General features: G+C 47.6%; 4 protein-coding genes across 5 annotated transcripts; 2 read left to right on the top strand and 2 right to left on the bottom strand.

Annotated features, from left to right (window-relative positions):
* Window positions 1–51,889: 51,889 nt before the first annotated feature.
* Window positions 51,890–178,342, bottom strand: XKR6 (XK related 6; the record flags this gene model as incomplete). The annotated part of the gene is made up of 3 exons (XM_084284048.1): window positions 51,890–52,854; window positions 72,701–72,897; window positions 177,645–178,342. 3 exons carry the CDS (start codon window positions 178,340–178,342, stop codon window positions 51,890–51,892), a joined length of 1,860 nt encoding a protein of 619 aa, XP_084140174.1.
* Window positions 178,343–218,288: 39,946 nt separating this feature from the next.
* LOC311208078 (small basic protein 2) lies at window positions 218,289–219,277 on the bottom strand (the record flags this gene model as incomplete). Its single annotated transcript, XM_084284499.1, has 2 exons — window positions 218,289–218,422; window positions 219,220–219,277. 2 exons carry the CDS (start codon window positions 219,275–219,277, stop codon window positions 218,289–218,291), a joined length of 192 nt encoding a protein of 63 aa, XP_084140625.1.
* Window positions 219,278–233,171: 13,894 nt separating this feature from the next.
* Window positions 233,172–262,305, top strand: MTMR9 (myotubularin related protein 9). 2 transcript variants are annotated; one of them, XM_084284973.1, is made up of 11 exons: window positions 233,172–233,469; window positions 236,061–236,169; window positions 236,837–236,962; window positions 242,347–242,520; window positions 244,203–244,420; window positions 245,165–245,326; window positions 247,334–247,475; window positions 248,056–248,276; window positions 250,163–250,314; window positions 251,045–251,204; window positions 262,203–262,305. In XM_084284973.1, the coding sequence occupies exons 1-11, from the start codon at window positions 233,285–233,287 to the stop codon at window positions 262,228–262,230; spliced, it is 1,677 nt and encodes a 558-aa protein (XP_084141099.1). In that variant the 5' UTR covers window positions 233,172–233,284; the 3' UTR covers window positions 262,231–262,305. The 2 variants fall into 2 exon arrangements, with proteins under 2 accessions (XP_084141099.1, XP_084141098.1); XM_084284972.1 differs by lacking the exon at window positions 262,203–262,305 and adding an exon at window positions 253,589–254,878.
* Window positions 262,306–274,250: 11,945 nt separating this feature from the next.
* Window positions 274,251–279,216, top strand: LOC311207990 (L-threonine 3-dehydrogenase, mitochondrial; the record flags this gene model as incomplete). Its single annotated transcript, XM_084284408.1, has 8 exons — window positions 274,251–274,434; window positions 274,805–274,847; window positions 276,186–276,256; window positions 276,980–277,129; window positions 277,217–277,389; window positions 277,994–278,084; window positions 278,576–278,845; window positions 279,077–279,216. 8 exons carry the CDS (start codon window positions 274,251–274,253, stop codon window positions 279,214–279,216), a joined length of 1,122 nt encoding a protein of 373 aa, XP_084140534.1.
* Window positions 279,217–279,626: the final 410 nt, after the last annotated feature.

The following is a 279,626-nucleotide window of genomic DNA, read 5'->3' as shown; positions in this document are numbered from 1 at the left end:
CCCTGGGGGTGTTCAAGGAGAGGTTGGACGCGGGGCTTGGGGACAGGGTTCAGTGGTGACATTGGTGGCAGGGGGTGGTTGGGGCAGGTGATCTTGGAGGGATTTTCAATTTAATGATGCCTTGTGCACCCCTCTTTGCCCATCTACTTGTAATAAAGCTGAATTTGACGTGAATGTGTCACAAACAGTTCTTAATGCACCCAGAGGTGCCTGACAGTAGTGACTTGATGCCTGCTCAGGCAAGCCACGCATTTATTCTCCTTTTCTAAGTATCCTAGGGTATTTAAAGATACTGTGATTAAGCCAAATCTTCTGTGCTACAATATAAGCTCAGTGCTGCTTGTCTTACTTTCGATGTGGAAGAAAAAACAAACAAAACCAAAAAAAAACAAAACAACGAAAAAAAAAACACTCTTAAACAAACTTTCAGTATTTGAAGACTGAGCACGTACCTTGCCTGATCTTTACTTGCTGAACCACATCACCCTTTTTTAGCAATCTTTTCTTGCAGGTCGTGTTTTAGTCCTCTGGTCATTCGTGTTTTCTGGGTTTTAGCCACTTTTTGGATGTTTCTTGTCTTCTTTGAAGCATAGCCAAAAGAAGGACATGGCGAAGCTACCAAATTCTTCAATTCATCAGGGCTGTGCAACATAAGGGGTTATCTTCTGTGTTCATGCAGGGGATTAATCTTGTATTTCGTCCTTACTGAATCGATACTTAAAGACTGTGTTTCCATCTTGTTGTGTTCTGAATTGCAGGCGTGTTCCTGAGTGTCCCTGGTATCTCTTTCTCAGCTTGGAGTCACCTGCAAGTGTCATAAATTTACTCTGTAATTGAAGTTGGGTCATTAATGAGAGTATTGAGTCCTACCAGGCTCAATAGTCCTAGCAGACTGCCCTCAACTCTCTTCCCTTTGGATGACGACTGGATTACAGCTCCCCCAGTTCAGCTTTTCAAATTTGTTTGCTTTATCATTTAGACTGCATTTCCCTATTTTACTTGTGAGAACATTGTGCAAAACAGTTTCCGAAGATCTTAAGGACAAAGAAAATAAGAATGATAATTGTATTTTCTTCTGTCTGTTAGACCATTCTTCTGTCAGTCAGCAGTCAGGATGATATGATAGAGCTTGTTCTTGACAAATCTATAAACTTACAGAGAGCTCGTTGATTTTTTTTTCCCCAATAGTTTGTATTCAGTTTTTATTAAATTAATTGCTCGGACTGCCCCAGTTCCTCCTTTAAAACAGGGCATTAAGTTAGTCCTTTCATACCCTTCTAAGCCTATACCTAGCCTTCAGAAATTCTCACAGCACATGCTCTCACCAGCCTATTTTTTCCATTTCTCAAAGTAATTTCCAGTCATGCTCATCAGGCTCGACTGACCGGAAAACAAATACTTTCCAGTCCTTCATTACCTGGGACAGAGATCTTTTGCATCTCATGTTAATGACGTTAGCCACTTGATTGCATCTAATCCATTTAGTGAGACTGAGTGAAGAATCACCCTCATTTCCTCTTTGCTGTGTAGTGGATCAGACCTGCCTTTGGTCTTTCTCTTATGCCTGCTGCATTAAAGTTACGCAGCTGCTGGTTATATCTCGATCAGTGCCTTGACTTTCTTCGTTTTGTCTCTTATGCTCATATATATATATATATATACTTTGAATAAGTTGGCCTTAAATCTTGTGTCCTGGTTTACAGGTGGGTATTACATACTGATGAGCTTATTAGCATTAGGTTAAGGAATAACTGTCTTTAATTCATAAACCAGGCTCCTGAGAGTCTGGCTGGTCATTTTGAGCTTACTGGGGCCTATCCAAAATCTATTAATTCTATTTAACTCCTCTATTGTCCCGCCTTAGGAAGAAGAACCATCGTCTGCACCTGGAAATAACCAGGTTTGTAGCAGCTGTCATGGTTTGGGTTGAAATAGTTAATTTTCTTCGTAGGTGCTTGTATGAAGCAGTGTTTTGGATTTTTGATGAAAACGGTGGTGATAACACGCTGATGAGTTTATTTGTTGCAGAGCAGTGCTTACACAGAGCCAAGGACTGTTCAGACCCTTGTGCTGTCCTGCCAGAAAGGAGGCTGGGGACGCACCAGGAGCTGGGAGGGGACACAGCCAGGACAAGTGACCCAAACTGACCAAAGGGATGTCCCATACCATATGGCATCATGCTCAGCAACAAAAACTGGGGTATTGGAGGAGGAAGGGGGGATGTTCAGAGTGATGGTGGTTGTCTTCCCAAGTAACCATTACAACGTGTGATGAGCCCTGCTTTGCTGGGAGTGCCTGAACACCTGCCTGCCGATGGGAAGCAGTGAGTGGATTCCTTGTTTTGCTTTACTTGTGTGAGTGGCTTTTTCTTTACCTGGCAAACTGTACTTATCACAACCTATAAGTTCTTATGCTTTTACATTTCCAGTTCTCTCCCCCATCCCACCTGGGGAGAATGAGTGAGTGGCTGTGTGCTACTTCACTGCCTGCCAGGTTAAACCACAGTAGGAACTTTCAAGATTTTTTCACTTAAAGTTTTCCACCAGGAGGAAATCTTTAAATATCAGAATCAACTGTGGAGACCCTTTTTTCCTGTCCTCACAGATTTCATATACACCAGAGGTCTGTTTGGACAGTCTAGAACAGGATCCACCTCACCTCTCTTAACTGGATACTTAAACAAAAGGGGCATTTGTAAGTCCATGGGCCCTGATGGGATGCACACATGAGTGCTGAAAGAGATGGCAGGTGTAATTTCGTGGCCACCCTCTCTATAATTTTTTGGTCCATTTGTGGCAACTGGGAGACATGCTCAAAGGAGGAAAGCAATGTCAATCCTATCTTCAAGAAGGGCAAAAAGGAGGAGCTGAGGAACTACAAGGTCGGTCAGCTTCACCTCAATCCCTCAGAAGGTGCTGGAACATCTCATCCTGGAAACCATTTCTAGGCTCAGGAAGGAGAAGAAAATCGTCAGGAGTAGTCAGCATGGATTCAGCGAAGGGGAGCGATGGGAAGTGGCAACACTTCTATAATGAAATCCCCAGGAGGGGAGCGGTGGGGGTCCTGGGGGGAACTGAGGTGAATGTGAGCCAGCGATGGGCCCTTGGGCAAAAAGGGGGGGGTCTTTTTCTAACCCTAACCATGCTGTGATTCTGTGTGATTCTGTACAAAACACTTCTGAAAGCTGAATTCCTGGTGCCCATCTGTCTTCCAACACAGAGGGAATTTAGATACCCAGCTGATTTTCTGGGTAGCACAAGCTGAATCTCACTAACGCTGCTCTTTTCCTAATTTATTGTCACCACCACTTATGATTCTGCTAGTTCTCAAAAGTTATCTCCCACCTAGTTATCTGCCTTCTGGTGCTCCCAGGTCATCCCCAGGATCCTTCACGTTCATCACCACTCAGGATACTTTCACCAGTGGCCACTCTTCGATTATCATCTGGATCTGAGGCAGGTGATGTAGCCTCACCTCCATCAACCTTCTACCTGATTTTCCTGACCAAAGTATTCCTCTTCACAGTAATGGCCACTTCTATGGATCATCCCTCCTGTTAAAGCAATTAAGTTCTTGTGTCATCCATGTATTTAGTGATCAAACCTAACATCTACTTGTACGAGCTGTTTCACACCAGCCAAATCGTGCTGCTTCCATTTTTCAGTCTGAAGAGACGTAATTCTCCTAGCTTTTAGAACTATTACACCAGAAAACTGCTGTAATATTTGATCGCCCCAGTAGATAGCAGCATTACACACATCTGAGTGAGCTTCACAGTGCTCTGAAGGCATCACTTACGGTGGAAGACTGGAATTAATTCCTGTCAAAGGATGCCTTGAGGTTGAGGTTTGTTGCTTGTTTGTTTTTAAAACAATATTTAACTGCATCAGAGCACTGCTGCTTCCAGAACTGCCTGCTTATTCCCCTGCTTGCAAAGAATCACAGCTGAACGAGACCATACCTGCTTTGGTTATTGCTGCCTGTATTTAAATTGCAGTAGGCTCAAGGTCAACGTCCAGGTTGTTCTGCACAGAAGTAGACGAAGGTAACACAAATTAGTAGCTTAAGGTTCTGATCCTAAAAACATTTAAGCACATGGACAAGAACAGGGGCAGTGGAATTAGGCAGTACACACCGAAAGGGAAGATCTCATTTAGAGGCAATTACTGTATTTCACTGTATTACTGTATGAACTGAGTGAAAGCTGACCTCACAGAAAAGGAAAATATATGTAAGTATATATGTTTTCTTCCAAGAGGAAGCACAGCTGATACGGGTGATTATAGCCCTCTGTAATATATGAATATCCTGAAATTCTATTTTCAGTGTGCCTGGAGTGGTTGAAGTGTAGCTCTTCTCTGAAAAAGCAATAAATATGCCTGGCGGGCATTACGTTCACAGCTCTCCAGTGATTCCTCCCAAGGGCCTGACTTGAAAAGAGGTGTTTCCCAACAGCCAGCCCTGCACGGATCATTTTGGGCTCAGAGATTTGAGCAGGATATTTCCCCCCTGGCACATCCGTATTGATCGCACGGTGGCTGCAGCCTGCGCCGTGCTGTCAGCATCAGCTCCCAAGTCCCCACGGGCTTCGGGGAGTTCCTTTGATGCCACTCTCAGGTTGAAGTGTCTGGGTCTTAGGGAGAGATCCAGCTGGGATGAACAGAGCCAACAATGCCGAGAAAAATTGAATGAGCAGATAAATGGAGGCAGGTTGCGAGCACATCTGAGCCTGGCTCGTGCCTTGATGGTCCCGTTCCATCTAGAAGAGACCCTTGGAAGGAAGGAGGGGGGACATTTCCCAGCTAATGACCAGTTTTGTGCCCCACATAATGGCACAGAAAGGCAGCCACGACCACCCTGATGCCACAGAGCTCTACTCCAGTGTAGAGGACACCAGGGTGGAGTCCACAAACATGTTATAACCCCCCTGGAGTTGATGTGGGGGGAACAGGCACATGCAGGTGGGGTTTGGGTCCCCTAACTCTAGATGCCTGCAAGAGACAGCTAGACCTGAATGCATTGTTGTGTGTCCAAATGGAGAAGAACCAGCGCAAGTCAAAACATCCTTTTATTTTTAATTTATTTTATTTTTATTTTTACGCCCTATTCAAATGCCCCATCAAAAAGGGAGACGTGGGGAGGGAGAGGAGAGACAGGCAGGAAAATAAAAAAGAAAAAAAAATAAAAGAGAGAGAAGTGGCCAAAAAAAAAAAAAAAAAAGAGGGGGGAGAAAAAGCAAATAAAGAAATAGGATGTGAATCCTGGCTGTGCAACAGGTCATTTGTGAGGCAAATCAGCCTCTGTTGTGTGATAATGGCCTCAGGGCAGGCTGGAAATGCTTATTGAGCGAGTCCTGGGAGAGGTGTGATGGAAGCACTGGGGACAAGGACTGCCTGGAGACCTTAAAACGAAAAGACAGGTTTGATTTAGGACGATGATTGGAGCGAACACGCGGATTAGAGGTGAGCTCTGGTAGGAAGCTGTATTAGCGGGGAGGAGAAGCCGCCCAGCGAGCGCCAGGCAGGGAGCGAGAGATTAACAACGTCTGACCCGCGGAGCAAAAGATGTCAGAGCGAGTGCCTGCAGCCAGGAGATGAGGGGTTCAAAGAGCAGCCACTGGGGCAGGCGAGGAGCAGGAACAAGCTCGGGGCGAGGGGGTGATGCTGCTGGAAACGCCGCCAGCGAAGAAGAGCTCGGCAGCGGTTTGCAGTGCTGGCGAGGGAACAGAGGAGGGAGCGTGGGCAAAGGAGGCAGCAGGCAGAAATCCTGATATTTTCCTTTCTGTTCCATGAGCTCAGCGTGGTTTTATAATTATTGGCGTTGCTGTTATTTCGTCAAGATGGATTGTATGGGATGTGAGACCGTAGTGGTGTTGTAGGCAGTCTGTAACCCAAAGAAAGGAGGGTAGGGAGCAGGTGAAAGAAAAGCAATGGCAATAAACCCCTAAGAACTGGTGTCAGGGGATCAAAGGATCTGTATCTTCCTTGTTTTAGTCTTTCCCCAAATCCTGAGCAAATATTCAGTGCAATTTTACGATACAGATTCAAGGATAGGAAGAGAGGGCTGATGTGTCCACTTGGAGGTCCGTAACTTGGGTACAGATCAGCCCGAAAATCTTGAGAAATGTCACAAAACAGCCTTTGAATCACTAATCCTTCCTGTGGGAGAAGGAGGACCACGGGATGATGGGTGAGTTACCTCGACTCCATCCCCTGGGAAAACACTGCAGCTCTTACACAAACAGTTCAATATTTGGCCACTGGAGGACAACGGAGTGATGAAGAACCACCTACACAGCTTGCTGGGAACAATTCGCATCAAACCAACCTCGTATTTGCCTCTGAACCAGGAATCTGGCCTTGGTGACTCAGGTAACAAGGTTCTTCACCTACCCAAGAGCCACAGATGCATGGCCCACACCTCAGCACCGAGGGCATGGGGAATCTGGGGAGCCATCCACAGAGGGAAGGCGACTGGCTCCACGGTGGAATGGGTCTGGGCTGAAAATCCAGACATGTGGCAGGGTCCCAAGGTGACACGGAGGTATCAGATCCTGGCAGGTGACATCTTCCCACAACCAAGGACTTGGATAACCCAGCAGCCTCCACATCAGACCCAGCTTGCAGTCGATCACGCAACAAAACTCCCAGATGGGATTTGCTCTTGGCCTTTCTGCAGACTATCTGCAACTCAAAGCACCCCAGGTTGAGTACTTCTTGGGGAAAAAAAATAAATGAAAAGGTCTTAAAAAAGACTTTCAGCACCATCCCACGTGCAGACTTACGTTCCAGACAGCATCCCCATAGCACAGGAGCACAACGTGTCTAGTCGGTTCTTTGTGAGCAAGCTGCTGTGGGACAGACCATCTGCTGATGTACCACGCACAGAAGGGCTGCACACAGTGTGGAAGGCAGGATCAAAATTCAACTGATCGCTTTAGAGTGGAGGAATAGCCTGAAAAAAGATGAGGTAGCAAGCGGGAGGATATGGCCGAAGCCTGGGAAGTATCACAGGCATGGAGACACGGGGAGGGAAACGAAGGAGGAAGGAGGAGGGGTAATGGGTAATTAATGAAATGAGGACCTGCAGAAAAATGCTGGTTCTTGGTTCTTTCTGGACCACGTTATCTGTGGCAAAAGGGGATGATTGCTCCTCTTAGGGATGGAGAAGCCATAGCAGCAGCACCGTGCCTGTGTCTGGCCACAGTAAATTAGGGATGAACTGAAGGTGGGGCACAAGGAGGTGGTTAAAGAAGGGAGTCTGAGGCAGAGCTTGGAGGAGCTGGGCTTGTTTGGTCTAGAAGTGAAATGCTTGCAGGAGCTCCAGTGCAGGCAAAGGAGCTGGGGTGGCTTCCAGAGGCTCCCCCAGTTCCCACATCTCCCTGTCTATCACTTCGTGAATTCATTTAGGAAGCTCCCTCAGAGCCCATCTTTCCTCAGGTCTGATGCAGTGTCTTAGCCACAAAACCAACCCTAGGCTATTTGCTCTTCTGCAAAGTGCAGTTTCCTCTGCAAATTAAAGCGTCCCATTTAAAACACTCCCTTGCTTTGCTCAAAATGAGATCGTAAAGGAAAAAATAAAAGGATTTCCCACACGATGCTCGTTCAGATTTCAACAGGAGCTCCTTTCCTTCATCGCTGGGGTCGTTGTGCTCATTTTTTGAGAAGCAGCAAATTTCGTTTGCACAAGACATTTGCTTCCAGCCACGTTCAAGTGTTCTTTGCCATGCACATGAGATGAGAAGCAAATAATATTTTTATAGAGGTGAGAATTGCTCCTCTGGTCAGGAAGGGAGGAAAGGACCAGGTGAGGAGCACTGAAGCAGTGCCAGTGGCTCAGTTCAGCACGATCCAAACAAAATATCCAAAATGGAACTGCTGAAATAAAAAGATAAATGTCTCCTGCCCCAGATATCAAATACGTTTAGGCATTCACAAATGGTTGCAAGGAAAGTTCATCGCTTTCCGTGAGGAGGAGGAAATGCCAGACCCAGTAGAGCATGTTTGACATATTACTCATGAGGAACTGTATGCCGAGGGAGGCCTAGTCAAAATCCAGTAGCAGAAAAGAGGGGTCAGCAGTAGAAAAAAAAAAAAAAAAAAGCACCCAAGCACCCAAAAGAAATAGATCTGCAATAGTTTTTAACTGGTTTAATGTCCCTAGTTTAGAGCCCATTTTATTCATTAGCCCTGGCTGTCTGTGACGCTCTCCTGGCAAGACTGAGGTTACTTCTGAAGATTTCAGCCCCAACACTGCTCACAGTCTCAGCAGGGGTCAGCTCTGCAAACACAGCAAATTAGATTTAGGGCTTTTGAACAGAAATAAAGAGGGAAACCCACGAGGACATCACTCGCTTTTCAAAGCGTAGCTGTGCTGTTGAGACTGACCCACTACTGTCATTTCGGGGCTGTTTGAGTAACCGCTGGAAACAAAAATAGCACTAAACATAGCCAGCACGGGATCATTAGCTCTTTAATTGCATGTTGGTTTTCCTTTCTCTCATTTACACTTTCCACTTTGTCCTGTGATCTCAGCACTGGCATTGACTGGGGGCTGCCAGGAGCTGCCTGGGGCTGGGGGACATCCATGGGACCTTCTCTTCGTGTTCTTCGCTTTTTATGAAGGCTGGGAGAATGGGGTCCTCTACTATAATGGAGACAAACAGTGAGGAAAACAAAATATGGGGACAACAGGGTGGGAAGTAGCAGCATCTGAAATGCTCAGAGCTTGTCCTGGTCCACGAAATCCAGGGGCACCCTCTCCAGCTAAGCAGACATCCACACAGCCCACGTTACAGCAGTGATCATGCTTTTAGGGGTGTGTTGAGGTTTAAATCCTATTCAACAGCTGTGGCTGAGTAATATATTCACGGCATATTCCACGGAAATGGGTCTGGACCGAAGGGTTTCTACACAGAGGTGACCCTCTGGGCTGGGGAAGGCAGCGGATGCGTGCAGGATGTTTCCTGCTGCAAGAGGTGGTCTTTCTTCCCCCTGTCCTCATCTACTTGGGCTGTAAGGTTTTGGGGATGGGGATTTTACTTCACCTTGCAGAACCTCGTTCACCGTTGCCTGTTCTTCCAAGGGCAGAAAGACGCTTCTAGAGGCAGGGAGGTGGATGCAGTGCAGAAAGTGCCTGTCCTCAACTGGTTTGAAGAGAAGCGTGAATTAGTGGGCTCAGAGAGGATAGGCTGGGTAAGAATAAAGGAAGCTATCTGCAGCGAGTGCCCATGCTCATCTTATTTATTTATTTATTTATTTATTTTACAAAGAAGGTGATATCGCATGGAGAAGGTCACCAAGACTTTGGGACACCACCGTACAAGAAATCCACTTTCCCCAGCACCTCCTGGGGTCAAGAGACTGGCAGAGAACAGATACCACACAGCACATCTGTTTTTAATGCCCCAGGCATGTCTGATGAGGAACCTTCCTACAACCTGTGTGTACTGAGCATTCATTCTGCTTTGACAGAAGGGTGGGGAAATTACAGCTTCATACCTTTCTCTACAAGCTGATGGATCGAGGGGTCGTTTGTCATTAAGCGGGCTAACCAAGTGTTTGGGTTCATCAGGAGAGGGACTTAACACAGAAAATGGGAGAGGAGAAGCCAAGGAACAGCTCATTAGCAGCTTAGTAGGGATGTCCCTCCACAAGTGCGGTGGGTCTGTGCACCTCTCCAGGCAGGGGCATGGAGCAGCAGGAGGTGACAAAGGAGGGGGCTGAAGAAAATCAAGAACAGGAGCTGAATTTGGTGGAGGAGAGTCAGTCCTTACTTATTGATTGTGTGAGTGGGGGTGAGCAGTCCCCGTGTGAATTGGGTTCAGCTGAGAGTGTCCATATGGGGACTGCACCATTGCCTGAGGACACGGAGGTTCAGGTTGGAAATGAGGAGACATTTCTACTCAGAAAGAGCAGTCAGGCGTTGGGACGGGTTGCCCAGGGAGGTGGTGGAGTCACTGTCCCTGGGGGTGTTCAAGGAGAGGTTGGACGTGGTGCTTGGGGATAGGGTTCAGTGGTGACATTGGTGGTAGGGGGATGGTTGGACCAGATGATCTTGGAGGGCTCTTCCAACCCTAATAATTCTATCATTCCCCAGCAACAGTGCACGCAAGTTATGCAGCATGATTGTGCCACCCCCGTCTGGGGGTCCCATGGGGAGGTCACATCACCCAGGGCCAGCAGCAGATAAATATATTTACAGCTGCATGCTAGTTTATGCTAAGCCTGGACCCATCTTGCCCATACCAGGTCCTCTACTCACTCAGACTACCGCATCCCATGGGTTGATGCAGCACCCATTTTGTTTTCATGGACCACCCTGATAAAGACATGCCCTGGTTTAAAAGAAACTCATGATTCCCAGGGTCTGAGATGTTGCTTTTGGTTTCATAGGCTGTGTGTCCAGTAGTGTGGAGTAGAAAGGAAAGAATAAAGACACGGCACACCGCAGACATGTTATTAAAATGAACTGTTTATATTATCTCAGTTGAGTCAATACATTATAATGTATTAAAATGGAAAGGTACAAAATTGAAATAAATACTTTCTGATTCATGTATAAATCTTTTGTCAAGATGACATTTTGTTTGTGTTTTTTTTTTTTTTTTTCATCAGTACATGTTTCAATAAAACATTTAAAATGACATTTAAAGTATCATTTAAAATATGGTTCATGAAGAAAAGGTTGAAATCAAACAACTTTTGGCTTGTTTTGGCATGAGATCTTGACACAATCTGGGTTCCCCAAAACCACGTAAATGGTGGTAAAATATAAATGCTCAAACTTATTTAAAAAAATAAACAGGCTTTACAAAACCCTCTGATCCTTGACTTAGCCACTTTTCTGTATAGTCTGCACTTACGATATATACATTCATTATTGTCCAAGGGAAGACAGCCACTGACTTTCATTTAAAGAGCTTGGTGGAGAGGCCTAACAAACATTATGCAGCCGACTACAATTAACACGGTTTAAAAAATTCCTGACAGTGCAAAAAACAGCTCAGAAACCAAAGCGTACAAATGGGACGGGGGAAGAGGCAAGTGCACGAGTCCAGATCTGAAGCAAAGCTCGAGGCATTTTGGCCAGGTCTACAAAAGGACATTTGCGGGGATAATCCATCTGGCCGGCTACCCCAGCAAAGGTCTGCACCTAACGCAGAGCTGCAGATCAGCACGTTTGCTGACTGTGTTTGTGATTTCGGGCTCCCCTTCATCTCCCGGGGGTGTTTGCATGCCCGGGAAGGTTGCAGCTTGGCACTCGGGGGCTTCCTGCTTTGGCAAAGCCCAGCGGTGCGAGCCTGGCCCGGGAGAGGGGTGATGGCTCGGCGTGAAATTGCAGAGTGGGAAGGGAGGAGAGGGAGCGTGAACGTGGGCTCGGGACCTTGGAGAAGAAAGAGGCAGTGGGAAATTCACTCCCAGGCAGTGTTTTTTATCAGGATCACGGGGCAGGCTTGTTCGTGTGCTTTAGGTTCAATCAGTGTGCTTATTTCTTCTTTGTTGCCATAGCGTGTGTGGTTATGGTCCCTCTAACCTCTACCGTGTGCTTATCATCCCTCCTGGGGTAATGGGCAGGCTGCTGTTCAGGGCGGGACATGGGAGTGTGGACAATGGTGCCTTTTCCCAAATCTCAGCATTCCAGCGACTTCTCAAATACCCCTCAAAAGGGGAAAAGAAACATGGTTACATGAAAAATAAAATGATGAGAATCTCCCTGCAAGCCTCTAGGTAAAACTTCTCGGTGCCTCGTGCAGCTTGTGCAGGGTGTAATGCTGCCAGCAACTCAACTGCATCAACCAATGACAGGTTTATGCAGAAATCCATGCCCTTGTTCAGTTGTTTTTAAGGCAGTAGAAGACTTTATCAGCTTGGAAAGGAGGAAAAAAAACACCCTGGCTTGGTCATAGGGCAGGGGGGATCTGAGATGGGGTTCCCTGTGGTGGTTTTCCTTGGTGCTCTGTAGGCTTGTTGGGACTTACTCCTCTTGTGTTCCTGGTTGTTCCCACCTGGGGCAGGAGGAATTCGTGGCGTGAGCTCTTTGTGATGCTTTGAACTTTGCTGCAGATGCAAGGCTCCCATATTGAAGTCAACTCCATTTCAAAGATGGCCCTGTAAGGTTTATGTCGTAGGAATGGGAATTGTTTTTTTCGTCCTTCCCAAGAAGCCAACACATCAATGTTAAACTTCTTGGAAAAAGCAAGTTTCAGGATGTTTCCTGTTGAAAAAACACCACAGCCATGGGGAAATGAAGGATGTGATTGGAGGCTCTTGGGCATCTGCACTGTTTTCATTCAGGCTTTTTCAAAATGCAGAGTAATTTATTTAAAATGAATAAATAAAGTAGGATACAACCAGACAAAGATCAAATCAACCTCCCTCCAAGATGGCCAAGCTCTTTTTGTTGGCATGTGCATTGCTTGGCATAGTTTTGTTTTGTGTTTGTTGATAACTTTGTTGTTTCCATGTTGTTTGGGAAAAACAAATTCATAAAACCTCTTAAGGGATGGACCAGTTCTTTCCTACCCAGCTCCCCTGTGCAAAAAAAAAACAAAACAAAACAAAACAAAAAAAAACTTGTTTCACCTCAGCTAAATCTTTCCCCTTCCTTATTTTAGAGTTTGCAATGAGGGTTTTGAAGGCAAAGGAAGCAGTTCTTTGAGTGCTGCTACCTAGTGAGGGGGACCCACTCCAAGATGCTCCAGGGAAGTCCTTGTACCTGTGTGGGTGAAAGGAGATCATTCATCCTGCTGTTTTTCCTTAACCAAACTCAGGTGGTGCACAGGAAGGATCTTTAGTGGGCTCCTCTTCCATCTCTGGAAGGATAATGTGCTTTTTTAAAAAAAATATTTATTTATTTATTTATTTTATCAGCTTTCCAAATGCCTTCTCAAGGAGGTCCTCAGATTACTGACTTTCTTGAAGGAAGCAGCAGAAATTTTTGCACTTGGACAGAATGGGTTTCATTCCCTTAGCCATTCATTCTGATTAAGACAAAGCTTGACATGGAAGAGCATCCTTTGCTGACTATGGGGAAGCTAGGAAGACAACATTTTCCTTTCCTCCACTGTTGGTTGCTGGGATTCATGTCATAAATTGTTCCTACTAGAGCCCAAATCTATTGACTGAAGCGTATATGGTCAAGGAGAGGCTGTGCATCAAGGTGCTCAACTCCTAGCAAAGCAAAGAAATTATTTAAAAAAAGAGCTTTCTCTGTACATCCTTTCAAAGAGCAACCAGCAAACATTTGCCTGGGCATTCCCAGGACAGCCTGGGCCATGTCACAGAAATGTTGGCATCTAATTAATAGGCAGCCCAAATGTGCACCTGCGTGGTTCTCAGTGTCTCCAGTGAGATTCTGTGATCCAGAGATTGGGTGTTTGTAGTGGCAAAGAGGTGAAGTACGCAGTTGTTGGAAGCTTGGGACAGTAGGACAATAAAACCTCCAATCTTTGGACTTCTTTCCGCAGGATTAGGAGCGGATTTGCACATCACAACATCACACTGATCTCCTCCTTGTGCTGTGTCCAGCCTGCAGGGAGTCTCAATGGCCCAATCCTTGGCACCAACTAAAAGCAAAGAGTAAAACTTGTATCGTGGTTGACTCCTGCTAAGCTGATGTTTCAAGAAAAAGCTTGGTCAGGGAATGCCGATGAGATAACGCATGAATGGGGTCAATTCTGCCCCACCCTCCAGCCAAGGATCTCAGTAACAGAGCCTCACAACACCCCTGTGAGGTAGATATTATTATACCTGGGTGGGTAAACTGAGGCACACATAGAAGAAGTAGAGAGATAATGAATGGAAAAGCTAAGATGAAGATTCTGGGATCCTTGATGCCGGTCTTGCTCTGAGCAGCATTTCCTCTCCGAAAAAGATGCGGCTTCTGCTGGAAGGGGAGAGAAACAGACCAAAGAGCTCCTGGGACATCCATGCAGAGAGAATAAATGCACATTTTCCTGGTTTATATCCAGGGTTTGACTTGTTAAAGGTCAAAAGAGGACACTGGGCATGACAGTAAGGCAAGAGAGAATCAGGAAGCGGTCTGAAACCAACTCAGGGAACAGGAACACAACCACAACCAAAAGAGGGCTCCAAAGACACACAACAAGAACATCCTGGACTAAGCTTGGAGATGGTGGTGGAAAAACCAATGGGATTTGCTTTTGCAGAGCCAGTGGCTTCCAGTAAACCTACTGCCTCCTCAGCTCACAAGAAAAAAAGGAAAGAAGGAGAAGAAGGAGAAGGAGAAGGAGAAGGAGAAGGAGAAGGAGAAGGAGAAGGAGAAGGAGAAGGAGAAGGAGAAGGAGAAGGAGAAGGAGAAGGAGAAGGAGAAGGAGAAGAGAAAAGGGGGAGAGGAGGAAGAGAATGAGAATGAGAAACAGAAAGAGGGAAAGAGAGAGGGCAATGAAAGAGACAAAAAAAGAAAGATTGGGGGGAAGGAAGGAAGGAAGGAAGGAAGGAAGGAAGGAAGGAAGGAAGGAAGGAAGGAAGGAAGGAAGGAAGGAAGGAAGGAAGGAAGGAAGGAAGGAAGGAAATCTTAGAAAAAAAAAGGAAGACAGAAAGAAAAACACATGTAAAGCCTTACGATTTTCCCCTTTTGCCATCTGCCCCTGCTATCACTGGGACAAAGGGTGTATTTTCCCCTCCAAAATTCTGCAAAGTGGACCTAGGCAGAGAGAATACAGGGCAGACTGTCTGATGCAGAAGGTTTTGGGAGATAGCACCTGGCGCAAAGGTTTGCTACAATAAGTTGGTTAATCTTTATTGCGTTGGAAATAAAACAGTCATGTAAAGTCCTGCATAAAACCACAGCTCTGGCCTGCAAAATCTCAGCCTCACCTGGGCTTTGCTGAATATTTTCAGGGCTTGGGATTTGTTTTCCTATTTTTTTTTTCTTATCTTTTTCCCCACTTTTTTTTTGGTTTCAAGGATGGAAATTAAAGCTGTTTGTGGGACTGGTTCTCCTTAGGGGCAGGAAGGGGAAAGCCTGTCTACACAGAGAGATTCTGCTCATGGATTGCTGATGAGGGTGAAGCTAGAGGATAAGCAAAGCAGTGTGGCTGGCTTGTAAACCAGTGTGATATTTCTGAAAAGAGTTATTGTCTAACCCCAGAACATGCTCCCGTTGAGCAGAGCAAACGTGGTAGGCAACCAGAAGCTGCACATCCTTCTGGCAGCAGGTGGAGAGCTGTGCCATGCCCCTGGCTGGTGCCTGTTCGGATGGCTCCAGTTATTTCAGTAGGACTCTGATAATTTACATCAGCTGTGTGGTTAATTGCCCAAATTAAAACATTTGCGTGCTGGCCTTGAGACAGGGGAGAAGGACTGAGCATCGGAGGCTGGCTGTGTGCAGGATGCTGCTCTAAAAGCCAGCTTCCCCACGGTGTTTGTGGAGCCACAAAGAGGCTGTGTGTTTCCAGATGAAAACCAGTTAGACCATCAAGCAGCAAAATCAAAGCATGAGCATGATTTATAGAAGTGGTGGAAGAATGGAAGAAAATTATTCTTTCAATAGCTTTGCATAAAGAAGGAAAGAGAGAGGTGGAGTTGTCCTGCTTCTGGAGAGGAGGAGAAGCAGGTTTTTGTACCCTATTCTCCTGTGCAAAAGGAGTATTGTATAAGCCTTTAGGAAGGAAAGAGCTGATGAAAGCAAACTGGAGAAGTTTAAGTTGCCTGGACATCTCCCAACATTTTGTAAGGATGGAAAAATAAGGAGCGGAACTGCTCAGAAAGGGAAAAGGAAATGAGCCACCCTGCCCTTTTGGGTCTTAACGTGCACTTGGCTGTGATTTGGGCATGTTAGACTTCTGCAAGCCCACACCTCTCGCACTAGACTTGCATAGAGATGCCGCGAGCAGGCAGACGTCGGGCAGGATCACCCCGGAGGTGGCTGCTGTTGGGTAACAGTGCTCTGCCATGTACAGGCTGTACGGGCAAGACCGTGGGATGCCGGAAAAGCCCTTTGAGACCCTCTGGGATGAAGAACTCCAAGAAAGTAGGTAGCTCTGTGTATCTAAGTCTTGCTCCGTCTTATCTTTGGGAAAGGCCACTGGAGAGCGTCAAGAGAGAAGAGCGGCTCCGCATTGACCAGGATGGGAAAGTCAATCTTGGGAGCTCTTGATGGTCACTAAAGTCAGTGCAAATCCTGCTGGAGGCTTGGAAACATCCCTGTTCTGGCAGTTCAGCAGAAGCAAAGCTTGGAGAAAACCAATGAGAAGTTTCGTGGGGACAGGGGATATGAAAATGAGCCATGTCCATTGACCATATGCTGCCTGCTTTGACCATCGGTCCCAGCTCTCATCGCACCCGTCGGGCACAGCTCAGCGAGCTCCTCTTGAACATGGTGGGTTTGTGCTTCTGGAAGGGAGCGTGGAGCTCCTCGCAGGTGCTAAAAAGCTCCCTCGTGGCAAGAGCTGATCGTCCCCACTCCGCTGCTGCTACCCCGTTAATTCAGCGGCGTTGGATGGCTGCTGCTAAAAGCCAGATCTGTCCTTTGGAGAGCTGGGAGAAACCCCAGGGGATGCCTGCTGTGATCCTGATAAAAAACATGCTGCCGAGAGGAAAAACCCAGCCTTTGTTTGCTGAGGAGGGACCAAATCCTGCCCTCGTACCCCATGATTGCCCGAGACTGCCAGGCCTGATGCTGATGTCCTGGTGTCGAGCTGGAGCCAGCCCCTCGGGTCATCCTTGTCCCAGGGCACTGGCAGCCTGGTCTCTGGCATCTCCCTGCTGGCAAGTAAGATCCCAAAGGAAAGCCAAACCTGGACTTCACAGCAAATTAAATGGAACGCAACTGAACCACAACTGTGATGCAAAACATCGGTTTGCCGGACAAAACGCAGTTTCCACAACCTGGTTTTAAGGAACAGTATTACATATAGATAGATACACTATGCTAGATCTTGAGAAAAAAATAAATAAATATGCTAAATAAACTAAGACATACAGTATAGGGGATATTCTGATCAACAAACCAATCACCATTAGAATCAAAAAGTAAACCAGCCTTTCACTTAGGACCCTAACAACATTTCTCAATGCACTAAGTACATTTTAAACCATGCAAGTTTACACAAACATCTTAACTAGATTTTTTTTTTTTTTTTTTTTTTTTTTACTTTTTAAAACACCAACATTATGCATTTCTTTGTTAATTATATTGGTTAAAGTCGCAGCCGTTTGCTGCCAAATATCAGATACATCATATACATATTTTTATACAGAATCTGGACAACACAACATTACACAGCCTAAAGAGAGAAAAAAAGATTATTTGTTCCTTTGTTTGTTGTTTTTGTTTTTTTTCTTTTGTAAAAAATATGTGATGGTGATAGGAAGGAGGGAGAAGGTGTGGGAAATCTACCAAATTAAAGGATTATATCAAAATAATTCCCAAATCACAGTACAACAAGGAAAAAAAATGGTTTGAACTCAGCTCCACATTTAAGATTCTCTTAGCTAAGAAACAAGACTTTACACACAGAATGTATCAGTATTTAAAAATAGAAAGGATTGCAACACCATGCTGTTTGATTCCAAATACGTCTTATTTAAAAAAAAAATTATTTTAAAGGAAAAAGAAAAATAAATAAAAAAAAAAGTCAATAAACGTAGTGATTGAGCAAAGTTATCTCGTTGGTTTGGATTTCCTACCTACTCGCAATGCATTGCTGTGCGATGGAGCTGGACAGCCAAGGCGGCCAGAACAACGCCAGGACAAAGAAGTGGCTCGGGAGTCGCTGGCCGGCTCTGTTGGTCGTACGCTCGGGGCAGCTGGAACTGCGGACGGGCTCTGAAACCATCCAAATGGTTTTGGGGGGCTTTGCTCTTCCTTCTACTCGGCTTGCTCGGGTGCATCTTTCTGACAAGAGCTGGGGTGACCGACTCGGTTCCCGTGGCCATACCCTGCCCATCAACCGCCTGTAGCAATGCACGTGTTTTAGGAGACAGAAAGGAAACAGAACCGGGAAACTAACCATGGAGGATGCTATCGTTGACATGGTAAGTATACAAAAATGCTAAAATTTCAGATATAATCAAAGATACAAAATCAGTTCTGACAAGAGTTGTTTTTTTTTTGTTTGCTTTTTTTTTTTTTTTTTTTTTTTTAATAGCAACCATTACAGTGCAAGGTTTTAAAGTTATTATTACAGTAAAAGGTGTGTATCTGGTTTTACAGTAGCTGTATCACTGATTTTTGTTATGTATAGTAGGTCCCTGATGTAAAGTGTATGCACCAGTTTGAGAGAAAACCCCGCACAATAACGGCTCTTTAGCTTTAAATACATTTTTTTTTTTTTAACAGATACAAAATAACACACCGATTTCACAACTTCACAAGCACGAACTTTTGCCTTAAGAAAAAGCATGAAAACTTTGTTGAGATCCCGACGTTTAAAGGAATGTTAAAAACCGGTCAATGAGGGACGTGGCTGTGTGTTTGAGTCATGGCATTCTGCCACCCCGCTGAGCTCCCGGAGCGCAGGGGTCTTTTCGTTCGGTGCTCTCAGCCTCCTGCTCCTTGCTCAGCCTCTCCGGCTGGTGCCTGACCTCCCCCAGCTGGGATTCGAGTTTGTGCATTTCACCTTAGAAATGATTTGGCAGGGACTCACCCGTGCCGGCCCCGGGCTTCCAAGCCACAGATGTGTTGGGAAGGGGCTTTTTCTTTCTAGAAGTTATCGAGATGAGATGCAAATGACTGCAGCCCTGGCAATAAACCACTGGGAGGGGTTAACTCAAGGAAGATGCTCAATTTCTACCCCAAAAAAAGACAACTTCACAGCTAAGCAAGCAGGCACTGAGAACACAACACAAAGGAGCAACTCAGGGAAACGTTGGGGCAAAACCAACTCCAACCCATTAATTCAATGAAGATAATCCAAAATCACATCAGTGCAACTGACTGCCCTGTCTTCGCAAGATGGATGAGTGCAGCTGAAGTCCCACAACTTTAAGCTCCTGTCTACTCTTAAAGGACAACAAAACATCCCAGCACTCAAAGAAGAACCATCACTGTGCTACTTGTCTGTCACTCGTGGTGTGCTGCCAACACAAATCTTCCCTGTTGGTGCACATCTCTGCATCCAGCCTGTACGCACGCCCTAGGAACACGCGTGACTTAATGGCTATGGCATAAGACCCTACAGCTCCTTCATCTCTGTCAAAAGGTATAGATAATTCTCCTGGTCTCCTCTGGAAATAAATCCCTGCTAACGAGTTTTCTTCCTTTGCAGTATTCATGCAGTAGTCCCCACTCTGTTCGCATTAGCACTGAAGACGAAGCCCTTGGGGAAGCACTGAGTGGATGGACCATCTATGGACCGCGGGCAGAGGTCGCCCAGTGCCACCAGACACAAGTCAAATGACATAATGCAGGATGTCCAGCCATCAGAGACACCCATTTTGCCACAGCCCTGCTGCTCAGATGCTTACAGTCAACAACCTGATGCTAAACTCTGCCTGGCTTGCAATCAACACACACAACAGCTACTTCTGGAGTGTGATTCTTCTTCCTATCATGTAGGTGACCAAAATCTGATGAATCACAGCCTCTAAGTGCCTGTTTTGCTTTGTTGGCTGTAGCAGTATAGGCAACAAGTTCATGTCAAGAAGCCTCTTCCATTGCTTTAAGATCAGCTGAGATTAGTGCTTCCATCCCTGCCTACCAGGAAGACACTATATTAAACAAGCAAACAAAAAGCAGAGGGTGAAATTAGAACTAGGTTAAATTACCAAAATGTTCTAGAAAGCAAATAGCCACTTCCACGTGTCAGGTGTGGTTAAAGTGGGAAGAATCATTTCAAGGGGAGAGTAGGAAACACAGCTGAAATTCAACGCAGTAGATGACAAAGTCTTACTATTCCTACTACACGCGTATTTAGCCAGCCAGAAGTTAAATATCTATGGGATTGACTAGGACCCCTCCTTCCATCCTGAAAGAGATATAAGATGGACCACTTTCCAGAAGTACCAGCCTTTTCCTGTTGCCTTCAGCATGGATCTCGAGAGTTGTGTTGGACTATCTGCATTAGCACAGCTTAAATTTGGAGCATCCAGCCATTTAGGTTGGCTATCACAGAGAGGGCAATGGTCAATCTTTAACCCACAACTACTGAAGCCAAAAACTGTGAAAAGCTGCTGAGAGATTCACTCTCTTATTCCACATCATCATTCCTGAGTTGCTTTCTGAACTAGGGACTCCGAGTGTTCTACACCAGCTCGGTTTCTGCATGTACTCCTGGGGCTGGAAGTACCTCTGGTTGGCATGGGTAAGGCCAGTTCTTGTGCTTTGATCTCGCACAGAAAGAATGAAGGGCAGCGGATTCATCAACTTGAATTTTCCCTCCAACGTGGTGTTCTGGTCCATCAAGCCTGGGACATCCATTTTTGACGAATTCATATACACATTGCTATAAGTACTTTGTTAACTGACACGACCTGGCTCACTATGAAATAGCAAAAATCACCAACTGAAAGGAGAACAAGTGATTTATGATAACAAGAAATGGAATTGGAGGATGTTCTGACCATGGCTTTGTGGTTGTTCTTTAATTACAATTCAATTATATTTAATAGTATGACTTTTAACTAGCAGGGATTACAGACTTACTGAAACCAGCCTTAGCCTTTCTGAGTTAAAGAAGCTTTAAAATAGTAGAATCATGACATAAACTTGCTGATTAAATCAAAGACATTGATCTTTATAACCAACCAGATTTTTGTCTGAACAAGAAAACAGTGATCAGAAAACAGTCAGGAAGATCTGAGGCTGCAGATGATATCACAGCTCTAAGAAAGAAGAGGAGTCCAGCTGACTTTGCCACCACCTGGGCAGAAAAATCCCTGTCCCTTGAACAGCACTTCAGGAATTTATTTAGTGCTTGATTTTGTGATTTCTGCTTCCTCGAGTTACTTTCACTCAGGCAAATGGGATGAGTTTCATCTCACTTCAAGTTACGGATGAGAAAGTTAGACCCCAAAAAAGTGGTGTGAGATGTGTAGGATGAATTCCTCCCCAGACGTGCCTATCTCCTTCTGCTGATGGTAGAGGAAGCAGATGCATAGAGGTTAGACAAGGCACTTTGATTTTTAGAGTGAAAGTTCACTGGGATTATTCCATTTTTTAACTTCTCTCCCTGCTCCTAGTGACTAGGTTACTTACTACAGGATCCTCAGGTGGGACAGTCTGCAAAATTACACAGACAATGTATTTTATGTTAAAAGAAAAATCTCATATTTTGAAAATTGCACCTCACTCTTCAGCTAAATGAAGTTCCAGCCAGAGGCTAAAGGAGGTTGAATGAATGTTATGAGCTCAGTGGAGATAAAGACAAATATTTTTCCAAAGATCTTCCATCTCTGCCTCTCTCTCCTGACTCTTTAGACTATTCCTAACTCTTGTGAGACCAAGAAACAACACAAGTCCAGCACAGCAGTGGGATGCCCTTGTCTCTATCCTTGGCCACACGTTGGTCCTGCCAGACACCGCATCCTCCAGGCTCAGCATCTCCACTCAACTCCACCATCACCCTGCAGCTCCCCACTGCAAAGCCTCTCCACGTAGGGGCACACCTTGACCTTGGCCTGAGGAGCTCCTACACATACTGGTTACCTTCTTTTTGAAAAGCCATCTTTTTTTTTGTTGTTGCTATTATTTTTTTTTCTGAAGAGAGCCTGCCATTGCTGATGACATCTACCAAACACTGTGGGAGCTCATACCAATCTGGCTCATAGGAAAGAAAGAAACTTGACAAAATCCCTGATCAGGAATAATACCTATAAAGATGAAAGGTTCAAGGATCAGACAGATGCTTATGCCAGTGCTCCTTTGCCCTGGGCTTTCATTAAATGAGGCATTCCTCTCAAAGCTTGATCAGCCACCAGAAAAGCAGTCAAAGTATGGAGGCTGTACTAGGTGGGCTGGTCAGTTTTCACTGCAAGAGGCATTTATTTAGCTATGGTCATTATTCTAAAGCAAAAATAAATTTCAAAGACGAAGAGAAATTCAGCCCCAAAAACTTGTAAAAGAAACAGCACCGCTCCTCGGAAACTCTAAATAACATCAAGACAGTGAATCACAAGCCTAACCCAAAAAGACTAAAAAGTCACAATATCCATGGAGACTTTTTATTGTCTGACCAGAAAGTACTCAAATACTTCAAAGCACAAGTTCCCAGGCTAGAAAAGAAGTGGTCAAAATCTGATATGCCAAACTGCTTAAAATTGGGCTATGTAAAGCCTTGGGACATGAGACTGAGTCTATTTGAGAAGGATAAGCTTCATTACTCTGGGAAATGGCAAAGACCTCTGTCTCATCAGGTGATTTTGCCTCTTGGATGTTAATGTCTGAACTTCTCTGATGAATTTTGGGTAGAAGGACAGCAGGAATGTTGCCTCATTCTTACACAAAAGAATTTTCTGCATGACTAGTGCAAATGGCCTCCTATATCCACATTGCATTGGAAAATCACCCTTGGTTCCTTTTGTAGTCAGTGGAAAGAAAAAGGCATTTCCAGAGACTGATTCACCTCTCTTTAGATATCTCTTCTAGGAGTATTATTCTCCAAGAATCAAAAAGAAAATTGAGCTACAAGAGCTTGACTTTGGAGAGTTAACTTTTAGTTATCTAAGTCAGATAAAGTGAATCTTACCAGGAACGTTCATTCTTTCCAAACTCTTGAAAATTTGTTGAGTTTTGGATTTTCCAGAGTACTGACACATTTCAGTGCTGTTGTATTCCATCTTGAACTTACTGATCCATCTTGGATCCAGCTCACGGTGTCCTGATTCCAGCAAGATGTCCAGAAAGCCATTGGAAAGATCTGTGCATTATGGAGCACAGGGAATCTCTCAGCACTTGACGTCATTGCATTAAAACCTCTATTGAAAATGACAATGAATGATCGCAAAAGGATGCCAGTTTTGTGTAAGAGAGGTGGGTACACCGAACAATTTCCTCTTAAACTGTAAAGCAGCAGACATTATGATTCAAATTTTTGAATTGTTTCTATGTGTTGCAGTACAAATCTGGAAGAGGTGATGAGGAACTTTATGCCACCCTTTTGGAGGGGCTTGGCAAGTTGATTTTGATTCTTTAAAACCATTCTGCATTGGGTGGCAGGCTTACCTACAAGCACGAGCTAAGCAAAATTGACTATGATCAAGTCTGGATAGAAGACGAGGACTGAAAGTGATTTCTATAGTTTCACCGGATGAGACTTCTTTGTTGAAACCCTGAATTAGGGCAGAAAAGTAAAAGTACGTTGTTTGAAAGGGCTACTGTGCAAATAAAGTGTAAGCTGGCCATTAAGGCTCCAGTGGGACATTTTGGGGAAACAGAAATTTTAATGCCATCAACTTGGCTCAATCTTGAATAGTGTTATAATGACGAACTCAAGAGGTCCTTTTCTTTCCACACACATAAGAAGTGTAAGACACAGAAGACAACCTTGACAGGTAAGCAGTGTGTGGATTATATTTTTAAAAGCCATTTTGATCTTGAGACAGTTGGGTCCTGCTTATCCAAACAAACAGAGATTGATCCTTGTATTTGAGCTAGTATCTTGGACTTCCTCTAAAGTTGAGAAAGACACAGACACTTCTAGGATATGATTCATCTGACAAAGTGCAGATGGCTGCTTTCCAATGACAGGAATTGCATCCCAGAAGCACATATTCCTTTATGAAGTCTGTAAAAGCTGCCTCTATTCCTTAATCCACACTGTAGATGTCAGGTTAGACTCATCTCACCCTAGATAGTCCATTTTTGTGACCCATTTTTGCATCTTTTTTTGCCTCCCAAAGCAGCCAGGATGTTATGGTGCAAACAGAAAGCTAAAGGACCAAGAATCACTTATACGGAAGAGATCCTATTTCTAGTGGAGACTCAGTCAAAACCTTCACACTTCAGAGATTCCTGCTGGAGCTCTGTGGGAGACGTTTTTGCTTCTTGCTAAAGAGGAAATAAAATTGCCCTGGAAGAATGTCTTCATACCAGCATCTTGCCTCATGTGTATCTGTTCATGGTACAGAGGGGTGAATAATTATTGTGCTGATGGAGACTAAACATACTTTAATAAAAAATACTAAATAAGCCATGTACAAAAAAACTTACATTATTGTTGCTAAGACAAATTATCAAAGAAAGAATGAAAATGGCAGAGTATTCTCATAATGTCCTCCATGGTACCTACAAAACCACCTACCATTATAACAGCCAGGACACAGCAAAGGGAAGAACCTCTGCTAAAGTTCACACAGTAGAAGAACAGAAGTCATGCCTTGGCCATAGTCTTCTTCTTGTTTTCCTAACTCAGAGCAAATGTATGAATTAAATGACAGAGTCAGGACAATCCAACCATCTTCTCTGTAATCTGGGAGCTGTGGGAAGAGACAGCAGTATTTTTTTCCTTGTTTATACTGGGGGAAAAATGGATTTGTTGAGAACTGTTAGTGATTTCATCCCAATAATTTGATGCAGAGAAAGTCACGACTGAAAGGCTTGTGGCATAGTTCTGGTGTTCTCCACCAGCAGAGCAGAGATAACTGCACGGATGTTATGTACTTTCACCAGTATTCCTCACTGATGCTGATCTCTTTCATGCATTGGCTTGAAATTCTCCATTTTGAGAAATGACGCTGTGTGGTACAGTTTTTAATATCAGATTAATTTCAGCTGACCTTTGCTCCATGTAAATCAAGCGATTATTTTACTGAACGAGGAATTGTACTGCTCCAGGACAGTGTTAGGGAGGATCTAGTTTGAACTATCCATAACTGACTGAGTCTCCATCTGAAATTCGGTTTATATCAAGGCTGGTTGTGTCACAATATAAGAAGAGGTTAATTCCCTTTTTTTCTCCTCCAAAAAAAGGTTCAAAATTTACACACACAAAAAAATTAATTATGCAAAAGCATCCAATGCACTGAACACAGGACCTGCTGGAATGAGCAGATACAAGAGATCTTAAGAGTTGGGAAGCCATCTGCTTTACCAAATCTGCAAACTCCTAACCCAGCCTCAGGCTGCTGTGCCAAATATTTCGCAAGGGCTCACAGTGCAGAACTTTAGCTCTTCCCTGGGAGGACTGGGGAGGGAAGAGCTTCTGAGCCACTGCTAGTCCCCAGTCTGTGAGAGTGTCTCCAGCAGCTGTATAGAGGAAGGTCTCACGATGAGCTGAAGTTCACAGGACCTATGTAGATCTGAGGTTTTCTCTGCTCTGGATTCCATCTCGGGGCACAGGTTTTAGGTTTCTACGTTCACCCGCTGTGCCTGCCTAGCTGTAGCTCTTTGCAGTGCTGTGAAAGCCAAGCCCAACAAAACGATCCTGATGAAGTCTGTCCTGAAACTCCCACCTGCTTCAGGGACATAAAAAGGGGGTCTTCAAGATGCTGATGCTACACCTCCCAGTCTGTACAGGGCAAGTTTGAAAGCCAAGACATGCCACAGGTTAACAGAGATGCATGCCCTCTACTCACATAAACTCTACCATGGGCCAAATCCTCCTAGTTGTACCTTGTACGCTCTCACTTTGAGGGAAACTGGCCCCTTGATGCAAATTCTTTCAGTGCTCCTGGCTATGAGTATTGAGGAAGCCCAAGGCCGAGTTGCAAGTAAGCATCAGAGCTGGGGGAGTTATTCCAAGAAAAAGGCAAAGAAAGACATCTTAAACCAGTCTTGGGCTGGGAAGAAGCGATCATTTCTCATGCCTGGAAAATAAGGAATTACTGCAGGAACCTACAGCCAGCTGTAAGGCTGCTGGATTCTGCAGAAGTCTCTTGCTTGTATGAGGGAAATGCACTTAAACACAGCTCATTTCGCACTATTAGAACTCATGCAGCTCTCTGGTTCATTTATTTATTTATATATTTTTAAGAAAAAGCAAATGTAACAAGGCCATATGCTGTCCTTGAGGCTCTGTTGGCAGGACAACAAAGGGAAGGCATGGAGCAAAAAAATTCTGGGCTCTTCCTGGAACATACTGATCCCCTCAGCTCCCACGTAAAGCAGGGAGGGTATTTTTGGACATAATAAGAAACCTTTGGCACCTTGCAAAGTTGAATTCTCTTGCTTTGGTATGTACCCTGGGATATGAAAAAGGTGCAGGCCATAAAGGATTGAAAGAAGGATTAAAACAGAGCTTTCTTGACACTAGAATGACAATACTGAGACAAAATCCATTGCAAAGCATTTCTAAAAACGTCCTAGTCATGTTTTGGTATCTGGCATAGATTAAGGTAATACGACAGGCATGGTTTAAAGTGGGAGGTATTTTAATAACAAAATGTATTTCTATATTTCTCCCATAAACCCTGTCTCTCTCATTAAGCATGGACTTGGTTGTTGGTTTAGTCTGTTTTCACGTAATATTACCTATGTTTGCCTATCACACCACAGCTCGTTATGCCATTTAACCAGCACCTGGCAAGGGCGAAGTTGACTGCATCTATAGAGATAAACCAAACACTGCCAGGCCCCATTCTTTTTCCCAGTGGCACTCAGCCTCCAAAACAAGGTGCCCACAACCAAACAAAGTGCTTATTGCCTCCAGACCCCAGCTAATTCTTCAAGTCAATGCTATCAGTCCCCAGCTGACATTGGGCCAAGGACACTTGGGCTTACACTCGGGTAATATTGACAACTGGGTCACAGGGCCTCTGACCAGGCCCTGGGCTCTTCTATTTCTTGGTGTGGATGCAGACGAGGAACCCAACAGGAATGGGATAACAGACTGTCGTTCTTATCAAGACTAGAGCTTCAGCATCTTCAGAGCACATCCAAATGTGCCACCTTTCACCCTGCATGATGCCCACTGAGTTGGGGGAAAATTATCCTTCCAACATTTACCAGCCTTATGCCTCATCCTGGGATATCTGATCATCAAGGTCATGGACAGGCAGGACTGTGGGCTGGATGGTGAGGCCGCTCTGGTGTTTCCAGGCTAATTACGTTTGGGTCTGAGATTATCTGAGATTATTCCTATTTGAAAAACCACCTTTTCCTGACTAGTGGAAGGGCCATAATAAGCACAGTTTCACTGTCTTCTCCCTCACATTTTTACCTTCCCTTGCTAAGACTGCATATTTCAGAGAAGGACTCCAACAGGTTAAAATTGCAGTTTTGTTTTTTTTTTTTTTCTGTATATTTTAAGCTCTGGTATCTTTTGTGGGATCTTCTGGTGCACTCGTTTCCCCTTCAGCACTTGAGCCTGCCCATATTCTAATGCCCAACTGTAAAGCCACTGAAGGACCCAGGAGCCCTCAGAACACAGTTTTGCTATGTGTCATTACATCTTGGACACTAATCTGCTTCTTAATAGATCTCCGTCTTCTGCTGCCATCCATCCTGACTTGACCTGAGCAGTGAGCAAGCCACCTCTGACTTCTTGCAGGGCTCCATGCCTCCAAGTCTCAGGAGATGACTGAGAGAGAATAAAAAAGTGTCCAAGCCACTGTCAGTGCTCTGCTGACTAAAGGATCTCAGGAAAACCCCGATCTCAGGTCAGTTTAACTCCAGGGTATCTCCAGAGTGGCCCAGACCTCATGTTATTGAAAGGATCTTGTTTCTTTGTCATTTCAGGAACTAGAAATGCTCAGCAGCTCCCCATTGGGAAACAAGGCTCAAAGCTTCCTGGATCTATGCTCTGGGACTCCAAGAGCTCTCTGCCCCTTTTCCTCTGGTCATCCTCTGGTGGATGGTTCCTAGTGCTATGGTCGTGGAGCTTCCATATGCAACTTGTTTTCTATGCAGACTTTTCTGGAAGGCACAGCCTCTTTTAGGGAAACTAATTGACTATGGTGCTATCCAACTTTCTCACACCAATGGCATAAAAGCTGCTTTAAAAGAATTGAGTCTGTTGAGTTTGTCCACTGGATAGCTTTCCAATTCGGGCCTTTCCTGCTCAGGCCTCTCAGTTGTCTTTTCTGCCCATTTCAGGGTTAGGGTCCAGTGCCATCCATCCCAAGGAGAACGTCTCCCTTCTGAAACACTGCTGGTGCTCCCAGAAATCCCCAAGCGACCCAGGAATTCAAGTTTGGAGAACTTGAAGCCTCTGGGCTTCGTCTCCAGCTTCAAAAGAAAGCAGACGCCTCTTCTGTTAAAGACAGAACTAATTGGTCACCCAGAGATGCCTCCACAAAAGCAAGGTCACTACCCACTAACACAATCTGCTGAACTTCCCTTATCCTCTCATGATCTGCTGCTGCCAATGAGTCTGTTGCACATCTGTCCTTGTCAGAAGTTCCTTCACAGTTTTTTTTAAGAGGCCAAAAAAGAAATAAATTACTCTCTTCTGTCACTTCTGTATCAAACACAGCCCATGCAAACAACACGTCCAATCTCATCTGCTTTTTGGCTTGTAGTTCCAAAGGAGAACCAAAATCCGGTGAGGATTGGTTTGTCTTAGAGCTTCGTCCCCAAAACCTGCATGTTCCTTTATCCAAATCTTATCTTTAGCACATGAGACAAAAGAAGACATTTCCAATGCTATTATATCCACTTATTACGCTACCTGTCATGCAGCAGTCACCAGAGAGGAAACTCCTGCTCAAACAGCACACCCTTCTCACCAATGCACGCTGCTGCTTTATGCCAGCCCAAATGCTGAGTCAGCTCCACTGAAGCTGGCAGAGCTCTCCCATGTTTACAGAGCTGGAGTAAGGGGAAGGTTTTGCTTGTGATACATCCACCAAAATAAATGGACCCTTTAATGAATAGTCTTACAACCTGGAAAAGAGCAGTTAGCACACCAGTTGGCATGAAGCTGGAAGGACCCCTCCTTCCTCCACAGAGCTATTGCATATGATGGAAGAGACACAGAGCTTCTCGGTAAAGCAGAGGCAATGCCACAAAAGAACGTAAAACCTCAAAGTCAGCATCAGCAAATTGTCCTGATATGACCACAGTAGCTAAGCGACAAGAAGACTTAACAAAAAAAATGCGTCCATGGCCAAACCCAAAGGCATCCCATGAGCATCAGTAGAAATATCTGTGAGAATAAAGGAAGGAAATATAGGCTCCGTTCAAAGAGATTATGATAAAGAAATGCTTAAGACTTTCCCATTTCATCAATCAACCAACCGATCAATCTGAGGACATCCGAGGACACGGTTAAAACTGCTCAGACATTAATTCAGCACCTCTCTCTGCAGCTGTGGAGTGCAAAACAGATAAGCCTGGCCCCTCATCAACTATTATCAATGTGGCCAGATCAGATCCACCAACACTCTGCATGACCTATCCCTTCACACGTCACATTTCACTGCAGATGTGGTAAAATCAAGGCTGTCTTATGCTTACTGGATAGACTTTGTTTCTCAGTTAAAAGAAGGCCTCTGGGGCCTTACAGTAAATCTCAAAGAGAATAACCTCAAGTACAAAACTCAACCCTATTTTTAAAGCAAATAAAAGGACAAATAAGGCCAGGAATTCTGCATGATTCCAGAGCAGAAATGAAACAGCTGCATCTCTTCCTTTTGCCTAATGCAAGATGATTAATAAGCAGATACAAAGGATTATGTATTGCATGTCAAAATTGGGAGATTATAATGTCCAGATAGGCAAAGAATGAAATAACGTAATGGAACCTAAATAAAAACGATAACAGTATAACGATAATTGTGCTTTTTGTATCTCAAAAACCCCAACCTTCATTAAGTCTCATTATTTCAAAACAAGCCTTTCAAAAAGCTCAGGAAAATGACAAAATGCTCAAATTCAAACACACACTTTGGAAGCATACTTTTCATATAGATATTTTTCTCATTGTTAGATTTCTTTTTTTTTTTTTTTTTTTTTTTTTTCAAATCAACTCCAACCTGTAATTCCGTCTGCTATACAATTTCATGAACACATCTGTATATCATTCCATATAGACAAAATACTACACCATAAAAATAGAAATTGCTGGGAACAGGCAACAAAAATGATAAAAAACAAACCAAAAACCAAGCCAGATTTGTACAGACACCAGATTAGAATGAGGAAAAAAAATTGCTGTTTGTACTGAACAATTGTGCAAATTTTAGATAGAAGACAACACAGAAGAAGTCTCATGAAACCCACTCTAAATGATGTATTTTGCAGTCCTGTCATGTGCTTTAGGTGAAACCCATTAACATTTTCTCCATTTAGATTTATTCATATTTGGGTTTCATTTCTTGCTTTTATTTATTTTTTATTTTCCATGGTGGAAGATCTGGATTTAACTTCAGTAGTGTTTATTTTCTCCTTACTTTTAAAGAATATGTCATATTTCATTTGTGTCTGATTCTTTCTGGTCATTACTGTTTGTTTGTTTGCTTTGACAAAGCAGTGGGGGAAAATATTACTTTCCCCTGGTCTGGTGGAAAGGAACTGGAGAGGATTCACCTCACTCTGCTCCCAGTAAAGTCAATGCATGAGATCAGGGAAATATTTGCTAATCAAGCAAAGGGTCCCAGCATTTGGGCCTCAGTGCTTTTATTTTCAAATTCCAGCCTCTGGAGCAGTGTGGGAGTTGATGGGGAAGCTCAGTGCAGGCTTTGTCCCCTAACATTTCCAGCAGAGGGATAAGGCTGTGTGGCTCTTGGAAAGGCTTTACTGGGAATAAAGAGATGAGAGGTCCCGTCCACCTCAACAGTCCTCCCTGATGGCCGTCTCCCCACTGCAGGGCTCAGCCAGCATTTTTGTGCCAGAAGTTGGTCATTACGGTATTGCTGGGTCCAAGGACGTTTTCTACCACATGAGCATAGGAGCAATAGGCCAAGTCCCTCACACTTTACAAAGAGAGCAGGAGCTCCTACCTTCCTCATCCCTTCCCTTGATGGAGCACATGGTTTGGAATAACGCACATAATGAAAAATTGAGGCAGTTGTCGTTTGCCTGGATGGTTTTGGTACACTTACGATGGGAGTCCTTGACCTTGAAGGCCATAAAGTTGAGGTGTCTAATGTGAGCTCAACTCAGCTCCATCCACGGAGATGGGGAGATACAACTTTCCTGAAGGAGATGTACCCCACACCTCTTAGACAAGTGTCTTAGGTGCGAAGTGCCCTAGGGAACTTTTTGTCTCTCTCTATTCCCATAGAAAGGACCTGGATTAGTGACTCTGGTCCAGTGACTGCCATTAGGCACTCAGCTTTTCGGTGTCTGGAATTAAGCTCAGTGAGTGCAGTCTCCATGCTCAGGTACGTCCCATGTTTCGTTTCAATTATTTCAAAGAATGAAGTCTTTCTTCGCCCAAATGGTGATGAGTATCTTTCCTTCATTCCTTCCTATGCTCATCCTAATAACTTCCCTTTTTTGCTCCCTCTCTGCCCCCTGCCAAATTCAATACTAAGATCAGACAAACCAAAATTGAAAGATCAGGACTGCAAATCATTTTCTTTCAATGTCACATTTAGATTCCACTTACAAGCAGGCTATATACGGGGAAAAAAATACATAAACCAATTCATGTCTTGACAATTCTGGTGTCTATCTCACATTTCAAAAATATCACTTAAATGGAAAAGCAACAGAAATAATAACCATTCACTCATGAACACAATATCGATTCTAGTGTACAGGAAAATAGGATCCAGACAGGATTTTACAACTAAGAAGGGAACATCACAATAAAGATTATGACATTTTATGAATATTCAGTGTTATAGCTTTGAGCTTTATTGCAAAGCAAAAAATATATATTTTTATATATATATATATATTTTTATCTACATATCACCTCTGACATTGTATACAACACTAAATCACAAGAAATCAAAGAAATCATAGTGAGGTAGATACAAAACAAAGGGATGTTGAAGAATCCAGCTGTTAAATTTGGCTTAACACAACTGTCATTAACATATGTATATCCAGCACAGCAGTGAGCTTTGATTCACAGCTTAATCAATGGATCCTACTAACACTGATAACGGTATTAAAGTCTGTTTAGAAATAATGCCATTTGGAAAGGGGGGGAAGAGAAGGCAGAAGTAAATCAGAAGCGGTTTCTACAAACTAGTCGTCTTCAAGGGAAATTTTTCCATTGATTTTTCATGACTTGCAGTGGTGATTAAACAGCTCCGAGCAACAGCCTGTGTCCTAGGGGTACCAGCAGCGCATGAATGCAAAGAGGGGGGGCTCTACAGCAGGGGAAGCTACTGGCACTGAACGTAAGTGAAGGAAAGATAAACCCCTCTCTTTTTGATGGCCAAGGGGAAGCAGCAGACCCTGGGAATGCTTGAGGTAACATTCACCAACACACGCTCATGAATATTAGCTTGGGCTTGTTGACAATGGCCAACAAAACAAGGCTTCAGTAGAAGGGCAGCCCCTCGATGGATTGTGTTGCTCTTCTCAGGCAAGAGCAGATACGTGGTGAGAAGGTACCACTGAAGTGACCGGGCGGTGGTGTGACCAGTGTGGGGACCTGGTGGGATCTGGCTGCTTGGTCTGCACTCCTACAAGGAGACTTGCTAAGGCACCTGGATCACTGGGGCTCTACAGGTAATTCGGATCCCAATAGCTCAGGGGAGGGAGTGGGGATAACCTAGGGCTTACTGGATTTTTATATTTAGTCTATCCATCCAGGATGGTGTTATTGTGGCACATCCATAGCGGTGAGGACAAGAAGATGAGTAGCAGTTGGTTTAATTGGTTGGGTACAGGTAAACATTGCCAGCAAGGGCAGTTGAGCAGGGGATGGTTGGTGATGGCTCTTCTTCAAGCCATTGGACCAGCTTCATCCTTGAGGTGAGAGTGAAGCAAAGAAAGAGCGTGGCACCCTCATATCTCAAGATGCAGGAGACACACACTGTCAGCAATGGGAAGAGCTCTCAGGTGTTCATTGTGAAACATGGATAAAAACAATTTTGAAGCTCCAGACTAGGTAGCCCATTTGTTGCTGCTCAAACGTATCTGCTAAGCTTGCTGCAAAGGTAGGAAGTGGTGCCCTGGAAGGAGTACGATTCCCCAGCTGTTCCGTAAATGGCCACAACCTTTTCTTTCATTTCATTTTCAATGTGGTGGTTAAATTAAAGAAAATGAGGAAAATTGACCAGAAAGGATTGCTAATGAGATGAAGAAACCCATGTGATTGCTACCAGCTCACTGTTTAAATCTATGTAACAAGTTATTGTCGTAGCTCAAATTTTACTGTTTGTTTTTCATCTAGCCAAAGAATGACCTTATCATGTAGGAAACCAGACAGAAGGCTTGTCTATCAATTTTCAAGGCTCTTGGAGCTGACTTTGAATATTTGTTGGCAGAGCAGGTCTCTTGCTCAGTCTCATGCTCAGACATGGTGGGAAATGGTTTGGAAGTGTGGTGAATCCTTCTTGCTTTGGGTGGGATTCAAGTTATCTAGATGTAACCAGCTAAAGATCAACTGATCTGAACTGGAAACCATCTGGGATGAATCCCTACCCAGAGGTGTCTGGCTGTTTCTCCTGAACATGGAAGGGATCTTGATAATTCACCGGATATCCAGCTTTTCAGGCTAAACTAGAGGATTTCTGTCCCACACTCTTACAGACAGCAAGCAAAGTACTTTGATCAAACATCCCCAATCAGGGGGTCATAAAATATGTTCCCTCTTAGGGCCTGAAAGCTACAAGTGGCTTTATACTTGTCCACAAAGCAAACCTGTCCTGCTGTTTGCCAACACCCTCTTAAAAGTTTATTTTTTTCATTTCACAAAAAAAACTATTTTGAATGAATTTTAGCTCCAGTGGGTTCACTGCATTTCTTTGAAGGTGCTGGATAACCTGGAGAGGGAGAATATATTGCCAAGTGTCCTCCATGTATTTTTTCTCTTACATACATTTTCTTGGTGAGGCAAAAAAGGGAGAAACCTTTGCAACTTACTCCCTTTTAGAAACTGGAGTGTGTGGACTTTAACTGCACAGCTATGGATTGAGTCAAACTTGCCCTCTAGGTTTCTCCATTTGCAGAATCCAGCAATCAGAGAAGTATCTTCATTGTTTTTTTCCCCTTAAGGCTTTAGTACAAACCTCTACCACTAAAGCACAAACCTCTAACCCTAAAGCACCATCTGATTTGTGTGAGGGATTAACCATTCACCCAACCCATAGATCCCAGCATCCTAATGGCAGGTCCAAGGGACAGCTATAGCACCTTGCAAACATCAGCCACAGCCTGAAACTTGCCACTGCAGGTAGATGGAAGAGCCTGCATTTGTGCAGGAAGAGTGGGTAAGTAGACACATGAGGCAATACAGCACTCTACACATGATACCATTAAATAGTCAGTGTCTAAGGCTGGGTGAAGTGTCCTATGATAAAATATTTTAGATATGGATGCTGTTTTCTAGAGAACTGAGCTACGTGAAGCACCCACAGCAGGTTTCTGAGCCCACCTGGATCTACAGATCAAGCAACCAACTGCCCAGAGCTGCAGCCATGAGGTTGTGCAAGATGGGAAGACCGTTCCCAGCTTTTCTACTACAGCTGTTTTCAGATAAATGTGGGTTTAAATTCAATAGGAAGGATGACACGAAGTTCCTGTTTAGATTCAAGCATGAGCAACTGGCTGAAAGAGATGTCCATGCTGCTAGAGACCAGTCTGTGCACTTATGTTCTCACTGACACATGAAAAAGAGGCCACAAACCCATCCCCTTGTCCTTCCCACTTTTGCTGGCTCCAGAAAGGGCCCTTTCTATATCTGGAGATGAGTATAACACCCAGCCCAGCTGTCCTCTGGAAGAGCTTTACTAAATCAGGTGCCCAATGAGCAGTGAAGTTGGAATTGGGGTTTCGTCTGCCCTACCCCAAGAAATAGGAGGTCTGCACACAGGATGTGGAGCAAGAATGGGAGTAACAGCAGCACCTCAGGGTCTTGCCCTTTTCAAAGTTGATTTGGTGCCTGGAGGTACCAAGGCTGAGGAGAATCTGACAAAGGGACTTGAAGACTTGAAGTGTTGTTGGCCATGCTCTCAAGGATTGGAAAACCTTGAGTGGAAGGAAGGAGAAGCACACTGGTGCTCATTTAAAACATAATGGTAAGATGATGAAGGACAAAGCATAGACCAATGAGGCAGTGGTGAGCTTCGAGAGCAGAAGAGAGACGGAGGACAAGGGTAAGATGGTGAAGACTTTACTGTAAACTGGCCCAAATCACCTCCCACTGGTGTTGAGGGGAACCCTGCAGTATTTGCAGAGAGGGACCATGAGTGCAAAGTGCTTAAAGGCTTGGTAAGCATCAGCAACCCCAATCTGACAGGCACAGAGAAGTGGGAGTGATGTTGCTCTAAGTGGCATGGCGAGTCAGTGGCGGGCAGGGGACTTGGCAGCCACATCTCGTGGTCTCGGTTTCCTGAGCTCATCACTGGATGACCTGTTTCCTCTCTCCTCAGCACCCACTGGTAAACTGGGGTGGGGAAAGAAAGGTTATAAAGGCGGAATCCCCCTGGGTTTATGCACACAATTCTCCCATGCGAAGAGGTCGGCATTGGGAATAACAAGGGAGGAGAATTTTCTACCTTTCATCCAAGGACAAGGAAGAAGATTACCCAGTAGAGCCAGGCTATTTACTGTAGCTTGAAAACCTTAAAGAAAGGCAAAACCTCTACTTTGATGGTATAGGTGGGCATGGTCATGTGTTTGGATGCGTGTATATATTATACACACCCTAACATGGACATACGCTATTATATATTTCTATAATATATAATATAGTATATAATACACACACACGCGCGCGGGAGATACTCAAATATCTGGATTTCTCTTAATCAAAACTCTCTTCTTTGAAGGTCAGGTAACACTCACTACTTTTTCTATATAGACAACTTTGTACATACATGTCGTAAAGTGCGTTAAAAAGCGCGTAAATTTTTCTATGTAGAAAACTATATACATATAGCACACACATGTACTAAAACACTTGAAGTTAAGCCAAATTTCACCTTCATCTTCACATCCCCAATACCTACAATACAAAACCAGAATTAAAAACAAAAAGAAACAAAGAAAAAAAAAAAAAAGAGAAATACATAAGAATACATAAGGAAATAAATCAATCAATCCTAAAACCCAAGAGATAAAACATGAATCAAGAAACAAAACCAAACCCAAAAACAGTCAACGGAAGCCTGGCACATGTAGAAAACATCAATTCACTTAGAGAACATAAAGAGGGTCATGTCCGAACCTCCTTTTTTTCTTAAAAACCAAACCAAACCAAACCAAACCCCTTTTGTTTGTCTGTTTGTTAGCTCTTATCGTTTGAGAAAAGTCACAGTAGCACTCTCACCTTGAACCAGAGTTTGGAACTTTTTGTGTTTCTTTGTACAAAAGAAAAAACGGTTTAGGTTATGGAAAATAGTTGGGAAATTTGAGGTTGGAGAGAAGAGAGAGAGAGAGAAACTGGAAGATTGCATAGTTGTGAACAGTGGCTTCTCATCAAGGTGAAAAAGTGCATCATCTGATAAAATAGCATTTGATTATTATTTTTTGTTCGGTTCCATACGTGTTTTTTTCCTCAGTCAACTGTACATGTCACACATGAAAAGGTATATACAGCACACACACATGCTAACATTAAACGTCTGACATTGAAACAGCCATTCTTTAAATGCTCCATCAGAGTTTTTTCCATGCAAATGTGTATTCTTTTTAAATACATTTTTTGCTACATCCTAAGACCACAAACTTGTCCTAGCCCATCTCATGTAATTTTGATCATTAGCAACATAAAAAGGGGAAAAGCACCAGAATGGCTTGGTTTGATCACCAAACCTCTGCTTTGACTTCTTTCTTTTTTTTTTTTATTTTCATTACTTCATTCACTGCTGGTTGTTTGCTTTTTCAATTCTTTTTCTTTTTGTTGTTGTCATTTGTTTTATTTTTCCAGAGATGGGAAAAAACAATTGACTTTTTTTTTTTTTTGTAAGCATTCTTGAGGTAAGAGTTATACTCAGCACCTGGGGCAGGCAACAAAGCTTTCAAAAGCATTTGAGAAAGGAACTGAGTCCAAACACAGTTCCCAGTGTCATAAAGTAACACCCCCACCAAAAAAAAATAAATAAATTGAGATGAATATTCCAGGTTTGCTTGTTAGCTAAACCTCCCACCCTCCCATCCCTCTTTCCTTTTCCCCCCAAAATCATGACCAGAATTAAAAGGAAATAAAAGTGCCTTGGCACATTCCCTCTTGCACCAGCCAAACAAAAAAAAAGACAGGTGTTGCGCATTAAAAAAGATGCTTCAAAAGCTTTTAATGCTTGCCGCCTGCCTCAAGTGCATTTTAATATACGTCTGATCATTTACATTTATATAGGAAAGTCATATTTGTTACACTTTATACAGGATCGCTTCATTTTTGTCCTTTTATAACCTTTTCACTTTTTTTTTTTTGTTTTTTTTGGATAAAGAGTTGGTTATAACAATCTACAGTAAGGCTGCACAGGAAGAATTCTGTGTATTTGTTTTTTTCTCTAAGAACCAAAGTATATAAAATGAGGTTTGATTCTAGCACCTTTTACAGTATTATTGGTGTTGTTCCCTTTAGTAGAAAATACCTTCACTCAACATCTGTTCCATCCGAAACGGGCCCTTAGGTTCAGCAATACGATAGGTAACGACAAGGTGATGATTGACCCAACCCAGCAGTCCCTTGACAAAAAATGTTTTTCCCCCCCCCGAAGTCAGGCAGAACTACTGGCATGAGCAAAGCAAACGGCGTTTGCCAGCCTCCCTCCTCCCCGTCACCGGAGCAATGTGGGAAACTGAGCATCCAAACTGGAAAAAAATAATGCACCGAGTGGGTTTCTTGCTCAGGAAGAGGAGATGGGGATGCTCACCAGCAGGAAGGGCGGCCAGTTTTCCCAAAAGGGGAAAGCACCGCTTGCGAGCTGGGGGTTTCTATCCCCTTGGTGCAACAGAAAAAGCAAAGCCATGGCCTCAGGATGCTGCCCCGTGGGCCACACCATCTTCCTCTTGCAGCAAGGGGACATCTCCCTGTCCTGCAGCGGGAGGACGATGTCGCCACGGGGCCTCTGACCCAGCAATTGTGAGGAATTGCTGTGGTGCAGAACGGATCCTGGCAGCAGGGAGGAGATGGGCAGGAGGCGAGAAAGGAGCTGAAGAAGGAACGCGCGCGAGAGAAGCTCCTTGCCCAGGTCGCAACCCTTGACAGGACGTTGAGCTGTTGGTTTCACTCGAGCTGTGTGTCATCCTGCAGAGGAATGGTCCATTCCCCATACAGCGGCATCAGAACCTCAATTATATATATATAATTATAACAATAGCAATATATCTAACTATCTATCTGTATTTATATATGTATACATTAAATTCTGTTACTGCACTGGCACGTGATACGGAGGAGAAGTACTGGCATTGCTGTTCGATGCGAGTGGTTGCCTTGACTGAAGCTCTGTGAAGGGTAAGCACCACAAGAAAAGGCACCACGAGGTCTGGGGAATTGAAATGTCACTGCCCTAACATCACCGTTGTCGACAAATAAAGGGCTTTTGGCGTTAATGAGGGCAGGTGGAGCCAGGCCAAATTCTGGTCTTGCCGACAGCAGAAAAAAGAGGGCGATCCCTTAAAAAATAGCGGGGTTCATACAGGGCGCCCGGTGCCGGGGTGAAACGGAGGCCAGAATTTGGTCCTTTTAACGAGCACGTTGATTTTGCGAGCTCTTATCTAGCACTTTGGACACTTTTCAACAGCTTTCCTAAATTAAAAAGACCACATCTTGCCACGTTCAGGATGCTCACACTGATGTACGGTGACGCTCAAAACATAATGTACGAGGAACAGGGCACAGCCTGACGTGGGCTGCCTCCTGGGATGCGCTGGATGCCTTCAGCTTCCACTAGAGCAAGAGGAAGTCGAAGGCACTCAGCGAGTCTGATCTCATCCCTCCGCAGAGCCCTGCCCTCAATATCTCAATCTGTCACTCCCCGGGAGCCCGGAGACAAAACTCTCCCGGCCACAGGCAGCAGGCTCAGCGGATGGACCGAAGTCCCGTCGGATTGAGACGGAGATCAAAATCTGTATGTCGGGTTTTCTCGAGCTTTATCCCGTGCTTCTCATCCCTTCCTCACTCAGCGAGTCCCCGGATTGCAGTGAGCTTTCTGGCTGGCCCTCGCTCTGTTTCTTTTGCTCATGAATTGGCACGGAAGCCCATGCACGTGCCTACCTTGCCCTCCGAGGCGTAGGAATTAGAGGAAGAGCTGGGGAACAAGACAGACTGCCTACCGAGAGCCCTCCTGGGAAAAGAGAAGTCACTACAGAGTGCCCATAAACCCACAGGTTAGGTAATTGCTGGGTGATCAAGAAAGAAAAAAAGAGGCTGGCAGGCACTCTGCCAAGTTAATAGCACCAGTTTTGCACCCTGTTGACACCTGTCAGCCCATCCCATCTAAGCCACCATCTAAGCAGGTTTTTGGGCAGCAGCCTGACCCTGCTCCCTGTGGCATTGCCCAGATCCAGGGGACAGCCACTGAACCCCAGGGGAATACAAGATAAAGGGCAGGGCTGCCCTCGGCTGCTTCTTGTGGCCAGCTAACAGCAGGGAGCTCCTTCTATCTCCCAAACGCCACATGTGCAGCTTGCTGGGAACTGGGAATGGCACTGAAATGCCACCACAGGGAGGGAAAAGAGCTGTCAGTGGATGGGCTTCCTCATCTGCAAGCCGCAGCTGGGTCAAACGGCACTGGAAGGGCAGCTTTGGATGAATGACCTGGGTCCAGAATGGGCTGAGTTTGGTTCATAAGGCAAAATTCAAGGCATGGGCATGACTGAGTTTCAAGCTTAGTTAGCAAAACAAGAATCAAAACAAAACAACAAAACGAAACAAAACCCACTTCTTACTAGGAAAGCTGACCATTATTTCTGTTTTATGTGCCTTATCAAGAGGGTCTGGGGTGAGCAAGGCCCTTCTTTGGATCATTTCCAACTGGACAGGATTTAGGGGAGCAATGAGATGCAGGGATGTGGCTCCTGGGGATATGCCCGATGACCCACGTGCTCTTTCCACCTCTGCTTTTTCCAGCTCCATGCCCAAACAGGACTGTAGTAAATCTCTGGCTTCTCAGTTGACTTCCGTGGCTGCTTTCCTAAGGGAGAGCATTTCAGAGGATGGAGAAAAGTTTAGCGTGGTATCTTGTGCATCCTTGTAACAGCCCAAATATGATCAGCCTCCCTCTCTGTCTCTGCCAGGCTGCGTGGAGATGGACAAGGGGACTTGCTGCATTGCTTTGACCTGCTCTGCCCAGCATGAACACTGCTGTCCTACAACACTTCGGATGTTAGTACCCCCACTACTTCGGGGCACTAAGCCTGGCTCAGTGTGCTTACTGCAAGAAGGATGGGCAATATTCAGTGCTTATTACATTGCTAAAGGATTAGAAGAACGCAGGTGTCTTGTTTTAACAGCTTTTCTTTTTGGGGTGATTTGGGAATTTGTGCTCTTTGAATAAGGTTTTTCTGAGGAATCAAGTGCAAGAACATTTTCCAGGTTTTGAATGCTAACAAAGAGTTCCGGCAATGATTAGTCAAATTTCAATGTTTATGGGAAAAGTGGCACTTCTGAAATATAAGTATTTAAATTGTGCTATTCTCCATGGCTGTGCCAATTTTCCAGTACTATCAAAATTCACTAATCAACAGCGCTCCTAGGATGAAAGCTAATTTTAGAAGACACCATGATCTTAGAGAATTCCTTTAAATCAGAAAGTGCTCAAGAGCTTTGCCAGAAGTGTTTAACCAGCCTCTGTCTTCCCAACACTTTGGTAGGGCAGGATCTTTAGGGATTTGTTGCAATGCATGGGGCAAGAATGGAAAAGATCCAGGGCTGGAGGTGGGGATGGTGATGGGAGCCAGACAACAGCCCAAGCATTCCCGTATCACATTCCCTGGACCACAAGCCAATGGTACTAGGGAATTCAGGCAGGGCAGGTAGGCATCAGCTGAGACTTCCCTAAAATCTCCTTGGTTTTCCTACCCAACAGCCCGTAGCAGAGATGGAAAGAGAACAGAGATCGTCAGGCACCATTATTTTACTTTCTGTATACCACAGTCCATCCAAAAATATACACACCAAAGCTCTGAAATTTCTCTGCAGTCAAGAAATCTTAAAAACCTCCAAAATATCTCGGCTTTCCTGGGATTCCTGTTCTCAGGGGAACTGCTCCTGGGGCTGGGCTATGGTGAAAGACCTTCTCCAAGCACCTCACCATTAAGCAATACACGGGATATCACGCATGGGCTCACTCCTGCTCTTATCTCATACTCGTTTCATGCCAGGGAATCACATTGCTGTTAGTGGAATGGTCTGAACCTGGCCCGATGACACAAATGGAAGTCACCAGGCCTAGAAGTGAAAGAGCCCTTCCCTGAGTGATTTAAACACTTCCAAAACTCCTTCCCATTCCCATCAGAACAAAAGGCTGGAATGGTAAAACAGCTGGGAGAGCTGAACCATTAGTCAAAATCATTAAGGTTTTTTTTTCAGATAGAGGGCACGTTTTGTAGCTAATGGCAAACGTTGATGTTTGATGCAAAATCTCTTCTCTCTCACTCTCCCTACATAGAGAAGATGGGGCCATGGGATTTGGCTGTGATACCTACTTGGACACTTTTTAGAAAACATGCATCGCAGCTCTCCTCCAAATGGCTGCAATTACACCCAATTTAAGGCTTGTTTAGCGAGTGGAGTAGCTCTAAGAGTTCTATGGATAAGTGAGAACCAGTACACTTCCCCTACTACTTATCCTTCATAAATTTGCTGACTGACACCCTGTTTTGAGTATTTGTTGAAAAAAAAAAAAAAACAAAAAACAACACCAGATTATACAGAAACAGTGTGAAACTCCAGTAATTTGGGGGTGACCCTGGGGGGCACTCGGTGCATGGTTTCTCCTCCAGCAGTGTCAGCTCAGAGCAAGTCCACTGAAGTCAAGTGGCTTCAGCTCCAGGCTATTGAAATTTCAGGGGGCTTGCGTCTCTGTGTGTACTCATATGCCCTCTGAAACTGAAATAAAATCCTAAAGCGAACAGATTGCAGGTGTAATCATCTGGCATTTGTCCTGGATCTTCGTTACTTGGGAAATAACAGTGTTTGCTTTTAAGGTGGAAAAAAAAAGGAGAGGGAAGACGGGGGTGGCGTGCAGGTGGTGTTTGGCTGGGTTTGAGGGAGGGGGGCTCTGGCAGTGGGTTTTATTGGCAAACACGGGATAATATGAGATCCTTCTCCTTGTGACTGGTGGATGAGAATGACATCTGGAGAGAAAACAATCATCATTCCCTTTGGGTGGCAGCTGGCATTTGAATCCTAAGGGCTTGAAATCAGATTTGGGGGTCGGGTCCCCATGAAGGAGGACCCAGTTTGCTGCCTGTTCCCACTGCCATGGTGGTACTGGTGGCAGGGGAAGCCACCTAGGGCCAGAGACCCTGTGTAAGTCGGGGGTTGCCAAACTCAGATGGCTCTGCTTGGAAAGAAACTGATTTTGTCCAAGATCTGTTTGGTCTTCAACAAAAGCCACAAGCTCAAACAAAAAGTCTGTTATCACGGGTTAAGGAAACCCAGTAGGGCCAGTAATGCCCAGTCTGGGCTCCCCTGGCACCGGTAGAAGTGAATGTTTTGGGGATGGGGAGTGTGAAGACATCAGTGGCATTTTTCTGATTTTACTGACACTGCACTTGGCCGTAATTTTTGGTCTGATTTTGGCTTCCAAATCCCTTAAAAAGAGGAAGATCAGTTGGTATAGCATTTCCCCGGCAGGCCCTTAAGCTTCTGATGGATTCTGGCCCTGTTTTCCCTTTTAAGAAACCGTACTCGGAACATTTATTACAACCCTGCCTGCAATCCCCAAACTGCTAGCAGCTCGCACCAGAAACTACCTTCCTCATCTTGAAAAGCCCTTTGGGATTCGCAATGTATTCATATATATTAAAACATATATACTGCTGCAGTAACATGGCATGTATACCTGACTATATTTCCACAGGGCTGTGTATATAGACAGAGACATACACGCCGACTAGTCCCTTTAATCCCGAAAATTCATAGCCACCTGCTCCAGCCCAGACCCAGCACGCAGCAGGAGGAGCTCTCTCTCTCCCCTTCTGCCTTTCGACCTTTGCAGTTGGAATAACCATTGCTGCTGGAGCGGCTCGAAGCAAAACAGCTGGCTGCACAGACAGCCAGGTGGGTTTACTGTCGAGCAGTGCATTTTCAGGAAAATTAAAGGGCGATTTATCGATAAGGTGAATTTTTTTTTCTTATATATATACATACATATATATATATATATATATAATGCCCTCAATACCTTAAAGGCTGTATCCTATTTATCCTATTTATTTCCACGAGGTGGGCAACAATTAGCTTTGAAAGCAATCTGCATTTACATATTTTTTTTTCTATTTTTTTTCTATTTTTTTTTCTACTAGATACACATAAGACTTTCATCTCTTTCCGAACCGCTCTTGCCCTCTCTCACCCCTCTCCGTCCATCCCTGTTCAAGACACGGATGTGTGGTGCTTCTTAGGACAAAGAGGGACGATCTGTATGTTGTCCAGCATTTGGTTGGGTAGAACAAAGCAGTTAGCATAGCACCGAAGGAGTTACATTGCTGTGATTTTTTTCCAGCTTCAATCTTTTTTTTTTCTTTTTTTTTCTTTTTTTTTTTTTTTTTTGGAACAGAAGCAGTAAAAAGAACTCAGAAGCACTGAGCTGAAGTGCTTCAAACAGGGAAAAGAAATGGCTGGGGAGATGAACGGGGAAGGAGCAGACCCCAAGACGCTGCACATGACAAGAGGCCCATCTGTGAGAAGAGGGCTTCTGGACATGCCCTGCCCCGGAGGGAAGATCTGTGGCTGCATGGCTAGCCGTGTGGAAGAGCCCGACCAATGGAGCCAGAAGACTTTGACCGACCTCCCCGTGGTGGTACAGGAGAGGGACAAGGAAGAGAGGCGGCAGACTGAGACGGAGGTGGAGGAGGAGGAGGGTTTCCTAGCTTCGTTCTGGCTTCGTGCAAGTCAGGTCTTGGGTTTAAGCAAAGAAGACGGCCCCCTGAAAGGCTGCCCGGTTATCCGGAACAGGCCTGATTTCACGGTCCTTACTCAGGAGAGCAAGAGAAGCCCAACACCAAAACCCAGGGGTTTTGCCTGCATAAGGACTGCACGAGCAGGCTTGAAAAAGCCTTGTGAAAAGGGAGCAGGAAGTCTTGCCTCACGCTGCATTTCCAAGAAAAAAAGAAAAAAAAAATAAAACAAAACATTATATGATGGTCAGGACACTTAGACAAGAAAAAATAGTGATAATTAAAAAAGATAAATAAATAAATAAATAAATAGAAGGCTTTCTGTCACATGCTTTTTTCCCTTCTGAATTACCTGACCACTGGCGATACCTGGAGCAATAACCCGGACCCCTTTTCTCACTCTAGAGAGAATTACCCTGGGTTTCATCCGAGCATTTGGGGGTTCAACCAGGGGTGAATCCACCTCGACGGACACATCATCAGCCAAAACTCCTGCTGGTGAAAAGGGGTTTTGCCTGAGGAAGGACGGTGAAGGCAGGCCTGACTTAGTCTCTCTGGACATGGCCCAGGTTTTCTCCAGGGAAGCGGCTGCTTGGGGAAGAGCCACGTGTGAGCACCGTTGACTCTAGGTTATCCTCTCACAACCCACCTTCACCCTTCACGTAAGGAAACCATTTGAAAAAAGCTACTGCACGACCAAGTAAACTGCAATTATTGTGCTGTCCTAGGCAGTCAGGAAACTTAAAGGCAAAACCAAAAATAATAAAAAGTTTTTCACGTGTTTATCAGTTGCGACTCTAGTTTTCCCATGCCTACAAGAGTCCTTAGCAAACAGTATACCAGCCTCCCAAGCAAGGTCCAGGCTATTCCAAAACAGCGTGAGCAAATTTTTCACTGTATTCAGATGGAAGCTGATGACTGAAAGATTAGTGCACTTTAACCGTGGCTGATGAGAGCAACTTTTAAAGAAATTCAAGTATTCTTCAGTAATCTGTTCGGTTCAGAAATACTTTTGTGATCTTTAGTTTCAAGTTTCCAGAAACAGAAAGGAGAAGGGAAAGGTCACCTGCTGGGTTAGAAAATCATATTGCAAACAGTGCTATTACATCTGACTGGGAAAGCAAGGCTATTCAGTTGGCGCACAGAAGTTTTCTCCATTCCTTGCTTTTGGGGAAAGAAAAGACTTAAGATCACTTTCTCGACACATGCCCAGACCAGCGAGATTTCCCTCCACGTGTTGTAGCCAACCCCTCTACTGCTCATTCCTGATAACAGCCACAAACCCAGCAAGAATGAAAACATCGCGGCGCAACTCCAGCACCTCTCGCTCGCATTTGCTTAAGCCTCACAACACCCCTGTGAGGTAGGTAAATATTATTATACCCATGTACAGATGGGTAAACTGTAGGCACAGAAAGGTTAAATCACTTGCCCAAGGTTACACAGCAACATCGTGGCAGAGCTGGGGCTGAAACCCAGGAGTCCCGTCGCCCAGAAATCTGCAATGAGCTTTCGATCGCGGCCTCTTGCTACGCTCGCTGTAAAAGACCATCTGACAAAGCCAGCCGTGCACAAATCCAAATAACCCTGCGTATAACAGTGCCTGGTTTTCCAACAGTTACCTTGCTGCATGTGTCCCAAAGAGGGGGAAAGTTTACGCTCTCAAATCAGTTTTGTCTGCTTGCAATGCTTTTTTTGTTGCGGTGGGTTTTTTGGTTGATTTTGTTTTAAAATATACAGCAGGAAACAGTAGTCCACATTGCTTTATCACCACCACTCTTTTTTACCCTTTCCAATTGGGTTGCATGTATGTTTAAATTTGTATTAAAGTCCAGGTTGCTTAGGCAGATTTATTTTAATTGCCACCAGTTGCTTCCCTCCTCGTTGGTGGAGAGCCCATGGAACATATGCAGCTATCTGCCATCTCATTTCATCCTACAGCCTGAGCTTCAAGTAAGGAACAAGGGATGAACACAGGCAATATCTAGCTCAGCAGGAAGGGTTCTCCCTTTCTTCACATCACACCACTGGAAAAGAGTCCCCACACCGTTATTTCCAGGTTCAAACAGAACAGAACAATGAAGTGATTCTGAACGAGCTCATGGAGAAAGCAGCGGATTGCGACAATCTCTAGCGGTACCCAAAGGTCTGGAAATGCGTTCTGCACACAGTGAAAGGTTTGCCCACGTCTATTTGGGATAGCCTCACGTCTTCTCATTCAAACCAGGCTGAGATTCTCTGCACCAGAATACACCTGAGCTCCAAGGAAAAATAAAAACAGCAATCGCAACCCTGGAAAACTACCATCCCCAAAGCCCCAGGGCTTCGGACAACTGCCAAAGTAACAACAACATGCAAGCTTCAACAAGCAAAGGGTGCACAACTGAGTTCACATCATCCCTACCAGCAAATATCCTCTGCCTTGGCTTCTATGGGGATTGGCACGGACCTTCTTTTTGCGTGGGTTTTGTTGTTGTTGCTTTTAGTTTTTGCATGACCACATTGGATCTGAACAGAATCCAGAGAAAAGCTAACCCAGTAACAGAAGAAAAGATCCTAGAAAAGCCTGTCTCTACAATTTTTTTTTTTTACTGACTCTGGCAGCTTCCAAATTGTCTCTTGCCCAAGCTGCCCAGCAAGCAGGCACTAAAAGGTTTTGCAAATGCACAGTAGTAAGTTTTCCTTTTCAAAGCACCTCTGAGCTTCTATGAAATCATGCTGGACGCACCTCAGACCACATTTTCTTTAGGAGGCTTACTCATGCTGCAGGTGTATGGGCGACAGATGCTTCATGCATTGCTGTGCAGGGGTGAGGAGCAGGGATAAATTGTGAAGTGAATCTTGTGTGTATGAAAATACGGCTGAAGGGCAAGGGACGATTGCTCTCTGAAAGTCAGCAGCAACACTCCCCTCGCGAGCACCATCAGCCAGATTTTAGCAGCCCACTGACTAAAGCTTGAAAGTAATTCTGTCCCATTTCATCTGGTCAGCTTTAAATACAAATACATGCAAATGGCTACTGATTTTTGGCAGGTGCAGAAAAGGACAGGATGAAGCAGACAATTAGCTCCCATCCAAAACCCTGCAAAATATATATTTACTCTTGAAATCGGTGGCTTACTTGCGCTTTCCACTGGCAATTGCACTGCATTGGCTCCTCTTCTCCCGTCCGGGTTGGATGTGCTTTGGATGAAAAACATCTCGTGGGGGTGGCAAAGCATGACAAGGGCATGGTCAGGGACCTTGTAATTCTTGTATTTTCCATTGTTGCCTTGGTCTGGTCTGAACCATTCATGCCTCCACGTTAACTGCCTGCAGATGTATAACACTACCAGACTAAGCATGCCAGCCATCTGACATGGACGGCGGGAGGGAGGGATGGGTTGACATCAGAACAATATAAGTGATGCTGTTTGCAAAAAAAAAAAAAGCTCAGCAAAAAGAACACGGCGAACTAAAAATACTTTGTCCATTGAACTGGGCAGAAAATAGAAGTATGCCAGGCCAGAGCTGATGTACTCCACCAAATGCTGAATCCCGGTCTGTTGCATACAGATAAATCTTTATTAGCAAAATAAGCACTGCCAGGATCCATTCTGGCCATGAAGCCAACTGTGCTGGCCACATCCGTACTACTAAACTTCACCCCGATACAGAGCGGCCGCATCCAAGCTGCCAGCTGGGGATGGTCTTTGGCAAGTGTCAGTGCCTGTGCAAGCTGTGCCCAAGCCCAGGGCTTGCTGGAGTGGGTCAAAACCATGCCAGGGAGGGTTTGAGCACTTAAACAGCAGGGGTGGTGGAGCCCTTGTGCCCTGGTTTGCGCTGGCATGGCGTGGGTGGCTGATTCAGATGTTCCCAGGGTGAATTCGGCAGCACAAACATCCCACAGAAGTCGCCCGCTGAGCTTGTGATGGGAATAATTATGGCCTCAACCTTCTCCGTGACAGTTCGAAAAACCCCTCATGCAGTATCTTCTGGCAAGGAGGTGGGACGTGGCACAACAAACCTAACAGGGAGAAGCGGGGGAGTTAAAAATCTGGTGCAACCACAGCAAGAGACTGACCACTCTGCCAGAGCGCACAGCAAAAAAACAAAGGGACCCCAGGTAAAATAAATAAAAATAATAATTAAAAAAAAAAAAAAGGCAAGGACAAGACTCAGCATTGGGATTGCTACAAATAAGGAGCTGGGGGCAGTTTTGCTCCCCATGCTTTTGGCTTGGCAAAAGGCGCTTTTTGGCAGATAATCTCTAGAGGAAACGGTCACCACCCCAAACCCAGCACCAAGGACTCGCTGGGTGTGGTGGCCGAGCTTTACGTTAAGGCTGTATCGAAGTCTTTCAGAGGGAAATAGTTCTCCAGATTTGGGACAGGCCCTCACTGGAGATCTGTTGCTAAATCAGGATGCCAGTGGGTATCACTGAAAGCAAGGACGAGTAGCAGAGGCAGAAAGTTTATGTGACACGGGTAATGAAACAGTCTTAACACACGGAGGAGGTACCTGCCTTCGCTGTCATCCGTACTACGAGCCAGGAAGAAGGAGGACTTCGGAGCAGAGATGTGTCAAGCCCTTAGTCAAGCTGGTTTGGCTGTGAGATATTAGCACTGTGTTGAGAGGTAAGGTCACTTCTAGAGTGTTTTGCCCCTCCGCTCCTGTGGTGGGACGGAGAGGACGGCTGTCGGTGTGGTGGTGTGGAGCGAGGGTCCCGTTCCTGAGGGAAGGCAGGCTGCAGATGCTGACGAGAAGGTCAGGCAGCACTGAAGGGTCTCCTCCTCGACTCCCAGTGAGAGTTGCCTTGGCTCGTTGACTCATTTCACTGTCCTGGTGCAAAGAGGCAGGTCTGGCTGTCCAGGAGGCTCACATCTCCAAACCAGGCTTCTTGGTTGATGCTCTCATGGAGGGGGACCTTCTCCTGGTGCCTTTGGAAATGTGGGTGCAATCTCCAGGAGGAAATGTCCCCAAGGACAGTGCAGTTGTTGGCTCATCCATTCCTTTCTCATGCTTTTGCCAATGAAAAGGTGGTTGTGTAGATGAGACCGCTTCATGGAAGGACTAAGGAGAGTCTTTACACAGGGTGTGAGGCTCAGGGGAGCGGATCAGAGTAAATGTAAAGGCGAATCCTTGCAGAAAAAGAACCAAGTGAAGTCCTGGGAGGAGAAATGCAGGCCGGTTGCCAGAGGATGGGCACCCTTGTCTTTGTATGACAGTGGTGCAAAATTGCTCAGCAGCTGAGGATGGCAAGTTCACTTCACAAATTACCTCTTTTGATGGAGACAGCGTACTGATTAGGGAAGGAACAGGGCGACATGTTAGTAGGACACTTGAGAGGGGACTGGTTAAGGGACAAGGACGACAGAGAAAGGAAATGAAAGCTCTTCACAAATATGCATAGGTGCATATACGGATATATGTGTGCACAACAAACAAGGGATTGGGAATTTAGGCAGGGGATGAAGAGATGAAAACCCTCCCTTTGCCTGAAAATGTGACCATCGTGTTGGTTGTAATCAGAGCCCAGAAACATTTGCCTGAAATGGAGTTTGACTGGGAATTACAGTACCAGTGACAATTTGGCTTCTTATAAACTTTGCCGTGTGTCTATAGTTTGGCGTGAATGAGTCCTGCCCTCCTTAAAAGGGACAGACACAAGTTAAATGTTTTCTTTACATAACAAAATGACACAACTGAAAAAAAAAATAATAAATACATTTTTCTCAGAACACTGCAAAGGATTACTGACTGAAAAAAATGTTTCTCTTCAGGTATATTCAGGCGAAGAAAGCATTCAGCTTCGTTAAACTGTTATATAAAATTTGTACTAGTTTCTTTAAATGCTATTATAATTAAAAACAACTGATTCATCAAATTAAAAAAAAAAATCATAATCATAATTAAAAAAATATCCCCCCATGCTGACCTTTTCAGAATAGGTCAGCATGGGAGTTTTGCACCCTAGACAGTTACAGTATTTCTGGAATAAAAAATTGCAATTACACACAGAAAATACTACAGTATTCACTTAAAAATATCATTTTTGTTGTTGTTGTTTTTCCCCTCCAAAGCAGAGGGACGGTGGGATTGAAAGGATGCCCTGAAATGGGAAAATTCCTTTAAAGGAGCAACACTCTTGAAAAGGAAAAGGGTGTTAGATAGACACAACCCTGTGATTTAACTCGAAACAGAGATTCCAGCACAGAAACAGAAGTCGAGAGATGCGAATGGTCAGACAGCGAGCGGGTTATTTGGAAATGTCAAGACAACCACGTGACCCTTGGCAGGCGACCGTCTACGCTTTGCCATTATCGGAGGCGGCAGAATCTCCTTGCGGTGAGAAGGCTAAGCTAAATCACGATGCTCTCGCTATGCTCTTGAATTTCCTGTGGTGTTCTTTCTTGCCATGTACTTACAGTCGAGGGTGACACGAGACAGTTTATCAGCAGTTCCCCACATGTACCGAGTTGAAGAATTCTCAGCTAAATCACAACAACAACATCAACAAAAATACAAAGCACCAAATCATCTCAAGACGTTGAGTCAGTTTACAGGTTATTACCGTTTGAAGAAGTTTGTTGGTTTTTTTATGTTGTTGTTTGTTTGTGGTGTTTGCTTTTTTTTTTAATCCCGATTTTCAGATTTCGTTTTCCTTAAAAAAATCAAAACAAAACAAAAGAAAAAAATCAAAACCCCCAAACCCAAAAATGAAACGAAGGATGCTTTACAATCACTTTAAGGCTCGCACTGAATGAGACGTGACAGGTCTTACACGAGATTACAAATAATACATGTATGCCTTTCACAGCCTTAAAATGATACAGTAGGTCAAATTATTTTGCCAGTCACTGATCAAGTATTGTGCCTTTAAATTGACTCGCTTTTTGCTACTATGCTGAGTTTTATTATTACTGAAATAGTTGTTAGATATGTGTAAATGTACTTTAGTATAGCATTTTTGGTATATAATTTCAACACTTGCAGATTTCTTATTTTCCAGAAATCAACGTGGCAGGCCTCATTCTGGGCTCAGGCGGTTGTTATTTACTCCACTGAAGCCAGTGGTGCTTTTGCGTGTGCAATTGTTCAAAACAAGATCAGATACTGCATTGCCATACTAATCCAGTGCAAACTGACCATCACGCATGGCCCGTTTACACGAGGAAAAGGGTTACAGGGTGGGACCACATTTATAACGTGACTTGGTCAAGGTGCGCAGGCTTGGCCAAATGGTGTTATAAATGCACAGCCAGACAGAGTTACAGACCTGATATTGTCTTTCAGCCTTTTGAAAAATCAAACTCCACTGGGGGTAGCTTTGCTTTCTTATCTTTAGGCATATATATATATATTTTTTGATGCTAAATCCAATAAGATCAATGTGATATTTTTTCAAACATTTCTCTCTTTTTTATTATTGTTATTGATATTATTTTTAATTTTAAGGTTTGTATTTCAGTTGTGTGGTTTTTTTGTTTTTTTTTTTTTTCTTTTTCCTGGCATATAATCATCAAAGAGTTTTGCATGAGAAAGGTGACAGTACTTAATGAAACTCAGCACCTAAGGGCATAAGGCAGTTGTAGGTTTGTTTGTTTGTTTTTTTATTTTTCAATCAGCACCAATCCCATAAATAATGTTCTACACTTGGTGTACGGTATAAAACTGATGTGGAGATGCCTCCTTCTCCACCTGTGAATCCTAGGTGTGGAAGTTGAAATACTGTTTCTTGTGTGTAAAAAACAAAAGAAAAGTTTTTCTTTTTGTTTTTACTTACAAAACATAGAGAATATCTTTTTTTTTTTATACATACAGCAACCAGAAAGAAAGCTTATCTGAAGGTTTGTGTTTGTTTCATGATCTGTGTTTACCGTAAACAAAAATAAGGTCCCCTCTTTTACTTTTGCTTTAAGGAGCTTTAAAGTGAAGATTCATATTGTAGCAACTCATATAAGAGAGGTCCATCTCTATACCTAATACCTACAGCTGTGGGGGTGACATACTGGAGGATGTTGATAGTTCTTCTTAACCTCCTGTCTACAAAATGAGCATCCCATGCAGGATATCTCTTTCTTGGGATGTCAATCTTAATGAGAGGCCCCTCGGGGGGGTAGGGTCGCCCAGATGGAGTAGATGGTACCATTGCTCTCACCTGGAAAACGGGCAAGCAAGTGTCAGCTGTGAGTTCCTCCTGTTGCTCCGTGACCGCTCTGGTGGGCGTAGCCTGGGCCCCCCGGTACCCAGGGGTTTGGGGTGCCATGGGCTCAACATCAGGGGGCAAAGGAATGCCCCAGAGCAGCTCGGCGCAACAGGAGCTGGCAAAGATCTTAGCTCTTGGCCCCATGGGATGCAGCACACCATAATATAACAGCATCAAAGCTATCCCAGCAGCAAAGCTAAGAAAGACACAACACAGTGCTGGCACGGCATATGAGTCAGTAGTGTCAGGATCTCTGTAAAAATACCAAAGGAGCGTCAAGGCAGCGTTCTCCGTCAGGACTACCGTGTAATACGCAAACATTCTGTATCGAGTCCGCCCTTCCTTGACATTAAACCAGCAGAAAATGTACACAATCCCTACCACCATGTTGAAGAGGATCTCCTCCCACTTAGACATGCAGAAATCTGTCCCACCATGGATGATCCAGAAAGCCATGGCACACCAATGGACCACTACAAAGATCCCAAAGTAGAGCTGGAAGATGGAAGCAAAGAGAGCAAAAGAAATAACTCGGGATGAGATGGTGAAGAGGCGCCAGAAGAGATGGATGAGGGCCCCTCTGTAGCTCATACTCTTCTTGTCGTCCCTAGAGTCCCGAAGAAGCTTGTGATAGGAGGCTAGCACCCAAGCCAGGGACATCAGGGAGGCCACAGAGGACACACCTGCCGGAAGACACACAGATCCACTGAGTTAGACAGGAGGATTGGTTGAAAACATCATCTGCTCACTACATTATTGCATCTGGGGCAGGCTCAGTAGCCCAAAGGTTCAACACACGTCAGGTAGTCCTTACAGTCTGGAGGAGAGAAATACAGAAATATCAGTGTGGGAATTGTAATCGATGCTGCATTCATGAGTTCTCTGACTCAGCACAATATATTCACGAGCACTGGGCTCCACCACCCCAACCCAGATCTTCTCTTCCTGCTGGAAACTGCCTCTGTCCTCATCCTGATTTGAGAATTTTAAATTCAGATTCCACCTAAAGGTTGCAGACCCAGTATGAAGGTCTCTTTCTGTAGAAAAGGCTCTTGGAGCATGCCATTGGAAAAGCAGGGCAACTGTATTACCTTTATGTCTTCTTTAGTCTAAAATACTTTCATACCAGCTGCATTCACATTGACTTTACTTGATTCTGCCTTGATCAGGAATCCCTGTTTGCATTCACCCTTGGGAAAAATAGGCAGTTGTTCAGTTTTGTTATCATCCTGTGGTCACATGTCGAGGGATATCTAGATGCCACCAAGACTCCTTGGTATCCCCCAAATGGTCCCAAAACACAGGACATGATCCCTCCCCTGCCCTGTTTTCAGGATAGATGGAAGACCATCTACAAGCTACCTGTGGGTAGCTTGTCTCCAGCCCGGTCTCCAGAATGAACCTGGGACCAACACTGAAGTCATGTCTACAACCCTATCTACTTCTCTACTCCTGGTAGGACCTCCTGGAGGAATCTTGGACCTATTCCATCCCCTTGCCCTGCCTGGGATTGCTAATGGACCTGTTACCAGCACCTGGCTCTGCCCAGTGCTCTTGGACCTTGTAGGACCGATCTCACCAGTGAGGACATTGCCTATGCTGGGGTCTCGCTTGGTTCCTGACTCATGGCCCTGCACCCCGGCATGAGGCAGCCACACGATAATATTCCAAAGAGGACGGATCTTATCTCCCATTACAACCAACGCAAACTATTTATTTGTTTCAATGGATAAAATAGTGCCCCATCACACTCCAGGACTGTGATAATCTTTTTAAAATACATTAACATTGATTATTGCAAGGGTAAATTGAACAACTCATTGAGCAAACCATCATAATAAAAATTAATAGACAAATTCCTCAAAAAAAAAAAAAAAAAGAAAAGGGCAACTGGCATCACATTCCTTTGCTCCCACTGCAGTTCACTGGACAACTGCTCTGCTGGTGAGGAAACAGATGATGGACTAAGACACATGTCTGAGAAGCAAAATAATTTGGTAGTCCTAGTTTGATTGGGGGTTTGCCAAAGATTTCTCTGGGAGCATCACCTATAAAATCTAAAGGAAAAACATGAATGGTCTCAAGCAAAACAAACAGAAACAAACGCCCCTCCATCTCTGATGCGTAACAGACTGGCAAATAGCTCCAGCTCTATTTTCCTTTAAGAAAATCCAAGCAACAGCTTGCTGCAGCTACTCAGGGTTAAAAGGCTAAAATGTTTGAACAGCTTAAATTCCTTCTCCTGTTTCCTTCTCACTTTTACCTCTGCCCACAAGGGCCTGGCTCCCATGGCGACAGGAAATAGATCTGCTAGCTCTTTAGACACCACTTCTGAGGCTTTATCTTCTTCTCTTTGAGGAGCCCACCCCACAGCATGGTGGGGTTAGATTTCCATCCCTCTACCCTGGCTCAGTCTGGAGGACTGGTGCTGGACAAGGTGACCGGGAAGGGCATCAGGCCTCCATCTCAGTCCCACACTGGAATCCTCCAAAGGCCCACCAAAACCATGGCTTTCCACCAGCTCTCAAGTCTGTCTTTGAATATTTTGGCGTTGGGCTGACACAACTACATTAGCATTTCAGAATTTGAAAACGCAAAACACAATCCAGGCCTTGGATCAGTGGCCTTATCAAAGAGGGAAGCTTTAGGGCAGCAACCGGAGGAAAACCACAGCTGGCCTACAACTGTGGATAAGAAACGTGTGCATATAGGACTTGTGGGGATGGATGAAAACTTCTGAAAAGTGTATAGCCTTAGCCCTAAATAAATTTAGATTAGGTTTATTTTTCGCCTTCCTGCTTTTTAAAAGTACCTTATAATTTTAATGGATGTGATTCACAGTTTTTGAGGCCTGCGCAATGTCACAAATTTTTAAGGTAATTCCCACTATGCTAAGTATCACTTGCAGGAATACCTTCTACCTATTCCATTTAAAAACTTCCCCTGATTAACAGAAAAGAAAAAGAATCATGTATTGGCTTATTTTAGTGCTGTTATACTAGAAACATGTACAGCATTAGATGTACCTGTATACTGAAACTCAAGCAGCGCCAACCCACAAGAGACAGATGTGTCACTCTGGCTTAAAAATATTTCTGTTGGGTTCATTTATTCTAGCACAGAGAGAGGAATAAAATACATCAGAAACAAAAACCCAGTATACACATAAAGGCTTTTCCCACTGTAATGCTTTCAGTGCAGAAGCCTACACTAATCACAGTCTTTGCTGTAATTTGCACAGAGCTGGCTGAGGGTACGTGTGTTGAGTCACTCACATTGCATGGTACCATGCCTGCTGCTAGTCATCTGAACATCAACTCGAGCTGACAGAGAGAGGCAGACACCCCCAGAAAGTGATTCACCCTGTCCTAAGATCCATGTGTGGGACAGGGGGGGGTTGACTCATGCTCCCGAAGTGTCTGCCTCCATCCCTTGACAGGGAAGTGTGGGGAGTTGTGAACGCCACCAGTCAGGTGGGATGAGTCTTACCCTTACAAAACAGTTTGTTGCCTCTTCGTTTGCACTCAGGTCTGTGTGTGTGAAGTATCTCTAGACATTTTGACATATTCCTGCCATTGTTTAAAAATTCATGGCTCTGTGTTGAATGCAGTTTTGGACTGGGCGTCAGTACAATCAGTAGGTGGACATCAACCGGAACCATGGAGCAATATGAAGATTTCTCCAGTACTGCTCACAGAGTTGCCACAGAAATTATTTCCTGGATGCTTCACACAGACCTAAATGACAAAGCATACTTTGGCTTTTGTCATGTTGGCCATTAGTTTCTCATTTGCATCTTTCCCTGTTGTTTCTAGCCTCTAAATTCTTCACACCATGTACAGTTTTCATGTACTCTGGGTTAAACTGCTCCTTACTGTTCCACTTCTCCCAGGCCTTATTTCAGAACAGCTATAGAGATCTCTCCAATTATAACTGGAACAAAAAGTCCTGGAAAGTTGGATCACATGGGAAATAATTTTTTATTTTTATTTTTGCACATGGTAACTGACGCACCTTCATCTAAGCATGAGTGGGCTTCAACTCCCTTCCAAACTTTGTTTATCAAATCAAGGTTGGGGTTGGTTTGAAACTGAAGTCATTACAAAAAAGCCCACTCCCACTCCACCCACTCTGTTCTTAGTCTTGGGTGTAGAAAATACCTGCAATGGTCTGCTGAGCCTGTGTGGGCCAGGACATCACCTACCATGCAGCTGGAAGCCCTATGGCTACATCTGCCCATAACAATTCAGGGTGGCACAAGCTGTTGTTATCTTTAACCCCTCTGTACCAGGCCATACAACAGTCCTTGAACTCCTGCTACCACCTGTTAGGGAGCAGTAAGTGACTCACAAGCTTGTAGTCAGCACCCTTGAGGAGTCAAGCCCATGTGCCTTGAATGACACATCACAAGAATTAGTTCCCTGGATCCCTTTAGTAACATGCCCCAAAGTCCTTATGGTGAGACATCTCCTATCCTACATTCAGCAGAGTGAGGTAAAGCTGTAAAACATCCCCACCTGACAGATTAAGCACGAAGATTTGACGTATTTACTCAAGATCTCATATAAAATCCATGCTAAAGCAGGGAATACATCTCCTTCACATCACAGTGCACCTTGCCACGGCATTTCAGACAGGATTCATCTCCTACTCTAGAGACGCATCTTGAGGTGTCCATGCCTGAGTGATGTCTCTTACTTTAGTCAGTGGAGAATTAGGGCTACATGCAACCATCACAGACAGGATTCAAGCATAATTTCAGATGCTCTTAGTTATTCAAGACCCCCCTGGTATGAAAAAGCTGATATGACAAATGTGCATATAGAAAGCAGTAACATTTGGGGGCTGGAAGCAGGAGTGAGGCAGGGCACTCAGGGTATGCCTCTCACTTTGAGTACCCTGTGCGGATTTGGGTACCACAGTATAAGATAAAACTATTGGAGAATGTCCAAAGAAGGGCTACAAAGATGATGAAGGGTCTGGAGGGGAAGGCATGTGAGGAGCGGCTGAGGTCCCTGGGTTTGCTCAGCCCAAAGCAGAGCAGGCCGAGGGGGAGCCTCATGGTGGCCTACAGCTCCCTCACGAGGGGAGCCGAGGGGCAGGCGCTGAGCTCTGCTCTCTGGGGACAGCGACAGGACCCGAGGGGACGGCATGGAGCTGGGACAGGGCAGGGTCAGGCTGGGGGTGAGGGAAAGGTTCTGCACCCAGAGGTGGTCGGGCACTGGTACAGGCTTCCCAGGGCAGTGGTCATGGCACCGACCATGCTGGAGTTCAAGAAGTGTTTGAACAATGCTCTCAGAAACAGGGTCTGACTTTTGGGTGGTCCTGTGTGGAACCAGGAGCTGGACACAATGGTCCTTGTAAGTCCCTTCCAACTTGGGATATTCTATGATGAAAGCCAACCAAAGTGGTTCCTTATTTATTACAGCCAGTGGAGCCAGAGCTGTATGAATAAAAGGTCAGTGTCTAGACCTTGAGGCTATATTGCCTACATCTCCATTGATCACAAGGGGAGCTTGGATACCCCCATCACATGGAGGCACCTCCATCAGTGACACCTTTGTTAAGCTGTCTGAATCTGTAACTCACCCATGATCTTGAACTGCTGTGATGCTGACTTCTACTCAGGCAGATAATCACAGGACAAGGGGGAATGGTTTTAAAGTAAAAGAAAGGAGATTTAGATTTGATGTTAGGAGGAAATTAGTCACTCAGAGGGTGCTGAGGCACTGGAGCAGGTTGCCCAGAGAAGCTGTGGATGCCCCATCCCTTGAGGTGCTCAAGACTAGGCTGGATGAGGTCCCAGGCAACCTGATCTAGTGGGTGGCATCCCTGCCCATGGCAGGGGGGTGGAACTGGGTGATCTTAAAGATCCCTTCCAACCCAAAGCATTATATGAATCTATGAATCTATGAAGCTATGATTCTTGCCTTAGTAATTCTGCCTTTCTCAGGGGGACTTAATGAACAGTCCTGAGTGGACTGTTTAACACAAGCAGCATGGAGATTGAACAACAATAAATGTTGAAAAGAAATGAGAAAGCAGCAGGAAATAAGACATCTTTATAAAACACTAAATTTTCTGAGAAAAGTGTTGGACCAAGAAATAGAGTCTCTGAGGAAAGGAAACAAGAACCATTGCTTGGGATCATGAAAACATGAGTGGACTAGAGTATAATGCTGGTAGAGATCTGATACCCGGGGAGAGGAGCATGAATGATTCTGAATACAAAGAAAGGTCCTGGAGCCTCACTGAAGCTCACAAAGGCAGGCTGAATTTTAGGTTTTAGTTCCTACAGATGGCCCAGAAAAAGAAAAGGTCACCTCAGAAATGTAATGAAGCTCTCTGAAAAATATACATCCATGAGAGACTCAGACCAATGACTCCCCTTAAATTGCCATTCCTGTTTTCAAAGTCCATGCACGTGCAGGAACAAAAACAGTGCATGGAAAGCCAAAACAGACAACCTGGATTGTTAACACTATGCAATTACCTGGCTTTACAATGGCTTTACAGCTACTCTAATACAAGCTGTAGACAAATCACATACAAAAAAAAAAAAAAAAAAAAAAAAAACAAAAAACAACAACAACAACAAAAAAAAACAATATATCCATTTTTCCCTTACTCACAGCACTGTTTTACTGAAGCGAGAGGTTTTTCACTAGGGGCATGTACAGTTTCCATAATGAATCCAGCTGCAGGTTATTTGCTGTAAGTAATCTGAATGCACTTACCATAGCATATTCCCAAGTATTTACTGTGGTACCTGTCCCTTTAAAGCTGAAAACGATGCTTAAATGGTGCTCTATTTCTTTTCTGACATCAGTTCTCCTTAAGACTCTCTTAAAAAATGGGAATATACCAACATTTCTTTCTGGTGAGCTGGATAGCAAGTACAGCAAGTATTCAGCATGACATGAACCCTTCCATCAACCCCTGTGTGAAGGTAGCACTTGCTTAACGCTGAGTGCTACATCTCAGTTCCTCCCCATCACTCACTGGCTGCTCAGGCTCCGTGCTGAGAGCCCTGTTATCGTGTTTTCCCCTTTGGGTGGCACATCCCTTCCTCAAGCTCAGCATGAATCTAGGAACAGGTTTTTGTTTTGATGCATGCATTTCTGAACAAAAGAGATTGAGCCAGATTCTGCTCATGTAACAACATTGCTTAAGAGTTGCTCTCCCTTACTTTTTAATCTTTTATTTGCACCAGAATAAAAGAGGTCAGAATCAGACCCCAGATGCAAATTTTTGTTTCTGTTTAGTCTGATGCTTGATCTTTTTTCTTTTTTCTTTTTTTTTTCTTTTTTTTTTTTTTCTTTTTTTCCATTCCCCTTTTAGGGGAAGCAATGATTTTTGTTTTCTTCCCTCATTCTTCCTCTTTGTTTTTCACTTTCTCCATGGAAAAATATGGGTCATTACCAGAAAATAAATACTGAAAAAAGACTGTTTTGGATTCATTTTCCTCATAGAATTTCAAAACACTTCCTTGACCGGTATAATTGGGTTTATGTGCCAAGGGTTTGGTAGCAGGGTGGCCTCTGTGAGAAGAACCCAGGAGCTGCCCCATATTAGATAAGGGCCAGCTCCAGCTGACTCCAAAAGTTACCTGCTGCTGGCACGCAGCAGCAGGTCCCCTGCGGCCTGTGGAGAGGCCCCTGGTGGAGCAGGCTGTCCCCCTGCACACATGGGTCCCACATGGAGCAGATCTCCACGCTGCAGCCCGTGGAGGAACCCCCGGTGGAGCAGGTGGATGTGGCCTGGAGGAGGCTGCAGCCCATGGAGAGCCCCTGCAGGAGCAGGGGGTCTGAAGGGAGCTGCCACCCGTGGGGGACCCGTGCTGGGGCAGTTTGCTCCTGGGAGATGGATCCTATATAGGTATGGACCCATATTGAGGCAGATCTGGCTTCTGTCTGTCAGGGCAGTCGGACACCACACTGGGGTCTGCCTTTGGACAGAGGACTGCCACGTTACCTCTGTACTCTACACAGAGCTGGAGTGACCAGGAATGAGAAACCAGAGCTTGACACTGGGAAGAGATGTGACTTGAACACTGGGTTTTCCACTGGCTGCTTTCCCATTTTACATCAGATGAACATCTACATTCCTGAACCTTGTAATGCGACAGGAAGAAAGTCCATACCAAGACAACTTCAGAATAACTTGCTCACATGAAGAGCTGCCTTCCAAACCCTGCCAGTTAACAGCTGGTTCATGTCCTGAAGTGTGAATGCTTCCTAAAACCTTTTCTTTTCACATAATTTAGATGACTTCAAATGTCCTCACTGACCCCAGAAACGTTGGATCCCTTTTTAGTTTCCCCCCAAGTCTTCACCTAAACACTGACTTGAGGAACCAAGCTCCACAGGTTCACTGTGGGTTGTGTGTCAAAGGGCTTGCTTTTTTCCCCTTTCATCCTGCTGCCTTTCAGCTCTCTTGAATGCCCCTTTTCTGTACTGCCAGAAGAGGTGATTGTCCACGTTCTTCATTCTTTGTCTGATCTGTGCTCTTGTTATCTCGGCTGCCTCTGTCATGTCTCCTCCTATTCATCTCCTCTGTGAACACAGGAGCTGCCAAACTGGCTCAGGCCCTGAGGCCGTCCAGTTTTGTTTCTTCTCATGGATTCAGGCCAGCAACTGATCCTTCTGCAGGAGGCATGAGCACCCTAGGCCAAGCAGAAATGGGATAATCTGCTCTCTGTTTTGGAATATTCTTGAACACCCATGGCGAAGTGTTAAATCTCCTGTTGAAAATGTTGGCTATCATCTACTGTGTAAGGATTGTCAAGCCTTCTCCCATTTTTAAAACACTCTTAACGAAGATCTTCCTTGCATCATATGCCTCAGGGTTTATCCAACCCTAGGAGAACTGTCTGAGACAAGGGATGAGTTGCCTCTAGAAATGCCACTGTCTTTCCATTGACTCTACCTGGACTGTGGATGATGAAACCGAAACGACAAAGTAAGTAGAAGTGAGCAAGATGAAAAGTATCCTGGATAACAGTGGCTTGGCATCTACCAAATGCCCACCAGTGCTCAGAGGAGAGCCCTGAGTTCCATCAAGAGAGAGCAGAAAGGAGGGATGCGGAAACCTGCTCCTGGCTCCAGGATGGGCAGAACAGCTGGCCTTGGCTGCTGCAGAGGAGAAGCTGCCAGACCCAACAGAACATGGGGAAATTCAGGTGAAGCAACATTATTTTATACCACTGAAGGCCAAGCAGGAAAACCAACACTTTCCTGATGAGGAGCAGGTGCTGCAACCAAACAGAGGGCATTTTTAAGTTGCATTTCCCTGAACAGCCATCACAGTTATCAAGATCTTCAAAAGAAAAAAGCAAAAGCAAAACCAGTATCTCACTGCTACATCAATGAGAAGAAAGTTCATCTCGACAGGTGTGCATTGCCTCTTTCCTAGGATGCTGACCACAGGAACCTCAGTTTTTACCTATTTACGTAGGCAAAAAAGCTGCTGACACCCATTTCACAGCTGAAATTTTTCTGGTAGCACTCAGATGAAATCTCCATCCTTGTATATGCACAGATTTTCAAGCAAGTCTCACCTCACTTAGTCAACCAGGGTCTTTGATCATGTACAGTATTGCATTACAGGTACAGCTTTAATTTGTGCACAGTCCTCTGCCTATGGCATGCATGGTCATACAATCCTCTTCATCACTTAAAAATTAATGCGGAAGACCTAGGCTTCAACTTGTGGAGCCAGAGGTTCTCATACTATCAAATTTTCCAGGCTGAGTAAATTACCCCAGGAGTCTGTCATGTCCAGACTGCTCTGGAGAGCCCAGATACAGCAGCTAGAGCTTGGGTAAGGCCTAATATAGATGTGTAGACAGTTTTATGCTATCCATATGGCACTATAGGTTAATTCTGGTAGGAATCTGGCCTCAAAAGCTACGTCTGTAGAAAATGCCAGCATGACTCTTGCTATAGCTAGATGAGCAAAACATGGAGGAAAGCTGTCTTCTGAAGCTCCATCCAGCCACCAGTGTCTCTGACCAGTATCTAACAGTGGAGTTAATGGAAATTAACTGCAAAAGCACACATTTCAGGGGGTCCAATGTGTAGCAGGAGTGTAAGACCACTCAGGAATCTGGGGGGAGTTTGTTTCAGCCCAAATGAGGCTGGAGGCAATCCTGGAGTGCAGGAGAGCGGGAGACATACAGCAAGAAAAGAATATTTCTGGGCTGATTCTGCAGTGCTAATATGCTGGGTGAGCAGCCGCCAGGATTTCCTGGGCACAGTTAAGGTTGTTTGTAAATAGAGCATGAGAACTCTTATACATGTCTATTTTTGTCAAAGGCTGTATGAATTGCCACTCTATTTAGAGCAGGGTACCCTCCACACAGTTATCGCTGTCATTATAAAGACTTCAGATAAATTCTGTCAAATTCAATTCTGTTCTGTTAAGCGCTTAGAATCACACTGAAAAAAAAAACAAACAAACTAAAAACCACAACACCCCAAACCAACAAACAGCTGAATCCCCATAAGTGAACAGCCACAGACAAGAAGATTTGAAGTTTTTTAAGGGATTTCGCTTGAAATGCTCCATGAGGATGCCCTGGCAACGCCTCCAGCAAGGACAGGATCCAAATCTATGCATGCAGATCAAAATGCCTCTTTGTAGGCAACGTTATAGGGCAGTAGGGTCTATCACAGAAACCTGGTTCAACCTGAAAGGAGCACAACCAGCAAAGAAGTGCCAAAGTCATCTGTACAGACTTCCATTGCTTTTTCTTACTGTACTTTCTGCTTCTCTCTTAATCTCTTCTGATCTCAGAAATTAGAGTAGCTTGAGTAGAGCTTTATATCTATCTTTTTCCCCTCTGTTGTTTAGAATAACCTTCCCCAGAACAACAGTAAGGAGAAAATGTAACTTTTAGGGGTGATTGTTTTAACTGGAAAAAAATCAGATTTTCTCAGATTCTTGAGTATTTTGAATATCTTCACAGAATCTAGCAGAATTCTGATTTACACTCAGAATTTACACTCAGATTTACACTCAGAAGAAGCCTTCTATACTGAGATTTTTCAGGCCTTACAATATCTGAACTCTACTGACAGGAATATTTAGAAGAGAAGCACACCTTACAAGGCTACTGGAACGAACTAGAGTGGGAAGAACTTTGCTAAGGAAAACCACACATGGTTTGATTTAAAATAAAATCTTTTCCCATCCTTTTCTATGCTCTGAGTAGGGAAAGTTGGCATGAAACAACACAGCTCTTACCACAAACACACACATTATTGCATTTCAATACTGTGCATTTGACATTTACTACCATCATCTTTCTCCTGACATTCTCCCTTCATTCAGATGAGGACAACAGCCACTGAGAAGAATTTACATCTGCCCGGGACAAACTGAAAGGATGTTGAAATCTTGCAGGTGGGACTAGAGTACCCTGAAAACCTGGGAGCACACCAGCACTGAGAAGGAAAGCCCTAGAAGTTCTGCTGTCCGCTTCTGGAAGTAACTTCAAGAACCTGTTTTTCCCTGGCACACATCTGGGGCAGCTTTTGAACCTGGGAATCTGTGCCTGGAGATCATTAACTGAGCAAAGCCTAATTGTTTTCACTGTTATTATTCTGTCTCAGCCTCCAAAACAGGGTGGCCTGATCCAGGCTGCTCGTTGGGAACGGTCCTTGGCCTGTGCTGATGCCTGCTGCAAGCCAGGGAATTGTTTGGGTTGGTGCAAGTTGCTGTGGGCTACAACCCAAGCACGTGGGTGACGAAGATCTAGTGGCTGTGCTCACGTTCTGATGTGTTTCGGGTTATTAGCATGGATGAAACTCAGCAGACTCATCACCAGATGAGGGAAGCAAGATCTTCTGCCAGGGCTTAGTGAAGGCACTTCCTTCCTACTATAAATGCAGCTCCCACGGCCAGTTCCTTGGAGATGAGGCAACCTCAAAGCAATGCTTCAAAAAAATAAGAGACAGTACAAAATGTGGATCCTACAAAACCTCCTCTGTTTTTTGCTTAGGCCTGGACACAGTTTGCAGGCCCTTAGAGAAACAGCTTTATCCCCATCCTGGGATGAAGAGCTTTTGACCCAAGGAGGGAGCAAGAAGGAAATCCAGCTTGGTTCATGCTCACTGGCCAAGGTAAGAGGTCTTCATTCAGTGTTGAGAGGAGACGTGTACACAGTGCACACCTTGCTCACGTTCTGGCTTATAAATCTTTGTTACCTTTGTAGGGGCTGCTGGTGGGATTATCTCCATGTAACTGCAGGTGAGGGGAATGGTTTCCTGAAAAGAAGGAGCAGCTCAACCCGTCTAGAGAGCACACAGGGCTGGCATCGGGAAAGTGAGTCTGGCAAAGCATTTCTGTGAGGGGGAGTGACAAAGTGACACAAACGGATGTGGTGCAGCTGGTGCCGTCTCGCAGAGGGGTAGCTGCAGGCACTAGGGACACCAAATCCCAAGAATAACAGCAGAAAACCGTTTCTTCCTTTTTTTTTCCATGCTCTGTGCACTCTGAAAATGTCTGGGCGATGTATATCAGACCAGAAACCAATGACAGGCCAGCACCCACCAGTTAAATCGTACTCAGGTTGGTTTGCCCCTGCTGGGACTTTTTGTCTTCACAGAAGTTCATGTTCATACAGGATGGAGAGCAAGGCTGTCTCTTCAACGTGTTAATGAACATCAGGTGGAGATCAAAGCATGCACCTGGCCCCCTACTGCAAATGTCTGGGTGCACCTTTGGGTATTTCAGGTGGGGGCTTCTGCGACAGGGAAATGGCCGTGCCTGGTGGACTTCCTCTGTCAATGAGCCTCCGTGGAAAATGGGAACGTACTGAGGGCACTGAGAGTATGAGGTCAGTCAGATGCCACTTAGGACAAAAGTCATTCCAGGAGGAGATTTCCACTGACTCAGTAAATCTGCTGCACTCCCAGATTTGGGACTGTCACCCTGAGCTAATCAGATAAAACAACTGATCGTTTCTGAAACAAAGATGTTCTTTCCTTCAGCACTCAGCAGTTCTGAGCCACTTGTGTCAACCTGAGCTACCCCATTTATCTCAGCAGTAGAAACAAGAAGTCTCTGCCTAGTGCTTGCCTTGCATCTTCCTAGGTGGTTTTTTTTTGCACATCTCAATGGATAGGTGCTCCCTGTTCAACCAGAGTTAGCATGGTTTCATGGATGCCTGAGGTGAACCCCAGAGTTGTACACTAGAACAACCTGCAGATGAAGAGTTGAATTTCCATATAACTTACTAGTGAATTGCACAGGACTGCACAGCCACCTCCTCCTATGCTCTAATCATGACTCCGTTACAATGGATACATCTCCAAGAAAGTCTGCAGCATAAAATTACCTGAAAGGGACTTAATTTCCTGCCTGGAATCTGTTTGGCATGAATTTTCTCCCTAGGAGTGTAGAGATCCCCCCCACGGGACCTTAAGCTAATCAAACCTCTCTCTCCATGCCTCAGTTTCCCAGCTGGCCTGCGGCCCCAGGAACAGCATGTCCTAATGCTCGTGTAGTGCTCTGAGGATGTAATACCCCCCTGGTGATTACCACAGTCTACAAAGCCTAAAATTGGCAGCACTGGATGCCTGCCAGTGCTGTCCCGTGAATGGTGACTCATCTCCACCGGCCGTGGCATGTCATACGCCTGACGGTGGCACGTGATGGGGAACAGAAGGATGTTTTTTTTGTTTGTTTTTTTATTAATAGTGCTCCAAAATAACAGAGCAAGAGCTATGGCAAGGTGGTGGACGGAGAAGCTGCAGGTGGGGATGGGAGAAGGGAGAAGGATGACGTCTCTCGTTGGGCTCGCTCCAAAGCCCACTGGAAAACAAAACGAAACAAAACAAAACAAAACAAAACAAAACAAAACAAAACAAAACAAAACAAAAGCTGTTGTTGGCTTCAGGGGCTCTTGGACCCAGTCCTTCCCCACCACACTGGGACAATACGGTTGATGGTAGGGCAAGCTTCCCCCACGCTGCTCACTGCCAGTGCGCCTTGGGCTTGGCCTGCTCTCAGCAAGACATCCTCCGTGCCTGTTGCCAACGCTGGAGATGGCTTTTTGATGCTGCTGGGAACTGGCCCGGCCCCAGCGACGCGTTTCAAGCAGGGCACCAAATTGTTATCTGTCATCCGGCTTTGGTGAGAAGGAGGGGAAGGCAGGAACAGAGCCATATGCCCCAGTCTGGCAAGGCACCTGAGTCATATGAGCGGCCTCCTGAGCGAGCTGCTGATGTGTTTGGAGCTATCCGGGTGTCTCCTCGGTTTGCTGACGAACTTTTAAGGGGAAATTGTGGTTGATTCAGGGCAAGCGTCAGTGCAGATTGCCCTGTTTCCTCTCTGCCAAGCTCCTTCAGCAAGCTGAAGTCCCTTTCCCTTGCCCACGTGGCAACGAGCAACTGCTTTTCTTGTCACCCCTCTTCTGTCGCAAGGAATTAGGGCAGCATGATGGACGTCTCCCATTTCTTTTAGTCCCTAAGGAATGACAAGAGCAGGAGAATACATCTCCAACTCCACAGCCAAAAGTTTTAGGGCTTTTTTTTTTCCCTGTAAGCTGTCACACAGACCAAGCCAAAGCCCAAGATCCGATCCTGGTAGACCTTCCCTCCACTCCATCTCCTGTTACCTAGAATTCTATGAGGCAAAGCGTTTTTTTAGGCATACATTACTATTGCTGGATCTCAGGAAAAAGAGATCAGCAAGAAAAGGGATGAGGATTTCTGCTTGTGGAGGAAAAGGACTTTAATCAGGCCTGCACTAATATCCATCTCAAACAGAAGGTGTACATGACACGTTGGTCTTTGGGTACTCAGTCCTCTGGAATCCAATGCCCGTGTAGAAAGAGTGAACCATGGCTTATTTATAACGAGTAACTTTGGTGATGGGGCTGCAGAAATGGAGACCATTTTGCAGAGGGAGGTCACAGAGATTTGAACTTCGGTGTTTGGATTCACATTTTAAGCTTCGTTGGGATGCATATATTTAGTTACACCCAAATTGAAAAACACCTATGGAAACCAGGCTGTGGCACCCCCACACACACTTCTCCTACAGACGCTTTTCCATTCTGCATGATATCTCCCACCCATAGCCCTCTGTGGCTGCATCTCTACCAAGAACCAAATGGTTCCCCATGTCTCGCCATCCAAATGTGTCCACAAACCCATCTGCCAGGAATGGTCCCTGTCCTGGGCTCACCCCCAAGCAGTTTTTGGGGATTATCAAGCTCAGAGTTGGCTGGTCCAAGCCCAAACCATGTCAGGGCTTTGCTGTGCAATGAACATACCCACTTGGCCCACTAACTTCCAGTGCTCCTTCAGGGCTAGCAATGCTACCCACAGGCTGGACTTTCAAATCGAGTGAGGCTCAGTGGAGATTTGGTAGTTTTAATTTCTTCTGTTAAGTTCAGGTCAGCGTTGATCACATCTGAAAATCACAAAGCTAAAGGTCGAAGACTCCCTTTCCACTTTCCCCAGCTAAGAAGGTTACTTTGATCTTTGGGGCCTGAGTGGGAACAGGACTAAAAAGTAATCCACTCATTTGTTGTCTTTGAGACATTGCCTTGTTTTTAGATCTCAAACCATTCCTCAACAAATCCTGGTGCCTTGGGATGTATTTCCTATCCTGCGAATAGATCTAACAGGACATTTCTGACTGTATGTAGTTCACAGCGTATCTATTATTCACAGCTTATTATTGGTTAACTATCAGCCTGTCATCAGGGGGAAATTAATTGAGAAATTTATCTCCACATTAGACTTAACTCATTATCACCCACACGGGAAGCCTCTCACTTAGGTGCAGGGGTGTTTAACTTGGGGTTGATTCATCCCAAACCCACTCAGCTCAGCTACGAATGCCTTCTCTGGGCAGTGGGAACAACTGCTGACTACTTGTCCTCCAATGCCCTTCCCTCCAATTCCCTGCAAAAGCAGTCAACTTTCTGAACTGAGTTACAGGGAAAAGCATCTTGGAATGCTCCTGTAAAAAAAGGGACGAGCTCTGATCATTAATGGCCTCTGGACATGGTTGAGGAAGAGTGAGGAGATGATAAAACAGATATAGGGCTTTGCTTTGGGAGGAGCAACAAGACTTGGCTATGTCTTTTGCAAACTCCACCGTGATAAGTCTGCAGCCAACACGCATCTGTAGCAGAGATGTCCAAAATCCCTTTCAGTGCCTGACTTTTATCACTTCTCTTAAACGAGCAACCTCTCAGACAGGCTGAAGCTAATGTTGCTTTTTCTTAAACATACGAGCGGCTTCAGACTATTTATCGCAGACTGCAGAGAGTGCAGACACCTCACAAAACCCCAGAGACTTCAACAGGACTTTGCATAATGAAGGCTTACGTTGAAAATCTGACTCAGATCAACAGCAGGGCGGTGGAGGAGACAGCACAGCACTGGTGGATCGACAGCCCTTTTTCGGGGGAGAAGCCCAGCACTGAATACTGCAGCCTCACGAAGGCAAATTCCCAGAAAAGCATTGCATAAAGCATTCACGACATGAGTGGAAGGACATTAGAGGTTCTGCTAAATCTCATTAAGTCTTTAAGTAGCCACATGAAGAAAAAAAAAATTAGGTGAAAGGAAACCTCCTTAAGAGGAGATTTATGCTGAAAAAGTGGAATCCCTCTTACTAACTGACTAGAATTTGGGTGTCTCCTTTAAGCTGGTTGTGTGTGCTCCTTGCCATTCAGTGCAGGAGAGCAGGCACCTCTGAAGGGTGAAGTGGACTAAGGGTGGTTTATTCTGCAAGAAGTGAGGTGGATTATCCCCAAGGAGCAATTATCAATTATGAAGTAAAGGTCTGGGTTTGTGGGCTTTTGTGTATGTGTGTTAATATTATGTTTCCTTCCCTAAATACACCATGTAATTTATAACCAAGGTAAATCAGGGAACTCCTCTGTCCAGTGCTGTCCAGAAATATGAGAGGGATGGCCATGCTTTCACCTGTCCTCTCCAAAATCTCAGGGACAATTACAGTGAGTGAGGGACAAGGCTGCATCTTCTTCTGAGCCCTATCACTTCCTTTTGCCTAGTGATAAGTGGTTGGTGTAAATGCACCACCTAGGTTCCCTCTAGGTTCCCTGGAGATACGTCTCACCTCCTTTGTCCCCTTTGGACACAGGCTGACCCTTATTTTGGAGATATCCTTCCTCCTTCACCCTCCGTTGACACCAGAACATGGTTTAGTGATGGGACTCAGCAGGTCAGGTTGATGGTGGGACTTGATGATCCTGAAGGTCTTCTCCAACCTAGATGATCCTATGATTTTAGGGCCGTTTTGGTCTCCTTGCCAGTTTCCCTGACAGCTGAGGTTGTAGCAGATGAATTTCTCACAAAGGGCCTGCATACCAACACCAGCTCCTTCCCCATACATATTCAGGAACCGATGGAGACCCGGTTATCCCAGCAACCACAGCACGAGGTACTTCAGCTCAGGATCTCAGCGTGCATCTTCCAGGTCAGATCTGCTCACCCGATGGGAGTACATTGCGTTCTTATTTCTTTTCTCTCTGTGCTATTTTCTGCTCTTCTCAAGTCATCAGGCAACGGCAGCTACGCTGAGATCTGGTCTGCCTTGTGCCAAGGATATGATGAAGGAACGAATCCTGACCTTCAGGAAATCTCAGGAGCTGTTGTCCCAAGATTTACAGAGACTGGGACTTTACCTCCGATTCCAACTCCAGCACTTCTATTGCTGGTGGTGTCAGACCATGCAGAACCTAATTATTGGGTGAGCAGGGGCCCATTAGTGAAACATATCCATTTTTTGAGCTCTGAAGGAGCAATAAGCACAGATTCCCCCCAGCCCTTTCAAAAGGTGCCTGTCAGAGTAAAATTATTCTTGCCAAGCATGGTGAGGCTTTTTTCTCTCTCTCCCCTCTGCCCAATACACATGTAAATCATGAAATTAAGTGTTACCCTGCTCTCATGCCTCTCTGCTAGTCCTCACAGTGCTCCCTGCTGACCACTTGCCCAGAAAGGGCAAGATCAGCCCTTTCTGTCACCGTGCTCCTAAACCTCTCTGGAGGAGATGCTCTGGGTCTGAGTAAGGACTTCCAGTGGATCCGCTCTTCTCACCTCAACAGCTATCTTAACCCAGGAACCAGGAGAAAAAAGCAAAACTTCCTGCTGGCCATTCCAGTAACACCAACCTACAGCTCCTTAAATAGGAGATGGAGACATCAGCTGACCAGCGGAGAACACTGGAGCTTGGTTTGGCTTGCAGCAGGCTTGGCATGGCAGTTTTAAGATGAGGAAGGACTGGGGCCCGGAGGTGGGGTGTATGACATGGAAAATGGGAAGCGGACCTTCCTCTGGCACTGCCTGAATCCATAAGAGAGTGGGTGAATTATATGGAAAAGGCTGGAGTCTGGACATATTATCATGGGCTGTACCAGGATTTATGAGCCCTGCTGTGGGTCTTTTTGCCAGTGTGCACCCTGCAGTGGTGAGGCTGATGCTGGTCCTGTGTCGAGGCAGAACTGGCCTTCCCTGTCCTCTCCGACAAGCCACGCTCACCTAGACACCCCGAGCCAGAAGAAACTTGATTTGTAAACACATCGACATCCTAACAATATCTATCTCCATCTCCTTTGCTTTCCGCCTGCCTTAAGGGAAATCTCTGATGCTCCCCTTCATAATGGTTTCTCTCAGCAATTAATTTCCCTTTGCGTAATTACGTGGCCGGGAGGTGGGGGGGGGGGGAAGACAAGAGCACAAATGAGCATGGAGGAGCTCTAGGAAACCTTGCATCTGAGTCGGGAATGCCAAGCAAGCTCTGCTGCTTGCATCCCTTGTGCTGTGCAGCAGGCAGCATCCCTGGGACGTGCAGGGTGCAGGAAATGTGCTTTGGGGACCCGGAGGGCTCGGCGTGCTGGAGCGTGGCAGGGAAAGAGCCCTCCAGGGCTCGGCGAGAGGACGTGTGCTGCCTCGGAAGAGAGAGCAGGCTGCTCGGTTTGGTGGAGGAACGGAGGAACTGCATGGCTGGAGGAAGGGAGGGGGGAAGAAAATGATGCAGCTTGTTCAGTGGATTAGGCAGCCATGCCTGCAAGTGGAGAATCGAAAGAGCCGCGGCTCTGAAATCCAAGAGGGGTTATTTGGTCCTGTCGCCTGACTGCCCGCACAGCAGAGAGGCCAGCAAACTTCACCCAGCACCTTCTGCAGCAAGCCCAGCAATCTGCATAAGGCGTGGGCAAGCCTCCTAAGTTATGATTTGTACGTTTTGAAGAGGGTTAATAGCAGCTGTTGGAAACAGCAGGAAAAGGGCGCCGGCGAATGTGAGCAGCTCTAGCAGGAGTTGCAGAAATTCGTGTTCATTGTGGCAGCAGTTTGGAGGCCTGGGGAGCTCGTGATGAGAGGTTTCAGAAAAAAAGACTGCTTAAATAGGAGAAGAGAGACCTCTGGAAACCACAGTGATGGATGTGCCTAACGTATGGAGGAAGGGGAGAGAAGTACAAGTCCTCAAGAGTCCTGCCCTGGAGAGTGGTGACCTTGGTCCAACCAGCAAAACTCAACCCTGCAGAACTGCCCACTTCCAATCCCAGCACCAAGGAACTCCTCAGATATTCCAGAAGTGGCATGCCACAGACAGGCTTTTTTCGGGAAACACTCAGGGCCCAAATATCTCAGCAGTGCATCAGCTGATACCACCACTGATCCTCAGAGGGGACAATTCTCCCTCAACCTGGGGACTTGTTGGCAGCCAGCTTTCCCATGGGCTGGTAGAGCTGCTCACCCCACAAATGAGGCAGCGGTTTATGCCTCTTGGCTGGGACAAATGCCCCATGCTCCAGCATATCACAAGGACATCAGAATTGGCCAACTCCCTGTGGCTGCTTCCACAATCCTGCTCGTCTATCTATACATCTCCCCGTGCAGTGATACCTGCTCTACAACAGCTTTGTCTCTACATAATCCCTTCCAGTCTCTCCACCCATCTATTTTTTTTGGACTTGCTGAAAACTATGGTACCAATGACCAAGCTTTCTTTCCTGAGTACTTTTCAGTCAAGGTCCTACAGCCTTTACCTATAAAACCAAGCTCCTTATACTAAACTTAACACCATCAGAGCATTGCACAGGCATTGAACCGTTTGTCCTCCCAACACAAATCCAAACCTGGCCAGTTTTATCAGCCCACATACGTTAGGAGGGAAACTGAGGCAGGGAAGGATAGTGTTCACCCAGCGCCAGGCACCATACGAATGCTGGCACTTCCAACCTCAGCAGAGACTGCCTGCCTCCTCCTGATAACATCATAATTCCTCTAGACTGGACTGGGTTTGGAAGAGCTGAACCTCATCTTTTGACTGATGCTGTGTGTTTGTTTGTTTTTTTTTTTCTCAGCAGAACGAGCAGAAATGTTACCCAGCAAACGCAGCACGGAGCTGGAAGGAGATTTGTCCAAAGTGGCAGCCCCTTAAGCCACGGGTTGTGTAGTACAACATCCATCGGCAGCTGAGTGTGGGGGTACGGGGGGAGGCCGGGAGGATGGGGAGGGGAGGACGAGGGGGGCCACTTACATGGTAATGTTTCTGCACGGTTCTTTTGGATCATTATGCAGAGCTGTAGCACCAGTTGAGGGGCGCTCTCGAGGAACGTTTCCAGGAGGCGCAACATATTTACGTCTGCATATTCGTACATCATAGCCCAGTAGAAACGCCGCTGGTGTTCCTTCCGCCTCTGGCTCTGGATCCCCAGGTACATAGTTCGGATATACCTGCAGGAAACAGGAGGAAAAGCTGAGCGTGAGACTTCAGCAGGCAATAAAATCCAAGGGGAGTGGGGCTGTGGGTCAGGGCTATGGGGAGAGGGAGGATGTCTGGGGGAAAGATTGTCTGGGGGGGTCACAGGTTTCTCCACAGCTCTAACGGCATCTCCTGCAGGATCCGAGGACAGCTCTTACAATGCAAAAAATCTTCGACTTGCACCACCCAAATGTGAAGCACGAGGGCTCATGAAACACTTGTGTGAGACAACAACCCCTCTGCTTTGTTCTCTTGAGAAGAGGGGAAGCTACTTGACAAATGCTTGCTGTGACACTTGCTGGTGGCTTGACAGATTGTCTAAACCCCTTCAGCACTCTACCAAGGACCTTCCCTCACGGACCCCAGAGACCTGACCCCATTTCATCACAAGTGGAGCAACAGGACAGCACCGTCACCTTCAGCATGTGTGTGACCACAAGGCCACAGCTTGCCACTCATCAGCTACTGAGAGGTTTTGGGCAATGATGGACTAGAAGGAGGTGATGTGTATGGACAGATGCTGCTCTGTTGGCCCTGTTTGCTATCAGATGTGCAAGAGACCTAAAAACCTCACCCTGGGAGCACAGCCTCCCTCGAGAGAACCTCTGGCCAACCTCTAAACAGAAATGATCAAGTCAGGGCAGCACGAGCTGCCCAGATGTCACGAGACTCACAGTGTTTTAAGAAAGTAAGTGTCCTAGCAGGTTCCTTGCTAAATTTTGTTGATATTAATGATTTAATATCATCTCTCTTTTCTTCCTCACTAAGCTTGTGCTCTGAAATTTGGTATGGCAATCATTTCACCTAATGCTGTCCCTAAAACTGGCCATGTAAGCTAGTCAACGGAGAGGAACATCCCCTCCCGGCACCATTCACCTGTCCCATCTCAGAAGCCAGCACGAGGGTGGGCTGAAGTGCCTTCTGGAGACACTGGGAAGGGTTTGGCCAAACCGATGAGATCATCGGGGCGAGATTGCACAGCAGGGAGGAGAGGGAGGAAAGGATGCAGGAGCTGAGAGCCCCCATGTCCCCGAGTTGCAGCACGGCACAGGGAGCTGGGAGAGAAGCAGCAGCTCTGCAAGCCCTGCCCTTCCTCAAGCGCCTCGTCCTTCCTCCTGTTCGCTGCTCACAACCACAGAAAATTAAAAAAAAAAAAAAAAGAAAAAAAAAAAAACACGAAAGACACAGAGGACGCAAAAAATGCCGCAGGAAAACCACCAGATGGGGCTCGACACTCGAGAAACTGCTACACCAATCGCCCAGGACACTGGTGACAGCGGTGGGACAGCCCCAGCAGAGCCCGAGTGGGGTCGAAGTGCCCGTGGAACCAGCTGCTCTCCCCCTGACACCAGCTCTCTTCCTGCATGCCCGGTGTCCCCGCTCGTCGCCGGCATTTCCCCGAAAATCCCCAGCCCCAAAAGCTGCAGGATGACACAGGAATCCTGCCTTCCCTTCGTATGCGCAAGAAATTAAATAAATGTTGTTTAGCTGGAAAGGCAGCGCTGGGGAGAGTGAGCTGCTGCCCTTGTTGCTCAAGGAGAAAGCAGAGGAAAGGAGCATGCAGCTCGTTTTCATAATGTCAATGACACGGGACTGCCAAAAACAAAGGTGGTAGTGTCCATAAGGTGCTGCCCACAGGCATTTGGGCAAAGACAGCATTGTCTCTGCCCAGCTTTCTCCAGAGAGACATTCACCCAACCCATCCCGTCACCCTGTGTGGGTATCCGCTCTCCAGGAGCTCCCATTCTTGCTATGACGTGAAGCCTAAAGCTGATGGTTAAGGCACTAATTTCTCATCATCTCAGCCCCAGGCAAGGAGAATTTGTTCCCTTTCACCCTGCAGCAGTCTTATACCCATTTGTACATGGTTACCATGTAAACCCCTAGTCTTCTTTCTTCTGACTCAATAAAAAAAAATAATAAATTTTAAAAAAGGTATTTTTCTCTCAGTCCCTTCTCACAGCTCACTTTTTCTTGACATCTGCGCTTCCACATTGCTGTCCCCAGCTGTTGATGGTTTTTAAGGCCATGTTTGCTTCTTTGAGGACTACAGGATGGCAGAAGCAAACTATCACGACAACACTGAGTCACTCAAACTGACCAAGAAGAAGCAAACAGAAGGGGCACCGTGTCCTACAACGATTTCTCTTTGAGCTCTAGGGATTCACCACCATCCCACAGCTCAATCATGAATGTTTCTGGCTGGCCACAGTGGGAGGAGATGCCACCTGTTCATGGAGGTAACACACAGAAAAGGATGTAAAAATGGTGGTGTCCCTGCTTGAGGACCTCCAGAGGTCCCTTCTGGCTTGTGTCGATCTTCTTGACAACTACCACCCCCAGGTCCTTCTCCTCAGGGCTACTCTCAATCCATTCTCCACTCAGCCTGTGTTTGTGCTTGGGATCACCCCAGCCCTGACTCAGGACATTGCCCTTGGCCTTGTAGAACCTCATGAGGTTACACAGGCCCACATCTCAGGCCTGTGCAGGTCCCTCTGGATGATAGTTGGGGAAACAGAGTCACGAATCACCAAAAGGGCTTTCCTACAATCCTCTGATCAGGTGGAGAGGATATCCAAGATGTCTCAGTGACCACTCAGGCCTCTGACCACCACAGCACAAACCCAGGAGCGAAGCAGCACTTGGCCTCCTGAATGTCCTCCACACAGGACAGATGTTTCCTTGATGCCCAGCCCTGCCCAATCTGCTCCGTGCTGGAAGACCATCAGGACAAACTTCTACTAGGACTACGACCTCAAGGAGTCCCTTGGCATAATTTTGGCCAGCAAGACATCACCGTGTCCCGAATGAACAGCACATGAACAAAACAGCCCCAAGGACCCTTTGCAGCAGAAGGGAGATGAACTTCCGTTTGGTCCTCTCCACCTTCCAGCCTTAACCCACACCACTCGTCTAACACCCCTTGAATTTTACCTCCAGAAAGGAGGGAAGGCTTGGACTTTTGAGCCTGCCAGGATGGCTCTGCTGTCACCAGGAGGTGTATATGAGGTGTATATGGGCTCTGCTCATCAGCCACATCAGGCCAGGACCACAGCCACTTCTTCCACGCGGCCTATGCTGGCAAGCCCCATCTCACCAGCAGGAGATGACATACCACATAGTCTTTGGTCCATGCAGAAATACACTGATCTCTCTTTAGCATCCTTCAGCCCCAAATCTGACCAAGAGAGGAAGGGAGGGAGTAAAGACCCACTCCTCCTTGATATCAGTCAGCTGGGGAGTTTTCAGCCAAGAAAATCCTACAGCAGCTGGGAATGGCAGTGTTTCTACCTGGTAAGCTTTCAATACCTAATACATAACTAATTAATCAATATACAATTTCAGCCAGCTTTAACATTGCCAATGCTCAGTCCTCTTTACAAACACGTATGCACAGCACTGGTGTAAGCAGTTTTATTGCATTATATCTCTTTCTTCTTTGTGGTATTTTATTTATTTGTTTGAGGGCTTTTTTCCTACTTTTATTAATACTGGTTAAGTGCAGACAAACTCTGAGAAAAAAGAGATCAATGTCATTTCACCTGAAATTTGTTGTTCTCGGTCAAGCCAGTAGCAAACAGGCTTCTATAATTAGACTTTCAAATCCATATTCAGGCCTGATCTTCAATCTTTAGCAACACGATGCTTCCTCTTATGTCAGTGAAAGCCATTCACTGCTCCGTGCTTTTGAAAATCAGGCTAATTTATTTATTTAAGAGCTTAATTTTGGATACAGAAGCCTAACTTTGGGCTCTTTATTGTTTTTTGAATGCTGGCTATTTTTGTATACGAGTGTGTGTATTTGTGTGTACTCGTGTATTTTTAGTTCTAAGTCCCATCGTGGCTTCAAGAGATAGAACTAATTTGGGGCTGGGGGGGGGGAGATTGGGATTTTTTCCTTTAAATGCACAAAGGGTTGGCTGTCCCCTTCATTCTGGCAGGGTTCCCAGCATTCCTGTTGGTATAATTACCCTCACGCTTATTTACTATGTGTGCTGCAGCAGCACACAAACCGCGCGGGGCAAAGTCACCGCTGTGCCTGTGCCAAAACTCATTTTTCGAGGAGCCAAAGCCATCAGCTCCAGAAATGTGGTCAAATAATCTTTGGGGAGGACCCCAGGGTGCCACCAGGGGGGAGAAAAGGAGAGGTTCCTGCTATAAAAATTAAAACCGCCCACGGTCCTATGGAAAGGGATGCTTCATGTGGATGACAAAGACCACTTAGCAGAAATGTTCAGAGACAGGATTATGGAGTCAGAGCCTCGGTCCATACCATTAAAAAGAAACCAAAGAGCAGCCTTTGTCCTTGGCCAGCTGGCATCGCTTGATTCCACGTGGCTACATCCATGCTGGCTGGCCTTTGCCAAAATTGCCAGAGACTGCGTTGACACTTAAACAGTAGGGACTACTGCAGGATAATGTCTGTGCCTTGGCACGGCGCGGTGTACAGAGGCGGTTCCGAGTACCACCAGCAGAAAGCGCAGGAGGATGCCTCAGGCAACAGGCTGGCTTGAAACGAAGAGGATGCTGGTGTGTAAGAAGGCCGCAGAAGAACGTTTCTAAGACCCTGGGCTGTGTTTTGAGGGAATAACTGTCCTGAGGGCCTCTCCCACACAACCACAAGCTGACCAAGGTCAGGAACCTCACCCTTCAACTATAATAGTCAACGAAAGACGTGGGTCTCATCACTTTTCTTGAGGCCAACTGGCCAAGACTGACCAAAGAAATGGGCTCTGTCATGCCCAAAAAGCAGGTAGCAGCCTTTAGGCTCAGGATTGGGTATGATTGCTGGACCCCGCTCAGTCCTGTACCGTGCTGAGGTTCTGATTATTTGGGACAGCACGAGGACACCTTGACCAACTTAGCAATTATACTACAATTTAGCAGCCTGATGAAGTTATAGTGCCCAGGACCAGGTCTTGAAATTGCCTACAGGTATATGGAAAGATGGAAAGGAATGGGATTGAGGCTACTCAGACCACTTGCAACAACTTCATTTTAGGAACATCTTCTCGACCAAACACAACCAAACCTACTCCTGCTTTCAGAGAAGTTAAGTCTGGCTTAAAAATGAGAGAGCATTTCTGATCTCAGGGGTCATTTTTCAGCACCATAAGAGGGTCATAGACATTAGAGGACTTCTCACCTAGAGGTCAGAAAAGGACTGCTAAGAAAAGAAAAAAAATAACTCTGCTAAGTAGGTTGCAACTTACTCTTGCAGCAACTTAAATGCATGCCCTGTTGGCTTAGTGGGTTTTTCTCATTTCTCTCTAGCCAACTCTCCTCTCCCAGGGCACTACAGGCTCATGGCAATGTCCTAGGTGTTGCAGTAGCAACGCACATTGCGTGGGTGGCCAACATCTCCCTCACCATCTCACAACACCAGCCTTCTCCCTGGTGCTCACCCCTGGGAGAAGAGGGGCGGGATGGGTTGAGTTATTCAGCTGGTGGCTCCCCCTCCTTCCACCGCCTCCGCAGGCACTCCTGCTAGCTCTTGCAAGGGGCCATTATCCTCACGCACCAGAGGGTGTTTGCAGATTAAAAGCCCACTCCTTGGAAGGGAGGAAACGAGGACATGTGTAACTGCTTGGCTGGAAGGCTTGAAGTGGAGGCTGGCTGAACATACCCTTAAAACGAGGTTATGTAAGGCCAGATCTCAGCTGGAGCGAGCTGGCATCCATAGGGCTCTGGCAATTTACACCAGCTGAGGCTTTGGCCCGCTTTTTTAATTTTAATGAATTATTTTCATTCTAACGGATATAAAAGGAATATAAGACGCAGCGCTCAAGCGACAGGGGAGCATGAAAGTAAAATGCTGTCTATTAAAAAAAATCAAAATCAAACTTTCAGTTACCACCACAATTAACGTGCTCAATATCAACATTTGTTAGCGATTTTTTTTTCTTTGTTATATTGTTGCAAGCTAGCAATAAGGATTCACAGATGGATAATTATTGTTCCTAGTTCGAGTATCAAAGCAGTAAGTGCGGACCCCATCCAGGTGCCAACACACCATGGCTTCATCTGGCTGCTTCCACGGCACCAAACTCCCCCAGAACAAGGGGGCTGCATCCAAACCACCTTGGGGAACGGTTCCTGGCCCTGGGCTAATCCCCGAAGGATTAGGGACCGGGCTTGGGACCATTGCTAAATTGGGAAATACCACTTGCCAACTCATAAGCATGGAAGGAGTAAGTAATTCCTCAGAAGGAATGCAGCAAGAAGTGTGTTCCTCAAGTATTTCAGTCCTTCTGCCTTGCAATTTCTGCCCTCTTCTGCCTGGTAAACACGTTTCACTGTGCAACTACCCTTTATTTAGATAATCGCTTCTATCCGCACCTATTAAGCAATTAATAATCTCCATTCCCTGCCTGCCTTATTTATGGAGAATGTTGCTAAACACAAAACAAGCTTGTTCTAAGCCTCAGGGATACTTAAAGCACTTCAACGTGGGACATGACATCATTTATGAGTTCTGTAGACCAGCAGGTATTGGAGGACAGTGTCTTTCCTGGGACGCAGAGTTTATCATTATCATGGCACTGAACCTGGAACTCCAACATCGGACTTTGTTCACCTTTCAACCCATCACAATATTGCTGTGAGCCAGGAGCGGGCTCAGAAGTCACTCCCAACCAGATTACACGACACTATTCCATCAACAAGGCAAGAAAATTTGATATCTTGGCCTATATTAACATATTTTTTTTTTTGAGTTAAACTGAGCCAAGGCCTGCCTCAACCCATTTTCTAGCATTTTCTAGCACCCAGACATTCCTGTTGGCTTATTATATCTCTTTCCCAGCTTGAAAACTTCTCTCTGAGTAGGATTCTCAACAGCGTTAGCCAAGATCTCTTTCCTTTAAAGCCAAAGGGTCAAGTCAAATCAAACTTTCTGAAACTCCCTAGTCCATGGAGGGGATAACCACCACTTCAGAGAAAATACTTGCCTTCAGGTGACTCATAACCCTACTCTTAAAACACATGCACGAGAGGGGATGATGTTTGAATGCCCATTTATATTAGAAGGTCATTTTGTGGAACTATTCGCAACCACAATACCTAAGTGAAAGAACGGTAGTGCCAGTCTTCTGCCGTGTGAGAGAAACTGTAATCAGTCTGTATTTTGAGCTAGCCCAGAGCTGTTTTAAAACACAGATGGCTTTACTATACACCAGCCACGAGAGATGCAAATGATCTATTTTACAAAACTTACACCGGGGAGGATGCTGTCATAGCGTGACAGAGTAATTTACGTTGGAAGGGAGCTCCAGACGTCTCTGGACCAACCTCCCCTCGAAGTAGGGATAACTCCAAAGTTAGAGGAGGTTGGTCATGGCTTTGTGCAGCTGAGTGTTGCAAATCTCCAGGGATGGCCACTCCAGGGCCTCTCTGGGCAACCCCTTCCAGTATTTAACCGCAATCGTTGCAGAAATGATTTTCCTCCCAAGTTCATTTTCCCTACTTAAAGAAAGCCTACAAATCAACCCCCTCTTGAAAAGAGTCGATTCCATGCAATAGTTGGAAAGAGGCAATGAAATCACAATGCTGCAGGGTTGGTTTTTTTTTTTTTTTTTTTTTTTTTAGGATCTGGTTCCCACAGCTTTGATATTTGCAGGTTGATTTAACTTGTGGCTGATTATCTGGGGGGGGCTCTGGTGCAGACAGCAGGGAGATGTGATTGATAATTTCAGGGTAATATTCCCAGCTCCTCTGCGATCACTGCTTTGGTTGCAACACCAGTAGAATGGGCCATGTACCCACACTGCCTCCTCCAGAAGTGTTCAATTCCCTTTTTACTGGTGGTTTAAGCGGATATTTGGGACTCCGAGACCACACGGCAGAGCTGCAGGTCTGCTTTTCACCCTGCTGCCAGGACCGGGGTTCGTAACCTCCAAGAGATACGTAGGGCAGAAAAAATAAAATTGCATGCTTAGCCTGGCATGCAGCAATTTTTTGCAAAAGTAGTCATGGGATGTTCATTACAGCCCCAATTCTGCAAGCTGCCTCCCCCCCAACCCAGTTATTCCTTGCCAACATCCCCATGGGCCGTGGGGCTCCCTGTGATATCTGTCAGTTTGCAGAATCCCCATTTCCAGATCTTTGCTCAGTAAATCGATAGAGCAGCAGAGAAGAGTTTTGTAGCGGCAGCTACTACACTTTCAGGATGGGCTTGTAAAAAATCTTGTTTATGTTTTGGCTTGTCAATTATTTCACGAGGTGTACAGCCCTAAAACAGAAAAAATGAAAATAAATAATAAAAAAAAAGGACCTTTTCAGCACCGTGCCATGAAAGTCTCCCAACTTTTATTTTAATGTGGGATGCATCTTCTGTGCTGTGCGAAGGAGCAGGCACGGCAGCGGGGGCTGCAGGAGAGGGCACCCAAGTGCGGGGTGCTGCCGAGACGCATCACAGCATCTATCACACGTGGGATGGTCTCGCGTCCTAGCACTGAGCCAAATGCCCTCTGCTGTCACAGATCGTCCCCAAATTAGTTATGAATTCTTAAGCCCCAGTGCCATTCCTATTTTACACAAACTTATTTACTTCAAGTATGCTCCGATACCCGGTGCTATCGCCTCTGGCAAAGCCTTCTGTTTTAAATCAAAGCTGCTAAACAGCTTTATACAGAAAGAAAGAAGTTGAACTCAGACCGAATTTTCACTTCGAGAGCATTTGAGCTAACAGGGTTTAATGGCAGGGTCCTTCTTTAGGAAATAAAAGCGGTCCCAGTCCAGTAAACCTTACAAGAACGGATGCAAGACCTTGAAAGTAAATGGAGGTCTTTCGAGTGACCTCTTGGCTCCTAGCAAGGGAAGTTTCAGGGCAAACAAAGAGAAATGCCTGCAGGCTCCAAAATTGTGAGTATTCAAGGACGGGATGCTGCAGGGACACATGGGAACAGCCACCCTGCCCTTTCTATAGGATGGGCCACGTTACAGTACTTAACTTGGATGTCTTCAGAGAAGATTTGGCAACCTGTGGACTCACCAGAGCCACTGGAAATCTCTGGAGAAGCTGAGTGTGCTTTGGTTTGGGAACTAAATGAAGACAAGGAGGAGACAAAGACATATCTTTGTCTCCTCACAGCTCTCTGCAAGCCCCCAGGACCCCTTGGTGGAGGATGCAGAGTGGCAGAGAGGAGAGCACTGGCTGTAGCTATCTGTGAGCCCCTGGAGGACCTATTTTGGTGCCTTTCTTTTCTATGGGTCTTCAATTTCCTGAAGGATTTAATAAGCCAGTTTTAGGGTAGCGGGTCCAAAGATCTGAACAGAGACAGCAGGCAGCCTGCAGTTTAGACCCTCAAAAACTGATGTGGACCCCAGAACCAAAGGGGACCACTATGGGGTGCTGGTCTCAGTGGTCAGAGAGAAACGTTTTCTGTTCCCAGGCTCTGGCTGCTGGCGAAGGAGAGTCACATCTCCCACTGGGACATCAAGGATATGGATTCTGGGGTGGTATTTACTGAATGTACAGTATTTACTCTTTTCCTGGCCATCCAGGTCAGCGATGGTGAAGTAGGACCTGAAGTCACTCAATAACTTCCCCATGCAGCCACCCAGGGCTGCGTCTTTGTGGAGCTGAAGGGGCCACCCCTGCTGGAGAGGACTGAATCCCCCCAGGGCCAGAAAAATAAATAAAAAATGGTGCTGCTCAGCAGTAACTGAGGATGCCAGGGTCCATCCCAGCCTTGTAAGGGACTGCTTTAGCCCTGGGGCTTGATGCTCAGCAGCACATCCCCGGCTTGTGGATGCCGCAGGGGTCAGCAGCATCCCCGGAGCAGGGCTCCCGACGCGGCGGCACTGCACAAGAGCTGAGGCTGTCGCCTTCGCTTTGCTGTCTGCTGGAGGAAAAAAAAGGAGCTAAGATTTGGGTGAGCGCCTGCGAAATCCTGGAAGAACGGCCTCAGATCCCGGCTATTTTTAGTTTCGCAGAAGCTGCGCATACATTAGCAGGGGCCTGCCTTCCTCTCCGGGTGCGCTGGGCTCTGAGAAATCACACGGCGTCCTCCCAGCCTGCCAGAAAAGCGTTTAACCCTTGCTGTTTCTCTGCTGTCAGCCCCATCCACACCTTTGTGTGGACCCTGATGGGGGCCAAAAAGGGGCTGGGAAGGTCTTTATGGCCATTTTGGCTCTAGTCCGGTGGAGGAGGATTTGGGGTCTTGGCCCTGTGGCGATTATATCATTTGAGGTCAGGTTGGATGGGGCTTTGGGCACCCTGATCTAGTGGAAGGTCTCTGCCCATGGCAGGGGGCTGGAACTAGAGGATCTTTAAGGTCTCTTACAACCCAAACCATGCTATGATTTTATGATTACATCCAGGAGAAGGGGTCTTTGGTTTGACTGTTCCTCTCTGACTCCCACCACCATCAAATCTTGCTGGAAAGCAGCCTGAGAGGGGCAGGGAGTCATTCAGACCATTTGCAGGACCCAAGAGTTGATGCCTCATCTCCACCCCAACGACCTGTAACGATGGCCAAGCTGGATGCCACTCACAAACTGCCACAAATTGCACCCACCAGGAGGTGCTTAACCCTACTCTGACATCTCCTGGCCACGCAATCTGCTGGGGAACCAGACCTCATCGCCATACAGTATCCTCAAATGCTCGGCGCAGCATCTCCTTCCTCCCACCGGCGGTGCCCCCGCTGCTCTAGATGTGTCCCACCAGGAAAAACATAAAGGGGATGAAGCCAGGGATGGGCAGAGGTGAGAGATGACAAGTGCTGAAATACACGATGCCACTGAAGGTGCAATTAACAGCAAATGATGGTGTTTATTTCTTCTCTGCTTCCTTCAGGAGTGGAGGAAAAGCAGTGCCCGCGTGAGGTGCACGCAGCCCATCTCTGCACGTCACACCCACGGCGCCTGCCAGCTCCGCTGCCCGTGCACTTTAACATTTCCCAGCTCTTTAATATTCATCACCTCTGCCGCTTTGTGTTACTCATCAGCTATTCCTGGCCAGAGGAAATGTGCCGGCGGGTTGTGAAGCGTGTACGCGCTCTGCTCTTTAAGGGGGCTGCGAGTACAACTGCAGGCTTGCAACCACGCACGCACGTGCACGCACGTCCCGGGGCTTCGGAGGGGTGGCTACGAGGGAATCAAACGAGACCCATCACCCCCTTGAAGCAACTTGGGGGGCTTTTCTAAGGCTGCAGAGATGTGGTGAGGCATCAAGAGAGGAGACATGGCACTTTTCAGGAGGTGCAGCAGCCCTTAACTCAGCGTGTTTGTGCTGAGCCCTGCAGAAACGCCCCTTTCCCTTTTGGCACGCTTAGGAAGTTGGCAGGAGCATCATTCCCTGCCCCACCTGCAGTGATGTTAGGGGTCTCCTCCCATTCCTGGGATAAACCACGGGCATCCCAGCAGCTTGCCTGCTTGCAGCACTAATTCCAGCTGCTGGGGGCTCGGTGGCTCCCAGGAAGGATGTAATGCTGCAGCGCAGCAAGCTGAGCAACGCAGGAGCCGATGGGTGGCTGCACTTGCAGCTGTTGCCTTTAATAAGCAGCTCCTAATTAAGACTGGCTCTAAAAAACAGGGCAGAGAGGGCTACCTTCAAGTGGTCACGTTCAGGTGAGGAAACAGGCGTGGTATGGCACGGTATTGCCCTAATTTCTCTCTTTCCTTTTTTCTTACTAATTTAAAAGGAGCTTTTTGCTCGGAGCTTCACAGAAGTGAAGGCACCTGAGTACGGCTCCTCTCCTCCACCCTGCGGGCACAGCCGAGCCTTCTCGCTGCAGAGCACGCATGCTGGAGGACAGTTTGTCCGAGAGACACAAACGCAGGAGTTTTCTACCAGCAGGTCAAGTGACTTTCCCCGAGCTCCTGGGGAAATTTGGGTGTTGGGGGGCTGTTCCTCAGTTTGGGAGGTCCTTGTCTCCCTTCCCCTGCTGGACCAGCTCCTCGTCTCCTTCGGGACGCGCAAGGTGAGCGCCTGGCACCGATGCAAATAAAGCCTTTCCGTCTCACACCCGTCCTTTCGACCTCCTGCTACTCAAAATGCTTCCCCAGCCCAGTCGAATGCCTCTCGCATGCCTGATAAAGCCGACGCAGCTGCCCCGCGCCACGCGGGGGGATGTTTGCATTAACATTGACTATCGTGAATGCTTAGACGAGATATCTGCCAGCAGCACCAATAAGTTGCTGAACGCATTGATCTAGACGTGACTCAGGAGTCACCACTGAATAATCCCTTCAGGCACCTTCCTCCCAGGCTGAGTTGCTGCTCTCATCAGCAAAGCAGTCGAGGTCCCTTCCATCTTGTGATTCTCCAGAGGCTGGCCAGCTCAAATGACACGTGGGGGCTATTGATCCCTGTAATGAATGAATGGATTTTCCCCTCCTGTGCTCACGCACACACGTGGAATAATTCAGTCCCTCCATCATTTGCTGCCCAAGCACCTCTCCAAAGTGCAAACGCCACCTTTTCCTGCCGGCGTTGCACCCAGCCTCCAAAACCCTGATTTTGGCTCCTCTCTTCTCTCCTGCCTCCTCTGATCTTGTCTCCTGGAGGCAGGATTTAACCTTGTGCGGCGATGTAAGGATCCTAGGCAGTAAAGACATGAAAGGTTTCCTCCCAAGAAGGAAGGCGTGTGGCCAAAGCGGCTGGGTGAGCTCAGGCTGTGTCGGATGCTGCAGATTTGGCTGGGTCAGCCGGTGTGGGGATGGGCCTGGCAGAGCTTCCAGCCCTCCAAGGATCTGCTCTGAAACAGGAGCAGGGCGGGTGTCCTGGCCATGGAGGAGCTGAAGGAAACACAGCCAGGGGTTTTGCACTTCTGGGTCAGAGCAAACACACTGTATGCTTTGGGGTCGGCTGAGAAGGAAAGGGATGTCAGGTCGCCCTCTCCCTCTAAAAGTTAAGCCCTGAGTGGTTAAAAAGATGCAGCTTTACTTGATGTTAAGCATGTCAGTCCAGAAAGTAAATCCCCCAAATCCCAGTCTAAAATTTCAGGCACCTGAGTCCCCAAGGTGAGTCAAACTACAGCCACAGCAGGACCTGCCCAGCACTGGTGACAGGTCTTGGCCACCAAGAGGTTCGTAATTTCCTCATTTTCTTGTGGGCCCAAATCTCTTTTTGTTGGTTCAAACCCTTTCTTGTAGGTTCAAAACCCTCCTTGTGGGTTCATGTCCCTTCCCGTGGGTTCAAGTCCATTCTTCTGGGTTCAAACCTTTGCTAGGCTTGAAGGAAAGCTTTGACCTTGGCCATCAACATCATGGATGAACCCATTAACCACCCAAGGAGAAGAGGCTCTCAGATTCCTGCTCTGGGGCTGCTGTGCAGGATATCTAACACCTAAACATCCCCTGAGACTCAGCAGCATGTCAGGAAGACTCTCATCTGCTGGTTTGAAGGGTGGCCAGGAGGCAGAGGAGGCTCGATTCCCCGCAGCCAGAAACGCTTCTTCAGTGCCGTGGAGTGGCCAATTGCCCTCGATGATCTCGAGGTCTCTTCCAACCTAGAAATTCTGTGATTCTGTGATTCTGTGAACATGATCTCACCTGGACACCCTGTTGGAAAAGGGGATGCTGCAGGCTTGAGTCCTCCCCAGGCTGCGGAGGTAACTGAGCCTCCATCTTCTACCCTCTGCCCCTTGAGGTGACACCGATCCTGTGCCTTATAAAGTGGCTTCATGGACGAATCCCCGAATGGGATTTCCTTTCTTACTTCAGCTGCGTAAAATTAGGAAAGCTAATTTGAGCCCATCAGCTCCGTTCCATCTTTTATCAACAGAAAGCTTTCCAGAAGGCCCTTCGACCCATCCCAAAATAAGTGTCTGCTACACCTCCTACAGATTTTCTGCCTCCTTCCCTTGACTACAGCAGGGTCCTGAAAACTAGCAGAGATTTGATGGCTGATACCAGATGTCTCCCATCTCCTTGGCATCACTTTGTTATCAGATCTCTCACCTCCTCACCATGATTTTGATAAGCCAAAAATCATGAGGCCTCACTTGCAGTGGATACACATATTTCCCCAGGGAAAAGACGGAGGGAACAAGGAGAAGGGGGCAGTGCTAACAGGTCGGGAAGGATTTTTCCATGGGAAGTAAGGTCCGCAGTAAAACTGAGGGTATTTCCCTATGATAGCTAGGTAGGAGCTCCCAGCACTGCCTGGGAGATTTACTGATCCAGCCAACTCTTAACCCAGAAATATTATCTTCTGGGGAGCAAAGAAGATGGCACACTTCATGAATGTCCAGAACAGCTCCTATCCCATGTTTTCTGGGTCCCTCCTCAAGCTTCAGCCCAACAAGGGGGTCTTGCCTTCCAGTAAAAGCCCCGTGGAGGACAACCCCATGCATAATCCCCCAGCTGGCTCCTCCAAGGCATCCCTGAAGAAGCTGGAGAGCATCAGGTAGGACACGAGGCAGACACAAGACATGTGCCCTTCTGGACCCGCAGTGAGGGCAGCACTGGATACCCACAGCCTTGAAGGTGTTGGATGCCGAGGTGGGGACAAGGAAACAGAGACCCTGGAGCTCATCCTGGAGGGCGAATCTCTACCAGGAGAGGTCCCCAAACCAGACAAGCCAACTCCACCCTGCCACAGACAAGGGAGCAGGCTCTCCTCCTCCCCCTGCCAGCAGTTTCTCCGTCCACCCTTTGCCACCGGGGCATCGCCGAGTTTATTCACCTCCAGCACGGAGCTCTTGTCCCTCCCTGGCTCCTGCTGCCCACTGCAATCACCAGCTGCAAGAAACCCTCGCCGAGAGACGGGCAGCAGAGCCTGCACGTCCCTGCAAGCCACAGCTACCCGGCCCTTCTGTCCTCGCATCCCCCGGGGCTGCCAGTCCTCCTGTCACCAGCGATGCCCTCTGACAAAGATGTCACCGCGGAGCGCTTGCAAAAGAGAAGCCGCATGCAAAGCAGGTTTTGCAGCTCGCTGCTCTGCTCTGGGTAGGTCTGTAGGCAGCAGGGAGTGGGATTTGGGCACGGTGCACCTCTCCGAACAGCTTCGTTCCTTACAGCAGCAGGGAAGGTCGGGCTGGGAGGCGTGAAGGAGCAGGATGGCAGGCACACGGCGGGGACAAGGCGTTGTCCACAAAGCTCTGGTATTTCTTCACCTCTCTTGTTTCCTTTCTGAGGACCAGCAATCAGTTTTATAGGAAGCCCAAATCCTATTCAGATTAATTCCACACACCTGGTTATTCAACTCTTCCACCCCATCAAACTCCAAAAATGTTATCCAGATCCTCTTCTCCCCTCCCACCCAGGCAGTCCCTCTGCCCACTGTTTTATAGATGCTTTCCTCTACAAATGGGTAAAGCGGCTTGTCCCTGGCTGCACTGCAGGGTTGAGAGACCTGGGCACAGGACCCGGGAGTCCTGGCTCCTAGCTATCACTGTTATTTATATTACAGCAATGCTAAAAGGCTTCTGCTGAGATCAGAGTTTGATTGTACCGAGGCCGGTTCATACAAATAGCAAGAGACAGTTCTTGCCCTAAAGGATTTACAATCTAAACTGACAAGGACAGAGATACAGCAAAGGAAAGGATGTGTTATTAACAGCAGGGGACCGAGGCACTGAGAGATGCAATAAATTGCCTGCGGTCACAGAGGGAGCTTGTGGAAAGAGCCAAAACCTGACCCTTGGCTCCCCACCGACGCTGTCTTGTCTCAGCCCAAGGTGCACGTCGGGAAATCAGGTGAGGTCTTGACCCAAAAACCCCAGCATGTCCAGAAAGGAGGAGAAAACCCCCCTCTGCCACCACCACCCCCAGAATCATTATCATCCCGTGTCACTTGGCTTTGTTTCTCCCAGACAGGTCCCCTCCAAACCCTGTTAGAGGGGTCTGGGTGACAGCAGTGTCACTGCCCATGGGGTTTTGCTGGGGCTCAGCACCACTCATCCCTTTGCCGTGGGCTGCCTTCTCTTCTCCAGCACTAGGAAAAGAAAGCTCTGCAGTGGCTGGAAGCTGCTGATGCCTCTTACCGCGGTGCATGCTACAGGAAAACAAAGCTTTGCTAGAGCATCTGGCTGCAGTAAAGCTGATAAATGGCTCCACACTCCCCAAATGTTCATTCCTTTTCTCCTGGTTTCTGAGGCAATTTTCTACGCCCAGGAGAAGAGGACATGGGGAGGCTCAATCGGGCTCTGACACAACATGAGCTCTGGACAGGCTTGGCTTTCTGCAGCCCCACCAAGACAGCCTGCAAGCGCTGGGGATCCTACACAGGCACTCAACTGAGAAATGGCCATCGAGATTTAATTGCTCAGATCTGGCCCAAACCAACCAGTCCTCCCCAGAGATCTCCTGGATAAAGCTTGGGAGCAAGGATGAGTCGGGCACTATTACCATCAAGGAACATATTTAGCCACCCTGCTTCAAGGGAGGAGAGATGATCTGGATGGATGCAACCAGCCCACGCCAGTTGGCCTCAGGGCCAGGGAATTTCATTTATGAGGAGGGAGTGTAGCCTTTTGACTGCATGAAAACCTGAAAACCCAGTTTTTTATCGTGCTGTTCCAACTGGACTGGCTTTAGCTGCTTTGGTTTTCCCCTTCGTAAAAGGCATTTTTCATCAAAATGATGGAACAGGGTTGATTGCTGGTGGTGGGAGATGGCACACTCTTCCATGGGAAGGGCACTGTGACTCCTCAGCTGACTTGGGACAAAAAAAAGTGTGGATACAGAGACTGCCTCCCCCCACAAATCCATTCAGTACAAGGCGGACCCCCTGCCCTTCCATTGCACACGTCTAGAAAAGAAATTTCTAAAAAAATAAATTTCTCAGAAGTCCAAATGCTCCGGTTAGGTCTCTTGGTCACAACTCACTCCTGTACCTGGGGAAAAGCAGGAGAGCCCAAACTCAGCCTTCATAAACCAGGCCAAGTCCTTCTGCGTGCTGGGAAGGAAGATGAAGATGAAATAATATTTCCTTAGGGAAATCTACCTGAAAAGGTGGGTTTCTGAGGTCACCTGCCTCATCAGCTTCGCTAGGTTGGGCACAATTTATTCAGCTTTTGATGTAGGACTGCACCGCACCCCTCACGGCTATGCCCCAGCATCCCTGGCCCTTTCCCTAGATTTTGGGGTCATTATTACACCTTTTTCTATTCTGAAGCAGTAATAACAAGTCACACCTTCTGCCCAAGGGTCCAACTCTCCACCACACACAGCAATAATGTAGGAAACATCCCTCCTCTAGGGAACCTCCTCTGGCAGGGGGGTTGGACCCGATGAGCCCTTGAGGTCCCTTCCAACCCCTACAGTTCTGTGATTCTGTGATATTTGGTCATTTACCAAACCCATTTTGCTGAGATCATCCTGCCTCCGTTGGGCCATAGCTCCATCCCATTGCGTAACAGCCCTCCTCTCCCCGCTGCCCCAAAATCCGCACTGGATTAAAACTGGTTACGGCACCAATAAATAGCTTCCCGCTGTGCCTGCTCCCAGCAGCTGCACGTAAGCCTTCGTACGCAGCCACGGCAACGGGGAATTCAGATGATTTGTCTCATTTCATCTCTCCCCCCCCTGCCCCTTGCAGCACGCCGTCGCGGGAGCAAACATTGCCATGAATTATTCGTGCCAAACCGTGGAGTCCCCGCACGCTCCCTCCTTTACACGGTGTTTACGGAGCAGGAGCATTAGGTGAGGAACGAGCAGTTTCTCCTGGCATTTCTGGAGCCAAGAAAAGGGATTTTTTTTTTTTTTCATTTTTTTTTTTTTTCTCAGCTCTCATTTCCTTCTCGCCACAGCCTGCTTATTTGCTCAAAGAGATTCGTGCATCATACTCCTGAGGCATCCTTTCAGTAAAACTCCAGTGCAAACCAAGTGAAGGCAACACAGCTTTTCTTCATGGCCCAGGTCTTTTAAGGGCTTGTTCCATGTTCTAGTGGTGTCACCAGAGCCTGGCAATGCCACTCAAAGGCCCGTGATTTGAATCAAGTGCTTTCCTCCACGGCTGTGAAAACTGCAGCGCCTTCACCCATTCGACTGAGTAATGGGAGTGTTTCTGCAAGCTTGCCATGATAATTTAAAATCAATGTTACTTTTGTATCCCATTAGAAGTTTGGCTATAGGAAATGAACGCTTTAGTAAATCATATAATGCTCTGCAAAAACAACGCCGCGCATTCAACTGTAGTACTGCGAGGTTGGGTTGGCTTTCAATAAAAAAAATAATAATACAATGGATCTGTGTATTGTAATTCAGAATTCAAAAGTAATGTACTTTTGTAGCACGTCAGACCTTTCTCTCCTACTCCAAGGGAAACCCATGGGGGAAGGAACCAACGAAGGGTCTAAAAGAGACGAGCTGCAGGGGGTTAGGGTGGCCTGCTGGTTACAAGGTACAGTGGAGAAACCAATTCATCCTCCTGTCCCTCAGGAATGATGCTCAAACCCTCTGAAAACCAAAAGCTCTACGTCCCATGGCAAGCGATCTGGGCTTACCAGGATGGCTTTCTGTCCATTTTCCCACCAGTGAGCAGAAATGGCAGAACCTATTGGTTACCTTCAATAAAAAGCTTGCTTAAAAAATACACACTGAGATAAAAAAAATACCTGTCTCTGATTTAAATTGCTCCAGCCATTCAAAGGCAAGGTGTTTCATGCTGTCCAGACCTCCAGATTACCCAGCCCAGCTCTTTATATGCACACTACCAAAAAAAAATATAAAAATAGGGATTAGGCTGGGCCTTCATCTCCTCTCTCAATGATGCCTGCTTTCAGCCCTTGCTGTCAGCAGTCCCCTCCCTCCATCAGAGGAATCAAAGGCGAAACCAGCTCCGACAGGACAAATAATAAAAGCGCCGGCTCCTCGCTCCGGAGCCGCGAGTCATTAGGAAGTTCCTGCCTCCCTCCCGGTTGTGCGCTAATGAGCAGAGGGAATGGCTCTGTTCTGCGTTGGGGAGAGATGAAACCAGCCCATCGGTGCCTTTGAGAGGAAAGCTGCTCCCCTCCCAGGCTCTGCAAACCTTTATCACAACCGACGTGGGCAGCCTGAGACGAAGGATGGGGAGAGGGGAGAGCGGCTGCTGGCCGGATCCCGTGGGGATGCCTGGTTGCAGAAAGCCCCTCTGATCAGTGCCCGCTGCCCCTCGCTTACTCCAGCGTGTTTCCCATCCAGGTGGGAATTTAAAGAGCAAAATGGATTTGGGATGCACCCAAGGATGCACACTGCAACCTGCTAATGGACAAGGGAGGGCGGACCTAGACCCATGAACCTCCCCAACGGAGTGGCGAGCACGGGGATCCCAGATCCCCTGGGGACAGATCTGGTTTGCCTTCCTCAGCTTGGTGGGGCTTGTAAAATGGGGGCAAGAAGGTAAAATTGAGATAGTTGGGACAGAAAGACCATGTGCACACCTGTAAAACTACCTTCTACCTGTTGTCCCCCTCTTCCCCATATGTGCCAGACGCACCCCACCCCTGTACATCCCTCGTCCGCTGCTTCTGGAGCAGGAACCAGAAGACCACCATGGCCACGAGTAAAGCCCTTCCCACAAAAACTTTCCCAATCCAGGTGTTTTCCACCTAAGACATTATGGCATCTTCCCTCGGGGGAAGGTAAGCAGCTCTGCTGTCAAACGTGGAGAAGGCTATAGAGTGAAAAATGAAAATTTCCTTGCCCCATCCTCTATCATCCCCGATCAGCGAGAGTCTGCCTGCGCCTGGGGCGCAACGTCCAAGACAATCACGGCTGACAGTGCCTTCAAGGGACGCTGTCAAAGAGTTTTAGGCTCACTGTTTGTCAAGGGAAAGCCTTCGCGACCAACTGTGTGGGAAGGAGCACCTCTGTGGGCAACTGGTGAGGCTTCACCCCTGGTTCCCACCACTCAGCACCACTGTGGGATGAGGCCACCACCCTTGAAGGTGAGTGTTGGGTCAAAGGGGCAGTAGGAGAGGTTGGGTGAGGGGTCGGGCAAGGAGGAGGGAGAGGAAAGTTCTCATCAGGTGGGTGGTGGAGATGCTGCAGCACAACCAGCCCTGCGAGATGCCCTTCTCTTCTCCTTCTGGTCCGTATCCTTCTACAGGTTTGGATACTGCTGGTGACCAGCATGACACAAGATGTTGAAACCTTGGGTTTGTGGTGAATGGACAGGCACTAGGTCACCCGTGTCCCCAGCATCGGACCCTGGCATCTACCAGACACCCTCAGCGGTCAAGAGAGAACAAGGGGCAGCCACAGAGGGCAACTGCTCTCAGGAAATCAGCCACCTGCCCTGAGTCATCGTCTCTCTGGGGTGAGGAGTGTAAAGGCGAGGTGGGCACCCAAAAATCATGGGCAGAACAGCAGTGGTGGCTGCCAGGGGTGGAGGATCCATCCAGGTGGCAGCTGGGGACCTGATACCCGTGTGTCCATCTGCACCAGTAACACAAGGTGCCCTTCACGTTCAACATGAAAAAAAATAAGTTGTGTGTTGTTGTTTTTTTGTTTGTTTGTTTGTTTTTGTTTTTGTTTTTACAGTGAGAGCCATCTGATGTGTTTCAGAGATCTGCTTTAGGCTGAGATGAGTTATGGGTTTAATTATAAATTATATAGCTCATTTCAAAGCATCTCCATTGCCAGCACACCAAGTCAGGTGCGGTAAATCTCATCCTTCTGGTCCAACCATCCTCCTATTTAGAAATTGTCTATATATTCACCCGTTTCCATTTTCTGACACTAGACTGTTGCCTCACTTTCATCTTTCCCAGGAGTTCACCCACAATGACTCTGGAATTAATATTTTAAGAGTTTGTTGGTTTCTTTGTTTGCTTTTAAATTTATAAGCACCACACTAGGCTGTGTATACCAAGGAAATTATCCCAAGGTTCATATATATGTACCAACCTATATACATACATATCCATGACTTATTTGTTCATTATCTTTGTATATACATGTATCTGTATGACTGTATTTAAGTACCCAGCATGTATAAATATATATATATATATATATAATGTATACTTTATATATGTATACATTATACAGTATATATACTTATATATGTGGTATATATAAATGAATAAAATTTATGACATTTTAAAGAATAAACAGTATTTGTATATATGCCATACATATGACCATATTATTGTATTTTTACCCATTTATACTTCTATAAAACAACTTTCTGCTGGTGAGACAGGTCAAACCAGGAACTGGTGTAAACATGGGAAATCAACTTTAAGGTCAAGCTGGAAGAAATAGGTGCATATTTTGAAGATTTTGTGTAAAAGGCACTTAGAATGATTTGGGAAAAGGTCTTTTTAAGATCCTATGAAATGTTATGTCCTGGCAAAAGTGTTCTTCCTGGTTGTATTTCACTTTTTCAGCTTCATATGAAGTGTACATCAGCAGTAGCAGTGTCTGGGATGACTTGTCAGTGAATCATGTGTTATCATGGCAAAATGTTCTTTAAAAATGCAGTAAGAAATGCACGGGTATCACTTAATACAACTTGAATCGTCATTTCAGGTAAGGCAGAGGGTTTCTCCCTGGTGATCCAAGGAGGCAGCAAGGCCCCGGCACCCCCTGCTGCAGTCATGGAATAGGATAAAAGTTTATTTATCCAGCTCCTGCCCCACATGGAGGCACCAAGAGACCATGGCCAAGCTCTTGCTGTCCTTCCCATGTCCCCACACCCTCTGAGATGTTGCAAGAGTCCAGCTCTGCTCACCCCAGCACCTCTTTTCCAGGCTGCTCCCCTGCCTGCCTGTGGTGTCAGGCCCAGCCATAGATGGCGGGGATGGACCGAATCTCCTCACAGCACTGTTGGCAGCCGGGGTCACATCGTGGCTCCCAGGCACCAAATGAGCACAGAAATGACTAGTTTGACTTTATATGAGGTCACACCTTGATTACTGTGCTCAGTTTTGGGCCCCTCACTACCAGAAGGACATGGAGGCCCTGGAGCGTGTCCAGAGAAGGGCCTGGAGCACAAGTCCTGTGAGGAGCGGCTGAGGGCACTGGGGGTGTTTGAGCTGGGGAAGAGGAGGCTCAGGGCAGACCTTATTGCTCTCTGCAACTGCCTGAAAGGAAGGGGTGGGGAGCTGGGGGTCGGCCTCTTCTCACAGGTAACCAGAGATAGGACCAGAGGGAATGGCCCCGCAGAGGAGAGAGGCACAGCCAGCACACAGCCCCCAGGCTGTCCTGGAGAATCACTAAAGCAAGCAGTAGCGATTGGTGAGCTACTCGTAAGCTGGGCGTCTTCAACCCTGCTAAAAGCTTTGCCTGTAGTGCTGAAGGAGCGGCTTGCGATAAATATATATATATATTAAAAATATCTGCTCTGACAAGCGTGAAGCTGGAGAGCAGGGAGGGAGGGGAGGAGGCAAGGCGGGTAGGAATCATAAATCAAAGTGTTTCGCTGCTCCTAATTAAATCCACCAACCTGTTTGTAAGAAAACCCCACTGGGTCAATAGGAAGAGACAGGGATGGGAAGCTGCCACCACCTCATGGCCTCTGAATACGGTGGCCTCGGTGCCTTTAGACTTTGTTTTCAGCTTCAGGATGCCACCAACCATCTGTGCCAGCCAGGGAAATGGGAGGAGGAAGAGCAAACACAGTTCAAAGTGTTGTAGGCTGTCAGGGAGAGGTGGAAACCAACCCACTGAACCACGACCTCTTCAGCCTGGTGGCTACACCAGCTTTCTGCAATTGTCCCAGCCCAGAAATGGGTCAGGGGAGTAAAATCGGAGGAAAGGGAGGACTCAGAAAAGAAGGAGGCAAACCAGGAGTCACGCTACTGCCTCACTGTCCAGGATGCTGTGTGCCCTTGTGGTCCCCACTCACCTCCAAGAGGATGAAACAGAACCAGGAAAGGTTCAGAGAAGGGTGATGAAGGTGGTCAAAGGGATTGAGCCATTAAAAGCCACCACATGGGACAAAACTCTTCAACCCAGAAAAGGGGCAAGTGGCGTGATGCAAGATTAACAGCTTTAAAATCACGAGTGGTCTGCAGTGAAAGGTTTTGCCAGCAGGAGCATCGTATGCCATGGTTAGGTGCCAGTTCAAAACTACCAAAGGGGGGATCCTAATTTTTTTTTATTTTTTATTTTTTACCCAGCGCAGTTACACTGGGCAACTCCTTCTCATGGGATACTCTGGCTGCAAACATCTAAAAAAAAATGAACAGACAAATTCAGCCACGGAGGAAAATTCTGTCAGTGGTTATTAAGATAACAGCACCACATCTGGTGCAGGGAGGAGCCTCCTGGGAAGCAGCAGCGTGTGCTTGCCCTGCTCCTCCACCACCCTGCAATTGCTCAGCCTGCGCCTGATGGACTTCAAAGCTGGCTGGCCCAGCACAGCTGTTCTTTTTTTTTGCAAACCCAACCTTGGCTCACATCAAATCCCCTGAAATTTCTCTGCAAAATCCTCCCCGAGACTGAGTTAGCATCTTCACGGCAGCCTCGGCTGAACCCATTGCTTGTGATTGCCAAGAGGGTTCTTCCCATCACCGAAATCTTGGGTAGGGATGGCTTTGTCCTGGCTTTACCCTGTGTCCCTGTTCCCTACCTAAAGCCCCTGACCTGCTCAGGGAGAAGCTGTGTGTCCCCATCCCATCTTTCTTCTGCTCACAAATGCCACTGCACCCACTCGATGCATGCCGGTTCCACCTCATGGGTGGGAGGTGGGCAGGAGGCATCAAAGCCCCGTTCTCCAAACTATTCATCAGGAGCCGTGGCATCTGGCCCCAAACCTCATAAATAACCTACAACCCTTTCCACTCCCTGCCTTGCACATTGGTTACTGCATAGATTAGGGGGTCCTTATCGGATGCTAATGCTTTTCTATTTCTATTTCCTATTGATTTCAAGTAGAAATCTGATCTGTTGGAATGAAAGGAGGGGGGTGAAAGAGCAAGCTCTGGAGAAGCACGCTTAAGTTACCCCTACTCAGGAGTCGCCAGACGAAAGAAACCCTGTGAAATTTCCCCAGGCTCGTTAAAGCGCTGTGTTAGTGCGAAATATTGCTGTGAGGTGGGCGAAGTGAGTGTGACAATTAAATACTTAATAAGTGACTGTTTGGCGTTTGTTTCTTCACAGACGCACAAATTGGGAGGTGGTGTTAGGAGGGCAGCAAGGACCTGGTGTGATTGTAGGGTTTGCCACTCGAGAGCTTTGTCAGAGCCCCATCTCGGGTTTTGGTTGCCAGCAAGCAATCCGGCCTTGACTCACACATGCAAATAATGGAAAAAAAAAAAAAAATCACGGTCCCTGTTGGTGATCTGTTCCCTTTTCTACCAGCCCACGCTGTTCAAAGCCGTGAATCTCCTTTCTGGTTGGAATTTGAGTGACACCACTTGCCAAACACAGGATTTCAGCCGGCGGTTTTGTCTCTTACATCAGAACATGGTGAGCGGGAGTTGCGTGTGGTGCCCGCTCACCAAGTGGCTGCGCTTTCAGAAATCAGAAGTTCACCCACCGGAGCAGTTCTGACTTGGGAGACAGGAGCCATGGGAACCATTGTTAGCATTACACAGTAGAGCGGGTTCATATTTTTTAATCAACATTTGCATGCTTTAAATTCATTTCTATTTTATTTTTATCCTTCTCCTTTCTTTTCTTCTTTTCTGAGGACAAAAAGGAAGAGAAAAGAGAACTTTTTAATTAAACTTTTGAAGCAAAATGTAGCACAAAGCTCCTCTTTTTCCTGCAGGAGATAAATCACTGCAAACATTTTGAAGAACCTTCCCTGTCCCACTGCTTTTGGTGTGCTGTGCCAGGGCCAACACACCCCAGAAGTGATCTGGGGTCCCAGATCCAGGTCGATGGGGGCACCAGATGAATTTAGGTCTCAGTGTCTGTTTCTCAGACCATGGACCCAGCTGATGTATTGTGATGTTGTGACCAACATCTTTTCTGGAGGGTGAGAAATGTAGTAAAATAGATGTGACCAAAAGGCTCTCTCTTTATTTATTATGTATGTCACCAGAATTTCCTGATCTGCAATGCAGCGTGGCTGCCCTCCTCCTGGAAAATACCTTCCTATAGTCACTGGTAGAAATCTGGATTTGAGGAGAAACAGGAATGGGATTTACTTCTCAGCTACTAAAACTACTAAAAGTTTTGGGACTGATCCTCATTCTTCAAAGGAAATAGGAACTCTTAAAAGAAAGCTTAAAACCCCACAGGATTTCTATACAGAAATGTCATGATGTTTTTTCCTAGGAGCTGTGATTCAGATACTCCATATTTTCAGTCTCAATGGGGTAACGTTTCTTGGCAGACTTGCATTACAGGATGTTCCCCTTCGTATGTGACATCATGGGGAAAAAATCTAAAGTCTTTTTTTGAACAAGCCATGGATGCACCTAGCATGTGCTCCTGGGCCACCCGGACTTTGTCAGGGCTGTCTCTGTACTTGTGATTCTGGACACAGCTGTCAGGATGGGCATTTTGTGGCTTACTGAAAGCCTTGCAAGTAAAATGCTCTTGTCTTGGCTTCTGGTGTAAGCAAATGGAACTGAGGCCACAGTCAATGCCTTAGTACAATGTCCCATGTCCCATTAGGGACATGGAAGGGAAAGAGAAGAAAGAAGGGAAAAAGAAGAAGGGAAAAAAAAAAAGGAGAAGGAGAAGAGGGAAAAGAAGGAGAAGAAGGAGAAGGAGAAGGAGAAGGAGAAGGAGAAGGAGAAGGAGAAGGAGAAGGAGAAGGAGAAGGAGAAGGAGAAGGAGAAGGAGAAGGAGAAGGAGAAGGAGAAGGAGAAGGAGAAGGAGAAGGAGAAGGAGAAGGAGGAGGAGAAGTATAGAAAAGGGAAAAGGGAAAAGGTACAAGGGAAAAGGGAAAAGGGAAAAATGAAGGGAATCTGCAAGAAAATCCACTGGGGGAAGCTGGCTTCTGACTACACACCTTTAGCCATCACCACACAGCAGAAAGGCCCGGTTGATCCAACAGCACAGGAACATGGCCTGCTGGCTGTCTCCAAGTCAGCAATGACTGCAACCATAAGGATGGCTATAAGCTTTAAGGAGGGCACTGGGAGGGAGAAGACCCCTTTTCTTTGCAGAGTGAATCATTCTGCAACACAAGGAAGGGATATCCTGACCCCGACCACTTTGATCTTCATGAGTAGTTTTGGTTATCGCTTGTCTAACAGCACCACGAGTGAGTAATGCCCAAACTGGTAACAATGAGGGTCAATTTGGGCTAGTCCTGCATGCTTAGTGCCACTTGAGGTGTCTTAGAGGATCCCACTTGGCCTCCTGCTGCTGGTCCAGACAGGCACGGGGTTCCTACAGGCCCTATATGCAAGCTGCTGTCCCCAAGTGCATGTCTCCGGGTATCTCAAATGATGCTAGTCAAAGGTTTTTAGACAAAATGCTGAAGCTGGATGAGCAATAAGCAATGAATAATGCAATAAGCTGAGCTGAACCTTAGGTGTCTAGCATGCAAGTGTCTACTTTTGAGTTTTTTGCCCCACGTTCTCTCTGTAATCAACTGCGGAAAATGCTTTTGTGCTATTTTAGATACACGTTTCCCTCCATTAACTGTAAAGGGGACTAGGTAACAGCTCCGAAATAAATGTCCACACTGCAGAGGTTTCCTTCTGGTCAGATGGCGCCCACTGTTTATAGCTTCTTCTTTTTCCCAAAGGTAGATGATCTTCTGCTCTGTTCAGGGTGTTTAGCCAAGCATCCCAGTTACTGCGTGTTGTAGCCACTGCTGCCTATTTTATCAAAAATGTGGATGTCTTGAGTTGCGATTTGTTGTTGGCTTTCTTTTATATTTTCTTTAACAGGCAGGAAAATGATGTCTTGTTCTTGTGCATAGTGGAAGGGGAGGGATAACACACAAGACAAACAAAGAATCGGCTATTAATAGCTGTAAAATAAAATATGAAATCAAATAAAAATAAAAAGATGTAAAATGAAGTCTGTATCACACCTCTCACTATAGACTGTCACTGTGGATCTCCTCCTCCTTCTCCTCCAGCTCTATAGGAGCTAAATCAACACTTCTGCAGAACTGGGGTGCAGAGCTATGGAGACATCAGACAGAGATATTTGGGGGATTTTCAGGAGAAAGCACACACAAAAGAGCACTCTGCTATAGACTAATGATAAAGGCTTCTTCAAACCCCCCTCAGCTGGCTCATTAACCATCACTGAGCACAACGAACTGACCAAACACTTCTTCACCAGAGCCAGTGAGGGGCTCACCATGATCCCATGGGTTTTGGAGCAGCATTTTGGTCATTGGACCCAATTCTGAGCAGTTTGGCAGCACTCAGCCCTGCTGATGGGCAAGACAGGGGAAGATCCTTGGATCCTTGGGACATCCTGGCCTGTTCCCTTGGTGCAGGAGCATTTGGCTGTCAGATTAATACTGCTCTCAGTGCAGAAGGTGAGCTGTGATAAGCCCAGCATCCGATAAAGCTGTCTTCAGCACTGACAGCTCGTGTAACTTCCTAGGTTGTCATCAGGGAGAGAACAGAAACACATTGAGTGGGACTTTTCCAAAGTATTCCTTGGGCTTGCCAATGCTGCCACCAGTGGGGGGAAAGCCCACGGGTGAAGACCAGGACCAGCAGCAGGGTGCAGTGAGTATTGGTGACCTGGAATCCCCACCATGAACTCTTCCCATCTGCTTTTGCTGAGATACCAGCTTTGGTTGATAAGGGGAACTGCAAAGGACTTCTGTCAAGTGCTTGGCTTTGTGTCGTGCAAAATTCAGATGGAAAATCAGCCCAGCTCTGGTCAACGTAGCTCATGCCAACTGGCTTCGCATGGGCTAGGTAATAGATCTCCTGCTTGGTGAGGTTGCAGAAAATCCCAGAAATAAGAGTTGGAAGATAAATCTGAAGGTCTCAGACCTTCTGCCCAAAGCCCAAACCCAACTCCTGGTCGGCTCAGCTAAGGGTGAGCCAACCAGGTGCCAGAAACCTCCAAGGATGGAGATTCCCCCGTTCCCTGAGCATTTCCAGTGCTGCCTGAGCTCCGGGTGAAAAGCTGCTCCTGATCCCCATCCTGCAGCTCCCCCTGTCCTGGGGAGACCCCACGTTAATTGAGAAATGGCAGTGGTCCAGGGAAGCGATGTGTAGGGGTTTGGGTAACAGTTTTGCAATAAAAGTAAAAAGGCATCACAGAAAAGGGAGAAAAATGTAAGAATCACAGACTGGAATTTAAAAACCCAAGCGTTTCAACTTCCCCCTCTCAGCAGTTAGCTTTAAATAAAAAGGGAAAAAATCACCCTGAAACAAAAGGATTTCTTTTTAGTGCCCGAAAGCACGGCATGAGCTGCATAGTAGAGAAGGGGAAGGCTCTGTGCTTTAAAGAGAGCAGGCAAAATCAGGCAGTAAAATCAGGGGTGGGTCCCCCTGCATCCAATTTTCCTCCTGGCTTTGCACCCTTGCCTGCACCCTCCCGGCAGGGCAGGCGGGTGTTGCCTCTGCCCCTTGCTGCATCCCTCCGCACCCCGCCAGTGCTCCGACCACGCCATGCATTATGTCATCCTGCGAGGAGGAGCCGGGAAATTCCGGAACGATTTCTTCTTCGCTCCCAACCCCTCTACTCAATCCCTCCTCCAGCAGCACCCCTACGGAGAAGCACTGGAAAAAAAAAAAAAAAAGCAGCCTGCCCGCAGGGGAAAGGGGATCACGAGAGGATGCCCCACTCCAGGCCCTCTGGAGCAGCATCCCTACACCTGGGGCAGATTTTCGGGTGCTGCGGTGCTGCGGTGTGAGGTGTTTAACTCTTCCAGCCGTGCGCCAAAGCCCACACGCTCCTGCTCGCACCAAAACCCGTGTGCAGCACAGGGTGATGTCATCCCTTCCCCGCTCCCGAAATCCAGCCCCTCGCTGAACGGGCTGGGGTTATTCCGTCCCTTTTGACACATCTGATGATTTCTTTCTTTTTCTTTCCCCCTCCCACCTCCTTTTTTTTTTTTTTCCTCCTTTTTTTTTTTTTTCCCACTCCGCTTTTCGCTTTCGCTGCGCAGTGACCAGGCTCCTGAGAAGCAGGTTGATTAAATTTCTATGCCTAGCAGCTTCCCTGGAGTCCACGTAATTTATGTAAATACCAGAGATAAGAAACGAGGGGGAATCACAAGAAAAATGGAGCATTAAGCCGCCAAGATCCATTAAATTCTCCATCACCCTCTCCAGAATCTCAATGTTCAGCCGCGCCGCCCCCATGTTTTCCCCCTGCCACATCAGCACGGATCAAATTAACACTCATCGGGCTGAGGAAATCCACGGGATCAGCCCTGCCTCCTGCCTAACATTGGGACTTCGCCCTGCCTGCAATGAATCAGCGCACGAAACGAGCCCTGTTTGAAAAAAAAAAAAAAAAAAAAAAAGGAAAAAGAACACCACAAAAACCCAGGTGGTGCAGCCGGTTGCAGCTTTCTTGCCTTGCTGTACGGCGAGGCACTGCAGAGCAGCTGGAGCTTCCCCTGAGCACAAACGATGCAGGGCTCGTCCTGTTATATGTGGGTATTAGGGGGTGAAAGATGATGAGCGGGGCTCCCCCATTTAGGGTTAAGTGGGAGAGCCTCGGAGAGCACCCGTGTTGTTCGTGAATGTTGGTCTGAGCCCGCTGATGGGACTCGAGACAGCAGTCCCTGGGGTTTGTTCCCCCAAAAAAAGCTCTCTGACCCCAAATCCTGTGCTGGAAAGGAGCTTGTTGCCCTCCTACAGGCAGAGTATGCCCTTCCTAAGTCCAGCTTGAAGGCTCGGGGACTGCATCTTGTTGGGCTTAAGCCCCTTCTCCAACCCATCCCTCACCCAGCTCTGTAGGCAGGGCTTCACCACCAAACGTTTACGTGAAATAGGGCCAAGACATCAGCTCTACAGCTGGGTGCTGTCTTGTTAAATTGTGCTCAGGACCTTGATGGCTCACACAAGCACTTAGGGACCAGAAAGGATTCCTGAGGTTGGTCTGGGAGGTGGCCTGGGTGGGGGACAGGTCCCAATCGATCCTGTTTTGAAGGACAAGAGGACAACAGAGGCAGGAGACACGCTAGCAGGAGTATGGCCAAGTTGCACCAGATGGCCTCAGGGCCAGAAAACACATCTCCAAAACTATTCCTAAGATGCACGACTTCAGAAATACGTATCTTTCCCTCTCCAAAAGGATAGCACTACTAATAAAGCCATGGATCTTTTATTTAAGTTTTGCGCTCGCGGGCGGCACTTGAATTGGTTTTCTTAACAAGTGTGACAGAGAGAAACGTCTCCTTAAAGGAAGCAAAGACTCTCCAACAACTGCGTGATTTCAGGGTGCTGGAGCTGCAGGGACAAATCCTGAGTGGTGATGAAGTCCCAGGTCATCAGCCCTGTCCCTCACCTGCAGCATTCCCTTGGGCGTTTCTGCCTCTACTGCTCTGCTCAGGGCACAATTAACCACTCCAATAATCAAATATCAGCTTATAGATCTTTCAGTAGTCGGCCAGGATTGTAATCTAATTAAGACTACAAACGAGTTAATCACAGCTGATGAAGTCTTCTAAGAAAATTACACCCAAGACTTGGGTTCTTCTCTCCAAGCTGCGGATACTTCTGATAAATCCCCAAAGCAGAGACTAAAATAACGAAGGCAGATGGAGCGATGGGTATGAAAAACAAAACTACACAGGTTTCATAAAGAACTCGACCCACAGTCTGCAGCTCGGAGTACCGAATTATTTGAGACAAATTTGATTTGACAGATCCCTTTGAAATATCTAATAATTTTACAAATCATTTTCCCCGGCACTCAGTGACCAGCCATCGAAAGAGACCTATTGAGTTTTTACCCTTGCGTGAACAAAAGCTCTGGCTTTCAGCTGCGGGTAAGTGCAACACGCTACCAAAGACTGCCCTTGATCACAGCCAAACAGGCCAAGGAGAAGTGACAATCTGTCTGAACTTCCAAATCAGCGACGGCAACAGCACAGTCTGAAGTGCCCTGTAAATAAAACGCGTGCCTGACATTTAGGAGGGCTTGAAAGGTCTGTTCCCTGCCTTCGTCCCGTCCCGTGGATGCATCATTTGCTGTGCTATCATGCTAAAAATGACTACGGTCATTAGGAACAATTTATGCTTAGGAAAATAATTACGGTTATTAATGGGGCTGAAAGCAGGCACAGTTAGGAAGCAGAGTTGCGACGGCCACCCGCACGTGTGATGTGACCGATGTACGGGGCAGTTCTGGGGTTTGTGTGGTCAGGCATCCCGACTAACTCTTATTAAGGCTCAGAAAGGAGCCAAAAAGTGACACTGGAGAAAGGCCAACACAACCACAATGAGACAAGCCAACACAATGTCTTGGAGAGCTGGCTGAAAACACGGCATGGGTGGTAGCCACCAAGAGTCATGTTGACCACAACAGCATGCAGACTGCCTCTGGTTTTAAGTCTACTCATAATTTTGGCTGTCAGTGGCTTGTAAATGAGCTCCTGGACCCACACTTCACAGAAATATGATGTCTGCAAAGATGCCTAAGCCAGGGGGTGAATTTTGGGCCAGCTGATGGCATTTGGGGATCGCTCAATGGAAGGCAGGACTCAGAATGGGCAGCTGCATGGAACAGCTGGCTTGTCCTCTGGTGTAGCTATCCCAGTCGCAGAAATGGTGAAATTAAATCTTTAAGCATCCAGTCGGACCACATTTTTAAGGCAGGTCACATTTTGTGACCTGTGAAACACTGGACCAAGAAACTCGATGAGAATTGAAAGCCCTGCCTGGATTTCCTTAGGCTCCCTCTTTGCGTGAAAAGCCTGGGATTATTGGCAGTTAGTTAATAAAGCTCATTTGGGCTGTCTGGACAGGCTCCTAGAGATTTAATATATTACTTAACAAAAGAGTGAATTTGGAAAGGATACCGCTTAGTGGAATTGGCCAGTGGTTGATTGATATCTACGCCAGTGATACAAATATGTGCTGTTTTCAATGAGACCAATTAGGAGGGGAAGTTTATCTCAATGTCTTTCATATCCACGGCAAATCTCTCCCTTCCCAAGCACTGTAGTATAAAGTCAGCCTCATTACGCCTACATCTCGGACGTGGACATGGAAGCAGGGTACCCTGGCGATACCTATGGGATTCAGGACGTGGATGGCCACATTTTCACTCCTTGTAGGACAACAGTGATGTCCCAGGGGTGATCAGACCCTTGTGCATTGCCCCAAAGCCACCTTCTGATGTGATGTCCAAGAACAGCCACGCTCACCCGAGTGCCAGCCACATCTTTGTTACTCTGTGGTTCAAAACACCTTCCTCCAAATCCACCTTTCTTGCAAGTGCCTGGTGCTGCATTGACCTCAAGGCTGAATTCTGCTGATCCAGCAGCTGGGATCTTGTCATGATTTAATTTGATAAATTAAGGAGCCTTTTAGTTTTAGTTAGCCTAGCATTTACTTAGTGAGCCAAGTTAAATTGATCCACAGCACCGTGCACAAACGCCTGACTGAAGGCCAAACTTTTGCTGGCCCCGCTCGCCTTGGGATTCCCTCTGGTGAAAGCATCACCAGAGAGAGAGAGAAAAGCACAAAAACCTTGGGGTGATGGGGAAAGAATGGGTTAAACCACCTTAAAAGACACAGTTCTGCCCAAATGAACTTTCTGCCAGCTGAGGAAGGGCTGTTTGCCCCCAAGGCATCCCTTGGGTGAGAAGATGCAAGCACAGAGAGCAGCACCGAGGTGCCACCATCAGCAAGGCCCTAAGTGTTGGCAGGAGAAATACATTAAGGCCTCAAATAGCTCAGAGGTCAGCAAAGTGAACGTGGTGGTGCTTTTGGCCGACCAGGGAGCAGGGGGAATTACGGCGGCTGTAGCAGGCATCGTGTCAAGCAGGACAAAAAGGTTAAGTGGAAAGCCAGGCGGTGGTGCTGCCTCACAGGCTGCCGCATCTCTATCAACAGTTCGTTTAATAAATAGGCCATTTAGTCTTGCAAACGAGGAGTCTTTCCGCGCTGTTTTCCAGCATGTGGCACATGGAACATGGTGGCTGGAGGCGGCACCACCAGACCTGCAGCATGGGAAAGGCTAATTAACAGGAAAACTACCCAGCATCCCAAACGTGAAGCTCAACAGGCAGCGTGGAGAGATTAAGGCAACCAGGAGCAAAGCTTGCCAGGGAGAAAAGTTCCCACACAGGCATGGGAGCAAGTACTAAGGCCAACTGCAGAATTGAACATGGTAACAATGTCTAAGAAATAATATTGATCTTCATCATTGTAATACAAGACCGTAAAAGAAGTGAACAAGAGAGTGGTGCCAAAGAAAACTTCCCAAAACGTAGCTACTTGATGATTTGGGGATCCAAAGAAAAAATGGACTAGGGGATCTCCAAGGTCCCTTGCAACATCAAATACTCAGAGATTGTGCGAAATGTTGGTAGTAGAGGATGTTGTGCCCCCTGACTCATTGCCTGTAGTCCAAAGGGAATGTTGGCTCAACGTGTCACTTGCAAGGCAATAGGAAGGCAGCTTTGTTCAGAAAAAAAAAAAGAAACAAAAAAACAGCCAAAAGTCTGAAAATAAAGGCGAAATGCAGAGAAAGGAGCTGTTACCTGACTTCCCCAGACTTGCTTTCCCCAGTGAATGAGGCAACAGCTCAGCACCAGGCAGGCCAAGGAGCACAACTCTCCTCCCCATCAAGGATGGCTCCTTGCAGTGCTGCCACGCAGGCACAGACAGTCCTCAGAGGTGGGTAAGGGAAGGCCAGACAAGATAAATACATTAAATACGATAATTGTAATAAATACAGCCAGGGTCTGCATCCCTTGGTGTTGTGCTGCCCATCAGCTCCCCGTCAAACAGGGAGCTGGATGCCCCCCTTGCTCACAGACCCACGTCTGCTTAGCATTGCTCCAGATTCAGGGCAGGATTGCTGAAATCCTCCTCCCCACGAGGGATGGGGGGAGCTGGGATTGGATTGTAGGGTTTTTGTTTGTTTGTTTGTTTGTTTTGGTGCGGGTATTTATTTATTTGCCTGCGTAGCTGAAAAAAAAAATATGCTAGGAATTAGTTTTTCAAAAGCTCTCAGAATCAGCAACAATCCGCCCCATCATTGATTTTAGAGGAATAACCCCATTGACTCCAACAGGAGCTGAGATAGCCCAGTGCTGAGCTGCTTTGGAAAATCCAGCCCTAAAAGCATAAATTCTATTAATCTTTTTTTTAAAGATTTTTTACGAAAACTATCGCTGTGCACATTATCACAGGCTTTCGGCGCAGCTGCCACAAAGCCAAAGACATTTTCGCTGCATCTTGTGAGGCAGTCATAAAGAACCGACTGTCCGCCTTATTGAGCTCCTGTAGATATTTCTTTGTCCTTTAGTGGCGGCTGCAGCCTAACAGTTGTGACAGATTTCATTTAAGGTCCTTTATTTACAGCTACGATGCGCTCTCATTGAATCTGCCCTGTCCATCCCGCTTCACGCGTTATATGGGGCCGGCTGGTTTGTTGGTCTGCTGCTAAGGATGGGGGACACAAGGAGCAAAACCCAGCACAGAATTAGAACCAGACAGACTGGGAGACTCAGGATTGCTGGGGGACATTCAGCACGCCTGCCACTTCTTTGGGAAGTTTCCCTGATGAAGGTGGAATGGAGATGCTGTTTGAGTTTTGTCTGCTTCTCATCTGTGAAGACAAGGTCTTCTCAGGTGATGTGCCAGGTGTGTCTGCACTTTGGGATGCACACTACAAGAGGGGCCGCAGCATCAGGCAGCAATACAACTTCTCCATGCTGAAATTCCCTTTTCTCTCAAATCTCCAAATCACAGAATCATTAAGGTTGGAAAAGCCCTCCAAGATCATCTGGTCCAACCATCCCCTACCACCAATATCACCACTAAACCATGTCCCCAAGCACCACGTCCAACCTCTTCTTGAACACCCCCAGGGACAGTGACTCCACCACCTCCCTGGACAACCCGTCCCAACACCTGACTGCTCTTTCTCAGCAGAAATGTCTCCTCATTTCCCACCTGAACCTCCCCTGGCACAACTTGAGGCCATTCCCTCTGGTCCTGTCACTGGTTACCTGTGAGAAGAGGCCGAACCCCAGCTCCCCACCCCTTCCTTTCAGGCAGTTGTAGAGAGCAATAAGGTCTCCCCTGAGCCTCCTGTTCTCCAGAATAAACAACCCCAGAGAAATAGGTGTGTTGTGATTTCTGTCATCACGTAGTTCGACCATCCTGCCTGTCCACATGCACCTTATGCTATAAAGCACTTGGAACCCCCAAGGAGGAGCATATTTGAGAGCTAGGTCCCACCACAGCAAGCTACATTAGCAGCATGGCTCGTGGAAGAAGAGCTGTGTCCCCTCCCAGCACATCCCCAAAGCAGCACCCTTCACTCAGTGAAATGCTTTGCTTTCCTTGATGTGGATCTGGCTGAGAAAGCCTGGCCAGTATCTCCCCAGGACCAGCATCACTATAATCGCTCCCCTGGGGAGCACATCACGGGGAAGCTAATGTGAAAAGATGGGCCTCGCCATCCTCTGTTCCAAAAGGGACGAAGATCTCTGGTCATCTTCATCTCTTGAGGACTGAGGCCCACAGCCAAAAGGCAGCTGAGCAGAAAGGTCTGACCTCCCTGTGCTTGGAAAGTTCACCCGAAGCCTTGCTAAAGCCAGCCTCCCTGTGGAGCTGAGCTGTCTCTGTTGGTCACATCAAGGGGACAGAAGACAGATGAGCTTACAGAGCTTCACATTTCCCTTAGAGCACCCTGTACACCCCAGCCCCTGTTGTTTGTAGACTGCAAAACCTGGGGGAGGTTTCAGACCATGAAGAAGCACTTTCCTTTTTGATATCCCACCTTTAAGGATGATCCCTGCCCTGTGCCAACTCCAAAAGGGCTCCTAGGAACCACTTGGGACAGTGCTGCTGGCCCCAAAGCCAGTCCTGGCACTGCTTAATTCACCCACACAGCTGTTGTCTGCACGTGAAATGTGAAATACCTTGGAAGTGAAACACTTCAAAGGAAAGTCTCAGCATAGGAGTGATGTTTTACACTGTCTTGAAACTTTGCCAGAGTTTCTTGAAAGCAAAAGCAAAACCCAGTAGTTTGGGAAGGGCACTTGCTACTAGGCCTCAAACCAGAGGTGGGTCACTTCGCGTCTGCTTTTTTTCCTGTCACCAGTGCCCCACGATCCCTTGTGGAGAAATTCTCACCTCTTACTCTGAGGTGTGTATCCTACTCTGACAGCAGAGAGATTTTCTTTACACTGCTCTGGAGCTGGAAACCCCCGTGGCAGAGCCTGGGGTTGTGTGCCCAGGCATTTGGCTGCAGATCAGCTACTGATGGGACCTCTTCCTTCTCCATGAAGAAGTCAGAACACTGCTTGCAAGTTTCCTTTGGGACTGTTCAAGAATTCACTTAATTCACGCCACTGGGGGCCTTTTCCAACAGACAACACCCCATCAAGCTGAAGAAAGCAACATGAAGGGGAAGAGCCACTCCCCATGGTGGTTTGGCCCATTCCTACAGCAGATGCAGGAGACCACGAGGTCTCTCTGCCAAGATCTGAGCTGTCACCCTTTGCACTAACATGATGTCTGACACAGGATCAGAGAAATGAGAGGTTCAGCTTTGTCCTCCTGCCTTGGCAAGCCAAGCATTCCCAAAAAAACGTGTGGCTGCTCCTCACAGCTCTTGATGCTTTGGTTTTCTGCAGTGTGGCCTACACGCAAGAGGTGAATTGGCCTTGACCCAAGCAAGTCCCCCGACAGGGATCACCACCAAGGAGCAGAAGACCTCCCGAGGTCCCTTCCGACCTCAGCCTTTCTGTCATTTTGTTATCCTGGCATGCAGCAGAGTTCTCCTACTACTGACAGCACTGGAAGGGGAAGAAACGTGCCAAGAGCCACGCAGTGAATCTGTGGGAGAGTGGGGAAAAGATGAAAAATCAGCAAAGTTTCCAACCAGGCTGATAGCTCTCATTTAACTAGGCTCCTGTTGGCCAATGACAGCAGAATAGGCTGCCTTCTTTTCTTTTTCTTTTCTTTTTCTTTTCTTTCTTTTTCCTTTTTTTTTTTTTTTTTTGGCTTTTTTTTTGGCTTTTTTTGTCCTAGATTGATGCCTAAGAGCAGTAGCTTTGTTATTGTCACCTGCTACGAAATTCATGCTTCCTTGAAATCCTAAAATTCTTCAGAAAGAGAAAAAAAATCATCAAAAATGCAGAAACATTACATTATTGATTCATTAGCTTTCACACCAGTTGTCAAAATATTAGTAAAGGATCAGCTGCTATGGTCTGCACGGAGCTCTCCAAGCCCCTTCTCCTAGCCTGGCTGCCTCTCTATGAAATTTTCTCTGTAGATTTATTTTCATGGGGAAAAATCACTCCGATTACAGCAGGAAGAGAGTTTAGAGTAGAAGAGCTATTTCCCAGCGGTGCTGGGGGCTCTTACACTCTGTCACATCATGGCAACTTAAAATATTACTGTACATCAGCTGAGACTCGGCTATTGCTCACGTGTGTGTTTTTTACTCACAGGCAGGTATTGCTACGTGACTTTCTCATCCTCTCCACTATAGGAAATTAAGTTGAATGCCTTTGAATTTTCTACAGGCTTGCCTGCATATCCAATGGTTAGAAGGGCTCGGTCGATTTGTGCTCATTTCTTAACCTGGTTTTGTGGCGGGGTCCCAGGTGGATTGAACTAATTTGGAATAAGGCGTGTCAGATTCTGGAATAAGAGCATCAACACAGGGAATTAATTATGAACCACTGATGTCAAGTACGTAGTCCAGAATAAGTCCTTGGATAGATGAGGCTTAAGGCCAGCTCTAGTTTTTCTCAGAAGCAGATTTTTTCCCTTGGTCCTTCCCTTGATCTGTCTATCAGGAAACACACAGATATTTTGCTTTTGCCTCATTTCAGCCCTTGATCCTTCAGCTCTGTGAATGAGATGCTCAAAGCCCTTCACACATTTAGGGTTTCATCTCGCCCTTTAAATCACTATACTTATTTCATCTAAAAGAGGTTACTCAGACCACAGCCCCCAGTTGACCAGAGTTCAACCCAGTCCAGCCAGTTCAAATACAGATTTCCTCACGCCTTCTTAAAGCCTGGCTCCCTGGGAGCACCCTGAAAACATGAACCAATGGAAAGTGGGATTGTCCATGTAAGCAAATTTCTCTGCATTCAACTCCTGTGCACATACCCTCTCCCAGTATTTCATTTCATTTTGAGTCTAAAATGGGTCATTTATTCAGAATATGCATGTCTGGGTTTTTAACTCACCTATTTTAGAAAACAATCAGACTGGCTTTCTGCAGGAGACAGTGTGGTCTCCAAAGAGGATTTCCCCTTTTTTTCCAAAGTAAACACCACTGATTTCCCTTGGGAAAATCAAGCCATCTTTAAGCAAACAGCCACGATTCTTCTGCATTTTCTATCTGCCCCTCCACAAACACAACAGGGGGGTTGCAATTAGATGATGTTTAAGGCCCCTTCCATCAATAGATTCTGTGAATCTATTTTTTTATGCCCCAACTCTGGTTCCACCCAAACATTCCCTGGACCCCTTGGCAAACTTCACACCTCGAGATCACTGACTAGCACATATGGACTTGCTTTTGTCCAGTGTCTGTCACCATCCCCAGTCAACACAACTCGGTGACCCTCAATGGTTGAAGGACAATGTCCCGGGGCAAGGCCATGGCTTAAGCAACAGCACCAGGCTCTGCTTTAAAACAAACCCAAAGACACAAGCAATCAGGGAGGCATTCAGCAATAAGCATCCCATCAAGTCTTAGATGAAAACTCCTGAAAACAGAGAAATCCTGACTGCGGCCGTGAATTCTCCTGCACTAAGAACTCCACAAACTTTGTTTTTTCTTCCTTCTCATTAACCCCCCATCTTTCTTACGAACAGAAGCATTGATGGAGCTTGAAAAGATGAATTACCTGATCTGCATACTTAATGAAGCTCAAATACCTCATAAATGCAACATGAGTTTTAACAGTATTTAATGGCATGCGTTAATTAATAATTCTTTAAAGATGTCAAACATTTGTAGATTTTAAAACTTTATAACTTTCAATAAATTCACTGGGGCTTAATGAATTCACCCAGATTTATGCAGCTTCTGAAACGTGCTCCATCTCAAACAAATTCAATAATGTATGCAGGTTTATAAGAAAGGAAGAAAGAAAAGAAGGAAGGAAGAAAGAAAAAGGTGTGAAAAAAAAAAAAAGAGACAATTTATTAAGTCTTTATTTAATGGGAAATAGATGTATGAAATTGTGTCAGCATTTCATTATGTCACCTGATTGATTTTTCATGCAGCTCTGTGGAATAACTCTTGATGCCATGAGGGGCAGGGAGTTCACAAGCTAAGCGAGGCCCAGGCTGAGTTGACACCCTTCACAACAAACTTGGGGTTACCCCTCTTAATCTGGGTTGGGTGAAACAGTCCAAAATGGGGGTTCATCCCCAAGGGAGGGACCTGAAATGGCAAAACTGCATCTTAGGAGGTCATGGGCCAGGGGCTGACCTGAGACATTTTAATTTAGGAATGCCAAAATATCCAGAAAATGAAAAAAAAAAAAACTTTTCCAAACAATTTTCTGCAAAGAGAAAGGTTGTTTGGCAGAACTAATAGGTACGGGATCCCAGCTTCCTTCTCTCAGTCTGAGAAGGAAATAAGAGGTGAGAGATTAACATTTTCTCTTAGGCAGAATTTGATTTTCTGTCAGTTCCGGAATTTTTACTAATTCAGAAGATGGACTCTTTACGTCTCATTTACCAGTGCAATCTTAATTATTTGTATTAGGATAGTAGTCACATTCCCTCCTTAGAAAAGGGATAACACACAGCTGGAATCAGTCTTGCCCTAGACGATTTATGGGCATTAGTAAAAATGGGGTATTTCACTGGAGTGTTTGAAACCTTCAGTTTAATCAAAATAGAGGAGATCCTTCTTCGATTTCCCACTGTGTTAGTATTAATAACCTCCAAACTATTTTTCTTATTCTACAGGATGATGTTTTGACTTTTGGCAGTCGGAATCATGCAATAATATCAGCAAAATGAGGACTCTCAATTAATATATGTGTGAGTATCTGTACTTACGTAGATATATGTCTCTATATGCATCTATATCTGCATTTGTGTTTGTCACCATATGCACTCAGGGGGAGTCAAGCAGCTATAGATATATATGCATCAACACATCCACACACACAATCTAATAAATGTATTTTGCTAGTGTTATTTTTGAAACAAAGTATGTCAGAAATCCAATCCCACAAAGATAGTGTAAAGGTCAGCTTCTTGTCTCCGTCTGGTACAAACACGAAGTCTGGATGTGCCATTTCCCCCACACACTACTTTTGGTAACTCCAAGTTTCAGAAAATAAAAGCACATGTGAGAGAGGCAAGGGCAGGGCTGAAGGAAGAGCAAGGGGAAGGGAACAGAGTGTAACTCATCCTCATGGGCAACCACGTCTACAAGCAGCTTGGGCTTTATCTCAAAACAACCTCCAGTGCTCATGTTGGAAGACAGACAAGAGGGACTGTAAAACCAACGAGAAGAGGAAAGGGCCCTGGCTCCAGCTTCTTTGGGAAGTTACCAATTCTCTGCTGCACCTCGCAAGCTTTCCAGACAAGATCACTCATCCCACTCCTGCGAGATATTGGGTGTATAAATCCCTGGGGACAGCTGCTGAAGGGAAAGGAGGAGAGGTCATGCCAATGGGCTCCTGGGTGGTGGGGCAGGGGAAGCAACCACAGGGCTGCTCGCAGCCACCACGGCTTTGTTGCCTTTTCTTAGTCATAGTCACCACATGGCCAAACGATGGCCTTTGTTTGGAAGGATCCCGCAACATGTTCTAGGTGGGGTCCAAGGGCCACTCCATCACAGAGGCTTGCTGAGTGGCCACCACTGCCCCACCTTTGCTGTGGGCCCTATAAAAGAGGACCCCCACAGCTGGCCCACCACTCGCTGGTGCCTAGGGACGCTTTACAAAGTGATCTTCTCCTTCTCCTTCTTCTTCTGTAGTACAGGGGCCTTGTGATGTGTAGGCCACAAGAACATCCACAGGCGGACATGACCCCATGGACATCCCTGTTCTTGTTTAAAGAAATCTCCAGCCTCAGCCTCCACAGTTCCCAACAGCATCAAGTGCCACCCCGTGCTGTTTGAGGCTCGCTCCCGATCTGGTTGTCCCTGGTTCTTCCCCTGTGAACCTCCACAGTGTTACAGAACAGTCTCCCAGGTGACTTTTATTCCCTTTGATCCTCAAGTCATTCATCCTAAAGGGAACCGAGCCTTCAGGAGGCACCCCAGGTTGTGATCCCAAAATCAGACACGAGTCCCCGTCCCAAATTAGCTCCTGACCTGCTGACGGGTATTGCTTACCTCGGGTGACCCGTATCCTTCAGGACAAGGATCACAACGATTCTGTCTCTAAAAATGCAGCACAGCCAGGCTCCAACCTCAGCCCCTGCAAGCTCCTGCAAATTCCTGGCAGAAACCTCTCAGGTTTGCCATCCCTGGTGAGGAGGAGGAGATCTATGCCCCATTTAATGTGGGCACAGGTCCCATTATCCTCTGTCCTGATCTTCCTCGCCAACCAATTCCCATTTCCATTACCTTAGGATGCCCTACTCACGTTCTCTCCACAGCTTTATGGCTGGCTGCCATCTATATGGAGGTTCTGGTGCAGCTGTCCTGTGATCTGGGGCAGGCTTCAGCCCACCTAAAGGGATGCCAGGGGATGATGTAGGTTTTATGGGGTTTGGGGTTCCCAAAAGGCTCCTCAGCCTGGTGCTGCCCCACCACCAATGGAGCTGTGCAGTGCCTTCTTCTGTGTATTCAGCCCCATTTGAAGGCTTGGGTACCTGCTGTTCTGAAGCTGGGGCGATAAAAACAAGAAGTCTGTGGCCTTTTTGGATAATATAATAAAGACTTTGGTGCTTTTCGGGCGTCAGCTGCTGCCAGTAGGCAGCGTTTCCCAGCTGCTAAGTCTCAAACAGCTTGAAAAATATTTCCAGTCCTTGCTCTCCCATTATGAACAGTCTTTAAAAAAAATAGGAAGAATCCCCAAATTATCAGGATGACCCCAGAAATCTCTTGTAATGAGATCAGATGTAGCTCTTTGCTCTCTCCTCCGGGTTCCTGCCTCCCTCCCTCTTTTTCCCAGCCTCCTCCACGTGTCTGGGACAGGTCACTGCTGCGAAAAAGGCCACTCACTGTCACCCCTTGCCTTGGCCTCCCCCAGGTGACAAACGTGGCCTCGACCTCCAAACTACTCCCCTCACCAGGACCAGATCTTTTTGCACTTTTTTTAAGTGAACGCATAGCACACTGCGAGCATCCCCGTCATTATGAGCACAAAAAAGGCCAGTTGAAACCAGCAAGAGCATGCCCATGCAGCTGTTTGCATCGGTTTAAATAAAAATACATCTCTGGGCTACTCCTCCAGCTCAGCCCCTGGGATCAATTCCACACCCCCAAGTCCTCCTTGACAAAGGGTGGCTCCCAGACTCATCCCAACAACCTTCTGGGTTGGTTCTTTTTGGCTTTGGCCTATCCAGGATTAAAAAAGGTTGGAAAAGCCCTCCAAGATCACCTGGTCCAACCATCCTCCTACCACCAATGTCACTCACTGAACCATGTCCCTAAGCACCACGTCCAACCTCTCCTTGAACACCCCCAGGGACGGGGACTTCACCACCTCCCTGGGCAACCCATCCCAATGCCTGACTGCTCTTTCTGAGAACAGACTGTGAAATAGAGGGCCGGCAGGCTTCAGGTCTGAGCACCTGGCTGGATCTGCTGGTTGGGTTTCATGCACGGAACAGGCCCCTTGCCCTCCCCAAAGTCCCTATACCAGGCCTCAAGTCTCTTGAGGACTGCAGCCAACAACCCTTTGGTCAACAAAACTCTGATGGGAGCCAGCAGGGTTTGGCCACATCCATATTACTAAACCCATTGTGGACTCTGAAGAAGGGTCCCTATATCCGAGACCAATTTGTGGGAACAGGCATTACCGGGGGAAGTAAATAAATAAAATAAATGTTTTATAAATCAAATAAAACTAATTAAATAAATTAAATGATTTTTTACTTATCACATACCAAACTTTGGATTAAAACAAAAGGAAAAACACGCAGTAACTCTACCTAGAAATGTCATGCTCGTTGGGCTTGGCCAACTGGTGGCAGTGTCCCGGTGACAACCCTGGCCACGGAAAGCCAGGAGGCACCCGCACGGAGCCCGGCAAGCGAGAGCAAAGCCTCTGTAACTCAGCCGAGGATATTTTTAACTGCAAAAACCGGATGGCCTGGCCTACAAAACCCTGCTGCAGGGCATCCATCCCACCGTGGCAGTGCTCCAGGGTGGCTGCTGGGGCTCTCGGAGCTAAGTTTAGCCCCGCGATGAGCTCAGCCCCCCCTGCTGGGGTCTCTGACTCACGATCCCCCGGTGGAGCTGGTGGAGGAGGCTTCTGCTGCCCCTCCAGCCCCCGGCACTGCCATCGGTGACTCCTTGTGAGGTCTCCGTGCCAGAGCAGAAGACGCAAATGCACCCGTGGGACGTGGCGGTGATTTCAGTGTCCCCCTCCCCGAGGTGACGGCATGAGGCTCTGCTTGTCCTGAAAGCTTTGGCTCCTAGGGATCACCGACTGCCCTGGGTTGCTGCCCGTTTTTGGGTTATTTTTCCTCCTGCTTGCCTGTTGCATGTGGAAAAAAAAATAAAATAGGAAAAGCAAAGGCAGGAGCACCAACTCCTCCCCACCTTTCCCTTTTTCCCCGACCAGGAGCCCTTCAAGGACATCTTTACACAGAGTGATGAGACACCATAAATACAGAAATAAATAAGGGATTAATTAGGGGGGGACCCCAGGCACCTCGCAGCCAGCAGAAGGAAGGTGCAGAGGGGAGGGAGGGGCGGCGAGGAGCCCGCCTGCTATTTTAAGGACAAGCTCCGCTGGTAATCATCTCCCCAGCAAGGCCATTTTCTGGATCTGTGCCCTCAAGTCAGCGCCGTTTGCATTCCAGTCACACCCAGGGCTTCTCACCGCCCCATCCATCTTCCTCCCGGCCCCGGCAGCACGACCGAGGGTGCTGAGCCAGGGGGTGCTGACACCCAGCAGGATGGGGAGAGGGGAGCTGGACCCAAATGGCTTTGGGATCGGCTGCCAGAGCGGCGGCACGCGGAGGATTCAGGCATTTGCGCCGTGCCTGCTCCTTTTTATCTGCATTCCCGGCAGTGCTGGACAAAATGCCTCCCACATCATCAGTTCCCAGCCTCCTTCTCCTCCTCCTCCCCCTCCACTGCTCTCATCCCTACAGGTAAAGGGTCCTGTGGCGATGGGGTCATTTTGGGAACTGTCCGCTGCTTACGTGCAAAAAAAACCTCGGTCCCATTGCAACCCCAAGCACTGGGAGCCAAGGAATGGATGAGATGGGATCCTCTGCCCGAGCCGATCCAAACGTGATCCAAAAAAAGGGCCAGAAACCAGTGACAAGAGACATTAAGTTTTTAAAAAATAAACTCGTAATTTATCCCAAAGCCATGGACTGTCTTGTTTCCCCTTTAGGACCCCACTTCTCGCCCGCTCAGCCCAGCATTTAGCAGGGCGATGCTCTTGGAGAGGAATGCCAGGAGACCGCTGTGGGCTTGGCTATCTCCAGCCCCAACCTTTAAATCCTACAAAAATACAGCAGGATTGTACCCCAAAATAAGTAGGATTTAACCCTTCCCTGCCCAAATCTGACCCCAGGATAGCTCAATGTTATTTCTATGCTCGGCGGGTGGCTCTGAGTGAATGAAGATGAGGAAGAGGAGAAGAGGGCGGGTGAGTATGGATGTCTGCAGGGTGCACCCATCACGTGCAGGAAGTTTTAGCTCCTGCACTAAAATCGACCCCAAGGCTCCTTCCTGAGCAAACTGGGCACCATCGGGCTGCATCCAGACTGCTCAGCTCCCACCTCCTGCCAAACCATGAGGCCAGGTCCTCAGGACCCAGGACCCACGACCCAGGGACCCTAATAGGGTTTTTATGGCTATAAATACCCAGAAATGCTTCAGTCTGGACATTCTTAGTGGTTTGGGGTTTGTTTTTTTGTTTGTTTGTTCCCTTTATAAAAGGGGAGGGGGAAAAAATAGCACAACACCAAATCTCTAACATAATAACAGGCAAAATAACTCTGCCACGGAGCCATCCTGGGTCCCTAGGAGTCACTCGAGCAGCAGAGAAGAGGCAGAGCGCTGCCGGAGCCCGCAGCAAGCCAGGATAATAATAATAGTAATAATAATAATAAGCCATGTCCAATCAGCCCTAATAGCCATCACTGCCATCAGGTCCGACGCAGGATTAAAAATGGGAAGCGAATAAATATCCCCGTGATTTCCACCGCCTTTCGAGCCTGATTGGAAATCCCAGCGGAGGATTTCGGCCGCGGATGCTTTTCAGCCTCTTCTGCGAGCTGGGGGCCACCGCAGCTGGGTTTTGGTTTTGCTGGTGTCTGACCCCACTCCTTGTCCTCACCTCTTGTTTCAGTCCTGCTTCAGCCCCAGCTGGGCTCGTGCAGACCAAGATAGGGGGGAAAAAATGGGGGCCTTCCAGCACCGCAACACCAGAATCATGGGGATGGGGACAATGGAAATTCAGCATTATTCCTCCACCCACCTCTGGATCCTATTCCTTTCCTCACCAAGAGCCTGCTCTTTTTATTTCCTCTTTTTTTTTTTTTTTTTTTTTTTTTCTGGGTGCCACAAGGAGAAAACATCCCATATTGGGGGTTTTATTGGGGGTTCTCTCCCCAGTCCTTGCCACCAACGGCCAGCAGGAAGGATGGAGGATGATGTTACCAGCGTAGTTCCTTGCCCAGTTCTGGCTCAGGCCAACACGTGCTGACCCAAACCATCCCAATGTCTCGTACCTAGAGGACCCAGGAGCTACAGAGCGAACACAGCTTGTCCCAGTCCTACATCCCACATCCTACATCCCACAAACATCACAAAAACGGGCACCTCGGTAGAAAAGAGAAAGTAAAGCATGACGAGGTCAAGAGAGGGCACGTATTTCATCCTCCCCTTCCCAAGGCAAAGGATGTCCCAGCAGGTTGTGCTTGCTTTGCTCAGCCAAAAATCTCAAAGACGACATCGTGAACGCGCGCAGGGATGGGAAAAGGATGGGAGTGTGTTGAAAGCGAGGCGAGATCTCCTATCAGCATGGAGACGTGAGGAATTAAGAAGACTTAATTCCTCATTCCCATTAATTTGTGCACACCTGACCTGGAGGCAAAATCCCCGTTTTCCAGCGAGGCTCAGAGTTGGACACCAGCAAAAGGGGATTCACGTATGCTGCTGCCTGTCCTAGCCGATGGAAATAAATCAATGGAGGGGAAAACACAGCTCGGTGGGAACCTCAGAGCACCGAAGAGGGAGTTAATTAGCCCCCCCGCAGCTAATTATTGCCATGAGATCAAGTGGTTTGTGCTCTTTGGAGAGCGCCAACCAGTCGATGGAAAGACAAAGGTGGAAAAAACGCAAATGGAAAAAAATAAAATAAAATAATAAAGCACCGTGCTGTCACTGCTGGAATTTGTTTGCAAGACCACGTTATCAGTGCCAAGAGCAAAGGCAGGCTGCTTCACCCTGTGGGGGGCCAAATGGTTCAATTTAGGAAAAGGCAGCTTGGTGGGGTGAGAGAGCCCGCTCCTGCCAGCTGGGGTTTGTCCTGAAGATGCCCAAAGGTGATGGAGACGTCCTCAGGGGCAGCCAAGCTCCAAGGCTGCTCTGTCACAACAAAATGTGTTTTAAAAGGGGGTTACGGGGGGCTCTTCTTCAAGTTCTGGACCCTCGGTCTCGGTGGGAATAGGGGCACGAGGGAAATATGGCCCTGACCTCGTCGGGGAATCTTGGTGAATTTTGGATCCCTCTGCGGGATGCCCGGGCCAGAGCAGCCTAGAAAAGGTCTCAGCACTTCTTGGCCTTCTTCAGGGCTTGTCTCAAGCCCAAAATCCCATATTTTTTTTTGAAGCACTCGGGGAACTCAGCGTAGACACACATTATCCCATCCATATTGCCTGCTTAAAGATCTGGCTGCGTTCCCAGAGTGGTCCCCACTCCTGCTCCTGCCTCCTGCCCCCCTTGCAAAGCCCACCTGGCTTCCACACCTTCACTTTGAGCAATAAATGGTTGCATTTTCCAAAAGCTTTCCATCTGCAGATCCCCCTTTGTGCAGATCCTCCTGTGCACAAGCCCAGCACCCCGGTAAACCCACTAAAAGGTAACGAGGGGGGCACCGAGCTGTAACGGGGTGGGGAGAGGGGCTGCCAGGCTAAAATCTTCGCCCCGCCACGCTGATATGTTAATCCAATTAGTGCCCTAATGAGGAGTAAACCTCGGTGCTAGGGCAGACAGATGGGAATGTCCAGGCCTCTGCAGGGCTTCAGCCATCCCCTCGCTGCGTTTTGGGGAAGAAAGAAGGGAAGCGAGCTGTGAAGCCAGCTTGCTGTGCTAACGGGGCTGCCACCTTTTTTTGCAGCCAACAAGCCCAGCTCTGCATTTTGAGAGCCCTTTTTCCCTTTGCCATTCACTAGGTAGTGCCTGGGAAAGCGATTTCGGAGGATGCAGATGAGAGCGGCGCAGCAAAGAGCCCCCAGCGCAATTACGCAAAGGAAGTCATAAAAAAAAATGGTAATTAAAAGTCGTAATTCTGCTGGGTAACTGCCTGGGCAGGGCCGGGGCTTGTTGGAGGAGACAGAAAGGTTGTGTTTGTAAATTATCCACAGCTTCTTCTCTGAGGTCCTGAGCTCACACCACCTGCAATGCCTCCTGCATCCTTACGGGAGATCGGGGATCTTCTGCTCCCCTCCGAGGCTCCAGGAGGGGATCTCCTAGCAGGGAGGCTGCAGGAGGTTTCAGCTTCAAGGTGCTGCGCTTGGAAGCTTTAACCAAGCTTCCAAGGCCCCAGTGAACCTTTCAGGACATTTGTGGGAAACCCTAAAAAAAAAAAGGAAAAACAAAAGAAACAACACCCAAAGCCATCATCAACCCTAAAACCCGATGGGACTCTTTGCCTCCTTTCTTCTGAAGCACCAGCGATGCGAGCAGCACATCTTAAACAGAAGAAAGAAGAAGGGAGGAACAGTAAATGGAGATTGTAAACAGGAGCGAGGGTAAAAACTTAATGGGTCTAAGTAGGCACCAGGGGAAAGCAGGAATAGGAGGGGATGGGGTTGGTTTCGTCTGATGGCCGAAATGGCTGTGGGAAGACGAAGCAATCCCGCAGCACTCAGGGGAGGGGAGCAGGCGCTGGGGGAGCAAGAGCTGGAAATGGATTTAGTGTGGATTTGCTCAGAAGTGGCAGACCGAGGCTCAAATCCCTGCTAATTTACTCCTCCCTGGTGCAGACGGCTGTTCTAGGCAGGACCTTCCAGAAAGCCTTCTCCAGATCCAAAGAAGAGGCACTTGGGGGCTTTGACCCATCAAGATCTTCCTTGAGAACAGAAGTTTTATCCCCAAAGGTCAGCGGGGAGCTGAATCTGCCACTTTCCAAGGATTCCCAGGAGCCCCGAGGAGCCTCAGCCACAACCCAGCTAAAAACAGCAAGTTTGGTTTTCTGCCGTGCCCCTCCCTAACACCAAATGTTCTGCCTCACCTCCCAAAAAACCCTCAATCCTACAAACTTCCCTTCCATCACCATCTGTCTCACTGTGCAGAAATATCCTTTATATTTCACTCTGCCATCCACGGGAGGTGGGATGGGGAAAACCCCAAGAAAATGGGAGCCCGGAATAATCAAGGCAACACCTACATTATAATTATTTGGGTCATTGGGAAATTTTGGTGGTTGTGCATATCAAAACAAACCCATGTGCATCTTCTGAGATGTTTCTTTACACGCTCCACCATGAAATCACCACCAGACCTCTCCCTGTGCTAAGATGTAGGGAGGGCGGATTCCCTGGCATCCCACATGGCACAAACACCAACAGATTTACCCAAGGCTTTACCCAAAAAGTTTTTTTAATGGTTGTTTTTGCTGGAATTTAAGAGGGGGTAAGCTCCTGGGCTTCTTCCTTCACCAAGGATAAGGACTGATCCCTCCTCTAGTCATGGGCATGGTGAAATTTGTAGGATTTATCCTCTGCCAAATCAGTGTTAAAGGGTACGACGGGTCCACAGCCGCCCTCCCTCGCCACGTAGGGCTGGTTTCCTCGGGGAAGCAAAGTCAAACCGCGGCGGTCACTGCTGAAAGACACTGCACAAAAGCAAACGTGAGATCTTCGGACACCGATTTTGGCACCTCTCAGGCGCTTGAAATGTCTCTGAGGTGCAAAGATTTGACTTGAAGTTTCTCCTCCGGGCTCTGACACGTAGGGGAAAAAATAATAATGATAAAAAAAAAAAAAAAGAATGCTGATTTTTATTTTTTTTCACTAGTTGCCTGGTTTTATTTAGCTCCCGAGGGTCTGACGGACATCCTGGAGGGCCTGGGATTTGCAGCGACGTAGGCAAAGAAAGGAAATTTTAAAATGCTGGGAAAGAGCTGGTGGAACAGGAGCCAGTGATGGGACAGGGACTCCTCTGGGTGGCCACCACGGGGAAGCCAGTGTGAACAGGCTGCTTGCCCCCGTGTGAGTGCAAGGGGGTGCATGGCACACGTATGGGGGCATGTGGAAGGGGGTCCGTGCAAATCCCTTCCACGCCAGCCCCCGGGGGCTCGCAGCTGAGGCTGGGACGAGGTTTTAGGAACGGTAACGGGATCTCGCCGTGACTCAGCCGTGCTGACAAACTGTTGATCCCATTGATAAAAGCCCGGAGGGTTTGGGCAGCTGGCCAAATCCCTCTGCTTCATTCAGGGAAAGGAGGGCCGGGGAGGGAAAGTGGCTGGGCTCCGGGCCAGGGAACAGAAGCACATGCAGCCCTGGCTACTGTGCAGGGCTCTCTGCTAGCCATGGACAGAGGCCAAGGGCATGGGCAGGTGCTGGGAGCCACAGCCATCCCCACACAATGAGAATACGGCCAGGAAAACAGCAAGGCAGAGGCAAACAGGGCCAGGAAACAGCCTTGGAAGGAAGAGGAGCAGCCCCTGCAGCAAGGGGAGGAGGTGGGAAGGTGGGTGGTGGTGGGCACCATCGTCCTTCCAGGGCGCATCGAAGGGGGCAGCTGGGAGCGGCTAAACTATCCCATCAGATGAAACAAAAGCTACAAGGCACGTCAAAAAGAACCCGTATCACTGTATTTGGTGTCGTTATTACCCTTCACATCACCAGTTTACATCAATTCGAGGACAATTTGGCACTGGTGGTACCATACCTCGTGTATCAACAGAGCTGTGTCCTTCACTCACTCCCCAAAATTGGGAAGACAAATCCCAATTCTGCAGGTGCCAGGGTGTGACCTGGGCTCCTCTAACCCCTCCAGGCAGCCACAGACAGCCCTAAACCAAACGGCCCTGTTATTGTCACCTCTAGCATGCATCCTTCTGCCCCATAAGATCCAGGGTGCTGCACAGGGAAAGCTGAGCCCCCACAGCCCCACAGCCCAGATCCTCCCTCTGCAACAAAACCAGGGCTGCCTCCTGCTCCAGGTCCCCCAAAATGGGAATGGAAAATCCAGAGGGCAGGCTCTGGTGGCACTTCCCAGGACAGCACGGAGCGAGGTTTCAGCCCGTGGGATCAGATGCAGCCTCCTTAGCACTTAGCCTAAACCCCGGTGACTAACGCCACCAAGCAGAGAGGCAAACAAAGACGCCAGCCCCGTATCGTGGCATTAGTCACGAGCCTCCGTGCGTGAGAAGCGCGGCTCCCTGCGCCGTGCTCTTCCCACACGAGCAGTCCCATTGAGATCCGGGGCTTACTCAAGCGGGGAAAGTCAAGCAAAGAAGCGAGGACGCGTGGGAAGCTTTCACGGGGCTTTTAAGGTAACATTTAAGGTTGCCATCCAAGTTTTTATTATTTTTTTTTTTCTCTTGAAACTCACTGAGCAATTTTCTCCCTCTTGCAATGCTTTGCTTTTTTTCTTTTTTTTTAACCAAATCCACGTTAGAGAGAAAAATGGTAAGAAACTGTAATCGTAGAGGAGGGGAGCGAACGCGGAGAAGGGAGAGGAGGCAGATGTATTGACCATCTGCTATACCGCTAAAAACACCCACTTAAGTATCTGTTTACAAATCAAGTTGCCTGTGTTAGTAGAAACAGAGGCGCTTGATTCAAAGGTACCAGACGATGGGCTGCCAACACGCCGAGCTGATTAGGGAGCCGGCTGGCTCTTTGTGAAACCGGCTGGTAGGAGGAATAAAACCCAAAGCTGTGCTTAACAAGGAGGTCCCGAGAGGAAAGGAGCTGCAAAGGGCAGTGTCCAGCCCCGAGCCAGTTGCCACTGCTGGAGGGATCCGAAAGTTTCTTATAGAGGAGGTTTAACTAAAAAAAAAATAGGTAATGATGAATAAACACAGCTCCAGCTGCAGCTTTGTCTCTCTTGTTTACCAAGGACCATGTCCAGGAGCGCCGTGCTGCTGCAGAGGCATCTCGTGGGTGGCTCATGATACCTGTAGCAAAACTGTGTTATTTCTTTAAAAATACGGAGTTCATGCTTACTTGGATAGTGCCTTACATCACGGCAAACACAGAATCCTTCAGGAATGGGTGATGTATCCTTCAAGCATTTATCTTTGAAAAGAATCATATAAACCACTATTGTATTAATATATTTGTGATGTTTTGTGACCGCTGCCGTGAGATACGGGCTGGCACCTGATGGTATCAAACCAGCCTGGCAGCCTTGATTCAAATCCAAGCATGTGGATAGAAAGGACTCCGAAACCACGAGCCTGAACACTTTGAGAATAACGAGCCCAAGAAACCAGGCCCTGTCCTCTCTTTATGTGACTCTAACGTGGTCAGATCAACTTGCACAGGTCTCATCACCACGCAGGTAGTGTCTATCAGGCGGCATTACTTGGGATTTCAGATCCGTTTCCACCCAGAAACATTAACCAGCAAGTCCCCAAGTGGCTTCCAGGGGTGTGTTTAATCACAGCGGAGGATAACGAAGCAGCCTGACCCCTAAGCTGCCAGGTCGCTGCTGAGAAATGCCTAATGGTGCAAGCGGAGCTCTAAAGCCGTATTTTTAACTCACTCAGCTTTCCATTTGCATCCCTGCTCGAGAAGCAGGTGCAGGAGGATGCAGCTGCACTGGGGGAAGCCCAGGTTTGCAGGCACAGCTGGGGATGCCTTGCTTGGAAAGTCAGGGGCTGTGCACTTCTGCCACAGCCACGTCTCCGATGAAGCATCAGAGAAGCAAAGGGAGGTCTCCAGCAACTGCTTTGCCATCCCATTCTGCCCTAAAATGGTTTTGGGGTATCAGCAGTTTTAGGGTAATCTGACACTGGTCAACCAGGGGAAATAAGGTTTTTGTGTGGTTACAGGATTAATGGGATAGGACTTAACCAGGTAGGTAAATTGGCTTAAGATTAACTGCACTCAACTCTCCCAACTGCAGCTTTGGGGATTTTAGGAAATAGGAAGCCGTGTGGTTCCTGTGGTGGAAACACACCCAGCACAGGCAAAAAGTCCCAGGAAACAGATGTTTTAGGTGCCAGATAACAGCCAACGAGCCTATAAAAGCCTTCGCCTGACTTGGCAAGAAGTGGACATGAGGCACGTGGCTGCCATTTCTCTTATGACACAGAGCCATTGGCACAAGCAGGATGGGAAAAAGAAAATATCAGCAGGGATCGGACTGTCAGTAGTTTATTCAGGAGCTGGGCTCGATCCCTTCCAACTCAGGATATTCGTGGTGTTAGGGATCCTCAGAAATACTCCAGCCCTCCACGGGCTGCCAAGCCTGCCTAGTAGCCTGCTCTCAGATCCAGGCAGCCGCTGGCCATTCATCTCCTGCAGGAGACAACATTCCCCGTCTCTTTCAACAACCGCATTTTACAAGGGAGTGAAAAGAGCAGACACCGCCGATCAGCTGTTAGTGCTCATTGCAAAGATGAAAACATTTAACATGAAATCAGATCTGAGGGGATAGGGCTGTTCTTTATTATTCTCTCTATTTTTTTTTTTTTTTATTCCCTTCCCTTTTAATTCGTTCCTTTATCTCCCAGGCCTTGATAGTGTCAAGAACTGAGTGATGACTACGGCGTGAGGTTGCCTCTGGTTAAATCAAACACCGCTTCAAGCAACAAATGTCTGGCTAGGAGCAGTTTAGGAGTGATGGGGAGAAAGGGAATAGTCTGTGCTCCTTTGGTGGGTGGAGAGAACCAAGAAAATGTCCCTGTGTCAGGAATACCCTGGCCTGACGCCTCCTACTAGTGTGAAGCTCTCTGCTACAGAAGGAGAATTTCCTCCTGCTGCAAGAAATCCATGGAAATTTTCAGCTGGGGACTCATTCTGCTCGGTGGCAGCTACCTCTGCAGGGGCTGTTGAGGACCAAACCAGCACTGCCTGGTTTTGTGGGTGCACAGGGCACAGCCCCATGGCAATACCCACACCAAATGCATTACCAATGCCAGTGCCAAACACCAATGCAGCCACTTCAGCTTGCTCAGACGCGTGTGTTTGAGCTGAGTTTTTCTTCAAGGTCAGTTCCTGCCTCTCCTCCCACCAGGTGAAGCTTCTCCGAGGAGCCGGCGCTCTCCTCCCCCTCCTCCTCATGCCATTTCCCATTAGCATCAATGCCACGTGGAGCTGCACAGCTCTGCTCTTTACTAATTCAGCAGGGCTGCTCCCCCGCCTTATGCAGATGAACGCCAAACACGTTCAGAAGTGCCCCTTGCGAGCAGCTCTGGGGATCAGCCCCCCACTTAAAAAGTTATTTCAGTTGACGCAGATAGCCAAAAAAGCTGGAGGAAGGGGTTAGTTGAGGGGCTGTGTGGTTTGCAATGCGTTAGGAGGGAGGTGGGCTACCTGCAGTGAAGGCTGCATGTATATGGAGATGTCACCTTGGTGGTGAGCTGGAGGTCCCCCTGTGCCTCTGAAATCACACAGCACTCAGGATGCTGAGCCTGGAGCATTATCAGCCCCCTGGAGCCCAAAAACTTCTCCCAAAGCTGTACACTCTTTTTTTAAAACATGCAAGAGAGGTTCAGGGTGGGGGGTCACAAATCCAAACTCCCTTGAATTGCTTCAACTGGATCAAATTGCATGAGACCTCAGAGTAAGAGTACAAATGGGACAAAACAAGTTGTCCCCAACACTCCCAATCTCCAGCAATGTCCCTATCAGGCTCTACCTAGCTAGATTTTTACTTTTTTTTTTCCTCCAAATTAACGCATCCAACCACTTTTGGAAGCCACACAATAAAGGTTTGTGGCACCCACAGCTCTCCGAAACAAGGTGTTCTGTGGCTACGTGCCACCTAAGGACAATGTGGTGCACGGCCAGGCATCGTGCAGTCCCATCGGTACAGCTGACCAGTTTGCAGATCGGGGTGATCCACATCTGGTTAAGTTCAGAGCTGGTAGGTCACCGCAGTCCTACGCCTCTGCTTCCCCCGTGTTTTGACCCCAAATCCTCTAGATCTGGAGATATTCCTGCTTAGGTGCATGCACAGAAAACACTGGATGTTGGGGGTACATCAGGGATTTCCCAGGGAGGGGATGCAACCGGTAGGGTTTTGCTTTCTCATTAACAGTCCTTAAAGCTTGCAGACACCTGGCAAAGGCCATCCGAGCTCGCACAGCCCAAGGACGCAGCGCACAAAGCCCACGGGACACACAGCCCATGGCCGTGCTGGGAAATAAACTGGGTCGCAGCCAGTTCTCTGAGGGCAGGCAGCATGGCACGGCTCGTGTCCATATGGCGAAACTCACCCAATCCTCCAAAACAGGCTGGCCTTGTGCCCACTGGAAAGCATCCACGCTAAACCCTTAGGCGTGCCCAGATATTGGCTGGGGGAAGGAGGGTTGGTCCAGGCCAAAACTGTGCTTTGGACCACGGTAACACATCGTGGCACGGGATGTAGGATCATGCCCTGACCCTGTTTGGTTTGTTAGTGAAACTACAGAGGTGTTGCCCTGGTGGGCTATCTGCATGTGGTAGGCTGAATGCACAAGGCTATGCCTGCAAGGAGCCACCGCTGCGGGCTGTCTGCCTACATCCATGCACACCAAACAGCAAAGAAACCTAGAATTTAGCATTTCTGACCCCGAAACCCAATGTCCAGGGCCTGGCAGTGCTTGATTTTCTAGTACAGACCAGGCACATCTGCCTGGGTACCTCCCACCACAACACATCAGAGGAACCGGACTCGTACACTCATGTATCCTACAAGATGGTAAGGCAAAATACATCCATGTAATCCACATCTGTTCCTTCTCCAAGATAGCCTCAAAATATCTTCATCCCAACGTAATATCTGACATAACTATGGCATAAAAGGGGGACACGGAGGACTGAATACACCGCAGTGTATGGGAAAGCCGGGCTCTGTCATGCTGCTCATGGGGCTGGAGATCTGTGCAGCAGGAGACCCTTTTTCTGCCTCTCAGTTGCAAAATCCAATTAGCTCACAGGAGCAAAAGATCAAGGAGCAGGGAGAGATCCAGAATGAGGCTTTTCGTGTTAGCCAAGCAACGTTTTTCCTCCTCCTGCTGCCAAAACCAGTTGAAGCCATGTCCGAGTCCTGGCTTTCATCATCAAGCCATCAAGCTACCTCCTATTAACTGCAACACCATATTCGTGTGTGAATTGGGAGCAGTGAGCCACTATGAGGGACTGATAGTTCCTTTTAAGAGTTCTGACAGTAGGAATCTCTTTGCACAGCCAGAGTTGTGGAAAGAAAAAAAATTAATTTAGGGGTAAAATAAAAAATTAGCCTTCATCAGCCTGATATATTGGCCTCAGCGATGGCCTCTGCTCTGCCTGCTGCCGCCTCACCTCAGGCACTGGGGGCGGTTTGGGGCGCCTCAGTGTCAGAGGAGCATAAAACTAGCAGAGAGTGTCCAAAGGAGGGCTATGAAGGTGGTGAAGGGTCTGGAGGGGAAGGCATGTGAGGAGCAGCTGAGGTCCCTGGGTTTGTTCAGCCCAGAGCAGAGCAGGCCGAGGGGAGGCCTCATGGCGGCCTGCAGCTCCCTCACGAGGGGAGCGGAGGGGCAGGCGCTGAGCTCTGCTCTCTGGGGACAGCGACAGGACCCGAGGGGACGGCATGGAGCTGGGACAGGGCAGGGTCAGGAGAGGAAGCACAATCCTGCATCCTTCATCACACAACTTATTGGGCACCTCCCAGCTTTCATTCTGTGGTCTCCTGCCCTGGCTCCACAACCCAGCTGAAAGGCTTCTGATCAATCCTGAGGGGACGTTTATTATTACAGCTTTCACGTTTGTATTTTTAACCTCCTTTAAGAGTTCCTGAGGACAGCCGGAGGAGGGATACTATTTTAAGTGTGCAGAGCAGAGGTAAAAAATAAAAAAAAAAAAAATTAGCACTTAGTGCATTTAGCGGACTGGCAAGGAGAGTGTTTGATCTGATCCTTGGGTTGGGTTTCCTTGTACAGAAGTCTCACAGCATCCTCCCCCCAAGCCAAACTGCAGCCTCCAGTACCTTGCTGGCTGTTTTTAAAGGATGCTGGCAAAACATCGGTGATCCAGGTTTGGAATAGCATCCACCTTAGGGAGCTTGGGGGGAAACAGCCCGCGCAGAAAGGCGATGGGTGTCCCTTACACACCATCATTTTCTGGCAGCCCTACAGCACTGGGAACAGCAAAAGGAGGTGAGAAGTCTTCCCAAAGACATGCAGGAGGTCTGGTGCTGAGCAGGGAGCTGAAGTCACTCCGCCAGGCATTTCTAAAGCAGAGGGTGAAGCCTTATTAGCAATACTCCTTCAGAGCAGCAACCACCTCGTAAGGATGCTCAGCACCTTCAGCACCAGAGTAATTCCATCTGGGACCCCTGCGTGATATTGTGACGCCTCTTCTGGGAGGCAGAGAAGGCAAAAAATGTGTCCACGGGTGTGCATGTGCTGGGGAGCATCACGACGACGAGTGGGACGTGCTCTCCTTTTGTTTACTCTTTGGTCATTGTCACTTCGGCTGTGATTAATTCTGCAAACCTTTGGGGATGCCGGCAGTTTTATTTGCATGCCACTAATAAGGGAGGTTAATTATTCCCTCCTCTCTCTCAGCTGCTCGGAGGTGGTAGCTGCCCTGGTGTGGTTTTAGCTATCGCAGGCTGGTGCAGTGCTGGATCGGGAGCAAGGGGAGCACTGAGTTCAGCTGACCCCAGGTCTCCTTGCAGTGCCCCAGCGAAGGGAGACCCCAGCCACCGGGCTCAGAGCACAGCGGTCTCCTTGCTGGTGGCCCCAAATCCACGGGGAGGCACAGGGTGCTTCCTGCTGGTACCTTACAACCCATCCACTGTCCCTCTCCTTGATGAATTTAGGATGATCCAGGCATCCCCTTTGTCTTGTCCTGTCCTGCTCCCCTCTCACTGCTCAAGACCAGCCAGGTTTACCTGCTCCCCTCTTTATATCCACATCATGGCAGTGCAAAGATCACATCTGGAGCCAATATGAGGTTTGCAGGGCTGAGAATCACTTCTTTCACCTCAATTTGCAGTAGATCATGTCTTTGTGTGTGGATCCCCCTCAGATCAGCCCATCCTTTCTAGCATGTAATACAAAAGCATTTTGCATCATGGTGGCGGTGCCCACCATGGAGCATCAGCAGCCTGTGCCCAGTTTCAGGAACTCTCCTGGGATGGGAAATGTGCTGGTGCCACCACAGTGCAGTAGGGCTGGCACCTCCTGCTCTTCATTTTGGGGAAATCTGACCTTGTGCAAACCTTCTGAGTTTCCACTCCTCTCCTTGTCTCTCCTGATGAAGAAAGTGTTCACCCTTAGCTCCTGGAGCACAGAGGCTTTCTCAGAAAAATATATTTTCCAAGCAAGGATCTTTAGGAAAATGAAATATTTGATGAAAAGCTATCCCCTTGCCTTCCCTCCCAATTATTTTTAAGCAGTATAGACATGAAATAAAATATTTTCATTAAAACGACAGCAAGCAAACAAAAACTCTGAAGAGGTATTCCACACCAAAGCCAAAATCAACTCTGAAAACTAACTAAAGCAGAAGAGTTAACCCCCAGACTGTAATTTCTTTCCTAGGGAGACAGCAAAGCCTCTAGAGCTCTCTGCACAGAAGAGACTACTGCAAAGTCTGGCATTATTTGATTTCATTGTTTTCACTTCAGAGTAATAACAGCCCTTCTCTAAGAAGACTGGGGACTGGATTTGTCCTTACAATATGACCTTTTTGTAACCTGCGAGCAGTGGGAAAAGGACAAACTCCAGGAGCAAATGGACAAGATCTCTGGCTTTGTGCCGGTAAAAATCCAGGTTTTATCCAACCTTGGCGCCGAGCCGCTCTACAGAAAACAGCGTGGTGAGCCTGGTGATCTCCACTTATCTGCTCTGATCAGACATTTCCAGGGTTCCTGCTGGGATCTTAAGGCAGCAGCCAGGTTTAAAACAGCCCCTCGCCACCCTGATGGCTTCACCTCAAACTCCTGGGAGAAGGGGAGATATTGCTTTGAGCCTTCCCAGATCCCTGACACGATCCCAACCCAGCCCCCAAAACCACCTCCTGGTTTTGCATGCTGAGAGCCTGAACTCACTCCAGATCCCATCCCAGGCATGACCAGAAGGTCAAATCCCTCCTCATTCCTCAGGAGCAGGAGCCCTTTCCACATTGCCAGATGCCCTACAAATATTTCAAGTGGTCCATTCCCTTGGACCCAAGAGAATCCCAAGGTCGCACCCCGTACTGTTCCCTCTCCTGTGATCACACCCACCCTGTTCAGGAGCACGTCGTTTTCTCTCCAGAAGTAGAAAGAAGCACAACAGGGTGGAATATGCAAGCGTTCCTGCTGGGGTTAATCCACCCGGCCTTTCATCTCCTGCAAAACCCCGACAAAAAGGGCCGTCTCCAGCTAAAGGCCTTCTTGCTCCCTCCCCTGGTTTAATCTCTCCTCAATCAACCATCCCTTTCTCTGTTTCAAAAGGTGAGGAAGCCCAGGAAGATGGCCACTTACTGAAAAAGGAAGGAAAAATCACTTTTTATTGGGTAAATCGGGGCAGGTCAGTGCAGCCTGGGCACCACAAAACCTCCGCACAGCGCCAAGGTGAGGAACTGAGTGGGGGTCACCACGGAGGATAAGCTTACATCTGGCTCCCAAACACATCTACTGGAAGGAACAAGATACCTTTTCGATGAAAAATAGAAATAGAAATCACATTTCGGTGTGGAGGAAGCACGAAGGCCGCCCCAACCTAAGCAGCTGGGCCTGAAATGTCAGGCATGAATCCTTCCTCCAGGAGCACATCAGCAGGTCCATCAATCAGACGAGCCTTCCACCAGCATGCACATGAGTGAGCGAGTACCTCAATTAGGGCTGTGTGTTTCACTGCACTTGACCTGAAGAGTTCAGTGCTTTATATGAAGGGCTTTAATTCAATTAGCACGCCCCTGGGGTTTGCAGCCAGGCTACGGATTGGCCAAATGAGGCGGGACATTTAGAGGCGGTGCAGGGCAGTTCAAATGTGCCATCTTCCCCAGCATCCCGTGTGGAAAAAAAAAATAAAAAAAGGACATCAATAATTCCAAAAACACCTCACATTTGTGTTTACAGGTTTAAAGGCAAGAAATGCAGGCTGCTTTTCTCCTGGCTTTCAGACTATATTCAAACACAGATGCACAGCGAAGTGTTCACCAAAAAATAGTAAAGTCAAATTCATGGAGGACCCAATGGAAGAGTCTTGTGTTGGGATCAAAGGGCAAGGAGAGGTGAAATGGCCTCTTGATTGCCTGAAGGTCCACTGGGGAATCTGCTTTGAGGGCTATAGCAGATTCTCACACGGGTCAGGCCATCAGTTCCTCGTTTTGGTATGAGGAAGGAGAGGTTTGTGCTGGACAAACCCCAAGTGCTACACAAAGAAATGTTCACAGGATCACTCAGAACCTTGTGCAGTCTGGTTTTGAGCCTTTCCTGCTTCTGGACCTACAACATGATGCCTCACAGCTCTGCCCCAAGACCACCTCACACCAAAGGCACCGCAGGAGAAGCACTGCCACCATCCACCCCAACCTCTTCTTGACCACGTAGGCAACCCTACTGCCAACCAAACCAGCACCAAGGCCCGGTTCCACCCGGCAAAACATCTCTGCCACCCTCCAGAGGACAACTGGACCATAAAAAACTTTTGAAACACCACCACCACCACAAATTCCTTATAAATGGCAGCCACATCTCAGTTCTGCCCCATGCATGACATGGGTAATGCTGCACCCTTTCTCCTCGGCCAGAATTTGTTCTTCATAAGTGCATTTTTATCTGCATTTCCGTGCATTTTTGTCAGTGTTTCTGTGCACTTCATTGTGTAGGGTGCACACAGTATGTACCCAATTATTTTTGAACCACGCATGTGGTTTATTTAAAGTTATAACCCTCATCTACAAGCATTAATTAAAAAAATAAAAAAAATCGGCTCCAAACCGATGTAATCTTAGAACATTTTGAACATTTATCAAATTTAAGCCGGTTTTATATGGTTTGTTTAGCACCCATAGATGTCGGAGCCCTATTTGCATTTTAGCAATAACAGTAATTGCTTAATAAGTCGGTGCTATGCGCCGTTTATCTTGTTTCATACGAATATTGTTCCTTTCTGAATGAAAAAAAAAAAGAGTTTAATTACTTCTATAATTCTGAATTAGTTTTAGATTCCAGGAAAAATTGCATAGATTTTTTGGTGAGGGGAGGCCTTACCCTAAAAAAGAGAGGGGTGTTTTGAAGCAGGGAAATAAAGCTGCAGCAGAACTGTTTCTGTAAGGGGTGTCCTTCGTGGTGGGCCACATCTGAGCCGCCACCAGCTCCTGCCGTGCCTCAGCATCAAGTCTTTGCTGAGCATCCTGCCGGGAGCACCGGGAGCAAGAGCGGGGACGGCAGAGCTCAGAAAGCACCGAGGAGATGCTGGTGGGGAATTGCCGAGGAGGACGTGAGCCGAATACCTATAGGAACGGGCAGATGGGGAAAAACAGCGAGGCTTTGAAAAACGGGAGGCTGGTTCCCAGTGCCTTTGCTCTGAGGATGGCGGGGAAGCGGCAAGGGAGCGTGGCTGGCGAGGCAGGGGCACCGACAGCTCTCATCCCTCTCCTGGGTATCTCAGAGGAAAAAAAAAAAAAGGAGAAAAACCATCCAGCGACCTCGCTGAAATTAGAAACTTAACAATGAACACGCTCCACATACAACTAGCCGGCTCTGTATCCATGGAGACGGCTACAAATCTGTGTCAGCCACAATCCGCTCTCCCGGTTCCGAAAATTTTAAAGGGAAAAGGAGGGAGGGAGGGCTGGGAGGAGGGAAGGGGGAATTCCTCGGCGCTGTTTGGCTTTGATGTGCATCACGTTTAAAGGCACAGGGGATTATCCGAGCCTGATGCCGGATGGAGCCGTGGCTGGGTAGCAGCTGATGCGCGCCGGCCACGTTTCCCTCGGGCACAGCATTTCCCAGGACTCCATAAGGACCACGTCGAAATGTCTTGGGGCCGGGGATGAACCCAAGGTCATTGAAGTCAGTACGTTGAGTGTGAAATGCTTATGAGGAGGAGCCTTTCAGCTAGGCAAGAGCAGAGTGGGGGATACAAGGGATAACCAACAGCCAGCATGGGGAAAGTCTTCTTCATCTCGGCAAAATACAACCAACCAAACAATATTCCCTCCCCAAAACATCCAGTCCTCAACCCTGACAGTTACTGGGATTTACATCATGTTTTTTCTCCTCTGCATTCTTCAATTTCTCACTGGGGCTACTTTGGGTTGCTTGGGCTCATCTTTTTCTACCGTGCCTCTCTGTCCTACTAAGGCAGCACATTGCATGAAGCCAGCAGGATGCAGGAAACTCAGCAGCACCAGGAGAGATTAGAGGACTTGAAAACTCTGCAGTGAAGTAATATTGAAGGCTACACCGCCAGTGAGCATCTGTACAAGGCCATCTGCAACCCACCCTGGTGTGAGGATGGACAAGGCACGGAGATACAAAGCTAGGAAGAGCTCTGGGCTGTTCCCAGCCCAACGTCCCCAAAGAATCCTTGGGAAGATGCTGTAGGGTTTCAAACCAAAGTCACTAGGGCAAGCTGGAAGTGAGGTTTAGCATCCAGAGAGATAGGAGGCGTATGGCCTGTTCCAACCAGCTCCATTTATTTCCAGAGCTAACTCACTAAATCATCCCCTGGTGACTGGAGCAGAAGCAGGGTGCGTGTTGAAGCCACGATGATGTGGAAAGGAATCTCAGCTCCCGTTAGTTTTTGCAGGAGGGGAGGATGCTATGAGCCATACGTTCAGGTTAACCTAAAAGAAACAAAATGATTTCCCCACGTTCCCACTGATATTCCAGGGAGATACCAGACGGGGGGTGAGAAATCTTATCCAGAAGAGGAAGATGCTCAAAAGATTTGGGCTCATGGGCTTCTGCCTTCCAGCAAGACATGGCTGCAAAAGAGAAACACGCTTCAGAGCAACCGTAATAGCAGAATGACCTACAGCTCCTCGTTCATTAATCACTTCTCTGGAATAAGCCTGTTCCAACGGGGTGAAATTACCTAGCTCGCTGCAATGCGCTGTCAAAGAGGTTACCACTTGATTAAGGTCTAAAATGTGCACGGAGGATTTATTGAAATGGTCTCATTTGCTGCAATGCAATTAATTAGAGATACATTCCCAGCCAGGTATATGTTTAATGCTATCTGATCACTCTTCAGAAAGAGAAGGGAAAAAAAAGTACAAGCTAACTCATTTTAGATCAGGAAATTTAATGCTTCAGCGTAACTCCTCTTTCTAGAGCACCGAGGTTTTTGTTTTGCCTTTCTAAGAAAAACGCTTCAAAGCAGGGTTTTGCTGAATCTTGGGTTTCCCCATCCGAGAAGGGTAGCCAAAAACAGCACTTGGACAGGAAGGAAGAAAGGAAACATGAACACTGGGAGCAGCCTGTTGAACGGGGACGCACCAACACCCCACCCCGACTAATTAGCAGGGCTCTACTCGTTTCGTGCACTGCAGCAACTTCCCAATTAATTCATTCATGTTTGCAAAGCCATCGGAAGAGGTGAAGCATTAAATATAGATGCTAAATAAAGAGGAATAAATAGCAACCAACACTTAGCTCTCCAGCTTTCCAGGCCCAGTCAGCAGGGACATCCACTCGCTGCCCGGAGCAGCCTCCTTAACTAAGACCCGTAAGTGCATTATTAATTTTTCAGTAGCATCTCCCAGACCTAATGAAGACTCAGCTACGCTATGCATGAGGAGGCTGCCCAGAAGAGCTGTAAAATCTCCACTCTGATGGCTGGCTACGGCCACCACCGAACCGAGTCCTGGCCAGGATATGTTGGGCACCGACCACTTTCTTTTTGCAGCCCCAGTCCTCGTGCTGACCATTTCCCAAACGAGGTAAGTACATCCAAACAGGATAGGTACATCCAAATAGGATAGGAACATCCAAATAGGATAGGAACATCCAAACAGAATAGGTACATCCAAACTGCCTAGTGGGAACGGGTCCGTATCTCATATGAAACCCCTGAACTGAGCCTAGGTTTATTTTGGGATGGCAATACCAGTACAGACGTAGCTAGCAAGGACACAATATGTTGTCTGCTGGATTGCAACACAGCCAGGATGGTGTCCGAAGACCTCAGCAGCTCAGAGGGATGGGTTGACCTCCAGAGAAGGTGGCTGCCTCCCAAAATCCATCCTCTCACAAAAGCTGACGGGTTTCTTAACTGTCCCATTCAGCCCTTGCTCACATCACCCACTGTTATTTCATCACACACCACAATTAGGAGGCCGGCACACAAAAAATATCCTCTTTGCGTGTCACCCCACGGCCTCCATGGGTTGAGAAGGCAGGTTTATAATCTGGGCAGTCAGCTGGCAGGCTCCCTCGGTTTAGGATTACATCAATTATCCCTATTTTTAGGCTCGAGGGCAAAGTCCCCTAGCCCACAATGCAGGCAAACAACTCCCAAAGAAAAGGCAATAACGTATCTTTATATTCCAGCCTTTGTTAAGCTCCATGAGGGATCCATCAAGAACCAGAAGCCTACCGATTTCCAGGGCCTGGAGTATTTCCAGGACTCAGTTCTGCTCCGATCCAACTGTTTTTTCTCTCCCCCCCTTTTCTTTTCCCTTTCCTTGTTCTCCGTTATCCGTGGGAGTTCATTTGCCTCAGAGCACCTCCTTGTATTTCGTTATTATCCTCATTGCAGGAATTCTTCTACAGAAGGCTTAAAATGCGTGACGTGTGTCTTCGTTTGTGGCTGCGTTGCTATTAGCAGCCAGAAAACACGACGTCTTATTATCAGGGTTTTCTCTTTAATTAAGCTCGTGAGCTGATCCCTTCCTCGCCGACCTGGCCCCAGGACTTGCCCCAAGACTTCTCGTGCAGATCTCATTGCTTGAGTTGTTGAAATTCATCTGCAAATGCCATCACGATGGGCTGGGGATGATGCTCTGGCCTCCTCCACGCCGTGTCCTCTACGTGTGGCACCTCGTAGGTACAGCTCTATGGAAATAGGGGATTTGGGAGCAGGGCAAGGTGGGTCACATGATTAACTTCCTAAACTCAGGTGCTAACATCACCAGGAGCCTACACCCTTCCTCCATGACATTGTTCTGTCTTTCAAGGGCAAATAGCAAATAAGAGTCTTGCTTTGCAAAAGACTTCAACAGAGATAGCTTTGGTGATGCTGGGGCCATTGCCATGTGCAAGCCACCAGCCAAAATACATCATGCAAGGTCCCCTCCATGCTTTGGCCATCACCCTCTTGATGGGAATTTCGTCTTGGGTCCCCTGAGCTATTCAGGAACCCACTTTCAAAGCGAGCTGGCTGCCCAAAGGTGCCGCCCTTCCCGTCCAGGTGCCCAACTGCACACCCAGAGTGATCTCCTCCAGGTTTTCAGGACAGACTTTCCTCTAGGAGCCACTGCAACCACTGAGCCCCACCAAAAATATTGTATGGTAAAGCATTACACCACTACACCCCTTCCTATAAGCAAGGGCTGGCATTGCTATCACAGCTTTTGGGCACGATTCACCTAGCCAAACATGAATATTTCCAGGGAAGACATCCACCACTGCAGGAATTTGGGGACACCTGCCCCAAACCTGGATGCTAGAGACGTCTCTTCTTTTATGTGACCCTGATCCCGGATAATCCAAGCCATATTTCCAAGGGTCTCCTGCTAGTTCTTCCCCTCCTTCATCTACAGACCTGGCGAAGGAGTTATTTAATGCTGCCAGAAAAGTGACATCCAGTCTGCCCTGCTGTGTCAGACAGAGCACAAATCTCAACAGGTCTCGTCCCCAAAAACCTACCAGGAAGTTGCTGTGCATGTCCCAGGCTCCAGTGAAGTATTTATCCTCTGGGGATGGACCAGGTAACCCCGACTCTTCCAGCAAGATGTGATCTGGGCTTGCAGCAGGGCAAACAACGACGTGCTGCTTGCGAGGGCAGCCCCTGATGGGATTTCCTCACTGAAAAGGGACGTTTTGGTGGGAGAAGATGGCACCGAGCCCCCACGCCCAGCAGTTCCTCCTGCAGCCAAAGCAACGGGCTCAGCAAAGGTGGGAACGGGTTGGTGCTGAATCCCCATGGGCTTTTTTCACTCAGTGATGGGTCTCAAATTGCATTAGCTACTGATATTCTCCCTCGTGGCCTCAGAATCAGAAAACCCTGGGACTGGAGGGGCCCACGGGGACCGAAAGAGCCTCTTTCTGGAGGGGCAGAGCCTCTCTCACAAGCTCTGCTGGGGTCTGCTGGCTGATAACGCAATCCAGCGTCCTGCCAAGCTGCCTTAGATTTGCTTGGAAATCCTTTGGAAATCCTTTATCTGGACAGGCAGTGCACGGAAAGGCAGTGAGGACTGGCTCTGAAGTCCCCAAGCTGTGGCAAACACCCCGAGAGGTGCTCAAATGGGAGCCAAGCACGGGTGGCTTCTGTGGTCCGGAGAACTTCCCGGCACCGTCCGAAGGCACCAGAGGTCCGAGGGCTACCTCAAAGCCCAGGGGGACTGCACAAAGAAGAGCCTGGTTTCGAGGGGAAGAGAAATCTTCCTGCCCACACACCAAGGAAAAGCGCTGCAGAACGCTTTGAAGCTGTTCGACTTTCCTCCTGGGGATCTCTCCCCAGGTTTCAGCTTTTCCCCTTGAAAATAAAAAGCGTTATTTTTTCTCGTGGCCCTGGAATCGCACCACGGGACCGCTGGCGCGTCGAAAAGGTTTCGTAACTCACTTTAAAAGTCACTTTTCCAGACAGAAAACCTGCTCGTGCCTTGACCCCGTTACCCCACACCACGGGGGATCAGGCAGGAGGAGGCTGGTGTGGCTGCAAAAGGCGCTGCGCCGCCTTTCTGAAGTGCAAGTTTTTTTGCTGCAAACTTACCTTGAGCTCTCGGCGCTGTTCACTCAAGTGCTCCTCCACACAAAGGATCTCTTTACTCCTAAGTGAAGGTGTTCTTAAACCGCCTTCGCTGGCAGGGATGAGGTTTGTGGAGGAACTGGGGGAAAACTGGGGTGTGAAAGGGGAAATTTCAACCCTAAAACTGACCTCGCCATCCGTCCTGAAAGCATCCGCACCCTGCATCCCTGCCAGCATCGGCCAAGCCCGCGGGACCTGCCTTGAGGCTCCAAAAAATACAAATCCAGCTTCAGGTTACCATGAACATGGTTCACCTGGCAGCAGATGGACTTATCCTGACCACATCCATCACGCGCAGAGCCAGCAGCAAGGCGCTGAGCACCGTCCTGCTGAGTGGCTCCTGGATTTTTGCAGAATCAGTGGGGAAACAGACTCGAGCTCAGCACCACAACCTCACAGCATCCCTGTCCTGCTGTGTGTGTCCTTATTTCATCAGCAGACCCAGCCCAAACCCCAGGACCTCCACGTGCTGCTAAAATCCGCTGTTTCTCATATAGGGTCTGCCATATGCTGGAGCCTCGCTTGCACTGAGCAGCACAGGAGCTTCCGAAGGGAACAACAACACCTTAAAAGCATGCAGCTATCCCCGAGTGTCGTTCAGTTCAGAGAAGAGAGATCAGCTCCTCTAAATACCCGAGAAGAAGCTGGCATTTAGGCTGCAGATGGAGAGAAATTATGTCAAGAGCCCGGTTCAAACCACTGCTGGTTCAAAACCCTCCTCCGGGCAGCTTTGGTAAAGGCAGGGCCACAAAGGAGCCCTTCTGCGACAGCGATGGGTCACCCGGCTTCCCCCACTTGCGGCTCTCAGCCACGCCACTTCTCTCCAAAGGGAGATGCTCGGAGGGAACAAAGCCCGGCTGCCGCTCTGTCATCTGGAAACGCTGCTGGAGAGCGCTGATAGGGATCCCTGCTGGCTCGGGAACACCATAAATCAAGGCTGGGGTCTTACACAAAACACGCAGTAACCTTTAAGGGGTGCTTAGCCCCCATCCTGCCTCTCCTCTTTAGTTACAAGAGATGAGGAAAAGGCGGAGGTGCTCAATGCCTTCTTTGCCTCAGTCTTTAGCGGCAATACTGGATGTTCTCTGGATACTCAGTACCCTGAGCTGGTGGAAGGCGATGGGGAGCAGGATGTGGCCCTCATTATCCATGAAGAACTGGTTGGTGACCTGCTACGGCACTTAGATGTGCACAAGTCGATGGGGCCGGATGGGATCCACCCAAGGGTACTGAGGGAACTGGCAGAGGAGCTGGCCAAGCCACTTTCCATCATTTATCAACAGTCCTGGCTATCAGGGGAGGTTCCAATCGACTGGCGGCTAGCAAACGTGACGCCCATCTACAAGAAGGGCCGGAGGGCAGACCCGGGAAACTACAGGCCTGTCAGTTTGACCTCAGTGCCAGGAAAGCTCATGGAGCAGATCCTCCTGAGAGTCATCATGCAGCAATTGCAGGGGAAGCAGGCGATCAGGCCCAGTCAGCATGGCTTTATGAAAGGCAGGTCATGCCTGACGAACCTGATCTCCTTCTATGACAGAGTGACGCGCTGGGTAGATGAGGGAAAGGCTGTGGATGTGGTCTACCTTGACTTCAGCAAGGCTTTTGACACCGTCTCCCACAGCATTCTCCTCAAGAAACTGGCTGCTCTTGGCTTGGACTGGCGCACGCTTCGCTGGGTTAGAAACTGGCTGGATAGCCGGGCCCAAAGAGTCGTGGTGAATGGAGCCAAGTCCAGTTGGAGGCCAGTCACTAGTGGCGTCCCCCAGGGCTCGGTGCTGGGGCCGGTCCTCTTTAATATCTTCATTGATGATCTGGACGAGGGCATTGAGTGCACCCTCAGTAAGTTCGCAGATGACACCAAGTTAGGTGCGTGTGTCGATCTGCTTGAGGGTAGGAAAGCTCTGCAGGAGGATCTGGATAGGCTGCACCGATGGGCTGAGGTCAACTGCATGAAGTTCAACAAAGCCAAGTGCCGGGTCCTGCACCTGGGGCGCAATAACCCCAAGCAGAGCTACAGGCTGGGAGAGGAATGGTTGGAGAGCTGCCAGGCAGAGAAGGACCTGGGAGTGATGGTGGATAGTCGGCTGAATATGAGCCAGCAGTGTGCTCAGGTGGCCAAGAAGGCCAACGGCATCCTGGCTTGTATCAGGAACAGTGTGACCAGCAGGGCGAGGGAGGTGATCGTCCCCCTGTACTCAGCTCTGGTGAGGCCGCACCTCGAGTACTGTGTTCAGTTTTGGGCCCCTCGCTACAAGAAGGACATCGAGGTGCTTGAGCGGGTGCAGAGAAGGGCGACGAAGCTGGTGAGGGGCCTGGAGAACAAGTCCTACGAGGAGTGGCTGAGGGAGCTGGGCTTGTTCAGCCTGGAGAAGAGGAGGCTCAGGGGTGACCTTATCGCTCTCTATAGGTACCTCAAGGGAGGCTGTAGCGAGGTGGGGGTTGGCCTGTTCTCCCACGTGCCTGGTGACAGGACGAGGGGGAATGGGCTTAAGTTGAGCCAGGGGAGTTTTAGGTTAGATGTTAGGAAGAATTTCTTCACTGAAAGGGTTGTTAGACATTGGAACAGGCTGCCCAGGGAAGTGGTGGAGTCACCATCCCTGGAAGTCTTCAAAAGACGTTTAGATGTAGAGCTTAGGGATATGGTTTAGTGGAGGGCTGTTAGCGTTAGGTTGGAGGTTGGACTCGATGACCTTGAGGTCTCTTCCAACCTAGAAATTCTGTGATTCTGTGATTCTGTGATTCCTCCTCTTTCTCCTCCCGGGGCACGTGGCTCGCAGGATGGATTTCTTTCCCAGGCAGGTGACCGCAGGCTGCTCCATGCCCTACACGTGCTGAGGGACGACCGAGCACCCGCCAGCAGCCCCCAGCTCCCAGCTGGTGAGCCCAAAGCCAGCTCCCCAAACCCATGCTCAGGGATGGAGGTAACAGCATCCCCATTTTCAAAGGCACTGCAGCCTCTCCGGCTCCTCCAGCTGAAGAGAACAAGATGGGTGAGAGCACGTTATTACATCTATTCTAGAGCCTATCATTTAGTTTGAACACTTTCCATTCTGATTTTAATTTTTTTTTTCAATGGCAACCTCTGGGATTAGCGATTTTGTTTTATTTTATGGTGGGGTATTAAGAGCAGGCAGCCAGCCTTGTTGGTGTTTTTTTTTTCCAACCCAGTGTTGAGAAGGAATAGATTAAATCATCAAATAGACACAAGCACGGGAAACACTGGAAACTCTTAGCCATTATCCTACGAAGAGAATGCCAACGCAAACACTCTAATAAAATATTCTTCACCGAAATCAACACTCATTTTCCGCGGCAATCAAATTCATCCCCTTGATCCCTCCTCCTAGGGAAAGCAGCCAGCACGGCTGAATTCAGAGCTAGGCGGCTCCATGCTTGGATTTGGCTCGGGCACTTTGCAAATCAATGAGGATGAGGATGATGATGAGGAGGAGGAGGAGGAGGATACTCCAGCAGCAGCACAGAACCAGCACCGAGCTTTTCACCGTGCCTCTGGCTGTTTCCCAACAAGGCTGTTGGGAAACTCTCAGTGATGCCCTTTAAATCTTCTAGGGTAAAAGAGAGAAGAAATCTTCCAGCCAGGTGTTTCATGGTGATCCTACCAGAGCTTGGTCCAAGATCCAGTGAGCCCACGTGGATATTGTAGGACAGACATGACCAACATCATGGTGCCAGCAGGTCGAGCTCCACCCTACAGCGGAACGCTTTTGCTCAAAAAGGAAGTGTTTGAACCTAAAACGCCTGCTGGGAACGCTCCCTGGAGCAGGCCAACTCTGGATCAGGCCCAGGAACCGTTCAGGTTGCTGCTGGCTGGCCCAGGCACCAGAGCTTCCACTCAGCATTATGGGGAAAAAGCAAAACCCCAAGAGCTGTTCCCTGTGCCTGCTAAGTGCCCTTGGCATCACACAGTAATAGATGGTTTAGGATGAATGCAGAACTCCCATCCTCCTATGACTAATTTCTGCTCAACATCATGCAGGGGAAAAAGAGAAATCAACGTTTCTGATGTGCTCAGGAAGATGCCAGAAACAGTACTTTTTGGGTTTGCATACGACAGAAGGCAAGGTTCACGGTGTTTCCCTATGGGAACAAACCCAGTTTGCACCCTGCAAACCCAAAAGGATTTGCAGAAGTAAAGGTGCTGAGCAGCAACAGCTCGTTCGCCTGCCAGACACGGAGAGGCATCCAACTAACAGCCCTGCTCTAGATAAGACGAGAGAGTTTGCCACTGAAAAGGGGGGAAAATTCAAGCATGTTCAGCATCTTATGGATTAATCCTAGGCCTCGAGCCAGGATAATTACTGCCACAAGGAATAAAAGTAACACAAATATAGGTTAACGCACAAAGGATCCAGTTTGCAAGGTTTTACACATCATCAGCTCAAAAGCGGATTTGTAAATTTAATTATAGAAAGATTATAAAAGCAGGTAATGCCCAAAGGGTCGTAGAAATAATTTTACTATAGCGATGAGAACAAAACAAAAAAAAAAAAGAAGCCAAACACTTTAAAATAAACTGGGCCAGCTGCTAGAGCTGGGGAAGAACTCAGCTGGGGAAGCAGCTCCCAAAACGTCGCTGGGATGGATCTGGGTGCTAAATTAACATGAGGCTGAATGAGGTTTTGTCAGGACACCAAACATGCTGTCATTTCTAAACTCATCCCCTACCTACTTACAACACACCACGTGCTGAAATGCTCTGCTGGTCTGCTACCGTGACGTCTGGAGTGTGCAAGGAGTAAACATGCTGAGTGTGCTCTGACGTTTACTGCGCCTAGAAAGGCACTTCAAAGGATCACAGACAAGTGTTTTTAAGCCTGAAAACACACATTTATTTAAAAAAAATAAAATATGTTTTTACAAATTAATCGTGTATAAAATGCAGTGCACTGAAATGCTCCAAACTGAGCACTGAGCCTTTCACTGTGATGGAAAGCAGCAACGGGAGCCTCCTCTTTGCCTTGACTAGCACTATTTCTGTGCATGTGGCTCTTTTCACCCTGTTTCATGCCCCCTGTCCTTACACACCATGATTTGCACTGGACTCAAGCCCTTTTGTGCATAAATACGTCCAGCAGTTCAAAGACCTGCACACGAGTCCCGCACAGCTGTTGGCGAGGCTGGGGTTCAAATCTGTGCAGCCGAGCAAAGAACATAGTGAGTGTATAAAACAGCACGATAATGATCCACGTGCCTCTGAAAGCCGTACACCACAAAGTAGCAGCATTATGTATATGGCACAGGATGAAATGGGCTGCAGTAATGGAAATGCAAATTGAATCTCGGTGCCGAGTTAGTACCTCTAAATCAGAGGCTGCGCCACAACTGCTCCGCAGGAATCGCAAAGAGCCCAGTCCCCAGGGATGTGTAAAACTGGATTAGATGTGAACTTCAAACCCAGTATGCTGGGGGATAATCCTATGCTGGCAGAAGAGGGATCAGGAGTAATTTCTCCCTCTAACTTGCTTAATCTTCTGTGGAGATGTCTGAACTCTGGATGCACACCGGACTGGAAGCTGGAATACTCTCTTCCATGAGGTTCGGCGTGGCTAAGTAAAAACCCAGCGAGTTAAATATCCCAGGGAACAGAGCTATTTTAACAGATTTACGGAGGAAATCTATGGCTGGGGACAGACAGCAGGTCTGCAGCATCATTAGGCAGCTCTGTCCGCTCGGTTATGGGCAGGGTATCGTCACCCACACCCCATCATGTCTGATCTCAGTCTGCAAGTCCCAGGATGGTTTTAAATACATATATGTGTATATATATAAATTAAATATACGTATATAAATTAAAATATATACAAATAAATATAAATATTAATGTATTTTTTTTCCTAACCTGTTTCGTGCAGCCCCCAAAACCACGGCTCACGGCAGCTCGCACATCGCCCTGGCAGAGGACTCGACGCTGTGCTGAGGAGATCAGAGCTGAGCACGGGGGATTAAAAGCAGCCGAGAGCTTTCTGGCTGGAAGGGGAAGTCCCAGCTACTACCAAGCCCTACACACCATCTTGTCGTGTTTATGTACGTTGTATGCCTCACCTGGGACTGCTACGCCGAATTACAATGACATCAGCTGAAGGTAATCAGACCAAACCCACCCCACTCCTTCCCAACGTGCAATAAAACACACTGATCCAAGTCCTGGAGCATCTCACCACCCATAAAAACCTTTCAGACCTAAAAAAAAAGAAAAAAAAAAGAAAGAAAGAAAAGAATTAAATAAATAATAACGCCCAAGAACAAATTAACCCACTGCCAATAAATTAAATCTTAAACGGTGAAATAAAAAATAAAATAACGTTTCAAGCCTACTGAAATTCTCAACAAAAACTTGTTTCTAAGTTCAACAGGAATTCCCCCTGCTTGGTGTACTTCTACCTTCTCATTTGCTGGAGGAAAAAAAATCAAAAGAATAAAAATATAATATTTTCTCAGAAAAAAAAAATAAACTAGGGGAAAAAATGAAACTAGGGGAATTCTTGGCACCCTAACAATACTTGCAAGGGTTTAGCCTCATATGGAGATTACTATTTCCACTACTTTTGAGTGGAAAACAACCAAGAAGAGGTGAATTTGGGAGCTGTCAGCAAGGAGCACAGCTGTCAGGGGCTGGAAGCCCACTGATTTGTACCCAGAACTGACTTGCCCTTGGGGTTTGGTTGGTGGCCCCTTGGAGAATCCATACCCCACCGGGTGTGGGATCCCAGTGTCAGACACCTCCTCTATCTACAAAATATGGGATTTAATCAAAAAGACCCAGAAGGCACAGACAGAGAGAGCAATAATGGAAGTTTTTTTTCCAGTAATTTCAAGATTAATAAATAAGGTGTATGCTGTGTTGGTTTGGTTTTTTTTTTTTTGAGGCAGGCAAAGGTCTCCCTCGGCAAAGGCAGGGTGGGACAGGAATGGGGCTGTCTGCTTTGGGATGGGGCTTCCTTCCATGGAGTAAACGGAGTAAACGTGCTGTTAGTTGAGCTGGCAGAAGGCTACTGCTCACTCATAAAAGCAGTATTCAAAAGGAAAGGTCTACTTTCAAGTGTAAATCAACTCTTACACTCTTATCTAAAAATATCCTGCTGGATAAAAGGACCAAAAAGTGAAGTGCATAAAGGCCAGATCACATACATCAAATACTGATTACACATAAGCGGATACATTATATCATACAGATATCCTTGCTCTGTTAATTATTCATTTAAATGGACACATTTAAAGATACACATCCTTATTAAACAGAGGAGGACTTTTTGTTAGCAGAGAGCACCTCCCGTTAGCGGGCAGGGAAGGAACAGCTACAGAAGAGAGCAGAAGGAGGCATTTCATGCAAGGAGCAGCCCAAGAGGGAGAAAATACCTGCCACCACAAGGACAGAAAGAGTTTTCTGGCACAAAAATCATCTCATCTTGCCAGGTTTTATGGCAAGACAATAATCTCCTCACCTGTATGTATTTGTACGCATTTGGTGTGGCCCTTCTAAATTAATTCTTTTTCACAGGGCTTTTTACTTCTAAATACTGAACTGTAAGTTAACTGATGCGATATATCGCTGGCCTCTGGATTCAGGAGATTATCCAGCCTGACAAAAGAGCTCGATCGAGTTTCCAGCTGTATGAGGCCAGCCCGTGTGCCCCTGGAGCTGTCGGAAAGGAGCGCTGAGCCCGGCTGCGACTCAAATGAGACGGCACTGGCTGCACGCGTCTGTCACTTCAAGAGGTGAAGAAAGTTCTTCCAAAAGCTTCTCACGCACACCCTAAATATATCTTGGGCGAAAACACACCGAAGAGTTCCTGCATTTTTATTTTTGCTTCGTTAAGTTTCAGCTTCAAGAGGTATTGGGGAGGATTCTCCGACTCAGCTCTGAAGTGAGCACTGACCTAAGCACACGTCTACGGTGTCTACGGTGTCTACTGTTGTTTTTCCTGCTACATTTGCTAATTATTCACCTACACCACACATGGCATCGCTCTTAGCCATGCGGGTTTTTGCTGGGTTTAGGCTTGGTTGGGTGACCTACCCCAAGAACTTCTCTTCTTGCTTTTGGGGGAGTTACAGGATACCCCATGCTCAGCAAAACCCCGCAGAAAAGCGAAGAGGAGCTCTGTAAAGAAGCAGTGGATGTGTCTGAAGACGAAGAAACGAAAGAGGAACAGCACGACAGGAGCCTTTCTGTTTCTCATTACCATTCTGTTGTCTGTCAGAGGCTGATCCTACAGCGCCTTCTCTGATGAAATCAGATGATGTCAGAGCAGCGCCAGTTCAGGCTGAACGCCTCACGTCTTTGGCTTAAGCTAAAAACAGAGATACACGGGAATGATTATGGGATGGCAGACACAACAAACTGAAAGGAATGCTTTGATTCGGGAATCGGGATTAATATGCAATGCAAAAAACAAAACAAAACAACAAAAAAAAAAAAAAAACACAAAAATGTTGTATCTTAAATAATGTGTATGATGTGTATATGCTATAAGAAATACACTGGGGAAAAAAGGGCCATCCTAAACAAATAATGGAAAAAATGGTTAAAAACTTGGATCATGTTTCTAACAGATGATGGAAACAAACAGAAACACGTTTATAATGGAAATGGAAGTCTTGACGTTGGCTAAAGGCGATTTCCCACTCACCCAACTGCAATGAGCATCGTCCCGGTCTCAACCAACAGCATCGGGGGGAATTATCAGGGGCTTATTTGTCATCCCCAGTTACTACCAGCTCACACACTCAAACAAATTGCCTCCAAGAGAAGCCACCGTTATTGTCACTGTCCTCGATTTCACGGGCGGGCCACGTCTGCGTGTCAGCACGAAGCCGGCGGTTTGAGGGCTCCGCGCCGCCACGACAAGAGCTAATCCTATTATTTCCTTAGCGGCATCTGAATAGGCATTTGCCAAGTCCTGCTTCTTATTGTGAATTTAACCTGTGTGTTAATTCTCTTACCGAGATCTCAAGCTGCTTCTCGAGAATCGGGGATTTAGGGGAATAAAATCCCTTCTATTCAGTTTGGTACTTAAGAAAGACAAACCTTTCGAAATTAAGTTGGGGGGGGGCAGCAGGCTGCTTGCCTTAAAAACATTTCTTCTCCCTCCAAGGCACTTGGAAATACCTCCAGAGACAATTTCAGTGCGTAGAAAGTAAGGGAAAAGACCTGGGGAAAGCAGGCTCCTAGCAGGGGTGTCCCTTAGCCGGAGCAATTTTGGGATCATGCTCGGGGGAGTTTTCCTTTCGGTAATCCAGTATTAAAACAGGAAGCACAACGAGAACAAACATCTTCCTCTAGACACACACACATTTTCTGTGCTCTCCTGCAAAGCCACAACAGCAGCTTTGCTGTGGGTACGCAGGAACTTACAGGTAGCGTGTTAAATATTGGTAACAGATAATTACAAATAAATCCAAAAAACTCAGCTTAAATTTAATACCCACGTGCGTTTCTTTGTAATTCATCACGAGCGGAACTTTATCAGGTTCGACGCGAGGCTCCGGGTTTAATTTTAATTATGCATTTATGGCATAATTCCCCAAATTCGGTAATGTGCAAGGCGTCTGCCAGCCATTCAAGGCTTATCGAGCGTTATCAGCCCGGTTTGTCGCCCAACAAACGGGGTTGGGAGCGCTCATAAAGGCGGGTGATGAAAGAGGGAGGGGAAGAACCGGCAGCGCTTTTATTCCTGTGTAATAATGCTAATAATATGCAAATCACTCCCCATCTTAATGAGCACTTCAGACGACTGCCACCGCGAGTGCAGGCTGAAGCAAAAAGCGCGGTGGCTCAGCTGCTGCCTGCTCCCAAAATCTTTGGCAGCCCCGAGGTTAGGGCTGCCCGCACCGCTCTTGGGGCATGTAAGAGGATTTCAGCTTGGGGGTGGTCAAGGAGAGGTTGGACGTGGTGCCTGGGGACATGGTTTAGTGGTGACATTGGTGGTAGGGGATGGTTGGAGCAGATGATCTTGGAGGGCTCTTCCAAACTTCATGATTCTGTGATTCTACTAACTTCTGGTGACTTTTCAAGCTTGCTTTTGGAAGTTTCCCCAAGATCTCTGCATGGGTTAGAAGCCAAATCTTGCTGTCTCCAGTGAGCACTGTACTTAACTCCCCCCCAGGCTTCTGCAAACATCACCCCCCCTTCCTCACCATCTCCTCCAGGAGACCAGCCCCGTGCTCAGAAGCAGGTGAGAGCAGCTATTGCGATGATCCTGCAGTTATTTTACCCTCAAACACCCTCCAGAAACTCAGATATTTCAGATTTCTGCATCTTCTGCGACTTGCTCACAAAGCAAACCCACCCCTAGTGCCACAGCCACGTTCACACTTGAAAACCACTTTTTTCATTCCTGCTTTGCCATCCACGCCATCCAAGCTGCAAAGCCCTGTCTGAGCTTATTTCAGACATAAACCTCAAGAGTGTGTTTCTTCTCTTACCCCCACAATTTCCAAGGCACATCAGACACCGAAAACCGTGACTGCCCTGCTCCAGCTGGTCGGTGGCCTCCGCACCTACCTACAGGACAAGGGGTCAGCTCTAACCCTTAAGCACGTTCTGCTCCTCCAGACCCGCAGCCTTCCTGCAGCTGGACTGATGGTGCCCCAAAATGCTTTAATCTCAGGAGTCAGAAATACCACGAGCAGACATCGGTGGGCACTTCTTACTTGATTTTCAGCACTTAGGACTCGTACTTCCCAGCTGCTGTTTCGCAGCTAGAGTCAGAAGCACGTATTCCTGGAGTACAAAGCGAGTTCTTCTTGCTCAAGTGATCCCTCGAGGAGCTGAAGTCCTAAGAGGAAGAACAAATGCTCTCCCAAATAATAACGCTTACAATTAGGAGGATTAGTGGCTCTCTTTTCCTGTAGGGCTGCCGAATCTGCAGTCCCACCCCCCCACAAGTGCCACCTGCAGAGTTTGCTTTCCCCTTGTTCAAGGAGGGGCAAGATGAGCCCAGACAACTTTTAAGGTTGCTACATGGATATCCCTTTTTGAAAGCCTCTTATTTATCTATTTTTATAAATAGACTCCCATTTAGGTACATATTTATCTGTACGTCTATCTGCCTATAATTTATCTATATACATACCCTATCCTGTAACTATTCACATAAAGTTTAACCCAATACTGCGATTCCACTTGTAATTGCATTACATCAACTGTCCTTCCCCTAATGGTTTTATTTGCCACCCTTCTGCTTGGAGGCAGCCGTGCACTAAAAGAACAAGCTGGTGTGTGTAAGCTTTGGTCATCCCACAAGTTGTTTTAACCTCCGAGGTTGCTTATCTGAGCGTGGTGTATGTATGCATCACGCAGGACATAGCAGGAGCAATCTTAAAGATAATTTGTGGTTGAGAGATATAAAGGATGTATCTCTGTTATGTATTTAGAGTAAGATATCTAAAGGTTATATAAAATATATAAAGAGAAAAGAGAGAGTTCCCACTCAAGGTACAGGCTAAAAATCAGTTTGAGCCCACAAAGGACGCCACTAATGCCAGAAGAGGTTGGTTGATGGATCCTGCTCTGCTCGCATCCATGGGCATGAGCCTCTCCCTTCTTGGGCACAGAAGAAAACCCTACAAACGGCAGGAAAAGCTTCCACAATCCCCTCCTGGGGGCCAGAGCAGCCGACCATCAGGCACAAGCCCCCAGGAGGGCAGGCTTCATTAGGACTGGCACTCACCACACTGCTTGTGAGACACCCGAGCTGGAAGACACTGGAAGGGGCCTTCACCAACCTCCCAAATCCTCAGCCCCACTGTTACTGCATGTCTTCTACACAAAATCGCTGGCCCTTCAAATATTTGGCTAATTTTCACCTCGACGTGCTGCACGCATGTGCTGCTTTTGTTGTAAGGTGAATTATTTTTCTTCAACATCTGGCCAAGCATCAGCAGGGCTCTCCACTCACTGAAAGGAAAATAACTCAACTAAAAAATAAATTAATTCCTCAGCTTGCACTCAAAGGATGCCTTTGTTCATCAGAGGACGCTGTCTTGTTCCCAGATATTTACTGCAAAATATCCAAGTGGCTGCACAAGAGCTCCGGAGCCAGGAGAGACGCAGAGGTTGCATCGCACCCGCTGAAATAGATATTTTCCAAAAGAAAGAGTTAAAATTTGACTGTCCTCCTAACCCAGACAGCCACCAGCCTACAGGTCAGAAGAATCACTCAACAGATACCTTCTGGGATCGAACTAAGCCCAATTACACCTCGCCATTCCTCTTCCTTGTGGCTCGAGGGTGGCCCGAAGGTGAAGGAGAGGTGGCAGCTTCTGCTGGAGGCCTTGCAGCCCTTCACTGCTTGCAGCACCCTAGCAAAAGAGAGGAAGGAAAACCAAGACTTAAGACCCAGAGGAGCACGTCCAAGCCAGCAGGCAGGGGAACATGGCTTAACACAGCAGGTTTGTGGGCAGCACCGGGGTGGAAATCTTTATCCTGGCCTTTACAATCACCCCTCGAAACGCTCTTGTTGACACAAGGGAACGTGGCTCCATTTCAAGCCCCATTGAGGTTGAGTAATTTCAAACATCTTTTAATGTTTGTAGATAGTCCGGGGGGAAGTTGGCTGAGCGGATCTCCAAGGCAGCCAGGCGAAAATCCATACGAAAACCTCCAAATCATTACAGGGGCAGGCAGGTGGGAGGAATGGAGACCCAAGGGGGGAAAGGTGAAGGCTCAGACTTCCAGATAAGTTGCCTAAAGCACTTCTTTACGCCCAGGGCCTCCATTACGAGGTTAGAGTATGCCTCGGGGAGCAGTAACAGACCAATTCCATCAGCCCGGATTGCGGCTTGAAAAGCCAGATTTTAAGCTTAATCCGTTCTCTGCTTTCTTCTCAGGCCGTGAGCAGTCACGTTAGAGGGAGGTTATCCTCCTGGTTTCTTCGGGGTAGCACAAAACGTTGCACGAGACATCAGGTAAGATGTTAATGCAGGTGGACTTAACCAGAGGATGATAAATCTGGGTTGGAAACAAAGCGTGGCAGGGCAAGCAGGCAGAGCGATTCGTCTCCAGAACATCCCCTCAACTGGTGAGGTGAGGAGAGAGCCCTTTGAAACTCCTGATTACACTTAGAAAGGATAAAATTAGCTGCTATTGTTAAAATTACAGCATTTTCCGGAGGAAGGTTCAGCAGCGAGTCTTAAACGTTTGTGGAAAGATGTGGGGAAACCAGTGGAAAACACGGGGATGTGAGGGACCTCCAACACCACGGCATCTTCAGAGAATTACAGAATGATTGAGGCTGGAAGGGACCTCTGGAGGTCAACGGGTCCAACCCTGCGACCTGTTGGATCTCTTAAACCCAAGGCATGCCTCGAGTCTGGATACACCAAAGCAGCCTGAGAGCCTGACAGCCGGGACAGCACCCTCCAAACACCCAAAATCACCTCCTGTGCTTCTGCTTACACCTTTCCTTGAAAAAAAAGCAGCTTGTCTTTAAACTGAGACAGCAGAATTCACCTCCCTTGCCCCCAAAAAGGGCCAAAGATGCCAGCGAAACATTGCAGCATGTGCTCGAGAAGCCCTCCTTGTCGGCACGCTTGAAATCAAAATGTGCATGATGGTTTTGTTGAGGCCGTGCCAGCAGCAGGCAGGGCCACAAAAAAATGAAGTCCCTTCCTTCATTTCATCAACCGAACTCGCAGACCAGATCTGAGGGTGGAAAAACATTTTTTAAATGTTTTTTTTTTTAGGACGGACGCTGCTGGGATTGCCCTTACGAGTTGAGGCAGCGCTGGGTCCTTCGGCAGCTCTCACTCCCTGCACGCTAAGTAGCCTCAGCTGAATTGCACTAATTCCTTCAGAGGCTCCCTTACACTCATCTCTGCAGATTAGGCAGTAAATACGCCTTAAGAAAGCAACCCCAGCATGGCTCTGGAAGGAATAAGCCTCAGCTGGCTGACCTCTGAATTACTTCCAGCATTTCACCGCTGCCCATTTGCAACCACCTGTCTGCAAGAGAAAATTACGAAGTTATTTAATACCTTACATAAACTGGTAACGGGAATGCATCCAACCATCCTAAAAATGCTCAACAAGGGCCATGAGGTCAAGGTCTGTGGCGTTTCAGCACCGTCTCTGCACTCAACTGCCCCCTCTTAAGCTGATAAATCAGCACCCCCTCCACCAGGATCCGTCCCACGGCGTGCAAGTCTGATGCTTGCACAGGATTAGCCCAGGAGAGATGAACACAAATCTTTAATTAAGAGGTGAAGCCAAAGCTTTACGTGTTCATCAGCTCCCACGTGGTGCCTTGAAGAAGAAACCTTTCCAGTACCTCTGTTTTGGAGTGACAATGTTTACAACGCTTGGGAGCTGTGAATAAAACTGGAATCGCTCAATGGCAGCTTTCCCTAAATCGAGCAGCCTGTGAAAGAAGTGAAATTAGACAAATGCTGAATATTAGGGAATTATTTGCAAGCTGGCTCCTCCGGAGGTGCTGGTGTCATCCTCCAGATCCCCAATACTGTCCATCTTCCTCAGCACCTCTGTAACCAACAGCAGAGTTGGTGCCGTGCAGGATGCAGGAAAATGGGCATCATTCATCAGGAAATTTAGAGGAAAATTAGATAAACTTATCTCAAACATACTGAGGTACCCCAAACTGCTCCCTTTCGCCCTCCTGGGTTATCCTTAAGGACTTCCACGGAGTGCAAAATCACACAGTAAGGCTCTTCAGGACAAAACCTTTCACATTGTGCAGTCAAACAGCACCCAGAGAGACTCCGAGCCTAGCTGGAGATAGTTTCAGTTCTAAAAGGGAAGAAATGCACAAAAACACCTGAAAAAAAAAAAAGGGAAGGGGGAGCAAGACCCTTCAAACGGATGCGGTTTTGTTAGAATCAGAAATCACAGATGGCTTCGGGAAGCAAAAGATGTGCAAAAAGTTGTTTGTTTGGCAATCCCTGCCCTGGGTAGGAGCAAAGGGAGCGTCAGAGAGCAAAGGCATCCCTGGGAAGCGAGGCAGTGCCGTGGCAGTCTGGTGCTTTCCAGGAGAGGCGAGCTGCAGGGACTCTTCACACACCCATCACCACGAGGAGCGAGCATCCCCTTGCCCGTGGAAATGAATCTTGGCTCGGGAGCGAGACAGCGCCGACATCCAATTACGCCGCCTTAATGAGGCTAAGAATAGATGAATATTTTATCGGTTTTCACCCTGAATCTTTGGAGGGTTTTGCATTTCGGGAGAAAGGAAGGATGTGAAATTCATGGCACAGGCACGGCGTGGCACCCAGCTGCTCTCACACCTCTGAAGCCCCGGTGATGTAGCTGGAACAGGGACACAACCAACAATTTGGAGTCGCCCTTCAACTTGAGGCCATCTTCTGCCATCAGCCAGAGTTTTGAGACGCTTTCTACAAGGCTGGGGACAGAAAGGGAGCAGCTGGAGTTGGAGCCAACTCCTGGGTTCCTGCGAGGAAATTCTCTGCTCGTGATCTGCCCTCCTGCAAAGAAGCCACTGGGTGAGGTCGGTCCGTGGAGATTGATGTAGAGGCGCAGGCTGCCTTGCCTGATCTCCCTGGGTAAGATTTCCTCCCTCTGTCTTGAATTAATCCTAAAGAAGCGGCTGCGTTTAAGTTGGGATACGTGAAAGCGTCTGTAGAGCATTTCAAGATCCTTCAGGAAAAAAAGCTAAATCTCTCTTCTGCAATTCAGTGCACGGTAATGTATTCACAGTAGGTTTTGACTGCCCAATTCCACAGGAAAATACATAAAACAGACCAAAAAATGGGGGCTTGCTGAAACATTATGAGGCCAAGGCATGGAAAGGGAGCATTCCCTGAGGCTCTGCACGGGGTGCAGTGGGACCCCAGACACCACACAAGCACAGAGCCTGCCTCAAGGTATGGTGAGGAACGAGCTTCAAGAGCACTTTGGGTTTGACCTGCTTCTTCCTCACCGTGTCCTCTTCTCCAAAGCCGCATCCATCAGCTGCTTTTGCTCAGGGGAAGTGGTGGAGTCCCCGTCCCTGGGGGTGCTCAAGGAGAGGTTGGACGTAGTGCTTGGGGACATGGTTTGGTGGTGACATTGGTGGTAGGGGGATGGTTGGACCAGGTGATCTTGGATCCCCTGTTCCAACAACCCCAACCCCAGCATTTTGTGGCAGTGCCACCCGTAACACTCACATCATCCCAGCCCGAGAGCTGAACGGCTGCTGCAGCGAGCCCCGAGTGCCTTGGCAGGAGGAGCAGGAGGAGCAGGAGGAGCACTTTAGCAGCCAAGTATTATTCTCTCGCAGTGAAGCACCCTTTTCTCCTGCCTGGAGCGACGGCGAGCCTTCCGTCTCTGCGGTTTCTAACAATATCTTCCCCCTCGCTGCGGAGTTACAAAAGGCCCGACCTGGAAATCAGCTCTTAAAACAACTGTCAGCAGTTTTTAAAGCCTGTTAAGTACCAGGCTGGAAGGAGAAGGGGAACCAACGCGCCTCGGAGGCAAACTCGTGTTCAGCTTCACTTAACTGGGGAAAAGAAAGGAAAAATAAATACGGGCGCACGCTGGTAAACCTGAGCACCCGCACGTCCCAGGGGAGAGGCTCCCGGAGCTCTGAAACACCAACCCCATGCTCCCAGCTCAGCCCTAAACCTCTGGAAATCCTCCAGACACAGCCTGACCCATCTGATAAGCGACCATCCCCAGCTAGGGTCCAATGAACCATTTAAGAACTCTGCTGTTAAAAAAAATGCTTGTTTTTTTTTTTTTCAAATGTTAGATTAAACTGAGAAATCATCGTCGATTCCTTTCTCTTGAGCATGGTGTGTGTTGGCATTTGATAAATGAAAAGTTGAGAGTTTAAAATCCCAAATTCCTAACAAAACCGAGGTGCCTGCTTAAGAAATGCGGCTGGGTTGCAACTTTTGAGCAGCTGGTTTGCTTTTTTTTGCAAAATAAGTTTGCAAAATGGCCATAACATGGGAATTCTCTATTTTCTCAGAGCCACCAAGGTTTGGGCTCTTGGTAAGCGCAGGGTAACGTTTTGATGCTTTAGGGTTTTACAAAGGGAAAACTGTTGTAAAGAGCCCCAAAGTGAAGGCAACAGACCCTAAGGTCTCAAAAAGGAGGAGGATTTGACTCCAGCATTGCCGAGCCGAATGAGGAGTCTCATCAGAGAGGAGCAAAACCTGCCTGTGAGATACAAGCAGGGATGAGGACAGGGAGAGATTTGTGGCCAGAAGGAAACGCCGGCCCCGGAGCCATCAGCTCCCCGGGGAGCAGCTCGGTGTCACCACCCCACCACCTCTCCGCAGGGATGTCCCAACGCACAGCACAACAGCCTGAATAATTAACAGCGAGGCTGTAACGATCAAAGGAGAAGCACAAAGCGGCCGAGAGGCAAGGAGCTGTGCCTTTCTTATCCTCCCTTCGCTTCTTTGCAACAGGTCTCCCAGGCAGGGCTGCGAATTAGCCTAATGAAGAGATGCTCCAGGGCTTGCTTCAAGGCTGCCGCTTCCAGCTGTGCGCCCGTCCTCCCGGCTAAAAGAAATCGCAAGGAAAAGGAGGGTCTGGCTCTCAGTTACCATTTCCAGCCCGGCTGGCAGCGGAAAGGGGAGGATAAATCACACCCAGACCTCCTGGAAGGAGGTCTCCCAGCCCACTCGCCGCTGGAGCGCTCTCTGGTTTACTCATGCAGCCGCCAAGCACTGCTGCAGAGCCCTTTGGTGTGAAATCAGGTGAAATGGGGTAAATTAGCCAAGCCAGGTGGCATAACCAGGCCACTCAGCACTCGAAGAGCTCAAGCACAATGTGCCCTGACAGAGCAGAGCAAGCCCTGTGACACATTATGGATATTTCCCTTCTGTCTAGGTCAGGACACCCCAGCTCCTCCTCCAGAACAAGGCACTCTGCTTCCTAACCCAGTCGCCCGGGCTGGAAACCCTCACTCTCTTTTTCCTCTGGCAATGTTCAGGGATTCCGCTGAGCCTCCAGAATTCATCGTCTGAGTGTGTTATGGCAGACAGAGCAGAGAGCTGTCAAAAAAAAAAAAAGAAACACATCTTGGAGTTGGATTGGGGAGGGGGGAGGCGTCAAAATATTTTGGAAGCTCCTCTTCGAAATCGCGCCGCCGTGCTGCAGCCAAAGCTCAATTCGATCCTGCTCCGACTCGAAATAAGAAATCCAGGCACGAATCCCTCAGCCTTTCAGCACAACACGCTCCAAAACGCTTTCCACTCCCTCCCCACCCATGCCTGTGTTCTCCAAGCCTGGGCGCGAGCAGATGGCAGTCCCCTAGCTGGGATTCGCTGCAATCTGCTGCTGCTGGGGGAAAAAACCTCGACTCAATCTCCTACAAATGCAAAAAGCGGGGAAGTTCAGCCCACTCCTGAGTTTGGTTTCATGCTTTCTAACAGTTTTGCCAACAGAAGCAGCGAGGCGCCGGGAGAACACATGCTTCTTGTTCTCGGGTTCAGCTCTGCAGGGTGAAAACGTCCCGATGGTTCTGGAAACGGGTCCTTGGCTGCTTGTTGAGCTGAGTCTGGCTTTGAAATCGGCACGCACACAACTTATGGCAACACGATACAGACGACTACAGCTTATCCAGCTCCTTTTTTATCACAGCATCTAAGATCAGATCACCCAAGCGAGTTTTTACCCATTATTTGTCCCACTCATCCTGATCTTATCCCAAACCGGAGATACTCGGGGATACTGCAGGAGAAAACATTGAAAGATGGCAAGGTAAATGGCATCCACTGCTCTCCCCTCACCCCCAAGTCTGATCCTTTTAATCCAGAAGGCAATAAGGTTGCTCAGGCAGGATTCACCCCTGGTACATCCATGTACCTTTTCCTCCTTTTCCTGCCCAGAAATGTGTTCCAGGAGGATTCACTCCACGATTTCCCTATGGACCAAAGTGGCACTTACCAACCTGTAGCTCCCAGGATCATCCTCATGGCCTTTTAGGAAGAGAGGTGCAATATTCACCCTTTTCCCACCTCCGAGGACTTCTCCTGACCTCCAGGACTTGCTAAACCTCACAACCCATTCAGCCAGGGCCACACTACAAAAGCAGCAGCTCATCTTGACGTCCCCTTGCATCCTGGAGACAAGATGACACTTTTCCTCCTACCCACAGCTATCAACTGGAGAAGCACCACAGACCTCCTACAAGCCTACAAATGGTTGTTCATTGTTTTAGCAGCCTGAACATGCACTCACAGCATTTAAAAAGATCCAGGCTCTAACCTGAAGCTCCATTGCTGCGATCGCTGGTGTTTTATGCACATTTAATGAAGCTTTCAATGAGCACATTCAGTTTCTCCCTGGCATACGGCTGCCTTGCTTTGGTTTTCTCTCCTGGGGAGAAACGTACATCTGAATTTCACCTCGCTGATCCCAAAAGTAAAAGCAGAAACCGGACAACTTGCTGAAGAACTGGGTTGAGCTGGGAACTTGGTACACGTTTCGGTAATCTGTACAAGACAAGAGGCTAGAAAGCTCTACAAGTCACGCATTTTCTTCATAAAACCATTTATTTATGATCCTGCAGCACTATTCCCTGGCCCCAGCCCAAACAAATTATATTTTTCAATCCTTTGGCTTCCAACCTCCTCCCGTTATTGATATCCTCGCCGTTCCTCCGCTTAATGAGATGGGAGACAAAGCACTCCGGGAAGACTTTGGTGATAAACCATCAATGCCCACATTCAGGATTTTAACAGAACGAAAAGAAGAAAAACACAATTTAGAGGACCGGCACTTCTTCATCTGGAAGAACTCTCTAAATACCAAATGTCTCTAATCCTAACACCAGTTTGGGTCTTTTCACACCTCTCCAGCAAGAGACACTGTACTTTCGCTGCAGGCAATGTTCTTAAATGGAAATAAATCACACCAGTGGCCCACCTTGGGTGATGTCTTGCCTTCACAAGGGACCAAAACTCTTCATGTGATGGGAAAGGGACCATAAACCCCTGCCTTCTGCTCTTCCCTGCCATGAAGTTCATGGCTGTTCAAGGAAATGTTGGACCTGGTGCTTAGTGGCATGGTTTAGTGGGTGACACTAAAGGTCAGCAGCAGTGGAAGAGCTGGACTACGTGGAATAAATGCAAGACACCTGCCCAAAAGCACTCGTGCTCACTTGAAAGGTTAGACACTGCTGCACAAGATTTCATTAAATGAGATTTTATCCTCCTTTTTATAAATCATCTCACCTCACGTTATACTTTACCTATAATATTGACTGGACAAACTCACACACACCAAGGCAGAGATGTTAAAAAGGGAATGCTCAGCGAGCAGAGAGCGACGTGCAGGTAAGAACAGAAGCCAGGCACACACGACCTCCTTCCAGGAACTGTGTGGAAAATAAAATAATTAAACTACAGCAAAGGGCTGATGAAGAAGGGACAGGTTTTGAAAAGCTTAACGACCTCGTCATCCTGGATCTAGAAGCCTTCGGCTTGCTATTAGGTTTTTCAGGAAGAATATTGGGGAAGAAACTCCTCCTGCACAAACGTTCAGCCCAAAGGGACAGCAGAGTTTCCTCCTGGGTGCAGACCACGTTTTCAGGCCTTTTCAAGCAAAGTGGAGATCTCCAGGCTCGCGCAGAGACCCCAAGCCCACCAAACTCCCCAGCTGTAATGATTACGACTTTCGGAGGCAGACACTTCGTCGTAACTTGGAAGGAAATTACAAATCAGAGAGCGGCAGGGGGGATGTTATTGTACCCCTGACTAGATGGCCTGAATAGTAATAAGTCTGCGTGTCTGCAGCAAAAAGGGGAAAACCACAGACACCTGATAAGCATGCAATCCGCTGCCTCAGAACGCGGTTTTGACCAGATCTTAATGCTGTGTAAATTACATTTACTTCAGCAATCAAATCTCCCTCTCATTACCTCACTGCCACCAGACTGCTGAAATAGTTGCCACGATTGCTCGTAGCGGCTCGGGAAGTTTTGATTTCGGAGCATCTTGCCCTCTTTTTTTCAGTAGTACTCAGGCTCATCTGTTTAGAGAGACAGTTTTAGAATCCGTTTTTTAGAGGGAAATGAATTAAAAATAGTTCAGAACTCCCAGTGACACATAAATAGAATGGAAGAAGGGTTTCTAGAAGGAAAATAATGGGGTTTTTCACCCCGTAGTGGCAAGGGTTTGGTAGTGGGGGGCTGCAGGGGTGGCTTCTGTGTGCAAAACCTGCCCCGTGTCGGAGCAGAGCCGGCTCCAGGGGAACCTGCTGGCAGATCAGAGCCACGAGTGACACTGCTTGTGCCTCTGTGATAGCATCTTTAAGACTAGAAAACTCTGTGCAACAGCAGCTGGGAGAGAGGGGTGCTCACAGGCTCAGTTTGGGAAGGACGGCATCCTGTGGGAGGGAGCAGGGGCAGAGAGGGACCATGAAGGAGCTTTTTTTTATCATATTTTCCCCTTTTGTTCTACTCTGAAACCACCGAGCACCCGACAGGATCGAGCTCTCTGATTATTTCTATCTGCAGAGGAGCGTGGCCCCCACGTCTCTGTGTCCCCCTGGATGCTCCCACTCCCACCCTGCTGGAAAATCCACCCAAAAGCAGGCTGGCAAAAAAATTAACCCCCCCCCCAAAAAAAAAAAAAGTTCATATGTCTGGTATTTCCTCTTAACACCTCTTCAGCATTTGCTGCTCATTGAGCCTTTCATTTCCATCTCAAATAGCCTCCCACTGAGCTAAACCAACACAATCGAAGGAAATCTCAGTAACCAGGCCAACACGCGGAGCTTGCATCTCGCTACAGAGCACACGGGGATCTGTCACTGCTATCTGCTGGGCTCTGCGATGCCTTCGTGCTGCAGGGCTGAAGGAAAAGCGGAGCCCCAGCCCCAGGTGACAGCATCCCTCCTGCCAAACCCGTCCCCGTAAAAGAGAGGTGTTCCTGCAGGGCGATCGCATGCTCTCAAAAGACCCAAGATCACGGTTTATAACGTGCTCCTTCATGATGCACATGCATTTTCTTTGAAGAAACAAGAAGCATCAAGAGCAGAAGCTGAAGATCACTATGGAAAATGCTAATCGGGCTTTCTCTTACTTTTTTAAGAGGTAGCATAAATACAGCACTGTTTCTTCTAAATATTAGTCATCCTGCTTCGCAGACATCTGAGGGAACCTCCGCAAAGCATGCGAGGACTGCCCATGCTTCTGGTGCTCACCAGAGTGCTGGGATCGTTTCCAGCCCACTTTATACTTCTTTGTAGTTCGCTCGACCACAAAGCCCTTTTTCTGCACCAAACTGGGTGTCCCTGGGACCTGAGAGCAGAGCACGGAGGATCCCACCCCTCCTGGCCACCACACTTCTCGTGTACCCCTAGGGTTCCTAAAAGCTCACCGGGTCGAGGAGGACACCTCTGTCACAAAAGCAGAGTCTTTTTCCTCTCCTGCAGTCTTCATGGGGCCAAAAGTCAAAAATGCATGATCCTGTTGAGAACTCCTCTGCTTTGCACTAAGCAGAAAATGCAGAAGCTGAAGACAGGGGGTTGAAGACAGAGGAGCAGGCACAACCTGCTTGGGATAGGACGTGGTACCAGGCTGAGCTCCTCTCCACAGGGATCCTGAGTGATGCAGCACATCCCAGGAACAACCAAAGTTCATGTGGCACGTGCAGTGACTCCCCAAACAACCCCATGTCATCCTGTGGCACACGGCGAGCAGACTATTTCCTCCTGGCGCACCAAAAACCACATCCAAGACCAAATAAAACTCCCAAAACACGACTGCGGGTTTCCTGCTTTCCTCCCCTCCCACAAACCCACTGCAGAAGATTGCAACCAGGAAAAAAATAAATATTAATTCCAGGCTAACCCAGGTAGTTCCAACGAGACGGGCTCCAGCGAGAGAAGGATTTCGGGTTCTGGCTGTGAGATACGCCACGTCTGCGTGCCGTGCGCCCTGCCAAGGCAACACATGGATATCACGGGGACCCTAACGCAAGCTGACAGCAGACACTTCCCTTGTCTTCTCTGCCAGCTCTCCTGTGTGCCAGAATATTCAGATATCTCTGTCCCCCCCTTCCCCAGCAAGACGCCCCCAGCTCTACCTTACCCTAACACCGATGTCGATTTGGAGCCCGGGTGCCACCAGCTGGCTCAGGCGCTGATTATTTTCGGCATTTAGCCCCTCCGAAGCCCTATCTGATGGCTGCTGAACAAAACCCGCAGAGCCTGGCATCGCGGGCCGTGTTCCTGCTCTCTCAGCCAGCAGCTAATGGCATTCAGGCCGAATCCGGGCTCACGACAACGTCTTCATTAGGCGCGTCGGGAGCCGGAGCGAAGCGCTGAACAATTGGCCGCAGCGGCGCCGCGAAGCAGAGTCCGGATCCCATCTGATGTGTCACCTAAAATACAGGCCAGCCTTGTCCTGGCAGTCACAGCACAGCACTTTCTGAAAAGCTTAAAGTAAAGCAAATAAAATATTTGCTGGGTGTTTGGAATCGGGGGCACCGCTGAGCTTGACGCACTCGGCTGCACACTCGCGTGCCTCGATGGCTTTCCAAGAGGACTGACCAAGTCCAGCCTTTTAGATCATAAAAGTTCTGGGTCTGAGGTCTTCGTGGATGGATTTGGGGTGTAAAAGAAATGTTTTGTTTTGATTTAGCTGCCTCTGTGGCTTGCTGCATACAGGTACGTACCTCTCGGGGAAAAAACAGGAGGTGAAAGGAAGGAGGAGCGGTGTAACGAGAGGCATGAGAGGTGGAGGGTTTCATGAGGCTGGAAAATTGCTGTGATTAGTCAAGGGAAGGACGAAATGGGAAAGATGAGGAAAAAGACGGCTGGTTCATGTGAGGACAGCAGAGGAAACACCAAACGAGGGGATGGAGAAAGCAAAGAAAGGAACAGGAGTGACTTTCACATGAGACACGGCGCTGCCTGGGGTCACAGAAGAGCACCAGGAACCAGGAACAATCCCTTGGAGTTCATGGAGCATGGGGTTTGGAAATCAACCCCACTGCTCCAAAAGGGCCAGGACTGAACCCCAAAAGGGTCCAGCTCTTCCCGAAGCCTGTGGAAGTGCTGAGCTCTGAGCAAAGCCTCCTCCCTCAGACACATGTCCCCCTTTCCACCTCGCTTGTCTCATGTCCCACAGCTTCGGCTGCCCGATGCCCCCTGGAAAATTCCCTCTGGCACCGCAAAAAAAAACCTGACACCACAAGAAGAAAATTAACATCAGCTAAAAAGGAATTTGGGGACACACAGCAATGATTCGGTAGCGGATCAGACTGAAGCCAGCACTTCCCTGAAGCAAGGAATTAGGAAACTTCCAGCTTTTCACACCAAAGTAGCCCAGATTTAGGAGAAGGATGAAGAGAAAGGGCAGCTAAGGAAGGACTGGGTACCTTCACACGTTTTGGGGTGGAAGGGCAAACAATAAGGCTCTTTTGCTATTCCTACCAAAAAGATCCCAACCAACCAGCCAGCAGAGGATGGGTCTAGATCCAGGACAGTCCGAGTGGTCAGTCCTTTTCCCCAAGCCCTCCGTTTGCAGGACCCCAAGGGCTCTGCCACGTGGGGAACAAGGCACATCACGGAGAAGCTGACACTTTAACAACTCCTCTGCAAAGGGAAGAGCAGATTCCAGACCTGCCTGCAGCACCCTGAGCTCACCCTGGGATGTGGTGACCAGGTGAGGCCAGGACCAGGCTCTAAAGTCAGAGGAAAAAGCCTGGAGGAGGCGAGGTTTATGGGATCAGGAGGGTGGGGAAGGCTGGCAGGCCCACGGGACAGGCAAATTTGCCTCTCTTGGCTTATTTAGGGTCTCCCCTAAATCTTCCTTGGCCTTACCTCGCCTAACTCCGGCCCTGCCAGAGCCACTAATTCTCCCTGCCCCATCTGTTTGGATTTGCTTACTTCCTAATTTACACCACGTCTATCTCCATGGTGGCTAAGCATTTTAATCACAGTGATTAACACACTGAGCAAGAACAAAACAAAAAAATGGTTAATCAAAGGCTATTAGCAGGCGTTTGAGTGTCTAGACGCCGCTTTTTACACATGACTGCTGGTTAACGATCATCTCCCCATAACGCTCACCCGGGCCCTGATTTATTTATTCCTCCTTCTGCCAGCTCCGCACTTTGCCACGGCCACATCGGGGATTTTTGGTGCCTTTTGGCACCAGGAGAGCACAAGGAGCTCCTGCAGGAATCACTTGGGCAAAAGGAAAACTCTTTAATTTAAGAGGATCCTTCTGGAATCGCAGACCTACAGCAAGAAATGCAAAACGCCGTCGTTATTAGACGCACGATGTCCTAACCAGTGTTTTTTACAGCAGGAGTGTTATGGGGTTTGTGTTACACGCCTGGATTTTGATCCTAATTAAAGGCAGGGCTCGCTCCTACAAGCCCATGGCATCAGCTGGCTGCTCACCTCCTGGGCTCGGTGCTCGCCACCCCAAATTACTGCGGGCAGGCAGCGTCCCTACACACACCCTAAGACCTGGAAATTTGGGAATTTGCAAGTTTGAGCCCCTGATACAGAGCTTCCTGGGCAGGGAGGATGCAACTGAAAGCTGCCAAAAAGGCTGAGCCACTTCCCCATGGCTTCAACTCAGCTGCTTTCACCTAGTCCTCCTGCCCCTTCTGACTGAGATCACTTTGGCCAAAAGTTGTGTTTTTCACATGAAATAGGGCACCGCAGCTGCAATACTGTACTGAGCCGGTCCTGAAAGCCCTAAACAGCTGCAATCCTACAACTGCTCGCAGATATTCATCTCTCCCCCAGTAATGGAAGGTTTATTTGGTGGCAAACTAGAAGGAAATTAAGTGAGGAGCAAAAGGAGACACCCAGCGTAAAACCCGCTCCGGTTTGTACGTCCTTCTCCGTTTCCACCACGTCACCACTTCAGGGAAATTCATTATTTTAGCTGTAGCTTTATTTCGTTAGAAGGAGCGTAGGTTCCTAGAAAAATAGCATCTCTGATGTTTTTATCTGTGGGTGAAATCCTGTGCAGACACCTACCCGAAGTCGTGGGACAGGGAGGAAGGCGACTACCTCCAGGCGTGCCTCCATCAGCTCAATCCAGACACGTCTCGAGTCATTTCGGTCCCTCAAAGCAGCACCACCAGCTCCAGAAAGGCAACAACCACACCGAACGTGCCCATTAGTAATTTAAGCAGGCTGTCTGCTAGATCCTTCCACCGCCCGCCCCAACTCCATCTCCGATTGTTTATTTATTATTTACTATCCGGGTGTCTCTGGGACAACTGAATCCAGCGAGCCGGGCTCATCCCTGCTAATGAAGGTGATAAATCACCACCCTAAGCATTATAATCAATATCCCACCCTGCTCACGTCCTGGAGAACACGCGGTCCGTGGCCTGAAGCCCTGCTGGAGATAAAAAAAAAGCTCTGCAGGCTCTGAGACCTGCTCAGAGGTGAACTCACAGCGGTGGGATGAGGGCACCGAGGATGATCCCCGAAGAGCTGGGAAGACGTCGTGGCACTGAGGGCTTCGAGCTTCTGGCATGATATAAAGCACGGGTGTCTGGACCCGAAAGCAATGATCTGCACATGATCAGGCTGGAGCCTCTTGGAGTTCTCCGCCCTATAACGTGGGAGCGTGGAAAGCTCACAAGATGCTGAATTCATTGCTTTTTCAGCTTCCTGCCCTCGTGAATTTGGAAAAACCCCGCACAGGATTTCTTGCTGGCCCTGGCAGTGACACTCCTCAGTTCATCCACAAAGGGAAAAACTGCAATTACCCTGTTCTCAATTTAAGGTAGGGTTTAAATTAACAAAAAAAGGCTTTTTAAGCTCAAACAGGATCTCCACTAACACCACCAGACACCGCTGCTCCTTTGCTGTTTCTCCCTTTAACTCGGGCAGTCCCCACAGAGCAGAGGCAGCTCGGCACAACGGCACCCAGAGCTCCGACCCGTTCAGGACACCGAATTATTTCTCCAATTCACCCCAGGCACCACGAACACCCCAGGAACGGCCCCCGCAGAGCGAGAAAACCCTGCTCAGAGCCAGGAAGGATGGAGTAGCAAACGGCCTCCTTCAGATAACCCCGCTGGTCTGACCCGAGGCGATGAGATCTTAGCAGGCAACGGAGCCCCGGGGGAAAGAAAAGCAGGAGCTCATCAGCCCCCAGAAGCTCTCTTTGACTGCATCCAGAGGTTTTTGATGTATTTACTCCTGCAGGCCTGATTGCCAGCCCCACTTAATGGGGTCTGGGTGGCGCTGGAGCAATAGGGGAAGGAAATGGTGTAGGGAGGAAAATAATAGCTCGTCCACAAAGCCGGGGACGCAGCCTAATTTAAGGCAGAGATCTCTTTTCCTAACTCTACTCGTATGATTAGGAAGAGCAATACATATCTTTTAATGGGCAAATCAAGTCATTTCGGCGTTATCATTAGAATCATTGAGCAGAGGATGCATGAGCAGGTTTTACGTTTGGGCTGGTAAAATTGTCACGGTCGTCCCCAGCTCCTCTGAACCTGCGTGCTTTGGGACACCCAGCCTGAATTTGGCAGGCTTTTAAGTTGCATTTCCATCATAAACCTTCTCCTTTCGTTGCTCTCTTCTCAGTTAATGCCTCGCTGGTGGTAGGAACACGACCCCAAACGACCTCTCCTGCAGTGAATGCCTTCTTCTGAAATCACTGGGTTAGCTTCTCCACCTCTCGATCTTTTCACGTTTATCACCTGTAGAATTAAATTCCCCCAGTTTTGGCTTGATGTTAAGGCCCCCAGCAGGAAGGTTGAGTGCTGGATACCCAAACCAGCCTTGGGACTAGCTAAGGGGGTTAAAATAGGCCAAAAGGGAAGTACCCAAGCCCCAAAAACTTGAAATTTCCACGGTGGGATGGAGCTCAGCTGCTCTAAGGGCAGGCAGAGCGAGCGGGGCTCTCTCCTACCAAATTTCTCCACGATCCATCAAAATCTGCACAGAAGAAACAATAAATGAGAAACTTCAAAAGTAAAAATAAAATAAAAATGTTGCCGCTTGCTCTTTTCTACCATTCTGGCACTGAGAGGAGCCCAAGCCCTCGAAACACTCTGTATTGAAGTACATCGGGAGCGCTTCAATTCAACGTAGAGATTACACTGAAATCCCGGGTTTTGGGGACAGAAAAAGAGATCAGATAAAACATTTCGCCCTGCGTTGGCGAAAACAGCAACACCTGAAGATGCTCACACAGAGGGAAAATGGTACGAGAGCAGCGAAGAGAAGAGGGGCAGTGCCAAGGGAGGACACCGCTGATTTCGCAGCTCACGACGGAGCCACGTGAGCTTGCGGGGAGGATTCAGACACATTCGGGATCCCATCAACACGTTGCCTCTTTGAAAAGGGCCTGGAAGAAGAAATTCTTGAAAGGTGACTGCTGCTTAAGCCCGGTCGGTGAAAAAAAAACACGTTTTTACGATGGTGAAGTCGCTCCCTGCAACGTAGGCTTCTATTTTGAGTGACTACCAGATGTTCTCACTGAGGATTTAGGACAGGAAGAATACAAATGCAACAATAATGGGAGCCTAATGAAGTTTGGTCTTCAATTAACTCACACAACCAATTAATCCTATACCCAGCGGAAGGTGTTACCAAGGCAAGGAGCTGCTGGTTGATCGGAGGGGTCAACGCCAGGCAAAATTTCCAGTCCGAACACATGCGCCTGAATTCTTTATTAAGGAACGGGAACTACACTACCAGGGGGCCAAGGCCCTTCAGGAGCTGGATCTTGAACGCCTGATCCCAATTAGAAGCACTGCCCCTAATTACGGCCCGGCTTCTCAAGAAGTCGGGGGGCTTTTCCTGCTTTCTGTAGAACTGAGCCCGATTTCCCACGTGGCAAACGAGACGACCTGATGCACTTGCAGTCGGTACGTCGTCGTCCACCGATGCCGAGGCGAAATAATCCCCTAAGAAATAAAAAAGGCTGATTTCCCCTCGTTTCCTCTCCATTTTTCCCAAAAGGCACCCACGCTGCCTTGGCAAAGGGAAAAGTTTCAGACCCCAAAGCCAACAGCTCCTGCACATTTCCCACTTCCAGAACCTTAAACCCAATCTGTTTGAGGCAAATGAAAGGAGATGTGCCCTTCCCTGTTATTTTAGACGCCTTTCTTAGGAGTGCTGGTTTACAAATCCCCTAATCCCCTGAAAGAACGGGGAAAATAATCCGGTCCCGGGCAGAGAAGTCAGCAAAGCGTCAGAAATTAAACTCCAAGCCCGAATTCAAACCCTCTGCTCTAGCTACATGGCTCCTGACAGCTCCAGTGGCGTTTTTCCTCCTCCAACACCATTTAACAGCAACAAGAAAAAGAGAAGGGTTGGAAATAATTTGCCCGTACGGCTCAAGAATTGGTCCTTTCCCAAGAAGCACAAAGAGCAAAACTCGGTGGCTCGTGGCGAGCATCAAATGATGTTTAATGCCAGTTTTTTTCAACCCCAAGTTTTGCAAAATTGCGACTGCCATCTGCGGTCCGGGCTGCATCCGTCCAATTACGCTGAGTACCTACAATTACTTTTAATCCCAAATACCTGGCACGTTTTTAGGTCAAGCCTCTGCACATTTGCAGGTCGAGCCTCTGGGCCTTCAGGTAGCTTCTCCTGACATCCTGCTTTGAAGAAAACCCAATAATCACCTCATTTTTAAACTGCTATCTTTAAAGGCTCTGAGGAGTTTTAAAGGATGGCAGCCGAGCGCTCGGCGTGCTTCAAAAGCAAAAAATAAAGCCCACAGAAAACTTTTTACCCGGGTTGTTAGGTCTGGTGAAAATAGGAGGTGATTTCTGGCTTGCTGCTGGTTCCACGTGCCCAGGATGGTCCCAGTTTAACCAGACTGGGACCAGTGCAGAGCAAAAGAGGGTTCAGAAAGCTGCAGGGGCGACAAAGCGCCTCGTGTCCCATCGAGGGATGGGTTCAAGGGGACACAAGGGTTTGGGTCCCTGCTGGATGGACACAGTGAGGCATTTCTCCACCCTCCATCACTCACCTGGGCTGAAGTATTCACACCAAAGCGAATAAATAAAGCGAATAAATAAAAATTAACCCCAAGTAAGGGGAAAACTTCCTTTCCCCAAAGAGAGTTTCCACCTCGACCCGCAGCCGGCGCTTGGAGAGCCACCGGCCCACGCCGTTCCCAATGATTTCCACTCCTAATTAATCTTGGGAAACGAACCGCGCTGCCTAGAAATAACAGTGAAGAGGTTAAAAGGGTTTTTGCCCACCTCCTGCCCAAGTTGTTCAGGAGGGACTGAGATGGGCTGCCCGAGAACAAGCGTGTTTGCACCCGCCGCCAGCAAAGGGGAGTGTAAATATTTCCAAAGCTTTACGCAGGCTGGTACTTACCGTCACGCTCTGAAAGGGAGCGAAGAAAGCAAAATATTCAATTAGAAAAAATTACCCTAATTGCAGGTTCTGTTTTATCCCTCCGTTAAAAGCCAGGAAGCGCCTCCAAAGATCGCTGAGCCGGGCGACGGAGCTCGGTGCTGCTTAATATTTTTAATATACATCCGGGGGGGGGGATTTAATTCAGATCTGCGGATCTGCAGCCCCCTCTCCCCCATGCCAAGGGTTGTGCTGAGACCGGCCACAACTTCGGAGAGGTGCCAGCACAGCTCCAAGGTGAAGGAAGGCGTCGAGCACAGCTCTGTGTGTGCTGATGCGTCCTTAAAAGCGCGTTGCCTGCACCACACAGCGCTCAGATCTGATTTTTTTTAATTATTCTTGGAGGAAAACGCCCAATTTTGGCTCCCTGAATGTCACATAAAATCCTCATGGGAATGTAAAATGATGCCCTTTGGCTCTAAGAGCACCTGAATCCCACCTGAAGGGATCTCCACCGAGCCACCCGTGCTGCAGGAGGGGGTTTTTGGTCTCCTCCTCCTCCTCTCCACCAGGCTGCAGCTTGCCGAGCACCACGCCACGAGATAAGTGAATCTGCTGTTCGGGAGCCCTTCATCCCTTTAATTAAACAAATTAATATCGCCGCTCCCTATCACGTAGCCTCTATTATCTTTTGTGAACTCCTCCAATTCCGTTGTAAAGATACATTGAAAAAGCCCTAATTGAGATAATCTCTGGAATTCAAGGCTCGGTGTATTTTTAGTCCTTTTTTTTTTTTAAAAAAAAAAAACTCTTTTCCCTTTGTTTCTGGAATGCCTCCCATCCTTTCCTCCCCTGCCAGACTGTTTACATTATTTAAATGCCTTCTGCTTATACCACTCTTTACAATTTTCACTTCAACAGCATCGGCCTCCGTTGCTCATTTTTTTTTCACCCCCCCCCCATTCGCTGAGACAGAACTGGGATGAATTCCAACCCCAAACTCCAAGCCGCTCCCGGTGCTTTGCTGCTGTCTTCTGCGGCTGGCGATGCCTTCCTGGCAGCCCTCTCACGCGGGGCTCCTCGTTTGTGCCAGGGAAATGAGCACAAAGGGTTAAACTGCCCTTTTTTTAACAGCAGAAACTGAAGAAAAGGACATTTCCCCCGACACCGGAGTGCTGTGCACGCCGGCAGGGCTGTCTGCCACCCCTTTTAGGGGCCGGGTGCTCCTCCAGCACCCTCCGTGCCCTCCTGCCCCGCAGAAACCCCACTGAGACCCCACTGCTGGCTGTGGGATGCTCCAGCTGCCGGCCACACCACACTGCTTCTTTGGGGAGATTTGTTTTTTCTCCAGGCTTCACGAAAAAGGTGACAAGGTGCCAGAGGTCTGCGAGGTTCTGTGAGAGATCCTACATGCCCCCGGAGTCACCTAAGGACAGATTGTGAATATTTCACAGGCCAACCCCAGCCCTGTCCCCATTTCCTCGGGGTCTGGCTCGGGAAAAGCACCTCAGTGCCCTAACACAGCCGTAGCAGGTCCGGGTCCCATCATCAGAAGCTGTGGGTCAACAAAGTCACAGCGTTTGGTGTTTTTTTTTTTGGCTGTAGCTTTAATTCCGATTTATTTTGAGCTCTGGCTGATAACAAAACATTTCTCTGATTCACAGTTCCCCCTGCGTAAAGGCTCGCGGGTGTCACAGCCTTATAGTACCGGCTTCCAAGGCAGCAAGGTGCTAAAAATCAAGGCAGGATTCGAGCAAATAAATAAATAAAGCACAGGGAGAAGTTCCCTGAGGGATCCAGACTTCTCCGTGGGCTCCCTTCGTTCCCCGAGGAAAACTGCACATTCGACGTCCAATTTCTTTCCCTCGCGGTTTCGAGGCAGCCAGAGCAGCTCCCTCCTCCACGGAGCTGCTTTATCACCATCAGTTCTTCCTCCGTCCTTTTCATTAAAGGAAATGCTCCCTGAATAACCTACATTTACACCCAGAAGGAGAACCACGGCAAGGAATAAAAGCAGCTCCGTGCAGCTCGCAGCAAAATGGAAGTGTCTAGAAAGGTGGAAGACGGAGGGGGGAATGTTTCGGCACGCAAAGAAGCTGCCTCTCCCCCAGCCCTTCGCACCCTGCCTCCCCTCTGCCTCTGATCCCACTGGTGTTAGAAATAAAACTGTAGGGAACGTGGAGAAAAAAAAAGGGTAAAAAAAGGCACAATTGTCTGCCCTAGAGCTCGGCATGGAGCAACCAGAAAGGGGATGCTGGGGTCAAAGGGTTTAGGGAAGCGGGGTGCCAGCCCGCTCCCAAGAGGATGGTTTTTGGAGAGATTTCAGACTCCTGGGCTCTCAGAAGTGCCTCACGCCACCGTCCTGGCCACTAAAGATGAGGAATTATTATGCTGGCTCCCTCAGGAAGAAGATTAGGGCCCCAAAGCATTCCTGCATCCCCACGTAGCCTGGTGGGGAAGCAACGAGCCCTCACCGCCGCGCCAACGCCTCGCCAACGGAGCGCCACGTCTACCTTCCTCAAAACACAGCTGAAATCCACTTTCTGCCCCAAATCCTGCCCCTCTGCCCCCCCACACCCCGCTGTGAGACAGAACAGCCCAAGTACCTGGACGGGGAGCTCCCAGCAGGTCGGGGCAGAGCCCAAAGAGAAGAAGGCTTGGAGGCAAACTCTGCCCTCCCCAGGCTGGCGCAGCAGAGCTGCTCCAACATCTGTGGTTTGACCCCCTCTAGTGGGTAGCACTCCACAAGACACGGAGCCTCGCCACCACCCCAAATCCAATAAAGACCCTACCCAAGTGAGAAAGCCTCTTTTCTTGCTGGTATCATGATGTGGGATGAGTATTCGCCCCCACAAACTGCCCTACCTGTGCTTTAGGTGCGCCATCCTTGGCGTGTTTTAATTTAGGCAGCCCGGCTCTGACGGAGATCCTGCAGAAAACCCTTCGAAATTGGGACAGGGGAGGAAAGGTTGGGTAAAAATCTTACGCCCCAGACGTGATTTTGGAGGGAGAGCATATTTAAGCATCCATCCCAGCACGTCCTCCCTCTGCCAACTTGTCGAAAGCTGACAAAACTCCGTACTCTCCGAGCAAGCTGTTAAAACTTGGCGAAAGGGAAAAACTGAGCTGCCAGACAAGCTAACCAGAGAAAGCTGAAAGAAAAAACGCAAAAAACACTAATTCGGGAGTGCCAGGGCAGGCAGGAAATTCACAGCAAGGCTCTGTGGGGTTGAACATCCCAAAGCAAAACAGCGAGGGGGTGTCAGGGCAGCAACTTGGCTGTTTGACACGCTGCTGGCCCCCACGCCAAGGGGATTTGGGCTGGCGCCTCAGGAGTTGTAGCTGCCGGTTTCTAAATCAGCTCAATTTGCAGATTCCCAGCTCCCAGTTCATCCCAGAGCAAAGTATTTTAGCAAAGCCCGAACCCACTCATCGCGCAGTCATTAAATACCACGTCTTCCTTTTAAAGCCATCGATTCATCCTTCCACCTCCGGGCACGCCAAACGAGGAACAAGTCAGAGATTTGGTCTTTCCACTAATAACCAAGATGGCAAGCCGTCGCTTAAACTTTAGGATTTTTTTCCCTTAAACACACACACACGGCGATTTAATGTCAAAACAGTGACTGGAGCGTGTTTTTTCTTTCTTTTTAGCACAGTTTTTCTTCTAAATATGTATTCGGACCAAATTTAACACCAAAACCCATAAATATCTTGCACTCGAGTCACGAACCTTACCATCACTGCCAGCTACCAGACACGGCGAGATTTTCGGGCGAGCTCGTGTCAGCTCAGCCCCCACACGCTTAATCCAATGGAATTCAACGATGTTTTTTTTTTAATAGCAACGCCAAGGATTGTGCTTCAATCCCTCTGCTCTGCGACAGCAACCGTGACCCACTGACCATGATAAAAAGGTTCAAGAAAGGTGCATCGGGTGCAGGACTGTCACAAACACCCCTCGCAAAACGAGCGACCTCCGCTTGCTTGAAGTCCTCGAGGTAAGCTCAGGGATCGAGATGAAAGGTGAAAACGGGAGATTTGTGAGGGAAAAAATCCCCCGGGTACCAGCGGGAAGGTAATTTGGGATCGTGGCACTCCAAGCATCAATTAAAATCGCGGTGTGCCCACGTGTGTACACACACGCGCGCGCTTTCACCACGTCTGTGTACTTTCTTTCCAGCAGCCGCTGTAGGTGGGCAGCATTAACACAGCCTCAGGCTCTCGGCTGAGCAAAAAAAAACAAAAAACACAAAAAACAAGGCAAGAAACCAAGAAACCCGAAATATCCGCCCAGTACTCCCACTAAGCCCCAGCGCTCGCTCCCTGGGCAGGGGAACTGAGGACAGCCCTCATCACGCCCCGTGCAGCTGCAGCGTGTTGCTGTTCTCATGCAGGAAAGCAGGCTGGGTGCACGACGAGCTGAACTTTCATCCTTCAGGGTCTTCCCCCTCCATCCCCACATTATCAGAGTCTTACCAGCACGAAGAGATTTAGCCACGAGTCCCATCACCGCGTCCCAGATTAATTGTAACAGCACTCGCAATGGCTAGAGTGGGGATGGGAGAAGATGCCTTCGTGGAGGCAAGCCCACAGACACCGGGAAGTTATTCTGGCTTCGGTCGGGTGCTGGGAGGCAGCTTCATGCTGCTCGCCCTGCTCGGCGTGCCCTAAAAAGCCGGAGCCAGGCGCTACGGAGGTTGGTGATCAACAGGAGAGGAAGCTCCCTCGTTTTACCTAGCGTGGTTTGCTCTGCAGAGCTCCTTTCCAGTCCCTTTCGGCAGTCCCAGCCCCGCGCCGTCTCAGAAGCGAATATTTTTTCTCTGCATTGACAAAAAGCCTGGGTAATTTGAGCCTGGGTCCTTCGTATTCCCCCTCCCAAAATTCCCCCTCTGCCGGCGCCGCTTCGGTGTCCCCCTCCCCACCCGCTCACTCGAGCGTGCCGGGGGATCTTTTTGCCAATGCAGGCTCACACCGCGGCTAATACATAATCATTTCTTCCTCCTGGCTCCAGGAGGGGAGAAATCCAACTTGCCAGAGGTGCCTCTGCGTCGCTGAATTGCTTTTGCTGCTGGGATCAGCGCTTGGGAGCAGTAGGGACAGCGGGAGAAGGGGTCGCGCACCAATTCATCACCCTCGTACACGCCACACAACCCCCTTCTCAACATCCCCCGGCCCACAAGGAAATAAAATATCCCCCCCAACACGACGAGAAGTCGAGCACAGACGTGTGGTGAGCGTTACAGGAATGACATTGAAGATGCAGAAGGAATACGTGCCTGCTGTTGCGCGGCTCCAGGGGCCGATCCCCCAGGTATACATTTCGCGCGCCCTCCCCACGCAGCTCCCCCGCCCCTCCGCCCCCTCAGCTCTTTGGAAAATAAAAATAAATAAATAAATAAATAAAATAACAATAATAATAATAATAAAAAAAGAAATCTTTGATGGGTATATTCATTTTATCTCAAGAGCGGTGTCCTCAGAAGAGGTGTCAAGGCCCTCCCCTGCCTCCACCCACGCAGCCCTCCTCCCCCAGGCTCCGGCGTGCTGTCTCCATCTTAACTCCAGCCACTTCTCCACTGATTTCATTAGGCAGCAGGCTTAACCCCTTCCGCTAGCCAGATGGAAAAAGAAAAAGAGAGAAAAAAAATAATAAAATAAAGGACTTCCCCATCAATCATCGCCTTCTGCTTTCCCCCTTCCCCTCTCCTCTCGCCCAGACCCCGATGATGAATTCCTCCCCGCCACCCGTCGGGGTGATTTTTTGCCCCGTTTGTTCGGGCTGGAGATGCCGATGCGGGGATGTTAACCCCCCTCCCTGCAAGCCCCTCCGCTGCCTCATCGTGAAGTGCTTCAAAAAAAAATCCAGCATCTTCTGCCTGTGTTTTATTTCAAAAGCCACCAAGCCCCACAACCAGCCCCCATCCCTCCAACCTCCCTAGATATATATGTGTGTGTGGGGTGGGAGGGCGCGTGCAGCACCCCAATGCCACCACCCGGAGCCTTCCCTGTGGCCTCCATCGCCCCAAACCTCTTTCTCCTTCCATCTTCTTACCCCACGTCCCCTCCTGGAGGACGCCGGGCCACGCCGGGTCTTTACGGCTGTCCTTACACCACCCCTTTCCGCAGAAATGCCGGGCGGCTGTGCAGGCGGTTGTATCTCCGGGCTTTCATCCCGGAGAATCCCTCCCTGCCTCTCCTCTTAAACCTTTTTTCAGAGGGGCTAACGCGGCCGGCAGCTCGGGTTGGGGGACGTCCTTCGATTCCCCCTGACCCTATAGATGTCCCCCCCTCAGCCCCGTCCCCTCAGCGGCAGCTCCTCTGCCCCAGGGCCTCTCCGGGGGAGCAGTCCCCGTCTCTGACCTTCAGCCTGGCGCTGGCAACCCAAAAAATGTCCCCACAACCCCGCCGGGGAGAAGGTTTCCTCCATCCCCTCAGCAGGGCCGAGGCTTCACGCTGCGTTTCTCTTCAGGGAATGGGGTGAGCCGTGAGGGTCCCCCTCCGCGTGGGGTGAAGCTTGTGGGGTACGGATGCGACCCTCATTGGGGTCACCCCCGGGCCTACATCCATGCTGGCACCAGGAAAGGTGTCAGCATCCCCCACAGCACCTGTAGGGGAGAGCAGCCCCATATTTACCCCCCAAGTCCTGCCCCAGCCCCATAGGGCAGCAAGAGCCCACCCCTGAGGCACCGTTTACAACCCCGAGGAGCAAGGACCCCCTTCGACCCTCCACATTTTTGGGGGGTCCCCATGCCACGAGGGGACAGCAGCCCACGTTCAGCCACCCCACAGACTCATTTTGGGGGAAATCTCTCCTCAGCTAAGCGGGGGTGACCCCAAACCTCCCCTCATCCCACACGTGAGGGGCACTGACCCACGTCCAGCTCAGACCATGTGGCGACAGCAAACCCCACTCCCAACCATCTTAGCCCCACGGACACGTTTTAAGGGGATTTTTCTTCCTTTTGAGCATCCCCTCAGTAAAAGGAGGGCCCCCACACCTCCTCCAGCCGGGGGAGCACTGCCCCATGGCCACCGAGCCGTGCCCCCTGCCAGGCCATGAGGTGACAGTGACTCCCGTTTCCCCCACCTCAGCCCCACAGACCCATTGCAGGGGCATCTCCACTCACCCTATAGGGCAGAAACCCCTCGTTCCCCATGTAGGGGGCACTGACCACATCCACCTTGGACCTACAAGGTAACACTGACCCACGTCCACCTCAGACCATGAGGAGATCGCAGCACCCACGGACCCACCTCACCAAAGGGACAGTGCCCCACGTCCACGATGGACCGTGAGGTGGCAGTGATCCCATTTCCCCAAAAGACACTGCCCCATGTCCAGGTTGGACCATAAGGTGACGCTGCCCCACGTCCCCGTTAGACCATGAGGTGGTGCTGACCCTCATCTCCCCAAGAGACGAGGGTCCAGATGGGACCACGAGGTGCCACGGCCCCACGGCCCCATTAAACCACGAGGTCACCGTGCCCCTCATCTCCCCAAAAACCCCACATCCCGGCTGCACCGTGTGGCTCGGTGACCCCCAGCAGATGCCACCCCACGTTACACCAGGGGGTACGGGCACCCCAAATCTCCCACCCCACACCCCACAGATGCCCACCACCACCTCCCCTTCCTCCGCATCCCCCTGGGGGCAGTCTCCCCATAACCAGAGGGGGTCTCCCCATAATCGGGGGCAATGTCCCCATAACTGGGGGGGTCTCCCCATAACCGAGAAGGTCCCCCATAACCAGAGGGGGTCTCCCCATAACCGAGGGGGGTCTCCCCATAACCGGAGCGGTATCCCCATAACCTGGGGGTTCTCCCCATAACCAGAGGGGGTCCCGCCCTAACCAGAGGGGGTCTCCCCATAAACAGGGGCAGTCACCCCATAACCGAGGGCATCTCCCCACAACCGGGGGGGGTCTCCCCATAACTGGGATGATCTCCCCATAACTGGGGGAGTCTCCCCATCACCAGAGGGGGTCTCCCCATAACTGGGATGATCTCCCCATAACTGGGGGAGTCTCCCCATCACCAGAGGGGGTCTCCCCATAACCGGAGCGGTCTCCCCACAACCGGGGGGCGTCTCCCCACAACCGGGGGGCGTCTCCCCACAACCGAGGGGCTCTCCCCCTAACCGGGGCGGTCTCCCCCTTACCTCCAGACCTGTCCCATCTGCAGCAGGTGGATGACGGACTGCCAGACCCAGACGGAGATCCTGCAGAGGCGCTGCGCCCCGGGGGTGGCGGGTCCCCCCCGGCGGCCGGCGGCCCCCATCATGGGCGGCCCGCGGCTGCTGAGCCCCTGCACGGCCCCCAGCCCTCCGCCCGTGTAGTCCTGCACGAACCAGCGAAAGCTGAGGATCTGCACCAGCACCGAGGGCAGGAGCACGAAGGCCAGCGTCAGGCCGCACCAGACGTAGTCCCGCCGGCCGTAGTGGTGCAGCGCCAGCCACAGGTCCGTGCCCACGTCCCCCAGCAGCACCAGCAGCGCCAGCACGATCCACAGGCAGTCCAGCCACGGCCGCTCGCCCGCCCCGCCGACCTCCGCAGCCCGCGGCGGCCCCTCGTCGGCGGGGCGCGGGGCCAGCGGCTCGGCGGTGCCGGCGCCGGCGGTGGTGGTAACAGCGGCAGCAGCCGCCCTGCCGAAGAGATTCCGCAGGCAGGCGCTCCGGCAGCCCCAGTAGCACGACGACGTGTTGCAGCAGTGGCAGATGTGCAGGGAGCTGCTGCCGCCCGGCTCCTCCGCTCCTTCCCCCGGCGCCGCCCCGACGCCCGCCGCGGACGCCTCGTCCAGGTTGTGCAGCTGGGCGAAGCCTCCCCCACCACCGCCGCCGCCATCCGACTTGGCCGCCATCTTCTCGCAGCCTCCGCCGCGTCCCCGGCCCCTTCGCCGGGCGCGCTGCCTCGCTCGGCCCCCCCCGTCCCCGCTTGCCGGAGCCCCCCCAGCCCGCCTGCCGCCTGCCTCCCCCCTCCTCCTGCCTCCCCTCCTTGCCCGCCCGCTGCTTCCGGGGGTGGCGCTTCCCCAGCCCCACAGCAGCCCGGCCCGGGCCGCCTAGCGACCGAGCGGGGCAGCGCCGGGCTGAGGCGAGGCTTCCCTTCACTCCCTCCCTTCACTCCCTGCCTCCTTCCTCTCGCTGTGGTGGGGAGTTAAGGGTTGTAGGGAGCCCCCCCCCCTCGGTGTCCCTACAGCCCCGTGATGTGGTGGCTCGCTCTCTTACATCCCGTTTGGGGGATGCGGATTGCACGCCCTGTCCTTACGGGGTCAGGCAATGTCACTGTGTCCCCCCCACACCCCGCACATCAGTGCCACACTTCACCAAAGTCCTGGTTCCTTGCTGTCTTCCCTCGTTTGGGGGGTGCTTGCTCGCCCACCCTGTTCTTATGGGGTTAGGTAAATCCACTCTGTCCACCCCACAGCCTACACATCAGTACCACACTTCACCCTAGTGCTTGTCCCTTGCTCTCTTCCCTCTTTTGGGGGATGCCTGCTCACCCCCCTGTTCTTACAGGGTCAGGCAAACCCACTGGGACCCCCTCATACCCCACACATCATTATCCCACTTCACCCAAGTGCTTGTCCCTCACTCTCTTACCCCTTTTGGGGGACACTTGCTCACCCCCCCTGTTCTTACAGGGTCAGGTAAACCCACTGTGTCCACCCCTACACCCCACACATCATTATCCCATTTCACCAAAGTCCTGGTCCCTTGCTCTCTTCCCTCTTTTGTGGGACACTTAATTTCACACCCTGTCCTTACCAGGTCAGGCAAACCCACTGGGACCCCCCCACACCCCACACATCATTATCCCACTTCACCCAAATGCTGGTCCCTTGCTCTCTTCCCCCTTTTAGGAACACTTATTTGCACACCCTGCTCTTATGGGGTCAGGCAAACCATCTGGGTCCCCCTCACAGCCCCAGGTCCCTGCTGCAGGGCACAAACTGCAGGTGAGCTCTGGTTTTTGGGGTCTGCCAGGGGCTCAACAGCACCCTGAGGCCAGTGGTTTGGCCAAGAAGCCGCTGGCAGGCTGGGAGGACACATTCAGGTCCTTCCACACTTGGTTCCCTCTCTACCCGTTTACATTTGTTCACTGCATCCATCTCCTCTGTGCTGTCTTGTGCTGTCCTCTGTAGGTTATCATCTCTCTGCTGATTTATTTTTCCCATTCAGTGAGCACGCTCCTTCCTGATGCTCCTTCTCCAGCTCTTTTACTCTCCTGTGGGCTCTCCTGCCTCTTTCTCTGTGTTTGATTTTTGTTTAATCGTGGCAAAACATCAGGGCTAACAGGTTCAGGGCTGATAGATTCAGGGCTCCAGAACTTGCCAAAGCTGCTGCTTTGCAGAGTCTGATTTTCAACGGAGGAAAAAAAAAAAAAAAAAAAAAAAAAAAAAAAAAAAAAAAGGTAGAAAGATGCAAAAGTGCAGATAAAAATGCTTTTTCCAGCAAGGAAAACAATAAAATGAATTTTGCAAAGAGTGAGAGGACTTGCGAATATTAAATAACCTGTCTGGGAAGGACGTATTTGGCCTTTCCAAGTGATGCCTAAGGAGATCAAAAGTTTCACAAAGTCCTGAAAGGGACTTGAAACAGGTATTGAAACAGTTGGATCCTCCTGTAGCAGGGGAACAGAAGAAAGGAAATGGAAAGCGAAGCTTGGCGCATTGTCCAGATGACAGCCCTCTGATGCTCGTCTGCATGTGGCCGAATCAAAGTCATTTGCACCGCCTGCAGCTCCAGCCCAAAGTTCTTCAAAGGGAGCAAACTCGTATTACGGATATAATGGGATCGGCGAGGACATGACCCCGCAGCCCCCGTGACGCTGAATTCAAACATTGCGGCTCGGCCCTTATTTTCTGCTGACTTAAACCGTGGCATGTGGCTGGCGTGAAATATCAATACGGAAAGAAATGAGAGGAGCGCCAGCCCTTAGCTCAAGCCAGATGAATGCACGGGCTTAAGACATGTATGATTAGATATATATAACAAAAAAAAAAAAAACACTCTCCTGTTTGGCATCGTAAAACCCGAGCTGTAAACACGTACGTTCATTCTCACAGCGCCGAGGAACGAGGACTCTGCCACCTCTGTGCTAGGGGGACAGGCACGTGGACTAAGCTCAAACTTTTGTTTTGCAGTACGATGAGCTATAAATGGAAGCGTTCCTCACTCCTGCCAACTTTCCGAAGTAGCAAATTTGCCACATATGATTTGAAAACAAAACAGCGACGATAACAAAAGCCAGCACCGAAGCAATGAAACTATTTGCTCTTATTATTTAAATAGAAGTGTAGGTGCACGCGGCGTGCTGTGAACCAATGAAGGGACGGAAGACTCATCTGTTTTGATACAAAAACAGCCCAAACTTGTGCGATGAGACATACGGGTGGGAGAAGACAGCAGTTTGGGATCGTAGCGTTGGCACACTAAATGAGAAAAGCAGTTGCTTGGGCAATATGTGACATGAGGTAATACGCTGTCGAGGCTGCCTCTGAATTTCTTGGTGCAGTTGTGGCCACCTGTGTCCAAGAAGGGTGAATTCAGGCTAAAGCACGTGCAGGGAAGAGCCGGGAGTTGTCCGAGATCAGGGCTTTCCTTCTGCTGGGGACTGAAAGAATTTGGCTTGTTTCATTTAGCAAAAAAAAATGAGAATGGGAAGGGAATGTTTTCTGCCTGTAAATGCATCCTGGAAAGTAAATGCAAGCAAAGGGGAAGGTGCTGTGACACTGAAGGGTACCAGCAGAAGAGTAAATGAGTAGGAACTGACCGTGAATATATTTAGTCTAGAAACTGGAAGATCCTTCCAGTAGGAGCAACAGAGAGAGGGGGTTAAAAATAAAATCTCTAGCTGGTTTTAACACATAGTTTCTTAATTTTACAAGGGAATTGCATACCAGCATGAAACAACAAACAGTTGGCATGAAGGACCTTGAAAGGTTTTCCAGCCCAAAGCGTCTGTCCTTGGAAAGATCTTGTCCATTTTGATGCGTGGTACACTCCGCTCCTTCCTGCATCAGGCGATGAGTCATGGTTACATGACTCCGTGGGTGGCCAGAAGTGATATCTCCACCGCTTTACATCTTAATTCCTGATCATCCCATGACGTTCTCCAGCTCCTGCTCACCCACTTCGTACTCAGCAGAACCGCGGCCGTGCCCAAAGCACCCCACAACCCCCTCGTGTCCCCGCTACCTGCAGCCACCGCTGGATGGTCGTTTTGGCCAAGGGTGTGGGAGAGATGCTCTGCCCCTTCAACCAAGCTCTTTTATGGCCCTCACGGAGAGCAAAAGGAGCCATTAGTCAGAGCTTGTTTCTTTTATTAGCCAACATTATGTATTTTTATGTTTTGGGTTTTTTTTTTTGGAAGTGGTGAGTGTCAATCACATCCATGTTGATGTCTCTCTTTACTTATGAGTTTGAGAAGGAAAAGCTTTTCTCGGTGCTTCGTGGTGACCCACGCTTCCATCACCTTGAGGCACTCGTGTCCAGAGGTTTGAGGGAACTCTGGCTGGCCCTTAGCTCTGCAAGTACTCATAAAACATATTTAGCAAGGGTTTTTCTCTTGATTCAATCAAAGCTGATCTAAACCCTCTACTTTCTGTCTGCATTTGATGTTTTTCAGAAGCAGTGCCGAGACACCAGGAAGGGGAGGCATGGCTGGTGCTCCAGCAGCACCCAGCAAACCACAGCATGGAATCGTGCCCTTCGTGTGCCGGTTGGTTAAAGGCTTTTTTTGTCCCGATCAATACAGTAATTGAGCTGTGTGGTCTTCCATCTTCCAGGCATTTATTCAGATCAGGGGAACAAACACTATATATAGAGAGGTATGTAAGCCAGAATCAGCGTAGTGTAAATCTGGAACTGGCTCATTTCAATAACTGGGGGATCCAGCTGAGCGTCTGGTGTACGTGGAGTGCTTCGTTACCAGCACAGATAATTACAATTAATGGGGATTTACTTTAAGCAAAGTAGGTCAGAAAAATGACATTTTATTGTGTCATTAGTTTCCATCAATTACTTCCGTGTTGTTTGCTCAGTTCCCAAGTCGAACGAGTGTGGGCTAACTGACAGCCTTGCAAGCTCAACTTGGTATTGTCTCTAAAAATCAAACTGCATTATTTCTGCCTCATGCATCATCACTAACAATAAAGCATCCACCGCTGGAATATAGCAGGTGGCTTTGTTATTCATGCATGAGGCAGAAAAGACTCTGGCTTCCTCTGTCACGATGTGCAGGTCTCCGCGGTATTAAAAGTTGGGTATGTTGCTAAACTTAAAAGTCACCGCGTGAGCCTGCCCAGAGGACACGCTCAGGTCAATCCTTGTGCCTGTGCTTTTCATTAGGCTTAATGAATGCTACGTGTATATATCGGGGCAGGATTGACACGATGCTGGTTTTGCTGTTATTTGTCTCCCCGTGACAGCGCTTTGTGACATTGGGCTCTCTAGGGAAGGTGCAGAAGTTACCAAATATTATATAGTTAAAGGCCAGCTCACAGTTACCCAAATAACTGCATGTTTGGTGAAGCTTTCCAGTTCTAGCACGTCATTTTTATTTAAGGTTTTATTAGGTTTTGAGCTTTCAGTTAAAAAATCCAGTGAGCAAGAGGCTGTTCCTTAAAAACAGACTCCTCTTTCTCATGGTGTTTTTGGCAAAATGGAGTCACTGCTATAAGCTAGAGAAGTTGTAAAGCTTGAGTAATGTCCCTAAAATGTATTCAAGTCCTCAGTTTTTACACGATAAAAGCCAGATAAAGTTTCTCTGCTAAATATGTAATTACACGAATCCCACACTTTTCTCCGTTGGACAGTAATATTCTATTCAAACCACTTTACACCTCCTGACAAATTTAAGAATTAGTACGGTCTTGGGAAAGTTAGGAAACTTCATGGCTCCTATTATCTAGATCTCACCTGCAGTGACATGGTTTATTCAGCTCTTCTCAGGCTTCCTTTAATCTCCTGAGAGCTGCAACTCTGTTCATTTATTGCAGCGCATCAAAAGGAACCTGTCTCGGTGCTTTCAGCAAAGTGCCTTTATGGGACACCTTTTAGATGCAATTAGCTAACCCGGTGACATCAAATGTGTGATCGCAGGGCCGCCTGGGGACTGGCCTGTGCAGAAGGGGGTGACTGCAAGGAGACTTCCGACCTGCCTGCCTTTTCTTTCCAAAGCCTGACCACGCTTGCAGCTTTCTTGTTAAGCCAAGCACAGGCTAATCCTCTCGGCTCTGCCCTTCGAGGTACTGGCTACCCATCAGGGAAGAGCAACGTGGCTTCATCAGCCAGGAAAGGGGGGTGAGTGGTGCAGGCAAGTGTGCATTTCTCCCCTCAGAAACGCATTAACAGCTAAGACCTCCAGTCTGATGGACTTGCTTGGGGCTCTTCCAAGCTGGGATTTAAGGAAAAGCAACTACACAGCATTTCCCACTTCCCCTCCCCATGGAGCCCGGTGATTCAGTTGCCTATGAAGGTGCAGGGATGTATCTCGTGCTGCTGTTGTCAGCGTGCCACGCTGCTCCTCGGAGCTCAGGGAAAAATTAAGAGTTTTCAGGCAATGCTTCCCCTTCTGAACTGGGTGCATGTGAAGGTTGGTCGCTGTGCCAATAGGATTTGCACATGGCACATAACTTTTCTGTTTCTCTAGGTTACTGGGAAAGCCGCTGCACAGCCAAGGGAGGAAGTGGAGCTGGATTTCACACCTTAACCAAGGTGAAGTGTATTCCCCATAACATGAAACTCTTTCCATACACACACATAGAATCCTAAAATTATTAAGGTTTGGAAAAGCCCTCCAAGCTCATCTGGTCCAACCATCCCCCTACCACCAATGTCACCCACTAAATCATGTCCCTAAGTACCACGCCCAACCTTCCCTTGAACACCCCCACACATTGATGCTCATTTTAATACCTGAAAATGCTGTAAACCTTCATCCAAAGCCCAACATGTAACAGAATAAAGTATTTTTCTTTAATTAATGCTGCCACTACAGATTTCTTAATTAAATTCATGACCTTTAATATCAAGCCAAATAAAGACAGAATATTGCAGTAATCCCAAACTGCCTGGGTTTCCCTTGAAAACAAGAAAATGGCTGCTGGCTGTAGCAGCTCTGGTAACTGTAGATTCTTCCATCTCCCTTTTCCTGAAGCATCGGCCCATGCATTGCCCATTTCTGGTGTGGGATATTGCACCTTAGGGTCTCTGCTTGCTCCCTTCTCAGTCCTTGCTCCAGTCAAGGAACTGCAGACAAATTATTTTCCCCTGATTTCCCACTGATCTTGTGAGATCCTCCACAGACCATTTTCCTAAAGCTCTGTGCACCCCAGATCTTATTTTTTTTTCTCCCTCTTCCTCTCGAGGATGGAATTTCTGTTCCCATTTTATTCCCCTTATTTATGTTGCTTGCATCTCTGCAGCCTTTTCACAACGAACCATGCAGGCTATCTCGATTCCATGCCCTTTTGCACTCAGTAAATCCTTTGCACGCTACCGTGGCTCCACTACCATTTTTGTCACTTTGGTCCTGAACAAAACGCCTCTATCTGGTCGAGCCCAGGAAATCTCACCGGACTTCCAGAGGATGCTCCAAATGGGCTTGGGTCTCCCATACCTCCTGTGTCACACCTGTCAGTCTCATCTCATCTTCCCACCCCATTACCCTGTCCCTGTCTAGCTCCCCTTCTCTTGTCCAGAGCATGTTGACTCTGGTTTTAGGCAGCAACATGGACTTCTGACCTGTTTTGTACAGAAACATTCATCTGGCTTTGCCACTTGGCATTCAGTGATGTAAGGAGATGGGATATAAATACCGTTTATTCCGTAACTGAGCAGAGATCTCTTTCGTAGGATACCAGAAAATGCTTTATTTCTTATTTCCTTTTATTCTCCTACCACATTAAAAGCATCATTATTTCCCTTTCTCTATTTTTAATGCTTTTAATTAATTTGGCTATGCACAGGTCATTTAATATCTCAGGGGACGGATGAGATTTGCCCAGCTTTGAAATGGATGCTTAAGGTCTCATTTCTGTGACGAAAATGATCATGTGGCTAGTTCGCACAGTGTCTAAAAATTAAGAAGTGCTATTCTGAAGTCTTGGTTCAGGCACACGCTGTGCTTTCTAACATGGGCACATCACCAGCGTATCCAACTTTGGCAAACGCTCTTATCATTTCTTCCATCTGCCAGCACACACAATATTTCTGAATCTGTTAATTAAGGAACTGAAGTTTTGCCCTAAGATACCAGAGGAACTGGTTCTGTTTTCTGCAGCAAAAAAAAAAAAACACTAATGCTTGCCTTGTCCATAATTACCTAAATTGTTGAGAAAAATTATTCAGCTTTCATGTTGATTCACTTTTGTAATTTCATTGCTGAGGCTAAGTGTGGCGCCCATTTAAATTATCTCCTACTCTCATTTTGCTCAAGACATGTTATTTGCCAACAAAGATTCAATAGGGAAAAATGGGAAGGTGACAGCTACCTCCTCCATCAGTGCAAATGACAATAATTCCCTCTCTTCCCCCATGCAAAAAAAATAAACATTGAATCATTCCAGATGGAAATACCCTTCTGCATTTAGAAATATGGATGTGGAAAGGCGACACCTGCTCTCATTTATGTGGTCACAAAACCCAATTTTGCCTAGTGATTCCATGGAAAATACCTCTGGAGATCAACAGTGGTGTGAGCTCAGACTGAAAAGTGTCCCTCGTGTTTTTCCCAGGAACATGTACATTCTTTAGTGTTTTGTTCTCTTGCATTTGTAAATGGAAAATTAATTTTGGTTCCCATTAAGTAATTGAAACGGTGCTCTGTGATCACCTTTGTGGTCTGAAATGGAAGGGCCATGAATAAGTGAATGGGCACCTTTGTCAGAACGTGGCTACGTTTCCTCTTGGGAACACAGAAGGGACTTTTTTATCTCATATTTGACTAAATTTAAATGTTACAGAAAACCATTTCCAAGCTCTTAAAACCAGACCAGTGCTAGATTCTGCAGCCTTACCTTGGGACAGCAAGTGAGTGGTGTCTTCAGGGAGCAGGATGCATCACCAGAGGTTCATGAGTGATGGTGTGGTCCCCAACATGAGGGCATTTAGAGGATGGAAGTTTGTGAAGGACTTGGAACTCTGCTTAATAAAACACGGTGAGATTAATAGGTACATTATAAGGTAAATAATGCGGTTATTAAATGCACATTTCTTTCATCGTGTGCATCCTCTGCACAAGAGGAGCATCTGCGTGGCTCACAGCTTCCCTCAGCCCCGCTCAGGGCTTTTGGAAGTGTCTGCATGAATGGGAGCTTTTGTGGGACCTGGATCTGAAAGGTGTTTGGGGAGATGCGAGGGTCCAGCCGCAACATTAACACTTCGATGGAGAGCTGAGAGTGCAAAAACTTGATCAAAATCTGCAAACGAGATGCGAAAACACGGGCAGAAAATCACTCTGGGACAGATTTGGCTGCCTTGCTCCTTAACCCAGCAAAGCAGAGGGGAGATTCCTGGAAACTGTGGCCAAAAGCTTTTTGCATAAGCAACTCACAAGTAAGTGCACAAAATAATACCGTGCGTGTTCTCGGAGATTATATCCGTCTTAGTACAAGTAGTTACCTTCACTGGGAGTTTTGATTCTTTAATATTTTTTTATTTCAAGAGTGTTTTGAGGTTTCAGAGTGTTTGTGGGCAGGATCCAGCTGAGCCAACTGGGGCCAGAGGACGATCCTGGTGCTGCTGGGTCTTCATTAAAGCTGTTGCGTGTGCCTGGTCTGGGAAGCTGCTGGAGGTTGCCATCTCCAGGGGCAGCACCAGCACCTCCTTCTGCATTAATCCCATTCCTGCTGGTTTCCAGCCCCGTCACAACAGAGCTCACACATGGAATGTGCCCACAGCTCCACGAGGCTTGCACAGAAGGCCAGAGCAAACTACACAAAAGGCTCTCTCCAAGCTCTTCTGGCTTCTCTCTGTTCACTTCTGGTTCCTCCTCGTGGCTTGAGCCATTCTTCTCTGAGCAAGGATGGGTGCTTAGATGCTCGCCTTCTAATCAGCCGCAATTGCAGCCTTTTCCAGTATCTTCTGCTGCCAAATTGGAGGAGAAAAAGAGAGAAAGGATTTAAAAAAAAAAAAAGAGAGGGAGGCTAATGCTTGTAAAGACATATGTGTTTAGTGTTGTTGGCAGATTTGTAAACTTATTAGTGCCTCCACACACCATGTAATTAAGATCTACTGGTAATTAGTCAATAGTTAAAAATAGGGGTTGGTATTGTGCTGCTGAAAACGCCTACAAAATAATGTGTTCTCTGCACTCAAGATGCAGTTACTGTCTTTAAAAATGCTAATTTAAAAAATATATATTTGTTTCAGAGCCAGATTTTTAGCAAAGTAGAGTTTAGCGTGTGTCTGTGTCTGCTGCATGTGTGTGTTCAACCTATTTATCTTTGTGCATTTATGCGTGTTTTTGTGATGCCCAAAGAGACTGACTGCATATTTTGTCTTGGATACAAATGTTAAGCTGGGAAACTGCAGACTCGACACAAGCACGGAGGGAGCGGGAGCTTTTCTCATTTGTAGATTTCCATTGAAATAAACCTGCTCATCAAAGGAAATTGTTCAAAAATCCACAAGAATGGCAGATGTGTAGCACCACGGGGCAGATGTCTGATGTTTGGAGAGCCGCGCGTGTATTTTCTCAATATTCAGGGATTACCACAGTCTATAGATATAATCCTTTAGTAACCTGAAATGTTAAAGGCGATGGAAAATCTCTAATGCCTTGTCGCAAATGTTAGGCCAAACTGCCCCTTAAAGCAGGCGTCCCCTCCCACGTCTGAAGTCGCTTGTCCTTGTTCTGTGAACGAAGACCCGAAAGAGTTGGTGGGGCTTTCAGACTTCCTTCCTCCTGCTTTGTAATGAGGTCCAGGGCCGTGTGAGAGCTGCAGGGTGACGTTCGGAGAGGACGTCTCGTTTGGCTGTCATAAGCAATCTGCGGTGATTTGTCGTGCAGACAGGCATTTGTCTCAAGTAATCCAAGGGGCTTATTTTGATTGCTTGATAGATCCAAGGAACGTACAGTCGACTCAGTGGGGGATTCATTTATTATGCTCCCAAACCATTCTTAAATCTTTCCTTATGTCATGTCAATGGATTTGGCAGGCCACCCTCGCATAGCAGCAAGGCACTGATGGGGGAGATTTACCCTTGCCAAGCAGAGTTAGTTGCTGTGTTTATAGACCTGCTCCTGAAGTGCCAGTGGTGAGTGAAATTCTGCCGCGGGAAATAAATGGGACTTTGCTTTGTGCCCTCGAGAGAAGGATTTCTCTTGACTTAGGGGAAAAAAATAAGAAAAAACAACAAAACTTACTCCAATTCCATAGTAAAGCAGAAAACACCAAGCCTAGAGGGTCCTAGCAAAGGCCAACAAACTGATCTCCCAGCTTGTTCACGATACAAGCACGAGCTAACGGCTGTAAAGCCCTCTGAGGATGGATGCTGAGCAAACACCAGGTATTGCTAGCTCGGAGTTCATGGCACGGTTTCCTTTAATGTATTCTTGATGTTGAAAGTGTATTTTGATTTCATTACATTCAGCTTTGGAATTTATAGAGTGATATTTTAGCTCTAACACTTGGATACCTGCTGAAACTAATTTTCAAATAGCGTTTTCAGGTATGAATGTGTCCTTTCTCCAACCTATTCCAACGTCTTCTTCCCCAACTGGGTAGGTGTGGTACCAGCACGTGAGAAATACTCTGAGAATGTCATAAAGTGAATTACATTTAACCTGCGAACAGAGCAATGCTACATGGTGATAATTAAAATGTATGCATGTGTATTGGTGATGCTCTTTGGTGTTAAACAAACAAAATTACTGAATGAAAAAGACAGAGAACAGACCAGGTGAAACCAACTGTCTCTGAGTGAAGAGGACTTTTAAGAACTGAGACAATCATAGGGGAGAAAAGGATAGAAATTCATTGGAAGAGTGAAATCATACATATGTGAGAAAAAGATCGGAATTCATTTTAAGAGTGAATCAGATAATTTTATATTATTATGTATTACAATCTGCTATGGAATTCTTCCTATTTTTTAATTGACGAGCACATAAGCAATGACTCTTACAACATGGGAAACTATTTTTCCCAGGATTATCCTTCTGCCAGAAAAAACTGGTTTAGGAATAAATGAGCTCCATGGCAGTGGGACAGGGCAGGAAGCATCATGCTCATGCACAGCATTGTCCGTGTTGTGCCTCTCATCTGTGGCCTTGACTGGGAGAAGACGTTAATAGGATGTCTCCCTTCTTCTTGGGATCTAAGAGAAACTGGCCAAGGGATGAAGGAGTTGTTGGAAGCTAAAGAGATGGCAAGGACATGGAAAACCAGAGGTGGGCACTCAGAGAATGCAGCCTCCTGAGCCCCATTTCTGCAAGAAAACAGAAAGATGTAAAAGAGCCTTTTTTCCCTTTGCTCTTTTCTGCTTCACTGCTCCAAGCTCTTTTATAAATCGCCATCCCTGAGCCTCGCTGTCCGGCTTGGGCTCACTCAGGACTCAAAGACAACACAGGCTGCAGATTCACCTCGGGACTGCTGCACATTTCTTTTGGGGAAAAGCTTCGCTTTTCAGTAGCTGATCATAGCCGTCACCATGGTTCGCCAGAGTGTGAGAGCCTCGGGGACACCCGGCCGCCAAGGTTGGGCAGTGACAAAGCACTTGACACGTTCTGCATGGACTGGCCCAGAGCTCTGTGCAGCACGGACTGCGAAGTCCTGGCGGATTTGGGAAGGGAGCTGAAGTTCTCCGTTTCTTCCAGAGTGAGATTTAGGAAGAAGAGCTCATTGCAAGGACATAGCAACAGGTTGAAGGAATCCCTTGAGCTGAAAACAGCCCAAATGTGGGAAATGAACAGGGGTGAGTATCATATGTGCTCACCTTGTTTTTGTTTTTCTTATAGGGGCCCACCGATGGCCAACACTGGAGAGGACACAGTGGGTGAATCCTTGGTTTTCACCAGTTCATCTGCTCTCATCCCACCTGGGAGGATACACACTGCAAGTCCTCCACTTCGGCCTGCTGTGAGGTGAGGCTGGAGCAGCCCCCACACCACTGTGTCTGTGATATATAATCCAGGGGTGTTTGCTTCATGTGGGATCTTTTCTTCTTAGTTACAAGTCTGGCTTTCAAAGGCGATTCTGACGACTCTGATTTACAATGACAGCGACTTCAGTGTCATTTAAAGAGACTGGAAGGAAGACATAAATAAGCTTGAAAAGTGCTTAATAAAGCAATGGAAAAAGCATAAAGGCTTGTGTATCAATTGTTATTCCCCATAAGACTCCTAAATACTAAGCTAGGCATGGGGACTTGCTGCACCTTGGTTTATCCATCTAAAAGTCAGATGTCATTCAAGCTGAGAATGACAACCCAAGAGCTGTGAATATTGTGCTTGGTCTTCAGGCAGTGCCACAAAACTCTCCTTGCTTCATCTCCTATGGGAAGCCCAGCCAGCAGTGGAGAAGCCTACCTCCTGATCAGCTCAGGTGTTGGTCAGTGCGATACAGAGGGAAACCTGAGGGCATCAAGCAAAGCAGGAGGATAGAAAGGACCCATTGACGGAAAGGACCCATCAAAGAGAAGCTTGAGGAACTCAGCTGTCTGCTAGCTAGGCTGATAGAAAGGGGCAGGGGGGATTCTGCAGCACAAATGCTCAGGTTGACTCTCCAAGAGGATAACAAGCTCTGGCATTTTTAGGGCAGAATGAAAAAAAAAAAAAAAAAAAAAAAGCTGAAACAGCAGCAAACAATAACTCTTGATCTAAACCTTACAGATCACTGTACTTGCAGTGAATCCAAGGGGGCACTCGTCCAGGTGAGGACTGCAAAACAGGACCTGTTGAATGAGACTGCCTTGACCCAAACACTTCCTGCTTGTCCTTACATCTCCAGTGGAGGCTGTGCAGCCTTGGCTGGTCATTTCTCCTCTCCTGTAGTATTTCACCTGGAAGAGAGGTAAGAATTCCTGTTCCTCTGAGACATAAAACCTCCATTCATAGACCCAAGCACTAAGTCATGCTGCTGGTCCTGCTTGAGACAGGTCAGAAAATCCCACCAAGAAACCTCTGTTCAAGAAAACATTTCCTTCACGATGAACAACATTCATTGCACTTTCAAGCAACTGCTGCTTCCTGCCTTGCAAGGTGCCATAAGATGCAGCATGTTCGTTGTGCTCGTTACTAATTAATTAACATTCCGGAGAGAAGCTGTCGGTTCCACTCGTACGAGCCAGCTCCTCTCTGCACGGCATGCTGCTGCATCTCACGGCCGCCAGGTTTCGGTGCAAGGCAGCTGGGCTGTGAGAGAGCAAAATCTCACTTCTCAGGAGTCGTGGTGGTGTCACGACATGCCAGGGACATGCACGCACGGCATCAGACAGGGCTCCTTTCCCTGCGTTTCTTACAGGGGGTGCAAGTGCTGTCTCTCTGCTCACATGGGCTTTCAGTGTGCAGATGCATAACGCTGTTTCCTCCTCTTTGGCAACAGCTCTTTTGCCAGGTCCTGATTAAACAAAGCATTTAAAGCAGATTGTTTAAGGACTAGCTTTCAGTGCACGGTTCAGTGCCTGGCTTCAAGGAGCACCGGCAGATTTCAGGTGAATTTGGGGTGCGGTGCTGTGCTGGACCTTGCCTTTTCCACTGCAAAGAACCACCTGGGTGCAGAGAGTGCAGCATGCAGGAGGACATCCCACTTGTTGCAGGAGACACAAGCTAGGAGGGGCTCTGCAGAAGCAAATTGGTTGGAAGGACCTTGGATGTTCCTCCTCAGCCTGCAAGTCTGTCTCGAATGATTTGAATGAATTAGTTAATGGAGTTTAGGTACAAACTCCGGTTTAGTTTAGTTTAGTTTAGGTTTCCGGATTTATCTTGATGGATGGAGCTGTGTTTGCCTCTGGCTTTTCCATGCTAAATGCATGAACCAGAGCTTAGATCTCAATAGCTGAGTGTGTAAACTCTCACATGCTCCCCTGGGAGCACTGCCACCAAGAAATGGGGTGCCTGTGCCCACCCCACCCAGCCCGTTACTTTTGCCTGCTGTGCACTGACCTCTTAAAGCGTGTGAGGAGTGCAGAGTTGTAAGGTTTTAAATAAGCAGAGTTTAAGGTTTTAAATAAACAGAGACCTTGGTGTAGGTGCTCACAGCTTCTCCACAGCATCAAGGATAGACAGGTGAGCTGAAACTAAGGAAACACCAGTGGGAGAGTCTTGAGGCCTGATATTCTCCCGATCTCCCCTTCCCTCAAGGATGCACCTAAAGTTTCTTTAATCAACTTCAATTTGTCATTCAAAGCTCAGCAAAATATCATCCAGTAATCTGTGGTTTCCCAACCAGGACCCATCGTTTTTTTCTTCAGAGCAGCTTTAAATGTGCCAGCGAAAAACGTGCACTGGTGAAGGACGCTGGAAAGGATCCGGTGAATATCCCAGCTGGCTGCCAGCACTGCAGCAAAGCTTGTTTTCTTTAAAGCCCCGTGTGCTTTAACCCAGTGCTTGCGAATCCAAGTGCACTTGACAGTGTGAAGGCAGTGTAACAGTCTGGCGGCTGGTTCCCCCAGTGGGAAATCCTGTGCCTGGCTCGCGTTGGCCCCGCTAGGTCAGGGAGCTGCAATCATGACCGGAGGTGATACCTCCATTTTCAGGTGCAACTGCTCTTTCAGCTATTTGCCTTCCAAAATCACTCATTTTTTTCTGCTATGTGTGAAAACCTTCACCACTGTGCAAAATTACTGTGTATCAGATGGGAGCAGTTTCCTGGCGCTGCTTTTCAATAGAATATTTCACAGCTCTCTGCTTGCTGGGAAACATCCATTTCTGCTCCAGTCTCTGCTGACCCGCACAAGTCACCGGCTTTCACAGCCTCCTCATACAGAGCTCGGGGCCCGTAATCAAAGCCAGAGCCACTTGGACATTTGGGTTTGAAGAATGCTCATTCAGCATCCTCTGAACCAGCCACAGTGGGTAATTTTGTCTGACCGGTGTCCACGCTGCTGGATGATGCCATTTTCTCCATGCTGCTACTTGTCTGGGCCATCTTCTCCAAACTTCCCAGCTCTGCAGTGCATCGTTCATGTCGCAATGTCAAAGAATTGTCTTATTGCCACGTTGCTTTTTTTCCTTGCTCCTTGTGGGCAAGGAAACTGTAGGGCATTGTAGTTGGGATAGGCCTGCACAGATTCTGATCTCCAAGATCTAGCCCCGTAGATGCACGTAGACCCCAACTTTTGACTCCCAGCCCGATTCCCACAAGGGCATTGTGTTTCTTCCCTGGTTTGCAGTAGTAGTGCTGCCCTTTTCATTACCATGGATACCAGTGGCTTGTCGTAGGAGGGATTTTCAGCGTTTTAGTGTCTGCCGAGCGCTGAGGACTTCTTCATCTGGCCATCGGTCCTCAGTCTCGAACTGGGCAAAGTGCCACCTGCAGTCTCTGAGGATATTTCAGACTCCGTTGCCTAAGTGCCCTCTGGTCCTTCCTCAGTGTTTCAGGCTACGGTTTGACGTTGAGGCTATCTCACGAACCACATTTATTTCCAAATGTGGCAGCAAAACGGCTCACTGTAGCACATTAATCGCACTCTTCTCCTTTCCTGATCTCCCCAGCTCTTGCATAGGAATTGCCATAGCCACTTAGATCACCAGTTCATCAAATCCTGCTTTCTGCCTCCAGCAATGGCCAAAACCTGAGGCTTCGGAGGTTATCCCCACAGCACACCAAACTACCTGCTCAGTTCTGGGTGTGCGGGTGGAAAGCCTCTTTCCTGGCTGCTGAAAAGATCCACTTATGCACTGAAGCATGAGATTTGATTACCTTTATTACAGGATCTTCCTGTGCAGAGCTACGAATATTCATGGTCATGCAATTATTCACTTGCAGCAGTTGACTCAGTGACCTTCTTTGCCATTAGGGTCCACAAATTGACTCTGCACAGAGGTGGGACCTCAAATTTGATGCACCTCCACTGAAATTTGCCATCACCAGGTGACACTCAGGACTTACATTGCACATAGCAGGGGAAAAAAGAAAGAGAGTTTTAAGACGGTTCATTTTAAGACTGTTACGCCCTTTTATTTCACTGGTAAGTCCTCAAATTGTACTCTTGTCTAAACCAAGCATATACTTGTGTTGCTCTTCAGGCTTTTTCAGCACCCTGGAGTGAAAGTGGAGATCAGAAATCACAGACTCATAGAACCACAGAACAGTTAGGGTTGTAAGGGACCCTAAGGATCGACTAATTCCAAACCCCTGCCATGAGCATGACCCCTGCCACCAACCCAGGCTGCCCCCAGACCCATCCAGCCTGGCCTTGGGCACTGCCAGGGATGGGGCACCCATATCCAACAAGGATATCACGCAGGACAGTGTCTCATGCTTTGAAACACACTGGAGGGAACGGATGCCATCCAGACGGACCTGGCCAGGCCTGTGAGGTGGGCCTGTGTAACCTCGTGAGGTTCAACAAGGCAAAGGGCAAGGTCCTGCAGCTGGGCTGGGACAATCCCAAACACAAACACAAACACAAACACAGGCTGGGCAGAGAATGGATGGAGAACAGCCCTGAGGAGAAGGACCTGGGGGTGCTGGTTGATGAGGGAGGGGATTCTCCCCCTCTGCTCCAGGCCCAGCACCAGGAGGACGTGGAGCTGCTGGAGAGGGCCCAGAGGAGGCCCCGAGGAGGAGCAGAGGCTGGAGCCCCTCTGCTCTGGAGCCATCTGAGGGAGCTGGGGGTGTTGGGCCTGGGGAGGAGAAGGCTCCGGGGAGACCTCCCAGCGGCCTGCCCGGGCCTGAGGGGCTGCAGGAGAGCTGGGGAGGGACTCGGGGTCAGGGACAGGACAAGGGGGGTGGCTTTCAACTCAAAGAGGGGAGCTCTAGATCAGACATTAGGGAGAAATTTGTCACGATGAGGGTGGCAAGGACCTGGCGCAGGCTGCCCCAAGGAGCTGTGGGTGCCCCATCCCTGGCAGTGCCCAAGGCCAGGCTGGATGGGGCTGCGGGCAGCCTGATTTAGTGGGAGGTGTCCCTGCCCATGGCAGGGGGTTGGAATTAGATGGGGTTTAAGGTCCCTTCCACCCCAAGGTGTTGTAGAATTCTATGATCCTGGGTAAAGATCTCAGGTGTGTCTGGGAAAAGAGCATGGCCATTACTCAGATGCAAGGTGGTCTTTTCAAGGTCTGACACCACCTGAGACCCCAAAGAGGAAAGATGAGGAGCACACTCAGTTAAACTTTCAGGGAAAAATTCTGGACAAGAAGAAATTCAGCGTTTCAGAGTATAATTTGGCCAGAGATGTCAGTTCACAATGAAAGTACACCAGGCAGCAGAAGCAACAGGAAGAACAATTATTCGGGGAGAAGGAAAAAAACAATGCTAGCTATAAGCAAAGCAAAACAATGCCAAAAAAAAAAAAAAAAAAGAGCATTTAGCATCTCATCTCACACATGCTGCAGCAGCCTGGAGTGCAAGGAGCCATAAAAGTGACTAAAGCAAGAGTCTCAAGAGTGGATTGCTCAAGTGAAAGGAAGCTGGAATGAAATGCCAGCCAGCCCCGTCGGTCCCTCATTCAGCACTGCTCAGAAATGCCTGATGCTTTCTGACTGGGTAGCCAGGGCTGGAGCAATTACTCGGTTGCACCATTTTCACTTTTACAGAAAAACGGAGGCTTCTTTTCTTTGCATGAGTTACAATTTTGCCTTGTATTTTATGAGCTGACACTGCCAACACAAGCCTTTGCTATACGGGCTTTCTGGTTTGCTCCTGACCCGGTCATAACATCCACGTGGTTGCTCTCCTGCTTGGCCATATTTGAAGTTAAATTCCCTGGTGCTAACGTCTATAGATGGGAATTAAACAATCTGGGGCACAGAGAGTCATCCATACAGCTCAATTGCCACTTTCAGCCCAGGACAACAAGCACTGAACCAAACAACCCTGGGAAGCTCAGGAGTTAGCAGAAATCAGGACCTGGAGGGACAATCCTGTTCTGGAGACTCAGAGAGTTTAAAAACAAAGACGTGGCCAGACTGTGACAGAGGGTCTCAGGACTAGAGCCATGGCCCCATTTTTTTGTGCTTTGCTGATTGTTGTTCACTAGTCTAGATGTAGCCCAACTGCTCACTTTGTCTTAGGTTGTTTGTCTTAGCTTAGTTTGTCCAGGTGGAGCAGATAGCCCTGATGTTTAGCCCTTTTTCCCTGCTCACCACCCATTGCTCTGAGGTACTAGCATGGTTCAGGTCACTGTGCCCCAGGGTGGCTTGTACAGGGGAATTTGTGAGTATGGGAGCACCTCCCCTGGGTCTCCTCACCCTGAGCTCCTCCTATAGTCAGTAAATGCCTCCAAAGGCATTTGGATCAATCTCCAATGCTAAGCCATTCCCCTTTCCTCCATTCCAGCCTCCTCCCCCCAACATACACTCTCCTTCTCTAATCCTCAAGGAGACACAGTTTAGGAGCCATAGCTTAGCATTGCATGGTGTGCATGTCCCATTCTCCCCCTCTAATAGTATGAACCCTGTACGAATCCTCTTGATATTAGGGCATGGATTGTTACTGGAATTCCTTGCTTTATTTCTAGTGCTTTCAGTTCTGTATTGGGTCTTTTCTCTCTCTTTTTTTTTTCCCTCTTTTTTTTTTCTCTTATTATTATTATTATTATTATTTTTAATTTTCTCTGGATATTCAGAGCGTGGCAAGATGTACCATTACTTAGATCTTAAATAATCTTTTATAGTAAAGATCTTTACTATAAAAAAACAACAGCAACAACAACAACAAAAAAAAAAAAACACAGGGATCCACAAGAGGATATTGGTTCATATCATGCATCCTCAGGAGGCAAAATTTGGGTAACCCATTAAAGTTATCAAGAGAAAAAGCTACCTAGGAAAAATATCCCAATTATTATTGCCCAGACAGGACATTCACAGCATCTTTCAGCTTGATCATCCTCCCACACCACATAACATCAAACTGCTTTAAGGATATGGTTTGGGAGCACTCTCATTTCCTCTGCATTTGGTGCTTTTTAGGGGGCTGAATTAAAGGTTTTGACTTGGTCAGAGGTGGCAGGGAGGCCAAGCAATGGAGATGTAGAGCTGCTAAACTTGTGGAGGTGTAAAATCTTGGAAGCAATGGATATTTTGACTCTGATTTGTTATGGGATTTGTCAGATATTTCCTTGGCCAAGAGGCTAAGCAAAAAGTGCTGCACATTCATGCACTGACAGATCCTAAATGGTGTGGTGTTGGCTTGCTAGAGGAAGACATTTTGGGGTCAGAGGAAGGTGCTTACATTAGGATATACTGGAGAGACAGGGAAAAAGGGCTGCAGTGGAAAAGGGCTGCAGGCTCACAGGATCTGTTTGGCCATGTGGGCAAGACATCTTGCAGGCCATCTCCCCTTATCCTTGATGGGGCACATTCTTCACTCCTTGCTGCCCGTGGAAAGACGATGCACAAAAGAGAGAGAAACACATCCTTAAGAAATGCTTTGGCGTGGGGGTGCAGCAGTGGTCCCAGCAGGGAACCATGTGTTCACGGAGTGCTCACAAAGGGGCTTTGCCCAAGACATATTTAAGCAGCTTACGGCCATTAGACCCGTGTTTAATCTGCAGGAAAGTGGGCCACCAGGCGGGCAGGTGCTCCAACGCATTTAGAGCTATGGAGCAGCTGTGTCTTCGTAAGGCTGCTTAATGAGAGAGAGAGTAGTGGAGAGGACCCAGGGGATGTGTAATCAGATGAGTGTAGGACCAAGGTGGCTGGAGTCAGAGCTTACACACCAGGGCCTCAGCGAGCAGGCGTTGCAACCACCCAGAAGAATTTTGTGGAAGGGTGAAAGGAGGCCCTGAAACCACCTAGCAGCTGAGATAGTGAAAGAGAGCCCCAAAAGTAAAGTACTGAGTCTAGTTGTGCCTCTTCCACTCTCTCCTCAGTGGGGTTTTGACTGTAAGGGGAGGAGTGTGTGTGTTGGTGGGGCTGGCAAGGTAGAGGAGCAAAGCACAGGGGACACACAAGGGTTTGCTTGCCAAGAAAAAAACAGAGGAGGCATACCCAGCTTACAAGACACAGATCTCCCCATTTCCTGGCCCAGTCACAGGCTTTTAGAGGGAAGACGAGTCTCCAAACTGAAAAGGCATTTTTCCATCTGTCTTGACTTCCAGGTGCTGGATGCCTGCCCCTATGGCCCCCTGCTTGTTGCCTGCAGGACCTGGGCCAGCTAGGTGGAAAGCAGCTTGACTACTGCTCTCCAAAAAGCCACTGCTGAAAGGCAGCAAGGGCCAGACAGAAAATCTGCCAGATCATTTCCAGAACCAGTCCTAACTTTCCCAAATTAAAGATCTAGATCAGTCTGTGGAAGGCCAGAGAAGAGCAGGAACAACTTCAGTCATTCTCGACTGAGCTCGTCCTCCAAGAAAAAGGCCTCCCGGGACCTGGAGTAATACTTCCCAAGCAGGCTCTTATTTTGCAGTCATCCAAGAGATGGCAGCCTTCTCCAAATTTTCTTACTCACAGGCTGGCTAGAATCTAGAAAGCTGCAGAGAGCTGTTAAAAGTCTCAGCATTTTTCTGGAGCTTGGCTCTGACTGCAAAGAGTAATCCCGCCTGCCTCCTCCCGGGACGGTTTCCTGCCAGTTGGATGTGATCTAAACTGCCCTGAGTTCACAACCCTAGCAGCCTTGGGTTGCTGCTGCAGTGTGTCTTCACCACCCACAGGGCCCAGAGCAGCTTCTGTGGTTGTGTTGGGAGCCTGAGGTGGTTGTAGGAGCCAGAAATTCTCTGATGTGCAGCCTCAGCTCTGCTGGGAGCAAGCTTGGTCCCCTCCTTGTCCCTGTCCCATCAACCTATGTCCTCCGGGCTTTGTCTTTGGAAGATATGGACACAAACGACAAATCCGTTCTTTCCCAAGCAGCCTTTTTTTTATCAGGTCACCCTTCTCTCCACATTAGATTTGCAACCTATGCAAAGCTACAGGCTGACCCAAATACATAACAACATCCTTGGCTGAATTTCCCCCACTTCCATTTCTCTGAGTTCCCCAGTCCGAGGGAAATAAGGCATGCGGCCTAGTTCTGGCTCAGTTCCCCTGGCCTTGGACACGCTGGAGACGTCTCTTCCACTCCATTAAACTGTGCCAGGGCCTGTTTTCTGCCCCTGAGGCCGACTGACACTGCCTGGCCTTGTCCAGACTAGGAAAAATCTCTCCCCCACCAAAGCAAGGCGCTGGGTCTCAGCTGCCGTGGTCCCCATTCCACATCCCAAATAACACCAGGAGTTGCTTGGCTCAAAGGCCAGCCTTGGCAAAGGGGAGTTCTTGAGCCTCAACGAGGCCCTGTGGACGAGTCACAGTCACTGTTCCTCTCGAGTTAGGATTTGGAAAACCTCCATGGGTTTCCATGCAGACCTTGTCCGCCGCCTTGGGCAAGGCCCGGTCCCTCCCTCGTCCCTCAGCAGCCAGCAGCTTTGCTGGTGACCTCACAAATTAGACCTGCAATAGGCTCTGTTGAACCAGGTCAGCTCCAAGCTCACTAAAAGACAAATATATCAGTGCCTGCAGGGTATTTTGGTGTGCTGGAAGCAGGGACCAGCAAGGGACTCCCACTCCAGCACCCTGAGTTCCTGTCCCTCCTAAAGGAGCTCGCCCCAGGCCCAGGAATGCAGGCAGAAAGAAACAAGGGCAGGAAGAAACAACAAGGGCAAGAGCAAAGTAGCAATATGCCAGCTGCATTACTGCCCTTTTTACAGACATATTTTTTTCATAGAAATGAATTTCTTTAAGTGAACTTCATGAAGTGAATTGGGTTTGGCAAAGAGAAAAGACTCGGGCCCAAGTGAATCGTTTTGCTCAGACAAAACTGTGAGGATCCATTTTTATTTTGAGCTTTTAAATCCTTTCCATTTGCTACATCAAAACTACACCAAGTGCATTAAAACTAAATAAAACCGTAATTTCCTGACCCTCAAAAAGAGGCTGTGGAGCCCAGTTCCCCAGGTTAGCTCCCTGCTAACTCCCCTGTGCCTTGGAGCTGAAATGGGCCCACAGCCTAGAAGATGGATGAAAAGGAAAGGAAAAATTGTCCTCAGATATTGCAGAAAGCAAAACTTAGTTAATTTTAGCATCAACAATACAGGGATTTCTCAGTATCCTTTGTGGAGGTACTGATTAAAAAATAAATAAATAAGTGATGAATAGGAGTGAGAGTCAGCAATGTAAAAAAAAAAAAAAAAAAAAAGCTGATTTGGGTAGCTTTACACTTTATTTCCCCCCCCAAAAAAATGGTGCACAAAGGGGATCCCCGCATATTTCCTTCTTGTCTAGCTTCTTGTGCCTGCTTCCTGCTGCAGCACTGCTCTGTTCCCCCCTTTCTCTGAACAAGGGTGGGGCACATGGCAGATTTTCTGGTCCACTAGCAAGCCCAAAGAACTCGGAGAAAATTGACTGATTGACTGTAATGTACAAAAATTGTATTTTTCCTTTCCAGTTTGCTAAAAGAAAAGAAAAAAAAAAAAAAAAAAAAAAAAAAAGTGATGAATGGGAGTAAGAGCCACCAATGTAAAAAAAAAAAAAAAAAAAAAAAAGTGAATTTTGGTAACTTTACATACGCGGTGATCTAAAAATATATTTTTTTTCACCCTTTTCCTTTCCAGTTCGTAAAAAAAAAAAAAAAAAAAAAAAAAGCAGAGCAGGAGACAAGGAAACAAATTCTCCCTGGATTCTTCTCTCCAGGGGGCTGACTTAAGGGGCAGGGAGAAGGAGAGAGGAAAAGCAACGGCTTTTATCACGAATCCCACCCCCACAGGACGCCCCGGCAGTGCTACAGATTGCTGTTACTGGGAATCCAGGCTTCTGGGGTGCTAACAAGACTCTGGGCTGGGCTCAGGGAACCTGTTCCAGTGCTCTGCCGGGGGTCACAGGACGCAAGTAAGCACACCACACACGTATGGGAGTTAAATCTTTTTCTCTCTTTTTATTTGTCCAGTTGAGGAGGTGGCAGTGGAGCTCGACAGTCGAGATGCCACTCCCAAAGCCACCGAGATGCTTCCTCGTCAGCAATGGCTCCTTGCCCAGCCCTCATTTCCCTTTCTAGCCGGGCATGCGGCAGCAGCGCTGTCTGCATTTGGTGTACATGGAATATGAGTTCACCTTGGAGCACTTGTGGCAGCAGCCCCTGATCTTGGGACAGTACTTTTCTATCTTCCCGTAACCTGCAAGAAGAAAGCAGAGGGAGAGTGCTTGGGTTAGGAGGGTGCCCTTTTCCCCCGTTTTCCAGCCTTTCATCACATCCAGAGTGAGGATACTGAACGGGATGAGCCCCTCCCTGCTCACGGGGAGGTCCTGCTCCGTCCTCCCACATATGCATGCTCCTGCTCAAACCCAGAGGTGGAAGGGATCAGATTCCCCATAATGCAGCTGCAGGGCCAGTCAGTGACAGAGGTGCAAGACAACATTTCTTCATCCTGTTCCTCTCCTTAAGAGACAGGATTTATGTTTTCAGCATAAAACAGCCAAAGTCACATCAAGATGATTTCAAAAGAACTATTTATAGTTATTATATAGTACTTTATATAGTTCTTATAGCAATCATCTTAGGTGACAATATCTATATTTCTAAGAGCTAAAGTCACTTTACATGAACCCCATCAGTCTCAGCTCATCTCATCCCATCCACTTTTCCCACTTACCTGAGTTGGCCAGGGAGACCAGCAGGAGGATGGCGAGGACAAGGCAGAGGAACCTCATGGCTGGTGCCGAGATGGAAGCTAAGTGAGGCTGGAGAGGAAGGAGCCGGAGCTATCTAGAGCGATCTATTGACAGGATGGGGCTGTCGCTATTTATTGTCACAATTTTTGTGCATGGAGGTTGCTAGTTAGTCATGAATGAATGAATGACACAGCAAAAATAGCTCAAAAATAAATAATAAATAAAAGTAAACCTCGAACCTGACCAAAGATCAGAGAAGTAAGGGGGTGTGTTGCAGGCCTCCTGCCGGCTTCATCCAGAGCCTATTTCAGAGAAGAATACCCAAACTTTTTGGCATGGAAGGGTGAAGTTGAAAATTGCAAAGGGATGAGCTGCAAAAACCTGCTCAAGGTTGGGCTCTTTGCTACCCTCAGTGGCTGCAACTCGGTGTTGCTGAGAGATGTTGCTTTGGTCAAGGATGAGCAGTCGGAGGGCAAGTTCCCCACACTGTCTCCTCAGGAAGGGTCTTCTCCTGCCTCAGCAGGGATGCCAGAGACAATGTACCCCTTCATGCAAAGACATTGGGATCCATGCCCTGTTTTGGAGAACACAGGGGCTAACAACACAAGATGGAAGAAAGGGAAGTCCATCTGGGGACAAGATGTACTTGCCGGTGGCAATTAGCAGGCTCAGAAGGTGCAGCACAATTTTCAGGCTGCCCCAGACCCAGCCAGGTCTCTCCTCCTCTTAATTCTCCAGCTATTCAGTCCCATGGAGCCTGTGCTTACAAAGGCTGCCAGCACAGCACAGAGCACTTCATGACGTGATTTTAGCTGCTGTGTTTCCCCTCTGCAGAGTTGGTTCCCAAATGTCTCAACAGTGCAGGAATATGAGGGTTGGAGCTACAAAATCCCAGGTGCTCATAAGGTTTCTCACGTGTGGAAGATGTCTGAAGAAATCTGAAAGGGCTTTGGGAACAGAAAATGTCACCTTCATAGGATTGTGTCTGGGCTGTTGGTTCAGATTGTCTGGGACAGAAAAAGAAGTAACAAAGATTTATGTAGGGGTCTCTCAGCTCGTCTGAGGGTAGGACTTCTGGGACAGGCCAGAGGCCTACGGTGGATTTCTCCCCGATACCACCCCATCAGCTCTGCTCCAGCACATCCCCACAGGATTCGAACCATACACAGGGACAACTTCACGTGAGCAGACTACCAGGAGACTCACATATGGCTCTGGTGTGAGAAAGTGCAGTACCTGTGTTTGGCCGTGTTATCCCTTGGTGGATGAGGGAAAGGCTGTGGATGTGTTCTACCTTAACTTCAGCAAGGCTTTTGACACTGTTTCCTACAGCATTCTCCTCAAGAAACTGGCTGCTCTTGGCTTGGACTGGCGCACGCTTCGTTGGGTTAGAAACTGGGTGGATAGCCAGGCCCAAAGAGTTGTGGTAAATGGAGTCAAGTCCAGTTGGAGGCCAGTCACTAGTGGCATCCCCCAGGGCTCGGTGCTGGGGCCGGTCCTCTTTAATATCTTCATCGATGATCTGGACGAGAGCATTGAGTGCACCATTCGCAGATGACACCAAGTTAGGTGCGTGTGTCAATCTGCTCGAGCGTAGGAAGGCTCTGCAGGAGGATCTGAATAGGCTGCACCGATGGGCTGAGGTCAGCTGCATGAAGTTCAACAAGGCCAAGTGCCGGGTCCTGAACCTGGGGCACAATAACCCCAAGCAGAGCTACAGGCTGGGAGAGGAATGGTTGGAGAGCTGCCAGGCAGAGAAGGACCTGGGAGTATTGGTGGGTAGTCGGCTGAATATGAGCCAGCAGTGTGCTCAGGTGGCCAAGAAGGCCAACAGCATCCTGGCTTGCATAAGAAGCAGTGTGACCAGCAGGGCTAGGGAGGTGATCGTCCCCCTGTACTCGGCTCTGGTGAGGCCGCACCTCGAGTACTGTGTTCAGTTTTGGGCCCCTCGCTACAAGAAGGACATGGAGGTGCTTGAGCGGGTGCAGAGAAGGGCGACGAAGCTGGTGAGGGGCCTGGAGAACAAGTCCTACGAGGAGCAGCTGAGGGAGCTGGGCTTGTTCAGCCTGGAGAAGAGGAGGCTCAGGGGCGACCTTATTGCTCTCTATAGGTACCTCAAGGGAGGCTGTAGCGAGGTGGGGGTTGGCCTGTTCTCCCACGTGCCTGGTGACAGGACAAGGGGGAATGGGCTTAAGTTGAGCCAGGGGAGTTTTAGGTTAGATGTTAGGAAGAACTTCTTTACCGAAAGGGTTGTTAGACACTGGAACAGGCTGCCCAGGGAAGTGGTGGAGTCACCATCCCTGGAAGTCTTTAAAAGACGTTTAGATGCAGAGCTTAGGGATATGGTTTAGTGGAGGACTGTTAGTGTTAGGTCAGAGGTTGGACTCGATGATCTTGAGGTCTCTTCCAACCTAGAAATTCTGTGATTCTGTGATTCTGTGATTCTGTGATCACTTATAAACATGGCAAAGCTTTCAAAACCACAGAATCACAGAATCACTAAGGCTGGAAAAGACCTCCAGGAACATCTGGTCCAAGCATCCCCCTACCACTAATGTCACCCACTAAACCATGACCCTAAATCTTCACGGATCCCCTGACCACGACTTTTGGGAAGACAATGAACCACACAGCACACCTCAGAGTGGGAACTGGTCTTTTTTAACGAGAGGACCGAACTCCATTTCCATGAAATAAGAAACTGCCGCATGCATCACCGTTTCCCTCCTCCTCCCAGCACTGAAAGCCTCAGCTCGACTTCTTTTTCCTGTGTCTCAGGCAGCAAGATGTCCTCCTGCAGTCCTCAGGGTGCACCTCCCTCTCTCCTTTAGCACACGTCCTGGAACAATACCCATTGCAGCTCTTTTTTGACTGGCTTTTTCCTGTAGAAAGAAAGAAAGAGAGTTAAGTCTGCATTTGCTATTTCTTCATGGTCAGTGGCACAGAAAGTCCACCACCTCGCAGGTAACTGTCTCCTTACAACAAAGCACCCACACCCAAACCGATCATTAGGAACGGGCCCTGGCCATGGTTGGTCCTTGTCTCAGGATGGTTTGGGTCCATGCTATTTGGCCAAGAGCAAAACCAATAATTGAAAGGCTTGGAAGATTTAATTTCAGTGTCAAGTTCAGGCCTCAGAGCTGGCACTGCTGAAGTTATTAGAATAGCCATAACCATCCAGGTTCATAAATTGATATTCAGCTTCAGAGGAGCTGATTTGCTCTGCCTGCATTCATTTGTCTCCAGTGACTGTGATGGGACTCAGTTCACATGAAGATCCCCTCAGATGGTGGATGTCTAAATCTAGGCCGGGGTGATTCTGCAGCTGGTCTCCTTCCCAAAACCTGGTGAGCCAAAGCCACCCAAAACCTATATATGACCCTCCCCACCTGCATCTATTTCCCTGGAAAAGTCTTCATTACCTTCCTTCCTTTATGGTTCATTCATTTCTTCTCCACATAACCTGCCACCTTACCTGGGGTGGCCATCAGGGCCATCAGGAAAACAGCAAACACAACATAGATGATCTTCATGCCTAGATCTCCACCGGGATCACAGCAGGTCTGGGATGCAGTCTGGCTGAGGGAGCTTGAATCTGCTGCTAAAAATAAGGCTGGAAATCCCAATATTTATAGCCATTTCGTGGCAGAAAGGACAGCGTTAAGGAGGGGCGTGACTCTGCTGTTGTCCAAGGACACGTTGTTTGCTGCTCCGTGGGATATCGTGTCACTCCAACCCAGTGGCCCTCCGACAATGAGACATCCACCCTGTGCCCATTTGTCATGGGGTGTTGAAGGCATCTTGCGTGGCCTCTGCAGGCGTCTCTCCCTTCGGGGCCAGGCTCCTCTCCATCTCGGTGATGATGCTCTTATCATGGCCAGTTGTCACTACCAATCCCAGGGTACATGTCTGGGGATGGAGAGGTCACAGGGACAGGTCTGAGAGTGCTTCTGCCCTTCCAAAACAGACACCTGAGAGGACTGGTGCTACACAAGCCAATGCCACCACGTACCTTCTCTTTTTATGTCAAAACCTAGCTCCTCTGCTAGGAGCCAACATACTGTGGCAATGGACAGGCAAGTTTTTATAAAGTTGAAGTATCTTTCCTGATAGATATAAGTATAAATATCTTTCCAGAACTCTGGCTGTCTGAAAGTGAGGCCACCAGTCTCATCGTCAGGGGCTTAATTCACTTTCCTGAACACTGACAGCACTATTCCCTAGGTTCACCCTACTCATCAACCACGTGCAAGAGACTTAGAAGTCTCTTCCTGCAGAGAGAGAAAATAGCAGCTCAGTCCTAGTCTCTTACTCTCTTCAGTCCTCTAAGAGTTGGGCTTTAAACAGAAATGGATGGAACAGAGCAAAGCACCGCCTGCAGAGGTGACCAAACAGCGGCAAGCAGAGAAATAGCAACCACAGCACCTCCAGTCCGAGCAGAGACACCGTGGGCTGTGTTCTCTGGCAATGACCGAGTGTTTTGGGCTGAACAATATTGGCACTGCTTTGTGCTGTTCCCTCCAGACCTGCCTGCAAGCAGGTTAGGGCTATCTGCCCTGGAGAGCACAACCTGCAGAAGCACTCGCTCCAAGTCCATTCGCTCTGAGTGGGAGGTGAATAAACCTAGCAGAGAGATCCCACCTCATCCCCAGCCGTGGCTCTAGAGGGTAATCATCTCCTGCAGCTTCCAAATCACACCTGGAAGCCACGTAAAGGTGTCCCAGGCACAAAGATCCTTCTAGGTAAAGACCTAAGAGCTAAACTCTCCCTAATTTTCTTTTTAATCTCACCCAAATTGTGCCAGCCCTTCTCCATACCCATTTTTCCCCACCTGAGACCAGAAACTGACCCCCCCCGTATGGTGCTGATACTACCTCAAACTGAAGAAGCCCTGGCTGGGCAGCCTGCCCAAAGAATTTGGGCAGAAAAGGAATGGTTTGATGTGTGGGACAGACAATTTGTGCCTCTGTTGTCCACCCACCTCTGGGGGGTCTGCTGGTACTTGCACAGAAAAGGGGGTATGACATGCTTACAGCAGACATTGCTGAACCACCCACATTTTTTGAGATGTCTGGAGACATCCTGTAGCCTGAAAAAAAAAAAAAAAAAACAGTAAGGAAATGAATTCTCCCTGGATTCTTCTCTCCAGGGGGCTGACTTAAGGGGCAGGGAGAAGGAGAGAACAAAAATGACAGCTTTCATCCCAAATCCCTCCCCTACTTTGGGCTGGGCTCAGGGAACCTGTTCCAGTGCTCTGCCTAGGGCCACGGGACACGAGTAAGCACACCACACACAGGAGTTACATCTTTTTGTCTCTTTTTATTTATCCAGAGGAGGGGGTGGCAGTTGAGAAGCCGCTCCCAAAGCCACCGAGCTGCCTCCTGGTCCGCGGGGGCTGCTTGCCCAGCCCTTATTTCCCCTTCCAGCCGGGCGGCAGGCAGCAGTAGAACTTGCAATCGGAGGACAGGGACCACACGTCCGCCTTGGAGCACTTGCTGGAGCAGTACCCGACCTTGGGGCAGTACTTCCTCACCTGCCCGTAGCCTGCAAGAGGAAAGCAGAGGGAGAGTGTTTGGGTTAGGAGGGTGCCCTTTTCCCCTGTTTTCCAGCCTTTCATCACCTCCAGAGTGAGGATACTGAGTGGGATGAGCCCGTGCTCATGGGGAGGTCCTGCTCAAGCCCAGGACTGCTCCGTGACACAGAAATCGAGTGGCAAGCGTCCCCTCCGGAAATGTGAAGCTCTCTCTTGGTTAGGAATTGTCTGTCCTAAGCTCACTCCCAAACTTTTAACCTCAGTTATCCCTCCAGAAATCTTCCTGAGCTAGTCCCTTTTTACATCCCAGTCCCTTGAACTAAATCACTGATGTACCTGACCGGGTTATAGCGATCACCTCAGATGGCGATATCTATTTTTCCAAGAGCAAAGTTGCATGGAATAAATCCCAGACAGTCTCATCTCATCTCTCCCACTTTTCCTACTTACCTGGGGCAGCCAGGGAGACCAGCAGGAAGACGGCGAAGACGAGGCAGAGGAACCTCATGGCTGGGGCCAAGCTGGGATCTCAGCGAGGCTGGAGGGAGAAGAGCCGGAGCGAGCTCGAGAGGAGGAGGAGGAGGCGGTGCGGAGGGAAGCTGAGGCTGCCGGTATTTATCGAGCCCTCTCCTGCAGCGCAGAGGATGCCGGGGAGCCACGGGAACCCGTCCAAGACCGTGCTGTTCATGGCCGGGCACACGGTGGGGGGAACGAGCAGCAGGACCTCCTGCGCCCAGGTGTGCTGGCAGCCGCCTCCCGGTTGCCCAATATCGGCCAATAATCCACGCGCCGCCTTTGAAGGGAGCACAAAGGAATAGGGGCTGGCAAGAGCGGGGCGGATGGGTCAGCGGGACCTGATGGGGATCTGCAGTATAACGGGGAGGGGAGGACGAGATCGGTATCACAGAATTTCGGGGCCTTTCTCGGCCTCTGGCAGAGATGCAAGAGGGCTGAGCAGCGGGCGCGATGTGCCGATAACTCGCCCTCCATTGTCTAGGCCCTTAAGCACACAGACAGAGGGAGCCTGCTGTGAGCTGCCTTGGCTTCAGGAGGGCCCAGGGCCTGTCCCTCCATTCCCACCCTCATGGGAACCCAGCCTGCAAAATATCTCTAATAATTTCAGCAAACCTCGTATCCATCACTTGCTGTCCCCTCTCACCCCGCCGATGGGCAGCAGCACAGGGGCTGAGTGTCTCTCCCAGGAGCCTGGATCAGCCGACTGCTTGCAGACACTTTGGTCACCATCCCCCCTCTCAAACCCTCCAGAAAATTATGTGGTTTGGGAAAAAATATGTAATCTTCCTACAAATGATGGAGGGAGGAGGATTGGGAATCCGGGGGCTCTGAACACAGCTGCAAGGCTGAAAAGGGGAAAACTGTATGCTAAGAAATGTTAGCTTCTGATTTTTGATTAGAATTTGGGTTTTTGCTTTCTGATTTTCGATTTCTGATGGCCTGTAATAGGGCAAGAAGAGGTTAAAAGCTGGGGGCTCATTCCCGTAAAGTTAAATATGCTGAAGCTTTTCAGCTCAGGAATGAAGCAGTTACTGGAGATGGATCACGAGGCTACAAAAATTGTAGAGGGCTAAGGGACATCTACGGTTCTCCAAGTCTAGCCCAAGAAATGGGTGAGATGTGCTGAATCACACATTCATAGCAAAAGTAGACAAAATACACCCTTCACATTGAACGTAGCTGAAATGTTGAACACGTTGTCACTAGATGTTGGAGAAAAATATCGGACATCTTAAAAAGCAATTTATTAATTCAAGAAGCAATTGCAAATGCAAAAATTAGATACAAATCCTTATTGAAGAAGACCCTGAACCTCATGGTGCTGCAGGCTGGAGACTTTTGCTGGGCAAAAACACACTCTTGGACTCTCTCCCATGCTGTTTCATGGCTGCTGCTTCTAACCAGCACTTTGCCTGTTTTGCGGTGTTTATTTTCTCCATGCACGGTGTACAAAGCTGGATGGATGCACTTTCCGACACGTGCGGGGTGCCGTGGGTACGTCCTGTGTTTCACCAACCCAGCTTCTGTTTAAACTTGCAGGACAATTGGTGCTGGCTTCCCAGCACCAGGACATTGCTCGTTTGTTCCTACCCGTGATCCACCGCAACCTGAAATTTTCCTGCACGACTGCTGCGCAGACAGAAACTCCTTGTTCTGCAATCCCCAGCTAATTACTCACGTCTGGAGATGGGTAGCTCTCCCTGTTCCCTAATCGTACTTGGTTTATTATTTCTTTAGCATGAATCCTCACCCTGTCCTCTGATTTGTAGCAGTCCCTCACAACTTTTTATTTGTGAATATAGCAAGCACAGTCCCTGGATGACCAGAAAAATTATTAGGCAGGATAGCACTGGGCTCACAACAGATTTCTGATCAGATGTGGTGTGGGAAGGAATTGGTTTAGTTTCGTTTAGATATTTGCCTGTTTCCCTCAATCAGCTTCATGTTTCTTTTGAGGAGATTCCAACAAAACACCCAAATAGCTCCCAGGCTATTGCAGAGCATCAATAGGAAAGACCCTTGGAGAACCTCACTGACAAAGTGAGGATGGAGGCACCCTGAAAACCATTCCCTATGATGGATTTGATGCCCCAGTGCTGTCCATGAGGTCTGTGCATTGCAGACGGTGTCCAGGGCTGGTGCCTGACCAGAAGGACACCCAGGCTGGATTTCTGCAGCCCTGGGGACCAAACCTCCCCCAGGCAGCTCCTGCTGGCACCGGGTCGAGCAGGGCTGCACCCGGCGGCGCTGAGCAGCCGGATCTGGAGGAGGGAGAATTGCCCCCGCGTGTCCGGGTTGGTGCAAGCGGCCGGGAGCTGGGAGGTGAAGCCCACTGGAGCATGGCCCCAGCCTCCAGGCACCTTTGGGAGCGGGTCCAGCAGGTCGCAGTGACATTGCACGCGCCAGAAAGCAAACGCCGCCTCTCCAAAGATGGCTTTGCTCGAGTTCCTCCTCCCTGTTCATGTCAGGCACTGCTCTATAAAACCCAGCGCCTCCAGCTTTCCTCACCGTGGCTGTCTCACACCTCTGCTTTGCTCCCGGCGTGCCGAGATCCCCACCGTCCTCCAGACATGAGGGTGCTCTGTGTGGTCTTTGCCGTGCTCCTGCTTTTCTCCATGGCCGCGCCAGGTAAGGGAGCGATGCCATCCCCAGGGCTGAGGGTGCACAGCCTCTAGCAGAACCGTTTCCAAATGCTTACCTTGGGTCCCTGGGTTTTAGAGGCTTGCAGCCACAAGGGATGCCCTGGAGACACCTCCTGACCTTCTCCTTTCTCACTCTTTTTGACTCTAATTCCTGCCCTCTCTTCCCCTTTCGCCCTCTGCCCACAGCACCTGGTGTCTCCTGCCTCCCCCTCTCCAGTCTGTGGGGTGGATGGAGGGATGCATTTCCTCCAGCTTTGGGGCTCATCCTCCTGTGGCCACCCCCTGCTGCCTTCAGCTTCAGCAAGGACAGACAAAAACGGGCACTTTAGGACATGATTTACCCCACGCAGCCAGCAAGCTGTATAGGTCAATGTAGGGATGAACTTCCAGTGCCCAGCTCTCCACCTGGCTCAACGGGGACAGAAAACACCACTCCTTCCCTGCAAGGGTTTAAACACAAACCTACCCCCTGCCCCCAGCACAGCCAGTGAGGAGATAATTTCCAACTTTTTGGGGCTTGCTGTCCTACGGTGCAGGACATTTGCTGTTATAACCCACCTCTCTCTCCTCCCTTGCAGGGTACGGGCAGAAGAAGGGCTTTTGCGCAGGGTACTGCTCCTACTCGTGTGCCAAAACGGACGAGTGGACGTTCCACCAGACCTGTGGGAAGATGTACTGCTGCATCCCCCCTCCCAAAAAGGGAAAATGATTGCAACGGAGCCCTTTCAGCAGAGATCCCAGCGCTGTGTTCATTGTGTGCCGGAGACGGTTTCGTTGCTTTGAAGTAAATGTGGCCAAAAGTGATTTGTGTGTGCCGTGTGGTTCATTCCCCTCCCGGGCAGGGAGCTCCAGGGGAGGTTCTGCAGCCTCCCTGGGCCACAAACGCAATGCACCTCTGATAACCACAGACCTGTGACTGCAAAATGTCAGTCTGGAAGGGAAGGGGCTTTGGGACCTGCTTCAAAACAGCGTGGTGGCAAAGGCTGGGAGAGGACGGACTGCCTGATATCCTGTCCTTCTCCTCCACACTTTTCCTGGTCCCTACCCACTCCATCACACCATAAACCATTCACTCCAGGCTTTCTGCACGGGGATGGGGACAGGGAGTGGTCTGGTGCTGTAGGGCTCAAAGCATCCAGGCAAAAGGCAGCCAGGGAAGGCTCAGGAGCAATATCAGAGGGTGGGATGTTCGTGCCAAAAAGCAGCAGCTCCCTGACTGCCTCATGGGACAGAAAACAGCCCAGTTCCTGAGCAATCCCCTGGGAAACAGAATAAGTTTCCAGCCATGGGGCCTTTCAAACCCAGAAAAAGGCTCCCCCACTGGTGTTTGTCAGGTTAGGGGATGATGAAGGAAACTCCCTCGCAGAAAACTTGGTTAATTTAGGATTAAAAGAAAGAAAGCCGGCTTAATTTTTTCCATATGTGTAACCTGAGCTGCTCCAACTACTACCACTAATAATTCAGGTAAAAACAAGCCACATCAGGAGATTTTTTTTTGGCGGGGGGTTGAAGAGAGCAAGCAGCCTTATGCTATTTAATCCATGTGACAAAGGGTCATTGTGAAACCCAATAACTTTAAAAGATGCATCTCTTGCCAAAGTGAGCAAGAAGCCAGGAGTCCTGACGGAGCTGTGGGATCCCATGCGATGTTTCCCCTTGCAGGAGGAGCTGTCAAGATTTCTCTTTCAGATTTCTCTTTCCAAACCAGATGGTGAGACGCTGAGTGAGAGGGGTTAACATCAGTGTGGGGCTGAGATCAGCCAGGGGAAGGCAGCAAGGAAATGTTGAGAGTGACAGGTGTCCTGCTTACCCAGTGGTTACTTACCCCAGGCAACAGGATCCAAAAATAAAAAAATAAAAAAATAAAAAAAGGGAAAAGCACCTGAAACAGCCAGCTGCTGGTGAGAAGACTGCACGGCCACACGGGGTTGGGAGTTGGAGAAAATAATAAAACTTGCAGAAGAAGCTGCTGAACAACAGCAGAAAAAAACAAAAACAAACAAACAAACAAATAAATAAACAAAAAAAAACCTTACTATTTCTTTCCCATTTTTCCACAAGGAAAAAAAAAAAAGTGTGAAGAAAGTGAAAAGAAAAGCTCTGTGAAAGTGAATGAGCAGCAAAATCTCTCGCTCTGCTGCATCTCCAGCCTTCAAAATGCTCTCTGCAGCTATAGAAAGTTTCTGATAGCAAGAGCTTATTCCAAATGCCCGTTGTGAGGAGATAAAAGAGCTCTCCTCTGCCTCCTGCGGAGCAGAGGGGCCCTCCAAGGGCGCTGAGCAGCAGAAGGGATGGCACGGGCTCTGCTTTGTGGTTTCCAGTCTGGAAAGAGCTGTGGTTGCAGTGCAAGGAGGGGAGGAAGGCTTCCTTCACCTTCAGGGCCCATCTCCTCTACCTGTAGATAGCTGGAGCTTGGTGCATGCCACAAAAATGCTGTTTCTGTTGTGTGGAAGTGATGTTTGCCCAAGGGGTCTTCACAAAAGGGAAGCAAAAGGCCCCCGTGCAAAGAGCATCCAGGATCCCTTTGGAGGCAAGACAGGAGCTGATGGGGACACAAACTTGACCAGTCTCTTGGAGGAACTGTCAATAATAAATTCCTTTTTGCAGGAGGCATTTTGATCACTGTCGTGCAGGATTTTATTTTGCTTTCCTGCAGGATAAGTGCACCAGACATGAACCGTAAGCTTGCAGGAAGGGCTTCAACCAGTCTTGTTTACAAAGCAGAGAGAAAGTCGTGATGAGGTCTACGAAAGGGAAAAGCCGAAATGGGAGTAGTCATGCCCTGGCGATGAGAAATCAATGGCAACATTCCAGGATTATGAGAAAAATGTTCAGCTATTGCACTGTTACAGCCAGATGTGCTTTCCAGGGCTCTTGGCACCATGAAGGCGAGCATCCAAAGAGCCACACAGTGTTGTACGTCTGGAAGGGGCTTCAGGGAGGTTCAGACTTTTGGAAAAAGGATGAAAAAAGAGCACAACGTCTTAGAAAAGTACCCCCCGGCATCACACCTTTCACAGCACGGTGTTGGCAGCGTGGTACCTGCTTGGGTATGAAGGCGCAAGGGTTGGGTAGGAAGCCACAATCCTGCCTACCAGGATCTGGTGTGGAGATCTCAGAAACTGTGCCCAGACCTCGTCTTGGAGGTGACTATATCCAGAAGGTGCTCAGAAATGAATTAATGTGTGTGTTGGGGGATGGACAGGGTGATCCTAGTTGGCACTGTGAAATATGTTCATCTGATTAATTTTTGTATGGAACAATGCTAGGGCCGCATGGTATGATGAATGTGACCTTCTGTCTTACAGACCCTTGTATAAGCACAAGTCTAAGAAAAACAGAGTGGTTAATGTATATAATTCTTGGATCTTGCAAAGGAATGTTTTAGCAACTCGTGTCAATAGAGAGCTTGAAGGGAAATGTATTTGTAGGCTTTTCCTTGAAGTCTCTGATATCTGGGGGGGTTTCAGAATAACTGCTAACTATTATGACTATTGCATGGGACACTATGCAAGTCTCTGACATCTGGCCAGGAGATTAAGGAGACGGGGAGAGCTGAAGAGCAACTAAAAGACAAAGCTTGCAGGGGACATTGCACAAGTCTCTGACATCCAGCCAGGTTGGACAAAGGAGCATAAAAATCAGCTGCTTGATGTAACTGGTATGTGTCTTGGTGGAACAGAGACTCCCGGCACACCCAGCGCTGTTTGCTTACCTCTATTCCTTTAATAAATTGTAAACTTTGATTATATTCTTATCTTGAAGACTGAGCCATTTATAACGTCCAAGAAAAAAAAAAACTCATCTGGTTCAGTTTCTGTTATAAATTCCAGCTACGGCAAGAAGCAGATTTAGGCCCTAGAAAGCACTTTCTGTTGGAGAAGTAGCTGAATACTTATAAAGTCTAAATACTTATAAAGCCTTACAAAGTCAGCGTGGATAAATTACTGGTGTAGAGGGGTTTTGTACATTTACAGGGAGAAAACACCAGTTAGAGGCTCACCAGCCTAGCAGGAGAAGACAAAGTCCTCACAAGCAATTGCTCAGTTACTTCTTCTGGTATGCAAAATAACAGGAGCAGCACTTGGTGCTGGCTAAAACACTGGGTTTAGCTCAAAGTTTTACCCTGGGTGTGGTGGTTTTACCATGCTCTGCAGCATTGCAGGAGCAACAGGGGATGGAAAGGCTGCTATTCCTGTGCTTAATTTCAATGAGGGAGCCACATAAAAATAGGGGAAATGTTAAAAAGAAGACAAAAGGGACAGCTAAAGGAGTTAAATCCTTGCAAACAGATTATTTGCAGGCACCCTGGGAGCTGTTTAAGGCCACTGTATTGGAGACTCAGGGAGAATGTATGACACCCATTAAGGAAAAGCCCAGAGAAAGAGCAAAAAGAAAAGGTCACAGCAGAACAGTGGGATGAGGGAGGTTGTTAGAAGGAAGAAGCTGAAATTGTGTCCAAACGTGGGCAACAGAAAAGATAATAAACTGTGCCTGACAACGTGTAAAACGCAATAAAGCTGCTCAGCAGAGAATTGCAGGAAGAACTTGCAAAAGGCAAAGAAACCTCCTGAAATACGTCTTTTTTTAATTTATTTTTTTTTATTTTTTTCAAACATATCAGAAAGAAGAAGTGTGTAGGACAGGAGATGGCTGAAATAGTAAAGCTAAGAAAAGTTAAGGCCACTTCGTGGAAACTAAATGAAATATTTGCGACTGTGTTCACCTTGAGAGAAAGCAAGGAGGTCTTCATGCCAAACCTTTGTGGGCACTCGTCAAAGGATTGGTCTTGAATGAAACGGCAGTGGAAGGGAGGAAATAAACAGCAGCAAACCTCCAGCATCCAGAGAGATTTCCCCAAAAGTCCTAGAGGAACTCGTGGATGCAATAGCTGCCCTACGACTGCTGCGTATCTTAGTGATTAATGGGGATTTGCTGTGCAAAGGTTGGAGATGCTTATGTTAGGAAAAAAGAAAACTTAAAAGGGGTCCAGGACCAACAGGATGATAAGGCACGATTGTGCTAGTCCCAAATATAAGACATGGGAGAAGACAGAGGAAAATCCTGTCCTAAAAACCTGCCGGGGCTCTCTGGTGGTGGCAGCAAAAAATGCCTCAAGGATTAGGAGATGGCCAGGGGGCCCAAACAGATGGAGAAGGAGGTCACGGGCAGATCCGTGGGGTGTCACTGCAGGGGCTGCAGTGGTAAATTTGGCCGTAAAAGATGTGCAAAAAGGGTTGGATGGAAAGATGGCAAAATTTGCTACTGGCACTGCATTGCTCAGGGTAATAAAGGTGATGGCTGCGGCAGGACCTCACAGTTTTGAGTATCTGGCTCATAAACCATGATGAAATCCAGCGTAGGTCGATGTGGAGTGATGCACACAGGAGAAATCAGACTAATTTTATAAGTCGAATGAATGGCTCTACGTTGGCTATTCCATGGCTCAGCAGAGACCAGGAAGCAAGCAATCAGCAGAGGAAGAGAGAGCAGGGAATAGCAACATCACAGGGGATAGCTTGCGAAATCTGGGGAATTGTAGCCAGAAATTTATTTAAAAGCACTTACGTAATTTTCCTGTTTCGGGCAGAAAGAGTCTGCCTTCTTCTAACGACAGCTAACATCCCTGTGCAAGAAGAGGAAAGAGTTTTAGGTGCTGAACTTTGTATGTATCATTTTAGGCATTGGAACAGGCTGCCCAGGGAAGTGGTGGAGTCACCATCCCTGGAGGTCTTCAAAAGACGTTTAGATGTAGAGCTTGGGGATATGGTTTAGTGGAGGACTGTTTGTGTTAGGTCAGAGGTTGGACTTGATGATCTTGAGGTCTCTTCCAACCTAGAAATTCTGTGATTCTGTGTGGTTCTGTGATTCAGAGAGGGAAATGGGAGCCTTCAGTCTCCTCCTGGTCAGGAAGCTTCAATTGGAAAAAAACCCTCATGAGTCATGGTTCTTCAGACAACATGCAGTCAGCCATAAAAAAATGAAGTCCCAGCACAAAAAGTCAGATTCTGCCCCGATTGCTGTCTGGGATTGTATGTGGCTACATCTGACAGCAAAGCAGATGGGCATGCTAACACAACTCCTCGGACTAGATATTTTTTTTTTCTTATTATGCCTGGCACTCCTCTTTCTTCCAGGGCAGATGCACAGAGACTGTCACTACAGGAAAAGACAGATCTCTAAAATGCATCGCACCAGGCAGCATGGCATCTCCAGATTCGTGTGGCAGGTGTTTCTTGCTGCTGTGTGCAGCTTGTTTCCTTCAAAATGTCTCCACAGAAGTCACTGTATTTCACTGAAAATAAGGCGTAGAGAAAAGTGGTGGGAAAAATAGAAAATTAAAACCATCTTACAACCAGGATCCAGTCTGCTATCGTCCTCCATGTTACAGAAGCAGGGCTCAGAAGCGCGCCTTTTCTCCTGGAGCTGCAATTTATGGTGCTGTTGGAATGGGAACTTAGCGTCACTTTACATGTTACTCTTGCTGCCAGATCGGAAAGAGCAAGAGTTTCTCCACTTCCCAAGAATTTCTGTCCTTTCAGGCAGTGGAGCACCATGAAAGCTTCAAATGAGAGCGGTCCATAAATGACTGCATTAAAATGATGAAGCTTTAGGTGAAAACTATTCATGGTCACTTCACCCCTCTGCTCAGGCATTTTCTTTACAGTAGTCTGCTTTGTCACTGGAAAATATGGTTTCTTTTCCAGGGCCCAGAAACATGCAAAAGGGCCTCACGGGAAGGGCACAGAGCCAGTGACACAGTTTTCTATTTGGAGAGTAGCTGCAGAGGGACGGGATGAGGATGGAGATAATTGTTGTAACAGAAAGGAATGCAGCAAATATTCCCTTTACAGACCCTGCCAGGGCTGTGTATTGGGTTTATGTGGCAGTGCAGAAGGAGGGGTGAGAGGGCAGAGGTTTTCGGCTACCTGCTGGTCCCAAACCAGCACAGGCTGCTGTGTGCCCACGGCAGAAACCCTCCAACAAGCCCAACCGATGCTGTTGGTGGTGCAGAGGAGCCTCTGGGAACCAGAGGGCAGGAGCAATCCACCCAGCCCTTTTCCACCCACCATTGATTAAATTATCAAAAAAGAGAGGAAAACTCCATACGTTGAGCTCTTTTGCTATCAATTTTGTGCAAAACCCACTGATGAGACACACTGCTAATGGGCTTTTTGGGCTGTACTCTGGGGAACCATCTTAACCCTCTGCCTGGGGCCATGGGACGCGAGTAAGCACACCACACACAGGAGTTACATCTTTTTGTCTCTTTTTATTTATCCAGAGGAGGGGGTGGCAGTTGAGAAGCCGCTCCCAAAGCCACCGAGCTGCCTCCTGGTCCGCGGGGGCTGCTTGCCCAGCCCTTATTTCCCCTTCCAGCCGGGCGGCAGGCAGCAGTAGAACTTGCAGTCGGAGGACAGGGACCACACGTCCGCCTTGGAGCACTTGCTGGAGCAGTACCCGACCTTGGGGCAGTACTTCCTCACCTGCCCGTAGCCTGCAAGAGGAAAGCAGAGGGAGAGTGCTTAATAAAAATAAAATAAAATAAAATAAAATAAAATAAAATAAAATAAAATAAAATAAAATAAAATAAAATAAAATAAAATAAAATAAAATAAAATAAAATAAAATAAAATAAAATAAAATAAAATAAAATAAAATAAAATAAAATAAAATAAAAATCAAGTGCCGAGCACTAGGCACCAAGGTGGGAGACTGTTTGAAAATGATGTCCCGAGTGAATGGGTACTGGGCTGGGAACCCTTCTGAGCCCAGAATTTGATTCACTGAAGAGGGAAGTGGGAAGCAGGCTGCAGGGGTATGCAGGGGAGCTGCGTTCTGGATGAGAAATACCCTGAGAGCATCCTCAGAACCAGCTTGGCACAAAAGTTTCGTCGTTGGACTGAAATAGAAACACCGCAGCCCGGCTCACCTGGACCTAGAAGATGTCAAAAATATCTAAAACACATGAAAGTGCTCTTTGTAGTACTTTAATTGTGAAGTGAGTTTTTCTCTAAAGAGGATATCTATTTACTAGCTGCAGGGTGCCACTCAGTTGCCCACACACGAACACCAAGCCCCATTTAAAGCAGCCTGGGTTAACCAAGTCGTGTACATCTGCAGGAGACCAGCAGCTACCTGTCTACCTAATCAACTAAATCGTAGCCTTTAAAGCTGATAAAGACCCTGAGCTGTCTCTGAAGGGTGGCACGCTGCTGTGTGCTGCAGCCCTGACCCCCATCTGGCTCTTCCACCACTCTCCAAATTATTTTCTAGTGCAATTTGCCCGCTTACCTGGGGCGGCCAGGGAGATCAGCAGGAAGACAGCGAAGACGAGGCAGAGGAACCTCATGGCTGGGGTCAAGCTGGGATCTCAGCGAGGCTGGAGGGAGAAGAGCTGGAGTGAGCCTAAGCTGGACACCGCTGTGTGGTGAGGCTGGGGATCCTCCTATTTATAGCAAGGAGAGGAGGGCTCTGGGGAGGTCCTGCTGCTTGATGGACCTCTCACGGTTCACGGCACAGCACCCTCCTCCTGCCCCTCCACCCTGCACCCGGCTATGGTGGCGAAACTCTGCCCTCCCCAGCTCCGCTATCGAAAATCATATGGAAATACAAGGAAAATCATTGACTGTGACAAGAACCAGCGGTGAACAGATAGGGCAGATCTGCTGGGGCAGAGGGACCTGAGAGAAAGCGAGATCAGTATCTCAGGGCTTCGTTTCTCAACCCTGGGAGGAGAGACGAGTTATGCAATAGGGCTGAGCAGTAGATGTAATGCTCCGATAGCTCTCCTCCCGCTGCCTGGACCAGTCTCTGGACATGCTGAAAGAAAGCCAGGTGTGAGCAGCCTCAGCTTGGGAAGGACCTGGTGTCCACGTCCCCATCCCCACCACCACCACGGGAACCACAGGTGCAAATCCCCTCTAATTAATTTAGCAGAGACCGTGTTCAGTGCAGCTCCTTGTGTCGTCCCCACTCGTCTGGAGAAACTCTTTTTAGGATGCAGATAGTCTGATCCCTGCTACGGGGGGAGCTCTGCTGTAAAAGGTTGTCCAGGGTAGTGAAACTGAAGCTGCTCACAAGGAGTTTGCAAGGCAGGAGGACCTCAGCTCTGAGCAGCAGCGTTAGCAGGTGGCAAACGAGATTCAGGGATGGCAAACTTACTCTCACCTTCCAGGAAAGAGGTGCTCCCAAAGAGAACTTCAGAAAAATTCACCTCCAGTGTCTGGGGGCAGTCAGAAAGGAAATCTGCGTGCTGGGATTTCTGAGGATGGGCACTGAAAAAATCGGCATGTCGCTGTACCAAACTTGAGGGGACTTCATGCCACACACTGTGCATGCCTCTGGTGTTCCATCACTGCAAATACTAGGACAAAAAGTGGTACAAAGGATGGCACAATGGACTTCATCCCACAGGAACCCTGTCCTATATACAACACGGAACTGTCATTGCTGCACTTTAAGCCCACTGTTTATCGTCCAGCCCACCCTAGGCATGGGGAACATACATAATCCCCTTCCTATGTACTTTCTCTTCCAGATTTGCAGGGCATCACGGTTCCCACATATTTTGTCTCATCATCATGATGTCAGTTATTCCAGATTTTTGTTATAGATTGCATTTTCTTGGTCTGTTAATCCTCTCAGCTCTAGACTCTGTCCAATTATTCCACCTCATCTTGTAACACGGTGCTTAAGCAGTGAGCAGTGCACTGCCTGGAAATTTAGCAGTCAGCAGTAACAAATGGATTGGTTTAAGTGCCTGAGCAGTGATAACCCTTAATACGTATATAAAGAAATAAGGATTTCTGCCGTTTCCATAGCAGGATGACATTGTACCATTCCGTGCACCTTGCTGCCCAGTGCAATCCCACACCTCTCCTGCAGAACTGCTGCACTGCCAGGTATTTCCTGCTCTGCCTCCTCCACCGATTGCTCCCGTCTTTTGCAAACAATACAGCTCGCCAGGATTCTCCCACATGCTGCAGTCCCTTTCAGCCTGCTGTTTGCAAATCCAGTAAGCACAATCTTTATTCCATTCTGCAATTTGGTAATGAAGACCCCGGAAAGTCCAGGACTCAGAACAGCCCTCTGAGATGTCCTTCTACCATCACCATGGTAACTGGAAATTTAGCAACTCGTGTTCATGGACCGTTTTGCCTTCATTTCCTTTAGGCCTGTGTCATGATCAATATGGAGGGGGAAATAAAAGAGAGAAAAAAATATTCAAATAGCTGTAAGGCCAAATGAATGTGATGAAAGTGTTGCAGAGCATCAGGTTGGGAAAGACCCTTGAAGAGACTCACTGACAAAGTGGGGATGGAGGCACCCTGAAAACCATTCCCTGTGATGGATTTGATGCCCCAGTGCTGTCCGTCAGGTCTGTACCTTGAAGACAGTGTCCAGAGCCAGTGCCTGATCAGAAGGACACCCAGGCTGGATTCATGCAGCCCTGGAGAGCAAACCTACCCCAGGCAGCTCCTGCTGCTTGAGCAGGGCTGAAGACGGTGGTGCTGGGCAGTCAGAATTGCCCCCACGTATCTGAGTTGGTGCAAGTGGCCAGGAGCTGGGAGGTGAAGCCCACTGGAGCATGGCCCCAGCCTCCAGGCACCTTTGGGAGCGGGTCCAGCAGGTCGCAGTGACATTGCACGCGCCAGAAAGCAAACGCCGCCTCTCCAAAGATGGCTTTGCTCGAGTTCCTCCTCCTGCCACTCGGTTCATATCAGGAATCCATCTCTAAGTACCAATATCTCTGTCTTTGTTTGTGACAAGTATTGTTCTTGGTTCCCAGCATGCCAAGATCTCAGCTGGCCCCCAGGCATGAGCATTTTCTTCACTGTTTCATTCTCTCGTTTTCCCCCATGCCCACCACAACAGTTAGGAAACTAGAGAGGACAGAGAGTATTAGAAGGTGAAAATTCAAAATTACTGCCTTCAGAGTACCCATGCCTGGGCAACCTGCAGAGATACAATTGAAAGAATCTTCCAAATCTCTCCTCTGCTTCTCTTTAACCTTCTTACCACAGCTTTCTCCATTCTCCCTCTTATTTGCCCTTTCCTCCCATTATTTGACACTACATGTTCACACCTTCCTAGTCCCCTTGCTCATTCTTTGCTTTTCCTGTTTGTTCTTGCCTTGATCTTTTTCTTCTTTCCCATAATCACTGCAAGGAAATAACTCTGCTCATTTCAGCAACTGGCCATTCATAAGCTTCTTAAATGAATAATTCAGTTTACTTGAATTAAGCTGTGCTGAGCAGCTTCCTTTTTTCTTGACAAGCAATCGTTGTTTTATTTTTTTTTTTCAGATGCATTTTATTTTACAGATATTGAATGTATATGTTCCTATAAATGCTCAACAGGGAATCCCTAATTCAAGCTATTCATATTTGAATACAAATAAACCCCACCACTCATCGCTAATGTTGGCTCAGCATGAGGAGCTGCAATATTTGCATGGATTCATCTTTTCTGGATGCAAAACCAACTGCTATAATTTGAGTTAAGGCACAAGGGCTGGAAAGGATGAGTTGGTGAATCTACTGGCAGACAAAAGAAAGCAATGCTGGGGGATGCTGAGGCACTCCATGCGACAGAAGAAACAACAGAGCTGGAGAAAAGCCAGCAGAGGAGGGAAAGGATCTTTTATGGTTCTTCACGAAGCATATTTTTCATTGTATTTTTTGAATTAGATATGATGTAGCCTTGATGTAATTCAGTGTATTTTTAAGCAGTTCTGGGACCGTTTGGCCTCAGGCAAATCATCCAGGCACCTTGTGTAGATATTTCATGGGGCTTATTTTTTTCCAACTTGTTCCTGGTAAGAATAGTGACCTCTGTGATCCTTGTATTGTTTACACAGGCTGCCTCTGTACCCGTAAATTAAATATTTTCCAGAGCAGTAATAAGACATGTAGAGCCCTGCATTATTAATATAATTTTGGGCCTGTTTTCCCTTGTTCATTACTTTGCAATTATCAGTTTTTGTGACTCTTTCCCAAAATGCATAGCAGTGAACATAGACTAGGTCTAGCAATATGCCTGCTTTAGAGCACTGGGTACTGAGGACTTGTGGCAATGATAATTGTCAGATTAATTAGACTTGTATGATACTGCTCGTTAGGTGCTCCAGGAAAGATAGATGCAATGGATGCAGTTTTAGTAAGTGTGTACCTCGACAGCTCTTTAAAACCAGACATAAAATATCCAGGAAGTGAAATGATGATGCTCTTTGCTGGTTTTAAGCTACAGCCCTTATATTTCACCTGTAATAAGTTACGTTGGGCACATTTACAATGAGGGAGGAGGGCAGTAATGCAAGTATCCTATTGTATCCCGTCCTGCCCCACTCTACTCTGTGCTGGTGCGGCCTCAGCTTGAGTACTGTGGCCTGTTCGAGGAATCACCATATAAAGAGGACACAAAACTATCAGAGAATGACCAAAGGAGGGTTACAAAGGTGGTGAAGGGTCTGGAGGGGAAGGCGTGTGAGGATCAGCTGAGGTGCCTTGGTTTGTTCAGCCCAGAGCAGAGCAGGCCGAGGGGAGGCCTCATGGCGGCCTGCAGCTCCCTCACAAGGGGAGCGGAGGGGCAGGCGCTGAGCTCTGCTCTCTGGGGACAGCGACAGGACCCGAGGGGACGGCATGGAGCTGGGACAGGGCAGGGTCAGGCTGGGGGTGAGGGAAAGGTTCTGCACCCAGAGGTGTCGGGCACTAGGACAGGATTCCCAGGGACGTGGTCACAGCACCAAGCTGCTGGAGTTCAAGAAGTGTTTTGGACAGTGCTCTCAGACACAGGGTCTGGTTTTGGGGTGGTGCTGTGTGGAGCCAGGAGCTGGATTTGATGGTACTTGGTGGTCCCTTCCAACTCAGGATATTCCATGAGTCTCTGATTCCATCCTATCTTATCTCGTCCCATCCCATTCCCTTTCAAAGGTGTCAGGCACCTACAAGCTTCCATGACACCGTTCTGTTGTAAACAAGTAGATAAAAATCCTCATTTAGTTCTTCCAACAATAAGTGATTAATTTTTTGTGGCTTGTGGTGTCCAGAGGACCCCCCTTTTCCACTGCTCTTGGCTTACTAAATCCAGAAGAGGGATTTGGTGAAACTAGATGGCCTAGACCACAACAGCTCAGAGACTGTGCCAAACATTTAGGATCACAGCCCTGCTTCATTTAGGATGTCCCCTAGGTATCTCAAGATGGCAACATTTTCCAGTATTAAAGAGAGCAGCAGCAGTAAATATAACCAGACCTGCAGGACTTCATAAGTTGTGGAGTTGCACTCAGTGACAATGTTCCCTGGCAAAAGGCATCCACTTATGATTGAAGATCTCCAACAGATGAAGACACTACTGCTTCTGTTAATCTCACTCGTAAGAACTAAGCTTTCTTTCTAAGTTTAGTCTGTCTAACTAAGAAGCAGCAGCATCAGGAGGTTATGCCTTTCTCTGTTCAGTTAAACAGCTCTCTTTGATTTTTGGTATTGTCTCCCTGTGAAAACACACCCTGAATGGAATCACTCCCCAGTGATTTGATAAGCCCCTTATCCTCCCGCAGGGTGATATTTCCTACACCTTACTTTATAAATCTGCATCCTTTTTCCAAAATATATTCTTTCCAGTAGCATCACCAACCTCCTACAGTCTTTTCAATGTGAGTCAGCAGTGAATCCTTGCAGCAGGCAGAGGGAACTGCATAATGGGCTATATCAGCAAAAGCATGGCCAGCCCATCAAGGAAAGGGAGTTTTTTCCATCTGCTTGGCACTTGGAGACTGCATCTGGAATCGTGTGGCCAGTTTTGGGCTCTTCAGTGCAAGAAAAAAAAAAACAATAAAGGCATGAGTCCTTCTTTGTTTCTGTCTGGAGTTCAAAGTCTCTGTTGCATTTCTCTTCTCCAGAGGTCTCCTGTGACCAGACTAAGACAGCTTCTAGGTTTGCCTGTTCTGGCGATGAGCTATTTGCAAGAACAGAGTCTTGCTTTTAGTCTTCTGTCACTCGAACAACAATTTCACACCACAAACAATTTTACCCTGTGAATTTCATGATTTTTTTTTTACACTGTGAATCTCATCTCATATTACTCCAGTCCTCATGACAACCCAGTTCTTGCTGTATGTTACCTTAACCTTTTTTTTTCCTTTTCCTTTTCCTTTTCCTTTTCCTTTTCCTTTTCCTTTTCCTTTTCCTTTTCCTTTTCCTTTTCCTTTTCCTTTTCCTTTTCCTTTTCCTTTTCCTTTTCCTTTTCCTTTTCCTTTTCCTTTTCCTTTTCCTTTTCCTTTTCCTTTTCCTGTACTGATGGAATACACTAGATTTGGGTCCAGTACATTGCTTTTTCATTCTTGAATTTTTGTTCTGAGACGAATGACCCAGGAGAAAAAAATTGCAGTAACTGCCCCCCTGCCTGACATCTTTCCTTTCAAGGTTGTTCCTCAGCCGTTTTACAGTGCCTTTTACCCCCCCCCCCCACACACACACACACACTTCATTTAATGTAGCCTTTCGTGAACATTTTACTAATGGTCTTTACTAAAGTGCATTTGATAAGATCTGATGCCTTCTCTTTGCTAAAAAGCTATTTCATCAGGTTGGTCTGTTGAAAACTATTCAGCTGAGAACCCCTGATGCATTTTCTTTTGTATTCTTGTTTGCCTGGTTGTTCCAAAGCCTTGCATAGTATCGAGATTAGATCATACTCACCTGGATGATTCTTCTGTTCTCACTCTGAACTTTAATAGTGCTTGCTGTTCTCAGATTTTAGTGTAACCCACACTCACCAGATTCCTGAGAAATTCCTGTTGTTTAACCCCAGTTTTATGAGCCCCTTTTCTGAATTTGGGGAAGGATAATATTAAATGATCTTTGTGGGTCCCTTCCAAATGAACTCTTCTATCCTATCCTATCCTATCCTATCCTATCCTATCCTATCCTATCCTATCCTATCCTATCCTATCCTATCCTATCCTATCCTATCCTATCCTATCCTATCCTATCCTATCCTACCCTACCCTACCCTACCCTACCCTACCCTACCCTACCCTACCCTACCCTACCCTATAAATAAGGCTCTCCCATTCTTTGGGACTGACTTCCAGTGGGGCCATTTCCATTTATTTGCAATTTTCTAGCCTCACGTATTCCTGAATACCAAACCAAAATATTTATCGGTGTCTGTTCCTGCACACTCTGCAAATCCACCTCTCTACAATAGCAGCTCCGCTTTGCCTCTGATCTTACAGCTACAGAGACTTGATGGCGAGCTATGGCACGGCTTGACTTTTCCCAGTGCTCGCTTTCTCCCTGTCCTTTTTGATTTCCAAAATGGCAATTCATTGCTCTGAATTTATCCCGCTCCCTGCAACAGAGAGGGGAACAAAAGGCATTTCAGCATGTAGGAGCCTGGCTGACCCTACTGGGCTACCCTATTGCTAATCTCTTTGTCACATATAAGCGTGGGTACTCTGCCCATTTCATCTTTATTAACTGGAACCATTAATTGGGTTCCAAAGGGAAAGGTTTTCATTTCTGAATATCCAACAGAGAGAACATTTAATCCCGTGCTGAGCATCCTTTTTCCCTGACGAGCAATTTTTCAGACCCAGCCTCAATCTACTACACTCATCCTGGGAAACCCTAATTCATCCTATCCAGATTTGATCTGAAATACTCGCCACAACCTCAGCAGTCACTGCTGAACTGACAACACCAAGATGCAGACCCTGTTCCTGACATTTAAAGCTACGTGCCATTTCCCACAGTTGTGTTGCTCCTGAGACCTGCATACACAGAGTGAAATATGCAGATAAATGCTTGCTGTAACCCAACGAGCACAAATCTACGGGTATTTGTAGGAAAATGCAGCTGTGGGGAGCATGATTACTGTATAGAGGCAGTGGCCTCGTCATTCCTCCAAGGTCCCCCTGGCTAAGGAAGCATTTGGATGTGCAGAGAAGTCAAGGTGGACTGAGTGAACTCTTAAGCCCCTTAATAGCCACGGCAATCCCGTTCACTTTGTAGTGAGGAACTAATAGTTAAACAGGCTGCAATTTCCTACATTACAGGGCAGCTTGCCAGGTTTCACATGGCAGTTCTTATCTCCTAGCATAACCCCCCTTTTTTTTTTTTCTCTCTTTTAAGCAGGAGCACTCACCAAATCTCTATCAGGCCCAAGAGGTTTTAGTGTAGAAGATATTTTAATTTATACTTTTCTAGAGGCAATTCATGATGCAGCTTTCTCCGGAATGATCTGGTAAGTTCCTAAATTGGGTCAGACCCCCAAGAACCCAGCTTTGAAGACGTGAAGAATTACCCCAGCACATGCACCTCCTGGGACACAAATAACACGATCCATATCCCATGGAAAAACACCCAGAATTATGCTTTCAAAGCACTGCAGCTTTTAACTAGTAACAATAAAAAAAAAAAAAATCAGATCAGAAGCAGCCTGCTTTATCAGCTTACATTATCCTCATTTGCTCTTTCAGGAATAGGTGGAAGGAGAGCCCTGCTCACTCGAATGACATGGCTTTCTCCTGGACCCCAGAGAAATCAGAGCTGTCTCTGTTACAGACTGCAGCCACTGTATAAATGGCTGTTTAATTATCTTTCCACTTAAAACCATGTGCAGGTCAAGATGATTTCATTAATGCTCCCCTGCTCCTTCTCCCCCTTCCCCCCCTCCTTTTTTTTTCATGCTGCTGTCTAATGGAAAATGTTTATAACCACAGAGGTTTCTCCTCCGTGCCATCAGCTTCTTCTCCCTTTCCCTCCACGCTGAGGCTCCCTTTACTTCAGGCAGCAGAAGACAAGCTTGGACCCCAAAAAGGAACATCAGGGCCACACCGTGATGCCTCTTCCAAGCCTGCATCACCAATTCCACACGTTAAATCATGTCCACAGCTCTCAGAACACCTCTGCTTCCACCTAATAAATCAGGGCATGACTATTTAAGAACAGGTCAATATACAAAAGATTCTTCAGCTCCCTTATTAGGCTGGTGGATGCCTCTTGGGCATTAGCTGATGTTATAAATGATGATATTTTCTGTAGAATTCAAGCTTTTTTCTCCCCCCAACAATTTCTGAAAAAAGCCAAATGCCAATATCAGAAACACTTCCCACATGGACACCGGAGCTGGGGAAAGCTCTGGGGACAGTTCGTACCAGAGCGATTGTTCTCGCTCAGTCAGAATAATTGCAGGCAACTTTGGCACCGAGCTATCTGCATGTTTTGGGTGGCCAGTTCTGAAGACGCTTCGAGAGCACAGAGACCTGCAGATATATCTTTGGCCAGTTCCCAAACTGGGAATGATGTCGCCGAGATGAGGAGAAAACCAGCCCAGAAGCTCCCTTTTCATTGTCCAGACATTTCCCAAATTGAGAATTAAAGGTAAAAGAAAAAAAAAAAAAAGGCAAAAAGCAAACAAAACAAAACAAAACAAAACAAAACAAAAAACTAAGGTGGAAAAGACCAAACGCTTTGTAAAAAAAAAAAAAAAAAAGATAAATTTATGATTTATGGACTTTATGTAGAGTCTCATGACTCTGATCCCCCTTTCCTTATGACAAAATGGGAAAGCTTCACTGGAAATCCCTGCAAAAGAACTGAAGAACAACATACTATCACCACCAAATAAAAACTAAACTAAGCATTGCCCAAACTCTCCCGGGCAGACCTCAAGAGTTAGCAGAGGGACTGACACCCATCAAACTGACCCCTTTTGGGGAAGCCAGGAGACCTTAATATCCTCTACATGGCCATGCCAGCTGGCCTCACGGCTGCCCTGGCACTATGAATTTCCCACCACAGATGTGGGCACTGCAGTCTCAGGTGGTTTTCAGCCACAAACATCCTAGGAAAACATCAGAGGTTGAACATCAGAGGGTATCGGGATAATAAAATCCCAACCTATTTCAGGAATGAAAACAAGCAAGCTGCACAGCCCTAAAAGATTACTCGTGCTTCTCCAAGGGGCAAATGGGCACGGGACTGCAGCAGATGGAGGGGGATCCTCTGGCATTCTGCAGCCAATTATGTTTTGGATTTCGCTGGCGTAACCCTGCTGATAGGAGCACATGTAGGGGAGAAAACCTCGCTCGCTGACGTGCCCAACATCAGGCAAACTGCCTGCCATTTGGGAGACGTGGCACCTCCTGGGGTGGGCAACCTCCATCCAGGAACCACTTTCCACCCAGGAAGAGTGGCCAGAGACCCGACAGCTCCTGATGGTGCTCCCCAGCCAGAAAGGAGGACGTGGGAAGAGCCCTTCTCCTGCCGAGGCCAGATAAACTCTTGGCATGGCAAGGGACGGACACGGAGCAGATGGCCAGGCGTTAGGGACCTGGCAGGAGGATTGTTGGGCATTTGGCACTGCTTCAGCTGCATCTCCTCCTGCCTGGACACCTTCTGGATGTGCAGGCTACTCCTGCGTGGTGGGGATGCTGTTTCTCAGGAGGCCTTTAGCTACCAGCCTCCAGAAGCTGGAAAACCCCGATTAACCCATGTGTACTATTACGAAGCAAGCACAGCCTCACAAATACCTGTACATCTGCTCCCTCTCGTGCAGAGAAGCCTCTACCCCTCACCATAGAAGTGGTTTTGTTGGCAGTGTGCGCAGCCCAGCCCGTTGTTTCTCCTTGCCCTGAACAGAGCTGTGGGTTTGGGAACGGAGCCCAGCATCATTCGTGCAGTGTGCAGGTCCAGAAATTGCACAAGAGACGCCTTGTACTCCTCCTCGCATTCTGTACATCCTCCATTTCTTAGGAGATGGTAGTGACACCTAATGACCGTGACGCTGGGGCTGCGCTGTGCCAGGAGGTGTTGAAATCCTGGAGGAGAAGGAGCCTGCCCCAAACGTTCCTGGCCTTGCTCCACAGGAGGGACAAGGAGCCTCAGGGAACAGGGGGGCTCAGAGCTTTCTGTGGAGGAAAATAGATTTAAGCCCAAGCTTTTTGACTACAAAGCCTTTCAGCTTTGCCACCTAGCATCTCATTTTCCCTAAAGGTAAAAAGAAAGAGGCATGTGAGTGCCACTCCTCTTATTAGACACATTTCGAAAGCACCTCTCACTCATTTTTGTTCACATAACATGCCCCCAGTTTGAGGACTGTACTTAATGCTTTTTTCTTTTTCTCTCTCTCTTTTTTTTTTTTTTTTCTCCAAGCTGGGAGAGAGGTGATCCAAGAGTTTAGTCCTGCTACTGCCATGCCTCTACTGAGGACCACAGGGATATATATATATGTATTTCTATTTCATATTTGTATTTGTATTTGCATTTGTATTTGTATTTGTATTTCTGTTTCATATTTGTATTTGTATTTCTATTCATATTTTTATTTGTATTTGTATTCCTATTCATATTTTTATTTCTATTTATAAAGTGCCTATCACCATACTTATAAACACTCTTTGGAATCATTCTGATGGCAGGGTTAAGAACAGGCATTGGCCTGTTAGTATCTCAGCACTGCTGTTTCCAACCAATTAAAAAAAATAATAATAAACCCCAAGATTTTTCTGGGGACCACAGGGCTTCATCAGCCACATGCTCATACCCATCAGCTGGCCACAAGGCAGAAGGAGCTGTGCGGAGCTCCTTCTGGAGCTGAAGGCATCACCAAAGCACCAGCCATCCAAAAACACCAAACTGAGTTTTTTTGCCTTGGAGGCTCAAGCCCTACAGGATGGTTGGAGGCTGGATGGGAAGGGAGCAGCAGAGCAAATGTCCAGGGCTATCACCCTCACCATTCCCTGTGGTCTGGTATCAGAAGCGATGGCAGGTGGAACTGGAAATGAGAGGAGGTAAAATGTGTGCTGATTGCTCTGAGCCGATGCCCTCTGGTCTCTTTTCCCGGTTTCTTTAGTCTAGTTAAGGTAGGGATTTCTTATACAACTGTAGGCTTGTACAAGACTTCCCAGTCCGTCCGGTAAAATCCAGAGAGAATTAGGGCAGTACTGCTTGCAGGCCATCCCAGACCCAGACCAAAAGCAGTGCAAATACATTTTTAAGTTACACACGGGACTCCTGTACCCTGGGAGCTCCAGAGCTAGTAGAGCCCCCTCTTCTTTTTTGGAGCTGCTGCTGATGCGGGTCACTTCCAGCACTGCCAAAAGAGCATTTAGCTTCCTTATTATGATTTTTTGAATGTGTTTATGAAAAGAATATGCCATTAAGCAGCTTTCCAAATCATTCTCAGATAAAGAAATCACCTAAACTGCCAGCATTAATAAGACATGCAAGGAAGAACCTGGACAAACAGAGAGTGAACTCGCCGCCAGAGGTGAGTACAAAATTTCAGGTCACTGTACCTAAATACCCGCACAATCTTTCTCCTGTGCAATTGCCTAGAACGGGCTGTCATCCAAAGCTGCCTGCTTGCATCTGAACTGATAGTTCCAGGCCGTTTCCATCGTGCAAGGACTGAACACTCTCGAACTTGTATCACCGAGGTAATCACAAGCAGGATGGTACGGAATGGCTATTTGCCTCCTCCAAAGAGAGCCCTGGACATGTCTGGCATGATTTTCATGCTTTGTTCTTTTCCAGAGATGAAGCAGATTGAGGACTGAGTTTCTTGAGGTGACTGAGACCCAGGGTTCTGTGCCAGCACCGGACCCCACGTCTCCAAGCCCTTTGCTTGGGAACCTTTCTCAGTCTCACAAGCACTCAGGGTAAATATAGGATTTCAGCGCTATCCACCTCAAAATAGGTTATGAATCTTGCTAGTTTCCTCATTTTGGTGAAACCCCACTCTTAGTGAACCCCATGCCAAGACCTGTTGTCTGGTCCTCAGGTTTAGTCTGGCTGCTGTGTGTGGACAATCTTTGGCTATGTTTGCTGTCTCGAACTTTGCTAACAGTGATTTGGTGGATGACAGATTGACCACGAGCTAGCAGTGTGCCCTGGTGGCCAAGAAGACCAGTGGGATCCTGGCGTGCATTAAAAGAAGCATGGTCAGCATGTCAAGGGAGGTTAATCCTCCCCCTCTACTCTGCCCTGGTCAGGCCTCACCTGGCATATTGTGTCCAGTTCTGGGCTCCCTGGTACAAAAAAAAAGACAGGGATCTCCTGGAAAGAGTCCAGTGGAGGGCCACAAAGATGATACGAGGCCTGGAGCATCTCTCCTGTGAGGAAAGGCTGAGAGAACTGGGTCTGTTCAGCATTGAGAAGACTGAGAGGGGATTTCATCAATGTTTTTAAATACCTGAACTGTGGGAGATAGAGGGACTTGGCCAACCTCTTTTCAGTGTTTGTGGGGACAGGACAAGGGGCCATGGCCACAAAATGGAGCCCAGAAAATTCCGCACCAACATGTGAAAGAACTTCTTTATGGTGAGGGTGACGGAGCACTGGGACAGGCTGCCCAGGGAGGTTGTGGGGTCTCCTTCTCTGGAGATATTCAAGGCCCATCTGGACGCCTCCCTGGGCAGCCTGATCTAGGGAACTGCTTTGGCAGGGGGGTTGGACCCGATGGTCTCTGGAGGTCCCTTCCAACCCCTACAATTCTGTGATTCTGTGATTTATTTCACAGCAGTAACCCAGGGAAAAGTGCACAAATGCCTCTCTGCATCCTCACTGCCAGCTCACGCATGTTTGCAATGTCATGGGACACACGTCACGGCATGAAGGAGCACCTACAGCCCACGGATGGCTCCTTTGACACCAGGAAAGTTGTGGGATGAAGCACTGGGTGATGTACAAGAGGCACAGGCACCAGAAAACCTCAGATCACCACACAGGTTGGGGCTAAGGTTTGGAAGAGTAAGTGTGCACGGCCCGAAGGTGTCAAAGGGGTGCTGAGGAAAAAGCCAGGAGCAGCAGTGGTGGCTGTCGTGGGGTTTCACCCAGGTGAAGAGCAGTGTCAGGGCTTTGCACAAAGCATGTTTGCATCTCTAGTATTGTCTTTTCCCTTATTGTTTTTTCCCCTCTTGCCTTTTCCCCTATAGTGCAGGGGGGCAGAGCCAGGAAAGCGGGAGCCCCGCTTCTTGCGGGGGTGGGGGGGGAGCAGCCTTTTACCACAGGCTAAGAGAAGATAACAGAACAGCGGGTGAGCATTTAACAGAACCAAAATCCCACAACAGGGCCGGGACCACTACAATTTACACACACACACCCCGGGCGGACAAGTCAACCCGCGGAACCTTCCTCAGCAACCACCATTGCGCGCCGAACCCTCCCCTCCCCTCCCTTCCCTTCCCCGCCCGGGCGGCGTCCGCCATTTTGCGTCCCCCACACGCTTCCGCCGCGGCTCCTCCAGGGCCCGGCCATGGCGGCGGGCTCGGGGCTCGGGGGCTGTGGCCTCTGAGCCCCCCTTCAGATTCCCTTTTTCTTCTTCTTTTTTCCCCCTTTTCCCGGTGGCGATGGAGTTCGCGGAGCTGATCAAGACGCCTCGGGCGGATAACGCGGTGCTGCACGGCCCCCGGTGCCCGGCGGTGCGCGGCACCCTGTGCCTCACCGGGCACCACCTCATCTTCTCGTCACGGCGCAAGGAGGGCGGCGAGGAGCTGTGGCTGCTGCACGCCAACATCGACTGCGTGGAGAAGAGGTGAGAGGCGAGTTTGTGCCGTTAACAGGGGTTCAGGTGGGAAATGAGGAGACATTTCTGCTCAGAAAGAGCAGTCAGGCACTGGGACGGGTCGCCCAGGGAGGTGGTGGAGTCACCGTCCCTGGGGGTGGTCAAGGAGAGGTTGGACGTGGTGCTTGGGGACAGGGTTTGGTGGTGACATTAGTGGTAACGTGGTTGGGCCAGGTGATCTTGGAGGGCTTTTCCAACCTGAATGATTCTGCGATTCTAAAAAATGGCTCACCAGAGGTGGAAGGTGAGGTCCTACCAAAGGGATCTGCCAGGCAAAAGTGATGTCAGGACTAGGTGATGGGTTATCTCAGCCCCACATCACTCTCCAGCTGCTCGGCAGAGTCATCCCCATACTCCTCCAGCCCCTTATAGAAATCAATAACGCCCTTCACATCATGCTCCTTGCTGGAGTGCTGTGGTAAAACTGGATTTTAGCTACAGCACGCCAATAGTATTTTAGTCTTGCCCGTGCTCTCTTGTTACAGGAGCTTCGGAGACAAATCTTAACATAGTTTTTGTCAGTTTTATGTGTTCTGCTGCCCCGCCGTGCTTGCATCAAGCCGTTAACTGCCAGTCCCCTCTCATCTGGTCGTTGCGTTGTCTGCTGCACAGCCCCTTCTCCAGTTTGGTCATAATATATATTTATTTTTTAATTAAAAAATCAATTTCCTCTGCTCTTCTCATCTTTCAAAGCAATCCAGAAGATACATTTCCTCTCTGACAACAAGGCAGGAAAGACCAGGCAGCAGCAGTTGGAGATAGCAGGCTTCCTCAGAATGGGTAAAGTGTTGGTCACAGATGAAGTTTGTTCTGATTTCTTTCAGGGTTGGATAAATGTTGCTTTGTGGCCTGAATGTGGAGAGGAGCAGGGTAAAACCTAAGGAGGTCTGCTCCCATCTGCTGCTGCTCAGTCATCGGGGTGCTTTGGCCATGTCCTCAGTGCTGCTTGTACTAAACCAGGCATAGTTAAAAAAAAAAAAAAAAACTTATAGAGAAGGTTCTTTTATTTTTTTTTTTCTTCTTTTAGCCTAAAATATAAGTTAACATGAAGGGAGAAAGGAGTATTTTAAGCTTTGATGCTGGGGAGCGGTGCATTGCTAGCTCAGTGCATGATTTATAACAGAGCTAGCTGTGCCTGCCCGTCCCTCAGTCAGCCCTTATTGCCAGCCCCAGTTTCTAAAAGGTCCCTAGAGTGGGCACCTCCCTCCCGAGAGCAGCTCTGTGAGCATAATTGCAACAAAAGTCCTCCATGTAAAAGGAAAGGAGACTGTATTTCTCTCGGTCCTGAAGAGGATGGAGTAACAAGGCTCTTCAAACCAACAAAGACTGTAAAAAGCTCCAGTTTGGCACTGTATTAGTGCCTAACAGCTGTGGTACTACATCAGGTTCCTCAAGTCTCTTCTCCCAGCTCTGTGACGTGAGTATATTCTGTGCAAAGTGGTGTTTTCCCCAGTTATCAGGTGCTCATTGAGCTGTTTTCAGTGTTTCATAGTTTTTTTTATAACTTAAATATGAGCTGTAGGGTGTGTTGAGAAGAGAAACGATTTCTCGTGATGTTATGTGGAGGTTTTACTGAAAGAATTGGGGAAAAGGGGAGCAGCCCCAGTGATGGATACACCGTGGCTGTTACTTTGGGGATCTGTGAAGTAGTGCTGCAGCGAGCACAGACTGTGCTGGTGATGCAGAGCTTTTTGGTCAAAATGCCTCAATTCCTTCCTTCAGCATTACTAAACTTCTAATGGGCTCTGGATTTTAATCTTTCCTTGCACAGAAGATCACCTGTAATAACTTCAGAACAAATTAGAGGCACATTTGTAGCTCAGGTGAAGCAACCCCAAGTGTAGCAACAGGTCTGCTCTTAGAGCTGGTGCAGCTCTGCCCTTTTTTCTGTGGTCTGTCCCCTGCTTAGTCCCCCAAGGGACTGAAACTTGGTCCTTCACTTCTTGCCTGTACCTGTTTCTTGCATCACCTTTGGGTGCCATGAGCACTGCTGTGGTGTGCAAGGAGATTTTGCTGCTTTTCCTTAGTTCACTGCTCTGCAAACAACAATCTGCATCGCTTCTGTGAGTGCTGCTGGCTACTTAACGTAAGGGAAACACTCATTACCTGCTCAGATGTAGTCCTTCTTTCACATCTGCAGGGAGGACTGGAGAGGGCGTCTGTGTGCTGTGTTTGTTTTGTAGCATAGTTTTTCTGGGTTGATTTCCAGCTGAAGTTCCCAGACTTACTGGGGGAAAAAAAAACAACACAACAACAACATTCCTTTTCTCTTGCTTATTTTAAAGCAAAGCTGCGGTGAAAACCAACTCTATCTTGTAATATGTCCACTCACTGCCACATCACAAGGGTGGAAGAGAAAAGCAGAGCACAGCTTGAAAAATACCAAATATTTCTCTGTTGTCATCTTTCCCAAACCCATATATCTACATATGTACTGCAGATGAATTACTACTAATGGAATTTTATCTTGCAGGCATTTGTTGTGGGAAGAGCTCTTAATACCTCGTCAGACCTTAGAAGATCTTGCTCCTAAGAGGCTCTTTCTTCCTGTCTTGCTGCAGGTTTGTGGGCTCGCTTGGTACCATCGTTATAAAATGCAAAGATCTGCGAATCATTCAGCTGGATATCCCTGGCATGGAGGAGTGTCTGAACATCGCCAGCTCTATCGAGGTAAGAATTCATGATGATAATCACACTTGGGTTCTCAGACCTTCTTCAGACCTCAGCCTTGGCTCTTCTCAGCCATTGAAGTGCTCGCCCCTGTGGTGGAGGGTGAACGAGAATTGTGGAATATCTCTTTTCAATTTTTAAAACAAATTTGTTGTTTGTAGGTATTTAAAAAACACTAAAACACTTCTGAATCAAATATTTCCCAGTAGCATTTGGGAAAATGAGTTAGGGTGGAGCATGAGGAGGTGAAAACAAATCAGACCGAATAAATTTTCACGTGTCTCCAACAGCAGTAACAACTGACTCTTTGAGTTAAAAGCTCAGTGGTAGGATATAGGAGGTATCCCATTAATTATACCTGTTCAGGGTGCATCGTCCTCATCCTTTGTTGCACTGTAGAATAGCACAGCCTGCACGAGTGATACTGTGCAGACAAATCCCCAGTTGTGGTTAAGTTGTCTGTTACCTCCTTTTTTTATTGTGTAACTCTGTTCTAAACTACCCTGCAGGTAAACTTAGTACTTCAAATTCAATAGTTTAGTTCTTTTGGATGACTTCAGCTTGCATCATCAGTATTAGAGGAAAACACTGCTTCCTGTGTGTTTTAGGAGTGAAACAGGAGTTTGAGTGATTTTTAACCACCTGTTTATTTCTCTCATCCCCACAGGCGCTTTCCACCTTGGATTCGATCACCCTCATGTACCCGTTCTTCTACCGGCCCATGTTTGAGGTGGTTGAAGATGGCTGGCGCTCTTACCTGCCTGAGCAAGAGTTTGAGCTCCTCAATTCGGTGGTAAGCTGAACCTAAAGGGTTGTACAGACACTGAAGTGCTTCACCCAGTGCCTGGGCTGGAAATCTTCTGTGGGTTGTAATAGCTGACAGTGCTGGGGTGGAAAATGAGTGGTGTTCCTGGTGCTCTCTGTAAACGTCAGGCATTTCTGCTCATGGTAAATAATCCCGTTTGGCACTCAGATTTTGACCTGGTGGAAATGGAAATAAGAACTCAGGAAATGTTTGTCCTCTGGGGATGGCTTCCTGGCTGTAAGAATGAGTACAGGGCCTTTGCTCTGGGTTTGTTCGAGTCAAGTTTTCCCCTGGAGCAGGATGAATCTTTGTCAACCCCTGAACTGAAACAAGGCTGTCTTGAAACACAAACAAAAACTTAAAAATGACGAATGAGTTCATAGCTCTCTAGGAAGATGACAGTGTGCACGCCCAAATCAAACTACTCGTAGCTCTAGTTCACACAGGGGAAATACTGGCAGGGTTCACAAAGCAGGGCGTTTCCAGGTGCTGTAAACACACGTTGATACAATTTTGGTACCTCTGGGGTAGGAACTGTCCTTACAGAATTGCGTATTGTACCTCAAACTTCATTTTACGATGCTGAATTTGGTGCAGCAGGAGCTGGCTCCCTTGCAGGACTCCACCTGTTTTGATACTGCCTTGGGTTTGCATTTCTGTGTTCCAAGTCCTTCACATTAAATATGCGAGCTTGCTGCATCACTGATGTTCCTGAGACCACATCCATTAGTACAGCATCAAAGAACATTGATTTTTTTTTTTAAATATGCAATCCGGCTTGTCTGCAGGATTCGTCACTTCCTGTTTATGACTAATAACTGAATAATCTGATTAGCTCGGCCAGATCCATCTGATGAAATCAGAAAATTAAAGGAGTTTAGGGGTCTGTCTATTTTTGTCCCATAATTAGATACACGTCCCATCTTCACCTGCTGTCAAAAGTAATAAAACCTGACCTTTTCTAATAACTAACCCCACAGCTTGTGTTTTAATTCGGTTGGGTGAGTCAAACCTAAGATCAGAGTGCTCTCCTGTTTGGAGGCAAAGCAGCGGATGTTTTCCCAGCTCACAGAGGCATTTCAGGGAGAATCAGAAGGCAAGAAGTGGAAGTGTGCCCTCTGGTGAGAAGGGAGATCTTGCAAGAGCAGGACTGAGAGCAGCAGGAGGTCTCTCAAAGCTCAGTGGAAGCTTGCAGGAGATGGTTCTGTTCGTGTCTGTCTTCTGAACATAGATTCCTGGTAAGAAATATGAATATATTCCTTCCCAGGAATTGTTCTTTATAATTAAAAACCTAATGATTCGTTCCTTTAAAATATATGTATCTAACAGCTGCTGATTAATTCTGGGCTTTTAACTTAGAATTTCAGATGTAACTTTTTTTTTTATTATTTTACAAGAAACAGTCACAAAAGCCACGTTAAGTGACTTACTTTCCCTGAACAACAGATAGAAAATGTTGTTGACCAAATATTTCTTGTTCTATGATTAAACTTTACTCTGGGACAGGCCTGAACAAGTAAATGGCCGATTTTCTTAAGTCAAATGAGTGGAATTCAGAAGCTTACTTCCCTCTCCTTTAAATCATCCATCTGGCTGCGTTGTGCTTCCAAATTACTGTGAGATGAGACTTTAAAGATGCTATGGATAAATACGCAAGGACCAAAGAATGATGACAGATGATGTTTGCTTACCCAGCTGTTGTTTTTTTTTCTGGAGGCACTGGTTACAGGAGACCTGGATTGGCTACAGGTACATCAGGTGAAATTTCTTTTAAAGAAAATCGCATTCCTCACTGTGCTCCTGCATAACCAGCGAGTAGCTGAATGGAATTAGAGTATGTGCCATGAAAACATTTCATTTTCTTCTGAGGAGTCGAGGAAAAGCTCATAGGTCAGGATGGAGAAGTTTCCCTTCTGCCAACTCCTACAGTTGCAGGGTACTGTGAGCTGTAACTCTGAAAACTCACCTTCCTCTTCAAAGTAAGGGAATGGCCCTGGGAAGCTTATAAAGTCACGGGATAATCAATGTGAAGATGCTTCATTGCCACGGAGCTGGGTTTCTTTGCCTGTTTTTTTTTTATTTATTTTTAATTCTGTTGTCAGCGTAGGAAAGCTAAGGGTTCTGGGCAGTTCCTCTGGTTTATCTTCTGTCCTGGAGTTCTTAAAAACAGCTGAATTTTCTGGTTTTGGTCTCAGCTTGCAGTGCAGCAGATAAAAGTGAAATACAGGTGGTGAGACAAGCTTCAATCTTTGCCTGTGTCTGTTTTGCTTCTTGTCTCTGCACCCTCTGTTAGAGGGCTTGGTGCCTTCTGTCCGTTCCTAGGTACTGACCTGTCGTCACTGCTTGTAGTGGGTTTGCAGGATTCTGCTTTGCAGGATTCTTCTAGGTCTGTGAAGGCTTCTTGATCTGTCTTCTAAGGCTTGTTGTTGAGTTGTTTTACACAGTTTTGTTGAAAATTACCTTTTCTATCAACTGCAAGCTCTTGGGAGGGAGAATAACTGTAGTTTTAGCTTTCCAGTACAGTAACATTTGAAAATTGCTGTCTCTGAACAAGTACCAGGGCAGGCAAAGTAGAAAGAAGAGAAAGTTAATCCTGCACTGTGTTTAGGAAAACACTCCTCACTACTTTTTTGTTCCTCCTTTGGGGTCCTCTCCCCTGAGATCCTTTGTCACTTCAACCTCAACTGGAATTCGTCTTTTTCTCCTGAATCCCTAAAGCTCAGGTCTCTGGATTTCTTGCCAGGAGAACTAACTGGTAACTTTGTACTTTCTCTGAGTTTCATGCAGCATAATCTGCTGCATGAAGATGAGGTCAACCTCTTCTTTCCCTGCCGTCTGTGCTGCTTCCTGCCTCTGCGTCTTCTACAGCACGTGGCTGAATTGCTAATTCCTCACTCTGCCCATTAGTAATAGCAGATTTTTTCCAAATTGCAGAGATCGCAAGCAAAATCCACGAAGATGCTTGCACTGTTTGGTTTTACTGTCACTGAATTATAACTGGCTGACACAACGGTGTCATCTGTGTCGTGTTATAAATGGTGAGGAGAGGAGGTTGTGAGCAGAGTTAAGTTACCAAGTGGGAGATAAATCAGGTCGATATTCTTCTGTTCCTCTCGTGCTGGTGATATTGCTGATGGCCAAACTTTCAAAAAGCATGCTACAAGGTTTTAATTCTGCCCTCCCTATGTTTTATGTAACAGTAAGGCGTTTCAGTTCTTTCCTGTATCACTCATACTTCTTAAATTGTGGACAAATTGGATAGCATTGTATGAAATCTACTGTAATTTGACACTGGCACCCCAAAAAGCTGTAAAAACGTGGTTGTTGGCACAAAAAAGCAAGAACTGTGACCAGCCAACCTCCCTTCTGTGATCCAGACACTGTTTCATCTCTGCCTGTGACATGATTGCCGGAGGCAATTTAACTCTGAAAAAGGGAGAGCCTTTACCTTGTAAAACCGAGCTGTTCACAGGAGCTGTTTTGAGGTTAATGAATAATGAAATAAGCTTACAACAGGGCTGCTGCGAGACCTGCAGGTCTTCAGGTAGGCTGCTGAACACAGTGCTGGGCACTGTTCTTGGTGACGATAACAGCCACGTGTGTGCTTTCCAGCATCTTTTTCTTAGGCTGCCACCAAAGGAGACAATTTTGCTGCATCCTGGGCCCCACATTTCTTGTATTGCATCTGTTGATGATGAAATCGTGTTGTGAGTCAAATCACCATGTTTGTCTGGTGGAGATACTTAATTGCAAGTTGCATTTCTAGTTCAATGCTATTTTTTCACTGGACAAGCAAGGCAAGCAGATCGCTTTGTATAACCAGGTACAAGTAAGAGGTGTAAGGCCAGGGAAAGTATGCCTTTTTAAAAGGAAAGAGGAGAAGAGACCTTTCTGGTCAGAGTTGTGGGGTTAGTGCATGTGAATCCAACCTTTCTGAATCAATTTTTGTTTTAATTTGTGTTCTGTAACTGGAAAACTTAACTGTTGTGCCTTTCTCTTCCTCTGATACCTGCTTTATTCCTGTAACTTTTTGTCTAGCTGAAGCTTTCTCTGTACACAAACGGGCACATTTTTTTACAGCATCTTTGAGGTTTCTGCCTGGTGCAGTTGCACAACTTTTTACTGGTCCGTACCAAAAATGCCTCATCTGAGGAATTACTGGGGGTCTTATTTGCTTTCTTACACTTGTGTCCTGTTTGGTAACTAAATATTAAAAGAAAGACCTTAATAGCAGCTGCCTGTTCCTCCTCAAAAGACTTGATTTCATTTTAATTTTTTTTGCCTTGAGCTTTCTACAGGCAAATCCGGCTGTCATTCTGCTGCTGTTCTTAAGAGGTTAATGCTGTTGTTACACTCCAAACGTGCTTTAGAGGCTTCTGGGTCACTTTTTCCACCTAGGTTTCTGTCAGCAGTTTTGGTTGGCTGTAAGGAGTTAGAGAATAAGAACCCAAGGACTGAACATGCAGCCTAGCAAAGCCACCGCCCTGCTACCAGGCGCCCCGAGCTCTGTTCCTGCCAAGCTTTAGGCGCTGCTCTGCTGTGTTTTCCGTGCCTCTGGCAAAAATGTGTGCCTCGCAGCCACTTGATGGACCTACTGCTTGCTGAGCAGCCTCTTTGCTGCTGAGTGCAGCTGCATTTGAGACCAAAGCTCTGCCTTGACTCAAAATCTGTCCCTTGGAAAATCCGTGAGGGCTTTTTGTCAGTGAGACCACTTTGTTGACCTTTGGTTTTGCCTGAGGTGGAGCCTAGGCTTGTGTCTGACCCTGCGTACCTTGTAGCCTGAGCTCAGTGCCAGCTGCCTGGCAGAAATACCAGCGGCCAGCTGGAGGGTGCTGATGTTCAGCGGGTTCTTTCACAAATGTTTGGCTGCTGGGAGCTGAAAAATTATGTAACGGGAGTTCACGCTGGTGCTCAGACGCTGCTGTGGTTCTAGGAAGTGCTTCTGGAGGAAGAACTGCCATGGTTTATGTTAAGCAGAGCCCACAGGAAAGAAAAACAAGCTGGAAGTATTAAGTTGCAACTTTTGAACCTGAAAGCAGCTTTGTCTTCTGGAGCTGATTTGTCTGCTAATGCACCGAATTCCTTTCTGACCGCGGCAGCTAAATGGGGAGCTGTTGTGGAACAAATCCCTCAGGAACCAGGATGATCTTACAAAGTTTCGCTGGCAGGAGAAGAGATGACTGCGTGCTGGTTAACGAGCAGAAGTGATTATGCTCGGGGACAACTGAGCTGTTATCTGTGGTGCAGATGGAACAGATCACCGTGTGTGCGTGCTTTGTTCTGAGTACGGAAGTTCCTCTTCGCGATTACATTTCACTCGAGCAGTAATATTCCGTTTTCTGACCTAACCCTTGCAATTTCTTCCCTTTCAGACAGATGAATGGCGTCTGAGCTGTGCCAACAAGGATTTCTCTGTCTGTCCCACCTACCCTCCCGTTGTTATCGTCCCCAAATGCATCGATGACGAAGCGCTCCGGAAGGTCGCACTGTTCCGCTATGGCGGTCGTTTCCCAGTCCTCAGCTACTACCATAAGAAGAACGGGATGGTAAGTTGGGGTGGCTGGTGGCTGAACCTGAAGGAACCATGTGAACCTGCTCAAATCTCGTCAGCCTCTCTTAACGAGCAGAACAGCTTGTGCTGTAGCCTCAGTGCAGTTCATGAGGCATTCACTCATTATTTTCCAGCTTATTTTTAAGTGCAACTGGTTCTGGGTGATGGAACGAGTAATCTCCATCCTAGAAATAGCTATTAGCCTGCTTGTTTGGGCGCGTACGCGGCGTGAGCTTGTCTCATCTTGCTCTTAGTGCTGGGAGCTTGTAAAGCCACCGCTGGCACCCTTTCTTGCTTCGTCTGCCAAGAGGCTTCACGCTGCAGGGATGGCAGAAACCACATTGTCATGTCTCTGGGTGGTGGGCCGGCTCCTCTGCAACGGAGGCACGATGACAGCAAGCGTGCCCGCAGCCAGCGCCGCTTCTGCTGCGTAACTGTCGGTGGAGTGATGGGAACAATCTGTTCTCCCAGCCTCTCAGCTTAACACGTTTTGGGAAGAGCAAATTCTTGCTGTCACAGACTTCGCCGCCTCTCAGCGAGCCAAAAGCTAATTGAGGCACCGATGCGCTGTAATTAAGAAATGCACTTTATGAAATCGGTGGGTAATTCTCTGTCTCTCTTGCTGATGTAACTTGTTCTGAGGATGCTGGGGTGTTCCGCTGGCAGCTTGCAGCCTGGATGCACGCTTCTGAGTCAAATGCTCTTAGGTGTTCTCGCCTCCTGTTGCCAAGATTTGTAAGGCCTGAGCGAGAGGACATCTAATGTGACCCAGCACTGTGCTACCTTCAATTTTTTTTGCCTTGCTTTTAAAATCAGCTCTCCACCACCTTCTTAAGTAGCATTTTCTGCTCTTTTTCTGCTTGAGTGAAAACTCTTGAAGGAAGACGTGTTCAGTTAGCCCTCTGAATTGTGCGTGTATCAAGTGTGAGGAGTACAGTAGCATTTGGCTCAGCGCTTGAACTCCTGACAGTAATGCTGTCTGTCATGTTGCTCTCCTGGCTTTGAGTTCTCAACTATAGCTGGGGTTGCCAACTGGCTGCCCTCACCTTTTAGTTGTTGGAGCTGTTGGGATGCAATAGCTTCCTGATTTGAAAAGTGTTTACCAAAGAAATCTCAGCTAATAAACCTGTTGAACTGGGATTTATTAGCCTAGCCACTGAGTAAAACTGTGCCTAATAGTGTTAGTATATAAGTGACTAAAATACTGTAAAAATGGACTTGGAAAAAGCCCATCAGAATGAGCAGCCTAGAAATGTTGGTTTATAAAGGAGGCAGCAGCAGGGAGCCAGTTCAGTGGCTTGTGAAGATGGTTCTACAGGAATAAAGAACAGCTCTGTAACTTAGAAAGTGTCCGGCCAAGTGATTGCACAACTTAACGATTTCTATTTTTATTTTATTTTTTTTAACAAATTCTGTCCCTATGAGTAATTGCACTTAAGAACTGAAGAAAAGAACTGAAAGATTCAGAGCAAGAGAGAACAGCAGCTTTTTGAAGAACCAGAGGAATTTGTGACAGTATTTCTGTGCATCAGGCTGCACAGATCAGCGTGTTTGACCATCTAGATGTTGTGACTCAAACTCGAGGAGGATTTTGTTCTAAACTGAAAGCCACAGATGACTTGAGCCCCAAGTCTTAAGCCTTTCTGTCTCCTAATTCATGGTTGTTTGTCCTCACAGGTCATGATGCGGAGTAGCCAGCCTCTGACGGGTACAAATGGCAGGCGGTGTAAAGAAGATGAGAAGCTGATTAACGCCACGCTGCGGCCTGGAAAGCGTGGCTACATCATCGATACGAGGTCCCTGAACGTTGCCCAGCAGGCCAGGGCCAAAGGAGGGGGCTTTGAACAAGAAGTGTACTACCCCCAGTGGAGGAGGATTCACAAGTGTATTGAGAGGTGGGTGAAACCACACGGTGGAATCCGTGGTGTTGAAGTGGCATTTGATCCAGCAGTACTTCAGTGCCCCTGGAAGGCGTAGTGTGAAACAGGACCAGAGAAGCAGCTGTATGCAGGATATCAGCTTTGCAGGGCTTGAGGACATCCTGCAACAACTGTAAAAGTGAAAATTTGGCTTTCCTCCCGCTACATCTTGCTAACATTCTTCAGAATTTAGCCAAACTTAGTGTGGCTCTGCATAGTGAAACTGAGTCTAGTCTAAAGTTTTCTATGTTACAGTGGGGTTGCAGCTCTGCAGGTTAAAACTTGTAGTGTAGTAGAAAGAACAAAGCAGCACTTGAAGCCTGGCAGATGTTTGCTAGTGCCCATGCTGGGCTGCAGTAACACTCGTATTTGGTGATGGGAGTACAATTACTAAACACACCTTGCATGTGAAGGGTTCCTATGGCTGAACACACACAGAGGAAAAGGCTGCACTGTTGTAACACCTCATGGAGCAATTTGTTTTGAAAGTGAAGAGGCTGCCTGTGTCCAAAGAGTGGTGTTTTGGCAGTTAGCCATGGTTTGGGATTCCCAGTGAAAGCAGGCTTGCAGCATGACGAGCTCCAACATCTATGGGGTCACACTTCCTGCTGTAAATGCACGCAAGTCTTAGTGCTGAATTTTGAGATCAGTATGTTTGTGCGTTGCCCTGGTTGCTGTGATACTGCTGATATTTTCAACAATATTTTGCTCTTCCCGAAGGTTTAATATTCTGCAGGAAAGCCTCATCAAACTCGTGGAAGCTTGTAATGACCAGTCACACAACATGGACCGCTGGCTCAGTAAGCTGGAAGCTTCCAACTGGCTGACTCACATCAAGGAGATTCTGACAGCAGCTTGTCTAGCCGCTCAGTGCATTGACAGGTAAAAGCTTTTTTCAAAAAAACTTAAGTTTCTCATTTACTTCTTACAGTTTAATTATTAAATACTCTGTTTTCTTCAGGTGACATTTAGACCATTAGTAATTGGCACCGTGACTTAGCTTGCTTGCAATTTTGCAAGATATTATTTCGTCATCGTGGTGGAGGAATGTTCCATCGGATTTGCACTCTGGAGTACAAGCCTGAGGGAGGAAATGCTGACTGGGAATAGATACTAGATCAGCTAGGTGACATCTGTTCCTACACCTGATTCAGCCCCTCTGATTTAGTTTGTTTTACTGAAGGTTTAGGTGGGAATGCGCCCATCTGAAATACTGTGTGGTAGCCTGGCAAAGTGAGAACAGTCTTACTAAAAAATTGAGGGTATTTTTTCAGCTGAAAGTTTCCAGTACTCCACTTCCAGAGACTAAACCAATGGCATTTCTTTGTTTTCCCCAGGAATTGGTCCAGAGCTTTTTGCTCTCAAAATTCTTCTCTCTTTAGTCATATCTGAGCAATCTTGCTCATCCCTTATAAGTGTTTGTGACCTCTTTTAACCTGACGCTTAATAAATCCTGCCGATTTCACTGGCTTGTCCTCAAAATCTCTTCAGATCTCAGGCAGGAGAGCGAAAACCAACGGTCAGGTGCCAGGGTTTGTAAAAACCAAATGCAGGGGTATAAATGTGGTGGTCTTGGGTCTGAAAGGGGAAGGCCCTTCTCAAAGCTCAGGGAACCTTAAGCTTTCCCTAACAGTCAGGAAATCGGTTACACGGATACACAAACAAGATGAAATGCAGTCTCATTGGTAAAACAGCATTGCTGCATTAAAACATGAGCTGCTGTGCTTTTTAAAAGCACTGACAGCGTCTGCTTAGTTACAGGCTGTGCCAGGGAATGATTGCTCTTGATCAATAGCTTTATCTGGAACTCTTTCCCCTTGTGTACAGGGAGAAAGATCGGTGACGAAACTCGTCCGGCTTGCTGGGAGAGTAGGCAGTTTTGTCATCTTTCACCTCCTCTTTGCTTTTTCTGTTTGCCTGGAGTTAGGACACGCCAGCTCGGACCTGAAGCCTGGCCTGCCTCGCTCAGAGCTTGGTGGTTATGGGTGAGCTGATGAGAGCAGTTTAGTTATGTTGGCCCCAGGGCAGCAGTGGCTGGGGCAAATCTCTGGCGTATCTTAAATTCTGAAGGCCAGAAAGGTGAAAAGTGTTCCTGGCGTACCCCACTTGGGGAGCACACAGGCTTGGCAGTGAAGCTTTGCAGTTAAGGGGCCTCTGCCACTGCCTGGGGGAGGAGAAGAGTATCTAAAGATTATCTATACTGTAGAGGCTCTGGGTTTATTTTAGACATAGGACTGTGGACAAAGATGTTGCAATGTTTAAAGTACAGATTTTTTTGTTTTTCAATTCAAAAAGCAGGCGATGTCCGCAGCGTGGTAGATTGATCTGGTTTACCCACACTTTGCTGATTGGCTTGGGTCTCCGCACAGAAATAAATCCAGCCTGCAGTTAATGTCCTTGCTAGGTGTAAGGGTGGTGGCAGGAGTGAGGCAGTGGGTCAAGGTTTGGGAGGAGTGAGGGTTGTGAATCCAATTCAATAACATCCTGTCCTTAATTCAGGAGTACTTTAATTAGTTTGGATAGTGTATCCAAATACAGCCAAGGATGGAAGAAGAGGAGAGGAAATCAGTTGTGTTAGTGACAACTAGGGTGTGGGGGGTGACAGCACGTGGGCCCCCAACAATGTAGAAAACCCTTCCTGCCCCAGACTGTCCTGTTTCAATCCGTTCCTCACGTTGTTCTCCTGCTTCACTTGTGCTGATGGTGAGTTGGGAAGCCTTTGTGCTCGTTTCTTAGACAAGCTTCCTTGCTCAGTGCAAACAAATCATCTTCCTTTCTGGACACCAAGCCTGGGTGTAAACAAGAATCTCATAGGTCTGTTGTGATGCTTACGTCCACAGGATATGTTCTACTCGTTCATACTGTTATTCCTTCCCATCTTTCTCACAGGGAAGGTGCGTCCGTGCTGGTTCATGGGTCTGACGGAACGGATTCGACACTCCAGGTGACTTCTCTAGCACAGATCATCTTGGATCCAAGGTGCAGGACCATACGTGGCTTTGAGGCTCTCGTTGCGAGGGAGTGGCTGCAGGTGAGTACCTGGGGATAGAACGGCAATCTGTTCTGTTCCCATTTGTGTTGAGAAATGGCCTGAGAGGCAGCAAACAAGTTGGGCCTTGTCGCAGCCCTGCTTCGTGTGAGCAGCCCTTGTCCGAAGGAGCACCATTAGTACTGAGTCATCTGTACCTCTGGCATTCCACGGGGCTCGTATCTCTCATCTGAATTCTCTAGTTTGAGGGAGCTGCCTCTTCTGTGCCCAAGGTGCACGTCTCTTTAGAATACTAGAAACACAAAATTTTAATTCTGCTCTGTGCTGTTGCAGGTGATGTCCTCAAACTGGTCCTTCAGTGCCCCTACACTAGTTTGCTCTTGATAAAATCCTCTGATCGATAGAGTGCTGGCTACAGAGCCAAAAAAAAAAAAAAAAAGGCAGAAATGCCTTTTTTTCTATGCCTTTTTAGTCTGTGCTCACTAGCAATTTATCACTGGATGTTTGATGAAGCTACAGTTGTAGAAAATAACAGGAATAGAGTAGTTGCGTGGACAGAACTGGCTCTGAAATCCTTGCTATGTGTATTTACGTCCCTTTATTTTTGTGTGATGCTCTCTAGGCTGGCCATCCTTTTCAGCTGCGCTGTGCCCAGTCAGCCTACTCGAACACAAAGCAGAAGTGGGAAGCCCCGGTGTTCCTCCTCTTTTTGGACTGTGTGTGGCAAATCCTGCGTCAGTTCCCTTGCTCTTTCGAATTCAACGAACAATTCCTTATTATGCTCTTTGAACATGCTTACGCTTCGCAGTTCGGGACTTTCCTGGGAAACAACGAAAACGAAAGGTTGGTGAGGATGCTTCCTTTGAACCTTGTAAATACCAGCCTGTATCTGGCAAGAAAAAAAAGTTTATAGGCCCAAAAAAGGTGATTGTGTGGTCTTCTGTAATGCAGGTGAGGTTCTTACAGTTAGTGATCGGTGGCAATATTAAGGGATTTTTCCCTTTTACAATCAGGACATTGTGAATAAAGGAATTTGCGGCTTGGTCAGGGAGAATTTGCCTTCTCTGAGTCCAAGCTATTACCTTAGGTTGTCTTTTCTATTTCCCTGCGTGGCCTTGAAAATCCTCCACCTTTCCTTATATAATCCCTTACACAGAAACGCTTTCTGGGCAGGAATAAATGGCGAGAGTTCAACAGTGAAGTAAGCCTTAGCTGTGCAAAGCAAGCTGCTCAGCATCGGCCTGGAGGAGAAGGTCAAGGCAGGCACGGGCCAAAGCTGCAAAGTTTGGCTCTTAGCTGCCAGGCAGGGATGTGGCTTTATAGCCAACGCCCCCAGGAAAGGAAGGGTTTGCTTTTTATATCGTCCTTTAACTGCTGGAGGTAGAGAATGATGGAAGAGATTCTCTCACGAGGATCGAGATGTACTCATGTCCTTGAGGATCTGGGTATTTTTTTGGTTGCGCAGTAGTAAAACTTCAACAGAAAGGCCCCCAAATCCCTTTAGATATAACCTGTACCTCAGAGAACTGTGATTTTACTGTGCTGAGGTTCTGAGCACATGCTGTGAACACTCAGATGAGTGCACTTGTGATTATTTTTTTTTTTAAAGGAAGAAGCTGAGATGTGTTCTGCTGGAGTCTGCCTTGCCAGGTAGTGTTAGGCCTCTTGCTGAGCTTGCTTGTGGCTTTTAAGGCACTTGAGCAGACCTAGCTTCTGAATTCTGGTCCCTTTGGATGCTGTGCTCTACCAGTGGGGCAATTCTGGAGTCCAGGAGCCTCCCAAGACAGTTGGGAGCAGCCAGAGGTTTAAATTCCTGTTTTAATCTTAGGCACTTCTGTTCTCAGCTCTTCAGACTCCAGGAAGACCGTGTCTGTTGGTCTCCCACTAAACTGAAGATCACTGAAGGAGCAGAAGGAAAAATCAGAGCTGATAATACAAAAAGGCAGTTAGAAACCTTCTAGAAACCTCTCTGCCCTTCAAGTAACCTTTGCTTTTAGAAGAGACTCTCCTGCTTTCTGCTCAACTGGTCAGGCTGCAAAGCTGTATCAGATTTAAAACTAGTGCAAGGAAATCTGAAGGAGTACTGAACGTTACATGTAGTAACCCGCCTGTCATGTTTGGATGTCCAGCTGTGAGCAGAAAATGTTTGAAGTCTGATGTTAAGCTTGTTCTGCCTGAAGTATTCACAGGAACGATGAATCTCCTGCCTGGGTGGCAGCTCAGTCAGAATGAGGTTTGCCAGAATTTAGGGAATGAAAACAAACCCCTGTTTAACTCTGGGAAGTGGGTTTGGCCTAGGAACATGGACTTTTCTGTGCTCTGATGCTTCCTGCCACCAGAGGGACCCAACGGGACGTCCCCATTGCACAATTCTATTTTACCAGAAGGATTAAATCCCTTTCTAAAGCCTGGCAGGCCAGCCTTTTTGGGGAGGTGACTGGTTCTTCACCTGGACAGGAGGCAACTGACTCCCACCCAAGTTGTAAATGTTATTTCCTCATCTCTTCTTTGAAAGATATTGCTGAGTAAACCGCTTCAGGTTTCCACCAACCCCATGCTTTGTTGAGGAGTGGTACGGAAAGGATTAGCAGGAATGTTCACCCTTGGTTTGTCTGGGCTGGTAGCACACAGGAGTGCCTGTGGCAGTCTAATCCGCACGTTTCTGACAAAACAAAATGAGTCTTAACAGCAGAAAACCGAAAGCTAATTTGGTCCTTTGGGTTTACCAGGTCTAAGCTGAAGCTGACACAAAAGACCATGTCCCTGTGGTCCTGGGTGAACCGGTCTGAAGAGCTGGCCAGATTCAAGAACCCGCTTTTTGAGGCCAACAGCCTTGTCATCTGGCCCTCTGTTGCCCCGCAGAGCCTGCAGCTCTGGGAAGGTAAGGCAGCCTGCCTTTTTCTGTTACGGGCTTCCTTTTTCTGTTACTGTGTGTCTTGTGGCTGCTCGTAAAGCTTCCGTCCACTCCTCTTGTCTCTGCTCCATGCTTAGTCTGCCTCAGCTTGTGGTGATCTCACTCCCTTTGAAATCTATTCCAAAATATTTCTGGCATCCCCAGCAGCGTAATGCTTTCTCCTCAAGTTTGGCAAGTTCTTTCCCTGGGATCGTACCAAGCCTTCCTAGTATCACTTAACTTTTTAGCACAGTACTTCGGCAGTGATGTGGCCTTATTTATATATATTCTGCAAGCTTCAGTTTTTTGTTCTATACAGAAAAAAGACTTTTTTTTTCTCCTTTTTCTTTGCCAAAGTTTGTGCAGTAGGTTTTCTGCTGCAGAAACTTTCTCCATTCCTTGTCTGCTAAAAAGTTAACAACAACGTAGTCAGCAGGCAGTGATGGCAAGCTAGAGACTAAGTATGGATTGGTCTTCATCAGTATATGAGGAAAAAAAGGAAGGCAAAAAAAAATGCTTTTATTTTTTAACCTCACTTAATAGAAAGGTCAACTCTGGAGGTTCAGTATTGCTAAGTGCTGTTTAGGGGAGATTTCTGTTTTTAAGAAAAAAAAAAGTATACGTTGTATGTACATTACTTGAAAGCAATGGAATATGAACAGCACTTCCCTGCTGTAACGAAAAAGCCTCCTGATTTTTTCTGTCTCTGGGCTTTCAGGTGTCTTCCTTCGGTGGAACAGGCCTTCCAAATTCCTTGATGAAGCCCAGGAAGAAGTGCTCAACATCATAAACTACAACAGGGAACTTCAGGCAAAGGTGAACGCGTTGAGGAGGCAGCTGGCAGAGCTGGAAACGGATGACAGGATGCAGGAGAACCTGTGAGCTGCCAGGGCTTTGCCTCAGGTCTTTCTTTTCCAGTTCCCTTTACGTTAAAAGACTAAACGTGGAAAGTGCATGTATTGCAAAGTCCTCTGGTACAGCTGACCCTGCCTTCCCGCTGCTGAAACCTTCACACTATGTACCTCCCTGCTTTTGGGGAGGGATTTTTTTTTTGTTTACAGAAGATGCACACAAGCGGGCATAGTGTCCTCTCTCTTGGCAGCTTTTCTGTCTCTAAATTGTGTTCAGTGTCAGTATAAGCTGGAACTCTTTACCTCCACCCAACGGTATGGATGACCAGGAGGGGCCGAGCGATGGGATGTTTCAGACTTACTTTGGACTTCATTTCCCTGAACTCTCCAAACACTCTTTGCGGGGTTAAATGACGAATTTCTGTATAGATAGGGAAAGGCATTCTGTCCGAAGGCACCTTTTCTCCTCAGGAGTAGGTAAGGCAGCTTAGTTCTTTAGTTCCCTAGGTAACGCTATAATCTAACTACAAGCTCAACCAGTCTATACGACGTTTTCTGTAGCCTTCATATCTAACACTTGTTTGTTTCATTTTTTTTTTGTGGCTTGGGAGCCGTAGGTTAAATACCAAACCAGAGTAAGAAATTCAGTGCAATACAGGACCAAGGTGTAAGGATTCTGCTGCTAATGTTTAAGCCATGACCTTCAGGTGGAATTGTCCCTCGTGGACAAACATCTCCTAAGGAATAACAAACTTTTTTTTTTTTTTTAATTCTACCTGGAAAACACAAAGGTGAAGCGGTTGGTGGAGGTGTTCACTTGCTAAACAAAACTGATTTGAAGCTTTTCTTTTTGAACTACTGCCCTCTTGAAGCTTCTGACCCCACTGGCTGTTTCTGTACATTTGAACAGGCTCACGGCATTGCCAGGGTGCCTGAGCAACACTTAATCTACAGCTCAACAAAATATTTGCACTCCATTCAGTGCTTTTTTTTTCTTTTTTTTTTCTTTTTTTTTTAACCTGTCTTAGACACATTGTAAAACATCAAAAGCAGGAGTTGGGAGTTAATGTGACCTAACATCCCAGGTTGCTGCTGCAGGTTGAAAGGCTGTCACACTACAGAAATGTTCATAGTGTAAATCACTCGCAGGTGCTGAAACTGCCTAAAGATGCTAGAGAGAACTTCTTATTTTGTAGTTACTTGTTCCTATGACTGCAGTCTGCTTTGTTACAAAGTTCGTGGGATTTGCTAGCAACTTTTTTCCTCCTTCAAAAAGGCAGGGAAGAATGGGCTGGCATTTTAACTCATCTCAACGTTTGTTCAGCTCAATTCTGTTGGCACATGACTTGAATTAAAACAGTGCATGTGGCTGGAATTGTTATTACAAGTTGTTTGCCATCAGCCTGATTGGGCTGAAACAAGTGGAGGTGTGTTGGGTCAACATGTCTTGATCTCTTTGAAAAGTGTTGAACTTCCACACTTTTTTTTTGGTGTTCCGGAATGAAGCTGCCTTTACCTAAAAGCCACTTAATATAAAGATAGATGGGACATCGGGATCTGTCTTGTCTTGGAAGTATCTGGAGAATAGTCTTCTGCAAAAATTGTATAGCCACTAAAAATACTTGTTAAAGTGTTCCATAACAAAGAAAACTACTTGTGACAGTGATTTTTAGACACTCCCTTAATACCTTTTGTTCCAGTCCTTATTTCCTTATTTATTTATTTTTGTTGAGTAGCCTAAACTTAGTCCTAAAGCCATCTCAACTCAGAAGGAAAAAAAAAAACACAACAAACACCCAGCTGTAATACCGATTTCTTCCGATTTCCTACGTATCAAGAACAACAGATGTGTTCAGTGAATCAAGACTAACATAGGGAACACTTCTCAGCGTAGCTGGTGACCTTTACTGCATGACAGCAGAGATTCAGGTTGGCCATGCCTTCCTTCCGCCTCCAAGCTCCAGATTTTGGAGCTGCCTTCTGGGTGCATTGCAAATGAGAGCCCTGAGCGTTAACTGCTCTCCCTTTAAAATTACAGCTGTGCGCTCTGCACCTGCCTGGATGTTGTTCCCCTGTCCAATTCGCAGCTTCTGCTGTTCCTGCACATCTGAAATACGTGATCACTACTCAGAGAAGGGTTCAGAAGGGACTATTTTCCCCATAATAGACTATACATAAAACACGCTTAAAGGTTATGCAATCTTCTAACATAATAATTATATATTGAGCTAAATAATAGAGAAGCAAAGAGGGTTGGTTTTTTTTTTTTTTTTTTTTGATCTAATTGCCTGCCTGCTCTAGTCTCTGGGAAACTGCAGGCATCTGAGGAAAATGGGTAACCAGCTGTGAGAGCTAACAAAAGGCAGAAAATTCCCTCCGAGCTGGCATTTCATCCCCGACTTGTGTTTCAGGACTGATTCCACCCCAGTGCGTGCACCTTGGCTTCGTGGCAGTGTGGATCTTAACGAGAATCCCCTGGTGTCATCCTGAGCAGTGACAGCAGGTTGTCCCACCCCCTGGTTCCTCTGCCACACATCGCCTTGTGCTCACAGCAAGCAGCAGGAGCTGGAGGGCTGAGTTAACCCGCAACCAGTCGCCTCCGTGCCACGTTGCAGTCCTGCAGGGTGTTGCGTGAGGTGGAATTGAGACGAGATCTCTCCTGGGAGTCCTCTCCTGGGTTCTCAGACCTGTGGCAGGCCACTCGCACGGTCTGTTTGCCTTTTCATCCCCTGCGTTTTCCAGTTTCAAGCCTGGTGGCTGCTGGTAACACGCAGTGGAGCAGCGCCCCTTCTTTCCTTACCCGTACGCCCACCCTATTTATTCACTTTGATCAGCTTGCTTCTTGTTAGCCCGCTGCACTCGCCCCGTGGAGTCAGTGACACGCTGCTTGCAGTCACCCGTGTCTTTCTGAGCATCGTGGCAGTGCCCAGCTCTGCCTCAGCTGCCCGTGTCTACTCTTTTGCACCCCCGTAATAAGCTGGACATCGAGGGGCCCCTTCTCCAAGCTCTGGGGTCAGTCGAGGCGGGGACACTGCCATTTACCCAAAAAAAAAAAAAAGGGAAAAAGAACTAACTTGCACAGCTTTCATGAACACAAAGGGAATACGTACCTTCAATATCCTGATTGTATCGATCTAACCCCTGAATGTGGCGACCTGGTTAAGTGCACGGCGTCCACGTTGCATACGATGTAACTCAAATTGCACTGTACGGCGTTACCGGCCTCTGTCTGCTTCTCTCAAGCCTTGGAAAGGTTCCTACAGGTTCCTCTACGGGGGAAGGTGTCCGTAGCAGCACTCCTTTTGTAACCGTGGCACTGAATAGCATGGCATGATGTCTGCTATATAGATTTCGTACGAGTTAACAGCTAAGTGACGAGTGCACTTCTGTCCAAACATCTGGGATTGTTCATTGGCCTTGGCTGCTGCGTCAGTTTTCGTTTTAAAACAAAATGAGTAACAGGGCTGGGAGTTTTGTGCTATTGTTAGATGTATGCTGTATGTGTACAGAACCCTAGCTGCTGTGGTATTGAATATATTGCAAAACAAACAAACAACAAAAAAAAAAAAGTAAAACTCGAGGAAAAATCACAGTGGCTGAAATTGCTCAGCCATTTGAGGGCAGAAAACCAGATACGAAGTGGCTGTAAACTTTGCTGTAGATATGTTGAGAACATAGTAGACTTGTCTGTTCAAATTAAAACCTTGAAGACTCTAAAATTCTTTAATTACGGTGGTGAATCTTCTTTATTAGCGCTGCCTTCGCTTTCCATTGGGGGTGTGTGTGTGACTTGGGTGTAAACACTTGCCTGAAGCTTTTTTATTTTTCCAGCTCATTTCCTTTCTCTCCTAGAGCTCAACACGGGCTGTGGTGGTAGAGAAGGAATTTGTGCTGCAGGGCTGCATGAAAAGGTTGAGACCCCGAGTCTCTGCACAGTTTGCAGAGCTCTGCTTCCACGTTTTTGGCTCTTAGACACCAGCCCTGCACGTGATGAATAAACAAATTAATTAGCTACGATTTTTAGCTTGTTTTAGATTCTCTAAAGTAAGGCTGGCAGATCTCCTCAAAGGTCAGGACTGCAAAACCTACAAAGAGTTCATCAGGAGAGCTGGGGCTCTGTTACCTACTATTTTAAGGGGGCGTGTGGGGGGGGATATTTTTTTCTTGCCAAGGGAAAAAAAAGAGGCAATTTCTTGAAAAACAGAGTCTGTGACTCATGGAGGAGACCTACCAGGCTGGTAGGTCAGTGCTCTGTCTCCCTGGGGCAACACTGGTGGTCTCTGCCACTTGTCTGGGGGGTGAAGAACTCGTGTGGCCTTGGGTTTTTCAGCAGATGAGCACTCTGCTGCCCCGCAGCTCGTGCAGTCCCTGAAGGTGCTGAAGGCTTCACGTGTTCACAGCACCTGTGGTGGGTTCCTTCAGCTCATACAGACTGTGTGCAAACAGTGCTTTGCTTCAGCGTGCGAAATACTTGATGGGAAGGAGCAGTGAAGATTGAGACAGATTTTTCTCAGTGAGAGTCGTGTCGCTTCCAGCCTGGCTTTTTCAAGCCTCCATTCCCAAACCTTAAAGCCCGCCTGGTTCCAGCCCCATCCAGCCTGGCCTTGGGCACCCCCAGGGATGGGGCACCCACAGCTCCTCGGGGCAGCCTGCGCCAGCGCCTCACCACCCTCATAGTGACAAATTTCTCCCTAATATCTGATCTAAGCCTCCTCTCTTTGAGTTTAAAGTTGTCCCCCCCGCCCTGTCCCTGACAGAGTCCCTCCCCAGCTCTCCTGCAGCCCCTCAGGCCCGAGCAGGCCGCTGGGAGGTCTCCCCGGAGCCTTCTCCTCCCCAGGCCCAACACCCCCAGCTCCCTCAGATGGCTCCAGAGCAGAGGGGCTCCAGCCTCTGCTTCTCGGGGCCTCCTCTGGGCCCTCTCCAGCAGCTCCACGTCCTCCTGGTGCTGTGCCCGGAGCTGACGGCAGTGGTGCAGGTGAGTACATCTTTGTGTCATTTAGCATCTGATGTGTCCCACCTTGCCCCTTTCTAACCCGTTCACTGAGGCAGGCAGCAGAAAGGCGGCTGCATTCCCACAACAGAAGCAGCATTTTTTTAAAATCCAACTGTTTCTGTTCAGTGCCATCACAGGGCTCTCTTCCACGCCACCAATTTTCCCCAAGCAGTGGAAGAAAACAATGAGGAGGAGCCGCCACCGTGCCCTGAGCCTGACTGCACGATGCTGGACTCTGCTTGGCTGCTCACGGTTGCTCCTTCTGCCTAAACGCTGGGACAAGCCTGTGGCATTTGTCTTCCAGAGGCTGATATTTTGATGTTCTGGTGCAAGAGCGTTGCTGGTGGGCTCAGATTGCCCTAACACTGCAGGTCAGGCTAAAGGAGGGGTTCATCCCAAAGCTCAAAATCTGCGAGCTCTCCTGGACTAGGCACAAATCCAGGATTTTTGCTGGACCAAATTAGAGAGCCGCTGCACTAGGCACAGCAGGATGTGCGGCCGTACCATGCAGGGTAACAGTTTCAGGGTGTAGCTTGTGATTATTTTGGGGAGGAAAAAAAGGCGCTCAGCCCCGTTTTGAATCAACTCTGAAGTGGCTGATTCAATGACACAGGAGATGCAGGAACTTTGCTTCACGGTGGCTTTTTGCTGACATGAAAAAAAAACTTGTTGTGATAGTCCAGCCAGGTAAGTACAGTGTTTCTACAGGATATATACGTACAGGATGGAGATAAATACATATTTAATTTATATGTACTTACATATTTAGCCGTTCCTTTTTGCCTTGTAATTCCTCGGTGCAGTATGAAACAAACCTTGTAAGAATTTTCCCAGCAGGAATAAGCCTTGTTTCAGAATTAGTATTTTTCTGAGCAGAGAACCGCTTGCTTTTTGTGTGCTGTGCCTCATCTCATCAGCTGCCGTCCTCACAGTGCTTGGGGCATTTCAGCTCCTCTGGCTGCGTCCTTCATGGCCACGGGCTCTCTAAGCCCACGTTAAGCAGTGAAATCGATGCAGCACGGGAATGGCTTTGAGCAAGCACAATGCTTAGTGGTACTAGATTAAGACCTACACTTGACCTGAACTCTGTTCCCTGAGGACTTGATGACATTGCTGCTAAAATGAAGAAGATTCACTCCGTTTCTTACTAAAATAGGCACTGCAGATAAAACAGCACCATGGATGGCAGTGGAGTAAGTACAAGTCTCTGGTTTCTTCAGCTCCTTACGTCTGGCAGAGAAATCAAAAAGAAAAGTGGACTTGCTGGGAAAAGGTTTATTTTTTATTTTTTAAGTGTGAATCCATATGGGATACTTAAAAATAATATTTATTTATAATAAGTAAAAGTCCTGGTCCTGCCACGCTGCTGTGCCACCTCGTGTGGGATGTCACCTGTGTCGGTACCTGCTGAAGAATTGCACTGCTAGGGGAGTCCAGATGAAGTTCCCTGCTCTCCTGTGCTCCTTTTTGCCATTTGGGAAAGGGAATGCTTGGCTCTTGGACACAGCCATCATCAGCAGGACAGAAAGCACCCTGCGTGCAGAAATACCAGCTCCTGTGGGCACCGTGCAGAGCAGGAGAAGGCAGTGCTGCCATTGCTCGGGTTTGTGTTGTGCCTGAGAGACGCCGCGTTAAAATTTGAGAGACACCGTGTTAAAATCTGCAGTTGCTCTTCTGGAGCCATCCTGGTGAAATAGGATCAACTTCTAAAGGATCGGCGTGTTCTCCAAACCGAGCACCACCCTGAAATCTCCAACTCGCCGGCTGCTCCAGGATGGCACCTGCTGTGTGGGACAGGAGGGGCCGTGCCATGAGGATCCCTTATCCTGCCATCGGGGCCGTGGAGGCAGAGCAGCTTGTTGGGACGCGTCCTGCTCGCTTCGTTTGCCTCCAATATTCCTCCCTTAGCACGTTTCCCGACTCCAGACTGGCTTTTCCTGCTCCCAATCCCTCAGACGCTGATTTAACAACAACAACAAAAAAGGAACTTGTATTTTTCCAGCCTGCCCAGCACTGCCAGGGACAGGGCACCCACGGAGCACCCCGACACGTGTAGGGCAGCGAGGACTAGTGAGGTAAAGGCTGTGCTGGCACAGGCACCCAAAATTGTCCCTGTTGCCCACTGACAGCACCTAGGGGGACAGATTGGCCTTGGCTGAGCCACCCTCTGCCAGCTCACGGCATCGAGGTTTCTCCCTGTTGGGATTTTTTTCCCTTTTCACACCCAGTTTTCTCCTCTTGGACCTCTGAGCTGCTCCCTGTCGTGTCTCGACGCGCTCTGTCCTCGGTTTTACCTTTCTTATCTTGCAGGGCTCTGCGCTCTTTCTCACAGTTTGGCAATCTCTGTGCTCGGAGGCAGGGTTATCCAGCTGGGCTCTATCAGGGAGGCCTTGGATGGCAGCTGAACCCCCAGGACGGGGCGGTTTCGGGGCCAGCTTGCTGCCAGCTCTGTCTGGCTCATGTTCGAGCCAGCTCCACGCTCCAGATGGTTGCCTCGGCGCTGGAGGAGGAGGTAACCTGGTTATTAAATCACTCCTGCTTCTTTGGCAGCCTGGGGTGATAGTGGTCTAGAAGAGAAGAGCTCTGAGCCAGGCTGACAGTCAGTAAACCCACCAGCTGGTGATTTCAGGTGCTCCATCCTCCTTCAGGAGCAGGAGAAGCCTTTTTGGAGCAGAAGAAGCCTTCTTGAGTGCATGTATCGGGGCCCTGGAGACAGCAGGACATTTGCTTTTTACCTCCACACCGTGCTGGGTGAGCTCTGCTGGGCCCTGGGTGCCTGCTTCAGGCGGTTGCAGGACGTAGGAGATGCCAAACATGTTATGGGTTCAAAAACCAGCTAAACACAGCGAATAAAAATAAATAAAAACCCATCAAGGGCTTTATAATACGGACACAGGCTGTGACTCAAAGACCCTGTGCGTTATGGTGGCAGGAAGCGGAGCTGGAGGTTCTCCACCGTGTCCTCACGGGGTGCTGGTGGCCTTTTAGGGCTGGTGGCCTTTTAGGGCTGGGACAACCCCGTGGTTCGGCGCAGTTTGCTGAGGATACAGCAGGGCTTTCAGCAGCTGGAGCGATAGTGCTGATGCTCCCACATCTCGGCTTCCCCAGGGGCTCTAAATGCACTCTGCAGGCTCTGCAGACAAACAAGAGAGGTCTCTGTGTTTATTTTCCTGCTGCAGCTTTTCTTCTTTTAAGAGAGACAGCTGCTTTTGAGAACAGCTCTTTCAAACTCAATTAGGCACTTGGGAGCCGGGAGCTGCGAGCCCTCAGCTCCTACAGCTGGCAGAGGATTTTTCCACCTGCAGCGTCTGTTAAACCACAGCTTTCCAAGACATCCCCTGCTCGGGGATGAGCGTTCAACAAGTGGCCATTAGTGCCTGAAAGCTGGAAGCCCTGCAAACAGGACGAAGGTACAGCAGCTTTACACTTAAATCTCCTGCAAGCGCCACCAGTGGGTGTTTAAGGAGGGAATTCAGGATGTGGGATGTCCCCCAGGCTCCAGCTAAACACAGCTCAGTGACTTCTTGAGGCAGGAGTTGTATCCAGGTCATCACACTCAGTGGTCATCGTGGGGTTTTCCTCTGCTACATCTCTTGAATTCCCGTGCCCAGTGGGACTGCAGCCAGCAGATGTTTGAGTTACGCTTTCAGGGGGTGAAATGTTGTTCCCCTGCTTGTTTTGGAAAGGCTACGAATGGACGGCACCCAAACCTGCAGTCCCGGCGGGCGAGCGATGGCCTGAAGTCATGCAATTAAACACTGATGGGCCTTGAAAGACTTGGGATTTAGTTCAAGAAAATACTGCCTTTTAATTAGGGGGAATGGGAAGAAAATTGAATGATTTAGGCACAATCCCTTTTTGCTCCCACGGGCAATTTTTTCTTGCTGAAGTTGCTCTTTTTGTGGATGGAAAATTCCCAACCTGCCGGAGCTGGCAAGCTCTTGCTTTAAGCTAAAGCACAGGCTGCTGTACGTTTCCAACAAAAAAAATGAGGATAAGCACAGGGCTGAAGGCAGCGTGTGCTTCCCTGCCCCGTTCCTGCAGCCCTCGTAGTGCAAGCGAGAGCAGGGGAGTGGGGAAACATCAATTACAGTTCGGTCTGTGGAATTACAGTAATTAAGAAAACAAAATATAACTCGAGCTCTGGCTACTGGCCTTCGGGGAGCTTCAGTGTAAGCGCAGAAGAATCCTGAAAAGTTTTCTCTTAGGCAACGGGTGCTGCAGATCTTCAAATGAGACAAAACAAGCTGGCTGTGTTTCAAGAAGAGGGCTATTAAAACTTCAAGAGCAAACTTTTAGACTTATTATGCCAAATTATGAGGATCATCTATGATTCCGTATTGAGTGTGGAATTCAGAAATGCTTTGCTTCTCTCCCTGGCTCCCAATTCAACACCTTATTGCCCTCAAGCAATGGCAAGAACGACTTTTAAGTTTTTAAGCTGATTTTCACCGATACACTGGGCTGTTGGTGGCGGTTTTGCTCGATGTTAGCAGCTGAGAGCTGGGGGAAAGGTGTTTGCCTCTCCTTGGATGCACCAAGCGTGCTCCTAGCACTCGGTGGATGATTCTGCAGCGGTGGTAATGGCTCTGCTTTGCAGAGATGGCCATTTTAGATTTCGGCTTAAATGCGTTTTAACTTTTCCGTCCTGAAGTTTCCCCCCAGGGGATTCTGTCAGGAGCCAGCTTTGCTTTAGAGCGAAGGTTTTGAGGTTAATTGAACGGAGCGCTTTGGAGATGAGGGATTTAAGGCCGCGAGGCTCGACGATTTCACAAAATACACCGGAATGCACTTAGCATGCTTTTTTCAGGTCAGTTCATGGGGGGGTTACATCAAGATGTGAAATTCAGTGTTTCCCTGGACCACAATAACCTCCACTGGCCTCACCGAGCAGTTCTGCATTATGCCCAGACCTGGCAGACTCTGCCAGTCATAGATTTTACTGCTTTTAAGACCGACTTAATTTTACTTTATCAAATGAAACCCGAGTCCTTTGCATCAACCCGCTGGTTATTCTCTCAAATCTCCTTAACAAATGGCTCATGAAATAGAGTGGCTTTCACTGGATTCCCGAGTTCTCCTCCTGTGCTTTGTTCCCTTGCAGAACGCTGCCCGTGATGAACGGCGTGTCCTCGCAGGCTGGAAACGGCCTCACCCAAACATCCCTGAAGCAGCTTTCCCCTTTTCTCGAGTCCCCGAAGGTGCATCAGTGCATTACATTGCACCTAAGTTTGCAAAACCAAAAGCACAAAGATGTTTAGGCATCGGAATGGGCTGCCCAGGGAAGTGGTGGAGTCACCATCCCTGGAGGTCTTGAAGAGACGTTTAGATGTAGAGCTCAGTGATATGGTTTAGTGCAGGATTTGTTCATGTTAGGTCAGAGGTTGGACTCGGGGATCTTGGAGGTCTCTTCCAACCTAGATGATTCTGTGATTTTGTGATTTTCCAAGGCATTCTGGTTTGCCTTTTGTGGCTCCCAACCCTCTCCTCCCCAGCACTGAGGGATCCATCCGTACACAAAGCTTTCATGAGGGGCCTCTTCTGCGTAGCAAAGCATCCCAACAACTGCAACGATAGCCTCAAGGAGCCTCAGATAGTGTCCTCAGCTGGGCACTGTTTGGGTTGAGAAGTTAGCAGAGAATTGGTGCTGTTGGATGGGAGAACAGAAGAGGTCTATCTGTGACTGGAATATCTTCTCTAAAGGAAAACTCAAGGTGCGTGATAAACTCGGTATGAGTCTTTCTCTGAATTTTTGCTTAAAATAGCTTGGTTTTCACCTATCACAGGGTACATTCCTGAGCCCTTACTGTATTGCAACATCTGCTCCCCACACACCTGTAGGAGCTTGTTCTCATACCAGCACGGGTGTTGTTCAGAGGATACAGACCTTTAGGAAAGCAGACCCTGATTTACTGGATGGCGAAGACTTTTGGCAAACAAACCCTTTTCTACTGGCCTGAAAGCTGCCTGAGACACTGCTCCTGCTTAGACTGGAGACTTGTCTACACACTAATTGTGCGTTTCATTTCCAGAGCTTGCTTCAAAACAATCCCTGCGTAGAGACCTGCACTGCAAAGGCCAGGAAGGAGGGAAAGATGGATGCTGCGTGCACCCCAGGCACTGTTAGAGTGGGTCTTGTTTTGCAAAAACAGCTCTAACAGTTATAAATCACTAGATGGTATATAACGTTTCCCTTCTGCCTTTGTTTTTTGCTGTAGTTACTCGTGTTTGTTATAAGATGAAGTTATAGATGTGTCTTTTGTTATATGATGAAGTTATATATATATATATTTTGTATGTGTATATTTTATATGAAGTTATGCTTTGTCTTCATAGATGCTGTGATGGGCGAGGAGATGGGCTGGCACTTACTGTTTTTTTTATGAGCCTTCTGTCTGACATTCTTCGGGGGAAACCAGGAAAATCAGCCAAAGGGATTTGAGAGTCAGCTCGAATTAAAGCTCCTGCCCATCCCTTGTGAGCTCCGTGTGTCTGCTCCGGGGTGTGAAAACCCTGCTGAAGGGCGAGCATCAACTTGTAGTGGATTTCTTAGAAGCATCGTGGCTGTGTAGGGGCAAGCATGAAAGAAGGGTAAGTCTTAGGGCCTGACTCTTCCTATGCATGCACACATACCTTAAAGCACTACTCCTATGTTTTACATGCATCCTTCATCCATCTTGTTTGCGTAGCTGAAAAGCTGTGAGGCAGTGGAGAAATGGGGTCTGTATAAGGAAGTGTGCAGGAAACAAATGAAGCTGTTTCCATCCTCAAAATATCAAATGCATCTGTCAGTGAGATGTATGAATTCCTACCAGCTGGGTAAGCCAGGGCTGCTTGCAGACTGTGCAGCCTCCAAAGCTAAAATCAGTGGCCTTTTTGGTGTATTCTTAGGGTAAACAATTATCCCCTATTTTCTGTGTGCTGCTTGGTTATTAAATAAATCCCAAGCAATCCTATGGGTGACAATAAGCAATTCTATGGGTGACACCACAATTCTGTGGGTAACACTTCTAAATCTGAAGGGAGGAGGCTTTAAGCCTCCCCACATGCACCAAGACAGGATCCACAAAATGTGCTTTGTCACTGATGGAGGTTTACCAAGCCTGCTCTTAAATCTCTCAGCAACAGAAGCTCTGCTCCCTCCTCAGGTGATCTTTTCCTGGACTTATTTACAGCCAAAAGTTTTCCCTAATGTACAGTTTTGCTGTTACACGGATACATGTCTCCCCGTCCTGGTCTCTGTAGTCAAGGAAACCAATATATTTTTATTGCTTTTTTTTTTTTTGGTGATGCTTTATTTAATGTAAGATTGACCCCTTGTCTCCTCCAGCCACTTCTGCTCTTTCCCTGCCCTTTTCCCTGAGTTCTTCAGTCATTCTTATCACCCTGGGCTGTCGTTAATTGTCTCATCTCTCTTGTAAAACCCTCCATCATCAGGCTGGAAATTAGCATCATGGATATAACAGAAATCAGATAAAACACCTGCTGTCAGTGCAGTAGCAGCATTCACGCATCTCAAGTTGCGTTGGACAAATCACTGTCTTGAAGGGGCTCTTTTGGGGTTGTTTTCCTGCATTTGCACAAAGCTGTTGATTACAAGGAGGCAGCAACACAAAGGCATCCAGAGAAATGTGAGTGTAAGATAAACGTGTGTGATACTGGAGTGAAACCTGCTGCAGGTTTTTCCCATCTATTTTCCTCCAAAGAAGTGACAATCCAGCATGACACATGTTTGGGTGACCTGGCTCTGACTGGGATGAGGTTCTGCCCTGCCTGCCAACACGATGTGACACCTGCTCAGTCCACAAGCACAGCCCGCATCAGATCTGTTGGGGATGATGAACATCAGGGTTAAAACAGCCACAAGGAGATGTTGTTTCTTCTTTTCGCATGCTGTGTGGCTGAGCTGCCACCAAAGCAAAGTTTGGTCTCCCTCCCTTGTGGCTCCTGTGGCATTACTTGGACACAATAGGAACTGGCAGTGTCTAAAATTGAGGATTTACTCAGTAAATTGAGGATTTACTCAGTAATGCTGGCTGCAGTGGTCTGAGGGACAAAAAAAAAAAACATATTTAAGTCAAGGCAAAAATCCAGTTCCTTACTAACCTGCCTTTTGACAGTGGGCAGTGGTAGAGGTTTATGGAGAAATCATAATACAGCCTGGTATATGGTGTTCTTACAGCACTACATGCCTCGATCCTACTGTGAATCAGGCTGTATCACATTTTCCTTGTGTGGAGACCATGTAACTTCCCTCCCCTGCCATCTGAGCTGTTTGTTTGTTTTCCCCCACGATGCATATATAGTCCTAAACTGCTGCATATGCTGCATCGTGTGGGATTTACATATGGGAACTGCTTCACATGGGAACTGCTTCATCTGGGAACCATCCAATGGCAAAAAATGGGTCCAAATTATTAGTAAGTATGATGGAGCACCCGCTGTTCTCATTAAGTGTAGATCAGTATGGCTCTGTTGGTTTACCCAAGTGAGTGATCTGGTCCTACAAGACTCTGCTAGCATCTTCGTTGTGTGACCTGGATCCTTGCAGAAAAGCTATAGCTTGTCCTCTCTGCTTCCCATTAACAGTGCTTGGTCCCGTGCTCAAGAGCTGTTCATCACTGCCAGAGAATATAAGGACTCCGAGTGTGTCATAATGCAAGGACAATTTAAGATGGGTCAGCCAGAAGCTTTATTAATCGCAGTAGAGAACATTTGGACAGCATCTCCCCCTCTGCTCCCCTGTTCTCTCCCAACTGACTGCAGCGTCCCAACCTACACAGTGTTTCACCAAAAAAAGTGAAGAAAAGCAATCTTTCCAATATTAACAAAGCCAGGTATCCATCCCTAGAAGGGATAGACTCCAAGCAACAATTTAAGTCTTAGCAAAGCCAAGTGTCCCTCCTAGGGATGGACGCCTGAAGTAGCTTGTTAATCACCAAAGCAGTGAATAACATGACAATATGGACAGATGGCTCTTGGTGGAGCCTGTAGGAGTGGCACACAACTGACCACTTAGCTCCGAAGTGGTCAGTTGGAAATAGTCACAGGCTTAGCTTTTAGTTGAAAGGAAGGCTGGCATTTAGGGCACCACGCTTCAAACCTGGACACGAACCCTATCAGCATACAGGCTTGCATTTACAGCCCCAGCTGCTGTTCAGCAAACTCTGTGCAGCTTCGAGCATATCACAAGAGAGAGTCTGCTGGCTGATTTAGTGCAGGAGATGGGCGTAGCTGTTCCAAGAAGAAAATCATCCTATCAGCAGAGTTGCTTTCTAAGTAGGGGGCCTTGCAGAGAATAAAGTTAGTGGAGCTGCATGACCACAGCAAGGATCCTATTGAGTATTACACTGGGGTGAGGCTAACCCTTAGATACCACTAGACTGTGCAAGTGAAAACTAAAATCATCTGAGAAAGGGAGTTCATTTGACACCAAGTACAATGAGCCGGGATAGGGTGGTACTATCTATTGCAGACATTTATTTATTTATTTATTTTTTAGAATCACAGAATCATTAAGGATGGAAAAGCCCTCCAAAATCACCTGGTCCAACCAGCCCCCTACCACCAATGTCAACCAATAAACCATGTCCCCAAGCACCACATCCAACCTCTCCTTGAACACCCCCAGGGACGGTGACTCCACCACCTCGCTGTGCAAAACCCCACCCTTTGTGCTCTGAGTCTCCTTCTCTTCCGTTCCTCTGCCCATCGTGTGCTAATTGCTGTCTCTATCTGCTGTAGTCCTCCCCAGCCCATATCTGCCTGCTTTACTTAGAGGAAATTTCCTGAACTGCCTGTTTTTGTTGGCGAACACCCACTGAAGGGCGATGCCAGCTGGTGAGGCTCTACGCAGACACTCCCCAAATCAATGCGATTAATACCGGAACGTGGTGTGGAGGCAGCACAGGCAATGTTGTGCATCTCTTCTTTCCCTCACCCCCTGCCCTGTCCCAGCTCCATGCCATCCCCTCGGGTCCTGTCGCTGTCCCCAGAGAGCAGAGCTCGGCGCTTGCACCTCGGCTCCCCTCGTGAGGGAGCTGCAGGCCGCCATGAGGCCTCCCCTCGGCCTGCTCTGCTCTGGGCTGAACAAACCCAGGCACCTCAGCCACTCCTCAACACTGTGACTATGTGGATCACTGAGATGCCCTCTGAAGGACAAAGGCAACAAGCTGCTGGCAAACAGGACGCTATATTTGTCATATCTTGGCCTGATGGGCCATGGCAGGTCCTGAACAGGGACTGTGTTTGCAGTCAGAACGGGATTGAATCTTCCTTCCTCTGGCAGTGCCCAAGGCCAAGGGCTTGGGGCAACCTGGTGTGGTGGAGGTGTCCCTGCCCATGGCAGGGGGCTGGAACCAGACGGGCTTTAAGGTCCCTACCAACCCAACCCATTCTGTGGTTCTACCATTCAACAATTCCCTGAGCCAAGCCTCACAAGTCTTATTTCCAGCAGCAGCCATACAAAGAGCTTCCACAACTCTTGACCCTTCTTCTTTCTGCTGAGCTGTACTTCTAGAAAACAACACTTTTTTTTCCCCCCCTCTTATTCCAAACACTTCTATCTTGCACAAACATAAACAACATTAACTCCCCAGGCAATCTTAAAGAACAAAGACTTTGAGATAAGATTAGCTCGCTGCAGAGATGTTTATAAGACTTTTTTTTCCCCCCTTCTCTCCTGCTTACGAATTTCACCCCTTGGCAGGCAGGTTGGGGATTGTTGTGTAACAGTTTAGCTTACATATAATTAGAAGGCACAAAATTATATATGAAGCAGCACACAGAGGGGTTTATGGAGGACAAGAATATTAATGGTGAGTGACTGTAAAAATACCGAATGTGAAGTTGCTGTGTCTGCTTCAGAAAGTCCTTCAGCTGTAGAGCATGCAGATCTGTGAGAGAATTGCAGGGAAGCAACTGCTGTTAAAGTCCAAATGAAATGAGCTATGGTGATCTTCATTTGATTTCCTGTGGATGTTTTTATGTTCTTAATTCAGCTCACTGAATACGAGCAGTAGCTGCCTACCCACAGCAAGGAGTGGATGAGGACTCACAGAGCCTTGCCAACTACCTACCCTTTCTAAAAATCCTAGTTTACAGGCTATTTATTATAAGCAGAGCACTGAAGCATAGGGAATCTAAGTGCAGTAATTGCACTTTCCTGATTTTAATACTTCAATAATTTGCCAAGAATGGTCCCTTTCCGTTGGCTGGATCCACTTGATTGCTACTCATACAATGGAGTCATTTCTTATCGTGTTGTGTTTCAAAAATGGTTAGTGCTTGAGTCATGTTTACCCTCAAATGCTCTCCTTTCAGCACTACTTACTGTGTTTGAAGGTGTTCCTGAAGGCAAACAAGCCTCCTCCTTTGACCTGGATTTCACATTTAGACATATCTTTTTGAAATGTCACCTATGTTTTTTGAAGTCTGCCGTAACCCAGTGTTTCCTAGATTACAGTTTTTCCATTTTACCTAATTTCTGCCCATGAACAGGTTTTAAACTCTTCACACTGGGAAAAAAGGGAGATGAAAAAAAGCTTTTTGCTTTTTCATCTTCCTTCATGTAGACAAGCAAATGTCTAGTACTTTATTTATTCCTCAAGTCTTGACATCAGTATTCTGCTATTAATTACCACACAATTACCACACAATTACCTGGAGAACCTTTCCCTTTTATCTTCATGATTGCATTTCTATTTATTTATTTATTTATTTATTTAAAAAAAATATATATATATATATATGTATATTTTGAATACTCAAAAGCCTTTCTGTCGTTTAAACTCTGAAAAATAAACCTGCTTTTGAACCTCTGTACAAATTCCTTCTTGGGAGAAGAATTTTCCATCAGTATACTGATTATTTAATGGTCTTATTCCATTAAATACCTTATTATTGGTCTTATTCCAAGTATATACATTTTGTAGAACTCACCGATTTGCTGCACCTTTGTCAGCAGCTGTTCAATCACAAGGTTTTCTTTTGGGTTTACAGCAAAATACTTAGGTAGCTACTCCTTCCTTTCACCCAGAGGTAGCATAAACAGTAGCATTCATCCTGTCCAAGCAGTTGAGAAACAGGTAACGCAATCACAAAGAGAAGTTTCTTCACCGTTTCTTGAATTAGTTCCATCCTTTTGACAGCCAGACAGGCTTTGTGACATTCTTACCTCGCAGACAAATCAGAAGATGTTTTGTGGTTAGAAATATTATTTTGGGTCGCGTTTGCAAGGGGGCAACCCTAGGGCAAGGTGGAGCCCTGCCATGCTGGATCTCCTTGCCTCAGGCTTTGCACTGCCTGGTGATGATGCCCTTGCAGGGTGGCTGGTGTTTTCCTCTTGTACCTTCCAGAGCAGTGCCCATCCTTATTTTCATTTCATAAACAAGGCCTCTGCCAGCACCACCGGGTTGTGGCATAGCTTGGTTGGTGACCACATGCATTTGTGCCTCCCCAGTGTCTCCTTACAGTATTACAGTACGTTGGAGCTGGGAAGGGACCCTGGGTGCCTCTATCCCCTCTTGGGGCAGCCTGTGCCAGGGCTCCGGCACCCCTGGCCCCAGCAGTGCTGCCTGAGGGGCAGGGGGAGCCGCCGGGGCTCCAGGCTGGGCCCGGGGCCTCTGGGCCTGGCCCTGGGCACCGCTGAGCAGAGCCCGGCTCCGGCCTCTCCGCACCTCCCTGCGGGTACTGACGGCCATGGGGGAGCTCCCCCGGAGCCTCCTCTGCTCCAGGCCCAGCAGCCCCAGCTCTCGCAGCCACCCCTAAGAGGAGAAATCCTCCAGTTTTTCACTGGACTATCCCACCTCTCCTGCCTGTCCAGGTCCCTCTGGATGGCAGCATGTCTCTCTGGCATATACCCACGTTTCCCCCCAGTTTTGTGTCATTTGCAGCCTTGCTGAGGGTGCGCTGTGCCCCATCATCCAAACTATTACTAAAGGTGTTAAACAGGACAGGACCCAGCACCGATACCCCCGTCCTGTCCCTACAGACCCTCCCCGCCTCTCCTGCAGCCCCTTAAGGCACTGGCACACTGCTATCTTGCACCACCCCACACCCCCGTTCAAGCCCTATTGCCGAGCCCCCGATCCCTAATGAAGCAGCGCCCTTTCCAGGCCATGACGTCACGCCCAAATGTGTGACGTCACTCCCAAATTCTCCTCCCCATGACGTTGGGCTTCAGCTCCTCCTCTCCCACCTCCCCTTTCCCCACCTCCCCCTTTCAGCCTTTGGGGGAACGGCGGCAGGCAAGAGGCAGCGGGGGCTGGCGGCAGCAGGAGCTCGGTGGGTGAGAGTGGTCCTGGTCCTGGTCCTGGTCCTGATCCTGATCCTAATCCTAATCCTGGTCCTGATCCTGTTCCAGATCCTGATCCTGGTCCCGGTCCGCATGAATGACTCCCTTTATTTTGGGAGCCCTTTTGGGGCTGCCAGGGGACCAGGAGCAGCAGGGTGGTGGTGCGGGGCTGGGGGTGCGGTGCTCCCCTCTTCTCCTTCCCCCCCTTTCATTTTATTTTAGCCCTCCCTTGTCCGATGTGACCCAGCAGCGCTTCAGGCTTTAACACTTTTTGCTCTTTTTTAGCCCAGTTGCAGGAGGGACACCGCTTTACCGGGGATGTGCTGTGAGCTTGCGGGTTTCATCATCCATATAACTCACACTGGCCTCTTTGTTTCATCCTAAAGGCCGGGTATAAAGCAGGTTTTATCCACCCCGAGAGCACCGCGCTTTTCAGTCATTTACATAATCTGGCTTTATTTGTGGTGCTGAGGCCAGATTTGTGGCTGGCAGCCTTCCTTCACAGGGCTCCGGCGTTGTCCCCTCTGAAAATTGAGCCGTGGCGGCCGTGCGTGTGCCTCAAGGTTATTTTAACGTAGCTCGGCCAACAGCTGTCTGCCGCAGCCCGTGTGCGAGCCAGAGATAACAGGAGCAGGGTGCAGCCCGGCCACGCTCCTCTCTGCCCGTACCAGGGGACACGAGGAGGGAGCAGGGTCTGGCAGCCCCCCTTGGGGCTCTCCGACTTGCAGAAAAGACCAAGAGGGGATGAATGATGGCTTTCTGGCCGTGCAGGCTGCTTTAAGGGGTATTTGAGCTGAGAGTGTCCCCTGCTTGTTGCAGGGCGAGCATTCCCAGCGTGATCCAGTGGATTTTCCAGTTGGCAGTGCCTGGGCACCAGTGAGTAAGGCTTTCCTGCGGAGTGACGTGTGCTTCATCTTCTGAACACCCGAGGCTGGCAGTGTTTTTCCACTCGAGCTCTTCTTGATACAGTTGGAAAGAAAAAAAAAAAAAAAGGAGAGGAGCTTTCAAGTGCATAAGCCCTTCTTCAGCTCTTGAGGCAGAAACCGTGTGTTGCGGAACCAAAGGGGGCTGAGAGCAATAGCGTGGAGCTCAGCGTGTCAGTGCAGGCCGTATGCGTGAGGCTGTTTTGAAAAAACTGGTGGCTGGGAATCCGTGAGATCCCATGCTCTGGGAAGTATCACAGCTTTCTTTGAAAGAGGCAGCTTTGGGACTTCTGTGGCTAGCTTTGTGTAGAAGCATCCTGCAGTGTCTCAGCAGAGGTGCAGCCCCCAGGAGCACTGCGGGAGGTTTTGTTTTGGGGTCTGACCCTTCTCCCTTTCCCGTGTTCTCCGAAACTTTCTATTAATGGGATTTTCCAGAACAAGCTCCTGAGTTTCTTATCGTTCTTATCGGTGTAATGTTCTATTAATAACTAATACACAAGAAACTATGAGCTCCTATAAACATGTTTTTGTGTTTTATATGAGCAACAGGTGCTTGCCACTTGTGTAACACTTCTGAAAGCTAATGATGGGACAGCAGCTGGCAGATAACTTGTTAAATGTTATTTTTTTAAGATGTGCCATTTTTTCATTTTTTCCCTCTTTTCCCTCTCCCTGTACTTTAATCTTCTTATAAACCGTAGAAATTTCCTGCTATCCAAGGGAGAATGATTCTTGCTTTATATTTGAACATGTGTTGGTTTTGTACTAATCCCTTGCATTGCAACTAATTAGTTTAAAACCCGTCCTTCAGTTATGACCCTTGAATGTTCCTGTTAGCTAATGGACCTGGCTGCATAGCTTCAGAGACCTCTACCTATCACAAAGTTACAGACATTTCAAAATAAAGCAAATGTGAACAAAGTGATATCCCTGGCTGCTGCTGCTCTCACGCACACACTTTTTTTTTTTTTTTTTTTTAAGGTGTGGGACAACTCCTACTTTCTGTCACATTTTGATTGGCTTTCCAAAGAGGCAGTGTCCTATAAATTGCCATTTCCAGTTTGCTTCTGTCCTATTGCCAGCTGAGGGACAGGTGAGTACAGAAGAGAAAAATAGTCTAGGGTGTATTTCATAATCCTTAAAATTAGTGGTGGTTGTTAATTTGAATTAGCAGGCTGGGGGAAATAACAGCCATGTTTCAGGATAAAGCTTCCTCACTTAATTTAGAAAACAAGAGAGTTGATTTTTATTATCAATTTCAGTCAGTGAGTAAAATCAGCGACTGAAAAGTTAGAAAGTAATACAGGGATTGGTGGGGGTTGGATATGTATATATGTATATGTAGAGAGAGATTTTTCTCCAGTTCCTAAATGTACAAAAATATTTCACTTTGGGACAGGAAGAAAAAGAAACCTACCCTCAAAATCAAAATTTTCACATCGGTTAAATTAATGCTTTTATGTTCAGTGCTGGTAACAACTTCTTGAAGTTATTTAAAATGAGAGATGTTGATCTAGCAGAATGGGACTTTCTGTCCAACTTGCTGTTGAAAGGCAATGAGCTTTATCTTATGGTTGATTTGGGGAAGTGCTTTAAGGGATATTGCTAATTTCCTTATATACCTGTGCATTTACTGACAATTTTTGGAATTTAGTTATACAATTTTCCTATCTGAAACAGCAAGAAGTGCATGTCGTAGGTGGTGTTTTTGCATTCAGTTGTAGTGCTTGGTAAACCAAGGGTTTTTCAGTGTCTGGTATGAAATGTTTACGGTTCTTTTGAGTCAGCCTAGACTTGCAAGTAAATTCTTAGCGTAAGACTGCGTGTTTATTCCACAAGTGAATTTGGAGAAACCAGTCCAGTGAGTGGGAAACCAACTTGATCCTAGCATGGCATTTTTATAACTTTAATTTGTGCACTGTGCATCTAGAGCTCCGAATGTAAAATGCCTTTGGAGGTCCTGCGAGGGGAAACTTTGGGAAACAGATCATAGGAGGCTCCCGTAGTACTGTAAGGATTTTCATATCCCATTCTGAAACAAGAAGGGATTATCATGGCTCTTTAAAGTGCTGGTGCTGCCAGTTTTCTTACGTTGGTTTCCTAGGGAGAAATATGTCCTATGTGTTGTCTGGATATGCTTGCCTGCTGTCTTCCTCCCCTTCTACACCTCCCTGCGGGTATTGATGGCCATGGGGGAGCTCCCCCGGAGCCTCCTCTGCTCCAGTCCCAGCACCCAGCTCTCGCATCCTCTCCTCACAACACGGGGGCTCCAGGACCAGCAGCACCCTGGGGGTCCCAGGCTGGGCTCTCCCTGCTGTGCCCAGGTCTCTCGGTGCTGGGTTGGTGTATCAGCAGGAATTAAAATGCTGTGCAAAGCCCAGAGGGGGTTAGAGCAGTTGCCTCTAGCACCGTGACAGGAGAGATACGGCTGTGACAGATCAAACCTATCGTCAGGGAGCCTGATAAATGGGTTTGTGGCCGTGAGGTGCAGCAGAGGCACGGTGAATTCATCAGGGCACTAACTGACCCCGCTTCTCAATGCAATAAACAAGTGAACCAACACATCTCAAAAGGAGGATGAAACAAAGAAGATGCACTTCAGAATAAATCTCTTTCTGTTTTAATGTGCAAATGTGAATTTTTAATCATGCACCGTTCTAGCAGGTTTTATTAACCCTGCAATAGGTGGTTTAGCAGGTCTTCTGTATTTAAATAGCAGGGCTCCTTAAAGTATCGGAAAATTTCTGCTTTCTGTGTTGCCTTAAGTGAAAGGAACAGCCATGTTAATTAGCTGTTTGCTTTTCTACGTGTGTTATAAATTGGTGCTGCTGGAATTCATCTGCATCAGCTAGCTGCCCTAACTTCTTGTGGCCTTCCTTCTCCCCATTTCTCTTACTTATAATGTATGCAACAAGAACACGTGAGAAAGGAACTGACAGCATAATCTCAGTTTTAAATGTAAGCTATTTTTAAAAGGTGTCCTCATCTTGGAGTTTGTTCGTTGTATCACTCTGGGGAAGATGGCTAAAAATCTGAGGGGAGGTAAGGAAGAATTTTGGTGACCGTGCCTTAAGAACTATATTTGAAGGAAGGAAAATATAACCTCACAAAAGGCCGGTTGCATGTGCAATTTATTTGCTGGCAATTTTCCAGCAAATTTTTCTTCATTTCCGTTCCCATTAGGAAAAATCTGGGGAGACAAAAAACCTAACTTGTGAATAGCTCAGGATAATATAGGGATCCTTTCACAGTGTGTTATTATGAATCATGGCTTTTTTTTTTGTGAAGCAATTAGGAACTAGTCCTGAGTAAACACAACACAGCTTCTCCTTTGCTTTCCTGGTGCTGTCCATCATGCATGTTAGGTTTGAGCAGAGCAGTGCTCTCTAAAGAGACTTTTGCCACTGTTGGTTTGAGCGAGTCCTGCTGATGCAATGCTAAGGTTAGCTTATTTGTGGCAGTTTACAAAGCTTTCGCTCACAGATACCTGCAGTGAAGCTGTGTAATCAGTAGGTGAACTTCTTGAATTTTGCCTTTGCTGTCAGCTGTGTTTGAATCACAGTTTCTAGTGTAAAAGGTTTAAACTTGGGCTGTGTTCTCACTGTTCATTATATTGGACCCTGGGCTGGGGCTGTGGATATTTTCCTGTGCTCTCCCTGTTGAATACATTATCATCTATTCATTCACAGGCTGCTTCTAGCAGACGTGGCTCTCAGCTGGCACATCAGCTCGGATTTGTATTGCATCAGACCTCTTTTAAACTCTTCAGAGTATTCTTAGGGAGTATTTAAAACGTTCAGTGTGGTTGAGTCACTTACGACTAATACCTTCTCTTGTTCTCACAGCGTAATTGAAGAAGGAAGATGCCAATTGTCAAAACCGTGAGCAGAGCTGTCAGCCAGCTGCTACAAAGCTCTGGTTGTGGGTGTGGGATTTCCATCGTGCCAGTGCGATGCATCGGCGTCTCGCCCCGCCAGGTGGCCTCTGATGCTAGCTTTCACTCCGTTTCGTTTTCGGAGTCTGATCATCCCCGGGTGCTAATTACAGGTCAGCATTCCTATCATAACTGTATTCCTTCTCCAGCTTCTCAGTCGAGTTCCACGCTCCCCTCCTCCCTCTCCAGTGAGCAGAATAACAGAAGCAAAAACACTTTGACAAAAAAAAAAAAATTCAAACAAAATAAGCTGGACTTGTGGTCTTTCCTGTATGGCGCTAGAGTCATTGCCCCATGAGGACTTGCTTTCTATTTTTATTTCAGAAATCTGCTAAAACCAGTTCATTGGGTTTTCACTGAGGACAGGTTAAAGCTTTTTGACTCTGAGAAGAGAAATAGTACTCATTTCTGATACAACTCATATAATACTTCAATACTATGTTCTGATACCACCTCTCCTCTGATTTTTTTCTCCTGTTTTAGGTGGTCTTGGCCAGCTTGGAGTGGGACTCGCTAAGCTTCTGAGGTATGTCCTGATTCATTGACTTGCTGTTAGTGAGGAGCTCAAGCTTTAGCCACAACTTTTAGAAGCAAAAATTTTCAGGAAAGCTGTTTTTAAAACAATCCTGATGATGATTGCAGAGTTTTTTTCCTCTTGTTTTGATAAACAGCTTTATACTTTTGCTCTTTTTATTTTTTACTCCTGTGCTTGTTTTATGTTCACTGACGTACTTTCTGTGTGTACATTGGTCACAGCTCCAAAAATAACATAATTTTGTCTAGGTGGCTAGCCACTGGGTTCAGTTTGTTTCCAGTTAAATAGAAGCATTCAGAATTTGAATCCTCAGAGGGCGCTCAGCCAAATAAGGCTGCATTTCCATGCTCAAGAAAGATAAAATTTGGGGTTTTATGCAGGTACCATGGGAGAGGAAAAAGTACAAACGTCCACTTGAAAAAGTGCATAGTCCTCTGCGAATTGCCCAGCTGTTGGGCTTTGCAACTGCTGACTTTTCTCTCTCTGAGAATTTCAGTTATGTAACTTCAGGAATAAGGCGCCCTATTTAGTACAGTGCAAATAAAAACAAAACTTCCAAGACCTTGTACCCTAATATTTTATAATTTGGTGAAAGATGAACTGATGCAGCAAAAGCAGTAAATCAATAAATGTAAAATGCTCCAAGATCTCTTCCTTGTCTATATCGTGGTTTATATGTACATCCACTCAGCTCCAGAGTCACTTGTATGCAGACAGTGTTTGTTGCAGAGGATTTGGACTATGATCAAAAGTGAGCAAACTTGCTGTATTCAACACCAATGTTATAGATTGAACGATTTCAGTCATTTCTATGAAATCGTGCAAATAATGGAAGGCTGGAATGTACTCCAGTTCAGTCAGTCTTGCTCTCCAAGACAGCCTTGTGCTGATTAGAGCAGTACAAGTCAGCGATTACTTATCAGCTGTATTTACCTTACTGATATAAAAATAGCTGCGGTTACAGCAAGCCCCGTGGCGTATGCTTTTTGGTGTCTGTAGGGGACTAGATTCTCAGGGTAAAACTTGTGGTGAGAAGAGGGTAGGAAAGAGTTTTTTTCTCAACTGCTTTTCATTATCTTAAAGACTTACGTATCCAGATGCAGTCTTTCAGTAAAAGGACTACAAGGAGTAGTTTACTCATTTTCAAAGATGTTATATTGACACTGAAGAGAACATTTTTATTTTTTTTTTTAAATAGAATAACTGATTTCCTTGTGGAAATTATTATTCTTCTGATATTGCTCTTGGTGAACAAAATAACAAAATAGCAACTCATAAACTATCACAAAGACTGTGGACTCACTGTACCATGTGGGTATTTTTATACAGGAAACAATTTGGAAAGAACAATGTGATCTTGTCTGACATTAGAAAGCCTGCGGATCATGTTTTTCATAGTGGTAAGTGACTGGGGGAACATATGGAAAAAACCCTTGACTTTACCTCTGATGTTGATAAACCGATTACCAAAGTCTAAATGAAGAGTGAATGGAACTGTACAAACTGTTTCTTGAAACTTCTGGATAGTGCCTTCCTGGTTTGAAGTCTTGCCCTGATACTGATTTCATATGTCAGTTATTCCCTTTTTTCTAAATATTTTTGGCTGCATTTTTCACTGTCTCTTTGCCACTTTCTTGACCAAAGCACTCAAATCAATTAGCTTTCGTGTTCCTGCTGTAAAAAGAGATGTGTATTATTTTGGAGGTTGGAAATTAAAATGTGCTCTTTTTTCCAAGCCGAGGCAATTTAGATGACAAAATGCATGTAGAATAGTTTGGATTCTTATATTTTCATTAGAAACTTGAATAAGTTTTTCTTCATCATTGTTTAATGATGTACATAGATATCTGAATTATACATGTATATTAGATGTTCCTTTTTCTCATGCCATTGATGGGATAAAACAGGAGTTCTTGGATCAATGTGGTGTTGAGGCAAAGGAAGCAGTTTACCCTACTCTTCCTAGTTACCTACTAATCATTAGGCCAGTGCTGTTTTTTGCTGTACAGTCAAATTTTGAGCAGAAGAATGGGCAAGAATCAGCAATCTATGAGTATAATGTAGAACTTTTCTCTTTTTGTTCTTCTTGTCATTCAATTTCCTTCTATTTCCATTTCTTTCAGGCCCTTTTATCTACTCAGACATCTTGGACTACAAGAATCTGCGTGAGATAGTGGTGAACAATCGCATAACTTGGCTGTTCCACTATAGCGCTCTGCTCAGTGCTGTGGGAGAAGCAAATGTCCCTCTAGCCAGAGCTGTAAATATTACTGGTATGTGACAAGGTTTCAATTTTGTGATTCCTACAGACGTTTGAGAAAGTGCAGTGGATGTTCTGATAAATCCTGTTATTGTTCCAGGTTTACACAATGTTCTGGATATTGCAGCCGAGCACAATTTGCGACTCTTTGTTCCAAGCACTATTGGAGCCTTTGGGCCCACCTCTCCTCGAGATCCAACTCCTGATCTCTGCATTCAGAGGCCAAGGACGATCTATGGCGTCTCCAAGGTTCACGCTGAGCTCATGGGAGAAGTAAGAATTTTTTCTTCCTTTCATGAAAGTTCAGTGAGAACTTCAATGATTCTGGAAGATTTCTCATTGTAGTAGTTTTCCGCCCTTTCTTTCCTTCCTTTTAGGCTTTGGTATTCTATTCTAGTCTGTCATGGTTTGTTATGTTATGAAAACAAAAACCCTCTCCAAAGTCAAAGCCAGAAACTGTACATACACAACTTCTCTCTTGGCTTTATATTTTTTCTAGAAGCACGAAATCCTTAAAGCTGTTATTTTACACACAATTTCTTCGCATCTTAATTTTAAGAAGGACGGTGGCAGGTCTGAAGACTGTATTAACTTGAAATGTCTCAAACATGGGAATTACTGCTTTCTGCACACTAGATCTAGACCTTATGTTAAAAGTCAGTCCATATCTACTGATGTGGATGAAAACTAGAAAAGGAAGAGCAGAAAGATCAGCTACCTGATACAGAATGCAGACTGATCAGTAATTCCTTGCCTTCCTTCCCTGCCATGGGAAGATTACAGAATGAAGGTTCATCCTGTAGGAGATTGTTGTGGAAGCAGTGAGTTGTTTGGCCCAGTCTTTTTGTGTAAAAGTGTTTCTCTCCTCCCTCCCTAGTACTACCATTACCGATACGGCCTAGACTTCCGCTGCCTGAGGTACCCTGGAATTATCTCTGCTGACTCTCAGCCCGGAGGGGGAACAACTGGTAAGCAGCTTGTGTGTATTTCTCAGTGTTGCAGGCAAGGACAGCAAAAATGTAAGCCAATGCAGTCATTTTTAACCAGTTTGTAGAATTTAATCTGCAACGGAGTAGAACAACAGTGTAGAGATCCTGTTTGGACTGATGGTTATGACACTACTTTTGTCTACTGCAATGTAGGGTGTACTTTGTAGTCTTTGTTTTTAAATGCTATCCAACGGAGTTTGGCTTAGTTATGCTCATTGAGACCATTTCCTTTAAAAATATTTCCAATTCTGCTGTCTTGCTGCAATGTGTAAATGCCACAATGTCATCGGGATGGTTTGGGATGGCTTCTTTTACTCCTGCTGTGTGATATAAATTATACACAGTTCTACTGCTAGGAGTTCCCCTCCTAGACAGGAGATTTTGGAGGTGATCTGAGGAGTGTTGACGGTCTTGAAGTGAACAATGGATTGAGGCAGACGAGCACACACATCCATTGCACTTTTCCACAGATTACGCTGTCCAGATTTTCCATGATGCCATAAAGACTGGCAAATTTCAGTGCAACCTAAAGCCAGACACCCGTCTCCCTATGATGTATATTGATGACTGCCTGAAAGCAACTCTAGAGGTCATGGAGGCCCCCGCAGAGGCGCTGACCATGAGGACGTACAACATCAGTGCCATGAGCTTCACCCCTGAAGAGCTGGCACAAGAGGTGCAGAAGCACGTTCCTGAGCTTCAGGTGACCTACAACGTGGATGAAGTCAGGCAGGCCATAGGTGAGTATCACCTTTTTGGCAGTGGGTAAGTGAAAACTTCATATTTCTGTATGTCAAGGACAAAACAATGTTTTCTTTTTAGACACTTAAAAATCGCTGCTGTACAGCTCAAGTCTTATAGTCTGAAATTCATCTTTCCTAATTCAAATGGACAGTGATGATAACACCTTGTAGTTTGAAGGGATTTTTCCTAAGCCTCATGCTCCTTGTTTCTCTTTCTTTTCACTGCAGCTGACAGCTGGCCAATGAACTTTGATGACAGCAATGCCCGGAGGGACTGGGGATGGAAACATGATTATGACCTCCCTGAGTTGGTGTCTACGATGTTTAGCTTCCTTGGGTCTGATTCCAGGATTGCTCAAGCTAACTGAAATATTTTGTCAGGTGTTTCCAGATTTCCACAGAGGACCAGGAAGAAATGGCTAAATTAGTTTATAATTTATGAGTCCTAGAGCATGCCAATTATTAGTTTCATAAGTAGCAATGGAGTTGGGCAGAAACATACTGTAGCTCTAATGTCCTAGTAGATAAATGACACCATTAGGTGCTGTCTCCAAGCACAGCGCCTATGACAAACACATAATTCTTGAACTTTCACTCTTAAGCAACTGGGAACAAAAACCACCTACTCTTGGCTGATGAATCTCCAATCATTCTTGCTGCCTGGCTCTTATCTGGCAAACAGCGTGGGGCGATCCTGTCAGTCCTGGGGTTTCAGTCAGATCCCACAGAGTTAATGATATGTTTTTCATTTCCCTAGTGGAGGTTATTAGATCGTAGT

The sequence above is a fragment of the Netta rufina genome, assembly GCF_964035555.1.
Source record: "Netta rufina genome assembly, chromosome: 3".
NCBI classification, from domain to species: Eukaryota; Metazoa; Chordata; class Aves; order Anseriformes; family Anatidae; genus Netta; species Netta rufina.
The sequence above is the reverse complement of the archived record's forward strand: the minus strand, read 5'-3'. Positions and strand labels throughout refer to the sequence as shown.

What these genes read in the sequence shown, in the direction of transcription:
- MTMR9 (XM_084284972.1), top strand. Translation starts at nt 233,285, where the DNA reads ATGGAGTTCGCGGAGCTGATCAAGACGCCTCGGGCGGATAACGCGGTG. An exon ending in ATCGACTGCGTGGAGAAGAG is followed by an intron (nt 233,470 to 236,060) that starts GTGAGAGGCGAG and finishes GTCTTGCTGCAG; the next exon opens with GTTTGTGGGCTCGCTTGGTA. An exon ending in GCCGCTCAGTGCATTGACAG is followed by an intron (nt 245,327 to 247,333) that starts GTAAAAGCTTTT and finishes TCTTTCTCACAG; the next exon opens with GGAAGGTGCGTCCGTGCTGG.